Source organism: Sceloporus occidentalis, unplaced genomic scaffold (genome assembly GCF_023333645.1).
Source record: "Sceloporus occidentalis isolate IW3139 unplaced genomic scaffold, rSceOcc1.0.p SCAF_37, whole genome shotgun sequence".
Classification (NCBI taxonomy): Eukaryota; Metazoa; Chordata; class Lepidosauria; order Squamata; family Phrynosomatidae; genus Sceloporus; species Sceloporus occidentalis.
In genome coordinates this window covers 187,034-470,741 of record NW_028317017.1, presented here as the reverse complement: position 1 = coordinate 470,741, position 283,708 = coordinate 187,034, and the positions used below count along the sequence as shown (strand labels likewise).

The following is a 283,708-nucleotide window of genomic DNA, read 5'->3' as shown; positions in this document are numbered from 1 at the left end:
TTTTTTCAGGACAAGATGGGCTTTCTTCAGGTACCATTATTTTGATCGTATCATCTTATTTACTATAAAAAAAATTGAAAAAAAACATTATGACTTATTTGAAAAACTTTTACTCACCTAAAAAAGCAAGTAAAAAAAACTAGCTAAATAGATTCTACTACTTGTCCTGAGTTTAGAAATACCCTATGTTCTTGTTTTTTTGCTGTTTTTTGTAAGTTATAGGGCAATAAGTACAAGCAGCGTTTTATGATTTCCAAATCTTTAACAAATCTGGTCAGTCTGCTTCCATCTCCTCTTTGGAATATCTTTGAAGCCGGTTAACTCAATTTAACCCATTCAAACCATATATTTTTGAAAACTAGACACCCCAGGGTATTCCAAATGCTGTTATTTTAACCCTTTCCATGCACCAATTATAGAACTACACTTTGTCAAACTTTGTAATAGTAATTTTTTATTTTTTTTTCACACAAATTGTACTTTAGTTATAGATATACAGGTTCTGGTATATGTCACTGTCAAACACCCCAATGTGAGTTCAGGAACATCTCCTGAGTGCAGTGATGCCTGACATGCATGGGTTTGTCGGGTTGTTTGAGATTTAAAATGCCACATTTGGGAAGTGGCTTTTTTTCTCCATTTTGGTCAGTCTGTACCTATGCCCTATCTTTGAGCTCGGCCACTCCAATTTACCCCATCAGCCATTTTTTATATATATTAGACACCCCTTGGGTATTTGAAGTGCTTTTATTTTAACTCTGTTGTGATTTTTGAGAAATTTTAGCACTTGCTCAAAATAAACTAATACTTTTTTTATATTTTTTTTTTACACATTTTGCTGGTACTGGATGGTTCATCAAGTGACATCACTGCATAATTTTTAAATGTTAGCACTTTTTTTTATTTTTTTTCCCATTTTTATTTATTTTATTTTTTTTGAATATTTTACTAATCACATAGTGATTAGAAAGCTGGGTTCCATTGACTTGCTTGGTTGAATGCAGTACCTGTATTCAACCTGCAAGTGGAGCCAGAGTTCTCTAGAGGGTCTGGAGACCATCTAGCGAACCCTCTTCTTTGGTTTTTTTTTCCCGGGCCGCCGCCATCTTGCTGATGGCGAAGATCACCGGTAGCGGCGGCTGTGACCGCTCTCCGGAGCGGTCACAGCCCATCCAAAGGTAAATGTTTGGTGTCGCTGGATGCCTCCTGATCGAGGCATTCCAGCGACACCATTTAAGTTTAGGAGGCGATCATTTAAAACAATGTATGGCGGCTGTTGACGCCCCGGGGAGGGGCCAGACATGGCCCCCGATGCCGATCTCGGCGTTACTGAATGCCTCGACATCGAGGCATTACAGTAACGCCGTTTAAGCGAAGCTTATTTAATTTTTTGACGGTTCAGGACCGTCAAAGGTCATTTAGTGACCTTCTTGTTATGACGGTCCTGAACCGGCAAAGGTCGCGAAGGGGTTAAAGAAGCTTTTGCTATTTAATGGCATACAGTGCCCATTTCCCTTATGCAACAAGAACAGCAAATAAAACGTCAAAAAATGTATAATACTCTGCTTTGTCACATCAACAAAATGGAAGCATTTTAATTACCGTATTTGCTAGATTATAAAATGACCCCCCCCCAAAAAAAATGGATATTAAGAAAAGAGCCTGAATATAAGACTGCCCTATAGGAAAAATTTACTAGTAAATATTTCACATTCACCCATGCTCCAGGCTCCCTGGTGTCAAGTGGGGGGGGGGGGCAGCTGGTGGATGTCTGGGCAGGCTTCTATGACTGAGCGCAAGTATGACATGACATCCCGCTGAGGCTTTTATACGCGGATTGTGGAGACGTTCATTGGCTCTCAGAGAGGAGGATCCCCCGCAACACTGCAGGAGACCTGGATCCTCTCTAGCAAACGGTGAAAGTGCGCAATGCATGCAGACAACCTCCGCTGCTACCCGACACTCTCGCCGGGGCTTCTATGAGCACCGGCGTGGCATGACCTTCCGTTGCTCAGTCATAGAAGCCCAGCGAAGTCCTGGGTAGCAATAGAGGTTGTCTGCACGCATTGCACAGACATCGACCAGCTGCCCCCACTTGACACCAGGGTGTCTGGAGCACGGGGGACAAGTCTTGGGGATGCATCGGTAAGTCGGGGAGGGGCAAATAAGGTGTATCATAGTTTTTATTAAATGTAAACTTTTTTCATGTGACTTAATATTTACTAGTAACTATTTTCCTATAGGGTAGTTTTATATTCGGGCTTTTTTTCTAAATTAATATTCAAATTTGGGGGAGGTCATTTTATAATCTAGCAAATACGGTAATTTTACACAAAACTGTTATACTTTTTTTTTTATTTGCTGTTCTTGTTGCATAAGGAAAACAGGCATTACATGCCATTAAATATCAAATGCTTCTTTAACCCCTTCGAGACAAAGGCTGATTTTACTTTTTGTACCCTTTGTGACAATGGCCTTTTTAACATTTCTGCGCTGCTTGTGTTTAGCTGTAATTTTCTTCTTTCCCGTTTACTGAACCCACACACATTAGATATTGTTTTTTTCAGGACAAGAAGGGCTTTCTTTAGATGACATTGTTTTGATTGTATCATATTATTTACTATTAAAAAAATTATAAAATATGGTGAAAAATTTAGAAAAAAATGACTGTTTCTAACTTTTAGTTGAAAAATCTTTTACTCATCTATAAAAGGTAATGAAAAAACCTGCTAAATATATTCTACTATTTGTCCTGAGTTTAGAAATACCCAATGTTTTTATGTTTTTTTGCTTTTTTCTACCCATTATGGGGCAATAAGTACAGGTAGCGTTTTGCTATTTCAAAGCCATTTTTTCCAAATCTGGTAATTCTTCCCCCCATGTGCCATTTCGGGTATCTTTGAACCCGGCCAATGCAATTTACCCCATCAAGTCATATATTTTTGAAAACTAGACAGCCCAGGGTATTCCAAATGCTAGTATTTTAACTCTTTCCATGCACCATATCTACCACCAGTCTTTGTCAAACTTTATGGTAGTCATTTTTTTGCATTTGTTTTGTCATACACATTTTACTTCAGGTATGAATTAAAATGTTCTAGTTTATGTCACTATCACAAAACACCCCAATATGTGTTCAGCAACATCTCCTGAGTGCAGTGATACCCCACATGCATGGGTGTGTCATTTTTTGGGGGAACTAAAAGGCCACATTTGGTACGTGTGCATTTTTCTAATTGGAAATTAGATGTGTGGCCATCCTTCCCCCCGTGTTAATTGGGACGTTGTTGAACCTGGCCCATTCAATTTACCCCATCAAATCATACATTTTTTAAAAGTAGACACCCCACGGGCATTTAATATGCCAGTATTTTAACTCTTTCCATGCGAGAATTGTTTTAAGCTAATATGCTAATTTTAGGACTTGCTCACAAAAATATATTTTTTATATATATATATATTTTTTTTTTATTTTTTTTTAAAAAAAATTTAACTTTTTTTCAACTTGGAGGTTCCCCTGATAGTGACATCAGTGGGAAATGATTTTTACATTTTACTGTTTTTTTACTATTTTTTTCTAATTATTATTAATTTTATTTTATTTTTTAATTTATTTTTACTAATCACACTGTGATTAGAAAGCTGGGCTCCATTGACTTGCATGGTGAATGCAGTACCTGTATTCAACCTGCAAGTGGAGCCAAAGTTCTCTAGATGGTCTGGACTATCTAGCGAACTTTTAAAATTTGTGGTTCCTGTTACAGGACGGCGGCCATCTTCCTTGATGGCGAAGATTGCCGGCAGCTGCGGCTGTGACCGCTCTCCGGAGCGGTCACAGCCCATCAAAAGGTTAGTGTTTGGTGTCGCTGGATGCCTCCTGATCGAGGCATTCCAGCGACACCATTTAAGTTTAGGAGGCGATCGTCGATCGCCTCCTAAACGCTTTTAAAACGGGCGTCCGCCGCCATACAAAGTATGGCGGATGTTGACGCCCCGTGGAGGGGCCAGAGATGGCCCCTTCGTGCCGATCGCGGCGTTGCTGAATGCCTCGAGGTCGAGGCATTCAGCAACGCTTTTTGGGTGCAGAAAGCGATAGTAGATCGCTTTCTGCACCCGTTTAAAGACGTGCCGGTCCTGGCACGTCATTTGTCGTAAAGCACATGCTTTTCCGTGCCGTGCCAGGACCGGCAATTGTCATTAAGGGGTTAATACAGCTTGCTAACTTCTGCATTTTTGTGTTTCCAAATTGAAACCTTGTATTTAAGGTTGTCAAACAACTAAACACTGGGGAATATGACGTTATCTCTAAATACGTATAATAGCAAGATAGAATAGGTCCTATTATCAAAATTACGAGTATTCTGATTCATTCTAAAACTTCTCTATACCATTATACCTACTTTGAATAGAGACTGGGGCCTGTCTCCTTTCACGCAGATATTCCATGTCTGGTATGTTGTTCTGACTTCAACTTGTCGTCGTGTGTTCAGTCTTGACTCCAGGCGCACTTCTGCAAAAGGGCGGTGCACCTGCTTCCCCATTGGAGGAACAGGGGAAGCTTTTCCTTGTGACTATTTTTTTGTGGAAGTACCCTCAGAAGCCACTTAGACAGACAGAATTCCAGAGAGACGTGTTTCTGCACCTTTCTCTGCAAATCTTGAAGTAGCTGAGTCACTGGGAGAGCCTAGCCCGTTTCTCCATTTGGGGTAACAAGTGTGACCAGAAGCCCTGACCCTCTGCAGAAGTGCACCGGGAGTCAAAACTGAACACACTGGGACAAGCAGAAGACGGTAGATAACGTAGGGAGATTTTAAGAATGGTCGACACCAAGCTTTAGGTGTCGACTATTGCGGTATCCTCAATATACCGTATTTGCTTGATTATAAGACTAGGTTTTTTTCAGAGCAAATGCTCTGAAAAATACCCCTCATCTTATAATCGAGGTAGTCTTCTAATCAGAACTCAAAATGTCCGCTGAGGCCAGGCGGCTTACCGGTGCTTTGGTCGCGAGCAGCGTCTCTTCTACCAGCAGCCTTCCTCTGGGGGCAGGGCCAGAGCAGTTGCTCGCACAGCCGGGCCCCTGCAGAAGTCTTCGAGTGAGAGATCTGCAGTTCAGGTAAGGGGGTGGGGGAGGGTTTATGAGCAAGTATGTGTGATTAATGGAATGAATGAGTATTTAAATGTTTGTGAATGAGTGTGTGTGTGATAGCATGGATGTGTAAGGGGGGTGGTGGTGGTAGCATGGCATAGGGAGGCTGTACTCACACTCCTATCACCCCCAGGTTCCAGCATGTACTGGCTGCCTTGGCTTGATAGGAGTGCGATTGCTGTTAGTTATATATATCTCTCCAGAAATGCCTTTTAACCCCCTATATGCCACTCTGCCCCACGATATGCCTTTAACCCCCTATATGCCACTCTGGCTTATAGGGGGTTAAAAGGCACATCATGGGGCAGAGTGGCAAATAGGGGGTATAAGGCATTTCTGGGGGCAGAGTGGCAACCCTGGGGGCACATGTGCATAACTGGGGGGGCAGGTTGGCAAATAAAAGGAAACAAAAAAATATATTTCTCATTCATAGCTTTTATCAAATATGAAAATTGTTTACATGAATTAATATTTACTAGTAAACTTTTCCCTATAGGGTAGTCTTATATTCAGGCTTTTTGGTTTTTTCCTAAGTTAATATTTAGATTTTGGGGGGTCGTCTTATAATCGAGCAAATACGGTATATCTTCCAAAGTTTTTCAATTTGTATAAATGGTAAGAGACATATCTTCCAAACTGTGTTTTTAGCCTTCGCAAAGTGAGGTGATGACTCATAGGCATTTGCAATGACTAATATAAATGATAAAATCTTTGTTGCATGTTTTATATACAGTATATATTACCCAGTAACATGTTTCCGTTATTGGGTTTGAATAAAACAGTTGATAACCAGCTCTTAAATCTTCATAGAGCAACTGTGGCTGTTTCATTCATGGGACCACTGGCAGTCTCTTGAGAATCTGGACATTAACCCTTTAAGGACAATGGGCGGTCCCTAAAACCATTGAAAACAATGCATTTTGAGCCCGTACATGTACAGGCTTTGTCATTAAGGGGTTAATAACAGTGTCTGCAGTGAGTGTCAGAAATTGTTGGCCTAGCTGGTGCCAATAGGACATTTGGCATGACCAAGACTGGAAAAACTGCTTAGACCACCATTTCTCCTTAACTGCGTGTTAGCTTAGCTCCAAAAATAGTAGTTTTACAGCTTCGACCTGTAATGCTCTTGGATCACATAGGAATTCTTAAGTTTGTATAAATGTCTACTTTTTCTGCTTTTAAAGCTAACCTAGTCCTGCTCTTATTTTAGGGCTGCTCATGTGTTGGTCTTTTTATGATCTCTCCTTACAGAGCTTGATGAACTTTGTCAGACCACTATCCATACCACCTGAAGAGCTGGAGCTGCTGAAGTTGAACTTCAGATTTCTTCAATATTCCTGTGTGTGTTTTTTTTTCTTTCAGGGGATTGAGGGTACAAAACTTTCTTAAAAGCATGCCTTATAGCCTCCAAGGCAACTGACCAGATGGGGTTTCAAAGAGCTTCAACAATAGAATGCATATGCAGCTTTGTGTGCGGTGGCTGTTTATAAAAAGTTCACTTAGACTATATACTTATTAAAGCCTTCCAAAGGTGATTGGGGATATGGACAGGTCATGCATGCGGTATAAAGTATTTCATTTTAAGTGTTTGATTATTTTTGTTAATGTTCTTGCTGCAGCTATAAAAGCTTTCCCAGACCATTTTCAAAGGCAGCCAAAATTCTTTGATAAATCACAGAAGTGGCTAAAGCATGCAGATATATGCATTCTAAATATTAAGTAATGAAAAGTACCTATACTGGCAGTTGTAGCTTGGGAGATTAATAACAGCTGGGAAGATAGCCCAGATCACAGCAACAGCAGTTTGGTGCAAGGGAAAACCGCCAGTGAGAGAAGAGGGTGGCAAACATGCCATCTGCAGTAATGAGTAGCATAACACTGAAATTCTTCAAATGCGCAAATTACGCGTGCTTTTTTATTGAAATATCACCTCGTGTTTTCTACACAAATAAGAAGTTTGCATGTAATGCCCATAACAAGGACCTTGGATGCTGCTATATGTCACTCCTATCCAAATTTTACATGTGAGATTTAATATTTAGAAGCCATGTAAAGGCTGCCTGACATTCCTGTTACTTCTGATCTCGTATAAGAGTAAGGCATGCTAACTTGATTTATTGGTGCAAATAATGGACTTTCCCAGCTAGGTCAGGTGCATCAGTCTAAATAAAAACATAATAGGTGGGATGCTTTATAACTTAACGTTAGTTCAATTGTGTATATTACTGAATCCTTTTTGCACTGTTATGTCAAAACTGTACATTCATGCAAGCAAAATTTTTATAAGTTATATTTTTGTTTTAAAGGGGGCTGTGTTTAATTTGAGTTTTAAAAGATCATGAATTGTTTTATAGCATGGTTCTATTCTATGCAACTAGATGTAAATGTGTCCATATATCACAACTGTAATATCTTATTGAGAGAAGGGATGGAAGAACCTTCTAGTTGCATGAACCTGTGGATTGTGTATTTGAAGTGTAACCATGTTGATAAATATAAAGTACCTAAAACAAAAAGCTGTGCACGTGTGCTATGCCTTCCTATGTTTCGTCTTTGGTTATTCACTCTCTGTAAGTTTATACAGTTCTTTCTCCACTGCTTCAACAAATGCTGGGAAGTGTTGATCCAGCAGACATGTCCTGAGGAAGACACCCAGTTCCTCTGGGCTTAAGGGAGGCTGTGGGTATGCGGGTCCTATGTTACTGCTGTGGGGCTTCTGCAGAGACTACAAATACAAAGACTTTTTTTTTCTTTTTCCAGAACATCAGTATGAGCTCTAGCCAAAATTCCCCCGCCCTGTCTTGTGTACTCAGCCCTGCCACCTACCCCATTCTGCTGAGACCCTTGATTAAAGAAAAATTGCAGAAACTGAATATTTTTTTCTCCTCCTGTAACTGCCTCCACTAAAATAAATAAGCCACGTAAACATCCTCCATTTAATCCCACTGAAGTCACAGAAACGGCATGTTGGCTGCTGCCCCATTTACTATGGGTTCCTCTGCATATGTAAAAAACGTGGCACTTTTCTGCTTCCAATAGAGACAGCTGAGGACAAGTTAGCCTCATAACTCCTACAAGAGCAACCAATCTGGCCCCTCATCTTACTAATGTAACTATGCAGCATGCAGAGCTAGCCTGGCTCTTGTTGCTGAAGAACCTTTGTAATGCATAGTGAAATGGTTGGGATGAAGGCTTCAATACTCAAGCCACCTCTAAGTAAGTAGACCTGCAGTATTTAAGAAATGTTGATCCTGTGCAGATACATACCTGAGCTAATGCCGTGACAGATATCTTTTGCTCAGCAGCACTACAACTTGTTTCCTCAAGAGGCCCAGTCTGAAACAGAGCATTATAGTCATGATTTGCATCACAGAAATTCACTATTTACATCATAACATGTGAAAGTTTGCAGGCCAGTTAAACATGCAATTCTCCACTTTAACTCTGCATCATTAAGAACCAAGCACCAGTCAGGTTCTCTTGTAAGAAAAGATTAAGTGTCCCAGCCCATCTACTACACATTACACAGGTAACATGAGTTAAAGTCAACACAGAGCTAACTACAAATAAATCTGCTAGAAGGGCTGGGACTGAACATGCTGCAGTCTCAGTGAGCAAACCTATGCACAGCTCACACAGGCATATGGTAATGCTCCAGGAACCAGTGCTGGCATCATACAGGTAGGTATAAATTGTATATACATCTGCTACTTTCCACTGCCGATAACTTATGCAGTAGAGCAACGATGGTTAAGTAAACACACACAGATGCATAACTGAAAAGGTAAGCAATTAACAGCTACTTTTCTTCTAGTGCTAGTTACAAACCTCCACAGGTAAATATGTTTTCAGCTTCTGAGAACATCTCTCACAGCTCTCCACTGCTTCCTGCTTGGACTCGCCACTAAACTGAACTCGGAACATGCGGGAATCTTCCTTTGGGTGGGGGGGGAGAGAGAAAACATTTGTAAAGGAAAAACTTCATGACAACGATATAACTGTTAGCTAGAGCTTTGCCCAAATATATTATGTATCTTGTTAAAGATGCTTGATAAAATGACAACTGAAAAGCCTGAGAGAAAAGCTACTCTTCTTCGCAAAAATGCGACGTTAAACATAGACGTTAAATATGGCTCCCGCCCCCCTCCCAAGATAGGCAATACCATGGCTATAAATTCATACCTGACATACAATTTGTGTCATAATAGTTACTACCACAAACTTTGGCAAAGGCCGGTGGTAGAATAAATGCATGGAAAGGGTTAAAATGCCAGTATTTGAAAAAACTTGGTGTCTAGTTTTCAAAAATATATGGTTTAATCGGGTAAGTTACAGTGGCCAGCTTCAAAGACACCCAAAATAGCACATGGGGGCAGAATGGTTTTGAAATAGCAAAACGCTAGTCGTACTTATTGCCCAATAACTTGCAGAAAAAGCAATTGGGTATGTAAACTCAGGACAAATAGTATATTCTATTTAGCAGGTTTTTTCATTAGCTTTTTTTTATATGAGTAAAAGATTTGAAATAAGCATTTTTTTTTTCTTCAATTTTTCTTTTTTTTGTTTGTTTATAGGAAACATGATCAACAAAATAGTATCTGAAGAAAGCCCTTCTTGTCCTGAAAACAAAAACGGAAATTTTTACTCACCGTAAATTCCTTTTTCCTTAATACAGTGGCAGTACGATGGGTAATGTTCTTTTCTTGGGACAAGCTGATCTAAAGATAAAAACAATTAAGTGCCCCGGAAGCCCCTCCTCCTTACCCATAAAAACCGGGGCCGAACCGGAGGTAGACAGTAAGTAACAAGACAGACACCAAATAGCTTGCAAACATAATTTATTAAACAAGGGAGGGAAACCGGTACTGCCACTGTATTAAGGAAAAAGGAATTTACGGTGAGTAAAAATTTCCGTTTTTCCCAACATACAGTGGCAGTACGATGGGATATAGCAAGATCCCAGAAATGGGGGGGCCATCTTAAGAGACCACTGCCTGGAGCACCTTACGCCCAAAATCCGCCGCAGAGGAGGAAAAGATGTCTAGCCGATAATGGTGCACGAAAGTGGAAAATGAGGACCAGGTAGCAGCCGTACAAATGTCCTCAGGAGAAGCTGCAGCTCTTTCAGCCCAGGAGGCCGCCATAGCCCGAGTAGAATGTGCCCTGATGGGCCATTGCAGAGTGAGACCACTAGAGTGGTAAGCCATGCAGATGTCGTCCACTAGCCAACGAGAAATAGAAGCCTTAGAAACTGCTGACCCGGCCGACCGTCCAAAAAATTTGATAAATAGCTGGTCCGAAGAACGGATGGAGGAGGTACGAGCAATATAAATCTCCAAAGCCCTCTTGACATCTAACGTGTGCCAAAACAATTCCTCAGGAGAAGAAGGACACGGAAAAAAGTAGGAAGAACCAAGGGCTGACTAATAGTGGAACGGGAAATGACCTTGGGGAGAAAAGAAGGTTTAACATGGAGAACCACTTTATCGTCATGAAAAATCGTGAACTCCGGAGAGGACGAAAGCGCCTGGATTTCTCCAACTCTCCTAGCCGATGTAATAGCCACTAAAAAAAACAGAAACTTCATGGATACCTCCTCCAGAGGTTCAAAGGGAGCTGAACATAAGGCTCGAAGTACAACGGCAAGATCCCATGATGGAAACAAGGACCTCCTAGGAGGACGGCGAATAGTAGCGGCCTTAAAAAAAGTCTAATAAGCACGTGAGAGGCCAGATCCGAAAGAAAAAAATGACTAAGGGCCGAGATCTGCCCTTTTAGGGTCGAGACACTCAGGCCCAAAGTCAGACCTTCCCGTAAGAAACAAATGACGGAATTGATGGCAGGAGGGAAAATGGGAAGGTGCCTAGCGGTGCACCATCGGAGGAACTTGGTCCATACCCGAAAATAAATTTTGGAAGTTGAACTCCTGACTGAAGTCAACAGAAAGTCTGCGACGTCCTTGTCCAAACCCTGGTCACTCAAGATCAGCCTTGCAACAGCCAGGCTGTCAAACGGAACATCTGAAGAAGTTCCAGGCGAAGGTCGATGTTCTCGAGAAGATGTGGAGAAATTGGAAGCTCCCAAAAGGTGATAGTCAACTGCCGGAGGAGGACAAACCAACCCCTGTTGGGCCAGTATGGAAGGATGGCCAAGACCCTGGCCTTGTCGTTTCGGATTTTCAGCAGAACTCGAGGAATCAATGCCACTGGCGGGAAGATGTAGGCCAACCGGAAATTCCACACCATGGAAAGACCGTCCAAAAATTGTGGACGATCCCATCGGTTGAGGGATGCGAACACCGGGACCTTGCGGTTCTTGCGAGTCGCCATCAAATCTATTTCCGGAAGACCGAAGAGTGACATCAGAGTGGAGAAGGTTTGAGGGGTCAAAGACCATTCTGTCTGCGACCATCTTGCTCTGCTTAAATCGTCCGCGATTACATTGTAGCGGCCTCTGATGTGTGTCGCCGAAATGTCCGTCAAATGAAGTTGGGCCCACTCCATAATAACTGAGCACAGGATCTGAAGACTCCGGATCCGCGTGCCGCCCTGCTTGTTGATATATGCGACGGCCGCTGCGTTGTCTGATTGGATCTTGACAGCTTGACCCTCTATAAACGATCTGAAGGCCAGGAGAGCCTGAAGAATTGCTTTTAGCTCTAGGAAATTTGAAGAGCGGACAGCATCTACTGGAGCCCAATCTCCTCTTCGAAAAAGGGAGCCCAAATGGGCTCCCCATCCTCGGCCGGAGGCATCCGTGGTAAGAATAATCCAACTTCGGGGACGGAAAGAGAGTCCTCTGGCGAGATGGGACGACTGCTTCCACCAATTCAACTGGGAGAGAACCTGGCCACTTATAGTGAAGGACGTTTCCAGATCTTCTTTTTGCCTGGACCAGTTCGAGAGGATCTGCCATTGCAAGGGACGAAGTTGACACCTTGCCCAAGGAACCGCTGGGATGGCAGCGGTGAGAAGACCCAGAACGCTCATAGCCTTCCTGACAGAGCAAATTGGATCTCTTTGCAGTGACGAGATCTCTTGTTTTATCTTGAGGCGCTTGGAACGCGGAAGATAAACGCAAAGGGACATTGAGTCCACCAAAAACCCCAGAAAAAGAGTCCTGGAAGCGGGAATGAGGCAAGATTTTTTCTTGTTGATTAACCATCCGTGGAGTTCCAGGAACCTCATAGTAGTGGAAAGGTCGGACAAAAGTTTCTCCCGGGAGGCCGCCATGATCAGCCAATCGTCCAGGTAAGGAATTATCGAGATACCCTGTTCTCTGAGATGAGCTGTCAAAGGACAAAGGATTTTCGTAAAAACTCTTGGGGCTGATGCCAGACCGAATGGAAGGGCTTTGAACTGGAAATGATGCACCCTGTGATTGACGCGCAAGGCAAACCTCAGAAACTTCCTGGATGCTTCGGCAATCGGTACATGAAGATAAGCGTCTTTCAGGTCTAAGGTGACCATAAAATCTCCCTCCTTTAGTACCTGAGTGACCGAGGTGATACTCTCCATCCGGAAATGCTGGTAGGGGATACAGCTGTTTACTGACTTCAGGTCCAGAACCGGACGCAAGGAGCCATCCGGCTTTGGTACCAGAAACAACCGGGAATAGACCCCTTGAAATCTTTGGTGAACAGGAACTTTCTCTATCACCGCTTTTCCCAGAAGTTTCATGCTTTCGGAAAAGAGAGTCCAATTTTTCCTTTCCAAAGGGTAGGACGAAATCAGTAACTGGCGGACCGGAGGCCGAAAGAACTCTATCCTGTAACCCTCCGAAATAATCTGACGAACCCACGGATTTTGTGTGGTCTGTTCCCAGGATAGGCCGAAGAGTCGTAGGCGTCCTCCCACTTTGCAGTCAGAATTTTCTTTTATCCTGCTTTTTCGGCCGCTCTTGGAATTTTTTATCTCCAAAAGGCCCACGAAAATTCTGAGATCTGGAGGATTGGAAGACGGGTCTCGGGTTCCTATAAGGATATATGCGGTTCCACCTTGGCCTTCGATCCTGAGGCAAAGCTCTTTTAGTATCCGAGATCTGCTTAATAAGATCCTCCAACGGAGCACCAAACAACTTCTTACTCTCTAAAGGTAATTCACAAAGCGCAGATTTAGAAGCTGAATCCGCCGTCCAGGACCGTAACCAAAGGGCTCTGCGTGACACGGATGACAAGGCCATGTTCTTGGCTGAGAGTTTAAGGGACTCCTGAGCTGCATCCACAAGAAAATCGTTGGAAAGTTTTAAATTTTTCAACAGTTGATTGATCTCAGAATCAGCATCATCCGCAAGACAATCTTGCAAAAGTTGAAGCCACATGTGCTGGGCCCTAGCCACTGCAGCACTCGACACTGCCACCTTACATTGAGCTCCTGCCGCCTGGAACACCCGCCTGCAAGAAGTCTCTGCTCTCCTGTCCATAGAGTCTTTGAGCCCGGACACTTCACCGATGGGGAGAGTAGTCTTTTTGGAGAGCTGGGCCACCTGTATGTCCACTTTGGGGGGATCTTCCCAAGAATATTCCCCCTGAAGCCTGAACAACTGCTTAAAGCGTTTAGAAATGAAGGCTCTTTTCAGGGTGCTTCCATTCCCTGGCGATAAGGTCATCCACTTTAGGGAGTACAGGAAAACCTTTAACCTTCCCCACGTCACCTACTAGGAGCATACGAGTCACCTCCTTGGTGAACCTACGGAGATCCTGGGAGGGGAAAATAATCTCTTCCTCCGAACTATCACTAGAAGAACTAGAGGACCGGGAGACCTCACCCGAGGAAAGGTCTGAATGAGAGGAAGACCTGGATCTCTTGCGCTTGTGCGTGGAAACCAACTTAACTCTCTCCTGAGATTGAGCTGCCGAAAATTGAAAAGCTTCAAAAGTTTGCGCCAAATTTTCCTGGAACCACCCGAGGAAGGATTGAAGGTCTTTGCGCTTCTCAGCAGCAAGCTGGTCAGCAGAGCAGGCGTTGCACACCTTTTTCCTGCAGCCATCCGGCAGTGGAGTAGCACATTCAGCACATGACAAATGCTTAGCTTTGGAAGTGGCCTTTTTGGGAGCGGAAGCAGGTCTTTTATCCTTATCCGGATTCTCAGATGGTAACGGACTAGACATCTGATGAAAAATAAAAAATGTATATTAAAAAGAAAAATATATTTTTTTTTATATTTTTAGGAGGGAAGAGGATAGGAAAGAGTCAAGATAAAGAAAATATCTTACCCTAACCTCCTCTGAACCGTGTGGGGGGGCTGGTGACACGGCTGCACTGTACTGACGAAAGCTCCAGCAGTCAGACAGGCAAAAGCGCTTAAATGCAATTTTAAAATTGCCGCCCTCCGGAAGATCCGATTCGCGCATGCTCAGTAGCGCGATCGGATCTTCAGTGGAACGCAACGCCACCCAGGCGTGCGTTCCACCTACACTGCGCATGCTCCCACTTCCTTGCTCAGAAAAGGAAGAACTCAGTACATCCTCCGTAACGCGGACCGCTACGGAGGGAAGCCTCTCTCTGCTCACCACCCGGGGAGCAATCGGAGGCAACGAAGACCCCCAGGCAGCAACCTGTGCGCCTCACCAGATGCCGAACTCCTGTCCGGCCGACGAAACACCTGTCCGTCCCTGTAAGGGACAAGAAAAGAACTGTCTACCTCCGGTTCGGCCCCGGTTTTTATGGGTGAGGAGGGCTTCCGGGGCACTTAATTGTTTTTATCTTTAGATCAGCTTGTCCCAAGAAAAGAACATTACCCATCGTACTGCCACTGTATGTTGGGAAAAAACTTGTGTGGGTAGACTAAATGGGAGAGTAGAAAATCATAGGTAAACATGAGCACCGCCAAAAAATAAACAGCCTGGTCCTTAAGGGGTTATATATTTTGGATGAGATGGCTTGTATGGAAACAAGTGACATGCTGTGATTACAGTATGCTGTTAACATAAAATGTAATGTATCCATAAATTATAACCATAGGAAGCTATTTTAGAGAATAGATTAGCCTTTTTGTTTGTATGTTTAACCCCTTGACTGCCAACGACAGCATGGTGCTGTCACTAGCAGTCCCAGTCAGGTGCTAACGACGGCACTACCCTACATTGGAGGTCTGTGGACCTCCATCACCATCTGCCCCTCACACTGAAGGGCATCACTGGGGCCACCTGATCCTCGCAATGACGCCACCACGCAACTTTATTAATAACTGACAATTGTCAGTTAAAGAGGTATGGGGCATGCTGCTTAGATGCCTGTATCAGGCATCTAAGCAGCTACAGATTTGATTTTAAGGCACCATTTAAAGCCTTTGTGATGGCTGTACGTGGAACTAAAAGCAAAAAATTGCCTCCGCTATTTCACAATTTCAGATATTTGTGGAATATATATATAGACTTTTTTTTCTCCATTGTGCACAGGCAGAGGGAGCTATTTCTCTACATAGCGCCTTTTATAAATCCAGGCTTGTGTATTTCCACAGGAATACCTAGTCATTTGTTGTAGCTTTTGGTAAAAGGCAATACAGCAATATTTAGATAGTTGGCACATACACTCAGAGACAAGCTAAAGGTAGGCAGCTTGATTGTTTTCTCATTTACTGGAAGCAGAGAGACTAAACAAGAGACCTTACTGTTGGAGCTGGAAGCCACAAGGTCTAGACAAGGAAGAACAAAAACGCAGAGTTTTTACAAGACCTCCAGATTCAAACTATTTGTCTGGAAGTCTTTTGTAACGAGAAAGTCTGCCTGGACGTTGGAAGAGCTTTAAATATATATGGTTCTAAAGGCGGGTAACGTTGGTCTCTACCCAACAGCATATTCTTGCGGTCAAACTATGCAAGTCTTGGCTTCAAGTACTCTCTTCTCTGTTGAGGTATGCCACTACCGATTATCCGAACATTCTTTTGAAAGACAAATTCTCTCCAATGTCAGACTTCCAGACTGCCAAAAGCTCTAGGTAGTTGATGTGTCTGCAGGCTTCTGACATGCTCTATATGCCATGGACTGAGCTACCTAGAAGTGTAGATCCCCAGCTGGTCAGACTTGCATCCATGGAGATGACTACCCAATTCTGCATGTGCCACTGGTGTCCTCTGGAGAGAGAAGATCACCCACGATATCAATGAGGCGCTTACACCAACGAATCCTCTTTTCCAAGGCCACCCCAAGAACTTAGAAGAAAAGCTTGAAGTGGCCTTATCTGGGCTAGAACCCAACTGTTAATTTGTAGTCTGACATAAGTTCTATGTGTAGACCCCAGATCAAATGCTTAATCCGAACTTTGTCTGATGCAAGGGCGGTAGAGCATAGTATAATCATGCTGAGAATAGACGGTCTCTGGCAACATATGACAAATCTTCAGGTTGACCACCCAGGCCAGCTCTCAACGTCTATACTTGCGTAATGTGATCTTATAAAACATGTTCTTTCAAGGCAGACTTTAAGGACTCTATCTGTAATCAGTCAAAAACCTCCTGAGACATTTGGAACCACTGTACTTCCTTTCCAGAAGAGCATTAGGACCCTTGCTAGGATAAAATCTTGAATCAGCCTCCTGTCTGGCGAAAACCACAGGAAGTAATGAAAGATGAAACCCCTGTGGGTGCACCATGTCATGAACTCAGATGCCACCTCCTCCTTGGTCCTGGACCAAGGTGAACAATCGAAACACAAAAAAATCAGGCATTTAGAAGGGTCACCCAGTGTCTTTTTCAGGCAAGCACAGGCAGCATGCTTCTATTTACAGGAGGCCTTTCTGTGTTTATCTTCCCCCAACTCAGGCTCAGATGGCTAATCAGCAGAAATGCTGAAATGGACAAGTAACAGTAAGACTAGGAAAGTCACTATGTTTAATTCCAAATACAAGAAAATCCTACCTAGACCAAGAGGCTGCAGCAGGAAGAAAACAGTGCTGACTGGTGTAGAGGACCACAAAAGGGACTAGCGTGCACAGCTGCAACTTAAAGGCTGTCCTCTACCAGACTGTCTGAGCATTCCAGCCTCCCCCAGTCACGAACGGGAAGGAGGACTGAAGACGTCTGGCATGCGGTCGCCCATGGAACAGAATCTCCCAGAGCCCGTCCTAAGACTCCTAAGGAAGGCTCCTCCAACACTTCCCACCCAACTGACCAAGAGCAGAACAGAGGGAATGGAGTTTGAGGACCCCCCTGGGGTTCAAAGAAATGAAGATTAGTTCCTCAGATAGGGCAAAAACAACATTGACAGGGAGGAGGATATCATCTTGCCTCTTTACAGGTCAACGGTAAGACCTCATGTCACACCAACTGGTGTAGTACGTACATGGACTTGCTAACCGGTAGAGATGGTATGGCCAATTTCAGTATGTGAGGGGTTAATTCGATTGTATAGACATGTGGTGCCAAAAGGTCTTTTAAGATAAATTGCTCTTTTGAAGCTGGTACTCCAAGCAAGGCCCTCTGCAAGGTGTGAAATGTCACAGGGAGGCGGTAAGTCTACTAGCCGAGTCATTCACCATATGCCTGTATCCCCTCAGATACTGGATTCTTTGATATGCCAAGTGACCACTAGCAGTCAGGAAAACCATTTCATATCCAGGTCATATCCTACACATATCAATAATAACTCATTCATTATCATACCTCCTTGCATGCATACCTAGAACGGGGAAAGCGCACCCTACAAAGAGTACAAACATGGCGGCACAATTTAAACGGTTTGGAAGGAATTGTGAAGTCTATGATGTTCAGTCATAAGTAGCAAGTGTGACATATCTATGGACTAAGGATTCTAAGGAATTAATAAATGCATGAATTATTTCTGTGGCGAGCACAGGAGGGACGATAAAATGAAAATTATTTGGACTGATATGTTTCCACCACACAAGGGGGAGGTCACTTATGGTAAACCTTCCCTCCGCTTATACCACCTCTGGGCCGGCTTGGAAACTCGAGATGAACTGGGAAAGAGCATAAAGTTAATGCCCTACAGACAGAAAAACTGTTACTTTACCCTTCAAGTGAATAGTTAGGTTTTCTGTAATTTTCTCCTTTTTATTTTATCTGTTGGTGTAAATAATCTGTTTATCACCTTTTTTGTATGCACTGTGATTTTTTGTTCATAATAAATATTCCTTTATTAAGTTCTCCCTTTGTCTGGTAAAGACTCGCGTTACCTAATGAGACCATTTTATCGGTAATTTGAAATCACAATTATTGTGTTAAAATATATTGTGTGGGTTTTTAATCTGATTCGCTTGGGGGACCAAGGCACCCCATTTATACATTTTCTTGGTGGTGGCAGCCTTATTTTCATATTAGTTATATCATTATAGTTAATTGCGGGTGGTATTAAGGGTGGATATTTGTATTTTGATCACTATTTCCGGTCTAGGGCAGATTTTAACCCTTTTACCACCAGAACCAAGTCACGCGCACGCTTGGAGTAGAGTGCGTTCGTGACACCTCACCTTGAACATGCGGTGCAATTCTGTGCACCGGTCCTTAAAAAGGACATTATGTAACTAGAAATAGTGCAAAGGAGGGCTACACAATTAATAAGGAAATTGGGAGATACTAGTTATAAAGAGAAACTAAAAAAGTGAAAATTATATACATTGGAAAACCGGCATCTTAGAGGGGATATAACATTATATAAATATATGCAGGGCCAATATAAAGAGCTCTTCAGTAACCCGTTCAGAAATGTACAAAGAACAGAAGGTCATCCTCTGAGACTGTAAGAGAATAGAAATCTCTGCTCTTCCAGTCTCAGAGGATGACCTTCTGTTCTTTGATTTCATAAAGTACAGTAAGGACAATAAATGTATGTAATTCACTGCCAAGGGAGGTGGTGTTATCAAATACAAGAGATACCTTCAAAAGGGGTCTGGATATTTTTATTTTTTTTAGAAAGGCTTGACATACAGGGCTATAAATAGAATTATTTTAGAGCTTCTCGATCCAAGGAGAAATCCGATTGACTTTTGGAGTCAAGAAGGAATTTTTTTCCCACCTGATGGCACAGAATTCAAAGTAGCTTAATTAGGGTTTTTTTCTTGCCTTCTTTTAGATCAAGAGTTGGAAGGTTAGGCAGAAGGGTCGAACTTGGACTTTTTTCAACCTTATGTACTATATAGCTACCAGGTATAGCAAGGGGAAGACTGTTACATGTCAACTGACAAAACATAAATAATGTTAGTTAGCATGCATTCACAGACGCATAAAAACGAAAAGCAGGTAAATGGAGATTTTACTCCTCTACAAAAAGCTAATGAGAAACTCTCCTAAATAGATTGTAATATTTGTCTTAAGTTTAGAAATACTAAATGTTTTATTGGGTTTTTTTTTGCAAGTTACAGGGCAATAAGTACAAGAAGCATTTTGGTATTTCAAAACCAAAATCATTCTGCTCCATTGTCCTATTTAGGACCTCTTTGAAGCCATTCAGTTCAAATTGGGTATACCGAACCGTACATTTTTGAAAACTAGACACCCCATGGGTATTTCAAATGCTAGTATTTGAACTGTTTCCATGCACCAATTCTACCACCAATTTTTACTAATCATATTGTAATTAGTGCGCTTGGCTCTATTAACTTGCATTATTGAATGCGGTACTTGTATTCAACCTGCAGGGGAAGGGCAGTTCTCAGGATAGTCAGGAGAGACCCTCTTGAAAACCTGTTTATATCTTGCGAGAGGCAAAACCTCTTGCTATGGCGCTTCCGACATCCTGGAGTGGATTTTCCATGTCGCTGAATGCCTCTATAATCGATCCATTTTAGTAACACTATTTGAGCATAAGAGGCGATCAACGATCACCTTACTAAAGGTCTTTTAAGCAGGTGGCTGGCGCCATATTTAATATGGCGCATGTTGCTATCAAATGGAGCATCCTGCTGCAGTTTTCTGTGTTGACATTGAGGCATTAAAGCTACACCATTTGGGATCTTTGATCGCTTTCTAAATCTATTTAACCTCATGATATGCACGTCAATTGTCGTCAACGAGATGCATTTTTGTGATGTGCCTGGCACATCAATTGTCACAAGTTTGTTTTAATCCCCTGACAAGGATCACGTTATACTGCAATTTTTTCTCCTGAAAGCAGACCAACCAACGTCCTGAGGCCTAGTTCTAGCAAAGCCCCTATACAATAAGTTTTAGAAAAAGATGCGATATTAAAAGGAGGTACATGGCTAATTTTTTCTAAAATTCCTATAGTTTACAATAATCAGGAAACCATCAGTAAACAAAAATGTTAGGGACAGATATATTTACCAAATAAAAATGTCCTCAAAAATTCATTGGGAATACTTTTAGCTGTAGGTAAAATGAAGATATTTCACTTGTTCTGGATATGTAGTAGATTAGAATATGTGTTAACTGCATTCTTAGTACTACGCAGTTGCTATATCAGGTTATTAAGTATTTTGCTTCTTCATAACCTGATATAGAAATAGCAACTACACTGCGTAGTATTTTGCTTCTGGCATTACCAAAAGATCTTGCCATAGTGGCCAAGATCTGGGTGCAAATTGATGTTCATATTATCAGTGGATGTCAGATTATGTACCTAACACATTATCAATCATTCTCACCTAAATCGTGTAATTTTGGAGTCACCACCAAATAAGGAATGGAGCATTTATCTTAACTGAACACATTTACTAGTGACTCCAACGGCTTGTCTAGACAATCACCCCTTCCCAAGCAAGCCAGATTCAGTAAAACCTGCCCCCTGTCAGCACCACTTGTTCCCTCTCCTGCTACAGTGTCACACAAAGGTGATAGAAGCTTTTAAGGCCTGTTAATGACTCTCATAATCTCTTCTGGAATATAAAGAAAGCTTTATAAATGTAGATAACCAGGAAATTATAAAGTATGGTTATCAAAAACAAACTCCACATTAAGCACATCCTGGTACAGTAGTGCTATTGATGGGCCAAACACTAATGTGTACTAGCAGTCTATGGAGAGTGATTCAAAAAGTAAAAGTATGGCTAATGGGTTAAGTTAAAAAACAAAAACAAAAAAAAAAAAAACACAACTTCACTCCATTTGATGATCTGTAATTCTCTGGGTCTGAACCAGAGATGCAGCCAGTGTAAATTGTTGTGTTAATGATTGATTTTCCAGTGATGATGCTACTATTTTATAATCTAATAAAATATGGAGGGGGAATTACGCTGATAACCAAGTAAAAGGTAATAAAGGTATAATTGAAACACAGCGTGTTGCAATTATTGGTCAAATATGAATGTGGTACAAATTAGAATATATGTTTCCCAAAGGATGCTACTAGGCATCATGGAGATATCACTGGTTCCAATGTGAACATTATTCTAACAGAATGCTTCAGGATTTAACCCTGCTGGGCCCTGCCAGTGGCATTCTAGTGTGGTGAGCAGGCCAATATGCCTACAAAAGAAAGAGGATCTGCAAGGTCATACTGTCTGTGAGAAAGGGGATCCCTGCAGTGACTTACAGATCTCAATTAAAATACCTTAGAATGACATTGGATAACCAAGTTACATAAGAGGGCCCGGTTTCTTAAAGGTCTTAGTCATTGTTTTATGCTATTGGGTTTGCATTAGTGCCAGTCTTTGCCTTTTTTAGTGATCAATGAAGCAAATAATATTTGATAAACACTCTAAGTTCTAAAGAATGATTTTGCGAGTCATTACGCTCTGGCAGTTACCTCCTGACATCAAAGACAGACAGACTGAACGAATGGGAACATCAATTAACACTTTAACCACGACCAATGACGTGCCAGGCATGTCACAGAAAAACACGAAGTTAACGACAATTTGATGTGCCTTGTATGTCATGGAGATAAAGGAGCTTAGAAAGTAATCAATGATCGCTTTCTTCGATCGGCCGGTGCAATATCGAGGCATACAGCAAAACCAAATTGAAAGGCAGTATGAGTTTACAGCAGAAGGGTGCCAACATTCTTAAAGAGCATAGGAAGAGAACGATTGTTCCCTTCGCTTAACCAGTGTTGCTGAAATGCCTCGAAATTTTGTCCCTAGCTGTCAAATGGGAGACCAGGCTGTCCTTTGCCAGTGCAAAAGGGTAAGCGTACTTGGTCACGAAGGGGTTAACCTCCACTCTACAAGAGAGAATGGCACTGATGAAATATATAATAGTGCTGTGTAGTGGCCAACCTGTTTCTAAGGATGTTAAAGGGACATGCTAACCATCATATGCACTTTAATGGGATAGATAAAGACCCAAATGCATATCAATGGATTCTGCATAATCCTTCCATGTATTTGCAGGGGAGAACCACATGGAAATTTTAAGTAACTCAGCTAGTGTTACTAGTATACATTCCGTCTAGGTATAATGGTAAACAAATGGCACACATTATCGAACACAGGGAACTGAGAACTTGGGATGTACTTCTCTTGACCCTTTGTGTATTTACTTATGACAAGCGATTTTGGGCATGCTTCCCGGCCTGTTATCAAGTAGTGGCCTGTTTTATATGAATTGCTGATACTGGTTAACAGTTTGCTTCTACCTGTATTATCAGTGCTTTATTAAAGTACATTGGAAAACGGGATACTAGGGTACACTCTTCTTAGAAAGCCAAAACTTTGTTTTGCAGAAAACACATTTCTCATTATCTAACAGACCTAGCAGATTTTAACAAGCTTGCATCCTACCAAAATGTATACCATAACCCAGCAAAGCAGAAACAGACGTGAATGGGGCTCTCCAACAAAATTTTGTGTCCTGAAAAATGCATAATGAAGGTGATTGCTCTGAAGATGCTTGCACAATTAACAAAAGTGGAACAGGTGTGTATGACACCCACTCATGAAATCAAGGAAGAGTAATCTCAATATAGCTGAAGCCATTTTTAGTGAACTTTCCCCAAATGAGTTAGAGCAAATGACCCAAAAAAATTGAAAAAAAGCCACAATATCAACTGCTATTTAGTCCCTGACACCTTCGATCACTGGCAGGTAAGAACTGTGATTTGTAATTATGGATTTACACAATCTGGTTCCAAAGCATTTCAATAACATCACATGGCATGTTTCACAAACCTACCCCAATTTTTGACCCAAACAGAAGGCAGTCAGCCTTTTTTCCAACTTTAAGCCATGTCTGTGCAGAGATGAGGGAGAATCCTTCCTGAAAAAAATAAAAAAAATAGTTAAATCAACCACCCTAAAATTACATTTGAATTAAAGATAATTTTGTCAGACTCTTTTCGCTCTACACACAGCATTTTAAAGTGTCAGTAGCTTAACCTTGTAATGTGTGGTCCTGGAAGCAGGCAACACACACAATGTGTTGTTGTAAACGCTGACTTCATCATACTTCTTTGCTGTTTCTGGGACCGGTGCATAATTTCATATATAGTCATAAAGACAGGGAGTGAGAATTAACAGCCACTGGGATAGTGTGTGTGTGGGGGGGTGTCGTCAAAAACAACATGGTAACGCGGAATAGTGCGCACTACATTGTACGGCATAGGATGTGATGCATCTCCTTCCACTCCATCTATTGGAACAGCTTCCAACTCTATTTGTGCTACACACATTCACCCAAACAACATGATTAACAAGGAGATCATTTTCAGCACACTTCTGTCTGGACTTGTCTGAATTCAGCAGTTGTGAATCTCACTTAATGTTTGAAAAGCAAAGTGAACTATGGTCATCCTAATACTAGGAACACTTATTAACACCCTAGTAGTAGACAAATCTTCCAGTTTTCACAGCTTACCTCAATCCAATCAAATTTCAGCCACAATGGCAATACTTTTTGGGTGCAATAAGGGTTTGCAATGTGAGTCTTAGTTTACAAATGATGTTAAGAAAATTGAGTGGACATATTTTCCATACATTTTGATGTTGCATTACCTAAAGGCAGATGTGAAAGCATGCTGTAATGTAAAGATGCTTTCCAAATATGACATTTTTATAGTTTATTTTTAGTATTTAAATAATGCAAAGAGAGTTAATAGAAGAAAAATCTCTTCTGAGCAAGTATACCTAGAAGAAGTGTGAGCGGTCACAAGCTTCATAGAGTTTGCCTCCCGCAAGATGGCATTGCCCATTCAAAAAAAAGAAATACTCCAGTACTGCATTCAACCATGTGAGTCAATGTCAAGCTTAACATAAAAAAAAAAAAAAGGTTAAACTAGGGTAAAAAAAAAATATGTAAAAACTTCCCCATTGATATTGCCATCAGGTGAACCATCTAGTACAAAATGTATGGTTTGATAGGGTAAATCAGATTGGCCAGGTTCAAAGCTTTCCCACATAGCACATGGGCACAGACTGACCAGAAGTCAAAATTCCTCCCTGAGCAGTGTAATTCTTTTGACCATCAACAGCATTTACATGCAACTCAAATATTATATCTCAAGAGAGAGAGATTAAAAGAAATGTATAAAAATGTTTAAAAAAGAAGAAATACAATATTTAAAAAAAAATTAATTCTGGCTTTTCATAGTTATATAGTGTTTTGGGGTTTTGTGAAGTTTTTGAAATGAGAATAGCACATTTGAAAGTATTACAATTTAGAAAAAAATAAAATTTGTACCTTTTCTTGTTTGTTCTATAAAAAGGCCTACAATGTTAACCCAAAACCCCACCACATAATTATTCCCCGAATGCTTCAATAAAACACGTAGCTCTTTCGGTAAATGGCTACAAGAAAACCTAAAATGTTTCTAGATCATTTTCGTAATTAAGCAGCCGTGTCAGCCTAAATGCTGCTGTAGACACCTAGGCATATTATTAGGGCTGAAACAACTAATTGATAAAATCGATAATTAAAATCGTTGACAACAATTTTCATTATCGATTAGTCGAATCGATTTTTAGCGATTATAAAAAGAGGTCTCCTTATATAATCCGGATTATAACACTAGAATCCAGATCCCCCGCAACGCTGCAGGGCACCTGGATTCCCCTCACTGTCGGCCGGTCTCTCACTTCCGTCTCTCTCCCCCCTCCCATACACCCCTCTGACTCCTCCCCCCTCCCATACACTGCTCTGCCTCTCCCCCGACTCCCTGGTATTTTGTGAACCTCCGTTGCTGACAGGCACTTTCACTGCAGCTTCATAGAAGCCTCAGCGTAAGTGAAGGTGAGTGACAGAGGCTGTCTGCGCGCATCGCGCAGACCCCCACCGGCTGACAGATAATCGAGGTCTCCTGCAGAGGATCATCCTCTCTGTCAACTGGTGGGGGTCTGCATCGCACAGACAGCCTCCGTTACTGCCCTTCACTTACGCTGAGGCTTCTATGAAGCTGCAGTGAAAGTGCCTGTCAGCAACGGAGGTTCACAAAATACCAGGGAATCGGGAGAGAGGCAGAGTGGTGTATGGGAGGGGGAGGAGTCAGGTGTATGGGAGCCACCCTCCCATACACCACTCTGGCTCCTCCCCCTCCCATACGCCACTCTGCCTCTCTACGCGGCTCTCTGGTGTCTTGTGAACCCCCGTTGCTGACAGGAGGCAGAGTGATGTATGGGAGGGGGGAGGCAAAGCGGTGTATGGGAGGGGAGGAGCCAGAGGCATATCTGGGGGAGGCAGAGTGGTGAATCAGGGAGTATAATGAATTTCAGGGTGGTGCAGGGCATTTATGGGGCGGAGTGGCATATCAGGATGCACAGTGGCGTATAGGGAGATATAAGGCATAAATGGGGGCAAGTGGCATATTGGAAGTTATAAGGCATATAGGGAGTATAAGGCAAATTGATATTAGGCATAAGACATATCTGGGGGTAAAAGGTATATCAGGGGGCTCAGTTGCATATCACTGGCATATAAGAAGTATAAGGCATATCGGGGGCACAGTGGAATCTCTGGCATATAGGAGGTATAAGGCATATATGGGGGCAGAGTGGCAAGCTGGGGGTCAGATGTGCATAACTGGGGGCAGTTTGGTAAATAAAAGAAAATATAAACAAGGCTTTTTTCTCATAGTTCTTATTAAATATGAAAAAGTTAACATATGAATTATTATTTACTAATAACTTTGTATTAAAACCTAGTTTGAGAAACACTCTGTTTGGGTTCTTGTAGCTTTTATTATGTCAGTAAAATAAGAAGGTGAATAGAGAGAAAGAGGCCATTACAATAAAGAGATGAAAGTGTAAATTGTACATTTTTTATTATTTTAAATTAAAAAAAATTGCATTTTTTTATCCGATTAATCGAAAAAATAAATCGGCCAACTAATCTATTATTAAAATAATCGTTAGTTGCAGCCCTACATATTATAAGTGAAAACACTTATCTTTGTTATAAAATAAGCAGAATATTGCTGCTTAGCAGTGAAATATGTTCTTTGCTAAGGATCACTTTTTTCAAAATTCTTGGTAAAGCAAAACAAAAAAACCCCCACCATATTCTCTCCATATAAATACTGCTCATATAAACCTGTTTTTTCTAACAAGGCAAAGATGTGACAATCTTTGATCTGTTACAACTAGGGGGAGACAAAGAAGCCAACTGTTGCCATTCTTCCCTTGTATGAACAAAAATCAGTATAATACCTCTTATCTGTAATACAGAAGAGCAATGGCAAAGAATGTGCGCAGCAGTGCAAATTGAAGAATGAAAAGGGATTCTGCCCGAGGAGCTAGTGTAGCAATTTATGTTGCTTGCAACCAATAGAGAAAATGCTAAGAGACAGATAAATGGAGCCCAAATTATACAACTGAACCTAGCAAATAAAAATAAAAAATAAAAAAAAATACAATCAAGCCAAAATAGCATGATCCCGTTCCCGATAAGGCAGGCTAGCATGGAATTCTCTGTGATAATATACATTACAGCTTTCCAACTGGCAGCCCACCCCAAGCTCAACTGCAGCCAGCAGAATAAGCAGTCTTTGTTCAAAGGTATGCCATCACACAGAGCAGTTAGCTTGCGGTGGCATGATGATTGAGGGCCCGATCAGTCTTCACCCTCAGTCTTTCTGTGATAGACACAGGGATGAAATTAAATTGCATGCCTTAAATGAGCGGTAAAGACTGAGGTGTGCAGAGTAGTGAATGAGGAGACAGACACAAGCAGGCTTTAACCATATTGCAGTTGGGGCAATTTACCAGGCAGCACCGGGTTTGTAGCAACTGTAAGTACATTTTAAGCCTTGTTTTGTTGTACAGCAAGAGACTCAGAAACACACAGCAAAACAATCATACACTAACCCCTTCATGTCCGGTGACGTACCAAGTACGTCAAGCCCAAGTGGGCTCATTGGTTCTGTGACGTACCCAATATGCTATGCAGTAAAAATTCTCCTATGTCACCACAATCGTAATTGCGGGCGCACTGCTGCTCCGGTCCGCCCAGGTCTCAGGGCAGACCAGCACATCCACCCCGAGCCCTCCCCATGCCTTTGATCTCTCCTGCAGGAGTGATTCTACAGGCTCAACCACGCAATGGCAGATAAAACGGTGATTGCTTTCCCAGCTGTCACAGGCAGCTTCAGGGAAGGGGGCTATGTTTTGCTTGGATCCCCGCACACTCCATAATACCTAAATACCGGCTATTGTGTTCCAGCTGCCAGAGGCAGCTTCAGGGACAGGGAGTAAGGTTTCTTTGGTCTCCACATGAGTGTGGAGACCAGCCCCAATCCTCCTCTGCTGCCCAATCGCTCCATAAAGAGAGATGGTGCAGCGTTAACCCCTTCAATACTTGTCCACACAAACTTGTGGGGTCTAAATATCAGTCACTGTGCTTCTATGCAGCATAAGCATTAAAAATAAACAAACAGCACTGACATGTAAGTCAAGGTCAGTTCCTGTGAGTTAAGGATCTGCAGCAGTTCAAACTCGTGCGGAACCAATCAAAAGTGGAATGATGTGATCTGATCTTTATGCCAACCCCCTGGATGACCCTGCCCTAGAAAGAGAGAGGGGTCATCTAAGGTATTAATAAAAAGTTGGGGTTTTTTTGTTTTGTTTTTTTAAATACATAATTACCCGACACTTGTCCGTGACATTTTTGGTCACTGATTATTGATCGGCCTCCCTGATGAATATCAGTGGCCTAAACTTGTCACTTACAAGTGATCCGATAGCTATACATAAAAAATAGAATATATATTTAACCTAATAAAATGCTATGTGACCATTGAATCTTTCTGGTCCCTAATCATTGATCCTTCTCACTTCAATAGCCAGGGACCTAATCTGTTCATCATCCCAAACACTATACAGTACTGTAACTTAACATCTAACCGTACCCATAACTATCCACCAACACAATCCTAGTGTTACCACCTAACCCCTATTTTCACAAAACTGAAAGGTAAGGGGGGAGGTCCTTGGCCTTTGTGCTTTCAGAGAATATATATTTTTATGGGGTTAAATCAATATTTGGGACCTATACTGTGTCTGAAATGAGACATAGGCTCAATAAGGTGATCTGTCAAAATTCTAAGTTTGAAAACTGAAATGCGCATGTTCCACTTTTTTAACCACAGTGCCTAAAAGACTTACCCTACCCATGCATATGGGATATTCCTGTACCCAGGGGTAATTTCTGAATACAAATCACAAGTTGTTTAGTACACTTTCAAAGAAATATATATTTTTGTTATTTTTTTATGCTGGCCGCTATTGGGGCACAACTTCCAGCATACATTTAACAAAAATCTTGTTTAGAAACAGTGATGCGCATCATTCATATTTAACCCTGTAAGTGTAAAAACAAATGAAAATACCAGGCATATGAGGTTTTTCCAAAAACAGGGCAAATGCCTAAATACATTTTTGGAGCGTTTTTGTTTGCAGGTGAAAGTGACATAATTAATGTCCAATTATAATAGTTAATTCCTTAACTCACAGGAATTGACCTGTAAGAAGCCCTGACTTACATGTCAGTGCTGTTTGTTTATTTATTGAACTGATTTTGTTCTTTACTTTGTTTAGACATTTTTAGATTTTATTTTTTTACTTTTTATTGATTTTGTGAACATATATTATTTATTATATCAATGTATTTTGTAATTTTGCTTGCACTACTTAGCCCTTTCCTTCATCCTCTTGCTTCAAACCTTGTCCTCTAGTTCAATGTTTTTTTTTATCATTAAAATTCTTTCCTCTTACCCAAATATGTATATTTGTGCTAGTATTTGTGGTTCCGCCCCCTGGCTGTTAGTGTTATTGGTAATTTTCACTCTGTCCTAACACTTACAATATAGAAAATAATATTAACATGTTAAGACATACTGATACAGAAGGAGAAATGGATAAAACAATCATTCTAGTGAGTTTTAATGATTATACTGGCTGCTCTACCCACATGATAGTAAGCACTGATTTCTGAAATGGTTTATGGAAGGTTGTATTCCCAAAATGACCTTGCCTCTAACAGAAAGACTGAAAGGGCAAACTACATCAATCAGGAAACAAGCTTTCAAAACTCTAACCTGCTGTGTTGAGGAATACTAAAGTACAAATAACTTGTACTCAAGCTTGTGTGTAATTACTTGATAGAAAGGAGTTAAAGGAACAGTAATGAGAAGCAAACTATGCTCTCTTCGCAATCCATTTCTGAATCTGAGCAGAGCTTCAGAGAGAAATGTCACTTGGTTACCCACTAGCTGGCTGCCTCCTGATTTCAAGATTGTGTTCTTGGCCAGATTGCTTCCCTTTTAGTTGAGCACCCTGCCCCTGTTATTGGCATGTAAACCCATAAAACAATTTGTAGAGTACCAGAAAGCTTTTGTTAAAGTAGCTTTTAAAATTTAAATCACAATGAAAAAATTAGCTTCAACCCAAACATATAAACTACTCCTATTAACCCCTTCAATCCCCTATAGACGTACCGGGACGTCCAAAAAACGCCTATTAAGAAACCCCTATGGACGTCCCGGTACGTCCAGCCCTTCGTGCAGCGTCAGGGACACATCCCTGCCGCTGCACGGGAGATCAGGCTGTCGTTTGACAGCCTGGACTCCCCACTGACAGCAGAAGCCGGCATTGCCGGCTTTCTGCCGTCCGATCTCCTGTAACAGCTTCCGGCATGAGAGCTGGTAAGCTGTTACATTGCAAACTGCGCGATCGCGCAGTTTCAAATGCGCAATCAGGCATTCCATTCCGGGTTGCGTCACTATAAAAAAATAAAAAAATTTAAAAAAACCTTACTTCCCATTGCCCTAGCATAACATCTAGCCAGTATAACCCTCCTGCCCCCGTTCACAACCCCCAAACCCATTAAGCCATAGGCATAAAAATTATACAAAATTGTACACCTTATAGTATGCTCCCTGGTGCTGGGAAAGTCTGGAAAATCTATATAAGTTAGGTATTTCTGAAATCAGGACACTTGGATTGATAAACTTGGAGGGGATTTTCCATCACTTTACCTAATTTTGTGAGGATTCAGAGGGAAAATGTAAAAAAAAAAATCTTCACTAGTTTTTACTAAATTTCTCATTCTAAATTTTCAGCTAATCATCCAACTATGGTATCAAAAGAAAGCTCTATCTCTCCTTGAAAAAACAATATATAGTTTACATGGGTACACTATTCACAAATTTATTTATTTATTCCGGGCTTTGAGGTACCAAAAACCCCTGGGACTGAAGGAGTTAAAAAAGGTTATGTTTACTAACAATTATATTTTTACCAAAATAATGCCTATAATTAGCTCTCTCACATCTATGCTGTATTGGTCAACTAACTTGGGTTCCCAGATAAAGGGCTTCCAAATCAACAAGTTACTGTAATAAGAAAAAAGGGAAAGCCTTTGTTTTCTATCCTTTACAATTTAAGCTAAGTTTTGTTCTTCCCATGAGGTGACCTGGCAAAAATATAGTACCACTCATGTTTCTTCAATTAACATATTTGCAGGCCAGGATGCTTAAGGGGACATACCAAGACATTTTGTACAATCCTATGCTTCCAACTCTGTGGGAACAGCTTGAGGAAGGCCCTTTTCTACTCCAGCATGACTGTGCCCCAGTGCACAAACCAGGGTCCATAAAGACATGGCTGGATGAGTTGTGTGTGGAAGAACTTGACTGGCCTGCAAAGAGCCCTGACCTCAACGCCACCCAACACCTTTGAGGATAAACTGGAAAGTAGATTGCGAGCCAGGCATTCTCTTCCAGCATCAGTGCCTGGCCTCACAAATGCTCTAACGGAAACAAATCCCACAAACACTCCAAAATCTTGTGAAAAGCCTTCCCAGAAGAGTGGAAGCTGTTATTGTTGCAATGGCAGGACCAACTAAACATTAAGGTCTATGTATTTAGAATACAATGTCATCAAAGTACCTGTTGGTGTAATGGTCAGGTGTCCCAATACTTTTGTCCAAATCGTGTATCTATTCACATATAGGCAAAATGTTTCCCTCACTTCAAAGTACTCTCTCATATTCAGTAAACCTGTATTATTCAAATAACCTTAACAGCAAGAGATGCTTACCCACGTTTCAACAAGTGTGCAGCTGGATCCACTTCTGTTTTGGGTGCCCTAGCTCATGAGCTTTCCAAATATTGTGAACCATCATACGGGGAACATTGGGACTAGGTTGGAGATTGTTTAACCCCAACACGTACCAGGCGGGTCATTGGTCCCTAACTATGTCTTTCCTTGATCTGCCTGGCACGTCACTGGTCATTAAGGAGTTAATTATTCACAATAAAGCTTATGTTTTAGCATATAATACTAAGATTGTCTGTTTTGTTGCAATTGCACTGGCATATTTGCGATGGATTATTAAAGTGTTATAATAATATTTGGAGAGCATCAGTGGAAGTCTATTTAGAATGTTCCTAGGTAAGATTGCTTATCATACAAACACATAATTTATTCCCAATACTTTTGCGGCAGTAATACAATGCAAACTGGGGCAATGCTACACGTTTCCACAATAATGTGTGCATTTACATGGGGATAATATGCACCTTATATTTAGGAACTATGTTTGCTCTAGTTTTATACACTTTGGAAAGATTTCATCTAAAGCTACAGTAGAATATTCTGTAGAAATACTTTCCTTTCCTACCATCGAGAGATGTTTAAATTCCTATGCTTTTATTTGACTCTAGCAGATGGCTAGATGTAAAACTAGACTCTAATGTGACTTTTTTTTTTTTATATATACTGTACCCATTTCAAAGTTCTTCTCCACACTGCAAATAACTAAGGATTAACTCTCCAAATGCACTACCACTAATTCAAAGGGAGGAATTAAATGGAGATAATGGGATACAAGTGTCCCAGAAAAAACTGGGCCACAATGTAGGCTACAACTAGGTATGTCTGATTGTTAAAACAGCAAAACAGATGAATAAAAATCTGACAAATTATAAAAACATCATAAAATCACGTTCTTAAGGCTCCTGCAGGTCTACAGATACCTTGCAATTTTATTATACCAAAATACACAAGTAAAACAGTTCCATGGCATATGGCCAAAAAAAAGATTTAAAATCATGTACTTGTGTTGTCTGTTACAGAAGCATAGAATTTGACAGTAGATAAAAGCCTTTTGGCCAATCTAGTCTGCAAGCTTTACCTAAATCTGTCTTTGGTAGAGGTTAACACAGTTAGGGAATTTAAGCATGGGATTTACCTGCCAAATAACCAGACAAAGCATGCATGGGTGGTATCACGGTACAAAGGGATGTTGAACAGATATTGGGCTGTTTGACAGTGACATGTTTCAGGTGCAGTAAATTCATGCCCGACGTACAATGTGTGTGTGGAAAAACAAACATAAAAAATACCACCACAAATTTTTACAAAGGCTGATGGTAAAATAAGTGCATGCAAAGGGTTAAAATACCAGCATTTGAAATACCCTGGGGTGTATTGTTTTCAAAAATATATACTATGATGGGGTAAAGTGAATTGGCCAGCTTCAAAGATCCCAAAGGTGGCCTTTTGGCACTTTGAGCAAACCAATGCATGGGGTATCTCTGCACTCAGGAGATGTTGCTGAACATATTTTGTGTTTGGCTGTGGCTTATACCAGGGGCTGTAAATGAATACCCAATATATATGCATGTAGAGGGACCCCCCACAAAGAACAATACTGCAAAATATGATGAAGGCTGGTAGTGCCTGGAAATGGTTAACATTCCAGTATTTTGAATACCTTTGGGTGTCTAGTTTTGAAACATATATGATTTGAATTGACTGGCTTCAAAAATGTCCCAAATAGAACTTGGGACAGAATTTTCAACATGTCAAAATTCCAAGTTGAAAAACTGAATTGTGCATGCCCCAAATGTGGGGATATTACCATAAACTTTGACAAATACTGGTGTTAGAATTAGTGCATGGTTAAAATACTAAAAATTTTTCTCAATTTTTCACCATGCTTTATAAATAGTGAACAAGATAAAAAAAAATAATGGTATCTAAAGAAAGCCTTTGTCCTGTAAAAAAAAATATATACATATATCTTGTGTGGCCTCAGTAAATGAGAAAGAAGAAAATTACAGCTAAACACAAGCACCGCAGAAATGTTACAGCCATTGTCACAAAGGGGTTAAATATGCAAAAATTGTGACACAAACTGTTAGATCTTTTTGGTTGGCTTGTGGATCTAAACCAACATTTGTCAACCCCTGCATAAAATGTAAAAAATATTTTTTTGTTGACTTTAATGAACCTGAGTAATGTAATTGCTAGATTTTCCCCCCAGAAGGCACATGACATCGGGGCCAGCCTTAGGGGTGTGTGACCTGTGCGGCCACACAGGGCGCCATGGCAACAGGGGCGCCTGCCCGGGACTTAAATTAAAAGTTGTTGGTTTTTTTTTTAACTTAATTTAACATCCTCCATGTTAAATAAAGTTAAAACAACAAAAAAAACCCCCAATGATTCAGTTTAAGTCCCGGGCAGAGGCGCCGATCGGTCGCTCGTGAAGTTTTCAGCAACCGCTCGGTGCCCCTCACTCTCCGTGACTCTGTCGCAGTGCTGGTGTTTCATGTCATCATATTCCGGCGCTCAGCTGTGAAGTGTGCACCGCGGGAAGACGGACGCCTCCCGCTCCCACCGCAGGACTCATCAAGGTAAGTAAGGATAATGAGAAGTAGGGAGAGGGGGGGGGGCAGTGAGATGGGGCAGAGGTGGTAGATAGTAAGAAGGGGCAGAGGGGGCAGATAGTGAGAAAGGGGAGTTTTGTGACAAGATTTTTTTTCCCTTTCTTTTTTTGGGATGGGGGGGCGCCAGAGAAGTAGTCCACACAGGGCGCCAGAACACCTAAGGGCAGCTCCGCATGACATCACATCACTGATACATTGCCTCAGGCCACACTATTCCAAGTTTTGGTATTATACACAGAGGCAACAGTTTTAAAAGTGTGTGGATATATTTTTTAATTCTTGGCATATTAGGCTTTCCGTGGCAGGGGCGATTACACATTTTATCTATGCTTTAACCAGTGAATGCAATTAAGAGTGTCTTGAGGTCAAACTCATGGCCCCTGGCCTTACCAGTTAAAAATAAAAACATGGAAATCGATTTGAGTGGCTAGTTTGTAATATTTAAAATACCATTTATACAGTATGTACAACCAAGCTAATGATGATGTCGGTATCAAGTGTACCCAATGTATAAACTAACTTCAAATTTAAGATGTGTAATTGTTGCAGTTATTTTTTTTAGCTGGCTATTTAATAGCAAAGTATAAAAAAAAAGGTTTGTATGTTACTGTGCTGTATAGTAACCATAGCCTCGTGTTTGTAAGTACTTTCATAGGCACTGCTACCACAGTTTAAGGGCCAGGGAGTTTTATACCCAAAGGTCTGGAGTGGGTTTTTTTTGTAAATTGTTTAAAATGTTTTATTTTATAACAAACATAAAACAAAGAGAATGCATAAATACATATATATGTTTCTTGTGATTTTTACAATGTTTGCTACACAATGATTCTTTTTTTTTTTAAATATTTAATGAACCCACAAAAATTATACATTGTTTTGTTCGGAAAGGCCTTTTAAAAATCACAGAAATACATAAAATATATTTATTAATGTTCTATAAACAACATACTAAAACAGGAAAATTTTTTTTGCAATTTTGCCTAGAATTTCTACACTGTTGAACGATCCAATTTATGTTCCCTAACATCCACTGATTACAGTAATACCCCATATCCATATTTTATATGTCCAAGAGGGTCACATCCATACTTTTCATATTTCACTAAAGCATTATTTATATTTTTATATATTACCATCATATTCCATAGCACTGTACAATAGGTAGACAGGGGAAGTAGTATATAACATCATAATTTGACTAACAGAAACAGGTGAGAAGGCCCCTGCTCAAAAAAGTCTATTTTTTTTTTATTTATTTTTTTTAAGTTTTCACTTGCAGTGACTGAGGCACTTTATTTTCCATGTTCTCCGTGCAATAAGGATCAAGAGTTTGAGAGGGGGTAGATAGGGCAGAAGAGAGGGAGAGGGGTTTAGACTGGGAGGGAGAAGAATTGATTTGTATGTCTTATTCAGTTGATCAATACCTGGAGTGCTGTTTCCATGTGGTGTTTATTTGATCTATACCTTCAGTGCCGAGTTTACATGTGATTTCCAGTTGATCTATACCTGCAATGCTATGTTTCCATATATTATTTATGTAAACCTGCAAATACAAGGGGTTTTTTTTGTCTTATTCAGTTGCATGTGCTGTTTCCATGTGTTTTTATTTGATCTATACCTGAACTACAGGGAGTAGGTAGAAGAGAGGTGTGGTTTAGTGAATGAGGGGACAAAGGTACTCTGGCGATGATTACAGTCAGAAGGACTGACTCTCACAGTCTTCCCCTGATCTGCAGTCAGTGTGGCAATTTTTTTTTTGGTGTGGTAGCGGAGGGAGTGATTGCATGCTAGTGAGCGTGGATCGGGGCCCAAAGAAATGATTGGGTAGGATCACATTCTTTCACAAAAAAAAAAATAAAAAATATTGGCAACAGGGGCTAATTATATATATATTGACTGCAGGGGCTAATATTTATATATAATTTGTCAGCAGGGACTAATAGTATATATATAGGAGAGAGAGCGGTCACAGCCCCCGCTGCAAGTGATCTTCGCCATCCGCAAGATGGCGGTCGCCCTGTAAAAAAAGTTGAAAAATGGTCTCTAGAGGACTCTGGCTCCACTTGCAGGTTGAATACAGGTACTGCATTCAACCATGCAAGTCAATGGAGCCCAGCTTTCTAATCACAGTGTGATTAGTAAAATAAAATTAGAAAAAATTAACAAAAAAAAAACAAAAAACAGTAAAATGTAAAAATATTTTCCCACTGATGTCACTATCAGGGGAACTTTCAAGTTGAAAAAAAAAATGTAAAAAAAAATATATATATATAAAAAATATATTTTTGTGAGCAAGTCCTAAAATTAGCACATTAGCTTAAAACAATTCTCGCATGGAAAGAGTTAAAATACTAGCATATTAAATGCCCATGGGGTGTCTACTTTTAAAAAAATGTATGATTTGATGGGGTAAATTGAATTGGCTGGGTTCAACAATGTCCCAATTAACACGGGGGGGGGGGGGGGAAGATGGCCACATCTAATTTCCACTGTACTCAGGAGATGTTGCTGAACACATACTGGGGTGTCGTGTGACAGCGGCATATACCAGGAGCTGTAAATTCATACATAAATTAGGTGTGTGGGGGGGAAAAATACACACAAAAAAAATACTACTGCAAACTTTGAAAAAAATGCTGGTGGTAAAATGTGTGCATGCAAAGAGTTAAAATACCAGCATTTAAAATACCCTGGGGTGTCTAGTTTTCAAACATATATGGTTTTATTGGGCACACTGAAATGGCCCGGCTCAAAGATGTACCAAATAGGGCATGGGCAGTGGATCCCCAAATGAGTTCCCCGGCTGTCAGAGATCAGAGTTCCCCATGATCTCTGACAGCCGGGGAAGGTCTGCGCGATGGATGCAGACGACCCCCGCTGCTAACCGCACCTCCTCCCGGCTGCAGCAGAAGTTGTCTACGCGAATCGCATAGAGCTCTACACGCTGCCCGGACTATGCACCTAGGACTCAGAAGCTCCGGTAAGTTTGGAGGAGGGAGGGAGTGTTAAATGGGGGGCATAAGGCATTTCTGGAGGCAGAGTGCTCTGTGAAATGCCTTTTAACCCTCTATATGCCACTCTGCCTCCTGAAACACCTTATACCTCCCTATATGCCACTCTGCCCCATAATATGCCTTTTAACCCCCTAAATGCCAGAGTGGCATATAGGGGTAAAAGGCAATTCTGGAGGCAGAGTGGCACATAGGGGGTCAAAAGGCATATCATGGGGCACAGCGGCATTTAGAGGGTTAAAAGGCATATCATGGGGCACAGTGGGATATAGGGGGTATAAGGCATTTCTGGGGCAGAGTGGAGAGAAAAAAAAAAAAGAAATAAAAACCAAAATTTCTCAATCATAGCTTTTATTTAAAAAAAAAAAAAAAATTGTTCACATCTTTACATGAATTAACATTTACTGGTAAAACTTTTTTCCTATAGGGTTGTCTTATATTCAGACTCTTTTTTTCATAAATATTCAGATTGGGGGGGGGGTCATCATATATATATATATATATATATATATATATATATATATATATATATATATAAATAACTTGTGTGGGTTCAGTAAACGGGAAAGAACAAAATTACAGCTAAACACGAGCAGCGCAGAAATGTTAAAACGGCCATTGTCACGAAGGGTACAAAAAGTAAAATCAGCCTGTCACGAAGGGGTTAAAGGGACCTTATTCTATTGTAAATATTTACAAATATTTTTGATGTCACTAGTAACTGCTGGCATACAGATACAAAATGATAAATATATATAAGCAAATTATGGACAGAACCACACTGATGTATCACAGAAACATCCTCATTTAAGGACAAAATACAAGGTCATATGAAAGTCATATGCTAAGGGATGCTAAAAATAAGGAAGAGAAGGAAATACTGTAATATCTTTGCTTATTTGTTACCAGAAGCGTATGTCGCTGAGAGATGAAAAAATGGCCTGTGCTCAAAATACTAAGGGTGAGGCTACCAGATCCTTCATTGGAGTCGAACACCTAGAAAAAAAACAACACACTTTAGACTAAAATGACTATTGTTACAGTTAAGACAACTTTGACTTCTACAGAAAAGCCAGAAAAGAAACGCAAGTGAAAAATTATTTATTAGCAATTTAACCACAGTAAAAAAAAAAAAATATAGCGAAACATTAAAAAGATACACGAATATCTTAACCCGTTCCGGATCCAGGATATTTGGTATCTTAAGTCCCGGAGCTATTTTGCCATACGTCAGTTCAACCATTATTCCCATGTAAGTTATATATTGTTTTTTCCAGGATCAACTAAATCACTAAATTAGTTAAGTTGACAAAAATATACACTCAAAATATATCAATTCAGGTGTCCAGCTTTAGGAACATACCCGAGTTTTATAGAATTGCCGTACTCTCAATTTATAGGCCACATATTATAAAGTGTACATCACAGTTTAAAACTGTTGCATTTTTACGTTTGGTACGCTGCGTATTGCAATTTGAACAAAGAAACCAAAAAATACCCACAGTATATATTTCTGTAAATCACAGTATTTCTTCAGGCGCATTCGGCCACCGATAACCGTGAAAGTCAGCCGTAGTGTTGCTTTTGATTTTCTTGCACACGTTATGCATTATGGCAGAGATATCCAGCCAGAATTGTTCATTGTTCCATCTCCACATTATGGTAATACCCAACACGCATAGGTATTTTTTTGGTTTTCTGGACATTACCGGACACAAGGTCGAATACGTGCGTTACAAAAAAAACTAATTTTCAGATATTGCTTTACTGACCCTATGTCTCATTTGGGCATCGGGGGAACCTTTCATGCACCCGTTTTGCCACTAATCACTGGTAAAGTCAGCTGTACCAATAATTTCTGATTTATTGGCTGAGAAATCTAGCCAAACTTGTTAAGCTGTGTCTCCTGATTTCGGAAATACCCCACATGCCAATCATATGTTTTTTTGAATTTGCAGGACAAGCTTTATGGATTTGTTTAAATTTAAAATAACCTCTCTTCCCTTGCGGCTCACCCTAATGGAACACACAGAAAATTCTATATATATTATATATATATATATATATATATATATATATATATCGCACCCTGGTATAGTAGACCATTGAAACAATAATCAGGGGAAGGTGTAGGTCTTTCTAAATGCGAATTTCATGTGCCAAGGACTTTTTTCCTCAAGAATATGACTACTTCAAACAAAAAAGGCATATATTTACAGAATCAGATTAATTAATAAACTAGGTCCCATAAGACCTATGAAACGGGAAAGGCGTTATACAGAAAAGGGATTGAAGAAAGTTTCGTAAAGCAGTTCTAACCCTACTGAGACCTACCCTTTAAATAACGGACAAATAAAATTACATTTTCATGGTTGCCTCTCAAACATTGTGTGTGTGTGTGTATTGATATACTGTATCTTTCATATGAAAACAATGTGTTATCTAAAATTTTATACTGTTTCAAAGGCTTCTACCGCCTAGATACATAAAGGTAATAGGAAAAATAATACCAGACGTAACAGCTTTTGCGTGGCAGCATGGGCATGAGTTTCCCGCTCACTCAGAGTGAACCCTGGAGCTGACATCAATTACAGCAGCAGCCAGCAGTGACAGCTTTTATATGCATTATATTGAGTTGGGTCAATTCTAGGCTGAGCCTGGACAAAGTTTTATTTCACTTTTCTTTTGTATACAGTAATGGAGACCATATCTTTAGAAGGATATAGATATGTTGGAGAAAGTTAAGAGAAGGGCTACTAAAATGGTTCAGAATGGCCAGACCTATTGTCCTTGTAACAAAGCCCACTTGACTAAGGGCTGTAACTAACGATTATTTTCATAATCGATTAGTTGGCCGATTATTTTTTAGATTAATTGGATAAAAATGTAAAAAAAAAATGTACATTTTGTTCATTTAAAATAATTGAAAGAACAAACTGGATGTTAAAAACAAACAGAATAAAAAAAAAAAAAAAAAAAAAAAAAAAAAAAAGGGGAAAAATGCATTTCTTGTTTTTATTTCCCAACCTGCCCCCCCAGTTACGCACATTTGAGCCCAGGCCTCCCATACCACCTCCCAGATATGCCTTATACCCCCACATATGCCACTCCACCCTCCCCAGATATGCCTTATACCACCTGATACGCATGTGAACATTCTTTTGAAATAAATTCTCGCCAGTGCCCAAGAGGACGTCCAGACCAGCAGTCTTTTTTGCATCTGTAGAGATGACTACTCAATTGTGCATGTGTCACCAGTGTCCTCTGGACCGAGAAGACAGTATCAGCCACCATCTCAAGGAGAGCCAAATCCTCTTGTCCAAGCCTATGCAAGAGTTGTCCCAAGATGTTAGGAAAAATTTGAAGTGGCCTTATGTGGGCTAGGGCCCAAGGAACTGCTAATTTAAGGAAGGTAGAACATAGAATATGTGAAACTTGTTGAGGTTGACAAGCCAGCTCAATGCTCAATATTTTCAGTACTTGGATATCATGGATCTTGAAAAGCATGTTCTGAACTTGTCCATAGGAGTCCAGGTAGGGGACCACATTGATGTTGAGCCTGAAAAGGAAAGGGGCCACTACTGCCATGATTTTCATGAAAATCAGCAGAGCAAAAGCAAGGCCAAAAGGAAAGTCCAGGGACTCCTAAGGAAGGCTCCCCTGAAGCTTCCCACCCATTCGACCAAGTATGGAACAGCAGGAATTTGAGGACCCCTCCTGGAAACCGATGTAACGAAGATAAGCTCCTGCCTAAAGAATGGCAGAAACACTGAGTAGGTTAGGAGAGGTCTGGTGTAGTTAAGTGTTATTTCTGACCTGCTTAGGAAGAGGAGGAGTGATTTCTCCTTATGTGTATCTGACACCAAGATGTTAGCAGTTGATCCTTTAAGTTGAAAGGAGAGGCCTACATGGAAGCATCCTTGTTCTGTGTGTTCTTCTGGTAAGAAGCACACATGCCCATCCACGTGAGATAAAAGAAAACATGATTTATTAGGACAGGCCACCTTCTTCCATTGCTCCGTGGTCCAATTCTTATGCTCATGTGCCCATTGTAGGCGCTTTGGGCAGCGGTCAGCATTTGCAGCAGCATACGCAGAAGCTATGCAGCTCCATACACAAACTGAGATGCACCGTGTGTTCTGACACCTATTAGAACCAGCACTAATGTTTTCAGCAAATTGGGCTAGAGTAGCTCATATGTTGGATTTTACTACATGGGCCAGCCTTAGCCCCCCCCCCCCGTGCATCAATGAGCATTAGACACCCATGACCCTGCTGGTTCACTGCTTTTCCTTCCTTGGACAACTTTTGGTACTTGCCATTGCAGACCGGGAACACCCCACACAAGCAGTTTTGGAGATGCTCTGACCAAGTTGTCTAGCCATCATAATTTGGACCTTGTCAAAGTCGCTCAGATCCTTACCCATTTTTCCTGCTTCTAACACTAACTTTGAGGACGAAATGTTCACTTGCTGCCTAAAATATCTCACTGAGACAGATTCTACGAAAAAATGATCAGTGTTATTAATTTCACCTATCAGTGGTCATGTTATGGCTGATCACTGTATACCTAGCCTTTGTAACAAAATAGGGTGTAAAAAAATATTAGCCGTGGGTGGGTAACAGATTTTACATGATATCTTCTTATTGCAAACATAAAAAATGCAATTTTACAAGACATACTGATAATGGTAATGTAGCTGTGTTGCATCTGCACACCAGGCAGTGTAACAGTAATATGGGGGGGGGGGGCTGCTTACTGAAATGGCAAACCAGCAGAATCCTGAATATAGCGCAAACTGGAAACATCAGCAAAGTTTAATATTACCTTCAGCAAACTGCTGACAAAATATGTTGGTAGGCAAAGTGACACTTAGACAATATTTCTTAATTATCCAAAAAAAGGTACTGGTCTCGTTTGTATTTCAATCTAACAGTTCCAAATGCAACACTCCCTTCCACACATCGAATCCCACAGAGGCTCTTAGACATGGAAGGGAGATAGCAGACAAGTAACGCTGTCAACTTAAAGTATGCAGGATTAGAGTGAAGCACAGGCCCTTGGTGGAGCAGGTCCGGCTTGCTCTTTAATTTCTTTGGGCACTCTACGGCCAGACTGATTAGCTCTGGGTACCAAATCCTTTCGGGCCAGTCAGAAGCTATCTGGATCACCGGTGATCTCTCTCTCTCGATCTTCCTTAGAACTCTGGTGATGAGAGGTAGAGGGGAAAAATGTAACTTAAGCCAAAGTCCCAAGTCTGAGAAAAGGCATCCAGAGCTAAGGGATGGCCCACTAATGTTGGGGAATAAAACAGAGGCAGCATCTTGTTCCCTGTTGCCATTAGGTAGATCTCTGGAATACCTCAGTCTCACTGGGTCTGCAGGAATGTAGAATTCTTCAGGCTCCATTCTCCTTGAAGAATCAACAACCTGCTGAACACAAATGAACACGGCTGAACAGCATGCAAATTGTTCTCAGCCCATCTCCCTATCTTCTTATCTTCCTATCGTCCTCAATTGGATGCTTCTTGTACCTGATTGTCTGATAAGATCCTCAATGCCTTCCCTCGCAAACTGTGTTGCCAAGAAAGAAGTGCTTTCCAAAACATTGGTATCTAGGAGTTGTTTCTGCGTTGACCAAAAGCCGTGTGTATTCTTTTTCCAGCATGGCCCCCCAGCTGGACAAACTGGTGTCTGTTGAAACACCTGTCCTGCAAGTGAGTCCAAACAAGTCCCGATCTTAATCTTTCTTCCCGAAGCCACTATCTGAGGGAATGGCAAACACTGGGATAGCATATTTTCTTGAGAGCGACAGAATGGATCGATCCCATGCCCCCAGAATGAAATTCTATAGCGGACACATTTGAACAAGAAACATAAAAGGTGTAAGCGCACATGCCCCAATACACAACCTTAGAGTAAATCTGTATATGTGTAAATATATATATATATATATATATATATATATATATATATATATATATATATATATATATATATATATATATATATATATATATATATATACATACATACACACACATACACATATATACATACTTGCATATAATGTGGTTTAGACCTCTCTTTTAGCCCAGTAAATTGAGACACAGAGAGATCATAGTGTAACCCATAAATGCAGTAATGATTTTAATGATCAGCACACACAATTAAAAAGTCCAGAAACAGTCATAAGAACTACTTATACAAGAAATGCTTCTTGCTGCTAGAAGACACTGACCTCAGGCATCCTGTGGCAGCATCGAACCAGAAATACATCACAGGAGGATCCTGCCACAACCGCCAGCAGAGAAAGAAGAGTCTTGGCGTCAGGAAACCGCCTAGCCCACCCAAGGGCTGCTGCAGTGAGTTGACCGCCCCCTCCCCTCCTGAAACTGCAATTCTCCCATGGATTGAACAGGAGCGGGATGACTACAACTCTCCTGCTATGCAAAATGGGACCCAGAACTGACCATACGCATTCTGCCTCAAGCTCAGGAAAGAATAATAAAATGAGGGATGACTGCATCTAACCAGAACCAGAAACCAGGGGTTTTATTCTTTCCTATGCTACTAGGAGTTTAAGGGAAAAAATAAGATACTTAATTATTGGGAAACCAATGTATGCCCAGACCTAGATATTGTTTCTAATATTTATTATGTTTTGTTATATTTTAATGTTCCACCATGCGTTAACACTGCAGTACCCTATATAGTAATTGACATAATATACCGTATATCCATATAGTCCACTTTTTACAGACAGACAATGGATATACCTTCCAATAATGAGTAGGAAAGTTATATCACACTTTAAAGTTTACCAACTGATACGCTCATTTTTTATCTACATTGTAGACTACTTTTTTTTCTCTCTAATGACAACAGAGCCGTGTACTTTAACAATCAGTATTGATTTTCAGTGGTTACCAAGCTGATTCCTAGATTATCAAATAGTTGTCCCATCTGGATGTTATTTGTACTTCACTGTTTCAGTGATTAGAGGCAGCAAGCTGGCAGCCATATAAGCAACACAAAGTGACATTTACTGACCTAGGCCAACAGAACTTCCGCAACTGTTTAAAGGTGCTGTTCCACCTAGGGTACATTATAAACTACCACCAGAGAAGTGCTACTTCATTTAAACAGAGGCAAATGTAACATATCTGCCATTTTTCTGTTTAATTCTCCATGTCACTTAAACACTTTATTACAAGGTTTATTGAGATACTAGAATGAGAGTTCCAAAGCCTTCTCTATGTCTTAAATCACTGCAGTCTGACCTCCTACAACCACTCCCAGTTCCCTTTAAACTAGTAGTGCTTACTGCACGTGTGCACTGGAACTAGGGCCTCAACTAACGATTATTTTCATAATCGATTAGTTGGCCGATTATTTTTTCGATTAATCGATTAAACGGATAAAAAAATGAATGTAAATATTTGATTTATTTAAAATAATTTAACAAACAGGATCTTAAAAACAAACAGCAGAATACATGTTAATAAAATGCATTTCTTGTTTTTATTTCCCAACCTGCCCCCCCAGTTATGCACATTTGAGCCGACATGCCACATACACTGCCTCCCAGATATGCCACGCCACCCTCCCACATATGCCTTATACCTCCTGATACACCACTCTGTCCTCCCCTGATATGCCACTGTGCCCCCTATCATACCACACTGCCCTCCCCACATATGCCTTACACTCCCAGATATGCCACACATATGTCTTATACCCCCTGATATGCCTTATACTCCAGTATGCATTATACCCCCAGATATGTCACTCCGTCCTCCCCAAATATTCCACTGTGCACCTTAACTTTATTAAATTAATTAAGTTAACCCTTAGCCCACAGCATTAAGTTAACCCTAAAGACCCCATTAACCACAACTGCCCCTAAATTAACCCTAAAGACTCCACCAACCACAACTGCCTCTAAATTAACCCTAAAGACTCCACCAACCACAACTGCCTCTAAATTAACCTTAAACACCCCATCAAGCACAACTGCCCCTAAATTAACCCTAAACACCCTATTAACACAACTGTCCCTAAATTAACCCTAAACATCCCATTAACCATAAATGCCCCTAAATTAACCCCCACCTCCCCTAACTTTCAGCAGCCCAAATATTCATTTTATACTTAGATGAGTGTCACAGCCATGTGGACGCTGTAAGAAAAGGGGCGGGCCAATCTGCCCCTGACAGCAGGGAGGGATTGGAACAAGGAAATGGGCGGGGCCAATAGTCAGTGAGTGACTGCAGGGAGGAACTGTAAGTAGGAGCTGCTGCTGTGAGTCACTGAATGAAACGGATTATAAAACGAGGGGTATTTTTCAGAGCATTTGCTCTGAAAAAAACCCTCATTTTATAATCGATAAAAATCGATTCAACTAATAGATAATTAAATTTGTTGGCAACGATTATCACAATTTGTGTGTTAAAAACAAAATTACTACCACAAAGTCTGACAGAGGGTGGTATAATTAGTGCATGGAATGAGTTAAAATACCAGCATGAGAAATACCTTGGGGTGTCTAACTTTAAAAAATATATGGTTTGATGGTAAATTGTATTGTCTGACTTCAAAGATGTCTAAAATAGCACATGGGAGCAAAATGACCAGATTTGGAAAAAATGGTTTTAAAATAGCAAAACGCAACCTGTACTTATTGCCCGATAACTTGCAGAAAGAAGCAACAACAAAAATAAATTGTGTATTTCTAAACTCAGGACAAATAGTAGAATCTATTTAGAAGGTTATTAGTTTTTTTAGATGAGTAATAAACAAGTAGCATGTTGCTATTTCAAGACCATTTTCCCCCCAAATCTGGTCATTCTGCCCCATGTGTAATTTCAGGTATCTTTAAAACCGGCCAATGCATATATTTTTGAAAACTACACACCTTAAGGTATTTCAGATGCTGGTATTTTAACCCTTTCCATGCATGAGATTCTACCACCAGTCTGCCAAAGTTTGTGGTAGTAATTTTTTTCACAAAAATTGTACTTCAGGTATAAGTTTATAGCTCCAGGTATACATCACTATCAAACACCCCAATATGTGTCCAGCAACATCTGCCGAGCAGTGATACCACCCAGTGTACTCCCAAACCCCCCCCCCCCCATTTTGGTCAGTCTGTGCCTATGCCCTATCTTTGAGCCCGGCCACTCCAATTTACCCCATCAAACCATTTTTATTTATTTTTTTTTAATTAGACACCCCTTGGGTGTTTGAAATGCTTTTTATCCTAACTCTTTTCACATCAAGATTTTTGGAAAGATACAGCACTTATTTTAGCACTTGCTCATAATAAACGTTCATTCTTTTTGGACTTTTTTTTTTTTTTTTTACATTTTGTTGGAACTGGATGGTTCCTCTAATGGTGGCTTCACTGCATAATTATTTTTAAATGTTAGCTAATTTTTTCCATTTTTTATTATTTGAAATATTTTACTAATCACATTATGATTAGAAAGCTGGGCTCCATTGATTTGCATGGTTGAATACAGTACCTGTATTCAACCTGGAAGTGGAGCCAGAGTTCCCAGAGGGTCTGGAGACCCTCTAGCGAACGTTCCCAACTTTTTTTTTTGCGTGGCAAAATCTCTTGCATTGGTGGTTGTGACCAGTCTCTGGATCGGTCACAGAACGTCCTGGGGTCAGTGTTCGGTGTCGCTGAATGCCTCGCTATCAAGGCATTTCAGCGACACCATTAAAATTCTTTTAAAACGGGCTTCCGCCGCCATACAGCGTATGGCGGACATTGACGCCCCGGGGAGGGGCCAGATGATGCCGATCTCAGTGTTGCTGAATGGCTTGACATCGCAGCTTTACAGCAACACCGTTTAAGCGAAGAAAGTGATCATTTCTAAGCTTGTTTAATCAAATGAAATGCCAGGCACGTCAGTGGTCGTTACCTGACCGTTTGTGTCTGACATGCCTGGGGCCTTATTGGGCATTAAGGGGTTAAAACCAGCCTTCGTCATGAAGGGTACAAAAACAGTATGGTCCTTAAGGGGTTAGCCTAGAAACGTTGCTTGAACAGTTCTCCAGCATTTACTGCTGCGGACAGATCTAGTACAAATACACTGCCAACACATTTCCCCTCAGTGGCAGGGTTCAGTTTTGAAATGGACAGGGTCCAGCCATCCTATAGAGTGTTTTATCTAGAAGCTCTCTTCAGTGAAGAGAGAGTACTGCACCTATAAAGAGTCTCCAGGATGATCCCTCCTGTGAACATTTCGAAGTGATTGGTCCCCGGGCCTCTTCTCATTCAAATACACATTAACTAGAATGCTCAATTAGATTTCATATTATATAACCGTCGGCAGTATGAGCAGTGTATACGGCTGGGTCATGGAAGGGAGAAGGGGCTTTAAAGCTCCGCCGAATACTTTGTACCCTTTGCACAACAGACATGGTGCAAGGACTACGTTTTCGTTTTTATTGACTAAAAGAACTTAAAAACTGCTGTCACTGGTACTTTAAGCAATTTGATATTTCAGTAAAATAAGGGCAGAAGAAAACGTTTTTACGTTATTACGGATACCTCACCCGAAACGTGACTGAAAAAGTTACCGCCATAAGTAGGCAAAACATGTAGTTTCCTCACCTTCCATTCCGACTGGGATTCACTTGACTCACCAGCTCTCACAAGCCTCCCGTACCTTTTGAGAGGCCACTCCCCTCCATCTTCAATAAACCTTCGCATTCCAGACCCAGAGGCCGCAGACTCCGCCATGACGCTCAGGCAAAGAGCCATCAGATTTGCGCGGGATTAGCGAACAGCCAATAGGAAATTAGAGCGAGTAAGGGCGGGAAATGTGCATGTGGGCGGGGTTTGTAGCCTTGCTCGGCTGAGTTAATGTGTTGCAGCTACTTAATGGTTTTCATGTGTGGGAGATACATACAACGTTTAGTGATTAACTGTAAGCAATATTATTTTTTATCCTTATTCCCGATTTATCTCATGTTAAAGCAGTATGTCATCCTTATGGTATGTTAGCTGGCATAAATGGATTAGGCTGCACTGTAAATTATACATTCTGAGTGAAAATTTGCCTAACACGAGGTCACAGCTTGCCATGTTAAGTCATCTAAAGAAGAGACTTCTGAGTTGCCAAAAGCTTATCTAACCTTACTTTTTTTTTTTCTATAAATGGTGTCAACTAACACTAATTGCTCCATGATGAGACACCAGATCATCTCCTTCTGTTTTGCTCTAAATACATAATATTTTTAATAAAACATTGTTAGTAACACATACTTGTATGTGTACAAGTACTTGTAGTATACAAGTGCTCGCCTGTACATGATAGTCTGGCACCCTTCTAGCTTGCCCTCGCAACCTTGAAGCGTCCAGAAGATTAGGACACAGCAATGCAAAATAATCGTATGTATGCGAATGCCGCAAATGGTGTCTGCTTCTCCCAACACAAACCTACTAAGCACACAATACTAGCTACCCTACTGACTAACCTACCAGCAGCGGGGTAAAAACACTAGGAGTTTACCCATATCGATATTTCAGATCTGGTGTGCAGGTTGAGGATCATGAATCAGCTAGGTTGTAAACGCTGCCTATAATTCTTTTCAGGCATTGGCAGAGTTGGTGAAGGGGCATAGCCCCATCCATTGATGGCACCACATTGTTCTCTTTTTTATTGCAATATCCCCAATGTATTAAGCTGTATAAATCCAATATATACTTTATTACCTGCTTATTAATTCTTTAGTAAAATAAGTCATTAAATATTACGGTTCTGTTATAAATGCTGGTTCAAAAAGGTAAAAGTGGTACAAACTTTGTAAAAGTAAATAGCCTTCTCTTTTTAAATGCCTTTAAATATGAAGTTATTTGACTTATTTAATATGTAAAAACAATTTTGGGGGACAGGCATGCCTTTAACCCCTTAAGGACAATGGGTGGTCCCTAAACCCATTGAAAACAATACATTTTGAGCCCGTACATGTACGGGCTTTGTCATTAAGGGGTTAATATGACTCACATTATGAATTTTAGGCATATTATTGGCATAAAACAGGTAATTATTGGTTTTTTTTTTATAGCGCCCATATTCCACAGCACTGTACAACGGGAGATATCACCATATGAGACAGAACCTTATGTTATGCCATTGTAATGTCCCTATTAAAGATAAATAGATGTGGATATGCATACTATTGAGTGTAATGGTTCATTGACAAAGATAGGACCCTAATGGATGAGAGATGACACCAGCTCTTCAACTGCAATAGCCCCTTTTCCCAGGGTTGAGCCTCTGGGTACAGTGTGGTTGCCAAGACTTGAAAACTAAACAAGGTATGAAAACTATAGGTATAAGTCGGGCAAGCCATTCGTAAGCCAAAGATAAAGCAAAATAAAGCAGAAATCACAAACAAGCATGCCCAAAGCTCAGAAAAATTACTTAATAGGACACATGGCAATATACATGTCAGCATGGAAACACAGCACAAGTGTATCCAAAAAATGTTAAATACATATGTGGCACAATTATTGACACTCTTTTAGTCAATACTTTGTGCTACTCCTTTTGCCAAGATAGCAGCTCTCAGTCTTCTGCTATAATGCCTGATGAGGTTGGAGTATACATGGTAAGGGACCTGAGATTCCTTCATACAGAATCTCTCCAGATCCTTCCAATTTCAAGGTCGATGCTGGTGGATGACGGACCTTGATTTTGTGGTCAGTGAACCATTTTTGTGTTAATTTTGGATGATTGTCTTGCTGGAAGATACAACCAAGGCCCAGTTTTTCTGACAGAGGCAGTCAGATGTTCATTTAATATCTGTTGATATTTGATACATGATGTCATGTACCCTAACAAAATGCCTCATAACTCTGTCATAAGAAAAGCCCCAAAACATTAAAGAGTCACCACCATACTTAAGCGTCAGCATGAAGTTCTTTTCTATATGGCTACCTGTCTGTGTGCCAAACCCACTTCTGGTATTTAATGCCAAAAGGCTATTTTGGTTTCTTCTGCTCAAATAGCCCAATCCCATTTGAAGTCCCAGAAGTGTCTGGCAACCCTCCCAAACAACTTGTGGGGATGTTGGTGATGTCAGATTGTAGTTTTGGAGACTTTCTGACCCCAAGATGCAACTAACTTCTGCAATTCTACAGCTGTGATCCTTAGAAATGCTTTGGCCACTCAAACCATTCTCTTCACCGTGCGTACACGTCCTCTTCCTGTCTGATATGTGACGTTTCCAGTTGTCTTGAATTTCTTAATGATTGTCCTCATGGCAGAAATAGATTATTTTTGTGTGGTTTCTGAGGAACAGATCAAATGATTAAACAATAATTTTATCACAGCCATCTTTGCTCATATTTACCAAGAGTGCCAAAATGTGTATGTAAAAGTGTGTATGAGCATGAATGTCTATATATAAGTGTATGTAAGCATGGATGTCTTATGCATAAGTGTGTGTAAGCATGGATGGGTGTTGGTTGCGTGTTTGTGTTGAGCATGGATATGTAAATGGAGTGTATTAGAATGAGTATGTATGCATGAGTAAGTGTGTGAGTTAGTATCTGTAAATGTGTGTAAAGTATATTTACAAATGTGTGCCAGATTGTTGGAGAAGGGCAAAGAAGGCACAGACAAGCTGTTTGGGGCAATAATAGTAAAGGCCAGTTGTTTTAGGGCACTGACAAGCTGGGGTCAAAGATGGCACAGGCAGGCTGTTTGGAAGCTAGATTTACACTAATGACCTGTTTGGGGGTAAAGGTGGCACTGGAGGACTTGTTGAAGTTGGGGGGCCCGGTTTCTAGTTACACTTTTGCATACATGAACCAATTAGAATAAAGGATTTGTTAAATCAGAAGATGTACTGCTTGCAATGCTTATTTGCAGAGTTTCTGGGACGTCTCAGACACGTTTCAAAAGTGTCACAGTTTTTTTTTTTCCTATCACTTCCTTTGATCCCTTTGGAATCATTTTAATTAGAGACAGCATGTAGAAACTTGACAAGGGAGAAGTGTAATTAGAAAGTTGGCTGGGAAATAGGAGCTGTTTGGGTGCGGGGGATGCAATGCTGATAAATATGCATGTTACTGTCATTCCCTACACACTCAATACACCCGCACAAAGCCTGCAAAGTGCACAGTTATCTTTGAAATGATAGTCTGGTTTCTTTTATTAGATGATGTCGGTTGGTATCAGATGTTTGATCTGTGGGGGACACTGATATTTTAATCAAGTAATTAGGACATTCCTGCATTGCAGTGTGTATTATCTATATATATCATTTTAACCTTTCCAGCTCTATTAAAGGGGCAATCGTTCTCATTTTGTCCAAAGATCACTGAGGTTAATTCCCTTCTTGGCAATTTTTGGGGTTTTTTTCATTGTGGAGCCACTGACCTCGGGCCTTTCTTCCAGTAAAACAGGGAACATTTCACCACTCATTTACTTTCCGGGTGTAATGGTTTGTTGTAATGCTAATGAGGCGTATACACGAATAAAACCAAGGTGCTAGTTGTGGGTAAAATGGTATAGGTTTATTACAGATTTAAAACAGCAGAGATGTGCAAACAACCATTGCTCACATAGAGACTACCAAATTCTAACTGCCTCAACTGAAACTAGATACGGTATATATATTGTCACTGCTATGTGATTGGTTGGAACATACATATGCAAATATTACACTGGGTAACTGCAGTTCTCTGCACAGTGTGCAGTAATATATATTTTAGGCTAGAAATTAAGATTTTCGTAATATTTAAGAACCATTTTGATTATTTGCAGGTGCAAGAAAGTGATCCTTTCTATTGAGAGCAATGCAAAAAAAAACAGGTTAGGCATGAACCATAAAAATTTGAGATACCGGAGTGAATAAGTTCCCAGGTGTGGTATTAAGTAGATGGGGATTTCTATACTGTTCAATGCCTGCTATTTGAATATACATTGTACAATATACAGTATATTCGGATGTATCCTTAATATCTTGTTTTCTATTTTTAGTTTTTTATATACTGGGTTTGATCACACCAATGTGGAGTTTCCATTCAGATGAAAGGTAAAAGTCACCAAGAAATTAGAGAAAGCTGTGTTTCTGAATAGGACACCTTTCATTAAGTATGTTTTGCTTTACTCGTCCATGAGAAAAAAAAATCTGCTGCCCCTTTAAATATCTCACTAAATACATTTATATATAATCCCATGTTCTTCCAGTTCCGTAGCCATTTTAAACATCCTGGTGTTATTAAACTTTTAATGTAGAAGGCCAAATTAATTCAACTGATTTGCCCACGTGGCATATATTTATTGAGTGTTGTAACAGAACATGTGGACTTGTCAGGCTGGTCGGGGGTCATATAAAAAATAACAAAGAAAAAAGTATAATATTACACGCCAATATCACCTTAATGTCAGGAAGCATTAATGAATGTGTTAGGATGCATTTACTAATTTGAATGATCTGTGAGGTGACTAGGACTTGAAAATGCAGGCGCCTGGTTTAACGGTCTGTTGAGGTTTTAGATTTAGATAATGAGATTAAGAGGTCACTGTTCTTCATGGTTATTATGTTTGCTGGCTTTTTCCTTAAAGGGACAGTCACACCTGTTGTGTTTTTTATTAATAGATCAGTGAAGCAGTCTCATTGTCCCTGTATTTCAGTAAGAAGGTAAGCTTTTCACTTAAGAAACAGTGCTGGTTTACACTGCTTTGAGTTGCTAGTCCAACACTATCCTCATCTGTGCTTGTGCAATTTCATGTTATAACACTCAAGATGGGTCATGGAGGGTCGGGGCACTAATAGTGGCGAAAAGTTGGGCATCTTTCTTGTAAGAGAACCTATGTAAATTTAAAAAATGCACAGTTCTTTCAAAAATGTATATTAAAAAGAATTATGTTCAAGCAGATGTACCAGTGTTAAAAAGTATTTTTTTAACTACCGTATTTTCCGGTGTAAAAGACGACTGGGCGTATAAGACGACCCCCAACTTTTCCAGTTAAAATATAGAGTTTAGGCTATACTCGACGTATAAGACTACCCCTCTACCCAGTATACAGCAACCAGCCAATCACGGCAAGCGATGTACCTTAACGCTGATTGGCTGGTTGTTGTATACAAAGTCTGCTTGGATTGGGTGGGTCAGCTCTTCCTAACATATGCCTGTCCACACACACATGTATAGACATACACTGCCTTCCTTTACACACATATACACGTACACACCAGCTTACAAACACACATATACACATACACTGCCCATACACAGACATATACATACATACACTGCCCTTACACACACACATATATATATATATCTACACATACTAACATACGCCTGTCCATACATACACATTTATACACTGCCCTCACCACACACCCTTGTCTTCACACACACATATATATATATATATATACACACACACACCAGCTTACAAACACACAAATACCTACACTGCTCTTATACACACCTGACCATACATATACACTGACCTTACACATATATATATACACATACACTGCACTTACACCCCTTTCTCCCCATCTCTTACCTTTCTCATCTTCTATCTTCGATCCAGTTGTGGGAGGGTGAGGTCTGTCATTTCAGACCTCTGCTTAACTGCTCCCTCATCACTACGCGCGGGCAATTGATGCCGAGCGCGGGGATATGACGTCATCCCCGGGCTCGTCATCAATAGCCGGCGCATAGTGATTAGGGAGCACGGAAACCTTGCAAGGTTTTAACTCTTGACCAAGAGGAAGGTTTTGGGCCAACTCGCCTAGCTATAATATATAAAAAGTAAAACTCTTGGGAAAATTATTTTAATTGGCTTATATGTATAAAGTGTTTTAAAGGACCTGTAATGAAAAAAAATTATAATTTGGTGGATCAGTTAATGAAAACAAAGTCATAGGCAAAATATGGACGGTTTTACATTCAAAGCTTCATGGATGTATATAAGTGACACCACTTAATCTGTTTAGGAGTGACATATCTGCCAGCAACACTATACATAGTTGAAGGTCAATAATTATTGAAGCAAAATTAACTGTACATTTAGCTTTGGTACACTTTATTTGTAATTAGAAGATACAAAATAACTTTTTATAACTGAATATTCTGTTTGTATATAAACCATTAAAAAGCAAAATGATACCATATAGGTATAGGTTAATATAACTGTTCTAATTACTTAGCATTTCTATTTCCAACAGCTGAGAAAAAACACTAACAAAGCCACTTTATCATAAAATGAAACTACACACAAGGAGGTAACCAGCAACTACTGTTTTGCTGTAAAATGTAGGATTTAGGAAAGTGACAGCCTCTGCAAAGTCCGGGGACATGGTTCTATTCTTTTTATTAAAATGTATATAAAAATGGCATCAAAAACTGCAACCGGAGATAGCTATTACTTTTGCAACAGTACGCAGCTATAAGCCTTCATTTCTTCCTTACATCCATTATCTGGACTTTTATATAATTTCTCTAGGGAACTGAAATGTTGGTTCAAGAAACCAAGAATACCATTTTACCTCATCGCATGTGCGCAAGAGTCTGTTTATGATCTTTGCTGATCTCATGAAACTCTGCTCCCAAACTTTTCACATATTAAAGTGAATCCAACTGTGCATCCAACTCATTGCTTATTTATTGGAGCTATATATATATATATATATATGTATATATATATATATATATATATTAATTACAGTATTTGTAGATGGAGAGACACAAGCAAGAATATAAAATTGAAAACCGGAGTCGTGTGATTTTTGTGTACAGTTTTCATCCACCTAATGTTTTCAGTTTTTCTTCATACAAATATATATGTTGTCACATATTCAGGAGGAAAATATGGCTTTAGATACCAACCTGTGGACCACAAGAATAATATTCCCACAGCACTCCAGTGAATTCTATTAAATATTGTATAATTCCTAGAGAGGTCAAAACCTTTTACTTTAAAAGGGTTAACGAGCTGGACACGGGGCTCAAGGAAGCGGAGCTTGTGTGCAGTCTATGCTCCTATGGCAACACAATAGATCAGATAGCTTCATGAATATTGCCAGTAGCAGGGGCTGCATGAGGAATAAGTGATCAGTCTGATGTCAGAAGCCTCTGATGCTGCAGCTTCTATCAGGCTGCTTAGTATGGGCTGCAGCCAGAGTCAAGGAGACAGGGAGGGAGAAAAAGAGGGAGGGAATTCTCTTTTTTTCTCTTTTTATTGTGATTTGTTCCTTTTGTTCTTCTGGGCAGCCCTAGTCCAGTCCCTCCCCTGGCCGGCTGATGACTGAACTGCCCGTCTGTTGCATTTCATTCTCTCCTGCAAAGTCCTTATCTCAGTGCCTGAGAGCTGAGAGGAGACAGACAACATGGACCACAGGCTCCTCCTGGCACCTTCACCGCTGTCAGGATGCTGCTGTGGTTGCTGATGCTTCACAGATCCAGACTTCCCAGTCAGCCTGGGCTTGAGGAAGCAGGAGCTGCTGTCATGCCACACACTGTGGTAAATAGGGGCTGATATCAGCCAAGAACAGAAAACCCCTCAGTGGAGGAGTATTCTGGCAGACAATGGACAGGCTGCACCCCTCTATGAGGAAGCGTTTGTATAGCCTTCCTCAGCACATTGGATCCAAAGCATCTATAATGGACGAAGAAGAAGGTGAAGAGAGGGACACCTGGAGGAAAAGCATTAAGCTCAAACCACTGCCTTCACCTTCTGCCCTCAGGTGCATTGACCCTCGACCTGGATCAAGGGATTCCCATCTAGTTATGGAAACTGACATGGGGAAAGCCCAAAGAACAAGTAGCAATGGAGATTGCAGGAGATTTACTGGCAGTTTGTCCTCCATTGCAAGCTGTGGTCGGCACCTGCATGATTCAGATCCCAGCGAGGGGAGAAGGCTTATATCTGAGGGGGACATCAGCCCTACTGAAGAAAAGTCCCCTACGCTGGATCCAGCTCCAGGGGAATCAGGTATAGGTTGCTCCCGAACCTCTCAGGCAGACTCCCAACCCTGGAGCTCTGACCTGAACAGCAGTTCTGTAAAGGTGGAAGCAAGAGAGCAGACTTTGTGTGGAGGGGATGAGGAGCAGCGCAGTTTCATGCACAGACAGTTTGGGGCACTTCTACAACCTGGGGTGAACAAGTTCTCCTTGCGGATGTTTGGCAGCCAGAAAGCAGTAGAAAAGGAACAAGATAGAGTAAAATCTGCAGGATTTTGGATTATTCATCCATACAGTGACTTCAGGTAATAAAAACAAGAAAATGTAGAGACCAGCTTCAAAAAGTTGCAACTTTTGGTCACGTCAGGGCATACTTATGTTTAGCCTTGGACGCCACCATATTGAGTACACTGGCATTGTGTGTGCTTAGCTTCAGGTAGGGTTGCATCCTTCTAGGGACAGTGTTATTGTATACAATCATCTTATAACCCATGCATTTGTTCTGTTTAACCTTGACAAATTCACTTTACTTAGGGCAAACAAGCATTCTTATACTGTAAGGCAGCCTGTTCAAATCTGTGAACCATTGCATACATTATTTCATTGTTGTTCATTGGCGGTACTTCAATACTCCAGGTGTTTGAAATATTTATTATCGATCAGTTATTGAGGTGAGGCCTTGCGTCTTTTTAATGAGGTGATTTTCTGCTGGGAAAAATGTTCACATGCACCTCTCTTTTGTAAGCCACTGTATGATCTTCATGCAGATAAGAGGTGTTTGTGTTCACCATACATTTTTTCCCAGCTTTCCACAAAAAGTCTTTAACTACATCCCAAACATGTCCAAAAACTGATTTTCTGTCATTTTCCAGGTAAAACTATAAAAGTTAGTTAAAGACAAAGCAGCCAAATGATGAAGAAGGCTTGTAAATGTGACAATCAGTTTAGTAATCAGCTTGGCGTGATTTCATACACAAAGATTTAAGGATATTGCTTTGATGAAATATCTGTGTGGCGATTTTAATCATGTGTACGGTAGAAAATCGAGAGCCTCTGTTCTGTAGTGTTGTTCCTGTCTTACCCTTGGTAGTACCACATCAGTGATCTTTGTAAAGCTGTTGAAATGACGGGCAGCACTGCAACAATTTAATTAATAGGGCCCGCATTGCCAAAATTACATTTCTGCTATCTATTCAATGGATATTTGTGTTTTGTTGAGGGCTTGATCACACAACATTCTCTTTGTATTCTTTGTATATGTGAAGAGTAACAGCCACATTACCATGTACTTCTGAAAGCTCTCTCTAGTCTTAAAGGATGTCTACAGACTGCTCTCCTGCTTGTGGTCACTAGGCCTGGAAGCCCTGATGTTCACTGCAGATTTATCCTGTTTGTACAGGTGTTTTTGCATAGCAGTTGTGAAATGTGACATTAATAATCTTCTCTGTAAGAAAAGCAGGAGATTCAGATCTGCAGTATCCTTAATAATCCAGAAAAGTCAATGCCATTGAATTGAAATCTGCCAAGTTATTCTGTTAATATAGTTTTGCCATAGAATAATACAGCAAAATCATTTCTTTGATCCGCTTACAGCCTTTTCTTTGCCACTCAGAGCGTTTTCAAATGTATTTGGTTTGGAAAGTGACGCTATTTTGTCAGCATTAATGTGGAACTGAAATCACTACAGAATAACAGTGCTTAGGACCAACAAACATTAGCAGTGTATGCAATTACATTAATTATTGTGCTTGCCTCTGTAGCATTGCCAATCTAAAATTACACACATTGTAACACTTGCCAATGTGATTGTAAAGCATATGATTGTTGTGAGGTCAAAAATTCTTTAGTTTGATAAAATAATCTGTTCAATGATTTATATATATATATATATATATATATATATATATCAACAGTTAAACTGTTCTTATTTATAGTGATATGTGCGAGACCAATGTGTGCTCTCCTCTCAAAATAGGAATGGTTTTCTCACTTTTCACAGTATTTTATTGCAGACCCCAATTACTTTACCTTATGCTTAACCATTAAATCCCTCTCTATAATCGGAGTGGGTTTTAGCCTAAGGGAACCTGAAGCAAGGATGTCTGACCAAGTGAGGGCCAGAGCAGAGCTATACAAAATAAAGTGTATTTTAAGTCCTAATTCATTGACATTGTGATGGCTTTAAACACTACTTTGAAGTGAATATTTTCTATGCTTTCCTTGCTACTTTATATCATCTCTAAAACTTGTTACTCTGAGGGTTTAAGGTGCATATGTGGGCCTACTAGTGATGCCTCCAGGATTTTTAGCAACTATGCACTGAAATAGGATTATTGAATTACACACCTGTGACGTTTTGTATGTCTTAAGCATTTTTCTGTGGTTTCAGAACCCATTGAATTCATCTTCAAGTGGACATTGATGTAGTTGCATACATCTATTGAGTTAGTATTTTACTTTATCTAAACAAAAGTAATTTTTTTGTTTGTACTAAAAACACTATAATAACATCATTCATTTTGGTTTGTATAACCAACAAGTGGTAGGTTTGTGGATTTTCTATATTTATCTTGAAACCTTAGAATGATAGTCGTCTCTCACTATATCACCTTCATTTTCTTGTTGCGAAAGAAATCTACTCTCTTGGTCAATAGTCTTTAATGCTATGAAATTAACAAAGTAACACTTTCTCAGTAGTACAGTTTTTAATGTTGTAATATTGACTGTTTATCATAACAAGGTGTTGGCCTGTATACACTTATAATAAAACAGACACCAAGTTGCATTGTTAGTATGAAATAAGCACTGTTACCGTATGCCGGTTGTTTGGCTGGGATCTTATAACAGACACCTAAACACTCAAAACATGTCATTTGGTTATCGCTGAGGAACGTCTACATATAGTAGCAGTGCTACAAGTTGCAAGTTTAACTGTGATACAGAATATTGGGCAAATAACATGTGCTGGGTGCCTAGACTACTGCCTCTTCTTGTTCCCTGTATTATCATTACAAGGGAAGAACCTGGGATGGGTAGACATGGTTTCATAGGAATGAACAAAGCTGCTCAGAAATTGACGAGAAGCAGACAGTATGTATGAACTTATTGTAGCCACCAAATGCGTATCTCTTCTTCTTTTGATTTATATTGTGTGTGTGTGTGTGTATATATATATATATATATATATATATATATATATATATATATATATATATATATATTATATATAGGTTCTGATGCAAAGTTTGGGAGGTGGCCTTAACCATCAAGAATGGTCTTGCTGATTGGACCATAACATGTTAAAACAAATAGGCTCCCTTGAGGTCTCATCAGCTGTCTGTTATGTCCCTGTCATATGATGGCATAGTGCTGCTGAGCTTTGTCACTCATTATAGGATTTGTGTCAGATGAATCTGAAAAAAGGTGTTACACCAGCAGTAATTTGGGAGAGAACTTTAACAGTTTATAATTCTGTTTGTTGAGAACTGTGCTCAAAGCATCTTAGCTTAGATGTGTCTTGCATTTTCTCACTTCTGACAGGCTGACTTGAGGCTACATAACTAGTGAACAAACAGCCAGTTCACTGTTCGCTCTCGTTTTAAGCATCTTGTTTTTACAAACTCAGTAGGTATACTTGGGAACACAGATTTTTCATAGACCCGGAGATGCAGGTGTAAAAACAGTATGGCCTACAGCAAGGGCTGATTTTCAATACTTCACACTGGGTGGGCAACCCTGGTCTGTTTTGGGACAACATGTCATGGAATTGTATAGAAAGACGTGTGAATTTCACTGTAATACAGCTAGAGACTAATGTGTGCCTTCAATATGGATCAGTCTGGGCCTCACTCAGGACCCCCGTAACTAAGGAATCTAAGGCGTATCCACATTTCAGTGACCAGCCTCAAATAATATTAAGTATAATTACCTTGAACAAATGTACAGCTCCCCCTGCATGTAACTGTAATATTAAGTACAGATGCGTTGAATATTTTTTCCTAAAATGTGAAACACTTCCTGCTAGAAGTTCCTTTGATGTGTGCAGCTGCTTCTAAAAGTTGATGCAAACAACAAAATAAGCTTGTCTAGCAGTCATCATTGCAAGTTATTGCAACTGTAGCTTGATGACTTATTGAAGTTGGTAAGAAAATATTTCTGTGTAGCATTTTGTAAACAATTTTAGGTGACATTTATTAAAAAATGTGCTACCCCAGAGGATGTCCTATATGAGTTCTGCTAGGCTTGACTTAGCAGTTAGCACGTTAGACTGATGACCACCTCACCTTTAAAAAATTAAAGGTACTAAGGTAATAAAAGTACACGTTTTTGACAAAAGCTGGCTGAACTTGAACATTAAAAACATTGGGTTATTTTGACAGGTTGGTACAGGACACCATTTTTTTTAACAGGATATTCCCACAAGTGAATCCCTCCTGCTTGAGCTGCTTGGAACATAGGGGGGACACAGATACATGTATGGTGTGAGTGCCAGGTTGTTCACCCTTTTTGGGAAGGCATTCATTGCATTGTCCAGACTCTTACAGACCGCTCTTTCCCCCCTTGCAGTTTACCTACTTCACCGTACTACATACTGCATCTACCTATAAATGATCCTTAGTGCTTCAAGCCAAATACTTGAATGCTCTGAACTGGTGAAAGCAAGCCGCCCACAATTGAAGAGATTATTCTCGTCTGACCAAATGGGGATGTAACAAGCAACATGTTCAACTGGTTAGATCCCTTGGAGTTGGGCGGTTTTGTCAGATTCATGGGTTAGGCTGTATGAGGAGACTTCCTGGGACATGGATAGTGGGTTGGTGTTGGCTACAGTATGGTCTGTGCTTTGAATAATATGTACTGCTTCACTGTGTATATTTATATATTTACTAATCCCCCGCCCTTTTTTCTGTTTCTTGTAACGGGTACTTTATGAAAGACCAAGATTATAGTTTATGCTGTAGGTTCTTTATTTCTTTTCTGTTTTGTTTAGTTTTAAAAAGTAAAATTCAATTATCCGTAACACAAGTTGTTGTTGTGACGCTCCTGTACCAGCTCTGGCAGGTGTAATGATAATTTTGGATTCAATCATGATCTTGTGCCTTACATATTGCTTCCTGTCAGCTTTTTGTATTAGCATTGGACTGTATTCTGTCCGATTGCTTTATTATAATATTCACCCCCTTGGCATTTTTCCTATTTTATTGCATTACAACCTTTGAAGATGCAAAATATTTTTTATTGTGAAACAAAACAAGAAATAAGACAAAAAAACACTTGAGCATGCATAACTAGTCACCCTCTCAAAGACAATACTTTGTAGAGCCAAGTTACTCACATTAAGTTGGAGTATAATGTCACCTACACGGCTGTATAAAGTGTGCAGTCTTCAAAAAATGTATGTTTATCTTATTCCTCCTTCAAGAGTTTTGACTTCATTGCTAAAGAGGGTGTTGCAGGGGAATCTCACTTCAGTTTGGCAGCAGCTTAGTTAATTGACTAATGATCTTCCAGCAAATACAGATTCTAGCTGACTGACCAGTGGCAAATCTCGTCAGGCTGAGCAGAAACGTGCAACATTTGGCATGCCCAGCTACAAAGATCATCGATACGGTCACACAAATAAACTGGACTTTATAAGGATTTATTTTGGAGCAGCTAAGCTTTGTTTCATTCCCTCACTACATAAATGACCGTTATAAATGTACTTCTAGTTGCCCCTTTCTACCCTCATATTTATTCTTAATTCTGCATCTATTGTGATCTGTCTCTCTAAACTCTCATCATCCGCTCTCCCACCATGTGAGACATTTAATGGCTGCTGCTAGCTGCTATACTACTTCACATGATGGGTCCCTGTATTGATAATTTGCTTGGGATACCGTTACACTTTACATTGTTGGACCGATATAAATAATAAATAAGAATGTATTGCTTAAGTGTCAGGGGATCAAGGAGGCATTAGGTTGAGTTGTGTTGGTGCGCCGTGTAATAAGAAGACAAATAAATCCACGCACACAGTGATGTAACATAAGATGAGGATTATAATGAAGCAATCATTTGCTATCGTTCAACCACAACGAGACATGTTAAACAATATAATATATTAGACATGTTAGACATGTTAAACAATATAATATATTTATATTTATATAATATATTTGTTTTTCATGCATAAGAAACCCAGCAGGAATCAGTTTAGGGAGGAGAGGATGGGAGAGAATTACTGCTCATGTGCAGGAGGAAAGCTATGGACAGCTACAAGCAGGCAGCTGTCACTGTTCTGGATATTCCTGCAGATTAAATATTATGTGATAGGAGAAAGACCAGAAGTCATGTCTTCTTATAGACGCTGTTACTGGACATATGTGTGTTACTGATCTGGACCATTATGTGCTGCAAGCAAAGCATTCAAAGGTCCTCTTTGGTTTACGTATTATAATTCCAGTCAATTATTATTATGACGCCAATATATAGTTGTAGTGAAATACATAATAAATGGGCCTTTACCAAATTAGCTTCCTATTATGGAAACAGTAATTTATCAGTAATTTGTAGTTTAAACTAGGGCTGAAACAACGAATCGATAAAATCGATAATAATCGATAATGGAAATCATTGTCGACGATATCCGTTATCGATTAATCGAGTGATCGATTCGTTGTTGGAGCACTCGGCTCCTTTTACTTACCTCCGCGAGCGTTCCCCGCTTCCGCTACACACTCTGCAGTCTCCGCCTTCTTTTAGTTACGTGACGCGTTCCGGAGGTAAGTATTCTTCATGTCTGTGCGAATCGCTCTGTGCGAGTGGCTCCATTCGCACAGAGCGGTTCGCGGGGGTGGGGGTGGGGTTTCAGGGGATGCAGGGCAGAGTGGGGGTGGGGGGGCAGGCCAGGGTAGGAGAATGAGTGCAGGGCAGAGTGGGGGTGGGAGTGCAGGGCAGAGTGGGGGTGGGGATGCAGGGCAGGGTGTGAGTGTGGGGGCAGAGTGGGAGACTGGGTGCAGGGCAGAGTGGGGGTGGGGATGCAGGGCAGGGTGTGAGTGTGGGTCCAGGGCAGAGTGGGTGCAGGGCAGAGTGGGGGCAGGGTGTGAGTGTGGGGGCAGGGCAGAATGTGGGTGCAGGGCAGAGTTGGAGACTGGGTGCAGGGGCACAGTGCAAAGTGCCAGGGCTGGGTGCAAAGTGCTGGATGCAAAGTGCCAGGGCTGGGGCAAAGTGCTGGGTGCAAAGTGCCTGGGCTGGGTACAAAGTGCTGGGTGCAAAGTGCCAGGGCTGGGTGCAAAGTGCCAGGGCTGGGTGCAAAGTGCTGGGTGCAAAGTGCCAGGGCTGGGGCAAAGTGCTGGGTGCAAAGTGCCAGGGCTGGGTGCAAAGTGCTGGGTGCAAAGTGCCAGGGCTGGGGCAAAGTTTCTTGAACAGTAATAGTCCACCTCTTTTCAGAATGTTTGGGGTTATTTTGTTTCATAAATATTGTGTTTGGGTTCTTGTACTTTGAAAATATTGTTTTTTTATTACATCATAACAAAATAAGAATGTTAATGTAAATTTTAAGTTGTTTTTTAACATCCAGTTCATTAAATTATGTTAAATAAAGGAAACATTTGCATATTGGGTTTTTTATCCGATTAATCGATTAATCGAAAAAATAATCGGCCAACTAATCGATTATTAAAATAATCGTTAGTTGCAGCCCTAGTTTAAACCATGAACTTCAATGAGATTTGGTAACCTTTTTTTGTAGTTTTTTTGTTTGTTAGACATTTGTTAGGAAATATTAGCAGGTCTGGTTTCCATTTCCTTTGGGAAAAGAAACAGGAAATGTATGGTCCTAAATTGTATAGCTTTTTGTATTTGTGCATTGTTTCGCTTACATATGCACTTAATTTAATTAAGTAATTAATTCAATATGTATTCTTCCTTAATGATCTCAGCAAAAGTTCATGGCATCGCTATATAATACAAATTATAAGCAAAGTCCTGGTTTGTAAAGCTTAATTTTTTACATTTATGGGAGGCAGTGTAATAACATTGTCCAATCTATAAAAGCCTTTTGGCCTCTGCTGGAGATTATGAGCCAGTGGTAGGGCCACATATACCTAATTTTGGCTATTTAAAAAAATCAATGACTCATTTCTCATATTGGTTGACCTTAGGTTTCCCTTAATTATAGGCTACATCCTCAAAGTAGCAATCATTCCGTTTGCTACAGTTCGCCTCACTGATTTTTTTTAAGCATGACTGCTCCTTTAAATTTTGATCCATTTGGAAATAATATTATTCATAGTAAATTCTTAAGGATTAATTTCATAGAGGATTATGTCTCAGCTATTGGCTGAGCTAAAAAGCTATGTTTATTCAGATTTGGATGTTGACTTGCATGTGATCAGTTAGTTAATCTTTCTAGATAAAGTTGTTAACTTTAAAACTTACCTCCCTTCTTTAAAGGGACAGTTTAATGTCCCCGACTGCCTCACTAAAGAAGAGTGCATGTTAAAGTATTCTGTGAGCACAGTAATATGTGGTTTTCAGAAACAAAATAAAGTTCTGCGGCTGGTCAACCAATTGTTGCCACTGAAAAAAGTCCCTGGGTGGCAGGAAAACGCACCCATTAAAATCACTTTGAGTGCTTTTCCCACAGCATTCGCTAAGCCAAAAGTTGGAGCTGACTGGCAGTAACAATATCATGTGCAAGCAGGTGTGTTTGGCTGAACACATCTCCTTCATGGAAAATACAAGGGCAGCCAAAGAGGCTAAAGCATACGGGGCCATTCTGTGTTAAAGTGCATATAATGGCTGGAGTCATGGCCGTCCGCAGGGACCACACAGCTATCATATTCTTTAGAGTTACATACCGACCCGAGGGTCATACAGTACCTTGTCTGTGTTCCTCTACCATGAGAAGGATAAAATAGAATCTTGTCTCAGGGGAAGAGGGAAGCAGGTGATGTCTCATCTATTTGCTAAGAAAAATAAATGTCTACTCAGACATATTGACTCCAATAAACATTATCCTGAGGCTGTAGGGGACATCCTTCACACAATTATTCTGTTCACCTCTTACTTCTGTATTCCAGTCTAGGGATGGAGAATTTCTGAAGCCAAGTCTTCTAAAATATTCTGATGTGCTACCAGATTCTGCATAGATTTTCCCATCCCTAGTCCATTGCAAGTGAAACTTTGAATCTCAGCCTTCTAGATTGTAAATGTACGAGCGGGGATCTCTTTATCTAATGTATTGGTTGGTCTTTTTCTGTCAACTCCACTTTTGTCATACTACCTTTGAATGTGTGTGTTGTACAGCGCCAAGAATTGTTGGCGCTGTAAAAATAATATTCATAATCTTAAAACAAAGTAATCTGGTTGAATATGCAAGAATGTTTTTGTTAAGTAATTGGACGCGTTCTATTGCTTCATGAAGAGACTGGTACCGTTAGTTTGTTGCAGGAACATGCAACAAGGGAGACAGATGTCTTTAAGCAGGGACTCACGTGCGGCATAGCAGGCGGTACGTGTATTTCCTGTGTGTCCCGGCTGCAGATCTCTGCCTCTGGCTGATAACATTATGCATTGTAAGGCTATTTTTGGTTGTGTTAGTGATTCTGTGCTGTGCTGCATCCTTGTCAGATCATTGCAGGGGATAAGAAACCATCCTCATCAGACGCTGTTAACCCCTTCAGTAAGAGGTGTGTTTGTCATCATTTTGTGAATAAAACATGTGGGTTGGTTATCTTTAAAAGCCTAACAGATGTATTTATCAGAATTTGGTTTTAAAATATACTTTGACAGTTTGTTAGTCCCATGACTAACCTATGTTCAAGTAGAGTTATTCTTAAAACCTATAGTGAATCATCAAGTTGAATTGGGTTATTTCTTGATACGTTTGCCTTTTTACTGAAAACAAAAAAAAAAAATTCTCCATAAGGTCATATTATTGGGCATTAACTAAGCTGTCTGTATGTAATTTTAGATTTTTGTTTCATATGGTCAGAAATAATACATGCTTGTCTCTTCCCAGTTATCAATTCAACAAATGTTTGTATATGATACAAAACATGAGGACATACCTGTTGTTCCTCATTATATTTGACATCTCTCTGGGTGACATCATGCTCATCATGTTTAGATATGGCTACCATAAATCACATTAACATAGACTTTGACAGCAGATAAGGACCATTCAGCCCATCTAGTCCCTGTTGTAAAATGGGGACAGTCATTCTCATTGTATTAACCTCTGTCCCTTCTGCTAGAAGGCTGTTCTTTTGATCTACCACCCACATCAGATAATGAAAACATACATTGCATCCATGTCTCTGACATTTTAGTTTGAGATTATGACCTCTTATCCTAATACTTCCCCTTCTTTTAAATATATTTTCCTCTTGAATTTCTTTATGTATTTTATGGTTTCATGGTAGGATCACTTCCACTCTTGACAATCCTTTAGTTAGGAAAGTATGCTTAGGAAATATTGGGCTTGATTCAGTGCTAGAGAACTGAATTAAATCACTTGAATGCCTATTGTTCCACAGTGTCATGCTCAGCGTACCAGAGGAGACGCTGTTGCTGGGTCTTCCCATACCAGAAAGCCCGATGGTCTCAGAAGAGTTCTTTGTTCTCCCTCGAGTTGCCTTTTGGGTTTGAGCAGTCTTGGGACTTTCTGATGACTCCCCAAGAAGCAGGATAGTCAAAACAAGCTGAAGTCAGAAAGCTGAGGTTCAGGATAATCGATATGTCAGAGCCGAGGTCAGAAAGCTGGCGTTCAGGGTAATTAAGATATCAGAGCCGTAGTCAGGACATGATACACCATGACTTGCATAGGTATGACCATGAAAAGTTAAAGTATACTGAGTTTCTGAGGCTTTTATAGGGCAGGGAAGGAGAAAATTCAAATGATGTCACTCCACCTAGGACTTTGCCATCTTGTGTGTGGTGTGGCCGCAGCAGGCCACTGTAGTATGTGGAAGCCAGACCAAGAGATGAGCAAGCCCGTCGGAGGATGCAGGTGCTAGAGGATGGGTGACACGGTGTGGGACACAGTACAGGGACACAGAAAAGAGCAGACCCTATAGTCCAGTGCTCTTAATCCAGCGTTGGGCCAGCGAGTAGGTAACAATTAGGTATTCATTTTTTTCCTTCTCATTTAGCATTGACTAAAATTTCTTATGGATGAACTCATGGTGTAAAATTTAGACAGTTTCTTTAGGGCTGAATCATATATTTGTCAATAGCAACTACAGTAGTTGTAACGTAAAATATGTGACCGGGAAATACTCAAAATAACTAATCAAAATAGAAGCATACCAACATGTGCCTCTACTGATCATATTACATATTGTCATGTTTCAGTCATTTTCATTAAGGGTTTGTATTGCTCTTACATCGTCAATCAACTCAGCGTGGGTGTGCACCCTTCTTATTAAGACACAGGTAATATACTGCCTAATTAGTTACCACAAATCACTTTAACTATTGTAATGTTGCTTTCTATTTTGGTGAACAGTTACATTTCAGTTCAATTGGACTGATTAACACAGTTTTAACTGGTTATTAGCTCATACAGTATGTTCCAATTCCCTGAGCACCCTTGGAAGTGAAGAAGTATCTAGTCCCTTTCCTGAAGGAAGGCTAAATTGTGGAATTTTAGTTCTTGTCATCAACTAGTTTTGTTCCAGTAAATCTATTATATAGAACATTCCTGCTTATAAATACAAATGAAGATATTTTTGTACACATGTAAAAACAGCTGCTGCTGCTGCCGCTTTCATTGCTCTGTATTCCCATTGTGTGGAGGAGGGAATAAACTAATAGTGAACAAGCTTTAGGACTTTTCCAATATTAATAATGCTCTAAATCCCACTGACAGAGTGAAATCCCCTTATTCTTTCTTTTGCTACAATCAATACTTTTGTAGTTACCAGTGTGTTATTAAGACCATATCTTTTGACTATGCAAAAATTATATGTTTAAATCTGCCAGTTCCTTTCTGCCTTTCATAATCCTTGTCATACAGAAATTGTATTTCATAGGTGAGCTGGCACGCACAAAAAACGTACAAAATTTGCATTCGTCATTACTCTATTTCTTGCTTCAATGCTCTTTTGTTGGCTAATTGCTTAGCTTTAATACAGACTCACAACCTGGTCTCGCTGCTAGCCAGTAGTAGAGTTCTGTTCTCCATTGAGGCTAACATTAAAAACTCAACACAAATATTGATCTTCCCAATAAGATTGGATTGGTTTAGCATAATTTAAACCCCCTTTTATCTCCTAGTCCATGATGTTATTTCTTTCAGATAGAATGAGCTTACATCTGCCAAATAAGACCACAATGAATAAATAAAACCAATGATGCTAAGTGGTTACTTGAGACAACAAAATCCAGCAGACACAATCTCACAAGAGAATTCTCTGCTTTTTCATTTCATTTGATTAAGCATATGCAGAAATCTGCTGATGTGAGGTGCTTAGGTGTTATTTTTACAACATAATCTGTGTGTAATGGAATGCCCTTCCAATCGGCAAGAATACTTGATGGCTACAATAAATGATGATCCCTCATCAATCCCTAGGTCTTATGTGGGCATCAAGTAATATATAACGGTTACTGCTGCAAAGTAGTTCTGTTTTGTGTTGGGAAATTGAAGCTTCTATAAAAGCTTGCATTTCTATAATATAGTTCTGGAGTTCGCTTTTTTTTTTTCTTAACGACCCTGCACTAATATAATGGCAGATACGGGTGTGGTTTGCCAATGATTGTCTGTTTCTCTTCATTCCGCTGGACACCTTATAAAAATAAATTACAAAATAAAGCATCAGTGATGCAACTTTGCATGAATTTAAATGTTATTTATTAAATAATTGTAGCCCATGCAATAGACCACAACCTTAGCAGATGCCTGCGCTATAACCCATTTGACACATGAATCATTATTTTTCCCTAATAATCTGAATGTTATCATTTTTAAGCATCAGTTTTTGTGTTCGTCATTGTGCTCATTGCCACATCATTAATGAAGGTTATTAAGTTTATAGCTTCCTCACTAACCTTTTTTGACTTCTTTAGGAGATACAGACTGACACAATGTTAAGCCATTTTGCATTACATTTAAATACAAAGATTTTTCCTGTTTTGTGCAACATCTATCTTTATTCAACACTGAGTCAAACATCAATGTGGATCATGGATTCTCATTTTACCGCATTTCACGTCAAGCAGTGTATACAATATTTGGTCATTGCTTAGTGCATTCCTTATATATGCAGTATACAATGGCAAGCGAATGTAAGTGAACCCTTTGGAATCACCTGGTTTTCTGCATTAATGATAATCTTTCTTTATTGAACATGAATTTTAGACCATTCATCTTACAGAACTGCTCAAGCTCAGCCATATTCCTAGGATGTCTGGTGTGACCGGCTCCCTTGAGGTCATTCCACAACATTTTTAATGGGTGAAGTCTGGGCTCTGACTGGGACACTCCAAAAGACACAATTCCTTTATTAAGCCATTCTTAGTAGATTTACTTTGATGTTTAGGGTAATTGACCTGCTGCATGACTCAACTTATACTGAGCTGTAGCTGGCAGACAGCCACCCTGACATTATCCTGTATGATACCTTGATAAACTTGGGAATTCATTGTCCCCTTGATGATGGCAAACTGTATAGGCCTTGAAGGAAACAGCCCCAAATCTCCATCGACATTTATAAAAAACTGATGAATATGTAAACTCTTTGAGATTACTTTGTAGCCCTTTCCAGCTTTATGAAAATCAACAATTCAAAGTTGTAGCCTTCTGAGATGTATTTTTTGGGGAAGCATGGTTCACATCAGCAGATGCTTCTTGAGAATAGCAAACCCCTGAATCAAATTAGCTTTTTTAAAGTGAATAGCCTAGAGCAGGGGTGGGCAATTAATTTTCCCATGGGGCCACATGAGAAATTGGAATGGTTTTAGAGGGCCAGACCTCTACAAACTACAAACTCCGAAGCCTTGTCCATTTTGTTAACTTATGTGCTGTTTAATAAAGTTATTCAAGCCTACGTCATTGGTAGAGGTGCTTGAATAAGTAAGGCCTGAATAACTATTAGCACAGCACAGAAGTGAACAAAATGAACAAGGCTTCGGAGTGCATACCGTATTTTTCGCTCTATAAGACGCACCTGCTGATAAGACGCACCTAGATTTTAGAGGAGAAAAAAAAGGAAAAAATATTTTGAGCTAAAAAATGGGCTAAAATATTTATTACAATAACTGAATAAGCTATGAACACAGTAAGACACACGCAGTAAGACACACACAGACACAGTAAGACACACACAGACACAGTGAGACACACACAGACACAGTAAGACACACACAGACACAGTAAGACACACACAGACACAGTAAGACACACACAGACACAGTAAGACACACACAGACACAGTGAGACACACACAGACACAGTAAGACACACACAGACACAGTAAGACACACACAGACACAGTGAGACACACACAGACACAGTAAGACACACACAGACACAGTAAGACACACACAGACACAGTGAGACACACACAGACACAGTAAGATACACACACACACAGTAAGACACACACACACAAACACAGTAAGACACACACACACAGTAAGACCTCCCTCCCTAACCCCCCTTCTCAGTATCTCCCCTCTAACTCCCTAACCCCCCCTTCTCAGTATCTCCCCTCTAACTCCCTAACCCCCCCTTCTCAGGATCTCCCCCCCCGCCCCGGTCACTTACCTTAAACTCCTGTGTTGGAAGCGTGAGGCGTTTGTCTCGGGTGCCGGCGCTTCACTGCTGATCGCCGGCGTCTGACGTCATATGCCGGCGCCCAGCGTAAAGCGCCGGCACCCGAGACAAACGCCTCGCGCTTCCAACACAGGAGTTTAAGGTAAGTGACCGGGGCGGGGGGGGACACCGGACTCATTGGTGAGTCACCAGGACACTCTTTGCGGGCCGGTCCGAGCTATTCAGCGGGCCGGATGTGGCCCGCGGGCCGTGCTTTGCCCAGGTCTGGCCTAGAGGCTACATAGTTTTTCCAACTATGTGAATGTTTGAATGATGTATTCAATATGAACAAGAACAATACAATAATGTGTGTGGTATTAGTTAAATGAAGATCATATGATATTTTAAGACAAATGTATAAATAAATGCTGGTAATTCCAAAGGGTTCACTTACTTTTTTGCCATTGGAAATGTAAATTAAAAGTATGCAGGTTTAGGTTGGTATGGTATATGCTGTTTTACTACATAGGTCTACACTACATGTATTTGATTTGTGAACAAGTTATTATTCAAGACTTTATTTTATTACAGTGTTCACTTGCAGAACATTTCTTCATGTTGGACTGTCTCTCTCTCGATCACAATTGTCAATGCACCACAGCCTTACTGAAAGAAGGTCACTGCATAGTAACTGCGGATGCATGTAACCTTTCATATGCTTTCTTTAGGAATCCTGCTGGTTGCGACACTGCCTTTGTGATGCGTCCCACAATATAGCATCATGTAAGCAGGTGTTGTCACTGTTTTCCTCCACATGTAACCGCTGGGCACAGTAGGGCATAGGTGGAAATCTCCTTACAACTGATACGATTTAAAGCGGTGGCCACACAATGTATCTTAGTAGTCATCAGGACTCTTACTGTGAAAAGATTCATCAGACAGTTTTATCAGTGTATATGTTTTTAAATAAAGATGACCATGCTTAATGTGCTTTAAACTTACGTTTCTATACATTATATTTAGGCCAAGTGGCCTTTCCCTTTATGCTTCAAGTGTTTAAACCAGATGCATATATTTCTTTCCATGCCACATACAATGTATATTGACCAACACTATGTTTCTGGTCTGTGTACAATAGTGCCTTGAGAGAATGTGTGTTTATTACCTCTTCCTGAACACAATAATAGGGTTAATAATAAAGTGATCGTGCACAGGAAATTTAAGCCAAAGACCTATGTGCAAATTGCCTTGTATATGAAAGAGAAGAAAGCGCTTCAGTGCTGTATAAATGTGATTATACAAACATTTGGTTTGTATAATAAACATTACATTGTACATTATGGTGGTACTTGGCAGAGGAATAAAATGGCTAGAGGATTGAAGGCTACCATTTTCTTTATGATATTTGTACATGTATTAAATGGGTTACCAATTCATTCTTAAATGGCCTGGGATGGCCTTCCAACTGCTTAAAGAAGCATTCCATCACTGGACATTACCATGATTACACATGCTTTGCTGAGGGTTTTTGCTCTTAGTGATCTCCTGAATGCACAAGCCATGTTGTTGATGCTCACTGCCAACTGAAGTGTTAGTGGGAGAGCAACAAGCCAGACATGCGAGCTCTGCTTTACTACCACACACAGCGGAGGATCAGCTCTCTGAGATATCAGAATCTGGCAGCAGTACAAAGAATGCAATCAGCACAACACCATTGTGTTATATCTATCGGACACCACAATCCTTATGTCTCTTAAGTGCTAGGGGCCAGACATCTCATCTCTAAACTAAGATGCTTCTTCCATCACAGCTCTCCCTTTTCAACAAAGGCAACAAGTCTTGTGCATTGGCAGTGCTTTTATCCTTCCGTTGCCGAACATAGATGGGCTGAATGAGCTGCTGCATGTTAATGTTTTGTGCAAGGGAGCTGTCCATAGTTCTAACCTGACTGTTCATACATTATTGTCCAGACGCCATGAGATGTACTGCAATGCCATTCACTCTAAACAATATCTAAAACTCCAGCATTTCCTCTTACAAATTACTCTAGTGATCATAATTGAATCAGTCACAGGGAAACATTAATTTATAACGACAATAACAATGAAATAAAGTGAATCCTTTCCTCTCCACTTGCATTTAGTTTTTTTTTTAATTTAACAAATTGTCCTTCCATGCATTGGCAAAAGCCAATCATTATCAGTAACATGCAACTGGGCATATGTACCTGCACATACTCTCCTGTGCAGTGTGAGGGAGCTAAAAATATCAGCCAGCTGTAACCTCCTGTTACACAACGCACCTTCAAAACCCCCTCTCAAAATACTCTGTACTGACAGCTTCAAGCCGGCTTCAGACCCCCCTCCCCCACTGCTCTGTCTTCCACCATTTCCCCTCCCCAGTGACTGGAGGTGCTTCAGAGACTGACTACATCCTAGTGCAGATCAGACTGGTTGTTAACCCATTGCCTCCTGTTAGTGATATGTATAGCATCAGTACATTGACAGTCACTTTACATTGTGCTAAGGCCAGCTGTCCTGCAAAGGTCACTTGATTTTATTCCTGACCCTTTGACCTTTCCTGTGTAAACCGTAACCTAATTACTGTAAAAATGTATAGCTTGAGCTGGCTTGTGAACACGACTATGATGGTTATTATGTTCATGCTGAGTATAAGCCTCAGACAAATGAGTAAACTGAATGAATCAGATGGTAATAATGTGAAGTTACTATACAGATGAATCATGTACCCCAAATGTTATTGCGATATTTTAACACCACCGAACCTACTCTAAGCTGCTGTAGTGTCTTGCGTAGGCACAAGCGATTCCTGAATAGAACAGGTTAAAGACTAAAGTGTGTGCATATGACATGTCTGCTTGGGTCTTAGCTACAATATAAAAAATTGTATGTCGTTTTAGACACAAGCAGACTGAATGCATTCAACCGAGCTGGACTGCCCATATTAGCAAGGGAAAGATGGACCCTGGAGTGCAGAGGTTTAACTTTTTAAGCTCGACAGATATGAGCCTTTTCTGGCTCTTACCAAACCTGTCTCCTGAATTCTACGTGTCTTGGGCTGCTCTAGCTTTGTTATCAAAAAGTGCCCCCCCCCAAAAAAAATATACATATATATATATAAGCATTTGGTAATACCTCTCTGCAGGTACACAAGTCTGTCGAGTTTTTATGTTGACATGGCATTCATTTAGTTAAACAAGCAGGAATATTTATATGAAAGCTGATTGCTGGGAAGGAAAGTCTAAAGCTGCCGGCTTTCATTCTAGGCTGCGATGCACGGTATCCTAGTAATTACAATAATGCCAGAAAACTCCAGTCCCTGCTATCAACAAGGAAAAGCCCTGCTGTTGACAGAAGAGCCTCGTCTAGCGGTTTTCCCTATCCATTCCCTTGTCTGAAGCTATACACTTATGGACCCCCCTGGCATTGTGAGAACCTTCTAGAATTATGGTGTAGCATTCAGTACGTTTACATTATGAATGGAGAATAATGTAAGCTGTTTCACTGTTAATGCTGTAGATTTAAACAGGGTGGTACTTTTTTCATGATTCTTTTAGCACTTTGATCTTCAAACCAGCACCCCCAAGATACAACCTGACTAAGTAGGACTTGATGGACAGAGCTTTATATAAATGAGTAGATGTGATTGCTACATAAAAATGTACTGATAGTGATGCAATTGCTTGTAAAAAAATGTCCTGTACAGCTTTTCATGTCAAAAAGGGAGTGCACTGACATGACTGGGTTACTTATAAAAAATACAAATAGTAATACAAACACTGTTTTTTTAACAGGGCATAGGACATACTGTAAGTGCTTGGGTCTTAATATCATATAGGGGACCTCATTGGAATTGTGTAAGTAATATTGGGTTATTTTCTCAAAGCAAAATAAGTATGAAAACATTAGAAGGTATGGTGGAGCACCTCCTCAATTCACAAAACAATCAATTAAAGTGGCAATTATCTTGTGCTGTAATATGTGTAGTATTGATACACAAATTGGCTTGTGGCTGTGTAAACCTCCAAAAGTAAACAAGGGCAAGAACCCCTTTGGAACTCTCAGCATTTCAGTCATAAACTGATTCTAATATCCTATAACAATATCGGGACCAGGAGCAAACAATTGCTCGATCATACAGTTAAAAGACAATTCAGTGATAGTGCCGTCAGTTTATTCAACACAAGAAATGTTCACCAGAACATCTCATCTTGGTAGAGTATTTATAAATATAATAATATAATTGCATGCATATTTTTTGAGTCACCAAAACTGTATCTAAATATTTGTTACGAGTAATGCAACTGAAATAGCAATTAGTAATATATATCTAAGATTATGCCAACAAAAATCATAGTTAGGCTAAGGAAATGTTACCTAATATGATGTTTTAAGCAAACAGAAAAAGAGTATGTGGGTTTTAAATTATAATGTTTCTTCAATAAGAGTAATATTTCAAGGGAAACTGTCTTTAAAAAGATAACCTCGCTCATTAAATAACATAATACATAGTTTATCTTTAAGTGTCAATACAGGATCAAAAGTATTCTCTTCTTGTATACATGATCTATAGGGAATTCCTCCCACAGTGCTAGATAACTTAAGCTTGCCTTAGAAACATTTCTTAATCTCTATAATTACTGTAAAATCTTACACATAATATAGGGGTTTTAGTCTGTAAGATTGTAGGTGTATATTATACACAAGTACAAAACAACAAAATCTTTATGAGAGTCTCCTTGCAAATGTATCTTTCTAATTGAAGCTTGAGAATAATATTTGACCACATACAGGTATTATATGCAGAATTTAATAAGAACATTTAGAGAGAGAGCTTGGAACATTGAAAGGCACCATTTGGAGATTTATGATGTATTGTGACTACAGGGTGAAAATTGTTTTGTACAATGTTATGATTAAACAGCTCTGAAACAGAAATAAATACAAAATGGTGGGTCTGGGCAGTGGTTCATAAAATATTACTGATGGTACCTAACAACTAACTACCTTTTTCTAACACCTTAGGTTCTACTGGGACCTCACCATGTTATTGCTGATGGTGGGAAACCTCATTATCATCCCAGTGGGCATCACATTCTTCAAGGAGGAGAATACACCTGCCTGGATTGTCTTTAATGTGGTGTCTGATACTTTCTTTCTTGTGGATCTGGTTCTGAACTTCCGCACAGGCATCGTTGTGGAGGATAACACAGAAATCATCCTAGAGCCGCAACGTATCAAAATTCGTTACCTAAAGAGTTGGTTCCTTGTGGACTTTGTGTCCTCCATTCCTGTGGATTATATCTTCTTGATTGTGGAGACACGCATTGACTCAGAAGTCTACAAGACAGCCAGGGCACTGCGAATTGTTCGTTTCACAAAAGTGCTCAGCTTGTTGCGACTTCTGAGGCTTTCCAGGCTCATTCGTTATATTCACCAGTGGGAGGAGGTAGGTGTGTTTGCACTTGTATACGCTATGCTGCAGCTTGTAAAATCAATATCAGACATTGCTTCCACCAAGGGAGGTAACTTATTTTCAGCCTGCTTCTGCACATAGTTGCCATACAAGTTATCCTATGGCTTCTGTTTTTTTTCTTATTTGCTTTTAATGTATACAACTGTGTATTTTGGTCAGCTTCATTTCTATAATGATCATTTGCAGATCTTTCACATGACATATGACCTAGCCAGTGCTGTGGTGCGTATTGTGAATCTGATTGGCATGATGCTACTGCTTTGCCACTGGGATGGTTGTTTGCAGTTCTTGGTACCGATGCTGCAAGATTTTCCTGATGACTGCTGGGTATCCTTAAACCGTATGCAGGTGAGTTACCTTTGTACTTCCCAAGCAAACAGGTTTGGCTTTTAAGCATTAGTATAAATTAATATGCAGTGTTTTTGTCAATACTTGATATTATACTTTCATTAATTCTGCTATATTGGTATACTGCAACTTAGTTTTGGAGGGTGAGGGAGTTGACAACTTGTCTTGTCACTTCTTATCAATTCTACCTGCTGGAGTACCATACATTTTGTATCGTAACATATCATTATGGTTTGCAGACTAAAAAATATCTGAAAAGACTAATGAATCTAAACATGTATAACTTGGGAAAGAGAAGATAGAGCAGGTATATGATTTAAACATTTCAATGGATGGCAAATGTTAGGACAAGAGGAGGCCAGAGGCTCAGACGTAATGTATAGATATGTTACTTAAATGATAGGGTAGTGAATAAGAGCAGCAGAACGTTTAGAGGTTAACACAGGGATGTATGGAATAGGCATCAGGCTATATAGGACATAAAACTACACAAAGCACCAAATATAGTTTGATGGGTTTTTTTTTTTCCAGAATCAAAGTTTATTGAATTTTGTAGAAATTTTATAAGGGAGGTAAGACGGGGAGTGGGATACTGAAGGAAAGAAGGGAAGGGGGAGGTAAGGGTAGGTAAGTCCATATATGTCGTGAACAGAGTAAGGCATAAAACATGCAAAAACCCGCGCAGGGGTTGCAGCAGAAACAGCACCGTCAGCAGCGTGAGAGGACAAAACATGCACCATGACGGGGAACATAAAGATAATCAAAAACACAGCATCAACGAAATCCCCAAAGCGTGAGAGATGCATGGGAGAGAAACACAATTCACAAGTCATGCTTATTTTTGGGCAGCCCTGTCCAATATAAATATATGGAAAAGAAAAAATGTCGGTGCGCTAAGCTAGTCTCAGGCTCAAATAATACAAATGTATAATATAAGGCCTACCAAACAGTGTGAGCATGCTGCAAATACAGTGTGCTGGCTGTACAATGTATACAAAAAACAAAATACTGTCTGCGCTTCTCACCCTAATAAAGTTGGCAACAAATATATAAACATAATATAAATGAGAGGTTTTGGTTATATGAATTGGCCAAAGCATAATTAAGGAATTTTTTCTTTTCCCTGTTTGCACATATTTGAGGTTGTTGGCTCCTCATCAGTCTGGTTGCAGCTTGCTGTCCAGGGGTTAAATGGGAGGAGGTTTAATTGCACCTCCCCCAACACATTAATCTGGTTTTGGTAGCAGTATAAACTGCTTTGTGTGCCCACTATGTAGGAGGTGAGAGTAGGATCTCACCCTATTGAGAGTGTGCCTTGACGTGGCGGGTGAGCTTAATTATGCTTTGGCCAATTCATATAACCAAAACCTCTCATTTATATTATGTTTATATATTTGTTGCCAACTTTATTAGGGTGAGAAGCGCAGACAGTATTTTGTTTTTTGTATACAATATAAATATATCCACCACTGGCAATTAGGCTTGTAGTTTTCAACGTACCAAAGCCACACTATGCCATATTGAAAAGACATTCCTGAACACCTGTGGAAAATAGTTGTTGATGCATATCAGTCTGGTAAGGACATGGAGCAAAATCACCCAAGAAGACACAAAGGACTCTAGAACAACATCCATTAATGCTGGTCAGCTAAGATTCGTATTTGTGAAGCTACCATCAGTAAGAGATTGATGGCAGATTGATGTCTTAGATGGAAACCAATGCTGTCTAAGAGGAACTTGAATGGTCATCTAGCACTAGCAAAAAAAGCAACTGGATGCTTCTCAAGAATTCTGGAAAAAAATAAAAGGGGAACTTTTGAGGAGACACAGGCTCTGTTTATAACAATATTACATCTGAGGTTGCACCTTTGGTCAGGGATGACTTGGGATATACTAAGAGAGGGGGTCTTTTAACTACAACATACACATTCTTCTTCGGGCGAGCATCCAGGCACTGTAACCACCAGGTCTCTCAAGCAAACAGAACATAGGTGCAAACCTAACTCATAGTCAAAGAAAAGGCCAAAGGGTTGGGATGTGGCAGCAAACCAGCAAAGTCAAAAGAAATAGCCAGAGAAGTCCACCCAAAGATCATCAACAAGGCTTACTACAGAAGTAAGGATATGTCGTCGGATCCTGGGCTTAAGAAGCACCCAGGCATAAAATGCCTTTTTCAACCATGGCATCACCATGCCTAACCAAGCCTTGAGCAACACATTGAGATGCCATTTGAGACATAGTTTGGAGATGTTTGCTCAGTCAGCTCCTGTGCAACTTGCTGTTATTGACAGAACCATTCCATTCTGGAGGAGACTATCAGGCTACCCCCCCCCCCCATCAGCTGAAGTGAAACTAAATCGTACATAGAGATAATGATCTGAAACACACAAGAAAGTCTACATCAGAGTGGTGGAAAAACAATAAATGTAAAGATCCCGAATGGTCAAAGACCAAGTATGAACCCAAATGAGTTGTTGGATAACCTGGAAAAACAATAATTAAATTTCAAAGATCCATAAATATCCCTAAGGTAAAGTAGTTGTGCATGGGGTAGTGGGCCAAAGTAAGAGCTGTGTGGGTTTAATCAAGTCCCCTGGCTCTGACGCTCTAGGCCTGGAACTTGTCGGACTAGGCCAGGATATATCACTGCTCTGATGGCAAGGAGAGGCCCTGAGGAAAAATCCCTGACCAAAGTGTGGGCTTACCTGCCTAGACCCATGTGTGGTGTCTAGGGGAAGTTTTCCAGAGCCTGGCTTGGCGGAGTCTGGCACGAGGCTGAAATTAGGCTGGTCAATCTGGGAGCTAGGCATTATTTTTGTGATTTTGTTTTGGAGTGTTTCATGCATAAATAAAAATCACGGTTTGCCAGAAATATAGTGTTACTGAGCCTTATTGCCCTAGAAAACTGTGCTTAAGATCCTGAAAAGTGACTTGCCGCTAACAGGTTTTTGTCACAATATATATATACTGGCTTTAAATTATATTACACTAAGATTAGCTGGATCTCCAGTTAAAGAATGCAAGAACCTTTTGGTTAAACTGTAGTCAGTCATTGGTTTAATCTTAGATTCATGATATCCATGTGGCTATGCAACATGCATGTATAAATTCCCATATCTCCTCTCTCACCTCTCCCCTTTCACTTCTCCTCTCTTCCAAGTTTTGTTCACACCAGGGTAAGTTTAAGCCCCCAAGTTAAATAGAACCTTGTATAGGTGTAATTCAAGAATCCAATAATAAGTTTATTTGGTGTTAAGGAAATGTGCTGGTTTCCAGCCCAGTCACTGGAACCTTGGTTTTATATTCCATTACACATCAATAGTTGCTGCTCCTTAGTAGTTGCAATTAAATATATAGCAAATAAGCATGTGTCTTTTTCTTTTTCTGTTACAGAATGCCTCATGGGGAAAGCAATACTCTTATGCCCTTTTCAAGGCCATGAGTCACATGCTATGCATAGGGTATGGGCAGCAGGCACCAGTGGGCATGTCAGATGTTTGGCTCACCATGCTCAGCATGATTGTTGGTGCCACCTGCTATGCCATGTTCATTGGCCATGCCACCGCTCTCATCCAGTCGCTGGATTCCTCACGACGCCAGTACCAAGAGAAGGTAAGAGAAGAAACGTCCGCATAATGGTCCTTCTTCATACCAACAAACAAAGTTTTGTACAGTAAAATGCTGTACTGGGAAAAAGTTAACTTTTATCATTCTTTATCAATGCAACATCCTTTTAGTTCTGAGGGTTACCCCCTCTGGCACAGTCTACATATATTTGGTAACTTTATGGTAATTAACATAATTTTGTTAGACATGAGTGAGTATATTCAGAAACAAAATAATCAAATGTATAGGATAGGTATTACCTGAATAATATACCTATATAGTCTGAATTTCTTCCAGTTGACCTATAAAAAAAGGTACCCATCATTCTCAGGGTTGGTACACTATATGACCAAAAGTATGTGGGCACCCCTCCCGATTATTGATTTTAGGTGTTTCAGCCACACCCATTGCTAGCAAGTGTATAAGATCAAGCAAATAGACAGCCATCTCCGTAGACAAATACTGACAGTAGAATGGGTTGTATTGAAGAACTCAGTGACTTTATATATGATACCACCTTTGCCACAAATAAGTTCGTGAAATTTCTACCCTTCTAGATTTGGCCGGGTCTATTGGAAGTGCTATTAGTCTGAAGTTGAAGGATTTATGAGTAACAACAGCTCCGCCACTAAGAGGTAGACCACACACATAGAGCAGGTGCAACTGTATGCTACCACCCTTGTGGCATCGATTTTGGAGAACGCTCTTTCCTGTTTCAGCATGGCTGTGCCCATGTGCACAAAGCAAGGTCCATTAGGACATGGTTGGACAAGCCTGGTGTGAAGGAACTTAGGTAGACTGCACACAAACCTGACCTTAATCCCCCATCTTTAGGATACTGTCAGGATTCCACCTTACTAGCCCGGACCATGCAATAATTATTTGTCATGTGTGTCTGCACACACTAGTGGCTGCTCTTCCTTCTCTGGAGCACCAGTTATTGATTGCTTGGGACAGCTGAGTCTGATTACCTGAGTCGACCCGGCCAATATAAACTTACCCTGCCCTTCAGTCAGGGCCTTTTCATTAATATGTTTGGCCCTGTACCTGACCCTGTGTTGATCCTACCGTCTGCCCTGCCAGTGGGCTTCCTGCCGTCCGCCCTGCCAAGAGACGTACCTCCTGTACTTATTGTTCCTGTCACCTTCTTTAATAGATTACAAAGTATTCTGCCTGTGCTGTGTTTCATTGCGCCTGTCTGTATCATCCCTCTAGCTGTCATGCATCGTGGGGTACAGACAGAACCCCTTGTATCCCCTGCGACTGGGCTCCTACCCGACCTGCTTACCAGGTTCATGACAGATAAATTGGAACACCGACTGAGTGCCAGACCTTCTCATCCAACAGCAGTGTCTGACCTCACAAATTCTCTTTTGGCTGAATGGTCACCAATTCCCAACGACACACTGCAGAATCTTGTGGAAATACTTCCCCGGAGATTGGAGGCTGTTATAGACGCAAAAGGGGGGTCAACTCCATATAAATGCCCATAGTTTTTGGAATGGCATGTCCGGCAAGCTCAAATAAATATGATATTCAGGTGTCCACATACTTTTGGTCATGTAGTATAATAAGGATTTCATTTTCCATCTTATATTATAAAAGTGTATGAGAATGGATTAAGTCTCATTCGCTTGCACTCTGTTAACATTAGATATGGATCTACAAGCCTGAGAGATATGAGTCTCTTATATTTACATTACCATTCCATGGAGAGATTAAACGGCATAGCAGGGATTAAACCACTCAAACCTTTTCCACATACCAAAGCTCACATTTAGCACTTTTCTAATTCTTGCTAACAACATCCTCTGTTGTTGCTTCCATCAGCAATTACCCAAAATAACTGCAACTAATTAATATCTAGGTTGCACGCAGCATATGTCCTTTCTCACACTTTGCAGACTCGTTGCTAAACGCAGAGCTCTGCTGCCAGAATATGAATTACTAGATACTTACCACCTTCTTTCCTTTGTCCGCAGTACAAGCAGGTGGAGCAGTACATGTCATTTCACAAACTCCCAGCTGACATGCGTCAGAGAATTCACGACTACTATGAACATCGCTACCAAGGGAAGATGTTTGATGAGGAGAGCATTCTGGGGGAGTTGAGCGAGCCTTTGAGAGAGGTAATATGAAGCCATTTTTTCTCTTATCAATTCTTCTCCTAGTTACATGAGGATATAAGCAATTGATTTATTTATGTTTTGCTCAGTTATTATTATGAAATACCTAACAATAGTCATCATAAGCATTTCATTAGCCTGCCTAATGGTGGCAACCAAATAATGACTACCCTTATGACAATTACTTGTCAACGAGTGAAGCCATATGAAGAAATATATTTCTGACTTGAAAAGAACCCACTGGGATGTGAGCGTAAGAATCAGCCCAGTCACCCTGAGTCCTTAAATCCTGAGACTCTGACCCTGTGGGTTCCCAGGTCTGGTCATGTCCATTTAACACCAGCTCTATATTGTAATAGAATAACTTGAGAGGTTAACACCCGCTATCAATTAAATCATGACTAAAATACAGAAGCTTCACAAAATCAACACACTGGTTGGTAAGAACAAGCAAGCTGATGGCAATGTCTGCCATTGTGCATTAAATTCCGTTCCCATACATTTTGTTATTAAAGTTGGTTGCAAAGGTATAGATGAAATTCAGGCTCTTCCAAAAGCTTTCTTCGTGTACAGTATCTCACAAAAGTGAGTACACCCCTGACATTTTTGTAAATATTTTATTATCTTTTCATGTCACAACACTGAAGAAATGACACTACAATGTAAAGTAGTGAGTGTACAGCCTGTATAACAGTGTAAATGTGCTGTCCCCTCAAAATAACTCAACACACAGCCATTAATGTCTAAACCTTGGCAACAAAAGTGAATACAACCCTAAGTGGAAATGTCCAAATTGGGGCGAAATAGCCACTTTTCCTCCCCGCTGTCATGTGACTCGTTAGTGTTATAAGGTCTCAGGTGTGAATGGGGAGCATGTGTGTTATTTTGGTGTTATTGCTCTCACACTATCTCATACTGGTCACTGGAAGTTCAACATGGCACCTCATGGCAAAGAACTCTCTGAGGGTCTGAAAGAAAGAATTGCTACTCTACATAAAAATGGCCTAGGCTATAAGATGATTGCCAAGACCCTGAAACTGAGCTGCAGCACGGTGGGTAAGACCATACAGCGGTTTCACAGGACAGGTTCCACTAAGAACAGGCCTCGCCATGGTCGACCAAAGAAGTTGAGTGCACATGCTCAGCGTCGTATCCGGAGGTTGTCTTCGGGAAATAGACGTATGAGTGCTGCCAGCATTGCTGCAGAGGTTGAAGGGCGCACACTGCATCAAATTGGTCTGCATGGCTGTTGATCCAGAAGGAATTACTGGAGCCATGTCCTGTGGTCCGATGAGACCAAGGTAAACTTATTTGGTTCAAATGGTGTCTAGTGTGCGTGGTGGCAACCAGGTGAGGAGTACAAAGACAAGCATGGTGGTGGGAGTGTCATGGTCTGGGCCTGCATGAGTGCTGCCGGGACTGGAGAGCTACAGTTCATTAAGGGAACCATGAATGCCAACATGTACAGTGACATACTGTAGCAGAGCATGATCTCCTCCCTTTGGAGACAGGGCAGAATTCCAACATGATAATGACCCCAAACAGACCTCCAAGACGACCACTGCCTTGCTAAAGAAGCTGAGGGTAAAGGTGATGGACTGGCCAAGCATGTCTCCAGACCTAAACCCTATTGAGCATTTGCGGGGCATCCTCAAACGGAAGGTGGGGGAGCGCAAGGTCTCTAACATCCACCAGCTCCGTGATGTGGTCATGGAGGAGTGGAGGAGGACTCCAGTGGTAACCTGTGAAGCTCTGGTGAACTCCATGCCCAAGAGGGTTAAGGCAGTGCTGGAAAATAATGGTGGCCACACAAAATATTGACACTTTGGGCCCAATTTGGACATTTCCACTTAGGGGTGTACTCACTTTTGTTGCCAAGGTGTAGACATTAATGGCTGTGTGTTGAGTTATTTTGAGAGGACAGCAAATTTACACTATATAGGCTGTGCACTCACTACTTTACATTGTAGCAGAGTGTCATTTCTGTAGTGTTGTGACATGAAAAGATATAATAAAATATTTACAACAATGTGAGGGGTAAACTCACTTTTGTGAGATACTGTATTTTGAGATGGCATTTGACTGCTCAATAGCGTGCAAGGTATTTCCCTCGTTCCAACTCCAGCACTGGCTTGGGTGAAATTTCCATAGGGTCTTTTGAGCCCCCTACTTCTCATGTACCTTTTGGGGCCCTGTTGATTTCAGTGAGAACACTTTCCTGCCAGTGATTGGCTACTTCATACAGCCAAAATTTACAGCATTTTTTTATATGTAAACCTGAAAAAATGCATATTAAACTACTTACTAGGTTAAACAAGGTGTTGAAATAACTGATATATGATTAATTTTCTGTGAAATCATTATTATAAGTTATAGTTTTGTGAGAATGAAGAAAGAAGGTCCCAAATCCACTTTAATATTAAATTAAAAAATTTGCACCTTTTCAAGAAATTACTTGTAAACAGCACATACTAGATAGGTGTTAATCTGGGGATTTCTCACGTCACCATATCATTTAAACAGCCAATACCAATGCAAGAATTGTTGAGTTGGCATAGTTTTGCGAGAATCTGCCACATTATCTATGCCTTATGCAGGAGTTTGTCATTTGTAATACTTAGTGTGCTAGTAAATATTCACTTGCCTGCAGGGTTTATTGAATACACTTCTTAAAGAATTTGCAACACACTACTACAGACTTAAACATCATGCGCATCTTACCCCCCTTTTTAAATTAACCAAAAATCTACATTGCCTTATAAAAAGAATTATTAACTGTAACCATTTTATTGAATTATCAAAAGATTTTGCTCTAGTGGTTTTCCTGCTGAGATTGAAAATGAACATGAAAAAAAAAATCACAAAATGCATGATGTTTCCATGTGGGCATGCGCTGCCCTTTTTAATGTCATTCATAGTGCTATGTGTTTTTTCCCCAAACAATTCAACCTTAATTTCATCAGTCCAAAAAACATTTTCCCAGTAGCGCTTTGGCAAACTTAAGGCGAACAGCGATGTTAAATAGGAGAGCCACAGCCAATATTTTGCGTATAGTAGGATCATGAAAAGAGATGTTTACAGGTTCCGATTATTCCTTCAAGCCTTTAGCTATTACTTTAGGATTCTTGTTTACCTCATTGAGCATTCTCCGTTGTGCCTTTGGAGTCATCTTGGCTTGGTGTGCACTCCTAGGGAGAGTAGCCACAGTACTAATTCATCTCCATTTATAAACAATTTGTCTAACTGTTAAAAGTAGCTCTAAAACATCCCGTTTCATTGATTGGACTCCAGGTTTGCCATCTCCTGACTCCAATTAGCTTTTGTTGAAGTGATTAGCCTAGAGGTTCACATAGTTTTTCCAACCAATAATGTGAATTTTTTAATGATGTATTCAATATGGACAAGAACAATACAATAAACAATTACAAATAAAACAGATTGTGTTTGTTCATTAGGGTGACTTAGATGAAGATCATATAATATTTTAAGACAAATGTTAAGCTTTTTCTTGCCACGTACTGTGAAGACAATGTAGCTGCCTAGATTTGCCTATGTCATAATTACATGTATATAAAAATTACTGTTTTGAATAGGACTTAATGTTATTTTCACTACTGAGCGAGTGTGGGCTAAACTATGTAAAGCATTCAAGACTATATTGTGAATATTTGAAAAGCAAGTGTTGAATACATGTGGTCATATACCTAATTACTGTTGAAATTACCATGTTTTGACCTTGTTTTCTTTTCTTGCAGGAGATTATTAACTTTAACTGTCGCAAGCTAGTGGCTTCAATGCCACTTTTTGCCAATGCTGACCCCAACTTTGTGACTTCAATGCTGACAAAGCTTCGCTTTGAGGTGTTCCAACCCGGGGACTATTTAATCCGAGAAGGGACTGTGGGCAAGAAAATGTTCTTCATACAACATGGCGTTGTCAGCATCTTGAGCAAGGGCAGCAAAGAGACGAAGCTTGCAGATGGATCTTACTTTGGAGGTATATAGCAATTACAGTTCCTAATAAGTTAATAGGATATAGGGCTTGAGCCAATAAGAAAATGGTTTGCATCGTAAACATCTTCCACCAGCCCAGAGTAAGACAATAAAAAAAAATCTAACTGAATTTGCATTAATGTATTGTGATTATCCTATGTTAAGAGCCAACATTTTGTGCATCAAAAACTCAAGTCACATATTGACTATGGAACATAATACATATATGAAAGGATAAGACATTTATGACTCACCTTACCAATACATAGTACAGATTGTCACCTGTCACCATCATCTGTTTAATTTAAAGGCACTTAGAAGGATCAGTAGATAAAATAAATCCTTATATCTGAGTACAAACACAACAAAGTAACCCTATGATAAACAGTTTTATGTAACATTTCTGTTTAAGCCATGCAATCACTTAATAAAAACACTTTGTTTGATAGCTATCATCCCACAACTGCCAGGAGTCTTGGAATTCCCTATATGCCATTTAGTAGTCTAAACATTCTGTTTTATCTTTTATTCTCCCCTTAGAGATCTGTCTTTTGACACGAGGCCGGCGTACCGCAAGTGTAAGAGCTGACACGTACTGCCGACTGTACTCTCTTAGTGTTGACCATTTCAATGAAGTTTTGGAGGAATACCCTATGATGAGGCGTGCCTTTGAAAGTGTTGCACTAGATAGGTTGGATAGGATTGGTGAGTATTATGTGCCATCTACCTCTCCCCATGCCTTTTTATCTTTGTCGTCGTAACACAAATTACCTTGACCCAAAATCTCTTTTGGGATGTGTCTCAGTATGTGAATGTATAACCTATTATATTACTATGTTTAGATCTCCATCGTACTCTGTTCTGATAACATTAACGTTCAGAACACCAGTAGACCTCTTGTTTTAATATATACATTCCAGGTCATCCGCCCTAGTATAAAGTCGATTCCAAGGTACTGTGGTCTAGATCTTGTTCAACAATTCTGTGAAATAGACACATGCTTTATAAACATACTTATACCAGTACCCAGGAGGACATTAATAAAGAAAAATAATACTTTAGTTTGATGGCTCAGTCTATTTTAGTTAAGCACTTTCAGGCATTTTAAGTGGAGTAACCTACATTTAGCTTTGTTTATGTTTACCACATGACAGGCTTTCAGCTAACTTTTTATCAATGATCAACAGGTACTCCATTGTCTATATAAGAGTACACATAGTCCGCTGCAACCTCAAGTTACTAGGCCTATAAACTTCTGTGACGGAGACCGGTACTCTGACTGAGTAGCTCCGCCGTACAAAAAGTGACGTGTTACGACGTCGGGACCCTGAGCGTCAGCGTCGGAAATTTCCCCGGGAACAGTCTGTGCAGTAGCAGAGCCAGAGTTCCATAGCCGCGGCTGGGTAAACCCCGGTCCTAAAGATTGATAATAAAACCAGGGTTCCCAAATGAGCTCCTTCTCTGTAAACGAGACAGGGTTTCCCGGTCACCCTGTGCCCTCCTGTAAGCACAGGGTTACTTAGACAAAAGAACATATCCGCTGCTGGAGAGCAGTGCCGACTGCCACTTCTTCCTGGAGTGCACTCAGCCACTGGGGAGTGATGCCGCCTGCATCCCCTCCCTGATCCTCCTGCTGCCGCTTATTTTTTCCTGTATCATCACCAGGAATCTTAATCTCTATAGGGGTACATTTTATTATTATGATCAAATTTATGTATTTTGCTGTAGCTGTAAGAATCTCCATATGCTGATTTTGTTTTTCTGTATGCAGGCAAAAAGAACTCTCTACTCTTGCATAAAGTACAGCATGACCTCCGATCAGGAGTGCTCAACTACCATGAAAATGAAATAATACAACAGATTGTACAACATGATCGTGAGATGGCTCAGGGACCCCGTTGCTCTCAAACAGAAGATGATACTTCAGCAACTCCTCCAACTCCAGTCATCTGGACTCCTCTTGTACAGGCACCTCTACAAGCTGCAGCTGCTACCACATCAGTGGCCATCCCTCTCACTCACCAGCGCCTGCCAGCTACCATTTTCAGACCTCCCACATCTGGCCTAGGAGCAACAGCTCGTGGATTCCGTCAGCTTCAACGAACCCCTTTCCCCTCTCACACACAAGGTGCTGAACTGCCAGTATCCCAGCCATCTTCGTTCCATGTGCACCAACTGGCGGGCTTTTCTGCAGTGGGCTGTGTGAGTCCTAGGCCCCCACATTCAATGTCTTTGGTGGAGAGGTGCACTTCTCAACAGCCTATGTCTCCACCAACTGCAATAGAGTCTATAAAGTGGGAGACTAGGGCAGACACCTCTCCCAGTTTCCTTAAACATGACCTACCACAGTCAGACCAGCAGCTCCCTCCTCCCTCTTCTGGACAGTGTCAGGTTCTGAATACCCATTCACAGAGTCCCCCTTTTCTGGGAGGAAAAGATCCTCCATGGGTGTTACCCCCTCCACTGCAAAAATCTGACTCCCCTGGGAGCTCTCCCTCAGCTCTCAGTCCTGGCCTTGCCCGGACCATTCAGGTGTGCGGTTCTTCGCGATCTCTTCTCCTTCCTCATACTGTTTCCATGTCCCCTCAAACAAGCAGCTGTGTCTCACTCCCCCTCAACAGGCTCAGGCAAGATGGTCGGCCAATCTCTGTGTCTCAACCTTCCTTGCCCCAACCAATTCCGAGCTCTCCGCACCTTCCGCAGCAATTCAACCCCGATTTCACCCTGCTACCCAGAATTGGTAGCCCAGAATTATCAGGCCATGTGACGTTGCCACGAAAAGGTCCTTCAGAAGTAGGATTTAGTGTAAGAGGTTCTGGTGTAGAGGACCTACCCGTGCCCTCCAAACTTCCTAGTAATCTATGACCACTTTTATTGTTAGAGGTCTGCAGAATGTTAACCATTTCCTAGGCAGAGATCTGCACATAATTTCTTTATTTATGTCCACCCTTCTGAATACCAGCAGAGGCCTGCTCCATTGTTCTAGTGCTGAAGGGTAGCAGACTCAGGGGAAATGTGAGCAAATAGTTTACAGTAATACTGTAAGATTTATGAATTATAAGAGTTATTTTGAATCAACACATCATAACTGCTTTAAAAGTCAGTAAGGGTGGTATATTTCAATGGTTCTCAAAGCCAGTCCAAATGCAGGTTTATAGAAGCTCCTAACGGGAGTACTAGTGTATATTGAATGTCTTAGGCACCCTGAAGGACCGGCAGTGGTATGCTTGTCCTTTTATGAGGTGCTTCTAGGACTGCCTTTGAAAAACATCGATTTTACGTTTAAAAGCTGTCTACCTTCAGCTTCAAGCTTTCCAAACGTGTGCATCTTATTCTCACTCTTTAAACTGAAAAGCAGAGGCATTGTCTCTTATTTCTGTTAAATCCCATATCAACTGTGGGCACAATTGAATAAAACCGAAGTGCTAGTTAGGTGGCCACCTTTAAAGAAGGTTGCAAGGTACACAATTCCAAGTGTCTGATGGTATGTAACAGCCAAAATTAAGGGAATGAGATTATTAATCATAATGTGGAGCTCCTGCAAGAATTGATACAATCAAAATGACAAAATCCTTCTACATCTGAATGACAATTCACGTGGTGTTCATGTCCTAAGATTAAACAAAATAGCCTAGGAGACAAATTAACTTGAAAGACAAATTATGGCTACAGAACATTATATATATATATATATATACATTCTAGAGAATTATTTAAATGTTGTGATATACCAGAGTTTCAAATAATTAGGTAAAATTTAAATTGACCCAGGCTTCCCATAGCCTAATCTCAACTCATCCTAAACTCCAGCTCTGTGCCAGAGTCAATTCAGTGAAACAAAGATTAGTACATTAATGGACACCATACCTACTTAAAAAAAGATTCCTACTGCTCCATTAAAAATACCCCTGCTAGTTAAGTGAACATGGTTTAATCTACTTATAATGGGTAGTAAGGTGAGTTGTGTCTTCTTGGGCAGAACACATATAACATCATCTGTGGGGGATGCATATAGCATTGCTCGTGTTGCCCTATTGACAACGTTCAGTTACAGTCTTGGGCACCCTTCGCTGCTCGAATAGATTGTATTCACAAGCTTGTAAGGTTGGTGAACTAGATGACACCAGAATCAACTCGGGTAGATCCTATGGATTGCTTGAGAGGTTGTTCCTGGATAATTATAGCAAAACAGAGCTTCCATATTAAATTAATGTGAGAATATGTCTATTCTGTAGACTTTGAAATCTATTACTTTTGAAATTCTCCCATTAACACTAGTGTGTGTGGGGAGTACTGAGAATGGGCTTGATCTGAGGAATGAATATGTTATTCGGTCCTTGGTCTTGTTTTATATTCAGGATAGCCATATGCACCTTGACATCCAATATATGATGTCTGACATTTAATAAGAAGTAGTGAACAGCAAGATAAACAGGTTAAAGGTGGCCTATCATTCATTACTGAGCATTAGAAGTAAACTTTAGTAGTCCTCAAGTGCCCCCTGGTGAGGTTTTATAAATATAAAGCCTAATTGCAAATATTATCTTGATGCTAGATTTATGTTTATACACACGCTATTTAGTTCAACTATCTTTTACATTATGAGTCTAAAAGTTTATACGGAGAGGAATATATACTTATATTCCACCTATATACTATATACCAGATATCCATCGTGTCTTCAAGTAACAAATATCTCCATGTTTTTTTTTCTTTCTTCATTTGCTGTGTAGGTGTCCACTGGTTTGGATAGTAAAAATGTTCACTTCAAAAAGCTTTAGCAAGAATGCATTCAGAACTCCTCTTTTTTCTGAATATTGGTTATACTTTATACTTTTAAATAATATTTGAGCTCATTTCTGGTGCCTAAGGATTGTACCCTGGGCTGTCAGACTTTTGCGGACTTGAATTGCTAGCCACAAGCTTAAACATATTAATTTACTACATAAGTTTATCATCTTTCTAATTCTGTATGAGACAGTCAGAAAAAAGCAACCCTAAAACATTGTTTAGACATTAACAGTTTGACAATCACCAGATGGACATTCAAATTGCCATTTAGCTAGAGGCTTCTAATCAATAACGAGAAATGACTTCTACCCTGCATATTTGCAGATCTTTTAGCAACAAGTGTGTATAATTTGGTGCAGAAGTTATGGTTTGGCTCACATTGGTAGACACTAAAACATAAGCCAAGTGTCCTCTCCCAACAAGACAGGAACCTCCTGAACTATTGCAATAAGGACTCCCTTGTTGGGCCAGTGTTCTACATCTCACGTATTAGCCATGGATTAGACAATCCATTAGGGTCTGGAAAGATGAATTCCTTTTATATTGCAGGAACTAGAATTAAGCAGCACAGACATCTGGGGTTTATATTTGCTTTCTTCTCATACCTGTCACTTCATTTTGAAAGCACATTATGAAACACCATCCATTAGAACCAAGTTTGTATGGTGAGTTAGAGGGACAACCACCATGTGGCTTGCCTACATAAGCAATATTACATAACACGTACACTGCTACAGCTGCAACCTTAGTCTCATGCTGATCCCAAATATACACTGTTTTCAAACATTGCAATAAGGCACTGCCTCGTAATGAGCTATGCAATGCAGACACTCAGTTTAGAGAGTGCCTTATTGCTGCTGAAATACCAACCAGAGGTGTAACACAAAGTTTTGCTGTATCACCACGTGCAATGGCATCCATATGTCACCATGAGCAATACTCCCTGTGCAGGGCTGTCTCCCAGGGGGGAAAAAAATCCCATGCTGCACTCTTTTTCTATCATAGAGATCAGAAATGCCATGTACTTCAGCCATTGTCTGGCAGGAATCCATGGGTAAAAAACATACAGGGTATATTATAAAGTTGTTGGCTGTAAGTAACCAACTACATGATGAACACATTTTGTTTTTTTTAAATATCACAGAAAGATGCCAGATGCGCAATAACTGAAGCAGTGTATTTCAGATAAATGTAAAGCTCTTCATGCAAACCTTGGAGATGTTTTCTAGCGAATCCATGCATTTGCAAAATTGTAAAGTGCCGCGAAAAAAACCAAGAACATTGAAAGCTGACTTAAGCAAAGGCCTATTAACCTTCTTAGTCTACTTGAGTCTCAAGGGAACAGAGGGTACGGTTCGAGTGAGAGGCAGCACTGCGAACCCTGAGCCCTGCAATAACAGAACACTGTAGATTAGAATATGTAATAAAGCGGAGACACGTGCAAATTATATTTATTCAGAAACTGGGTTCTTGTACTAACCGAAAGTGGCTGTTGTGTGTATAATGATACCTACTGAACGATAGCAGCAACTCAGTGCTATATGTAGTTGACCTCTTGAAGATCAATGAGTTGAAGAACCCCAGGGCAGTTCAGGGGTTCAGTTTGGATTTTGCATAAGACAACTATACCTGACAGCAGCTAGCGCTTTGCACAGAGGAAAAAAAAAAACACCTTCATGATCACAGCTCACCAATTTGCCAACAACCTCTTTGTTTTAAAGAGGTATCCTTTTTTGTTTTGTTATATTGATTTTTGTAATAAAATCTTAAAAATAAAAATTAATATATATCTATACTAAATTTCTGGGTTTCAATAAATTTTAAAATATTTAATGTGTCGATAATGTTTGACTCGAGAGACAAGAAGAGAGGCTTGATTATTGTCCAACCAGAAAAAGGTCTAACAACGTTCTGAAACAAAAGTGCTTGAGCAAATGCAAATGAAAAGAAAACAAGTTTGCACCAAAAAAAATCCCATTAAAGAAATAGTTTTGTAAAATGTCTTAATTTGTAATGGAAGCTAACCGATGCGTATCAATGATATCAAGTAACCATCGTGGTTAGTGGTAATATGCTATTACAATATAAGGAGGGCGACTGTGTTTTACAGGTGTGTTATGTCACTGGCGTTCCACCGTGAGCTTCTTAATACAGATATATTTCCATACTGGGATGGAGGAGATTGGGACAGCCATGATCCATGAAGACCATATGGAATCAGTGAACTGAGAACATCGGGAGCTGGCACAATTTTAACATTTCAAAGTTAAAAAAAAAAAAATTAATTCAAAATTTCTTATATTTCAACTGTAAAGCAAGATCTGATGCTACCCATGCATTTTTCAGGCAATGTATTCAATGTCAGATGTCACTATTTAACTTTTTGCTTACAAATACTACAGAGCCAGGAAAGGTGATAGCTGAAGGTTAACATTGGGCATGCACTTCAACACATAGCTGGGGTTGTGGAAATCGCAGGGCTTCCCTGCCAACATGTTTTTAATTTCTTCAACTCATTATGCATAGGTTTGGGAGAGCCCACACTTTATCTCCTTGAGCGCCAATGTGCCCAGGAGCATTTTGTTTGGACCTCCAAGGCATTAGCTAAAGCCCATCTAAGTAAAATGTGGTTACTAATACACAGCTTGCTTGGGTTCACGAATCGATGGATGAATTGATGGATCTATTGGTCATTCATGCAGAAGGCAATTCTGTGTAGCTCTTAACACCCATGACAATGGCTCTCATCATACCTTGGGAAGCCCTTGCACACCTTTGATTGAAGACATCTTAAAAAACCCAAAAAAACACAGGTAGGGTTCTTCCAACATCTATAGAAGACGGCATGCTGCATTGATATGTGCTTTAAGTAAAAGTATCAACTTCTGTAAAAGCTTTTACACAGACAATTTGCTTATCCCTGGTGATAGGTTATGTACAGTCACGTGATTTAAGTCACTCCAATTACCAAAAAGGTTGCATCTATTAACCAAGTGCCAAGGTATCAGGCAAACACAGAAAGGCAACATATTTATCTTTCTAACCAATGATCATATAATGTATTACTTAAGACATGTAGCATGGATAACAAAGGGAATATTATGAAATTAAATATGTGAACTGCAGGACAAAGGCTATCAGAGAGTAGGAATAAAAGAATGCAGCACTGTGCATAAAGATGCAATAAAAAAGTATGACCACATAGTTATGCAATACATTACTACTGAAGACCACATGATATGGTGCTTATTCCTGCATCTCAGAGAATTTGTGCCCCATCTCATTCATGGGAAAATGACAGTGGACACAACATACTGTCCTCTCCAGCTACCTCGATGGACCATATTTTCAGCAAGATGACTAACCAATTTTTGTCAAGAGGACAAGTTGTTGAATATGTGGTAAGCACGCTTAAGTGGTAATGCAAATTATAGTCTGAATATACCGATATTGAAGAAAACAAAGTGTACATTTTAAATCACTGAAGAATCGGGCCTGAGATAACTCTGGATCTCTGAGATAATAACTATGTACACCGAACATTAAAAGAAAAAAGTTGTTACTTTTTACCCTTTCTTAAATAGAGCCACTAACATTCTGCAATGTCCTCACTTATTAAAAGCGTATTTTAAAGCAGGTCAATTCACTGGGAGCCTGGAGACAATCACCCTACCCGCTCTCTTGATTTACCATCTGTTCTGATTGTATTACACAACGAGAGCGAAAACCCATCAGCTTATCTCTATTTCCTTTATCGACCGAGTGGTGGAAGCGCTAAACAGAGCTTCAGTGCATTGGGGGTCTGTTAAGAGATAGTTATTTGAACTGTGCCTGCCATGTTTGGGGAATATAACAACTGTACCTGAAGCTTTAGAAAGGTGGTGCATTTATTCTAATATTTTAAGTAAAATTCTCTTGCTTTTTTTTCCTTTTCAATTCAGTCACAAAAACACGTGTCTTTTTACAGATATAAACTTTAGACAGAAACAGGGAAAAAATTTCTATTTGTGGTATAATCACTATATACTGCTATAACAAGTTTCAGCGCACATACACCAGGGAGGAGTTATGAATGTAATCATAAGATTACAATTAGATTAAATAATTAGGGTGTCAATTCCTCTACAGTAATGTTTGCTTTTATTTACACCGATCAGCCATAACATTATGACCATCTGCCTAATATTGTGTAGGTCCCCCTTTTGCCACCCAAACAGCCCTGACTTGTCAAGGCATGGGCTCCACTAGACCTCTGAAGTTGTGCCGTGGTATCTGGCACCAAGACGTCAGCAGCAGATCCTTTAAGTTGCGAGGTGGGGCCTCCCTCCATGGATGCATTCTGGTGCCATATGTTCTCCAGGTAAGCGGCACACACGCACCTAGCCATCCTCGTGATGTAAAAGAAAACGTGATTCATCAGACCAGGCCACCTTCTTCCATTGCTCCATGGTCCAGTTCTTATGCTCATGTGCCCATAGAGGCACTTTGGCCACCGGACATGGGTCAGCATGGGCACCCTGACTGGTCTGTGGCTACTAAAGCCTCATACAAAACAAACTGACGCACTGTGTGCTCTGACACCTTTCTATCAGAACAGCTTTAACTTTTTCAACAATTTGAGCTACAGTATCTCATCTGTTGGATTTGACCAAATGGGCCAGCCTTTGCCCCCCCCCCCCTGTGCATTAATGAGCCTTTCTTCCTTGGACCACTTTTGATAGGTACCGACCACTGCAGACAGGGAACACCACACAAGAGCTGCAGTTTTGGAGATGCTAAAACCCAGTCATCTAGCCGTTACACTTTGTCTTCTCTCAGATCTTGCCCATTATTCCTAACATCTCAACTTTGAGGACGAAATGTTCACTTGCTGCCTAAAATATCCCACCCGCTGACAGGTGCCGTAATAACAGGATTATTAGTGTTATTCACTGCATCATCTATTTACCTGTCAGTGGTCGTAATGTTATTGCTGATATGTATATATATATAACTATTGCTACATTCTTTAAAGTAATACACTTTAAAAAAAAAAAGTAATAATCCCTGATATAATGAATATTAAAATTAAACAATTGCTGAACGAACAAGGAGATATTTTTCCCAAATCGAACTAAATAAATCCATGTGTATACTATGGGAGCGACCAATTTAACTTCCTGACCCTTAGGATCTGCACAATTATTGCTGCCCAATAAAGTAAAACTGGGTGAGGGTAGATAATTTGTTGAAATGTAACATGAGAAAAAAAAATGCAGGCTCAGTAGGGCAGGGATGAAAGTATAACAGTAACCAATTCAATATGATGTTCATTCTGCACCCACTTTGGATGGAAAGTGTCTAATTTCTACGAAATTATTAATAAACTGGTGCAGACTTGCAAAAATATGGTTTTGCTCGTTTTATTGAAAGAAAAGGCATTTATAGGATATACATCACTATATGCTGCTCCTAGCTCTTACGCACTGATGGGTTTAATGTATTTATATATACACAAAAAAAAAACGGGGAAAAAATCATTAATTTCTATGGAACAATCTTTATGCTCTCTGGTATAATGACTTGATGGAAATAGGACAGAGATTATATTTCTGTAATCCTTCTACTTAATTCAGCCATTGTCTGCTTACATTATAAAGGTGTCTTTGGCCCTGTAGATTTTACAGTGCCTGTGTCTCTATAGTCCCTTCTATATAGTCAATGTATTAACCTAAATGCACTTCTGTGCTGTAAGGTCACTTGTAAATATATATAGTTTCCGGTGTGAGTAAGGCAAATGCGCAACAAATTAGGTAAGCACACAAACATACACTTAGAGTACAATTTGATTGAATAAAAAAGTGTATTGAAATCCAATACCAAATAATAGTCATGATGTTATAAAATAACAAAATAAAAAACGGGCTCACAATAAAAGGATACATTCTAAACACTACAGAAAAGCATTAAAAAAAATAGAACACATTTTCTGTACAGAAAGGAGTGGAAGAGAAATGGAGGGATGAAAGGACAATGTACAGGAGGATGTGTAAGGGTAAGGTGATGGATTCCATTTATACATCTACAAGGAAGGTACACGAGATGGAGGATGCCTTAATTATATGAAAGTGCTGGAGACCAGCTTGCTTAAAGAGAGACCCATCCAGCTACTGCATGAAGCCACAGATTGCTTGCCCTTGGAAGGCTTCCCCAAATCAAATGAAATGTAGACTTGTATGTTTTCAGCACACACAGTGCTATCTCATGTAATGGGCAGGACTGCAAATGGAATTTACATCTGCCCCAGGAGTCAATTTTGTCATGCCTTGTATAAGTCCAGAGCACGGTTTGTGGACGGAAACGTGGAGAGAAGGTTTAGATCAAAGTTTGGTGTGGGAGTAACACTGTTTAAAGTCTCACAGAGGCTGGAGAAAGACTTGCTGCTGACGGATGCCGTGTCACAGCCTGAGAACACTGCACAAAAAGCAACAATGGCTGGAACAGGAAAGTTCTTGTCAGATGCCTTGAAGCCCATGTGATGGAGCGTACAAACTGAACCACAGCTGTAAGCTGAAAGCCCGATAGCGGAAGAAAAGTATATATATTATAATAAAAACAAAATAAAAAAAACGGTGATACACAATATTCCTCCACTGATTACACAAAAATCCTCTTCTGTTTGATATAAACCCCCAAAAACTCTTACAAATCAGAGGACATTATAGCAATATACAGAATACCAGGGCCAAGGCCTTGGCAGTTGCTTCAGTGAACAGTCTGGTCTCCCAACACCCTCATCGGTTACGGTGTTTGGGGCACAGAGACCTGTGTTGGGAGTGTTTGTGCTGCCTCTGTTCATACAGTGTCAAGTTCGCCTCTGGGGGTGGGGGCATGTTCTCTCATGCGGTGGTAATGGCATTCAGATCCTTCATTAGCCCTTCAAGGTGAGCCATTTCCTTGCTTAGTTCATCTGGCTCATAACTCTGTAAGAAAACAATAAAACAAGTGAGGGGAAAGGGTAGAGACTAAATGTATTTGAAAGCCAGTCATCTACAGATAAAAAGGGAAAAACGCATAACTCAGTGACATAATACAACATCAAGAATGTGTGCACACAAATATTGGTTTTAGTGCCCAGGAAAATCATGGAGTCTTTGGTTAAATTTTATATCTTTTAAAGGTCTGCATAGATTAAGATGTAAAGCTTTCGGCACTTTAGAGGTATCTCCTTTAAATGACAAAATCATTATCCATCTGAAGTGACTTCTTTGGAAAGGTTAAGTGACTTAAGACATCTTTCTCTATGTTCAGCCAATAAAAATCAGCTTTGACTAAAGACTTTTGTGCTAATAAAGCTATCCATTGTTCTAATTTCTAAAAAATCATGTGATCATTTGGCCACAATCCTGCAGTTCCGTGCTGTAAATAAGGTGGATGAGCTGGCGGGGGCTGGAGTTCAACATCTGCAGCAGGCATATTTTTAACTTTGAAAATCTGCAGTTCAGATATTTGTTAAAGATGCACGACAAACATTTCTAAACATAAATAGGGAAGCGGAACACTTACGCTCTCTGAGCCGTCCAGCATCCTGCTGGTCTCTAGTGGTTCAGGGGCATTGGGCACAGTGACTTGCAGAGGGGGACGTACTCGACCCAGAGTCCCCAGAGAAGCAGTCTTCACTGAGAGCGCTGTTGGGGCTGAAATAAACACAAGAGTTTTGACTTGTACACGAAAAAACATCACTCACATCTGCTGAGATGAAATCGGATAGCACTCACCTTGTTGTGCCAGGAGAGGGGAACTGGGTAGTACAGGCTCATAGCCCGTTGAAGGGGCTGGAGCTGGAACAGCTGGCACGGCAAAGCTTTTAAGGGGGTGAGAAGGACGAATGTGTGCAGTGGGGACACTGGCAACTGAATCTTCATCCATTGACCCAGGCAAAAAACTTCCTCCCGGGGGATCTGGTTCCTCAGGTCCAGTCTGAGATGACGACGATGCTGCCACTACAGTGTCGCAACTGGGGGCGTGACGGACTGATTCTGCCGAGAGGATAATAAGATTGACTTAAAAGGCATTCTGGGTTGTGGTATACCCATCCCAGTGATATCTACATACATTAACAAGCCTCGGAATCAATTTACTCTTAAAGGTTGTGCAATGCCTCAAAAATCTAAGGCAGTGTACACGGTAAGGAACCTACTGCCTTGAACAAGAGCACCCCTCTCACCTGCAGCCTGCGGGGGGCCACCCAGCACGTGCAGCATGAACCCAGGCACTGAGCGAAAATGATGAGAGTTATCGAGGGAATGGATGGGATGAGCACTGACAACCGCTGAAACACAGAGACAGCAGGATAAGAGGACACAATGGGGAATGTAGAAAAGATCAAAGGGAGAAATAGGAAGGCAGAAGAAAAAAGGAGGAGGAGAGAACAGTGACAGGTGTAGTGTAAGGTTGCGATGGTAAAGCTGCTGAAGTGCAGTGAGAAATCAGTAAGTAGAAGGGAAGTAACACTGAATAAAGAATGAGGGGTAAGATGGACAGTGAAGGATGAAAGGGAGCATGGGACATTCAAAATAAGACACAAAATTGATGAAAATGGCAACTAAGCATGTATACAGTTACTCAGTTATCCGCCTCGTGGCAGAGAGATTTCTACTGACAATAAACACAACCCCCCCAACTCCTTTTAGATTTCTCCTTAGAATCACTGCTCTACTGCCCTGATGTAGCATCACACAATCACACCACCGCCAAATTCTGCAACACAGTAAAAGTTTGACATAATCCACTGCGCATGCTTATTAAAACCCTTTATTCTCAGTGCTCACGTTGTGGGGGTTGAGAGTCAAAAGGCATCATTATTTTCGGCCTCATTGCACGGCGTCCAACAAGCGAGGAAACAGAGTCCTCAGATTCCAGACCTGGAAACAGGAGATTTTTTTTTTTTATATCAATACAGAGACTTGATTGACACTATCTTCAAACACTGTTTTGTTTAAAAGAGGCATCATACACACTACAGGTGGTTAACAAACAACCAGCACCCCTACTCACTTCACAATATGCTTTCTATCATGTACTCACCACGGTACGAGTTGCTGTGCTGGTGGATGCTTCCTTCTGTAGTACTATCACCAGGGGTTATATCCTGAGGAGAACGAGGAAGGGGTGTATCTGTTAAAATTGGGTTGGTTTCCGGGGATTTATCAACTGGCTTCAGCTTTAGCCGCTCATGATGAATCCAAAGGTCTGGTGGTTTCACATCTTTTGAATTGCCTTTGTATTTATGAGATCCGTTTGCCGACTTACAAGCTGCTCTCTTCCTATTGACACAAAAAAACAAAAACAAATTATAAATATTAAACTGAATGACCAATGAGTTTGACAGGATTTTTTTTCTCACTTGGCTGGTCAGATACAGACCTCACCCGGCTCATCCCTGGGTGCCCTAATAACCTATTGCCAAACTAGGCAACCAAACAACATCTCACCAACCGAACAGGACATTTCTTCTACCACGTCCTTTAGTGAAGGAAAACCAAGATAATTGGAGGCCACACACGTATCTGGCATTCTGCCTACTATTTAAGGAAACCAAAATGAAATGTTTTGTGTTTAGATTGCTGAGAACTTTGAAATATGATTGAATTATTCTATGAATAAACAAAGCCTGAAATTAAGTTGCTAGGGTTTAATTTAGTTTACCAGGAGGGTGGTAGATTAAGTGGAACAAGCTCCCAGCAGAAATGGTAGAGGCTAATACAGTTAGGGAATTTAAACATGTATGGGATAGGCATATGGGTATCCTGAATCTAAGACAAAACCAACGACTGATTAAGGTCGGAATCTTACATCAGGAAAATCAGGCAGACTAGATGGACTGAATGGGTTCTTACCTGCCATCAAGTTCTAAGTTTCTAAGAAGATGAATTGAAATGTTAAAATCATTTTTCAATGGTAAAGATTAACAATGATCACAAGGTCACTGTAAAGAAAAATACCCATTAAGAAATTCCATTATAAAACACCACACCTACTTTTTGTTATGGGAACTGGAGCGGCGAGAACAGATAGCGGCAATGACCACAGCAACCAGGACGGTGATGACTCCAAGTGACACAATGATAGTTAGCAGCATGTTCTGATCCAGTGAGGTGGGACTGCCGTGGTGGCTGTTATTGCCTGTTGGTTGAGAACAGGAAGGTAGTTGGTTAATATAACAACCCTGTATCTATTATTTTAATGCAAAAAAAAAAAAAATGTTCCCTAGCACCCAAACCATTCCAAGACTTGCATATCCCAAGTTTACTTTAAAAGCGACAACTTGTACGATTTTTTTTTTTTTACCTCCAAGAGATGAGCCAGTGTTGGATCCAGAGTCTGAAGTGCGGACGCCTTTACCAGATGCTGAAAGAGACGGTAAAGTTATAAAACGTTCACAGATAATGAATGTGTGACCATAGAACAGTACACAATAATTCTAGTACCAAGTATGGCGTATGTTCAAAGTAAATATAACGCCCCCACCCAAAAAAATATTTTCCCCGAGAAAGATGGTGTCATTACCTTGGTTATTAGGCATGTAAGGTGACGACTCTGCAGGCATAAAAGCATATGAAATATATGGAGGTGGTGGTGAAAGGAGCAAAGTGTGGGGGGTGTTAGAGGGGTGTGAGCCATAGAAATAAGAGGGAAATGGAGGGGAGATAAGTTGGAGTAATGAAACGTGTAGGGAAGGAGATGTCAACACAAGACAAATAAAAGGAGAAAGCAGAATGTTTGTTAGAGAACAAGTATCAACCCCTAGTGCAACAAGATACATGTAGCAGGTACTGTTAAGAGTCTAATTACAACACTTTTTTTAAATGTGGGTTTAATATTTGCAAATTCACATAGCAAAGGAGCATAATTTGCTACTACAAACTGAAATGTTATCCAGACAATTTCACACGCTTGCCCTTGAGACAAATACCGAGTTGTTATAATAACATGGAAAGCATCACAAGTAAATGCCTCTAAATTATTTGTACTTTTTTTTTTGCTCACCTTTTGGGGTACGAAAGAGTACAGCTTCTGACATGGGGCCCATCCCTTTGGAGTTCCGTGCCTGGATCTTGAAATAGTATGGAGTGTCCAAGGTCAACTCTTGAATCTGATGAGTCAGACGGTTTCCTACCACAGGCTCTATTACCCAGTCATGGAGCTCTGCCTGGACATCGGTACTGTAGTATATAATGTAACCTGGAGGGCACATAAAGTGAGATCACAAACAAATGTACCTTGGGGATGAAAATTGACAATTAAGGAATTAAACAGATTATGGAAGTTACCCAACAGGCTACCCAATAAAACAAACGCAAATAGCGAGGGAAGATCAGGTAAGGTCCTAGTTCCCATCTCACCAGTTATTTTGCCGTTGGCCTCAGACGGAGGCTGCCAGTTCACAATTATGGTTCTTGGTTTTCCTTCTTTACTTACAACTGTTACATCCTTGGGAGGAGAGGAGGGAACTAAGGTGGCAATGAAAACAATTAGAATTTGCAATATCCTGACAGAAGAATATACTGATGAAAATATAGACAAAGTACTATGGGATTTTGGTATACCTGACTCAAGGGTGGTTCCATGGGCAGTCATGCTCCATGTGCTTGATCTGCGACCCTTGGTGACCATGACTGAGAACTCATACAGCGTGTTTGGTTTGAGGCCAGTAACCAGGTAACTCAACGTGGTGCTGTTTGCAAACTAGAAGAAGAGAATAAAAACCTATGTAACGTGAAGATTGTACCCTCATCGATAATTTCTTCACTAACTGTGCCTACTAGAATTCTCCCAGGTCACTGGATAAGTTTAACCATATAGCAATCGCAAACAAAGCACACTTTTGGAAAGAAAAACAATATATACTTCTTGTACCCAAATCTCCTTTGTAATCCTCTTCCTACGTCCACTCTATAGCCATTACACACCTTATACTTGGTGTTTGCAGGAATGTTGGTCTTCCACCGTGCAGTGTAGTATCTGGCATCTGTGATCTTCTGATTCTTGGGAAGGGAGTTATCCGCCCAGGTAAGACGCACCGTGTCACTGCTCAGAATAGATGCTTGGACCCCCACAGGGGGCAACATAGGACTGGGTTCTGGAACTGGGGTGTACGGGGCATGAACAATAACAACATCAACCTCGGAAGGGTCTATGTCACAATGTATGAAGGGGCAGGGGGAGCAGGAGTTATAAATAACGGGGACGTAATAAAAAAAGAAAAACACAGATTTGTCCAAAAGAAAGATGGCATAGAAACAGAAAATATGGTGAAAACCAAAAATAATGGGATACAAACAAGGAATGTTTGTATGCAAAATGATAAAAAGAAATGTAGTAAACCATTATAAATAGGTGTAGAAACAAGTTGAAATTTAAACCATAACAATTTGAAATAAAAATTGTGAAGATGGTTAATAATACAAGAAAAAGAGAAAGAGAAAAATATATTGTTAGTATCCACACTGACATCAGCAAAGACAGCGAAAGAAATTCAGCGTTTATAATAAAACACACGTATATCTCCCTTCCTGACCGTTTAATGCTATAAATCGTTGCCCTTCCACTGTATGGGAAATATTCTGGTATCGATTTACCTGTGTGCTGGCGAGTCACTGCACTCTCATACAGGGGTATTCCTTCCCCCACATTATTGAATGCTTTTAGGGAGATGACATAGTGCGAGCTGGGATCTGCAAAGAAAACACATGCTAAAGTTCTACATAGGAAAGAGATACAAAGAGTAACATTTTCGTTGAGTAGTAACCAAGCTATTCTGTTCCCTAGGGATGCCGCAACACAGCACTACATTTTACGTTTCAACAGCAGTGCCACCCCGTGGACACCAAGGTAATCCATACAAGTTTATTTATTTATTTTAAAGTGATTCTTAAGCAAATTTCAGAAATGTTATATAAGCACAGCAACAAAACAGACCAACCAGCACAAGAAAAACATTACATTTTAAGTAGTATACAGTGGATATAAAAACTCTACACACCCCTGTTTAAAACCACAAGAACCTGGCATTTTAAGAATGATGGCAGGTGTGTAATGACTTCTATTTAACATGAGCTTGGATGCGATTGGTTAATTCTGAACACAGCCCCAGTTATAAGAGGGTGTGCACACCAGGTTATTGTGCCCCCCCCCCTCAAAGATTTCTTCCATTCTAAACTACACTACTGTATTTAGCATTGTAATGTTCAAGAAAACATTTTTGCATGGGATCACCCCATTAAGGGAAGAGTCCATCCAAAAATAGAGAATCCAAAGCCCAATTTGGATTTAGCTTTTCATGTAATAAATGTCTTCAGTTGGGCATTTGGGTGGCATTACCTCTGAAGTCAAGAGCTTACACTAAACTACTTTGTGTATAATTTTTTTGAAGTTATAGCCACACTCCTACCACTGATTGGCTTGCTTAAGAAATCAGTTACTAAATTCAGCTGCCTTCATCAGGAAGCAAATGATACTTAAACCCATATTATGTCCATTCATGTGTACATATTTCATTATCTTTATCCTATCATGAAGTTTATTTGAGATGATCACGATACATGGATTAACACACTGTTAGAATACAAATTGTTTACCGAGATTTTCAATTGTGTAATAACGCTGTTTGTGGTCTACTCGCACAGTCTGAGCGTGAGGGCTGCCCAAGCCATAGCCAATTGAATAGCCACGGACCACTACTTGATGCATATTTTCTGGTGGTGTCCAGCTCACCACAATGCTTGTTACAAGTGGACGCACATGAAGAGAGCTTGGAACATCTGGAACACGAGACTCTGCAAATATAGGAATCCAAAAAGAAGGTTAGAAATACCAATAAAATGCCTCGAGTTCTGCAGGAAAATAAAAAACTCCCAATGCAACTAGTCAAAAGCATTAAAGAAATTGAAAACATCAGTAGGAATATGTTAACCAAATGAGTTAGCAAGGGAAATAGGTAAATCGGAAAAAGAAAATGAATACACATAAATTGTTTTTCACATACACATACATTTTAGCCTGCCATAACCACAATACAATCATTCACCAAATCACTGACATTTTAAGCAAGACTTCATATAAGCCTTACCATCTAAGTCATTCTCAAAAGTCTCTGCAGACATCCATTCAGTGGCAGGTCCACTCCCATTAACAGTCATGGCCGCCACTCGAAAGCTATATTCTGTGTCACGTTCCAGACCTGCGGATAACAATGGCACGAGAAAAGAGTCAGATGCATCCCACAGAGAAAAGAAAAAACAAAGGCAACACCACTTACCTGCGACAAGCTGTGACAGTTGAGTTTCAACCAGAATCTCACTGGTTTCACTCTTCCTGGTGGTCTTCCGGTAACGCACCTTGTATCCCACGATCTGTCCATTCTGAGTGCCTGGTGGAGGAGGTTGCCACTGCACCAAGATGCTCTGTGAATCAGTATATACATTAGTGACTAATTTGATTATCTATTAAAATGGTCCAATGTTCATCTACTGAGAGACAGGTGCTAGTGTGTTTAAGTCTAACGTGCATGTGAAAGACTGATGCATTGTATAAAGTACCTAATTCTGTATCGTGTTAGCAGATCTTTTAAGAACATTTGCTTTGCAACTTTTAAGTGATAACTGTTCGTAAAAAAACATCTGTCCAATGTTTTAAAAGAAATCAGATACTGGCATCTTAATGTAAACTGAAAAGTGCTTCTGTTGACTAGTCAATTGTGAAGATAAGTGAAAAATATGACCCATAGAAAATTTCCGGTACGTGGCTATCGCAAGGTTAAAAGAAACGTTAGATTTGATAGTTTAAACCTTTCCGGCCAGATATCAGTTATCAGATATCAACACAGCTTCGACCACTATATACCGAGATCTTACCTGAGAACTGCGCACCTCAAGTGTTAGGTTTTGAGGAGGAGCACTAGGCGCTGCCAAACACAAAGGAAATCATGGTTAGCTAATGTGTCAAGCAGTCAGTTAGGAGTAGACAACAAAGAGTGAAACACACCATCTGACAGGGTCCTGACTAAGATGTCCTGTGTCGATACTCCAGGCCCGTGCTTGTTATATGCCACAATGCGAAATGTATACTCTGTGTACTTTTTAAGTCCGCTCACGGTATACGAGTGGCCCCCCACATCAATATCCTGTAGAAGAGAACAAAGTGTACACCTGTTTACCAATCCCATCTGGGATCACATAACTGATTAAGTGTATTTGTAAATGGAAATATGCTATATATACAAAAGTATGTGGACACCTGACCACACCTATTTCAGCTTGTTGGACAACCCATTCCAAAACAATGGGCATCAACATGGAGTGGGCCCCACTTTGCAGCTATGACAGCCTCCACTTTTCTGAAGGCTTTCCAAACAATTTAGGAGTGTGTCTGTGGGAATTTTTGCCCATTCAGCCAAATGAGCATTTGTGATGTCAGGCACTGATGTTGGATGAGAAGCCTGGCTTGCCATCGGCGTTCCAATCCATCCAATGGGGTGAAGGTCACGGCTCCACACCAAATTCATCCATGTCTTTATAGACAGTGTGTTGCGCACACGGGTACAGTCATGTTGTAACAGGAAAAGGACCCAAACTGGTGCCACAAAAGTTGGAAGCATAAAGTTGTGTAAAATCTTTGTATAATGTAGCAGATCCATTACCCTTGACTGGAAGTTAAGAAGCCTAGCTCAAACCCTGACCATTAATCCACCTAACTATATAGCAGGCACTATACATTCCCTTAGGCAGCATCATCTTGGCATCCTCCAACTCAGATTTGTCCATCACACATTTTGATCACATGTTGATTCCAGAGGCAGTTTTAAACTCTGCCGTGAATTATGCTCTAGAAGACACTTTTTTTTTTTTTTTGCTCTTCACGTTTCAGCACTGGGCAACCCTGCTCTGTGAGTGTGCGTGGTTTACCACTTTCTGACTGACCTGTTACTTCTAGATGCCTCCATGTCTCACAAATAGCACTCACAGTGGACTGGGGCAGATATAGAAGGATAATTTCAAGATTTTTGTCAAAATCAATGAGTTCTTCAGTACAATTCAATCCACTGCCAATGTTTGTTTATGGTGATTGCTGCCTATGTGCTCAATTTTATACACCTGTTAGCTATGGATGTGATTGAAACACTTAAACTCAATAATTAAGAGGGGTGTCCACATACCTTTGCTTATATAGTGTACAATTGCAAACAGTTGACATTTTAACTACAGATGCCCAATTCAATTCATAACCATTTTATGGGGGATTATTACTTACTTGCTCGTCCCCTGCGCCTCTCTCCATGTAATATAGCTTGTAGTTCTGAATTTCTCCATTGCCAGATAAAGGTGTTTCCCAACTGACATCAACAGATGTGGGGGAGACTGATGTGGCACGGAGATTAGGGGCTGGGCCAGGAACTTGAACTAAAAGAAAAGAATATTGAAGAACCCATTATTAAGATGAAGTAGTAACACTCAAAAATTGTCATGAGGTTTGTAGAAGTCTGAACCGAAATAGAATTGAATATAAGGCATGGGCGTGAGAGTGGGTGAGGTGAGAAAGGGCTTATATACAGCAAGAGTTCTGTTTAAACATGATGAAAGAAGGGTCAGTACCACTTTTGCATTGACAGATTTAGTGGATGTGTCATTTGCGGATTGCTAACATAACCACCAAGAAAACCTAACATTTTTACACATCCCACAACTGTGGTCAATATGTGAATTCAAATACATAATGGGATATGGCAACCACCACTATTTTACTGCTCACCTTCGGGCTGTGTCTCCACCTTCAGAGGAGAGGAGCTTTCTCCAGGACCGTACTGATTTTGTGCCACCACCCGGAAGTAATATACGGTTTCAGGCAGTAGATTTTGGATGGTAACTTGCATCTCACCTGGATGGCTGGCATTCTCCACTCGCTCCCTAGGGGTGTGGAGGTTAAAATAGTAACGTAAATAAAGGGAATACAATCAGGAATGAAAGTGAACATCTCTTGTTGCACTGTAGTAACCTAGCAGAGGAAATATACCATGGGCATGCTAAGGATCCCAGGCACCCAAGCAGTTTCACATAACATGCACTACATGACTCTGCGGTAGTAGGGAGGAAACAGCAGGGCAGCTAGCACGGTGAGTGCAAGCTGCAGTCAAAATATAGGTCTCTCAGGTAAGAGGGAGGAAGGGACAACAGTATGGGCTGCATCTGTGACGTGTGTGTGTGTGTGTGTGTTAGTGTTATATACACACACTACACATACACCCAAACTATTGTGTTAGCGTGTGTTGGCTGTGTGACTTTATGGGGTTGAGTGTGTTACTGAAAAGTGTTGGTGTCTGCTACTGTATAGCATTAGAGCATGTGCGTATGTGTGTGTGTGTGTGTCTGTCAGTGTGTGTGTCTGTCAGTGTGTGTGTCTGTCAGTGTGTGTGTGTCTGTCAGTGTGTGTGTGTGTGTCTGTCAGTGTGTGTGTGTGTGTCTGTCAGTGTGTGTGTGTGTGTCTGTCAGTGTGTGTGTGTGTGTGTCTGTCAGTGTGTGTGTGTGTGTCTGTCAGTGTGTGTGTGTGTGTGTCTGTCAGTGTGTGTGTGTATGTCAGTGTGTGTGTGTCAGCTTATGGTGTTGGACTGTCCAGTATCAGCCTAGGGTTAGTATGTATGCATGTTACTGCACCCAAGTGTATGTTCATAAATGGCGTTAACATGAGTGTGTGTGGGCTGGTGTCAGTGTCAGCATGAGTGTGTGTCATCTTATGGTGTTGGACTGTTTGGCAGGAGCCTAGGGTTAGGGTGCGCGTGTGTTACTGCACTCAGGTGTATGTTCGTATATGGTGTTAGCATGAGCGTGTGTGGGGGTTGGTGTAATTACATGGTGTTGGACTGTCAGGCATCAGCCTAGGGGTTAGTATGTAGGCTCACTTGTGTGTTGTCTTGAACGTGATGATATTGCCTTTGACTAAGTATATGAGAAGTGGAATTTGTCATCTTTGATGAAGGTCTTACAGTATCACAGCTTCTAAACCAATTGATTTGTTTTATTTTCTAGAACCAAGAAGGGCCTTATGCTCCAAGTCAAAATCTAAATATAAAATGCCATAGAAGACGCCAAATTGCATCAAGGCAAACCCCCATGGACAAGATGAATGGACATGTCAGACAAAATGTTGTTGGCTAAGTAAACTTGCATGACACTTGTGGTAGTGTTTATAAACATCTACACACAGTGAAGAAAATATGATTTGTCAGACTTTCTGCTACCTGCTTACTAAAAACCTACCGAGAAGCATGTAACCTACCCTCCTAAGTACCCTCAACCAAATCCTAAAGACACCATTTTGTCTCCCTACCTTCAAGATCTCCACACCATCCTTACTGCAATAAGTTAACTCACCTCGCCAACGTGTTGATCTTATTGTCAAATTGTATATTGTTGATGTAATTCTAATTGGTCATTTTCACTCTCTGTTGTAATAGGGCTATTTATTGAATCTGCTGCTGCTTTATAAATAAATGTAATGCATGTAGAGAAGCAGTAACAGGTGATGGTGTCCTACAACCAAACCCAGGGCATAACATTTGAGTAGATTCTCCCACATAGTACTTTACATTCTACAGATTTAACCATAGCAGTTATATTGGACCAAACTGACAAGTCTCACCTGTTCATACCCTCTCTGCTGTAGTAGACATGGTAGGTGAGGTTCTCTCCATAAGCATCAGCCGGTACACGCCAAGTCAGCTTGATGAAACGCGTCGACACCAGAGAGGCCACTACATCCCGTGGGGATGATGGCCGTGGGCCTCCCGGTGTGGCAGCTACATGGTGAGCAGTAGCATGGGTCAGTGAGGAGACAGGAGAGGATGGGGTGGTAATACCTTGTCGAAGGTAGGTGGAGGAAGGAGGAGGAAGAAAAGCACGAGCACGTACAAACACAGAGCGAAAAACAAGAACAGAAAATAAACAAAACAAGCTGGGCACAGATGCCATGCAGAGGCAGCCTGTCCCTGAGATGAACACTACATGAGATCCATACCCAGGATACCTAAATTTAAGGCTAGAGAGGTGTGAAAAGTAGTATTTCTCATCATATAGTCCCATCTCAGACAGGTCTGGTTTGCCCACAAACATGCAAACATTTTCCCCCGTTTACCGCCAGAGGATGTACAGTGCATGACAACCGCTGGTCAGGAAACAAGTGAACTCCTTTCGTAAAGGATATAGCTATAATGGCACAGTCCATCCCTATGGGCCTTTGGCCTGCTAATGCAAAGTAACTGGTTTCTGGTAATTTATTCTGGAGAAATGCTTTACTGTGTTAATGGGTAGAGGCAGTGGGTGAGCAAGGCCAGATTCACCCGCAATACAAACAATTACTAAATGACTGGAAGTGGCTTGTATGTCTCCACTGGTTCACTCAGATATTGCTGGATCTAGAAAATTTAATGAAATACTCAGTTACTGTCAACAAGTGCCATTATTTACACTTCTTCTTTGCTGTGGAAGTTTGCACATTCTCAGAAAAACGAAATATGCCAACGTCCTTTAAAACTGTGGAAGCCTGAGATGTGCTCAAGTAGTCTAGAAGTTTTATGTTTATGTTTTCACAGGTTTGTGGAAATGCCTTAACACTATTATCTATAATATCCATAAAAGGTAAATAACTATAAAAATAAAGAAAAAAGTGGGGTTTCCATATTATTATTTTGGAGGGGGTTGAAAGACGCCCATATGGTGAGGGAGAACTGTGCCATTGCATTGTGTGTGTAAATACATGCAAAACAATAAATCACGGACTTGCACAGTAAATTAACACATCACGATGTAGGTGAGGGTGAGAGCTGCAAGATATGCATAGTGATATTTGCAAATCAAACTATTCCCTTAAATTATGGTGTGAAAAAATATTAGCCATTATCACACCTAGAACACGTTAATTCAGGATACCAACAATGCAAGTTAATTGTCATTTTAACAAATTACATGCATCCTACAGATTACTTTTAATTGGTCTAGACTATGACAGTGCTACAGGGCAGTATGGTATCCATTAAGTTGGTTTTCTTCTTTATTAAATAGGCTGCATTTATCGCTGTTAGGAAGCAACCAAGCAGAGAGAACTATGGGGCTTTGTTGACGCACATAGAAGAAAAGAAGGAAAGGGCTGGGAAGGAAAACACTTGGAACAAGTAAAGATCAATACACCGATAGCTGGAGTGATACTGTGCACTTAAAATTGAAGGGCAACTTTATCTGTCTACACAGGTTGGTGTAGAAAGAGCTAAATCAGTTCTCTGAGAACTAGCAACTAGTTTTTTCTAGTTTTAAAACAGGTCAGAGTATTTACACTTTGTGAACCTACAGAAAATCTCTGCTGCTGTGCGTGTTTCCAGGTTTAATAGATTGGTGCATGGGTAAGGCATGGGGATAGGTCTTTGCAGCTCTCTAGCATGGAGTTGTTAATGAATGAATATTCTGCAAGTAACACTTACCATGCTCTAAAATAATCAGTTGTGCTGCTGCTTGTACATTCCCCACCTCATTCTCAGCAATACATTGGTAGAATCCCTCATCTGAGCGCACCAAACCTAGAACTTGCAGGTTATGATCTCCCTGAGAAGAGAAAAAAAAAAGTTGACAGAGGAAGGAGACAGGAACACGAGAAGCAGTAACGCTGGTGGCATAGACCAAGTCATGGAAATCATATTGATCACATCCCATTGCACATTCTATTCCTCCTACAGTCAGTATAAAAACATTTCGCTGGATATCACTGTACCCGTTCTTACGGTGACTCTTTCCTCCCTCACTTGAACATGTACTGCTTCTTATCTCAGTCCACCTACCACACTGACCTTCTACGCCTAATCTGCTATGCTCAATCATGGTGTATTTGATACACTACTTTGGCTAAAATATACTCACTGAACTTGAATAAGACACCTTCCAGTATTTACTACTCAGCTCTGCACAGCTCTTACCACAATCTTGAAGTAATCACTAGGGATCACCATGTCTCCATTCTTCACCCATTTGATGGTGGGAGTGGGCTTCCCGCTTACTTCACATGTAAACACAATGTCCATAGACTCATAAGCATGAGTGTTTGAAGGCTTAACAAGGAAAACTGGAGGCACTGTAGGTAAGAAAAAGCTAATATCAGAATTTGAGATTATGAGCATATAACATGTATTACTAAACAAAGCTTGTTGCTTAGACTACACACATTACACTACAGAACTGATTAATGCATAGTACCATCTCCCATCTTCTGTAGCTACATTTATCCTTCCAACCTAGCGGCTTTGCTTTTTTGTCAACTTGTTTTTCATGTAACAAGGCAAAGAAGCCATTTGACAACACCTTGGGGACTGGACCTCTGTGCAGATGTCCAGGACCTCCCTGCATGCACACAGATGGTTCCCCACCACAGGCTGATCTTTCCAAACAGCTGTGCTCATGTGAACACATCCAGAGCACTGTGCAGGTGGGAATCATTTCTGTAAACGGGAATCGTCCCATTGTTTCCTTAAAAAAAAAAGTTTAAGGCTCAAATAGCTAACAGTTGCTGTTTTCTCTCCGTTGCGAAAAGCCGTTTATACACATCAAATTAATATTTTAAACATATTTCAAGTAGCTTCTATAAAAGATATACAGAAAAACCGATTCATTTTTTTTTTCACCACAAACATTCCAAAGAGTTTCAGCACCTCTAAATATAGTGAATCATTATGCTTTCATTGCAACATGAGACCAGCACCTTAGTGACTTTAAGAAATGAGAAATAGGCAGGGTAAGGGTGATACTGAAGTAGTCTATGTATATAAAAAGTGTGTTAAAATGTACTAAACATGAATTAAAATAACCAGAGAAAAGCAATGGCAAATCCCAATTAGCCTTAGTTAATTCGGAATTTTTTTTTTGTTTAAATCTTTGATTGGCGACAAGCAAAACACAGTAGGGCAGCGTACACAACGCAACAACAGCGTAACAAGTTCGCAATGAAAGTAACATACAGTGTTATGACACGCAGTACAGAGCCCTTCAGAAGACACACAGAGGATAAGCAAAGGAAGTCGACCGAGAGCGAAGCACCCGGTAACATAAGGCGAATAACCTCTGTGAAATGCAACAGTGAAGACGCGGAACCTTTTTGATTTTCAATACATGCCACAAGGGAATAGGAAGAGGGGAGGGGAGGAAAGGGCGAAGAGAAGAAAAGGAAAAAGGGGGCAGGGAGGGACAAGAGAATAAAGGAATAAAGAAAAAGAAAAAAGAAAGAAAAAAGAAAGAAAAAAAAAAAAAAGGGAGACCGGGTTGCCGCAGCCTGTGAGCCAAAGGTAGCGATCATAAACGAAGTAAAGGGGCGGACGGCCTGGTATCCGAGAAGGCGGAGAGCCACGGGTCCCAGATGCTGTCGAACTTATGGAGTTCATCCCTGGGTTTGGCCGTCATGAGCTCCATGGTGACAAGGTGCCAGATGTATGCCGTGATCTCGCCCTGAACCGGTGGTGGGCCCTTCCATCGCCTCGCCAGAGCGCGCTTAACCGCTGCACAGATACGGTGAATAAGACGCTGGGCAGCGGGAGTAAGCTGCGGGACAGGGGCGTCCATGGCGAGCAGCGCGATCTCAGGCGAGGGGACAATCGTGGCGGCCAGAGCCGTGGACAGCATGGTAAAATAGGTCGACCAGAGTGGGCGCACCAGGTCGCACGACCACCAGGCGTGAATATAGGAGCCTCTCTCTCCGCAACCTCGGAAACAGCTGGCCTCGCGGCTCCGGAGCATCTGTGACAGCTTCACCAGTGACATGTACCAGTGTGCGAGTACTTTATATGCTCGTTCTTTGGTGTCTGAGTTGATCGTGAGCTTGTGGATATTAGCAATTGCCGCGTCCCAGGAATCTTCCGGGAGCTCCCTCTGAAGTTCAGCATGCCACAGCGCGCAGTACGAAGGAGGGTGAGGGAAGGTGATGTCAATGAAGTGTGCATAGTGCGTCGAAATAGAGCCCTTGATCCTCCTGCCAGTGAGAAAACGTCTCTCAAAGACAGTGAGCGCAGAGACAGGACGCCCCTCGAGTAGCGAGCAAACAAAGTGGCGGACTTGTAGATAGCGAAACAGTTCGGCAGGCGGGATGCGCTTGGAATCCCGAAGCTCCTGGAAAGTTAGCATCTTGGTAGTCCTCACCACCGAGCCCAGCCTGCTGAGGCCCGCGGACCGCCACCATTGAAATCGGGAAACGTCGTTACCATCTGGAAATAGGGGATGGAGAAGCAGTGGGGTGAGCTGCGAGACAGAGCCCCTAAGGCGGAGTTTAAAGCGCCAGGTGCGCCACGTAGCCAGAGCTGCAGTGATAGTGGGCAAAGCAGGTGAACGTAGAGGCATGGGGGGATCCAACCAGAGAAGGAGCGGCAACCGGTGGCGTAAGACATAGCTATGCTCGATATCGACCCAGGGCAGAGTGTGAGCAGGGAAGGACCAAGCCTCCAATTGAGAGATCCTCGCCGCCACATAGTACAGGTAGAGGCGAGGCACAGCAAGGCCCCCTGCCAATTTGGATTTGTACATCGTGGCCCTGTTGATCCTGGCTCTTTTGTTGCTCCAAATGAAACGAAAGATACAAGACTGGAAATTCACAATATCGCCCTTGGCGACCGGAGTAGGAAGCGCCCGGAAAAGGTATAAAATGCGAGGGAGAATGTTCATTTTAACTGCATATATACGACCCAGCAATGAGATGTGGTAGCGGGACCATTGCGTCAATTCTCCGCGCAGAGCAGAAAGAAGCGGAGGAAAGTTTGACTGGTACAACGAGGCAAAGTCTCTAGGGAGGCGGATGCCTAGATACTTCAAATGCTTGAGATGCCAGGTAAACTTGAAGTTAGATGACAACAAACTCTTTAAAGGGTCATCCAAGTTGAGGTCCAGAGCCTCGCATTTGGCGTCGTTAACTTTGTACCCTGAGAGACGAGAGAACGTGCGGAGGGTATCGTAGAGATTCGGGAGCGAAACGAGGGGGTTGGTGAGGATGAGGAGAATGTCGTCTGCAAAGAGGCTCAGTTTGTATTGGGTGTCGAGGACGGCGATGCCCGTGATGTCGGGATGTTGCCTGATAGATGCGGCTAGGGGCTCGATGCACAAGGCAAACAGGAGCGGCGAGAGAGGACACCCCTGCCTCGTTCCGTTGCGAATGGCGATGGTCGTCGACTCACAACCCATCAAGGCGACAGTAGCAGACGGGTGACAGTAGAGAGCTCGGGTCCCCTGGATGAACCCTTCCCCAAGGCCAAATCGCCTCAAGACTGCCCACATGTAGGTCCAGTCGACCCTATCGAAGGCCTTCTCCACATCCAACGCCAACAACATGGAATCCTGTCGAGAGAGCCCAGCTGTTTCAATGAGGTCAACTGTGCGTCGGATATTCTCCGGGGCCTCCCTGCCCGGGATGAAACCCACTTGATCTGGGTGAATCAGCATAGGAATGATCGACCCCAGTCTGGTCGCCAGCAGCTTGGCATAGAGCTTGATGTCGGCATTGATGAGGGAGATGGGGCGATAACTGCTACAATTGGCTGGGTCTTTACCCTCCTTATGGATGACGATGATCTTGGCCCGCAACATCTCACCAGACGGGGGGGCCCCCCGACAGAAAACCATTGAAGAGCGGGAGCAGACTAGGTACAAGAAGCTACTGGAACTTTTTATAGTAGGACCCCGGAAGGCCATCTGGGCCCGGCGCTTTAGAGGGCTTTATAGAAGACAGGGCGGCCCGGACCTCCTCTTCGGTGAAAGGGCTACACAGCGAGTTGACATGCTGCTGAGGTAGAGATGGCAAAGGAAGAGAGTCGAGAAAGTGGAGCAGGTGATCGGGAGAGCGAGCATTCTCTGGGGCTTTGGTGCCATCATACAGGTCTTGATAGAATGAAGCAAATTGGTTGGCTATGTCCGTCGGATGAACCCAGGAGTGCTGTTTGGAGTCAACGATCCTGGAAATGTTCTGCGCTTTCCTCTGCGCCCTGAGACGCCTGGCTAGCATCGCGTCTGGTTTATTGGCCTTCTCGAAAAATGTGTGCTTGGTGGCATTGAGAGAGTGCAGGACCTGTTTGCTGAGGAGCAGGTTAATCTCACCCTTCAGTTGTATCATATCGTGGAAGACCTTGGCATCCAGCGTGCTCTTGTGGAGGGTTTCCAACACGGAGAGACGAGAGGTGAGAGAGTCCAAGGCTTCCCGATAAGAGTTTCTTGCACCGGGCCGCGATGCGCAGAAAGGAGCCCCTAATGAACGCCTTATGAGTTTGCCATACGAGCAGCGGGTCAGCCTCAGGTGTCTCATTGAAATGAAAGAACTCCTCTAGGTCTCTATCAATCTCACCCACCACCTGGGGATCAGTAAGAAGGAACTCATCGAGGCGCCACTGCCCCCGACCAGCTGGAGTATCCGTGAGGCGAAGGGTGCATTCCACCGCTCCATGGTCGGACCAGGTAATGGGGTGCAATGTTGCAGACCCCGCCGAGTTGGCCAAGGATTGGCCCAGAAAAACGTAATCTATCCTGGAGTAGGACTGGTGGGGATGGGAGTAGAAGGTGTAGTCCAGGGTTTTCGGATGGAGGAGCCTCCAGATGTCCACTAGGGCAGCGGTCTTCGCGAAGTCTTTAAGGTGCTTAGAGTTAGGTGAAGGGTGCAGCAAAGGCGAGGGGCCTCTGATGTCCAAAAGTGAGTCCCATAAGGTGTTGAAGTCAGTTAATTCGGAATTTTAACAAAGCAGTGATGAGGAATGTTAGCCTTCCACTTCAAATGCTATAGGTGCACTTATATTTTACAAAGCTCATGAATCCTCTCTGTAGCCTCTAAGGGATGCACAACTCCAGTCCTTGAAGGCCAAAATTTTAGGATACCCCAGCTTGAGTGAGGACATCTCAATGAAAAATTAATGGAACTACTTATTTTCAACCAAGGACACATGGAATTCATGGACTCTCTGCAGCCCAAGATCTGGAGTGGTGCAGCCACTCTTTGACACAACAGTTTGCATACTGCTAAAAATCTCACTGAAGGATTTGATTTCATTAAAATTTGAACAAAGGGCATTCAAAGAATATTTGTAACTATGTAAATAAACAGAAGCCATAGACTGGGAGAACCGGATGGAAGTTCTACAGAACTAGACACACGTGTTTCACAACACTGTTTATGGAATTTCCACCAATATATCACATAATCTGCGACCCTTCTGTACTGATTAAACAAGCGTGCAATGGCATTATGGCTTATTAGCCACAGGAGTATTTTCCTCACATCATGGAAACTTGGGCAAAACAAAAAAAGTTATGATAAAAATAAGAGTTGACGTGTTTGCATTAAAAAGGGATGTGGAAAATATAGAGTAGTGTGATAAGCAATTCTTTGTAGTTGCATTATAGGAAAGGTTTGTCAGGAAGTGATTGTATTTATATCTGTGATGAGCCACACGGGAAGTAGCCCATGTAAGTGCTACCGGATGGTATATTAGGTCAGAACAGCTTCACACCCTCGTGGTTGATGAGATACCCATTTAATGATTTACAGGTGAATCTAACACACCACAGGACAACATCCGCACGGAAGAGCCAAACAAAGGGAGTGACCAGAACACTTTGAATTTCCTTTTATCACCTAAAAGGAAATAAGTATTTTATGTGCAGCTTTTACGTATTTAATGTACAGCTCATTAAAGATAAACGTCTCCTCAAAAACAATGACTGAAATATCTGAAAAAGGGAACTGTCTGTACATGGAATATAGAATGTGAAAATAATCTCTGTAGTTTACACAAAATATGCTATTGTGGCCTTATTAATGTTTCTAAACTCTTTGGTGGAAAAACACAAGCATCAAATGTGTGCCACACACTGAATTCCATACTACATTTCTTTGCTACTTGTCCCTTGCCTGTGAGGTTACAGTAGTTCCTATTGGCATGGGCAACACTAATTCTCTGCTAACATGGAGTCAGCATAATTTTCCATTACTGAGAGAGTAGTCATTGGGCCTTGCTCTGGTTATTTCTTCCGGGATCAGAATAAAGTGCTATTATTGATTTATATGTTTATGCCTTGTTTAGTTACACATTTCCCATTAACAATGCCCTTAGAATGGCTTTCCCAGTCTTCATTCAGATAAGATACCTTGTAAGCTAAGTTCAGTGTGAGTCTGGATGGTTTGGTTCCCATTGTCGGCTGTACACGTGTAAATCCCAGCATCCTCCTCTGTGACATTGCTGATCTGCAAACTTCCCCCAGCAAGCAAGGCAAACCTATCAGAGCTTTAAAGGAAAGGCAATGTTAGCGACAAACAAGGGAAAAAGATGCCATATAACCATTACATGTGAAGAAGCAGCAAAGAGTTGTGAATGTATGTGAATGTGAATATGTGGTCACACCAAAATACCTAGCAAAGCTTGGATAGCCCATCTACAGGGTCCTATCAAGCCTTTATAACTATGGAGAGTCTGCTGAAGGCACATTAATGTAAGAACTATGGCTGATAATGAATCACAGATGCAGTTACAGGCTGCACCGATCAGGACACGCCGTCTTAAGTGGCTCAAAGGTCCAGCATACATGATACTGAGGGAAATGACAATATTGGCAGATATAGCCTCAGAAAACAGATGTCGCATATCAATCGTTATACCAGGAAGATGTGTTATAGAGCACAGCAATAGGTCATATGTTCCTCCATGCACTGCTTTCCAAACAGCAATATAAGAACTCCCCCTACCTGTTGCATTAGATGACTTGAGATTGGTTTCGCTTTAATGGTAGCACATACTGAAAGTTGGATCCACCACATACTCATCAGATAAAACCTAAATGAAATGACTCACTTCTCCAGAATTAGCTCCTCTTGGTTGTGGCTCCAATAAACAACAGGAGTGGGATATCCGGATACCACACAAGTTAGAAGTGCTGTTTGCCCGACAACTCTAGTCAGAGGTGATGGCTGCCTGAGAAACACCAACGGTCTATCTTCACCAGGGTCTGGAAATAGGAGGCAGATTACAGTTAATGACAGTTCTAGAAAAGGGCAGGCACATATTACCGAGAACGAAACCATTTGGAGTCACTGGTCACTACAGCAGTGAAATGTCTACAAAGTTCCTTGGTTAATAATGTCTCTTTTGTGTCATTCTTGCTCTACATCACTGTGCCTTCATGTGATATTTGGATTCAAAATGCTCATCCATTACACTGTTTATGTCTTACTGCAATGTTGCCGATATCTTCACAGAAGGGTAAAAAGCCTTGGAGTAGCTAACAATCTAGATACAGAAGAACAAAGTTGCAGTGAAAATCATTGTTTCATGAAAACCATTACTGTCTGAACAAAAAACGGAACTCTATGCTGAAAAAAAAAGGAATGGTAAGATAAAAAAAAATCCAAACACGAGTCTCATTTAGAAGTAGTCCTGGCAACTTTACATACAGATCAATATGTGTGTATATGTAACAGTCCAAGACCCAAAATACAGAGGAGTAGAAGTGGGTGAGGATGATCTTGTGTGGGCAGCAGTATAATAGAAGCAGGGAGGGGTGTAACATGGATTATGCTGTGACCACAATGTCTGCAGGAAAGATTGCACTCCCTGTACAAGATATAGAAAGTGGAATGCAATATACTTTTAGAGATAAAAGCCAGGGGGAGCTACAGGATTAAACTACCTTCAATCCAAGTAAGTAGAACTGCAAGAAGTTAAAGCAAAATGTGTTTTAATTCTTGCTAGAGGCCAGATATGACCACATCACTGAATGCTGGGCAACCACCTCTATCTCAAGCTTGCCATTCTCCTGCAGCAGCCATCCTGACTCCAGTCCCTGCACTAGCTGCTCTCAATCTCTCCCTGATGTTTTTCTTTATTCTGCATCCACCAGCATCATTTCACAATTACATTTATTTGCACCAAAACCCTGTGAAATATCCCAGTCTTTTGCACCAGACATCTTGGTATGTCTTTGTTCGGTTTCAGTCTAGGCAAAATCGTCATTATTTCAGCAATGTATTGTTGAATTTAGATTATAGCAGACAACTGGAAAGAAGCATTTACCAGATCACATCAATAATTAAAAATAGTTTTTGGAGCGACAGAATATGTAGATTTAAATACACACTTGACGCACATTACCTGAAAGAACTTTGAGCTCTGCCTCATCACTGTACTTCAGGGGGGCTCCGCTCCCAACAGCACAACGATATAACCCGGCATCACTCTCACTGGCATTGCTGATGACCAAACTGCCATTGAATAGGATTGCCACCCTGTTGTCCAACTCTCGCACCAATCGGTTCTGTTCCCACTGTACAAATGGTACCAACTCCGCACTCACATCGCAGCTCAGAGCAAGGCTATCCCCAACATACATGGAAGAGGCTTCCGGCTGGCTAGCGAACCTGGGAAGGCCTAGAAACCAGGAATAATGAGTAAGAGAACTGGCAATTAGTAACAGTATACAGTAACAAAGGTACACTCCTGGAATACTGTTGATAGAACACACTTGCTTTACGCATGTTTGAAATTGTTGGATTGAAAATCCCTTCATGCACTTGCATTACTGTTTTACCATGTGAAAATTAGTAAATTAGTTTTCACAGCAGCTACTTTTTACTAGTTATATGGACTGCAAAACCTTGATGAGGTGTTATAAGAGGCGACAGGATGGGAGAGAGTGATGGGGGTGGGAAAGGAGACGTACTGAGCTAGGATAAAGGATAAGCATGAGATTGGAGTTCCAATTTCATTTCACTAGACACTAGGAAGCTCCAACCCAGAGAGTGTCTGCTTAAAGTCTCTGGCACTGTTGAAATGCTTAATTAAATAACCTAACCATTTGAGCTTTGCAATATGCAGAGGCCAGCTAAGCCCTTGCTGCAGAAATAAATAGTGGCCTTTAATAATGCATAAGGGAACTTGGTGAGTTAGAACCATAGCTTCAAAGCAGGAGTTGCCTGGGGAGCTTGTTGAGATGAATAAATCCCAATGAGACACTCAACACCACCATAATAAGCCAAGCTCACTCAACTACAAACAGAAGGAGAAAGGTCTGATGACAAGCTTATGAACCAGCAATCTGAAAGCTGTAGCTGGCAAGGACTGACTAACTGGCCCCTAAAAACAAAGTGAAACAGTATGGCTACAAAAGAAAAGTATAGTGGGATGGAGTAATAGCGGTCAATGAAAAAATGTGAGAAAAACAGTGAGAAAAGCTGAGAATCTGTGTCAGACCAAAAGTCTATACAGCGTGGCAACAATTAGTCCATAAAGTCACACATTGCTGTGACGCTTCATTCACAAGGTCCTTATAGAACAATTAGTGACAGCGTTTTGTTAGAGATCAATACTTTGCTCATTAGGAGTCTAGTCAGCAATGCCAACTACATCCCTTTTGCTTCAAAAGAATCAATGACAATGCCACACTCTCCTAAACAGCTCAATTTAACTTGCTCACCCAGCTCTTCTTGTCAGGGCTGGTGAAAGTCTGGCTTGCTCCGCTAATCTTTCCGTGCCTGAAAACCATTTTGCTGCTGCACACTGTCGACCATCACCATAGGACAACGTGTATATACCATCATTATTAATGCTGCATGATACAGTAGCCACCAAAGTACACAGAGCTTTGCACTTCTCGTGGAATGAACTGGAAGTAAAATCAGGCAGGACCCTAAACACCTTGTCCCTAAATATGTCAGAAACTCAAACTCCTTCCCCATGTACGTCTTATATAATTTCTGGATGTCTCACCTGCAACCGAGAGTCGGGCTGTGCGGCTGACTATGCTACCCAGGCTGTCCACAGTGGCCACACACTGGTAGATGCCTTCATCTGGCTTGTTGTGCTTAGAATGCACCACACTTGTGATGAACAGGGATCCATCTGGGAGCAGACGGCGTCTGTCATCGGACACAAGGTTGAGAAATGTACCGTCCTTCTTCCACTCAATCTTCGGTGTTGGCTCTGCATGAACAGAGCAGTTCAGTATGGCAGGAGCCCCACGCAACGTTACAACGTCTGCTGGCTCTGTTAGGAAGTAGAATGGGGTGAAGGTTCTGAACCCTGAACCTGGAAGAGATTAGGGAAAAATGCAGTTAGTGCCAAAATCCATTGTATACGCTGACAAGATTCTACCGTCCATTCCAACAGGGTAGGCAGGAACATCTGGCTTTCATATAAATAACTTGTTTCCCGTACTAAAGTGAAACATTTCTAGAATAAATATAATACAAATATTTACTTTGTAAAATAAAGAGAATCCGCCAAGTCATTTTTGTGAGCTTAAGTAAAGCATACACTTAACAAATGGAACGAAGAAAAAAAATGAACAGTTTCAAGGAATGAGCTTTTGACTTAATACCAGTTTATGAATACCATATATATTTTGTGATATATAGAGGGGATCACAGAACACATGGCACTTTGAGATTTCCTGCTTGATTACCTACCTTATTTAAAATGAAACATTGGTTTCATGTTCTACGTAATCAAACATGAAGTCTCCAGGTGTGAAAACGTTATTGCCCTGGTCTCCAGTAAACCCAAAGTAAAAGGTATGATTAGGGTCTTGTATTTGAAGACCTTGGTAAACAATCATGGCTGACTTAAGCCATCTGACAAGTGATACATTGAAGTTGTCAACACAAAGCGTTGCGAAAAACAGAATACATAAAACACCAACGTTCTATGGACAGAGAGTCAAAAGTGTAACTTCTTGGTCAAGACATTTATAACGTACCAAACATTGTCCAAAAACCTGCCAATAGATTCATAATCTAGTATAGTTTCAAAGTCACTGAATATGCAGTGTTCGAAAACAGGCTGATGTTGCTCATGGCACAATAAACATCTGTTCAACAAAGCAGGAACGGACAGATAACACTTAGCAGGCAGTGCAAACAACAGCACAGAGAAAGGATGGCAAGATGGCACAGCGCCAACGTATGCCTCACCATCACAAAGATCAGCTAATTCAGCAGTTCTCTTCTAACAAGTCTCCATAAGGGAAGACAGACTGTGTCCGTGTTCCCCGTTACACCCCAGCCCTACCTGCACCGCATTAAACATCGTGACAGCGGTTTGGGATGTCACACTGCCGTATGTCACATAAACAATTCTTATTAAATAGGACAAGCACAGGCAAAGTTTTCTTAAGCAACTAGCATTTGAGCAGGAAACAATCACCCAACAGGAAGAGCAGGGGATTAACCGATCTATCGCTAGAGAGATGCTCCCTTAAACCATACCAGTGACATACACAGATTGTAAAGAAGAGCAATCAATGAGCGCATCAAAACATTCATCTATATTCCTTTCCATGTGCGGAGTGGTAAGTTTCATAAACAGCACACAATGAGTTTATTATATTGTTTTTAAATATACAGTGGGGAAAGGGGGTTATTCATTGTGCCTACATGGTGTAACGCACCCCATGGGATTTTCTTTTATTACCCCGATGTTGTGCTGTTATTTGAATATCTTCTTTTGACACAGGAGTAGACTAAATATCTGCTCCGAACACAGACTGCACCAAGGCATTCACGCACACAATTATATCTACTATAGTGGTTTAGTGGGGCCATGCTGGCATTCTGTAAATCCACTGCGCACGTTAATACAAGAAAAGGTACTCGGAGATTCTGTGGTCACCAAGCTACTCATATTTATCCCATTGGCAAAAAATAATAATGAGTTTGCACTCAATAATCACAATAGACATCAGAGGCTGTTATATAGGGAATAATACATATCATCTGTAACGGTACGTGGGATTTGCACAGCAGAATTCATTCATGAGGTGACAAGAAGCAGCATCTTTCACGCTTCTGCGATGTTGCACAAAGCCACATGATAGACAGCCTGTAATTTAGTTGAGGAGCGCTTGGTTTCTACATTTGAAAAGATTCTTGTCCTGCAATGGCCGGTGAAAGTGTTGGCCTGCGCAGCGTATTTACTCAATTTAATAGTTTCTAAGACCAGTGGTGAAGATTTCCACTCCGTGGCCATGGCCGATGTCCACCATTTCTCTCACCACGATGAAAGCACATACTGCTTGATGCAGCTCAGTAAAGTTTAGTAACACTGGCTGGTTTGACTTTTCCATTAGCAGTATATAATTTGTATAAAGCGGGAAAGACAAAATGTTTGTATAACTATTAAGACAATCCTTTATGGTGTTCTAAAACGATACTGGTGCCTGATATTTTTCCAAAGTAAGATATTTTACTGTGGATCGTGGAATGAATAAAGATCCGCTGCATGTGGAAAGTATACAGGTTAAAATTGCCGAGAACAAATTCAAGGATTCCATTAGCACCTATATCCAAATCATCTTTGACCAAAGATTGCCCAAAGTCGCCGGAGATCCTAAGAGTTCCACCTGACATCTGGGAATTTTATACACAACGGTAGTTCGTCATCACCTTGTAGTTTTACACACGTGCAGATCACGTCTTAGCATCGTAGCAACTTGCCATAGTTTTTGACAGACATTCAGAGAACGGGATATTATCTATCAGAGGCTTCCTCAAGCAGCTACACACACCGTAGGTCTACATCTATTCTCACTATAGTGTCACACTCAAGGTTATTCTTACAGGGATCCCCAGACATGCAAGAATATGAACGTAGGTAGGCCAGTTAATGTATGGGCAGATCATTGGGAAAAGGAAACATCAGCATATTATATAAGGGTAAATGTATTAGTGGGGCCTGGCTGGACCGATTCCCTATGATAAACCATGCTGCCTCCCCATGTACAATGTGTCAGCACTGCCCACCATCCATCAGAGAGCTGTTGCATACCACCCCCCAGCACAACAACAGCACCCTTGCTACCAGCTACACACCACAAATCACACGCCCCCTGCTCAGACATGTGTCTAATAGAGGGGGGAGGGCAGTCAGGAGTCCCATGCCACATGTTTCCATGGATACCCAGAGCTCAGCAAGTTGCATTTCTAAGAAGCTGCAGGCAGAGTGTGGGTATGTGCTCTGGAGAAGAACGGGGGAGGGGATACAGCATCCAATGCAATAACTCTGTGCGAGGACGGGCACAGCTCTCGGCCATAGCGTCTGCATACAGAATAGCTCAGTGGATTAGAATTCACTACGCGCAGACCAGCAAAGCTTAACCTGATATAACCCAATGCGTATGCGATACATCACAAAACAATTGTACAGGGCTGCAGCCTATGTTGGTGCTTTATAAATGAAATAATAATGATGTATTCAACACTGGGACAAACCCCTATATAAATACCAAGTCCTGTGAAGACAGTGCCTGGTGGGATGACGTGACATTTGCATCTGTGGCTGGCAGGATCTATAATGGTGAGCTGGACAGAGGTCATCTCTTATACAACAGGTGTTATACCACGTCCACCAGGGCACTAGCAAACCTCAGTAAACGGTCACCAGGGCACCCAGGAAGCCTGTTCTGTAAGTGTACACGTAACACAGATACATGTGACATTCACGGCTGGGTATAAAACAGCACAACCTGCCAGGTCAAACATGGCGTGAACAAACCGGCATGGTATGCAAAATCACAGACACATTTGGAAAAGCGACACTTTGTTCTTGATTCCCAGTGGCAAACTATGAATCAATCGTGGCATCTGGGCACTTGTAGGGTTAAACCCCACTCTGCATGGAGTAGCGTAAGATACGAGCAACTGCTACGGCAGCAGCGAGTGTGATAAAAGAATCCTGCAGCATATGTGCAGCACCGGGGTGTTATATACTCGAGGGGCGAGTGCGTGTTTGGACATATGTAGATTCATATGCGCTAGAAAAAAAAAAAAAAAAAAAAAAAGACAGCAGCAAGAGTGCATTCTCTTATTCGTGTTCAAACTGTCATTCTGGTGAAAGAAAGCACCCTTCTAAAAATACAGGCTTCTTATTCTAAAGGTTCATTAGAAGCACAACCAGCAAGCCATCTAGTACTATACCCGGGTCTTCTCCTTCCGTACCATTATGGCTTATCATGTTAATCGTTTCGTCAAATTGTATACATGTTATTCTTTTTTACTGCCCCCGGTTTGTAATAGCGATACAGAACCTGCTTGTGTTCTAGAAATAAAGTGCGATGTAAAACTAGATTCACAGAACAGCACAGATGTGATTCTCCTGGCTGCTTAGCATTCGCTCGCACATCACACTCATCGCATGCAAGAAACGCATTCATCGGGTAAAGATGAGCATGTCGCCACTAGACAGCGGATACACACCAAACCGCACAATGACAAATATATATATATATATATATATATATATATATATATATATATATATATATAACCTATACACATACATACATACACACACATACATATACACACACACACGTTAGATCAAACCGTACATTGCGCTGCAGTAAGGTATTGGATAGCGTTAATTGTTCTTTCACAGATACATTGAGATGCCGATAATAGTTTGCAGACGTTTACGGCGCAGACTCATTTGGAAACTGAACAGCCCAGAGTATCTCTGACCTTTTACTGCAAAGTACGTAAGAAGGTCCACGGCTTCATGCTCCTGAGACAGGTCACTAATAGTGACGAGGTGAAAAATACTTGGTCAATCTGCCATATTGATTCCACCTAAGAGTCAAAGGATACAGGGGAAACGCAGACAAGATTGAATGGTTTTCTCAGCATCACATCGCAAACGGAAAATGAATGGTTTGTCGGCATTGCAGCGTGGGAGACTAAAGATCGCTGCAAAGAAAAAAGTGGCTAAAGCTGCTCCAGGCAAGCAAAAAAAAAACCAAAAAATTCAAGGGTAGCATCAGTCCGACATGCTCATTTTACTTGTGACAGTACAAGCGAGCTGAAACATATTTGACGTGCACCCTAGATGATGCCATAAGCAAACAATTACGATTTGTCTGTTCTCTACAGAGCTTGAAAAACACTTCAGAAAAGAATGTCAGTCGCATTTATAAGTAAACAGGATATATATAATTATATATATATATATATATATATATATATATCCTCCTTAACACTAACCAAAGTTTGCACCAGAGCTGGAGGAGCAAGTTTCATTTTTAATGAAGGTTCTTTTAAAGAAAATCTGAACTCAAATAACTGACATTCAGCATTATTTAGAGCTCTACAGTTTACGGTTACAACCAAAAGCAGAGACTCACTCAAGGCAGTGTTTGTGATTCACATATTGGGGGCGCTTTTTCATTCAGTTCTGATCTAATAGCGGAACAAAAACAAACCAATTGGCGCAAGAGATATTTCCATTTAATGATACCGTTTACTGCCATTCGGCTAACTAGACCTGAGCCGACGTTCAATAAATACATTATAGCCCAGCAAAGAAATTGCTTATAAAATGTAAATCTGGATTTCAGCCTTAAATTAACCTCTACTGTACCAGAAAGGGGAACATAAAATAAGCTTTGAAAAAGGGTAATTTTGGGCCTCTAGCTATTGGCATTGAAAGCGTTAACCGGCATGGCAGGAGGAAATCCATATGAAAACCTTCTGTACAAAACACAGAAAAGCCAGGGGGCTGGGCACATCGAAGAGGATACAAGATGATGAAGATGCTGTTTGTTTAAAGAACCGTTTTCCTTCTCTGCCTTTTCCATGGCAACCGTGCCATTAAAGAAATAGGACATTACTCAAACTGATGAACGAGATTCCACCCTGCCACAGAACAAACAGTATGGGCAGCGGAGGCTTTTAATTCACCAAGACTTCTATGTACATTGCCGGAGATATCGTGAAGTCCTTGGCTCCCCAAGAAACGCACGGTTGTTTGGCCAACAGCTATGGTGGGACACGGCCAGCCGGCAGGGAAGAACAGTCCAAACAAGTATTATTTTTAAGAAATATAACACTTTAAGTAAACTTATCTTAAAACTGATTTACTTAAAATAAGCAACTCACTTTTGAGTGCATTCTTCTATTGCTAAGAACAAAGTATAATAAAGCACAAGAGGAAAGTATACATCAAAAGAGAAAAAAATAAGACAAGATGCCATATTCCAAAACTAGAGGGTAAGGGGGTGGAAGATAAGTGGAACAGCCTTCCAGCAGAAGTGGTAGAGGTTAATAAAAGCCGTCACCAGCATCACACGTTTATTAAACGTCCGTGGACAACAAAATCAAGGAGGGCAACAGAACAAAAACACAAACTACAGAACATATAAAAACATGCATTTCACGTGAAATTCTACTTATCCCCAAGAATGTTGCCATCTCTTCGAGAAATGACCTTATTGTATTTCCTGGAATATCAGACTGACTTTTCAGAGGGGAAACACATATTTAATAGCATAAAAACCAGGATACAGAGGTTAGATCTCCCAAAGTCTCAAAGATATCAGTAAACAAAAATAAATTCTAACGCTCAATTTCACCCACAAAAGTTAAAGCTGAGTTTCCCTAGAGAAAATTACCCCTGGAACAATATGTGTATTAAGTATTAGGTAGTATTAGGTTTCAGTTTGCTTGATAGGATTCTTAGGCAAATGTATATCGATGTATAAATGTATATTGATGAGGCTTGTTAGAGATCCTGCTGCACTGCAGTACCAAATCGCCATTGTATTACGTAATTAAACAAAACAAAAAAAAACAGACTCATCAACACATTCCTCGGGGCTGCTAATTACACACATGAACTCTATGACTCTATGAAGTCATAAACGATTAATAAAACCAACAAACGACGGCTTGTTACGAGGCCCCCTTACAGTATCTTAGACAGTCGGCAATCAAGGAGTTAAGTGATTTTCCAATTCCTTTGCGACCTTTCCAGCCTACATTAAAAGGACGGAGGTCTCGTCTTTTTTTTTTTTTTTTAAAGCTGCTAACATTTGAAAAAGTAAAACATCCACATTGTTCCAGACGCTGGATTTACAGAGAGTACTTGTCTTGCACTTTAAAACATTAAATAAGCCTTAGCAACAGTGTACAGAATTTAAAAGCAATATGCACACCTCTGCAACACATGTGTTCAGGGGCTTCTGATTATTATTCATTCCCATTAAATATTTCTCTACGTTTGTTAATTTATTGTTTGGTGTTTTTTCTGGGTTGCTATAGTGAACTGAGTGGGAAAGAGGTAACAGAGAAAGGGATGCTCCCATTTCATAACTTTAAAAGGGATATTCTAGCCTTCACATGACAGTGAGTGGTCTAAGTTTAAATGTACACAGTGCCCCCTTTGCAAGTGCATGGGGGGGGGGGATTCTGCAGAGTCCACCCATATGCATTTACCATTTTCTGCCACTGATTGGCTGCTTCAAGCTTCCAATCAGTGTTGAGGATTGTCAAACAGAGAAGAAGGGATCTATCCTTCATTTTCCACCATTGCTTTTTTTAAAGAATACATATTGAAGTACTCCTAAAAGTACCTTAATATGGATTCTTCTTTGTGAGGCTCTTAGAGTCACTATATATTCCATTTAAACTGCATATCTCCAAACCGATTAAATTGATTTTAATTAAAAAAGCACAGGCTATACCTGGGTTCTGACAAACTAATTTATTTATGCCGTATATATGTTATGGTGACTGGTCTGCTTTAAATATATTGCTATATGCAGCACTACACTTGTTTATGCTCTGCTATGAAATCAGCACTTTATGGACAGCACAGACAAACAATAGACTATAATGGGTTAGCAATAAACAAACCCGGTGGGGATTTTACATGGTATTGTGCGTGGGCAACTGAAATACACAGCCTGTGAATGAGTATTGCCAGTCACGCAGACAGAACACATTATCAAGGTATGACCTGCTCTGACCCGGCGCAGTTCAAATAACACACAGCTCAGAAATAGGAATCCTATCCAAGCATCGTCACTCCACAGGGTCACAGGCATCCATCTGTCCCCCCTTCTACTTTTCAAAGGAACATCTCCAGAATGGGAAACAGATTGTATCGGATATATAAACCAGCTGACCCGGACAGAATACAAACATATAGGTTAAAAAAAAGTAATCCAAGTATTTAAATACTGCACATACAACTCAAGAGTTTCTAAAATATTTATCGTGAACATGCACCAAGGGTTAGAAGTGTAAGGAATACATCATGACACGCAAGCACCTTTATGTATATGGAAGTGTAATGTCATCAACTGTCACTGAAAACAAACCGGCCAACTTCAATACTTAAGTTACTCTGATCTAAATTCTGCATGTATATCGATCCCTTTTACACAAGGTTAATGATATGCTTTTGTTGCTTAAGCTTGTACCCCCCCAGATTTAAACTGCTGCTTTGGGAGAAGGAATTATTATTTGTTTTTCAATTGAGTTAGGCGCCAGTAGGCCAAGCAGCGTGTCAATGGAAGGACAACAGCCAGATCTGATTGGCTGATATCCCAGAGACTACTGTGTTAAAGCACAACATAAGATAATTGTAGGTTTTAGATTTTACTTACAACTGCAAAAGTTGATGTTACGCTCACAAATTTGTTGTGTGGGCAGCAGGGAGTTAGACTGGCTCCGTAAAACACAACTGGCGAGTATGGACTCTGAAGTTCTTTCACAGAGACGGAAAGGTCTATGTAGCACCAGCTTAAGGCACGACTTCATTCATTTATTAAAAACACCTATAGTCTGCGCTTTTGGTTTTGGAGACATTCCTAAATAACTAGCATTCATTGGAGAGCGCTACTAGATACCGTCTAGATACCGTCTAGAAAGCTGGGACGGTTCTTTAAAATATGGTTAACATTTAACAGATCCCAATTTTTCCAAGCATTCTATATGGGATATTTAATTTTAATTAAAAGGGGATTATATAATCCACAGATTTGGAGAAGACAAAATCAAGGTTGACTATACAAATTTGATCCATACAGTGTCACTGTGAAATCACCTGTGTGTATATTTTAAATATATATATATATACACATATATACATATACATATATATACCAGGGCTCGACAAATCCCAGGCGCCAGATCGCCATGGCGACTTAGAATTTTGTCCTGGCGCCTAGGAGTTTGTCAGCCTCTTACATCCACAGGAGTCTGGGCAGACAGCACAGCCACTCAGAGCCCGCCCCCGAGCCTGAGATCACTCCCACGGAGTGATCCCGTAGGCTGAAACTGCGATTGCAGGAAAACCTGCAATAGTGTTTTCAGCTGCCACAGGCAGCTTCAGGAAAGGGGGTTCAGTGTTGATTGACACAACATCCCCCTGCTGCCTGATCGCTCCATGAGAGCGATAGGGCAGCGTTAACCCCTTCAATTCCACGATTGTGTATAACACATTCGTGGCATTGCAGGGATTAACATTTAAACATTATTAAAAAATAATAAAACAAAAAAACAGCACTGACCTGAAAGTCCAGGGTGCTTCCAGGTCAAATGCTGTGAGTTTAGTAAGTGGGCTGATGATGATCAGATCACTCCTAACCAACTGTTAGTTTAAAAAAAAATCCTGGCTCCTAACTTTTTTAGCTGGCGCCTAGATTCACAACAAATTTGTCAAGCCCTGATATATACACACACATATACACACACACATACATATGTATATACCTTTACTCAATGCCAGCACATGGTCTAATATGAGCATTTTGTAACTTCTCACATATCCATTCAGCAATCACACCAGTGGGTTACATATGTATGCAAACACAAAACAGTCGTATTGGCTGTTTAAATCAACCAAAGCACTGCATCTATACATCTGCTACAAAATTGGCCATCAATAGGAGACAATTTAAAAGACAGATTTACTCATGGCACATTATTTCATATATTAGAAAACACAGATTACACACGCATCAATGTAAAGAAAACATGTGTTTTTTCTCTTCTATGTCTTCCCCATAAAGAGAGTGACAGAACTCTTATACATCTAAAAGGCTGCGCTGAAACGGTAAAAGCGGAAGCCCAGAATCCATCCTTGCTGTGGGCAATGATTTATATAAAAGGGCATGAAATCTCAACTGTTTGTCCTGTAATTAGACACTAAACATTGGGAGATTTCGGCAATCCTAAGAGGCCAGCATATATCCTGAAGGCTCACAAAACGTAAGGAAAGTTTCCTGAAGGCCTCTTAATGCTGCTCTTGATTGCTCTTAATTAACGGCACGGCGCTCCTCAGCCTCCCCAATCCCCAGGAGGAATCACAACGCACCGCAAAATCTAGCGGAAGATACAGCGTTAGGCTTATTCTTTTCTGCAATTATTTATGTTCCAACAGGCAACATTTATTTTATGTCTTCGTTATAAATTACAAAAAAATCTAACATACTCCCGTGTTCTTATCTTTTTAACGACCCATTCATCTGTACGCAAATTACTTTTCCTGTAGAAACACGGAAATTGAGAGCAGACAAGAACCATTGTCCATCTCATCTATTATTCCTCCTGTAAACAATCAACCCTTAATAATTTCTTCCTCTTATGCTCAGGATAGCAGTGTGCCTGTCTCATGAACCTTTAAAATCTTTTAATGTATTAATACCAGACAGGAGGCTGTTCCACTTGATCCTCTACTTTTATACTATGGCCTCTTGTCCTAACATTGGTCCTCTGAAATATACCCCCCCCCCCCCCCCCCGGGTCTCAAGTTTCCAAGACACTTCATGGTTCCTCAAGTGAGGTCAAGAAAAGAAATCAGCATTGTTCCTTACAATCTGTTACCCCCCCCCCACCCCCATAGAGTATTTATAGGATACTTTCCCAAGTCATAACCAAAACCTGAAACATGTCGCAGCCAAATACTACCCCCTCAGATTCCTACTTTTCATATAAACTGAGATTATTCTTCATTGCCATACGGGGTAGTCATGTAGGGGGCAAAACGGTTTTGTTTGTGCAATTAAATGCTGTACTGTTTGAGCACATTAACTCAGTGATGAAAAAAAGAATAGGACATATACTTAAGAATATAATCACACATGGTTCCCCTATTATAAAGACCACTACCTGGTCACAGTACAGTTTGGCCTCTGTGTGACAGCTCTGCTAAAGAAAAAAAACAAATAATAAAACTATAGACAAGAATACATTAGACAAGGGAACTTTTCAAGATTAGATCCTATTATCTCGGAAAAGATGTATGCAGGGAGGGGAAATATTGTTTATTTCTGGCACCAGAAAAAATAACCTTCTGCTACAGGAAGGGGCATAGACATTTATTCTGAGAGCAGAAGAGAGTGCCAACGAAAGAACAGGATGGAGAGTAGGAGGAGGAGGAGAGGAGCAGACGCAGAGGATTAATAATTCATGACAGCTATGTGCTCCATGTCCGAGGCCATGCTTGTGGAAGTGATATTTATGAAGTCCCTGTGGATGTTTCTCGAGAAGTTAAAGGATGGCAGAGTGCAGCAAGAGCAGGCGGTGAGAACACGCAGTCGAGGTACATGGCTCATGTGTGCCACAAAGCGAAGAGAAAAGCAAGTAGATCACGCATAATAAAAGCACCAATATGAAGACGACGGATTATCCCTACAAAACTCCCAGCAATCACCAGAGGAAATGTCTATACACACACAGATACAAATTATAGATTCAAACCTTTTGTGACCTTACTGAACCGTTTCTTCCTTGTGCAGAAGAAACGTAACAGAAGCACCGGCAGCAGATGCCAGCACTATTTAAAGTACCGCTACTAGTGCATGTGTCATAAAGACAGACAGCAGAATTGGCCTAATCCATGTAGTACGGCAACGCTTTCCATTCCCCGTCCTTAAGGGCTTCTAACAAGCCAGGTTTTCAGGCTATTTCTCTTTTAGAACAGATGGCTTCATCAGTATCTCTGTCATAATGACTAACTCATATGTTTCCAGAAGTGCGATTTTTAAAGAGCAAGTCCTACCATAAAAATATTCCATATATTGCTTTCCATACAGACAGGGATCTGTAAATCCCATTTTACTTTGGGTGCTTAAAGAATTGCATGACGCAGTCAAATAAACGGCTACCTTCTGGAATCCCTAAATAAAATGAGCCATCTAAATCAAACAAAGAGTCTGGTCAGTTTAGTGTTCTCACTCCATTGCCGACAGTGACCGGATTTCTGATGGCGATCGTTTCCAAAGATTGTGATTTCTGTTTTTCCTATCAGTGTAATTGTCGAGATCTGCGGCAAAAGGTGTCCGATCGTACATAACACTTTTACAGAAGTTAACTTTTTTTTCTCACCCCACCACTCCAAAGAACACCAGTGTCAAGGTGTTGCCAGCAGGAACGGACTGGGGATAAAACTGGCCCTAGTTCTTTCAAGTCAGTGGCCAAATAATACCATGCATGCAGCTGCCCACGGTATACACATCACCCAACTAGACTATTACGGCAACAGGTTGCATGTATCCATTGGGCACATTTGTTTTATAGACCCACCTTACCAATATTACTAATAAAGCTGGATTTCCTGGGCGATATTTACTTTTACAGGGTATTAATATATTTAAGCAGAGCTGAGCTTGGTGGGAAACGGATTAAAACTTGCATAAACTAACTGGCTGAGAAGTATTACCAGGGTGACTTCAAAACAGCAGAAAACATTTAAAGCACAACATGAGCTCTTATATTAGACATGGTTACAGAGAACATATGGAGCCTTTTAGGATGGTTTTGGCAGACAAGTAAGTTTGTTCTGTAGCAATCCTGTATCCAGCCGTGTAACGTCTACTTCTGGTATCTCAGGACCCGCTCTGACCTCCTGGACATCACTAACCACAGCACACTTCATTTCCCAGAGAACGACTGCTACGTTCCAGCAAGGATGGGATGTCGGCTGAACGGAGAGAGGTCAGTACCCTACTTAGGATTCATTAAATGCCATTTATAACGGTTTCATGAGAAGATAATTAAGAGAAAGGAAGTGACTTTTCCAAACATGACACAGCTGTAATAAAGAGTCATAATTTGTGTTACAGGAGGACAAATTAATTGATATTGCAGTGTCAGGGAAATGTTTGTATACACGACGCACAGCATGCTTTTCCCCTGCAAACTGTTTGTTTTTGTTTTTGATGAAAACACAATTAACAAAACATTACAATGCAGGAGAAAAGACTAACTGTGCTGATGTTGCTAGACTGACCTTCGTGCAGCCTACAAAATTAGAGAGCGTGCCATGGAAAGCCATTGCCCATACCTGATGTAATTCACAAATACATTACGTTTCACATATGTCCTGTGTGATCCAAAACATATGAAGACATCAAAGAATAAAGGTCTAAAGTACAGAACTTGTTAGACTGTAATAAAAAAGTTAGTGAGATGAACCCAGAAACTGAAAACTTAGTTACATATGATAGAAATAATAGCAAGGTTATTTAAAAAAGATTTTCGCAGCTTAATGCTATGCTTTCAGCACAATCAAATTAGTGACATCACAACCACCCACTGCTTGAAACACTTCACAATATGAAAAAAAATGATTCCAAGAAAAAAAAGCAGCTACAGACATAATTTTATGCAAATTGCTTCTTGTACGAAACAGAACACTAAATTACTCTAATTAAGGCTGCTTCTGAAGGTAAAAATTATTCTTACTCTTATGATGACATATTCCGTTTAAGTGGCAGGCTAAACGGGAGTATTGTTTCGCAGTCTTTTTTACTTCTATAAACTGCCCTTTACAGAAATCAAAGTTTGTTAATTGGCACAGATCTGCTTAATGCTTGCAATTTTCTATTATGAAATTCTGCTACTTGCCGCACCATGGTAAACAATCGATGGGTCAAAAGTTTTCTACAGCTGCATAGAATAAAATATCATCTAACTCTTCTTGGCAAGTGTGATTTTTGTTTGATTTAAAATAAGTCAGTCCATGTATGTGATGGAACGTAAAGCAATACATCACACAAAGGGGTAATGATATTGAAGTTACTCCATTTAATTTACCTGAAACACAACAAAAAAAATGAACTAAAAACTAATTCATAGAGACGTCACAAGTGCACGACAAGATTTGTCAGGAATTCGCTTTTGAGCTAAACTGAATACCTAAGATTTATGGACGTCTCTCTTGGATGCCAGTCACTTTTGTGTCGTGTTTAAAAAGCTGTCTGGGTTTCGTGCCAAATAAAGCGAGACAAAACTATATAAGAAGCGTGTCACTTTCCGTTCACAGATCTCCGTACGCATGACTGCGCGGTTAAGGAAAATTGTTGCAATACGAAATACATCAACATCATTTCTACTCTACATATATGATCCTTGATGGAAGAAGTGACCGGTAGCAAGAAGGAGATCCCTGCAAAGGATTTCAAAAACTTTCACTCAGATGTGTAGTAACACAAACGAGAACACTGGATTGTACACTATGTTATATACGTAAGTAGACGCTACCACCATATACCACTCCGTTCACATGGGTTTATGTGCCGCGCTTCCAGGAACAATAACAACATTTATACAAATGCTGGCCTGAAGCACTTAAGATCAATCACCTCTGCAATTTACTCATTAATGAATCAACAGTTTGTAATAAGTTCAACATCTGTCACAGTCGGGATATATTGACAAGAGCGGGTTTCTGTGAAAATAAAAAATCATCGTCCTTTAATCTTGCTTGGATGGGCATATGCAATTTAAAATAAAGCCCCACTCTTTGCGTTTGAAGGAGGAATGGTAATTTCAACCTTTACACCAAGTCAAGGAGATAATGATGATGAACAGCGCAAGCACAGGGAGTCTACCAGGAGCCTGCGCCTTTAAGCTATCACACTCATCCTGAACTTTGAAATACATGGAGCTTAACTGTGGCTAAAATGTCTTTTTTGAAACAAGACCTTCAACAATATAGGAAAGCGTTCTCTAAATATTCAGATGCTTTCCATTGATCAGATTGCCACGTGGAACCCTTGTAAACGAATAAAAACCGTAACCAAATAATATGTCACAACCACGGAGACAATATCGGCTGGCGAAACCTTAAGTGAATCTCACTAAGCCCTTTTCGATCATGGCCATGTACGAACAATTAACACTATGAATAACATTTAAATTATAATATCCTCTATACTGGAATAAATCTACCGTCCAAATTGAAATCACTGTGTTTGATGAGCACATCTTCAGTACATATTTTGATTACCACTATTATAATCCCATTCATTCAGTCTGCCCAGGCTTAGCTAGAATTATTGAAGGGTGATTTTAAAAACAAATTATTAATTAGGTCACAGATGACTCGTACATGACTTGGGAGGCTAATCATACGGAGCTGGAACACTGGTATAGAAAGCTAGTACTGGCCCCAGAGGACCAGCGTCCCAAAACTTTGGGGCTATGCTGATCAGAAAACGAGACCCCGTCTAATTGAGTGTGTCTATCTTTTAAGTAAAGAATTTATCTGTAACTGAATTTGGTTAGTGTCTTGTGGGAACAATAGTAGTAATAATAATAATTTATAATGTATTATTATACAATATGCCTGCAGAGATCACCCCAAAGTCTTATTAATCTGCACATTACTTACAATGAGCTAAAATCATACTGAAACAGCAGGTGTTTGACTATACCCTTGGCAAATGGTTACTAGGGGTTGGACCAGAAAGAGAACTTCTGGAGCCTGAATAATAATAATAAAAAGCCATGTGCAAAATTCTGGCCCAAGCTCCCCACAACCAGCATACTCAACCAGACGCTCGGCTCTGACTTTCACTGACCCTTAAATCTTCCTCGCTCTGCATGTGCAGCATAATTCATTTGATACAGATTGGAGAGACACAGGACACTACTTATATATTATATATTGTATTATATGCTTCACGTTGCTAAGCCGATTTAAATTCGGACCTGAAATGAGATAAATTAATCCCGTCTCCAACAATGAGGAATAAAAATGAGATTTATGTTCCACCGGGACATTGCCATATACCCGGACAAAATAAGTGCTGGTTTGTAATCACTGTAATGATTCCAGACTGAGTGTCTTATTAGACCTTGTTCTTACAGCCCTGGCAGAACATGAGGGGAAAAAAAAGATAATCTGGTTATTCTGCTGCGGTTTTACAAACCATGAAAAACTTAATGAACTAAAAAAGCTGATTTGGGTATCTAATTTGAATACCTTTCAATATAAGGAAAGAAATCCTCCGGTATACAAATAAATGTGATTTAGGTTACAATAATGTTAATTCAGGCCTTTAGGCAGAACGTATCTTTTCTAATAAGAGAGAGATGTGCCGCCGCAGTTATAAAACATTATTAGGATAAAACGCAACAATGTAGTGCAGATCATTTTGAATCAATGAAAACACAAGATTTATTGTGCCAGTTAAATCACAAGAGCATTGTGCCTAACACTTTAACGCAACCCTTAACATCTTCCGCAGACACACAATAGAAAAACACCACATTCCATGTTTTACGTTATAATCCCCATTGCCTGTAGAGTAAGACTGGCATTAGTTCAAAATGGCGCACACAACTTGTAAACACTTAAAAGGCAGAAAAACCGTCATACAGGAAATATTTGCAAATATGTTGGTATATATATTTGAGATATACAGAGTTGCAACTATTTAAGAAAATAAGCATAAGATTGCACATTAAGTAATGCGAGGAAGAGGTGATCAGACATTGACGTTGATCAGTAGTTCCGGCTTGGTAAGGTAAGGAAAGCCCGACTTGTAAGCTTACAATTGATGTAATAATCTTAAAGTAATAACGCGACACTTCCAACTTAGTATGTATATTCCTGTTTGCATTAGCACAGACAATTATCTCGTTTGTCATCAGCCGCAGTAAAGCAGTATTCCCTTGCGCACAACTTCAGAAAAGAAGGAAGAGGGTGTAGGTGCAAGTGAACGGGTGTCCCACCCCAGGTGGATCTTTGGATTTATGAGGGTGTAATTCCGCTCCAAAGCACTGCAGACCATATGATGACAGATTTATTAGCAGGCGATCACGCCCTTGGGTGGATGAGTTGCATACAGAATAATAATATCATTAAAAGAGCATGTTTACGGTTTGACAGCCCCACTAAATAAGGAAGCACATTTAAAGTACTCTGCATTCTACAAAAAGAAAAGAGTAAATGTCTACCTCACTTGAGGTAGACATTTCCCATTGAAATCACAGATAGACTGAGTAGATCACCGAGCTGGCACTGGAGCTTCCTAGCAATGAGTACATTACATGCAAGGAGATCTGTAAAGCCAAACATCACCTGCATGGCAAATAGCCGGGGTTTAAAGGGGCAAATTCATAAGGGGGGGGGGGATTCTTCACACACAATGGAAATTTAAATGGACCACTCGCCTATCAGATGCATTTAAGTGAACGGGGAAAGGGCTTTCCTGTATTCTGCTTTAGGATTGCACCATGCTACGTGCGCCATCATGAGAAGACCACATAGCCAAAGCTTGGTGCTACAACATTTACTGGACTTTTACAAAGATTCCATCGATCAGATAAGAGCCTTTTGCCGCTTTGGTATTTAGCCAGAACCATCTATGTTATCATGGCCAAGCTGCTAAGAACGCTCAGTCCTAAATTGCCATTTAAAGCCATTGTTTCTCCTCTGGTTTCTTGCATCCAAATAAAGACCCAGCACATTAAAGTCTTAATAATCTGAACTTCAAATAAACGATTTGCATAGTTTGTGGATAAGGAAAGCTGGGGATTTTATACAAAGAATATGTTTAATTACTTGCTGATTAAGTGAGTGCGTAAGTGAATGGGAAGCTTAGAAAACCCGCTATTAAATAAGCCCCCTTTGGCACAGCAACCAGTCCTTGTTTAATGAGATCTAATGAGATAGGTATAACTAATAAGACTCATTATCAGGTGCTCCCTCCTGATCAGAGCCTTGTTCACACTTCAACATGAATGGCAGAAGAAGAACAGAAGAAACACTCCTTGAAAGCATTAAGCTTAAATTCTAAATTGACTTTAATCAGGAGACTGAACTCTGGTACATGATACACGGTTTTATTATTGTTTAAGTAACTCCATGCCCCTGAAGGTCGATATATATCACAAAATTCAACAATACATTTTTTAACTGTTGGAAACTAGCTCAAGTGCGGCCACAAGGTACAGACAGAGACGGCCACTGCAAAAACAGTCTGTTAAGAACTCTCTGTACAGTGTATGGGTGTGAGAATGTGCGTGCGTGCGCGCGTATGACTGTTTAAGTATGTGTTCATTTAAATGTTATGAACAAGGCCAATATTTAAAAAAAAAACAAAACAAAAAAAAAAAAACTTAAGATGCATTGTTGAAGCACAAGACAGTGATTTTCAATCAAATAGATGACCGCTGCAAGAGCTTTATAACATACTGTACATCAAGCGGGCAATTTTTATCCAAGAAATGCATTTTTTCTGCCTGTGCTTTTCAAAAATATATTAAAAAACATACACAAATATCAATTTATCTGTCTAGCAAATCTAATAAATTGCCAGCGTGTTATAGGAAACCGTAGATATAAAATAAATTTTACTCAAACCTAAAATAGTGAAACTATTTGCTCTCTGCGCCGTTTCTCACAATTATCTTGAGATATGCTCAGTCAGTTTCAGGTTTAATTTCTCGCTTCGTCACATAATTTAAAACCTTATTAATAAGCATCCTCTCTGGAGGACACAAACACACATTTTAAGAACTGTAGGCTTGATGTGATGTCCATTCAGATTAAACACAGGCCTGCTAGGTAGACAGATGTATTAACCGAACCCCATAACACTGGGTGAATAACAAACTATTGGGAAAATAAGAATATTTTTTTTTTATAATTCTTTTTTAATTTTATTTTATCCCCTAGAGTTCCATATATTTGAGACACACAAATAATAATATATAATCTATATTTATTTATATATTTATTTCTGGCTCATTTGTGGGTAATCTTCACTAGCAGAACATTATTATTGCAAGTAAATGTAGAATAAAAAAAGGCACTTAAATAGATGCAGAAAAAAATGAGTGGCGCAAACAAAAGGTACGCAAACTAATGGAGGTTTAGAAGGTTTTCATCCAGTAACCACTTCATTCTTATCTTTTCTCACATATAAACCACTTCTCACACACGGTAACCAAATATTTTTCAATGATTTCCTGCTCATTTCACTATTGTTTCCGCACAGGAAAACCACTCAGCCTGTGAAGTGGGTGGAGGGTGCACAGAGCACAGTCTATCAGAACAAGCGTTGGATTCAGTGTAACACACACACGGTGTACACCACCAAGGATTGCAAAGTCTAACAGCCTATTGAACACAACTGCTCTCAGATGAATGGGTTTTGGAGGAACGCCTTACGGAGGGAGCAGATTATTAAAAGATATCGAAAACACTAAAAAGCTGGTGGGGATAATTCAGTCTAGAAGATTTGTGCAGTTGAACCAAATATTGGCACTAACCAAGGAAGCTAAAATCTGTGAAAGATGGAATAGAAAATGGACCGAAAACCATTTTGTGATGGAAAGTGAACAAAGCAAACAGTCAGTGTCCCAGTTAAGGTCTGTTTCATGGGCTTTCAAGCTATGACATGACAAGTTAACATGCAGCATAGTTCTCACACATACACAACATGAACATGTACAAATCTAGCTTATGCTGGAACATTGCTTGGTTTTCATCTTTGCAAGCTCGTTTCCAGCTTTGAGAAGATATGGTCGTAGCACATACTGTTGTCCTGTTATTTTACGAGTACTAACCACAACTGTGTGATATGCGTCCTGAACTCCACAACTCACAAAAGTCCTGTTCTATGAAGGATCTCCTAATGTAGGCACAGCTGGGTCACCAAAATGACTTGGCAATCCATTATCAGCTTCGTACTAATTCAGAAAACCCCTAGGAACTTGTCTTTTTGCACAGCTGGAAACAGAAAATTAAATGAGTTAGAGGATAAAAATCAAATTGCTGGATTGCAATCGCCAAAAACCTCAAGTTGCCCAAGTTTACTCCTGCTGTGTAGATTGTTGATTTTAAGGTTCAGCAACACAACACACAACAGGCGCATTAGAAATGGAATCTCATACATTCAGGCAGCAGAAAATACTTCCAAAAAGGATACCCTGTGCTCCAATGATAGCACAATTATATAAAATATTTGTGGAAGGAACGTGAGCAGGTAGGTTGATCCTACCCTTCACTAATCTTATTACACTTGTAGCACTGGAAAATTCTGGGCACTTCCCCTCTCAATTCCATCTACTGCTGGAGGTCATGGAGGTTGTATAAGCTACTCATACAGTAATTAAGGCAACGTATCCTCTTAAAACAGGTAAAAAGAGCTCTCCAGCAAGATTATTACGGTGTTTAAAGGATCAGGGTATGCGTGTACGGTCAGAGAGCGCATCCGCAGGATACCCTGCCAATGCAAAGAGTGACTTTACTATCATACAGGGGATTTCACATCAGAACCTCTTCATGGCACAATGACAACGGATCGACTGCATCATCTACATTAATCCACACAAGTATTCCTCGAAAAAAGAAAAGCAGAACCAGCAAAAGATGTATGAGAATATTTGTGGGAGTAGAGGAGTGGAAGACTGATTGTGTCCAATCCATGCAGCCCCATCATAATAGTTTATTACTTGGCCTCTAATCTTTCTGACTCATCCCAAATCAGTGGAATACCTAACTGTACATTTGCTGTTGGATAAAGGGTGCATTAAGGACCTTGGTGGCAAGTCTTAAAAAGAAAATGTGCTTATCAAATCTCTAGGAGACCAATCACTGCATGCGGATATGTACACTTCAATATCTAATAAACAAATCTAAATACAGACTGCAAGCTTCACAGATTACATCTCATTTGCAACTCGCACCCTTGCAATGACCTTCCATTGTGTGGCTCAATCAATGATTCTATAATTTCATACAGTGCTTCGCATATATGTTTACTAAAGCAGAAGGTATGGGTCAAAAAGAAAGGCTTCAATGTTAGGTAGTAAAAAGAAAACATTCTTTCTTAAAAAAAAATATGTTTCTACCACCAGGATTAAAATTTCCACACAGCAGTCCATAGGTTAATTCAATGCACCTATGTAAGAATAAAACTCATTACCTTGAGATGAGCTGCCGACAGGGAGGAAGAGCCTTAATTTACCAAAGGTTTATTTAAGGGCCCCGGGAACAACACACCATCCCTGTCATTTCATTCAGCCTTTGGAGAAATCCAATTTGGCCTCTTTTATTATGCATTCATAGTACCCATTGGTTTTTTTTATTGCATTTGCAGGAAGAAAAGACTATGCTGCTTTTGAGGTCTGCAAGCAAGCAAGCAAGCAAGCAGGACCAGCTGCCAGGAAGGCAATTTAGTCTTTAATGCAAGGTCCACAAGAAAATTGTTCACATACTATGTCCGGTTGGTAACAGATTTGATTTCTGAAGAATACCTTAATAAAGCAAAATATCTATAGATGTGATTGACACAAGCGACAGCATGCAATGCCTGACCTGACCCAGAACATACACATACACACATTCGAGAAAGATAACTTTCTTCTGACAGCTGGCTATTATGTAAGAGGAATTCACTCATTTGTAATTGGAACTGTCTTCTCCCCCCTTAAAATGGATGTGCAGTTCAGGGCCGACTTGATATCCCTTGTTTGATTAAGCCTCTAGACACAGAGGCTTACAGTGATGGTAGATATCGATATATATAAATGAAAAAACAAACTACCAAGTGTTTCTTAACATTATTGTTATTAGGGTTAAGCTACCCTAAAGAAAACATTAAATGTTAAAGTGGGTTCATTTCTGAACAGAACACTGGCTGTCTTTTGAAGGAGGTGCTGTGCCGTACAAGTCACAAAGCTCCATTTCTTCTAGGTTTCGGTAATTCCAGACCTCAGCCGATACGGCTGGAGAGACGTTGAAATATATGTCGGCACTATTCTGTTCCAAACTGAATACTTATTACCATGTTCAAATATGAAACGTGCCTTGAGAGTTTATAACCTCGCTTATAAATATGTAGAGGCATCTTGCGTCAGCAAAATGGTAACTAAATCATACATTGAAAACTCATATGACAATTTCATTTAGAGCAAATTCAATTGGGACATAATCATAAGTCCTTAACAAATAACGGCAAAGCTTGAGAAACGTTTGTCCAATTCATGGCTATATTCGCCTGATAAAGTATCATTAGCTGTGCGAGGATGACGTTGATGACGTCTGCCAGCAACTGATCATCGAAGGTATTCCAGTGAATGGAAATACATGCGTGAGTGATTACGTCGCCAGTCACCATATGCCCAGAGGCCATCCCGTTCACTCAGCAACAAAGTAGCAACAATCGAAAAATTGATTGATTGATTTTTAAGCAAAACTTATTAAGGCCACTTTTCCCCCAAATGTGGTTTACCTTCAAGTTCGGACAACTTCCATTTCAGGACCAAATTTAAAAACTGACCCTACAGCATACCAATGCAGCTGTAAGCATTGAAAAAGTTAAATCTGTAGCACCAAAGTCATAGCAACGTCTTTCCCTTCACACACCTTCAAGTCTATCCCTGTTGCACAATAGCCAGGCCCTCTGCTTTGTGTGGCCACCTAAATGATACCATATGGGGCCTCTGGTCTGTGGGAGTTTTCTTTGGAAACCTAAATGAAGATATTTGTGTTCCCGTCCCCTTCCCCCTCCCAGCGCTCTCAGCTAAAGTACACAAATCTCACACAAGCTTCCTTGTGCTCTCCCCCTTGTGTTTACGCCTTCCTCGGGCTTTGAAATGGTCCTTTATGTCCCTGCAGTGGAAAAACACTCTGGGCCGCAGCTTCTTTCACAATGTACGCAGCCAATTAAATAGGAAAGCAATACCTGGTTCAAAGTTTGGCTCCCAAAGTGGCACATTCCAGCAGACGGGACAGGGGCCAGAAAAAAGATCAGCTTACACTGGGGTTGCAAGAAGCTGAATTTTACTCTGACTCCTTCCTTTAGTTGCCTTCTTTTATTACAATAAAAGGGGGCTTCAGATGAACATATCTAAATGTTATATTGTACAGCATTACAAAAATATAGGTATGGATGCAAGATTACAATCACAATCAAGAAATAGTGAATAATGCTGGAATGTGGCAAGTGAGAGGCCAACAATGGGGTGGAAAAACAAGAAGGGTTCTCTGCCATTCTGGCAATGAGCAGGCTTAAGAAAACATGAGATAAAGTAAGGAATGGGCACAGATGAAGTGATTTATTTCACTTAGAAGGCAATTCCAGGAAGTGGAAAATTTGGGACTTATCCAGTACAAATTCTAAACGTATAAGAGAAGCCCAAAACTGTAATAGGGTCTGAGATATTCCATCTGGAAGCAGGGCAGACAGAACAGCCATTAATTAAGTGCATGCTTTTCTATGATAAAATCCCTTTTCATCATTTTGAGAAATGACGCAGCCAGTTCAGTCCTCTCTGGTTCATTGTGAAAAGGGCACAAAGCATTATTCTGACTGCTGACATTAGTCTTAAATGAACCCTTGGAGGGGAATCTTGCAGCATCAAACACTGCCACTATGGATAAGAGTTCTATGGCCCTGCTCCGTACTCCAGTACCAAGGAGGTAGAACAGGCTGCCATATTTAACCTTTGGTAGTGAATGTTGAGTTGTATATTAGAGACAGGTGACTAATGTAAAACATCTTTACACATGGAAGATACATTGGCGCGCAGGATTTCCTCCCCATTTAGTGAAATCTTGTGTGTGTTTATTCAGGCATCCATGTTTAGCATTTGAAAGGAGAAGAGCTACATGGTCAGACTGGGTATAATGCATGGATGGTAACAGTATCTAGAGTCAATGGCAGGAGACAATCATATTTTACGCACCTAGCACACAACGTGGATGTCCTCCCACTGGATGGACATTGTTTACAATCGTAAACTGTTGGCGCTATATAAATAAAGGATAATAATAATAATAATAATAATGTACAAAACCAAAACAAGCTATTAGAAGGATAATCACCCAAGAAAGGACACAGAAACATGAAATGAAAGCACAGCAGCCATTCATAAGAGCGACATCACAGTCTAATATTTAAAAGATATAACCAATACGAACAAAATATACATATATATTCAAACCATACACTTCTACTTTAATATCAAAAATATCCTTTATTGTTGTCTTAGTTCTGGAATATTTTGCAGTGTTTAGGGGTTCTGGTAACTCAGACAGTGCGTGGGAAATATATTAGAGTGACAGCACACAGAGAAGATTCCATGTGCCTTAACAAGATCCTTACATGATGCCTCCTTACTGCTTCAATACACAACACACTGGTTTGGATAGACAGGTCTATCAGCACCAAACCCAAGCAAGTCAAAGGCTCTAAAGAAAAGTGAAGGAACAACCCAATGGCTGCCACCAAGACAAAAACAGACACTTTTTGGACACCTCAAGGCAAACTTCTACAAAAATCTGCTGTCAAACTATATACATTGCACCTGGGCTTGTAGGAGTTACTTGGAGTGGCATCCCCAAACACTGCCTTACGCCCACCATGCAGAAGACTTGTTTTTCCCATAGATATCCAGTAGCCCATTCTGGGTATGTATATGCAAATCAGATTAACAACGATCAAGAAATACATTAAATGACATCTACAGGATGGTGACTAACTGCAGACGCAGGAAGATGCATATAGCTGTAAACTAAAAACTGCCCGGTAAACTGTCCCAAGCATGGCTGCGTTTGCTTAAGTTTGCTGTGACCTGCTCCTCTAGGTTGTAAGCAGGGCCTTCCTTTACCTAATGTATCAGTTTGTCTTTGTCAGTTCTAATTATGTCATACCCTTGGAGTGTATTTATTGTAGTAAGAGCTGTGTAAAAAATGTTGGCGCTGAATCAATAAATAATAATTGTGGGACACCAAGTGTTAAAGGTGCTGTAAATTCAAAAGCTTGTGTCATTGAAAGACCTTAAGGGTGCTAATCAAGACAAATTAAGATCTTAAGCAAGAGAAATAACTACATGCTGTTTCCCCCATTTGCATGAAAGGCAGCAGTCACAATTGAAATTTGTGCGAAAGTCACCTGCGGGCGACTACGAAGGGTCCCAGTAAGAGACGCAAGCTCTAGAAGCACTCGGTAAAAGGAGGGAGTTGGGGGACTAAGGCAAAAAAAAAAAACACCAGCTCAGCACAAAAAGGATGAGGAAAGCGCTGCGTGACAGAAGGCCTGAGGCATGCACGCTACTCCATGCACACATAAAACACAACCGACTACAAGTCTCATGTTAAGGAACGGTAGGAGAGGTGACCGCATGAAAACCAAAACACAAGTCCTCCTCAAGAGAGGAAGTGATCAAAGGGCTGGATATTACTTTCAAACAAACTCGTACAGCATGGGCCGTGTGTGTATAATAAAAGCTAAACCTATATGTATGACTTTGAAGTTTAACCTCCATTTGTTGTAACGGGGGTATTTTTACCCCTGAACTCTCCTTTCTGTCTTGCTTTTTTAAAGTAAACTGCAAAGCAGTCCCGGCAGGAAATCCGTGCTCCGATGTCCATACGTGTCTTTTTAATCCATACCATATTTATTTTCCCAAATACAAAAACAGTAATGTTGATAGACGACTTCAGTTTCCTTTCTAGAAGGAATAAACGAGCTTTAATAAAATGCAGAGAGCAGTGTTTACACAGGACGGTATCCTTTCTTTCCAATCAGTAGATTGGCATCCTGCTTCTGTACCAATATATCTTAACATGTGTTCATTTTATTCTCAAACTGTATACAGTCAGAACGTGCTGGTCCTCTATAAATTGATGTCGTCTAAAAAAAAAATAAAAAAAAACCCGCAAACATTACGTATACATTTCCAATATTTGCGTCCAATCTGTGTGGGAAAATATAGGATTTTTCACAAACCTAGAGAATATGTACCTTTATGGATTTTTTTATAACATGTAGCAGAACTTGTTTCAGCGGTGTCATTTCTGATGGACATATGTCCCAAAGTCTGGCTGTACAAACATGAATGATCTATACATGCTGCTTTATAATCAGATTATGCTGTCACAAGACTGACATTACTCGCACTAAAAGAGAAAGGTGTAAATTGCTTAACGTCTGGATGTGGTTCCCCTTAAAAGCAATGTCTGACACTGCTGGTGTGAATTAATTGTATAAACATATGCTTACTATTCCATCAGACAACACTGTGTGAAACTTATTTTTTCAAAAGAGAGACTGGTAGGGTTACCTCACTCAAACAACAAGAAAAAAAAGAATCGAATGTGAAGGGGTTAAAGTGACTTTCCTTCAACCAAGGACATGTACTTCCATATGTTTGTTTATTGCAGGGCTGTCTTGCATTTTAAGCTGTCTCCCTGTGTCCCCAGGTAAAGGAGTCAACTAGCCGCTTCAGGAAAAGGTGACCTATATAATACTGGAAAATGAATGCTCTTAATGCAGTTTACGTTACGTAGACATCTCAGCGGCTTCATAAAAATTATTAGAAACCTATATAAAAGAAGCACAGAAGCAGGGTGGAGGTGGCCAGATGGGTGGGTTGAGCTGCCGTTTCCTATGCTTTCTTAATGTAAACTCATACCTAATTCTGCTCCAAAGAGATTAAGAGAAAGACATCAAGTTTAAGAATCATCCAAACATGTAAGGTTCTATTCTGAACTACATAAAGAAACAGTACGATGAAAGCAGGCCGCGGCGTCACAGGAGGCCAATGATTGAGAGCTCTGTGTTGTTTGACCCGCGCATGGCGTGCATTGCTGGTTCCCTGCCTGTGCTGTCACCCCTGTGTTGTTGTGGCTTCATGCAATAAATAGTCATTCTCAGGAGCCTCGTTCTAGGTCTTTGTGATTTTCTGGACCCCTTTTGTTTGCTGCGACGCCGCTGCCTGCCTTCGTCTGACGGTTTCTTTATGAAGTTATATAGCCGAGACGCCAATTGCTGCCATCGCCAGGACAGCGGTAAGCACTCATTACCTATCAGTGTATTAAGTAGATACTAGCTGGCACGGAAGGGATTATATATGTTAATTTATTCTAAAAGTACCCTGGCAAACAATGTACAGCAACCTTTAAACCCTACTAAAAACACTCAAGGTTGCGAGTCTTATGGGAAAGGCAGAAGAAATCCCAGCAGTCCAGGGGTTGTTAAGCCGGTCTAAATTGTCAAGTTGTTTATACTAACAAGATACAAGAATGGTCTTAACATATGGACCTTTGTTTCTGAAAATGTTAAATTCCTTAAGATGCCAAACTCCTATGTCAGGGGTGTAAAAAAATGAAAGAATAAATAAAAAATAGTTGGATAGTCACTATAGTTTGGGATCGAGTGAAAGAAAGCATAGTCTGATTCTGATGTTAAGACTCAGGAAAATTTTACAGCAAACAGTAAATAACTCAGTGTTGTTATAAAATTATTCTCGGCACCAGAAAGTCTAACTAGTTGGACCTTCATGTTTCACAGACATTTCTGTAAAATAACAGGAGCAGACACACAAATACACATGCAATAGTACAACATAAAAACGCGATTAGAAGTAAACCCAAAAGAGCACTGTAGACATCATCAGAATGCCAATAATGCTGCCAAGGAGGTTAAGAAGTGTATGATAAAGATAAAAGTACAACTTTCAATACCAAAAAAGAAAATGGTAGAAAGTTCCCATACATCCGTTTGTGTTTGGAAATCGCAGGGAAGACAGCAAATAACTACACATTACATATAGAAACAGCAATTACAAACGTAAACTCAACATTAAAGCACATCTGTCACACAATGGCGATCTGTTGCATGGCGCCATCTTGTAGCTTGGTCTGCAGTTTCACTTGCCAATACTTGCACAAACCACAAGGATGAAAGGGATCCATAACAGTAACGCAAAACTTTCCTCAACGCATGCCAAGAACAGGGGAGGACTTCTGGAACGAAGCTACTTCAGGTAACTATGGTTTCACTACCAGGGACCTCCAAAAGGCAAAGTAGTCCTTTCTTATTTCAATTTTTTTAAGCCAACACACTACAGAATTAAATCAGTGGAGCACCAGCATCACCAAACATGTATTGGTGAATCAATGGTTTTAGGACACAATACCCCTTTTTCAATGTTGAGTCCTCGCGCTCCAAGCATTTGCGTGGATGCTAATTTTAGGGACAAGACAGGATAGATGTACAACGAGTGTGCCCTCTCCTCCTCTACGGCTAACAGACATATCTGTTATTATTCTTTTAAGGCAAACAAATACATTAGGTAAAGAGGGCCCTGCTCACAAGTCCAGTAAAGTGAATATTTTATTTAATGCTAAGACAATAGATATACAGCACTAAGATGCGGGATGCGTCTATCCCCATGCATCGGAATGTCAGTGTGACCCATACACAGCAGGACACCGGGAAGGAGGGAAATGTCTGGGTAATTAAAGTCCTTTGCAAGCCTCCAGTGTAGCTGATCTGCCTTTTTCTTCCCCTCACCGTTCCAGACCCCCAGCAGCATATCACATTCCTGTGTTCCTAGGGGAGGCAAGCAGAGAGGGGGAGGGTACTGGGAACGCCAATACTAAACCGATGTGACAAGCAGCTGAATGTGAAAGGTTGCACCTTCAAAAATGACACCACAGGACGGGGTCACCAGAAGCAGACAGGAATCCTGCAAAGACTCCCCTACCAAGGAGACCAGAGACACTCTGCACAGCAGGGCCCTTGGGCTGTGCTCATATTTTACAAACAAAATGTAAATATCTACGACATCCCCCACCTCCAAAAAAAAGGGGGGCAAGGATCAACTTTCCACCAAGCAATATTTTATTGGGGATTCTGAATTTGATTTATTTTAGAATCCAGAGAAACGAGAATTCAGAATTATCTGCAGAAATAGTTAAGGATATGCAATCACTAAGAAGATTACTGCCTACAGATCAAGAATATTGAAACTAGATTAAAAAGGCATGGAATAAAGATATGCAAAGACACATGTAGGTTGAAAGATATAAACATCTGATTGAGGAAGGCTCCGTGTGATATTTACAAAGCGTTGCGTGGAGCAAAAAAAAACAAACAAGACTAGCATTGTAAGATATAGTGTATTTACCCATCCCATAGAATTGTTACAGACCAAAAGTCAGAGTCCATGACACAGAGTGATGTCATGCCTGTATGGGTATTTCCTTTTGGTAATATTGTTATGAAGTGATGACAAGCAGAATCCACAGCAGTATTTCCTTCACGTTTAGATGAAACGGCACACAGGACAAAGACCATGCAAGCAGCCCAGAGCCGCGATTCAGAAAATCCAATGCAAGACACTGAACCAAATCAAACAGAGTGAAATTGTTCTGTAACTATATCTATTATAGATTTAACATTTCAAGCGCCTAATTAAAGACACAGATTGTAAAATATGGTCCACCGGAGGACATAGCAATTAAATCACTATTATCAAAACAAATCTAGCATTTTTCCTTTATATTATTATTATTATTATTATTATTATTATTATTATCTTTTATTTATATAGCGCCAACAGTTTACGCAGCGCTTAATACAATACATAAATTCAAGGGGTATGACAAGACAAGAATTGACAGACTAAGACAAACCGATACATTTGGTGGAGAGAGCCCTGCTCGCAAGCTTACAATCTAGAGGGAAAATGGGGTGATAAACATAAGGCATAGAGAAAGGGTGAGAGGTATTGTGGGGGTATCAATGACAAGGATGTTCTAGCAGCTAAGATGGTATGCTTCTCTGAAGAAGTGGGTTTTTAGATGTTTCTTGAATGTCGGGAGGGAGGGTGAATTCTGAAGGTTCCTTGGGAGCAGATTCCAGAGATATGGGGCAGCTCGAGTGAAATCTTGTAGACGGGAAAAGGAAGAGGTGATGAGTGAGGAGGAGAGCCTTAGCCCATGGGAGGAACGTAGGGATCGAGTAGGAGAGTATTTGCTAATGAGGTCAGAAATGTACGGAGGAGCGGTATTGTGGATGGCCTTATATGTCAGTACCAGGATCTTAAATTTAATTCTAAAGGTAATCGGAAGCCAGTGGAGGGTTTCACAGAGGGGGGAAGCAGAAGAGGAGCGACGTCCAAAGAAGATGAGCCTAGCAGCGGCATTAAGGATAGACTGTAGTGGAGAGAGTCGAGACAGTGGAATGCCAACCAGAAGAGTGTTGCAGTAGTCAAGACGGGAAATGATAAGTGAATGAACCAGAGTTTTTGTGGATTCTTGGGTGAGGAATGGGCGGATACGAGAGATGTTTTTTAGGTGCAGGCGGCAGGATCTGGCGAGGGACTGAATGTGAGGGATGAAGGAGAGGTTTGAGTCAAGGATGACCCCAAGGCATCGGGCCTGGTTAGTAGGAGAGATTGTTGTGTTGTTAATGGTGATAGAGAATTCAGGTAGTGGAGTGGAGATGGAGGGAGGGAAGATAATGAGTTCCGTTTTAGAAAGATTAAGTTTCAGGTAGTGTTGTGACATCCATGAAGAAATAGTAGACAAGCAGCTGGTGATCCGGGACATGAGAGATGGAGAGAGATCAGGAGAAGACAGGTAGATTTGGGTATCATCTGCATATAGATGATACTGGAGGCCAAATGAGTTGATTAGTTTGCCAAGAGAGGAAGTATAAAGAGAGAACAGCAGAGGGCCAAGGACTGAACCTTGGGGGACACCAACCGAAAGTGGAAGGGGCGAAGATGTGTTGCCTGAGAAGTTGACAGAGAAGGAACGGTTAGACAGATATGAGGAGATCCAGGAGAGAGCTGTATCTCGAATGCCCATAGAAGCAAGTGAGTCAAGAAGAAGGTGGTGATCAACAGTATCGAAAGCAGCAGAGAGATCCAGTAGAATTAGAATAGAGTAGTGACCTTTAGCTTTGGCAGAGAGCAAGTCATTGGAGACTTTTGTTAGAGCTGTTTCAGTAGAGTGAAGAGGTTTGAAACCAGACTGAAGAGGGTCAAGGAGGGAATTAGAGGAGAGGAAGTTAGTGAGGCGATTGTACACAATCCGTTCAAGCAGCTTAGAGGTAAAAGGAAGCAGAGAGATAGGGCGGTAGTTAGTCAAACAGACGGGGTCTGAGGAAGGATTCTTTAGAATTGGTGTGATTAGCGCATGCTTGAAGGCAGATGGTACAGATCCAGATGATAGAGAAAGATTGAATAGGTGGGTAAGTGATGGACCAAGGGATGGACATAGAGACTTTGTGAGGTGTGAAGGGATGGGGTCAAGGGGACAGGTTGTTGGGTGAGAGGAAGAAAGAAGAGTGGCTATCTCTTCTTTGGTTGTAGGGGAATATACCATGGACTGAGCGGATTTGGGATGGTAAACTAGGTGGCCCACTCCACAAATGAAGGCGCAGCCTGCTATAATAACTAGGTGGAGGATCAGATCTTTATACATACACAAGCCAGTCCAGACAGTATTTTTTTGGTTACGTCCTTGATACTGCGCCAGGTTTGGCATTTCTTCCCACACATTAATATCTCTTACACTGGGCAATTTGCCTAAAAGTAATTTAAAACCGAAAGTTTTTTTTTTTGTTTTTTTTTTTTTAAACGATAGAAGGTATAACGTGTTAAACCCCAGAGGATGTTTTCACAGAGCAAACCTAAAAACAGCTAGCTTCTCCATGAGGGCTTCTGTTTTTTTAGTCCAATAATAGCAATTAAAAATAAAAATGATTAATTTTGATCAGTAAATGACCGGACGTATCAATATTTCCAATAGCATCAGCGTCTAGCATGACGAGCACTTACTGAGGTTAATATTTGGAAGTTCATGTACAGAAGAGCCAAGAATCACGGAGGTTAATTATTTCAGTGTTTTATTTTTGGATTTAAGGTTGGGGGAGGGTAGTTTATTTTGGATGGATCCATCCACAGTGCAATTATCAGGTTCCAGACTGTTACTGGAACATATTCCGCTTGCGCAAGACATGGCAAAACTGCAACCAGATCTGCTCGTAATTAAAAAGGTGTAACGGCGTTTTTTTTATACATATATACAGAAGATAACGAACAGCTGTTATTCTCTCTTTTTTTATCATTCTTTATTAAATTTTTATAAAAAGATCAAAGAACAAATAGACTTACAACATACATACAATACCTCACATTCATAAATTACAGATATGCATTGAAAATGCACATACACATTTATACAAGTATTTTTAATGTATTCCGTTAATACTCATAACATAATATATTACAAAATAATAATTTTAAATATTCATACACCCAGTGGTTCCTTGGGGAGGGATCGTGAAATGACGGGGCCAAAATAGGTCTAGCACATAGGCCACCGGAGCAGTGCTGCGGGTAGGTCAATGCACAGGGAATTTTTAATCAGTTAAATACAGTCACTTCCTCTCTCTTTTTTTATCTTTACTTTAAAGGTAGATTTTTTTTTTTTGCCATAATCTATTGAGTCTATTTAGGAGTCTTCCTAGGTTTGGGTTAAATATATTTTCTCTGCAATTCAGAGGTGGCTGAAAGTGGCAAAAATATCAATGAGATGTTAGAGACAGAAAGGTTAACATTTCAGTATCAAAAATTGGTTTCCATAATAGAACCCTGTGGTTCAGTAAATCTAATGAGCTTGACTGTTGACCGTTTCAATGAATGGACTCATCTTACTCGAAACTAAAAAGGTTAGAACGGGATAACAGCATTTAAGTAAAGCCCAGTGGGTAGACATGGGAATAGGAGATTCTTATCAGGACCAGGAGCAACAGACAAATACAGCACATACATCACTAAATGTGAACATTCAAGTATAATAATAGTTTCAGGGGCACACTTCGCTATATGGGGGCTACACGAATCCAGGAGCCAGCAAGCCATGCTATTTAGGTCTGGCATCTATTGGTTAAACCCATGACTAAAGAAGACCATCTAACCTCGTAGATGTGGCTGATTATTTGTAGAAAATGACAGACACCCCCCTCCCCCCAAAAAAAAGACACTACTGGGTGTTTTTTTGTCTTAAATATTTAATAAACAAAGAACAGAAAAAGGTCCTCCTCTCCAACCACACCACAAGCCGAGAGACCGATTCCAGCTAACACTCACACAATCATCACTGTGAGAAAGCTGCCGGTTTGGTACGCCGTCCAACCGTTTGGTGCGCACAGCAGTGATCATCTTATATTAAGCATTTCTGAAAGACGCTTCCGGAGCTTCATGGCCGAGGAGCCAAAAGCTAGCGAAAGGCAATTTGAAATACTGCTTATTGCACGGCCACTTGAAACAAGTAGCAATCGGAGGGTGTGATCGCTCACTGGGGTCAGGCTGGTGCCCGTCTCTAACAATACAATTTCACGGGCTCTACACTCATTGTGTCACTCGCAAAAGAGCGCTAGCCACACTGGAGTCTGCCGTACTCCTTAAATCAAGGCGACATTTTTCTCCTATTCATTTGTAAAGCGCTATATAAAAATGGTGAAGCACGGAAATAAATAAGCGGGAAGAAAGCAGATTTAATTACCCACAATGGAATGCACCCAATCAGCAAACGCTTTAACAGAATTAAAATGTGCAGTACGTTTATCAGGAGGTTACTGCATATCTTAATTGTATTTGTTAAAGTGTATACAGATTGGAGATCTTTATCTTGCACACGGCAATGAGACAAATGCTTTAAGGACCACAAGTAAATACATGCGATCCTGGTCTTAGCCACTAAGGCATAACGCACACTATGGATTCCTATGCATATGTGAAAAATGCATACATTATTCATTCTACTGAAACACACCGACAATAAAAATATCTGCCTGGGTTGATTTATATAAAGTGTGTTTACTAATGGATACAAAAAGTAGTTTTTTGTGTGGCATTAAAGTAATGTTAAAGGGGAACTGTCACCATACTTTTATACTATTTTGATATTGTTCTATGGTCAGAAGGAATACGTAAAACTTATTGTTGCAAAAAAGCAAAATGCATCTTTATTCACGACAATACTCTAGATCAGTGGTTCTCAACCTTCCTGATGCCACGACCCTTTAATACAGTTCCTCATGTTGTGGTGACCCCCAACCATAAAATTATGTAATTATATATTGTGAAATATGTGTTTTCCAATGGTCTTAAGCGACCCCTGCGAAAGGGGTCGTGACCTACAGGTTGAGAACCGCTGCTCTAGATCCTTATACGGAGCTCCTAGCGTCACCTCAAGCTACTTCCGCCACTTACTATACCAAGTCCGGGTAAGAAAGGTGACACTCAACCATGGCAAACACTGGGTATATTGCCTGTAACTAACACAAAGAATAAAAAGCAACCACATTCTGCTAAGTATCCTAAGGATGACATAGATACACAGGGGGATATGGTGTGTGTTCCGCTTTAAACACTCATACATTAGTAGCTAATTCAAGTTAATACATATGGGTAGGCATGGTTTTATTTATCTACACAGATCAGCACCTTTAGGTGATGACGTAAGAGGAGGAGATGGCTTGTAGCTACTTATTAAAAATAAATAAAACACACACATAATGGCTTAGTCTTTAGATATGCCTGGCAGGCCACAGAGTATATAATCCCATACATAAGCAGAGCGAAATAAACATGAAGGCCCCAGACACCCACTCACATCCCGAGGGTTTCCTGAAAACCAGTTTGAAAAATAGAATTCTAAAGAGTCGCCGCACAGAGCTTTGATGGAAGGTTTGGCAGCACAATAATTAAGCTCATAACCAAACTGGAAATCTCATTCAGAGTTTCGCAGCCACCTCCCTTGCCTTTATATTTTATTTACAGACTAAAGAAAATGTTCCATTGCCTTTGCTTGAAAGGAATGCATTTTCCTTCAGCAGCCTTTACAGCAGACTATAAATCACCTTTACTGCACGGCTGCTTAGTGGCAGAAAGTTCCAAGGATCATTTAATGCTTTACGTATGTGACATGGAGATTTATTTTTAAACGTAGTTATCAGTTTCAAAGCTCTGCAATCACGAGCAAAGCAAAATACAGAAAACAAGCAAAAACCTCCCAAATACAACATTATCACAACTCCCTTGCATTACAAATCTCAGTCGGCGACTAAGGCGTTAAAACAACTACATGGGCACAATTTCGGCCCTTTTCACACCCATGCAATACACTACATTGGGGAAAACAGATAGAGCTCCCTTCCTTTGGAGGACAAAAAGATGGTAGGTTAATGAAAACAACGTTTAAAAGGGACATTATAGCCTCCAATGTCCCACCTTCTTTTAAAACATAACAAATGCTATTATACAGATCTTAGTTGGGACTAGGCATCGATATAGAGACCAAGAGAAGAAGGCAGTTTGAGATTCCGCTATGATACTAAATAATAGGGAATTACAGGAGCTCTCGATGGATAGTTACACATGTAACTATATTGTCACCTTTAGTTCCCTACTTTGTATAAGTTTGATGTGTCCACTGAGAGACATTTCAGAGAATAAACAATGCACAAATATATTCACAAATGTGTTACAGGGATGTCAAATGGGCTTATTCACTAAAGGGAGAGCTGGCAGCAGAAGCGTGGTTCCAACTCCCTCAATTCACTTCCAATAAAAAGAGCCAAGACTGGCAAATTACTCTCGTAGAGATTGAACTCACCATGAATAATGGCAATTTTTGAAGATACCTGAGAAACCTCACTCAATTCGCAGTATGTCCTACAATAGACAGACCCTCAATATTCCATCCATTTGCAATATTTCTTCTCATGCGCTCCAACTCCCCATAGGCCTCTCAAGAAGTGATTTTTGAAGCTCTTCATCTGGCAATATTATTCAAAAGAAAATATGCTCATTATAGTTGAAGACGCATTTATGTGACGGAAACACCTCCATGTTTAATGATTTTCTGTCACAACGCAGCATTCCGGAGATGTTTGTTAAAAATCACTTTACGCAAAAGTAGACAAAGAGGTATAAAATATATATTTAGGATTTCTTCACCCATTTCATTCACAAAAGTACTATTTTTGGTACTTAATTGTTTTCCTTGTGTTTTTTATTTATTTTTTTCCTGGAAAATTATTTTGTATACTCATTGACTGGTAAAGTAATAATTTTAAAAAATTCCAGGTTGCAGTGATGTAGGATACGTTGTCACACATGTTTCAGATAGCAAACAAGCAACAACTGTTTTACAATTAAATGCATGACTGACAAACCTGTGCATACAAAATCTTTAACTTCAGTAACATACCGTGTCCTACAAGCTTCTTTTAACAGAAGTCTTTATTAGTCTGTAGGCGCCGTGTCCGTGTTAGCGTGCGGTCACAAATCAGTGAACAGGTACACCATACAGTGGGAAATACTGGCAAACTGCCCCCAATAAAACAAAAACATAAAATATAATTAAACTTGTATGAACTTATTTACTAAACTGGTGCGAGCGTGTATGTATATATATACACATTAGCTACATACGCGAACATTATTTAATGCATACACTTTAGTCATTTATGCATTCAAATGACTGTTGTAAGAGATTACCTTTACAGAAGTTGGATCAAATGGCCATCTGGACATAGTTGTAGCAGATCATGGTGTCAAAGGTGACATAAACAACATTTTAAAAAGTTAACAAATAGAATTTCTTTGCTTAAAATTCATTCCCAGGCTTAGTTGTAAAATAAAGACCAGAGCAACAAGCAATCTAGACACCGAACTGACAAAATACTGAGCGAGATTCCTCAAATCCCTCAGCATAAAGCAATATACACACACATACACATACATATACATATACAGACACACACATGCTCGGAACACACTCTGACCAGTGATGACCAAACCAGTCCTAAAGGTTCTTACCAAGCCAAGTGACTCGGGTTTGCACAGTTAATAACCAATTCCATTTAGTACCAAAATGCCACAAATGGTCTAGATGCTCCCCAGCAGCACAAGGTAAGATTAAATGTATAGTAACACAAGGCGCAGAGACCCGTCATGATTTAAAAAGGTCATATGAAAAATCATTAGGCGTTTCATGTAGCCACAAGATAAACAGCCTTCCATGCGCATACAGAAAACAGTAATGGCAGGAAGCAAAAGCGTCCACCTCCCGAAGTCACATTAAGCACTGAGACTTAATGAGCCAGACACACAGCATTACTGCGACCGCTGAACACTCACTTACACAACGAGAGGGTAGGAGTGTTTACAGCCGTTTATGAACGCAATCATATGTCAACTAATTGCACATAAACTACTGCACAGGAGCAAACAGGCAGGCGCTCCTGCCTTCACGCACAACGCAGGATAATATCTCTACAGACAGCGTCCTGACCAACGCATCCAAACGGAAAAGCTTCTACCAAAGATACCTTTACAAAAAGGTGAACACTAACTAACCTGCCTTGATTCTCCTAAGACTAGAGACAGATAAAGTAAAGCGTATATTTTTTTTTTTCATGAATAAAACGTTACGCGGCCGACGGGCTTGTTTTAACTTGATCGGAAGCCCAAGAGCTGGTATGAACTTTTGTCTGCCGATTATTTCCATAATAGATTCATTTTAGACTATGTTACAGTACAGTTAAAAAGGTAGGAAAGGGTTAATAACACAGAACCAGTAAAGTGCATATAGAGCATTTCTTGGGGGGGCACAAAACAAAAACAGACCTTATGGGCAAACAGCTTATTCTAATGAAGCACACATGCAGAGAATGAAGGAATGAATGAGCTCTTCTTCATTTTACTTTAGAGTAAATCACACGAGAAGAGATTATCCGTGGCCAAAGTGCCAAACACACACATTACTCCTACATCCTTAAGAAACTCAAGAGAAAATGTTAAGCGCATGCATGGTCTCCATAGTAACACTTCATATCTCTAACACTGAAAACTGGACGAAGGTGGAGAGTGCCGAGATGCTAGAAGCAGTCCCTATAAGCCATACATACTGAGGTGAATTAGATCATCACTGATCCAGCTAAAGAAAGCAGGGCAGTACTAGTGTTATTTGTTCGCATGCGATCTATCCGCTTCTCTGCGTGAGAGCACCCAGGGAAGTACACCACATACCTACAGAGTGACGTCATGCCAAAACGCCACATACCTACAGAGTGACGTCATGCCAAAACGCCACATACCTACAGAGTGACGTCATGCCAAAACGCCACATACCTACAGAGTGACGTCATGCCATAATGCCCTACAAGAATACAAATGCAGACACTGGCTGCCACTACTTATACCTATGATGTAACCTGTCCTGATTTAACACTTATAAAAAACAAACACACACTTTATGGCACAGAAGCAAATACATCAATCCTAAATGCCTTGTGTGGGGAGTACAATACCAGCCCTAACACAAATAAGACAACAAGTGAGTCTCATGGATTAACATCAATTACACACTGAATAGGTCATCGGAATAAGAAATTAATGCCTACGGTAAACACTACAGTCCTCCATAGCGCGCTTTGACTGATATCCCCGTCGGATTACGGGCCATTCAGTCAGAACGACACACAACTATTTGGTTAATATGGGATTGCTTAGGAATATCCTTATAACACGCACAATTCTGGGACCCCTGTCCTTAAGCATACGGATCATGAAGGCTATTACGTCCTCTGAGTGAACAAAGGAGCTGTGGTTCATGAGGACTGCAGGACTTCTACCTCACACGTATGCCCATGGGGGCCTTTCAATATTCTACCAAAAAGGCACTAATAAGAAACTTGCCTCCTCTGTTTGAGGCATCTACAATGCCTTCTTCTCTGAACCCTGCTTACAACATTTCTTAAAGTACCAGGCAGCTAGGCATCTGCTGTCAAATTAAAAATATGTGTGTGTGTGTGTGTGTGTGTGTGTGTGTGTGTGTGTATAAGTGATTTGAGATAAGTGGAAGACTGTCTGCTTGCGCGGGTTCAGCCACACTCATCGGTATTTATGAACAGTTATGTAGCAAACAGGGAGACTGGCAGCATTAACATGTGCATTTTACATTAAATATTAAATATGTACTTTAGTAATTTTACACATCAGCACTTTATATAAAAAAAAAATCATTTCCAATCAGTACCAGACTAATATTTTAAAATTAATTTTATTCCTGTATTTAATATATGTATACAGAAGGATAGTCACTTAAAAAACATACATATAAAAATATTTTAAATCTGCAGTTACTACTCTCTTGCACATAACATTAAACTTTCTAACATACAGATTAGTGAGGTAAGGAATGAACTTGGATGGCGACAGTCCAATCCATCAGAGAGTGATATAGTATAACTATCATACACAGGGATGCGGGCAGGAGGCGTACATTAACTTATATGACATGCCATCCAGAAGCTGAAGCATGTCACGGGAGTCCTGGCCAGCGATTACCAGTTCTCTAAACGGATCTCTGAATTGCGAGTTATTTATTGACTAAAGGCAGTCTTTAAGTATGAACATACAATGATCTCAAACTGTATACATTGTACTGTGGAATTTGTATACAGTTTTGAGTAACAATACATGGGAATGGAGGAGAGGAGTTAAAGAAATCCAGACACTAAAACCCACACTGGGTATCTACATGGAATATGCCCACCCTGCGCCATGGACAAATACTAAGTAACCAGCGCCAGCTATCACAGAAAATCAACAACCACCCTAAGGACACAATTCTCAAGACATTGGTGCGGAAGGGCCATCAAAATGCCAAATGCAAAAGGCCCATCACCCCACCAGACAGTATCTGTCAAACAGCACAGTCCACTTGGCTAATCATGAGGAAATTAAGCAGGCACCGGTTGACCTGTGTGCCCATTTGTCATGGAGAACAAGGCCCAAGCCAGGCACAGGTGGGCAAACATATCACTGCCTATGCTAGAGCCCATAGATAAAGATCACCAAGCTTCCAAAATCTGATGTAATGTCCCAAAGCACAGAACCGCTAATGAGCACAGCACTGTACAGAAAATACTAGCACAGCACTGTACAGAAAATACTAGCACATCCCTTAATCTTTTTGCATTGGTTTCCCAACCCGGTGTCCGTGCCCAGATGCCCCCAACTCCATCTTATTGAATCACAGCAAGTCCTAGTCCCGGTCTGATAGCCCCTGCATCCCCGGCTACTTTACAACTCTCTGCCCAATCTTGTCTCCTCCATCCCAATCACTGCCTCCTACCCACCCCCACAATTCTAAATTCATTTAATAACCCGTCCCGCTTGTACCCCACGCCCGCCGCCTTCCTGCGTGACCGGTTCCTCACCTGCAGCTTTATTTGCGGCTCCAACTGGCTCCTTCCCGACAATTAAAAGGATGGCAACCGCAAGTAGCCCCCGGACAACCGACCCCGGGGGGCCCCGAGCCGACATCCCGTGCCTTCTCACCGACTCCCGCTTCTCACCATCCCGCAGCGGAGACCGACACACCCCGGGACTTCTCGCTTCTGGCACACCGACTGCGCTGAAAAACGAGCGCAATCAGCAGAGCACCAAAAACCAAGTGGACTGCGCGCTCCCCCGCTCAGCGCGCCGCCGCGGCTGCATCACGCTAGACGACCGCGCGCAGTAAGGACCGCCCACTCCCGCCTAACGTGCGCGCGCACCTGTGCGATTCCTTTTTTTTTTCCCTTCTTCTCCCTTCACATCGCGCGTACTACGGGCATGTACTGGAGAGTCACGTGCTGAGAAAGTACAAAGCGCCGGCTCCACCTCATCGGCAATGATCCTTTAACGCAGCACAACCACCCTGCCCCCATGTAGCGTGTCTTGGGGTTCTTTTAGGGTGAGCCTTGCCATACATTAAAGCGGTTTTTCTCTGTGTATAACTCTTTACCTACGTGAGTATACCCCCAGGTACAGCCGTCCTTCTGCTTAAAGGCCAGTATTTAAGCCACGCAGAGAAATGCCCGGAAATACCATTGTTTTTCGCGGAGATATTAATCACCCTGTATCCATGAGTTTGGCTGTTCGGTTGTTTCTCATGGTTGTATTCCCAAGAGTTGACAAATGTATGGATGCTTCGCCGCGGGGTGATTGTGTTCATCACACGGCGGGGCGTCTAAAACACAATGTACGTCCCCACAGCCACGATTCTGAGGTGGAAGGGGCGAAATAGCTGTTAGGAATGGCAAGGGGAACACGGAAAATCTGGGAACAAAGCCTTTTTAAAGTGAACGCACTGTGTGCGCCCTTTACACAATAATACCTACAAAGCCAATTCAGGCAAAGTCACAAAGAGGGGGGATTCTATATAAATCTTGAGGAGGCCACTAAAGAAAAAAACCCACCATCCTCCCGTCACTACCCGTGCAGATACTGCATGCACCGCTTGCCAAACACGTCTAATACGCGCCAAGGAAGGTATGAATGTGGCTGCCCGGTGTCAGTATGGCAGCACCTCCTCGGATCATGTCTTTGCCACCCGCCCCTGTCACATTTTTGTTAGGCTTCTTGGGCAACCAACACCTGTTGAGCATGATGGGAGTGGTAATTTTGCAGCGCTCGGAATGCCGGAGATCTACTGTCATGTCAGCTGTCGTGCAGTGCAATTCCCATCCACCCCAGGCAGACACTGGTTAATGGATGATTAGAGTTGCAATCGACAGCAGCTGGAGTGGCAGGGGTCGTATGGCCAGGGAAATGAGGGGCTTTATGATGTAATCAAGGGGCGCCCCTGTGCGACGCAGAAAGATACCGGCACTGGTTACAAAGAATACCCAGATGATAAGTAACCGGAGCACAAAGAAGTGATCGCGCCAATGCTGATCAGCAGTTTTTCAGTTAAAAAGACCCATCCTCCACAACAACCCAGACTCCCCAGCGCGATCAGTGGACACGCGTGCCAAGTCTGGGGCATTCGGCCAAGAGCATACATTGTACAGTCCGGGCACTGGAAGGGTAAAGAAGCACACAGACCGACAAGAGAAGCCGCTGTAACTTATCCCAGAGGCCTCCAGTGGCCGCATATGGAAGCGCAGGTTAGCAAACAAAAGGAACAAGTTTGTGCTTCTCCTAATTCCTCGAATCAGAACAGATCAGCAGCCCGTCTGTGTAATGCACACAAAAAATCTGGTGCCAAGGAGCAACCAACAGAATGTTTCCATTTGTACCCATGGTGATTAAACCACAATTTAAACTGTTGACACAGAACAGTTCTTTGGAATGGTCTTCAGAATCTTAAATAAAGAGTGTCCATTTGGTAGCTTGACCTAAAGAAGCACAAAGTGTGTGGTCTACAGGGTCACTTACACTTAAAATAATCGTCAGTGTACTTGGTGACATTGGACAGTAGGGTTCCCCAGTGGTCTGCCGTTTAGTGGGCCAATTGAGAAGACCTGATCTAGTCTGTAATGTCCACTTACACTGCAGAGGCACATATCAAGCAGTATCTCTTCTCCCACTCCACCAGACCTTCTCAGGAGCAGTGCTCTGCAGAGGACATGCAGAGCCAGGAAGTGCTTTAGCGCTTGGTGGTCCTGGGTAATATCTCCCAATCCCACACAAACACAGTATTGCAAAATAATATATATTTCACTGGTTGCATTATGCCCTTTATGAAAGCTAAAGGGACTCTTCAACCATCATATACACTTTAACGCACAGGGGTTGACTGGACTAGGGGCCAGTTTGAAACTCAATTCATACTGGCAAGGTTGCATGCATCCAGAGAAAAAGAGTGTCAGTTTGAGAGCTGGCCAGAACATAGGATCAGGCTCCATGCGAGGTAGCAGTCTGTGTGCTAGATGGAGTAAGGGAGTTAGTAAGTGTAATTGTGTGTTTATGTGTTAGTATGTGTGTCACTTATGGGGGAACAACAATGGGGCCACTTTTCCTTACATGCCCCTGGGCCAGAAGATGCCAGCCCTCCTCTGTCAATCGATAGCTGAGCGCCTCCTTTAAATTATTTTCTGCTCCTTGCAAGTGCGTTTAGGGATTAAGTACAACCCCCCCCCATGCATTTACCACTTTCCCAACCCCGCCGTTCCTAGGTTTACAAGATATGTGTTTCAGAGAGAGTGTTTCCCTGTTATTTTCACAAAAACTCCCAAACTTACATGCCTTTTTCTTTTCCTTAAACATGTTAAGATATGTGCAATAAAGAACTTACAAAGTATTTTAATATGTATTCTCTATTGGTGAGGCTGTATGGGAACTGCATTGTCCCCTTAGGTTCCAGCCTCTTGTTGAACCATTGTCTAAGTTTTCCATTCCCTTTTGAATCCAAGTCTTTCATGCTGCTCATGCCCAACTTCACACGAATAGGAACCAGGGAGGTGATAGAATCCAGATTAGTCAAGAGAAAGAACTCAAAAGCATCACTACTAGCATATTTTATCTGGATCAAAAACACTTTTTAGACTGTAGTTACCAGAGTGACCAATGATTTCATAAAAGAGAAAATTCTATATATATTTTTTCTAGACCTTTCCACAGATTTAGACTTTTAACACAAGGCTTTGTGGCACACGGTTTATATCAGAGATCCCTTAAAAAACATGCGCGTGATTCATTCTATCTTGTGTGTAACAGTGTCTGGCTCACACATTATGTGATGCTTAAATTGTTACTTCTTTCTGCTCTTTGCCATTGATAACTGCAAGGTTCTCTCTCTCTCTCTCTATATATATATATAAATTATTTGTATAATTGAATCTTTCTTGGCTCATCTAGCTATAGTTACCAAGTAGATTGATTATGGAGGGCCAATACAGGCAAGTTTCTATAGCACAAAGGTCTGCGAAGGTCTGAGATGGCTCTGTTTAATTCAATCGATGAGGAGATTTTGAAGAAATCTTTAGAGCCTATTAAGCTTTTGCAGGACAAAATGTAGTACTACTAGCATAAGAAATAAGGAAAGTATATCATGGGGTTGTGATACAGAGACAAATGCGTGTTTATTGTTTCTGTTTTAGAAAGGTGAATAAATCATAAAAATAAAGCCGTTGCTTACAGATGAGCAACAAATAATTAAAATGGTAGGCAATCATTACATTGTAATACAACTAGTTGTCTTGTAAAGACAGAAGAGACAATCACTATTCTGTGAACCTTCTAACATATTGAATTCTGTAACATAAAGGTAGGGTAGGTAATAGTTTTTATTGACTCAATAGCATGTTTCATTTGGTTCATGTGCTGCTATAAATTAAGAATAGGCAGCTGCCTAGGCTCTCTAGTGTTAGATGTTTTTTGTAGGGTAACATAAAATTTGACTGCACATAAGAGCCATTTGGCCCATCTTGTCTGCCCATTATTCTTGACGTAACTACTTGAACCTTATACAGTCCTTTATCTTCGAAGTTCACGATAGCCATATGCCTTTCCCATGAAATTTTAAATCCCCTCAATCTATTAACCTTTACCACCTTTGCCAGTAGTGTTCCACTTATCTACCCTCTGAGCAAAGTAAAACATCCTTACTTTACATCTAAGCCTCTGACCCTAGTTTAAAAAAAATCGATAACAGTAATTATTTTTTAAATGATTAAATCCTTTATTGTTTAGGGCTCTCATTATGTTGACAAACAGTACAGAAGTGCAAGCTTTATGTGTACTGTGTTGTGTTTAGAGAGTACATTTGGGTAGCTGTCTCCATTACTACACAAATCCTCTTATGCTTTGGAGAAACAATAGACCAGCAATATTGTTACTTGTACACCTAGTTATAAATCATTCTTTCAAGAAAAACGGTTAGTTATCTTTCTTGATTTTCCCAATTGAAAGCGAGCTGTGGCCAGTCGCAATTATCTCATTCCCCTGGGTAACACTGGGATAGGTTTGTCCCTCTCAGCTTTTCGTTTTAGGAATTGACTTGTTGTCATCGTGTTATTAATTACATTTCAATAACATGGGCTTCTCAATTCTGGAATTGTAGCTTCCTATAGCCCACAACGTCAATGCTTCCTGCCCTCGAGAAAGCTCTGTCAGAGTAGGCAATAGATCATGCTCAGAAAATAAAGTGGCGATCATTCCTATGGTTATCTTTTTATATTCATCCGTTTAAAAAATGGATCATCCTTAAAATGAATGACTATATACCCCATGCTTAACGTAGACTCTGGTGGTGTGCATGTGGTAAAATAAAGTCAAAGCATGTAGTATGTCCGTTTGAATTAGGCATGTCCACATTTTTTTATGTATAAATAAATAGATTTTTCAAGTGATGCTGGTCTCCAAGTGTTTTGGATTAGCTCCTGGGAGTGTTGATGGTGAGTATTGCCGGTATTCACCCTTATTATTTTTGCTATAGTTAGTGGGGTTCCCAGGACTCAAGTATAGGCACCAGAGTTAAGTGTACAGTGATCGTACCGAGCTTTGTGGTCTTCTGCTCATCTTGCTGTCGGATGTTCTTCACGAGACTACTTTCTCCCAGGGAGCGCAGCTTCTGCGCTTTCCGATGATTTAATATGTGAGCTTCCAATCACTAGAGGCCATGCTTAGATGGATGTGAAGAATTGTAAAAACCTCACAGATTGAGGTTGGAACAGGCAAAGTGGATTTGTGCTGGATAACATAGGCTGGCAGACCAACGTCATAAGAAAAACCTGACTAATCCATACACACTCATCAAATTACAAGATCAAGCATATCAAGGAGCCTTTTGGTATACTTGTCAGGCATTTGCATTGTACCGATGAATTTACTAGACTTGGGCGCTGGCGGAAAAGTCCTTTTCTTTTTTGGGGGGAAAAATATTTTTTCGGATTCAACGAAATTCGGCCAAAGTTTTCATTTTCGGAAATCCCATCCATCCACCCAGTTGCCATGGAAACAAGAACAACAACAAGTATTTATATAGCGCTTTTCTCCCGGTGGGACTCGAAGCACTTTACAGGTATATGCATACAAGAGAAAAAGAATGAATTATCTGAAGGATTGGGAGAAAAGATGGGACTTTTTTTAAAAGTCTCTAAAGATGGGGCCTCTCTGATTGACAGTGGTAGAGAGTTCCAGAATATGGGAGCAGCATGACAGAATGCGTTGGAGCCTGATTTTGTGCGCACTGAGAGAAGAGACATATGTGTGGATCGAAGGGGGCGAGCAGGGATGTAGGGTGTTAATAGCTCTTTCAGGTAACAGGGTCCCTGGTCCGTTAGGGCTTTAAATGACAACACGCCTATCTTAAAGTGAATTCTCCATTTGATAGTAAGCCAATGGAGATACTGTAAAATAGGTGTAATATGGCATGAGCGGGGTTGATTTGTTAATAGTCTGGCTGCTGCGTTCTGAGCCAACTGCAGTTTGTGAAGTTCTTTTTCTGGGAGGCCTACATACAGTGCACGGCAATAGTCCAGACGAGATGTCACAAATATAGAATTTGAATTAAAATACTCCTCTTAGTGTAGTTAAAATGGCAGCGACAAAGGAATGAAGGAAGATTTTCGTATTGCGCACATTTATTTTTTGTTTCTTTCGAAAACGAATGTGCAAGAATAGAATTTATGGAGAAAGTATTGGTGCTTTGCATGCAGCAGATGAGGGTAGATTGACCTTGTGGAATACCACCTGGTGGACTTGTTGCAGATGGCAACTTTTTTCCAAAGGTAAGAAATTAAAACATGATTACATAAAAATTAAGGGAAACCAGATGTAAACATGATCCAAATATGATCCTTGCTTGGTGGAATACCTTGATATTAAATTGATTAAACAATGAACAAATGGAACTGTATTACACATGTATTTACCGTCTATTTTACCGTATCTGGAAAAAAACCATAAAGCATCGGTAAACCTTCAGCATCGCAATTCGGAAACACACATTTTGAACCGGAAAATATGCATTTTTCTAGCATTTTCCTAGTAGCAGGCAGTGTTTTTTATTTGAAACTTTCTGTTCTACAGGGGTAGATGTCCTATACAATAGAACCTTTTCCGTTGGAAATATTATGTTCTATAGGCCACGTTCCCTGCAATTTTACTTATAGCGCACATTAGCCTGTTTAGTATGGCTATACTGCTTGAAAGGAAGGCATTGGGAGTTTGGGAATTTGTGCACCCACACCCAGGTGCCAGGCCCTAGGTGAGTAAACTGATTTCACTCTGACACACAGAGCTTTATTCACAAAGGGGAGAGTTAGCAAGTTGTGGTTTTTAACCGGCACTTTTCACCGTTTTGAGAAAATCTCCGATTAAACTATACATTCTACGGGGCCAATCAAGCTCCTCCTGCCGCAGCTCACTTGGGTTGGCTCTTCATAATGTATACGGTGAGGTAAAATATTTGAAGCCACAACTGTCCTAACGACCCTCATATCAGCTCTCCAGTTAGTAACCAGACCCCAGCCACTTATCACTTATCCATGAAGGGCGATCACTGTACAGGGCGGTATTAGTAAAAAAAATACGCAGATACACCGCCATGCTTTTCAGATTGCTCTACATTGGGAACGTTGTCCGTCGGCTGCTTTTCATACAAAGCATTCGTTACACATTTAACTGTAATGTTGTGAACTATGAGAGCGCTTTGTAGGAAAATATACATCTAAATATGATTGCACGGACTTCTGCTTCTCAACGGACAACAAACTGCCGCGTACACAACGGCGATTACTTTGCGTCTTTACGACAGTGCGTCTAACGCAAATGGTGACGTGGAGTTCGCTGCGTGTCACGCCTCGCTTTCCTTCTGTACCCTTAGCCAATTGTATGATGCGCCGGTTGGTGTCCGATTAGAGCTCCGCCTCTCATTTCCTCAGTACGTTTGTGCTTATTCACATAACTAAGTTACGCCAAAACGGTGGGCAGAATCTACGGGTCTACGCTGGTTGGGCTTGTCACCGGGGGAGCGGAATCGACTGATAAACGGATGTCCATTCATTCATTGAGGGGATGTCTGCGAAGTAAAATCGTGATTGGTGGACTGGTGCTTTAACGGTCGTTTTGTGTGATGAGGAGCTGAACAGATCAAGGACTTGGTTATTGAGCTACACAATGACTAATCACTAATTACACAGACAGGATTATCATTTGGGAAGCTGACCTGCCATTACATTTTTGTGTGTCTTTTAACTGGTTCTAAAGTTAACTATAGAATATTTATCTTGGTTATTGTTACACTTCTGTGATGTAAATACGTGGCTAGCTGTATGTGGGTAGATTGGCTATTTATTGTTTATTGTAACTAGTTAATTGATTAGGGCCATTGATCTAGCAGGGCAATGTACAGCTGACTGTCAAACCAAAGGCCGACTGACACCGACTGCAGCTTCAGGCTTTCTTTGGTTAGTCTGTTGACTTGGGACCATCTCATATCTCTCTCCTCATCATTAAGAATAATGTGGGTCAAGGCGCTCAGCGTATGCCTGTTGGCCTTTGCAGTGGGTCTTATCCATCACCTGAATCCCAACATCCCTGAAACAGCCTTGAGCTACCTCTCTTCTACCCTACAAAGCATTTCGCGCAGGGAGCTGTCTTCGCCATCCTTTGAAGAAGCCTTCTCTGCTTCATGGGACAATCTCATAGTGGCACCCAGCAAACACTGGGGAAGAGTGGCTGTGGGGTGAGTATGCCCTGTGTGAAATCACAAGTTTGTTTTTAAGTTGTCACTAGCGCATTGGCGTTCTACTTTACGCGTGTTAATTCTGTTTTCTACCTCTTTGTCACCTCTAATTAATTTACACGTAAGTCTCTTTTGTAAAGAAGCATGGTGGATGGCAGAGGGGTCATATGTTGCCTTAAATTTAAGGGCTTAGTATTGTGAAGTACAAGGCTCATGAAGTGGAAGGTGACCTACTCTGTCCGTGTGGCAGGGGTTTCAGGGAATAGACTTTCAGTGTTCTAAGAAGGTGATCTAGTACACCAAGTATTTATTTCATTCTAGGCAAATGGAGTCATACGACACAGCTGCTTTCAGTTTTTTTATAACACTTTGCTACCCAAATTGTTTTCTTGTGAGTTCTAGTTCTAGTGTATAGTTCCAGCATGAACAAGAGTGATGAATGGTGCCTACTGTTTTCAGTAATATGTTCTTCTCTGGTTCCTTGGCAGAGTAAATGCATGTGTGGATGTTGTGCTCTCCGGGGTGAGCTTGTTGCAGGCATTAGGCTTAAATCCACGGTCTGCAAGAGATCATGCCGTTCTAAACACGCAGGAAGAGCTGGCGGGTACCTTCCTGCACTACATGCAGCAAGGGGCAGCTGCTGAACGGTTCTACAGCGATGCAGTCAGCTTCCAGCGCATTTCCAGCGTTGCCTCAAAGGACCCTGGTGCCCAGGTAACACCATGTACTATGTGTATGGAAAGGAGATCACTACCTCTCCATTGTTCCTCTAACTGGAACTTAAGCCTGCTTACTGGAACGCTACCCTAGAGACCCTATGTATTTTTAGCAAGAAACCTCTGTAAAGGGTAGCTTAGATTTGAATATTTTTTGGGCCACTTTAAAGGTTCTATTTTCTTTCTTTTCACGTTAGTGTCCAGTTCCATATACACCAGAGTGTGTTGCACAAAGGACTTTTTGCACCATTTACAGCGTAACTAGGCCCTGTAATTATGTTTCCAAAGTAATCCCTTTTGTTAAATGTGTGTGTTAGATGGCACTTTGAGTGTCTACCAACTTTGCAAATACCAACAGCCTAGCAAAGCCTTATCGGTTTAATATTCTGAGTTGTGTCAGTAGAGCATTCCTGTAACGGTCGTGTGTCTCCTTAGCACTTTCTTGGTGGAAATGCTGCTCTCATCGCTCAGAGACTGGCGACCCATCCTGACTTGGAGGTAAAAGTGATGCCTCTTCTTTCTCCATTGGCACCTCATACTCTCTTCAGTCTGTTCAAAAGTTTTTAACTCTTAATAAAATTCTTTAGGTCCTTCTTTGTGGTCCCATTGGCCCCAAACTTCATGAGCTACTGGATGAGCGCATATTGGTGCCTCCCGCATCTCTACAAGAGCATGACGAGTATCACTTAATATTGGAGTACAAAGCTGGTAATTTCATTGTCTTTAACAATAATTGTAAACTAAAACTGCTACTACACAAGACTTACGCTTTCAGTCTTGCATATGAAATTGGAGCATGTCATACACTATGGGGGTAGTTTTCTACTAATATAACAATATAGTCATGATATTGTCTGCAATATAGCCATGGCTTTTTTTTATTTTATTTGTAGGAGAACGCTGGGGATCAGGTCGTGCACCTGCAGCCAGCAGGTTTATCTTCTCCCATGACCTATCCAATGGTGCTATGACAACACTGGAGGTCTTACTGTCTAGTCTGGAAGAGTTCCAGCCCAGATTGTTGGTGTTGTCTGGGCTCCACATGATGGAAGGCCTAAGCCAGGAGGCAAAGGAGGTCAGGCTGAGAGAAGTAAGTCTAGAGAGAGACTTAACACCCTTAAAGATATACTCACAGGAAGAAATTGTTGGCAATATTTTTAAATGTAGACAAATTTCATATTTGGGTTGCAAAAAAACCAGAACCAAGATCTTAATTTATGCTATTCTTATGGAATCCGATTTTAAAATGAAAAGGATGTACATTGTGAATGTAGAGCATAGAAAACAATACATACTATCCCCAGTTTATGAGATCATTGTAACACAGAATGCCAGTTAAATTTGTAGAATCTCATTTGCATGCAGTGCCAGGAGATGCATCACCAAATGCAAAACAGTTTGTTTCACAACTTGATCTATACACTTGCTTACACACAGACTAGTACAAAACAACATCTTTTGTTTTGCTCTGTAGACACAGTAAAACACTCTTTATATAACACGTGTGTGTGTGTGTGTGTGTGTGTGTGTATGTATGATATATATAGAAACAGGGATGCAAAATCACCAGAACTAAATAAAGGAAATGCAATGCAAGAGAAAACTCTTTGTTTACTAAACCCAGCCTTTTGATAATAATCCATTCTGTATTAACGGAATCCAACAGAACTCCACGAGCAGCAAATATGTATTAAACCAAAGGCAGCTTTTCTGAATTTTTTACAATAATCTGCTGATTTGCTGTACAGAACAACATTACACAATATCTCAACAGGTATACAAAATTCTAAACCCGCTGTCCTTGAATTCCTTCGTTATATTTTTCTGTGTACTTATGCTTGTGCGGAGAGCATATAATAATGTGCTAAGATGTAGCTATCCTGTGGCAAAATGCTTTAATGAAGCAGCAGCCTGTCTGTATTGTTGTCTTGTTTTGCAGGCCGCAGCTTCAATGTCTGAAGTCCCTTCTGATGTGCTCATTCACCTGGAATTGGCTAGTATGACAGATGGCGACCTGATGAGAGGAATCATCTACCAGGTAACAGAAAGAAGGAAGCACACAAGACAGAAACTGAGCAGTAAATACATGTACTTGTTTGTAGGCATGTTTAATAGTTGATTGGTTTCCTTTTTTTTTTTTGCTAATATTGTTTCAATACCTTATGTTGGGGGTATTTTTCTTTTCACTTTTGCTATTTTCTGGGCCTGGCTTGCATAATGATCAAGTCCAGTGATAATTACATAATTTAGTTTCTGTTGCCATAAACAACACAGGAGGAGAACCAGTAGAGAAGTGTAAGCCTACGGCTTGGCAAGGTTTGACTTTGTGATTTAACAGTGATAAAAGGAAAGCATCACGATGCTGTGTTATTATTAAACAATTAGTAAAAGCCAGCTGGAGAGTAGCATTTTGACAGGTTATATGGAATCAAATGCACTTTGGCAGTGATATCTTAGTTGTACATGGAGGCATCACATGGTTGAAACAAGCATGATCCTTAAGCTTTTTAAGTTGGTGCTGGGGCTGTCATAATCAAACAGAACACATCAGCATGTCTGTTCCTTTCCCAGTTGGCAGATCCCTGTACCATCTCTTGTTTTGTTTCTTGTTTTTTGTCTTGGTCAGCAGGTATTCCCTCTGATAAGTTCTTTGGGACTCAATGAGCAAGAGCTTCTGTTTCTCAGCCAGTCTGCCTCAGGCCCACACTCCAACCTTCAAGCTTGGTCAGGTATCCCAGATGTTGGAATGGTCAGTGACATAATATTCTGGATCCTTCAGGGTTCTCGCAATGGATCATCCGCTCTGACACGTGTTCACTTTCATACTCTGGCCTATCATATCCTGGCCACTATCGATGGGTTCTGGAACAATCAAGTATCAGCGGTTGCTGCAGGTGCTAGAATTGCTGGTGCCCAGGCTTGTGCCAGTAACAAAATAGATCCAGCCCGGGTCATGCTTAAGAGCCCTTTGGAGTTCTCTACATCTCATGCGGAGGTGGGCAGTACTATAAAGGTGAGCGTAGAGAAACCTGTGGCAGTTTGGAAAAAAGGAGACGTGACTTTTCACTTCACACCAGTTCTGATCTGCAAAGAGCCCAGTAGGACAGTGGGATTAGGGGACGCAATATCCGCAGAGGGACTTTTGTTTTCTGAAGCAATGTTTCAGTGATACACATTCCAAGTGCTTCTGCAGCACAGCTGCTATCACAAGCCTGTCCAATAGGTGTAAAAAGAAGGATTTTCAGGTAGTAGACTGCACACATGTGATATATTTGTAATCTGTATAAGATCATGTGTAGTTGGCATCTTTGGCAGCAGTGGTGTTAATGTGATTTTGCATCACTTGAGTTTGTACAAATATCTCTATTCAAACTCAAGCTTGGGGCTGAGGTAGATCCTTATCCTTAACAAAAACAGTACTGTTGTAGTCTGTCATGCGGTGAGGGGTGTTACCTGCCAGTGTCAGGCTTGTTAAAATAAACAATTAACCAACTAACTCTCTATATTGCTAAGCAATATATTATTAATCCAGAATCCAGGAAAGCCTGCTGACCTGTACAGCACACCATTCTTTTTTTAGAGGGAAAATGTCAAATGATCTATAGTACATTGTGTTTGGTTTATCATTTTATACGCTTTAATCCCAGATAGTAAGCTATATGTTACATTGCATTGCCAACACAAGAAAGAGGTAAATCAGTTTGTGTTCCACCAACCCTCTTTCCTGTTTTATACGTTGCCTCTGCTGGGTGCTGATTTCAACCCTAAGGGTGTTGCACTGAATCCACTCCTTAATTTTAATTTTTATTTTTTTAGCAGTTGGGTTTGTTTACTGGGGTTGCATAGGCAGTAATCAAAACTAGTGTTTTACGGTAAGAGCTGATTTAAGTCTTCTATGGGTGATGTTAAAAAAAAAAACAACCCAGCTTTCTTAACACAGTTTTCCCCGTTTCATATGCCCGTGCATTCCATTCTGCTTTGTATGCATTATAGATTCCCAATGTTTCCTCTCTCAAATTGTACATCACACACATCTTCAGTTTTGTTTCCAGGGCAATAGAGCGTGTATGAGCGTTCGTATGCAAGGACCAAAAAATATGTTTTTTGTTTAAAAAAACTTTCATTTTATGTTTTGTCCAGCTACCCTAATATGTTCCACTGGAAAAATAAAGCTTTTTTTATTCTTTGCACTTCTGTCTGAAAAAAGAGGTCATTCATCCACAGTGATTTTGGTGTTGATTGCAGTACTTTACCAAAAATGTTTTGTGGATTATTTGTATTTATTATTAGACAAGGTGTTAAGTAGTTGACCGCTTCCAAACTTTTCTGGTATAAACTGCCCAGCTTTTCTATATGTTAACTCCTTGTTACTCTCATGCCCTGTCAATTGTTCCAAATTTGATCACTGGAGAAAACTTTTTTTTGTAATGTATGTTTGTGAACAATGCTTTGTAACATTTTTTGTATTTTAAATACATTTTTCTTTGTTACCACATCTCCCGTTTTGTTTATTGTTTTTTTGACCTTCCACAGTTCAACTGGCATTTGCGATGTGCAAGGATATCAAAAGTATCAATTCCACTCCTGTGTAGATAACATATAAAATCTTGTATACAATTTTCATGACATCTTTCTGTACTGTGAAGTATCCCAAAAATGATGTCATAAGCAGTTAATGAAATTAAAGGGAAAAAATAGGGTTGTGTTACCATAGGTCACGTAGCTACTTCAGTTTAACCTAATTTTGTCAAAATCAGTTCCTACTTTCTACATTCACCAATGGCCTATTTCAAGATATCACTGCCAAATACTACTTAAGAAACAAAGCAGGAATAAATAAATTGACGCTCAAATTATATAGCAAAGCCGTTTGCGTTTACTAATCTAACAGTGGTAGAGGCCCTTAACCAATTAGAGGGACAGTTTAATGTTTCTGACAACCCCAGTAATGAAGAATATTATGTTAAAGTACTTTGAAATGAATGGGAGTGTTTCCATGCATGTGCACGGAGGTCTGACCCAATGCTGGAGCAGATTGACGGTATACCACGTGCATGAAGATGTCTTCAGTATGGCCACTAGCTGGGGCTGGGAAAGAGACAAATGCATGAAGCCGATTCTGCAGAATGGAGTAAACGTTGTCTAATGGACAAAAAAAGCTGCCTGTCTATTGTGTTCCCATACAGCATTTTAATTCATCCTACGACAGTTTTTTTTAATGTATTTTCAGTTACAGATTTTGGCCTACCTACTGTGAAATTAAATTTCGTATTGGTCACGGCTTGGGAGTTTTACATAATTCCCTATTTTCTGCACCAGTTCTAAAGCATGTTACCAGAGTGTTCAATGAGCTGCGTGCTGGGATACATCAGCTTTTGAGCTTAAAATTTAACTTCTATGTCTTTTGAAATATCTGAAAGTACCGCATGTTATTTATATTTGGTGATAGAGTGCTTTTAAGTCTGATTTCAATGACCTACAATGCACTGGCTCCAGCAATGGCAATTAATTATACATCTGATGAGCAGCTATAGGAAGTCTGTTCACATACATCCTGTATAAATACAAATGTAAATTGGTTGGACAAGGGTTAAAGAACACTGCTGGTAAGTAGAACTCAATTTCCTTATTTTTTTTTTGGCAAATCATTGTCATCGCTATTACTTTAAAAGAGAAAAAAATAGAGATGGATAATATATCACGAAAAAGCCAGCAAGTCTGGAGAAAAATGTTGAATTTTCAGATTTTGACACTGGGCTGCTAGATCATCTAATGCAAAATAAGCATCTGCAGAGCTCTGTAAACAGCTGACTGTCAGGACTTTTATGGCATCCTATGCCTAGTTAATGTTTCAAGTAGTTGGAGAATCAAGTGGCATGTCTGAGTACTGGGAACCAGGATATTTGCTTATTCACTGTAATACGAGCCTTGGGCGTTTCTCATCTGCTGTTTTCTTCTTAAATATGTACTTTAGATCCGGTAGCGATGTTTAGTATTCCGTTATTCTGATTTAGTTTACAATTTTACTTTAGGGACAACAGATACTGCCATATTTACTTTTTTTTTTTTCCTTTTACAAATGCTTATCTGTTTTTGCCTGTCATGTCTTTTTTTTTTTTTGCGTGTGTGTGTACATATATCTCCATCTGCAAAATTAAAAAAAAAAAAAAAAAAGGCGAAAGGTGTTCAGTGGCGTTGAGGTCAGGGCCCTGTGTGGGCCAGTCAAGTTCTTCCACACCATGCTCATCCAATCATGTCTTTATGGACCTTGCTTTGTGCACTGGGGCATAGTCATGCTGGAGTATAAAGGGGCCTTCTCCAAACTGTTCCCACAGTTGGAAGCATACAATTGTCTAAACTATCTATATGCTGCAGCATTACCATAACCCTTTACTGGAACTTAGGGGCCTAGCCCAACCCTGAAAAACAGCTCCATTATCCTTCATCCACCATAGTTCACAGTAGGCACTATGTATTCCAGTAGGTGACGTTCTCCTGGCATTCGCCAAACCCAGATTCATCCATTAGACTTCCAGATGGTGAAGCTAGAGTCTACAGAACACATTTCCACTGCTGCAGTAGATATGTGCTTTATACCACTCCAGATGACGGTTGGACTTGTACATTGTGATCTTCAACTTGTCTGCAGCTGGTCAGCCATGGAAACCCATTTCATGAAGCTCTTGCTTGTGCTGATGTTGCTTCCAGAGGCAGTTTGGAACTCTGTAGTGAGCGATGCTATAGAGGACAGATCATTTTACTCACTACGCTCTTCAGCACTGGGCAACCCTGCTTTGTGGCTGAGCTGTTGCTACTACTAGACACTTCTGCTTCACAATAACAGCCACTGTCAAGGCAGTTCCACCAGACATTTTATGAACTGACTTGGGTCAAAGGAGGCATTCTATGTCGCTATCATGTTAAAAGTCACTGAACTCTTCTTTTCTTCATCCCATTCTGCTACCAATGTTTGTCTATATGCTTGAGTTTATATACCTTTTAGCTATGGGTGTGGCCGAAACACCTTAATTCACTAATTAGAAAGGGTGTCCCAATACTTTTGTCCATATAGTGTGTGTGTGTGCGTGTATCTATATACATATACACACAGACACACACACACTATAACAAAATCGATTCACTAGATACTGCAACCTTGCTCACAATGATTTAAGAATCCCGATTTAAATAAAACCATTTGTGTATATTTCATATTCTTTGGTCAATTCAACAAATTGACATTTATAATGATGGGAATGAACATTTTGGTGTAAAAAAAAGGGAGAGAAATTCACTCTGTTTAACATTTGGCATCATAATGTAAGAGCCTTAAATAAACATGGAAACCCTCAGGCTGCCCAGAGTAAATTTACTGGAGAAATAAAATTAAATTCATGGTGAACAGATAATGTTATGCCACTTAGGTTGAGCAACCCATTTGGCAAACAACTTGTGTGTATATATATATGTATATACATATATATATATATATATATATATATATAAAAAGTCCAAAATTAACAATTGCACTCCAATCACTCCAATTGCCCGGTGCCAAGTAGCTGCAACAGCAAATCATATAACATCCCAAAATAGTTACCGGCACTCCAGGGACTTCTTTAAATAATCACTTGAGAAACTCCAGTTTTCCAATCAACGTTTCAGTCTGTTTATTAGACTTTCATCAGGACATGTCAGAAAAGCAGTGTGAGTCATATTTATAGCAAAAAAGATCATTAACAACACCTACCACACCTGTAGTGCTCGAGGTATTCAGACCCGGCGTGTACCATTCCCGAATACGCATGTGCATAATATCAGCAATGCTTCCGGGTCTCAGACGCACGGTCTGAGATCCCGATCGTCATGGCAACATTTACATTTAATCTGCATAATACGTGTCTCCTATGCCGGTCAGTAAACCTCTTATTTGTGCCTTTATGTTTGTGTATATAATGCTGTACTCCTGTATACAGGATAAGCAGTGATTAATTTGTACACAAATATAAATATCAAAGCAAAAAACTAAATATATATAATATTTTATTATATATATTTAGTTTTTTGCTTTGATATTCTTGATCCTCTAATATATACATTACAGGTGATTCTGTACACACACATGAAGCACTATATATATATATATATATATATATATATATATATATATGTGTAAAGGTATAAATAAGAGGTTCACAGATCAGCACAGGAGACACGTATCATGCAGATTCACTGCAGTTTAAATGTATGCGTTGCCATGATGACCCGCAGATCAGAGAGCGGGTCTAAAATGATATCTGTTTTTTCTTCTTGATATTCTTTATTCCTTAAGTTTATAGTAGATTTTGTACACACGAACGAAGCACTCTACATACACACACAAAGGTATAAATAAGGGATCCACAGATCGGCACAGGAGATACATAGTATGCAGATTATCTGCAGTTCAAATGCACGAGTTAGTAACATAGTTCATAAGGTTGAAAAAAGACCAAAGCCCATCAAGTTCAACCTATATACATATTGTGTCCCTACTGTGTTGATCCAGAGGAAGGCAAAAAACCCTTATGAAGCAGATGCCGATTGCCCCATACCAGGGGGAAAATTCCTTCCTGACTCCAAATATGGCAATCAGAATAAATCCCTGGATCAACGTTCTGTCCCTATTAATCTAATATCCATAACTTGTAATATTATTGCTTTCAAGAAACACGTCCAGGCTCCTTTTGAACTCTTTTATTGAGTTTACCATTACCACTTCCTCTGGCAGAGAGTTCCATAATCTCACCGCTCTTACTGTAAAGAACCCCCGTCTGTGCTGGTGTAGAAACCTTCTTTCCTCCAGCCGTAGAGGATGTCCCCTTGTTATAGATACAGTCCTGGGTATAAATAGATCCTGGGAGTGATCTCTGTACTGTCCCCTTATATATTTATACATAGTTATTAAGTCCCCCCTAAGCCGTCTTTTTTCCAAACTAAATAACCCTAATTCTGATAATCTTTCTGGGTACTGTAGTCCTCCCATTCCCCTTATTACTCTGGTTGCCCGTCTTTGAACCCTCTCCAGCTCCACTATATCTTTCTTGTACACTGGTGCCCAGTACTATACACAGTATTCCATGTGTGGTCTAACTAGTGACTTGTACAGTGGTAGAATTATTTCCTTGTCGTGGGCATCTATGCCCCTTTTGATGCACCCCATGATTTTATTTGCCTTAGCAGCAGCTGCCTGACACTGGTCGCTACAGGTAAATTTACTGTTAACTAAAACTCCTAAATCCTTTTCCATGTCAGTCGTCCCCAGTGTTTTCCCATTTAATACATATTCCCAGCCTGGATTTTTCTTCCCCATGTGCATAACCTTACATTTATCTGTGTTGAACCTCATCTGCCACATCCCAGCCCAAGCCTCCAACCTATGCAGATCCATTTGTAATTGTGCACTGTCCTCTATTGTGTTAACCACGTTACAGAGCTTAGTATCGTCTGCAAAGATTAATACTTTACTATACAATCCCTCTACAAGGTCATTAATAAATATATTAAAAAGAATAGGACCTAAAACTGACCCCTGTGGTACCCCACTAGCAACAGTCACCCACTCAGAGTATGTACCATTAATAAAAACCCTCTGTTTCCTATCACTGAGCCAGTTACTTAGTTATAAATAAATACGTTTTTATATCATATTTCATAGCGCTGTACAATGGGTGAACAGGACATAACAAGTAGCATTCAACATAACAATTTGACCTACCGGGGGCCATACTCAAACAAGCTTACAATCTAGAGGGAGTTAGGGTATATTACACAAGACCTACACGAGTATAAGTTTTGCAGGGGAGGGGCTAGGAAAGGTGAGCTAAAGAATATGGGAGTAAAGGGCGTCAATGCATACCTGGTATGTTAAAGGGTCCGGTCTTATTTATTGTTTAACCCCTTAAGGACCGGGCTCATTTTTCGTTTTGTACCCTGTGGGACCGAGGCTGTTTTAATACTTTTGTGGTGCTTGTGTTCAGCTGTAATTTTCTCCTCACCCATTTAGTGTACCCACATAAGTTATATATTGTTTTTTTCAGGACAAGATGATCGTATCATCTTATTTACTATAAAAAAAATAAAAAAAACATGGTGAAAAATTGAAAAAAAAACACATTTTATGACTTTTATTTGAAAAATCTTTTGCTCACCTAAAAAAGCAAGTAAAAAAACTAGCTAAATAGATTGTACTACTTGTCCTGAGTTTAGAAATACCCAATGTTTTTATGTTTTTTTGCTGTTTTTTGTAAGTTATAGGGCAATAAGTACAAGCAGCGTTTTATGATTTCCAAATCTTTTTTAACAAATCTGGTCAGTCTGCCTCCATCTCCTCTTTGGAACATCTTTGAAGCCGGTTAACTCAATTTAACCAATTCAAACCATATATTTTTGAAAACTAGACACCCCAGGGTATTCCAAATGCTGTTATTTTAACCCTTTCCATGCACCAATTATACAACTACACTTTGTCAAACTTTGTAATAGTAATTTTTTTTTATTTTTTTCCACACAAATTGTACTTTAGTTATAGATATACAGGTTCTGGTATATGTCACTGTTAAACAACACCCCAATGTGTGTTCAGGAACATCTCCTGAGTGCAGTGATACCCGACATGCATGGATTTGTCGTGTTGTTTGAGATTTAAAATGTCACATTTGGGAAGTGCGCTTTTTTTGTCCATTTTGGAAAGTCTGTACCTATGCCCTATCTTTGAGCTCAGCCACTCCAATTTACCCCATCAGCCATTTTTTTTTATATTAGACACCCCTTGGGTATTTGAAGTGCTTTTATTTTAACTCTTTGTTGAGATTTTTGAGAAATTTGAGCACTTTTTTTTTACACATTTTGCTGGTACTGGATGGTTCATCTAGTGACATCACTGCATAATTATTTTTAAATGTTATCACTTTTAATTTTTTCCATATTTTTTTTTTTTTTTAATATTTTACTAATCACATTGTGATTAGAAAGCTGGGCTCCATTGACTTGCATGGTTGAATGCAGTACCTGTATTCAACCTGCAAGTGGAGCCAGAGTTCTCTAGACCATCTAGCGAACTTTAAAAACTTGTTTGTTTCTTTTACAGGGCGGCCGCCATCTTGCTGATGGCGAAGAACACCGACAGCTCCGGCTGTGACCGCTCTCCGGAGCGGTCACAGCCCACCCAGAGGTAAGTGTTTGGTGTCGCTGGATGCCTCCTGATCGAGGCATTCCAGCGACACCATTTAAGTTTAGGAGGCGATCGTTGATCGCCTCCTAAACGCTTTTAAAACGGGCGTCCGCCGCCATACAATGTATGGCGGCTGTTGACGCCTCGGGGAGGGGCCAGACATGGCCCCTGATGCCGATCTCGGCCTTGCTGAATGCCTCGACATCGAGGCATTACAGTAACGCCGTCTAAGCTTATTTTACTTTTTGACGCCTCGGGGAGGGGCCAGACATGGCCCCTGATGCCGATCTCGGCCTTGCTGAATGCCTCGACATCGAGGCATTACAGTAACGCCGTCTAAGCTTATTTTACTTTTTGACGGTTCAGGACCGTCAAAGGTCATTTAGTGACCTTCATGTCATGACGGTCCTGAACCGGCAAAGGTCGCGAAGGGGTTAATAACCGAAAGCACATTAGTTTTTTTATTATTCCTACCTCTTTGATCATTATTGGGTAAAAAAAATACACATCCCCACTTGCCTTTTATAGTATAGTATAGATGAGGCATGGGTTTCCAGCAGCAGTAAAAGTAAGTGTCCATTTGTCTTCCATTTGTTTTCCAGGTGGCCAGTCCGGGCTCTTTACAAGGGCTGTTTGTAAGAAATGAAGGGTGCCTTTAAAATGTGATACTACATTTATTGCATAATGTTATGGGGACGATTTGGGTTTCTATAGGGTGAGATATCTGGTTTTACAATGTAAGGTAATTTGCATAGTAATGCATTACAAAGGGTTTGGAACAAAGGCTCCAATAGAGGTGGGATACCCCACAGGGGGTCAGACAACTGAAGCCGATGTGTATTAACATAACTGTGTGCATGTTTGCATAGACTACCTGTCTCCTCCATAATTGGGTCATACAGGAAATCTCTGGAAAGAGGGGTTGGGTGAACCACTTTCTGGGAGGTACAAGGAATTCTGGGATGACTAGTTAGGGGTTGCAATAGTCAGGAGAGTGAGAGAAAGAAAAGTCTGAGTAAGAGAGAAAGAAGAGTCTGAGCAAGAGAGAAAGGAGAGTCGGAGAAAGAAGATTCGGAGAAAGGAGAGCGCAGTGAACAGAAGTGTCCTGGGTCAGGAGACTCAGAACGAAGCTGCGCCTGTGAGCTGAGAGAGGTTTCCCAAGAATGTGCTTAAGTATCCCTTTTGTTTTGTATTATTATCAAATTTATTCTGTATGTTATATGTTTTATCACCTGTAACAGTGACCTAATTCAATATCAATATACATTTTTCTATACGCTTGTATTTGTGCTTTATTCGTCACACATTCCCTAAAAGAATAACCCTGTAAGAGGGTCATAATTTCTTACATGTTGTATAAACACCACAGACTCTTTTGGCCAACTATGTCAGAAATCTAATTTAACAACTTGTTATACAACTTATTTAGAAATAAGGATGTTGTCTTACGTATCCCTACATTACAATTATCCATTTAAATGACTTCAACTGTTTTCCAATACAGGTGATTAATCCTGCAGTGTAGGCAGCTACAGAAAATGTTCTCCCAAGACTGATCAATATCAGCACATTTCCTGCTGTAGCTGTATTATGACCCAAATGTTAACCAGAAAGGTCAGACACTCTCTGCTCAGACAAAACCTATAGCAATGTTATTGGAGCCAGGACAGCTTGGGGTAAGGGGATCAAACTCTGCAGTCCGTTTCTACGCTGCTTTTGCATTAACATAGCAGCGTCATATGTTAGTTATGTCACAGTCCCACTGGTACTTTAAGGTTTATATACCATGTGTGTCTGCAGTGGTATGTAGTGCTATAAGTGTTCATTGCCACAGAGGGACTATAAAAATGTAGGTGTGAGCTGGGATTGGAGCGCTTTTTTAACTGAAAAAGTGAACTACAGGAATTTGCTGGAGTGCTGTTTTTTGTTAAAAGTAAATAAATACAATTTCCATTCACATTATTGTAATTAGGTCATTATGTAGCTTTAAGTAACTCAAGTGAACATTTTAAACAGGCTGTATACTACATATCACTATAACACTTCTTAAAATGTCTCTTTAAATATTCAGATACAGACAATCTCAGCAGAGTTGACCACTTACCATGTCCCCAACATGTCACTTGACCAATAATTTAATGTACATCTAACTGACCCAAAGAAACAGGCCTGGTTCAGCAGTACCGATTATATTATATATATATAAGGGTAAGTGGCAGTACAACATTTATGAAGAGTTAATTTTTAACCCCTTCAGTACTGAGGGGTTTTAGTACAGCTACTGTATTTTTTGCCATTTTGTTTTTACTATATGTTGGTTTAATCAAGATTTCTCTTCTCCGTGTTTGATGTACCCACACAACTTGGACACCCTTGTATTCAGAACAAGTAAGGCTGTTTTAAAACTATTCAACACACACAAACACATAATTATGAGTACTAATATATAAGAAACCTGTACTAAAATAAAAATTTGGAATTTCACTCAGAATTTCTTCTACACAGTAGGTTTCACTGCTGATCAATAACCAAAAGTTATGTTCTGCACCATCCTCTGATTACAGCAATACCCCACATGCATTTAAGTTCTGGAGGGCCACATGCAACCCGTATGTATTACCCTATTAGCCTTGCATTTCAGATCACAATGTGTGCAATTAGCCAGCAGGGAATCCTAGCAGGCTCTAGACACTGCTGGGTCTCTCTCCTCCTCAAGTCACCTTTCAGCGGGTGTCAGCATTGTGATCGGGCATTCCTTATATAACAGTGTAACTGTGCTCACACCAAGCGCCATTATACTCGATCTGTCAGCAGGAAGCCAGTGATATTTACTTCTGGTGACAAGGGCACTACTAGCTGTGAATAGACAGCTTGATCCCCACGCAGTGTTACAGGGTCACCGTACCCAAGGCTGGGTCCCCTGTTTGAGGGCTGAGGAATCACCAGTCAGTCCCTCATACGGATCGCACTCAGCTATCCACGGATCATCCAGACCACCATTCGTAGTAAACCAAGAAGAACTCTCTTTATTACAAACACACAGAACTTTATACAATCTCAATGCAATGTGTACCGAACCCAACCCCCAATCCCATCAGCCACATCCCATCACAAATCCCATCAGTATACAGGGGATGTATCAGGTGAGGGGATTACGGAATACAATGGGTTCCCCCACCTGTGTTATCCCCCCTGTAGTGCGGGTGCCGTCTGGGCAGACAGGGCTGTGCTGGCTGATTAAGAGCCCCAGCCAGATTATAGGATCGTCTCTTTGAAGGCTGGGGCTGAATCCACATCAGTCTCTGGGCCGGTTACACAATAAACACAATATAATATATTACCGGGTCACGGTATACAGAACCGGACACAAAAGTGCTCCGTGACCCGGCTAAACTTCATATGACATATGAGCCAGCTAGCCTGGCCCTGTCACAGATCTCCCCCTTGACCAACGGTCCGGCAGACCAGGCAGATCCACACGGGTCTGCTGCAGGCTGTCCGAGTGGACAAAGTTCAAAGGTGCAGGCCTTAGTTCATGGCCCCCTTTGTCAGAATCATCCATTGAAGGTGGGCCAGGGCCCTGGTTGCCCAAAAGGATAGTCAGTAGTCCTCTTTGAATTGGAGGACGGTCCCAGCTCAGCCGGGGGCACATGGCTATCCCCCTCACCGGGGTAACAGGGGCACGTGGGGACTCTTGCTCCCTAGTCTTGGGAACTGAGTCTGGGGCAGCTGCCAGGCCAGGGCGGTTGCATGGAAGGAAAGCCCTGCTGATCGGGCCGGGGGCACTCGGGGAACCAGGGAAACACGTAGAGGTAGTAAGAGGGGCCTCTACCGGGACACTGGAGTGACCTAGGGGACACTCTGGGACAGGAACAGGTGCCCTTACAGGGTTATTGGGCGAGCTAAGCAGCTCTGCGGGGTACTCAGGGGACCCAGGGGAATACTCCGGGGCAGGGACAGGTGCCAATACTGGACCACCGGGAGGGTTAAGCAGACCCTCGATCTTCCTCTCTGGGACAGGTGCCTCTGCCTGGGCACGGGGAGAGTCAGAGGAACACTCTGGGACAGTGACCTGGACTTCTACCAGGACACTTGGGGAACCAGGGATCGGAACCAGGGCCTGCGCCAGGCTACTGAAAGGACCCAGGGAACTCGGCAGCCCCTCTGGTGCCCTCGCTAGGTCGGGGAACGGTGCCTCTACCGGGTCGCCGGGGACTTCATAGGGAACCTCTGGGGCAGTGACCCGGGCTTCTTCCCGGACACTCGGGAAATCAGGGGGACAGTCTGGGGCACTGGCTTCTACGGGCATAGCTAGGGGTTTGGTGAGGGGGATTGTGCCACTTACTCAGGCGGTGGGGACAGTCATCTCTTCTGCCGGGGTAGAGCAGCCAGGGTTGTTGGTGGGGACATGGGTCGGAGCTTTTGGCTTCCTCCTCCGCTTCTTTTTGCTGGCGAGGACCTCGGTTCTTCTCACCAGGGCAGGGGCCGAGGAGTAGATGAAGAGGACCTCGGTCCCACTCCCGCAAGTTGTAGTATCATGCTCCCAGTCTCCTTGTAACTCCTGGAGCTCCACTCTCCGCAGCAATTCTTTATAGTCCCTCTCGAGCTGCCATTCCTCTTGGACCAGGCAATCCATAACAGCCTCCAGCTCGGGGGGAATAGCATAAACCAGGACTTCTGCACGGTTGTCCCAGATTGTATCCCTGCGGTACTGGCAGGGGCTTCCGAAGGACGAGTCAAATTGGAAGGCATCATATATCAGTCCTGGGTCGACGGGGCTATACAGCATCAGAGGGTCGCTGTGGTCTTCACCTGCTAACTGCTGGGAGAATCCCTGGTAGCGGCTCTGGAGGTCGAGCTCTGCATATATGAGACCCCTCAATTCGTCTTCCCACTCCGGCAACGGGTTGTCCCCCAGGAGCGGAACTCGTATATCCCACATTGTCCAGTACTGTGCCCAGTACGTTTCAAAGTGGGGATGGGAGAAATCATCCCTCCAGTCTGCAGGCGCAGACTCTAACTGCCATTGCTGGTGTTCCAGCTCACGCACCTCGGCTGTAACCCGGTCTGTCTCATCCTCGGGTTCTCGGAAGGGTTGGATATCCTTGTATGATATTTTGGGGGTCTGTTCCCCTAGTCTGGGAGATACAGACCCACTCTGGCTCAGTTCCCGGTGACACATTTTAATCACCGCCGTCACTTGCTCCGATGTAGCCCCTCCTGGGTACAGGGATAAGTGCCATAGAATGTTCTTTTGTAGAGCACTCAGTCCGAGGCTCTCCTCTGGGGCATCCTGGTGCCGGTCCATCTCTGCAGTCTGCAATCAGAGTAGCCTTTCCTTTGCTACAAACCTCCAGGAGCTCTCTTGGTGTCTCTCGTCTGCAATCCCAGTTGGTGGTTTGGATTTCACCCAAGTCGTGGGATTCATCCCACCGCTGCCACCAATGTTACAGGGTCACCGTACCCAAGGCTGGGTCCCCTGTTTGAGGGCTGAGGAATCACCAGTCAGTCCCTCATACGGATCGCACTCAGCTATCCACGGATCATCCAGACCACCATTCGTAGTAAACCAAGAAGAACTCTCTTTATTACAAACACACAGAACTTTATACAATCTCAATGCAATGTGTACCGAACCCAACCCCCAATCCCATCAGCCACATCCCATCACAAATCCCATCAGTATACAGGGGATGTATCAGGTGAGGGGATTACGGAATACAATGGGTTCCCCCACCTGTGTTATCCCCCCTGTAGTGCGGGTGCGGTCTGGGCAGACAGGGCTTTGCTGGCTGATTAAGAGCCCCAGCCAGATTATAGGATCGTCTCTTTGAAGGCTGGGGCTGAATCCACATCAGTCTCTGGGCCGGTTACACAATAAACACAATATAATATATTACCGGGTCACGGTATACAGAACCGGACACAAAAGTGCTCCGTGACCCGGCTAAACTTCATATGACATATGAGCCAGCTAGCCTGGCCCTGTCACACGCAGCATCTGGGAGATGTCCCTGATGCCAGGAAAACATGACATAGAGGTACATGTTAAGAAGCATATTCCCTAACCTTTTATGGACATACCTGTACATCTACAGCGTAGCGAACAGGATAAAGGGGAACTACCATCAAAAAAATTGTGTGGTTTTCTTCTTAAAACAGTTCAAGTTTTTGCAAATATATAAGTCTACTTGTCAGCCAGCTGCATATTAGCCATTTGTATGTCCTACTTATTGTTATCTTAGCCCCATCTACTAGACATATATAGACTTATATTGCCTCGGCTGAACAATAGAATAGCTCACTCTTGATCTGAAGAACAGACTTCATTTGCAATGCCATAAAGAATCTGTTTATTTCAGTGTCTATGCAGGGTTTCCAAAATATCTATACAACAATGGCAGCCTTCAGATCTGCAGATAAAAGGAGGCTTAATGGATTGAATTTAGATAAAACCAGGTTTTTATCAAATCTAACCCACATTACTGTATACAGCAGTATATTTTATGCTCAAGGTAACATAATAATGTAATTTGTCATGGAATTTTTTTTAACACTTGTAATGCTCTTGACACGATATATACGATGCACGCTGAGTAGAAAGTTAACTTGGGATAAGACCCCAAATAAAGCATTACGGAGGGTCAACTCAGTGCTTCTTGTAGAGGAAATTACCCATTACTGGCCCTTCATATTACATATTGAGGGCATTAGTTTGTGCCACTGAAAACCACTACAGAAAAAGCACTTTTGGAAGATAAACTCATTAATTAAGATGTTGCAAAAAAAAAATGCCTTTATTGAATTGTAGCATGCAGACACTGTTGTAGGTAGGAGCCTGGTGCTGGAGCTATTCAAATCACATAATTTGCTAAATAAGGTACATGAATATCTAGATCACGTTATGAAAGGTAATTAGCAAGAATAAATATGGCCTAGTTACAATAATGCATTTAGGATGTTTTGTTGAGGCTCAGCAATTATACTACATAAGTGCTACATCGATAGTTTCCCTGTGGTGAGGACAGGCTGCCATGTTCTTTCAAGCTTCCTGTTTTAGTCATTCCAGGCACAGGAGATACAGGATCTTAACTGTTATAATTATTCATTTCTGCCTAGAATGTGCACCATGTTCTGGTGCCTTGCTAACCAGTCATTTAAACACATGTAAGCTGGAAGCATCAGTCTCCCATTCTTAGAAGGGGATAAGAAAACAGAACCAATGTTTATCAAATAGAAGAAAAAACTACCTTTGAAGGCAGATAACAGCATTAGAGAAGAGAATGACAATACGTATACTGTGTGAAATTAAAATATAAATAATGATATATTCAGTACTAGTATTCCTCACAGCACACTGCACTTGCTGTGATAGTTATACAAATATTTATGTAAATCGATATGTCTTTCAGACCCATCACAGTGAGGTATATGTCTAAAGATGGGTCTCCCTGAGGGTCTGCCTCTATACAAAGCTTAGATGTTCAGTGTTACAGTCTATTCCAGCTATGTAGTCTATTTGAATGATGTATACATCACCATGTTGGCTTATACATCATGCCGAGTATCACTTTCTGAACATTTCTCCTTCTAGATCTCTGGCGTTCTATCTATACATATTAATGTACGCCTTACTGGGTCTCTGTCTATAGGTCCTGCTGGTGTTCTTTTCAAGGTGAGGGTTTGGGAAATTTAGCTGGGCCCCCTCCTATAGTCTGCAGGAACAGAACCAGAATTTGTGGTATCTTCAGGTTCCAGTGGCAGAGAGGGAGGTTTGGAGACTGGAGGAGTAGGGTTTCCTAAAGAAAACAACCAAGAGTTATTTCCTTATCTGTGGTAAATAGATGGTGTTTGTGACAAAATTGCAGAGGATAACAAGAGAGCACTGTTGGGTAGATGGAAGGTCTCACTTCCTCTCACCTGTCGTTATGCCTGGGGCTTTACTATATCCTGCAGCTGATGACATTGCTCGTCCCAATGCCTGGTTAGACCCCAGTGGTGTCTGTTCTGTCCCAGGACCTCTTGTCCCTCGTTGCTTTCCTTTTTGGTCTTTTGTCTGCTTGGTCCAAACCAGACTCTCTCCCACCTGCAGAGCTGCCCCCAACTTCTGTGCCATATCTACCATCTATAAAGAGACAAATCCATGAAAAACACTGCTAAAATAATGATACTACCCACATAACAAAGACTGTAATTATAAACTGAAATACAGTTCAATAGCACAATCTTATTTTCTTTGACATATTTAGATGCACTTTTTCCTGACCTCAGGGTCAAACTCTGTAGAAGTCTCCCTGAGCGCACCGACTTTATGCTCTAGCTCTTGGTACTGGTTCATTGCTCCCTTCTTATCTCCTTGGTTGTAGAGCAGCACAGCAAAATTCAAATTCACCAAAGGGTCTGTCCTGAGAGATACAGATGTCAGCATACAACACAAAGTCTAGCACATAATACGAGTACATGGTTATATGGTTAAGAACAAAAATCAGGGGAGAAAAAAATAAAGGGACCCTAGGCATCAGAAGAAAAGTAGATAACACAAAGGGTACTGTACAATAAAGGCATTAAGCCAGTGTTGGTATTCTGATATAACTTACTGGTCTAAACTTGCTGCCTGCTGATAGGAGCTCTTGGCATTCTCTATATCATCCAAATATGTGAGAGCCACTTGGAAAGAAAGCAATGTTGAAAAAGTTAGGTGAGCCAAATCCATATATCCCAGATACCAAGAACCATATGGTCATATGCCTATATACACCCATAAAATACACAGGAGTTCCATTTAACCTCAGTTTGTGCACATGTACCATCTCTTGGCTGGGCTTGTATAAATGTATAGATAGATGTATGTAAGGCTTCTGTTTCTTTCAAATCCAGGAGCCAATTAACCATTATGTACAGCCTCTTCCCTTCAAGTCTTCGCCCCTCACTCCGATTAGCAGTACATTTCACAATAGGCAATTCCGAACCAACCAGAGAAAAGAACATGTGTCACCCTTGATGTGGAATCTACCATGACATAGGACCACTTCAGACATCTGCACAAAATGTTTTAGTGGACCCCAACATACAACAAAGAGACAACTCTGAATTTTGAAATGTGGTCTTCATACCTTTCTCTGTGGCGTGCAATGGAATTGTTTAACTCTTTGAGTGACGGGAATCTGGTATCTCTGTAGCTTTTTGCCAACCATATCTGGTTGCCACTCAAAGAGTTAAAGAAAAAGTTGATGTTACATATAGGGCTGAAACAACTAATCGATAAAATCGATAATAATCGATAATGAAAATCGTTGTCAACGATTTTCATTATCGATTAGTCGAATCGATTTTTATCGATTTTATCCTTATATAATCCGACTTCAAACAGAGATCGGATTATAACACTAGAATCCAGATCCCCCGCAACACTGCAGGGGACCTGGATTCCCCTCACTGTCGGCCGGTCTCTTACTTCCGTCTCTCTCCCCCCTCCCATACACCCCTCTGACTCCTCCCCCTCCCATACACTGCTCTGCCTCTCTCCCGACTCCCTGGTGTTTTGTGAACCTCCGTTGCTGACAGGCAGGCTGTCTGTGCGCATCGTGCAGACCCCCACCGGCTGACAGAGAATCGAGGTCATCTGCAGAGGATCATCCTCTCTGTCAGCTGGTGGGGGTCTGCATCGAACAGACAGCCTCCGTTACTGCCCTTCACTTACGCTGAGGCTTCTATGAAGCTGCAGTGTAAGTGCCTGTCAGCAACGGAGGTTCACAAAATACCAGGGAGTCGGGAGAGAGGCAGAGGGGTGTATGGGAGCCACCCTCCCATACACCACTCTGGCTCCTCCCCCTCCCATACACCACTCTGCCTCTCTACCCGGCTCCCTTGTGTCTTGTGAACCTCTGTTGCTGACAGGAGGCAGAGTGGAGTATGGGAGGGGGGAGGAGCCAGAGTGGTGTATGGGAGGGGGGAGGAGCCAGAGTGGTGTATGGGAGGAGCCAGAGTGGTGTATGGGAGGGGGGAGGAGGCAGAGTGGTGTATGGGAGGAGGGAGGAGACAGAGTGGTGTATGGGAGGGGGGAGGAGGCAGAGTGGTTTATGGGGGTATAATGAATTTCAGTGAGGCAGAATGGCATATCTGGGGGAGTTAGAGTGGTGTATAGGGGAGGTAGAGTGGTGTATGGGGGGTATAATGAATTTCAGAGTGGCATATCTGGGGGAGGTAGAGTGGTGAATCAGGGAGAATTTCAGGGTGGTGCAGGGCATGTATGGGGAGCGGAGTGGCATATCAGGGTGCACAGTGGCATATAGGGAGGTATAAGGCATAAATGGGGGCGAGTGGCATATTGGAAGTTATAAGGCATATCAGGGGGGCATAAGACATATCTGGGGGTAAAAAGTATATCAGGGGGCTCAGTTGGATATCACTGGCATATAAGGAGTATAAGGCATATCGGGGGCACAGTGGCATATCAGGGGCACAGTGGAATCTCTGGCATATAAGAGCATATATGGGGCAGAGTGGCAAGCTGGGGGTCAGATGTGCATAACTGGGGGCAGTTTGGTAAATAAAAGAAAATATAAACAAGGCTTTTTTCTCAGTTTTTATTAAATATGAAAAATAGTTAACATATGAATTAATATTTACTAATAACTTTGTACACTGTGTTTGGGTTCTTGTAGCTTTTATTATTATGTCAGTAAAATAAGAAGTTGAATAGCGAGAGGCCATTGCAATAAAGAGATGAAAGTGTAAATTGTACGTTTTTTATTAAATTATTTAAAATAAAAAAAATTGCATTTTTTATCCGATTAATCGATTAATCGAAAAAATAAATCGGCCAACTAATCGATTATTAAAATAATCGTTAGTTGCAGCTCTAGTTATATACAGTAACGGAGTTTAACGTTGAAGAAAAGTTGGTTTTATTTAATTTTGTTTTACTAAACGTCCCTTACCTGTAGGTCACGATTGCAGGTGCTTATGTGATATTTTAGGAGACTTTCCCATGTAAAATACCACGCTGAGCTGACTGATTATGGAAATGCTACAGAAGTCCTGTTTATCAAATAAAACCCATGGATGGTCTTGTACAAGCTGTTGTCACACATTACTCAAACCCACCGGTGCAGAGTTACTCTCCAAACCACTGTACTAAGGTCCACAACAGACTGACTTGTTGTACGATGTATTGTATTTCTGAATTTAAGGTAATTAATTTGAGAATTATGAGATTGATGCAGCCTCCTATATCTTGGCTCCTGGATTATGGAAGCATTACTTATTATTTCACTCATTTGTTTTATTCTTAATATAAAACAAACCCATTTTTTAGAAATAAAACTAGTTACACTTTGTTGCTCACCTGCCAGCAGCATATATAGAGTTGCGTTGCCATGATGAAGAGATATGGCTGCACTCAGGAAATGAAAAGCCGAGGCGTACTGTTGCATGCTAAGATGAACTAGACCCAGATTATAAAGCACACGCCAGTCAAATGGGGAAAGGTAGAGTGCACGCTTCAGACAGCTTATCGCCTGCAAATGAGTGGTCATCAGTTAAGGGAGGTTTGAGGACAGGGACTAGCAATCAATGCAATAATTGGCAGCTAGACCTACCTATGAACTCGGGTTACAAACAAGCCATAGATGTTTTGTCTCTTAGGCATACACCAGTACCCACATCTGTAATATGTAGGAAAAGTTCAACAATTCTGAACCTGTGGGATGTGTTCCCCTTGAACGAGTTCTGAAGAGGCACTTCAGAGCCTTTCTAACCTCAAATGTTAATGGCATTTGACAATAGTTTTTACTAGAGGCACTTAAGTAAAATGTTACCGGTACTGGCAGAATTTGATTGACAATCTGTAATTAGTTAAACACAGCTAAATATTGAGAAACGCTGATCTAGACCAGAAATGTGAAACATATGGGCACAGGGCGGTTTTGTGCACAGCACAAACGTTAAATGTATCTCAACAGGACAATATGACTAGATTTACAAAGTCAACTGCAACAATGTGCTAGTTTTAAAGTTGGCACTATGCAAATAAATTATTTTGTTTAGCAATCTCGTAACATTACAATGAAAATATTCCTTAATGGTTTTTATAAGTGTCTATTTAATCTTGAGCAGTCAAGCCAGCAAAGGGTAATCATATTTCCCTTATTCTGATGAGACGCACACACTCACACTCACCGCCACATATTTCTTCTTGCCAAAGAAACACATGCCAATATTATTCCACAGAGGAGAGCTTTCTGGGACAGTGGAGGCAGCAACTCTATACTTGCTGAGGGCCACGTCATAATCACCATGAGACTGCATCATACAGCCGGCTGCCAATATAGCCTAGGAAAGACACAAGAAAATAATAGTATCCTGTGACCCAAATTCCCAAACAAGTGGAAAAACTGTTTGATGCTTACAGTTTTACAGCTCAATTCTTTTTTTGAAGCAGAGATGTAAACCTGATTTCTTCAAGCTCTCTCTTACGTTCTGGTTTACATTTTTAACACAAGACTTTCATCTTAAGTGCAAGAAAATAATAGTACTGTGCATCTAGAAGCAATTTGTGTATTTACTTACCTTATAATTACCGGGATCATAAGTAAGAGCATTTCCTAGATATTCAAAAGCTTTTTGGTATAATCCATTCTGTGTTGAGGAGAAAAGAAATGGTAAGGGCGACCATATACAAAAAGGCCAAACAAACTGAACGGGAATACATGCCGTATTACTAGCTTACTGAAGCACACAACAACCAAGTGGTCTTGTTTTATATCTTATTTATGTTTGTCGTATGCGTGTTAGATTTCACCAGCTTTTTTTGGTGCAAATGATGAAGAAAAAAAACACAGGACAGACAAAAGCATAAGACTTAAGAGCATTAAGACTAATTAAGACTAATGTGCTTTTTTTTTCTAGACTCATTAGGCCCTATTATATTCTGGAGGGAAGCCACATCAGACGGCCATGCTTTGTCTTTTCTTTGGGATCAGATCCAATCCAGGTAGCATTTAACTAGAAATTTTCTCTAACTTTCCATTGACCTTTAATAAAAAAATATGCATGTACATTTTTCTCTGTAAATTAGCATTTAACCACATGGCCTTGTAACGGATGGTTGCTCAATCTAGTTTCTGTTCATGAAAACTTTGGAAATGGTAGGGAGGATGGTACTTGTCAATAGCACATAGATGTGGTGGATTTCTAGCGTGTACGCACAGATTAATTTGACCAGTAAACAATTTCATTTTTGAGTATAGGATCTGGGCATGTGGCATTTCCACGAGTACATTCACCATGGTCCCTGACCTGAAGATATAGAAGTCCTAATGTTGTTAACAGTTCCGTGCTTTCAGGCGATAATCTGTTTAAAAAAAAAAAAAGAGAGAGACACACTTACTAGGCAAGACAGCAACATGTTTTCTGTGCAATGAGCTGTAATCCCATTACACCTTTTGTACACAATATCTACTACACACTCCAATTTCACAATATCTCTGCACTTAATGTGATATATACGCTATAGTCGCACAACCTGAGACCCGCTGAGTATCTTTCTCATTAACGTGACAGAATGCCATCTAAAGTGAATCGAAAGGCACTTAATTTATGGGATTAAATTGTTTCAATTAATGTGGAACACGCATCATAGTTTTCTTCCTTTCTTTTAATACTAGCAACACTTACACAGTATTTTTAATGACAAGATATGTTTCTGTTTCAATAAAATGTTTTCACAAGATACAATGTTTGTAAAAGCTGTGTAATGTCTCCTTGTATGTGCTTAGGCCCTAACTTGGCGCAATATATCGGATGAACACACCGACCTCTTAGGAATAGAGCGTAACACGCGTAGGATTCTCTGATTAAGTAAGGCATTTGGTGAAATACATTCCAGTAGTATAAGCAAGACTTCATTATTGCCATAAATAATCAGTGGGATGACACAAAAATATTGCATTAAATGAGATAATGTGTATTGGACCAGTGTAATCAAAACTTAGTTTTCTTCAGTACTTTACTATATGACAGTATGCGACACTATTTAAAACGCAAAGAAAAATATTTTTTCCATAAGACTTCTCATTTAAAACACTAGCAGTTTTTACATATGTCATTGAAAGATTACATAGAACTGTACTTCTTTATCAAATCTGATGTTTCCGTACCTAGGCATGGATAATGGAAGGATATGGAATGTAATGTAATGGATGTCTCTATTTGTAATGTTGCAAAACATGCTCCAGTAACCCTAAATGCCTACTGCCACAATGATAATTAAAACTCGTAAACTTGTAATCTGCCTTTAGGACAGGGATAACGGAACACTCGTTCATTTAAAACCTATTTTATAGGGGTTTGAGCATATAACTAAAGGCTGTAGAAGAACGATATACCACGGTGATAGATCTCAGGGCATGCTGCTACAAGACATGTTGCTAATTGAACACCAGTGGTGAAAATATATCAGTATATGATTACACATTCTCTCCACTGGGAAATAGGAGTGACTGTTCATTCTGTTCTAGTGCTATGTGAACAACTACCATTTAAACTCTACCTCAATTTACTGCTATCAGTAAATCAGTAGCTTTAGTATTGTAATAACTTTGCTACACGGTAATATAAAAGAAATGGATCAAGGCAGACTTGTCCCCTACAGATAGCAGGTTTGCACTGAAAAAAAATAAGGCAGGTGATTTATAGCACAAATTGCAGAGGGGAGATGGAGCACTTCAAGTTATAATGCCAATTCTAGAGCAATTAGCAGAACCTTAAAAAAATCTACTGTGATTACTTCTATTTTCCCATCAATAATGAATCCAATAACCAAGAGGCCTGTCTTACATGTACACACACACACACACATTGCACACAGTCGTCATGGGCACTGTTATATTAAGCAGGTTACTGCCAATAGGGTGACAGAACTAAAATTCCCCCCAATGCCATAAGCTTAAATTAGGACCGGAGATGGTCAATAGACAAAATCCAGCATTTCGGCCACTAGCTGCTTTGATCAGGAAGGTTACAAAAACACAGCAGTAGCAACCACCAATAACTTCTGGTTTAAAATATAACTGCTGCATTGTCTTCTGCAAATTAATCTCAGGACTTAGAGAATAAATAAGCAACATGTTGATATAGTCCAACATTTGATCTACACCCAACCTTCCCTTCTGGTCACACACACTATACATGCTGTTGGGATCTCCACCCTCAGAACTTTTTTGACCCAGTATAGCCCTAGAATAATATAAAAATGTTACAACGTAGAAATGCACACTTACTGTAGAGCCTGTAGGTAGGTTTGGATAGCACCATCTGTATCTCCCTCCATGAGCTGAACCTTGCCCAGTACCATGGAGCTGAGATCTTGTCTGTGCAGCTGTAGAGCTAGAGACAACTGCTGCTTGCTCTGTAGAGGGAAGATGTAGATATAGCCCTGCTTAAGTTGCAAAAATAATGACAATATGTATTAACAAAAAAAGACAGGTGTATCTTAATTACGGTTAGCATGTAAAATGTCTGCAAAAAGAGTAATACAATCCTTTATGTTCCTCATAGACAAGACAAACTGTAGATCAGTCCTCAACCTCCATGCTCACCTTGGCAAGGTCTTTCAGATATAAGTAACACACTCCAAGATTATGACATATTTCCTACAGAATGAGAGAACTTAGTGAAGATGCAGAAATAGGAGTCACAGATAATGTGTGATAAATGATAGCAGTATCTATTGGATGAACAGAAAGCCTGAAAACATACGTGTGTGATATGCTGAGCATGGTCTTTCAATTAAGTTGATCAATGGTATATGACATTTATTGGCATATTATCAATTATTTTTCACATAAAAAATTAACTTTTGCTGTGCGCTAGCTTTAAAATATTGAAAAACACTTATGTTAACATGCTTATTATTTATAATCAATGTGCTTGTTATATTTGGTTCTACATAGAGGGGCAGGATTTTCAGAAAGAAACACTTTTATCATACCCAGTCCCTCTGGTTGAGTCTGGATGCCTCATTGTACACCTCAATGGCTGCTTTATGTTTTCCAAGTAAGAATCTATGATAGACACATTTAATGTATGTCACTAAAGAGAGAAGAATCATAAACATCAAATAACAGTAAGGGGCAGACTATATAAAATGAAGGCTATGACAGAAAGTAAAGAACTGAGTTGCAAAAGAAGATGAACGAGAAGGTGATTAAGGATAACTGATGGCATTGGTGCATTCTGGCTGAGTGCTGGCCTAGGCTGAGCCTCTTAAAAATGTGCAGTGGCAAGTAAGGTTCCTATGGAGCATAACTAGGGCAGTTACCTGCCAACATGGAGCAGCGGTGGACGGGGGAGCCTGATCTACACATGCTTAAGCAGCAGAGGGTCTGCTGCCCCTGGACCTGCCACCGAGAATATGCTACTGCAATAAATGGCTTGGTTGGACAATGTTACTCAATAAATTACCCTTACAATAACTTGTAAAGATAACTCAAATACACACAGGTGGATTTATCATTTTTATTGCGTTAGTTCAAATTAGGAGAGAGGAAGAATGACCAAATAACTCAGATGAAGAGATGCTGAAGAACATCTTAAAAGGGACAATAATAGGTAGAATAACTAATATGTACAAACAAAAGAGTGAATAGAAGGACCTAAAATCAATGTTACAGAGAAGATAAAATAGATAGATTCCATGGGAAACTCACAGAGAGCGTGCAACTTGTTTGAGGTTATCAGGGCTGGTGGGATTCAGGATTGCACAAGTCTGGAACAGCTCAAGAGACTCTTGGATTTTCCCTTCCAATCTCAGAATTAATGCTGAAAGAAAATGTATTTTAACATTTTAAATTATTGCTGCTTTTTGTTTTAGTCACCCAGTCAATGCACAATGCAGCTACACTGTCACAATCTGACAGCAGCTGTAAACATTTTTTTTTTTTGCATTAATCCTCCACCAAATATACTTTTATACTGCCTCTTTCAACTTCTAAATTGGTTTTATGTAAAAACAGAAACAGGTTGATGTTTCCACCATCATCTACTTAAACTTGTTTCTTTTTGCTGTGCTTAGAATGGTCCAGATCATATGTCTGCTATACCAAATCTGGCTCCAGCATTGGCTTGCAAGAGAGTCCCAGGAAGTGTAACAAGATCCCACCTATTTGCACAGAAATCCCCCCCTACTGATTTCCAGGTAAAAAGGGGCAATGATGCTGACAAACGTACAGTTGAGAGGACTGGTAAGATTAGGGTGACCACACCGGCCATGTTTTCCAGGATACATATAATCTTTACACATTGCTAACCAGCCCAGATAAAATGCTGCCCTGCAGTAAGGGGGACGTATGACTGACCAATTGGTTCCCTTCCAAAAGTCTATACATCCCACATACTGCATGGCAAAAACATGGCGAATTAACCTATAGCCTAAAGAACAAGTACTCCATAATGACTCTACAGAGCAACTGCCACCCAGAATGGGCTGGTTCAGTGTGAAATTTAATGCCTGAAGAATAATCCAGAAGAAGGGAGAGTATCAATGAATCTTAATGAGATATACTAGAGTCACTCACCTTGCACATATATAGCGTACTCACATACTCCTTCTGTTGCCTGTAGCTGCTCTTTAATCACAGCCTGGAAAGAGTGAGTGATTTTATATTCCACAAGCTCATACATTGTCACTTACAACAATGTGAGTTCAACAATGGAACACCTATGCACACTACTTTTAATGGGGAACACAGCACAATACTTAAGAAGACTTATTTTTATGAGGGATAAACAATTTGGTGGGAACCCCCCTTTAAGATGTTTTTCAAACAGCTATAAGTCATGTACAAGTATGATTTAAGGTGTGCTACTTCACCAGTGGAACATCCTTCCTGAAGTGGTGGCGGTTAATGCAGTGAGGACATTTAAACATGCATGGGATCATTAATAGGCAATCCTCAATATACAACAAGACCAATGATCAAATAAGGTTCAATGGTTTACAGTAGGAAAAAACTAGGCCAGATCAGCTAACCTGCTGTGAAGTTATATGTTGCTATGTTTTTTTACCTTGCAGGTCTCATAATCCTTCCTCATGTAGTGCAAATGAATAAGCCAATTGCGCCTCTCCAGGATAGGAAGCTCTGGAGCTGCCAGCAAGTAGATGATTAATGTTTCATACGCAACAAATCACTTGTGATTAATATTAAAAATGACCTAATTGACACTCATACATTAAAACTTCACAGCTCCACCATGACAAAAACACAAACAGTGGTTATTGATAAAAGTAACCAAAGCAACCAACTGAATGGCCCAATTAAGCAGGGGCATTAACTTGAACACTGTTTAGCACGAGAATCACTTTTTATAATCATAATCTCCAATAGTGCATTAATAAGAGTAGAAGTGTTACTTTATTGTGAGCACTTTATATAGAAGGTAATAATATTTCTACATGACTGCTACGTTTTAGTGTTTGCTTATTACTGGTTTGGTTTTGTTTCTTGTAATTTAGAACCTTCTAATCATACATGTCTTTTGGTATGTGTTTGACACATGAATCCCTTATATCTAGATGTCCTATGAGTAACTACTTTTAATGCATACTGATCACGCTATGTGACATATGGAGAATGGTAAACAGGCATCGTATAGATGGTGGAATGTCTCTGCCCACCTTTCTTTAAACGTGACTTTTTCAAGGCAGAAGATTCTGGAGGGACCTGTGAATAAGAAATTGTGACCTCAAAATGAAGACAATGAAATAAAGACAGTACTAAACAAAAAATAGATGGTTGATATTACGCAACAATTACAAGTCTTAGCAATTCATGTGAAAACAAACATTAAATTCCAAACTACTAGCATCCAAACGTGCTAATATTACAGCTATTATGAGCCATAATCACGTCTCTCGTGACCACTTGTCGATCTCTGTTGCCATAGTAACAAGAGAAGCTTGTCGACATTTAAGTCTGTACTTGGGACGACTAGCTCTGCTTTCAGCTTGCCGACCTCTATGACAACGAACGGAATAGCGTAGCTTTTCACTTCTTCATCTACCGTTTTGCGAGCAGCGAGCCATAAGAAGGTTGCACATTAATCCGTCGTTTAAAAGACGCAGCGGATTATAAAACAGACATCTGAGGTTACCAGATGCTTTCACCGCTACCGGTCGGCTACGTTTACCCTGACAGGCATTTACTTTTAAGAGCGCTGCCTTATAAAACCCATCCTGCCTTTTCTGCAACGGGTTACCGTTTTCTCTTGCTCCTCCGCCATCTCCTTGTTTATTTGATGGGCGGAAGTAGAGTCTTATTCACCAAGGCAACCATACTGATATCACTTCCTCTCCGTACATCAGAAAATTATGTTCTTCGGGACACGTTACGTTGTCATTAGTTCCTATTTCGAGCGCTTCTGGGTGACTCACTGTCAGATAAGTCTCGTGACCCTAAAAAGTAGCCCTGGTGACGCGTTGCCATTGCGTACCGTTGAGCTGTATGTTTTATGTTCAGTGAGGTCTCTAAAGGGAGACTTTGCAGGAGTTCTGTGGTTTAAGAGCCTTGACACCGTACATTATGAACTTCTGCTATAGGAAGAGCTTATGCCTGTATAATGTATGCTTAAATCGGTGAGATCTCTTCAGTTTCCACACAGTATTGACCATTTCTACTTGAGGGCAATTCTTCTGCCTGCTCTGTTTTTAGTGAATAAACCACTACATTATGTGGAAACCAGGTTGTCTGTTTCAAATTATATGTACTTGTTTAATGTGTGGGAGCATTATCTTCATTTATAAAATGGTGCCAGTCAGGATCGCAGAGAACACAAGACCCTTTCAGGATGTACTAGATATTTTGATGAAGGGCCAACTCACGCAGGTTTCTCCAGCCAGAAGGGTTTAGCTGGTCATAGTTTGCTCAAGTGAGGTGACTTTCATAAATATCACACATGCAGCTATATTCGGCCCACAAAGCTCTTCTTGTAGTAGAATGTTATTAGAGCTAGTCCTTCATAAAGATGTGAGGCTTGCAAAATTTCCCGCTTTTTTAGTGACCACGTTCGCTTTGGCCATGTAGCTAGAGTCATGGATGGGCTCTACCAAGACTCTTTGTAACTTCGTTAAACATTGACCGCTATTTATGTGCCTGAGAAAAATAACCATAAATGTGTTTTATGCACTTTAATTTCTGAACAAATTCTCTATTTGTTTATATGCACATTACTGTGACGTTTGTGTGTTACAGCCAGACCCAGCAAACATTGTGAGCTCCTACAAAAAGAGCAAATGGTGGGAGGAAGGATTTGGGTGCCAAAGACTCTGTCTCTGAAGGGGGAATTGGCAGGTATGGTCTGAAGTTGAAAATGTAACTTTTGGCTTTACAGAATAAACCCTTACCAACCCCTAAGCATAATTTAATATAATAAACACATATAATATAAATGTGTATATTGAATGCTCTAGAGAAATGCATTAAATAACTAACCATTTATATAGGATGCTGCCTTTTGCACATTTGACTATTGATTGTCGCAAACATAATAAAAGCACATCATCTTAATATCTGGAATTTAATTTTGATAGATCACACTTAGCCAACTCCCTCTCATCAAGGCCAAATAATATACCTTATTTCTAAGAATAACTCTCCTGGGAGTTGTAAACAAAATAATCACCAGTTACCTTTATGTACACCTTTCTAATTAATTTGTGAAAAAGCAAAAAACATAATATATTTTGTAGACAGACACATTGACTTGTGAAACAACATGTACACATCAATACTGTCCAATCCCCATCAGAGAAAATACACAGAACTGCGGTAAATTACTCTGCTGATACTCATCCCACACACATCATCAGGAACTCATTTATCATCTCTCTTCTTTCATCTACAGGTATTCAACTTTTTTGCCTTTACCCTGTTTGTAATCTGCATCATTGCTGGCAACCCTACTTAATTAATTGTCCAGCTATTCAATTTCTTTGCCTTTACCGCGTCTGTAATCTGCGTAATTGCGGCTGTCCTGCTTAATTAATTGTCTAGGTATTCCAGTTTTTGCATGTAGCTATCTGCCCCTCTCCCCCTTATGTCTGTGATTTTATTGCAGGTTAATTAATCAGTTAGTAGATACCTAACAAGCAGCCATCCCTAAATCAGAGCTGACATTCAAGGCACAGGACAATTTTCAAAGTGCCACTTTACAGGAGTTTACAACAAATTTAACAAGGAAGGACAAAAAGGAACTTGGAACTTCAAGAGCTGCCTACTGCTTATTGTGTGCGCCACCAACATTCTATTCCCATGTTCACAATCCCCTTGTTCCTCTTTTCACATTTCTGGCTGGGTTGAAAAAATCCTTAAACCCTTAGTAAAGGGATTGCCCAGTTACCTCCGAGACCCCACTGATCTCCTAAACAAACTTACCAACGTTGGCACAGTCCTGATGGCCCCATTCTTGCTACCATGGATGTAGAATCCCTCTACACCAACATTCCCCATTGTGATGGTATAGCAGCTTGCCTCAAATACCTAGAACACAAGAACCTAGGAATGGAACTCATAACACAACTAATACAGTTTATCCTCAACCACAACTACTTCAAATTTGGACAGGACTTTTATCTCCAGAAAATGAGGACCGTAATGGGCACATAAATGACTCCACAATATGCCAATCTGTTCATGGCCAAACTGGAGGAGAACTACATCTCCACCTGCCACACCAAACCACTGGTATATCTCCGCTACATAGATGATATACTAATCATCTGGACATCCAATTCCTAGACACTACCATCTACATTAAGAAGAAGTGCATTCAGACTTCACTCTACCGCAAACCAACAGATAGACCAACCTATCTGAAACACCGCTGACGTCCGTGGGCGTTCCCCTGTTAGCGGGAACTCCCCCATTTAAAGGGAAAATGGGTGGGGAGCGGGACGTGTCAAGACCCCGCGACCCGGGGATTCGGGTCTTGACCCGGAGAGTTCCCAGGTATGAATTCATCAACCATGGGTACAGCGTTAGAATCACAGACTCCCAAATACAGAAAGCTATCAATATCCCCAGAGAAAACCTCCTGAGATACCAGCAGCCACAAAAAGGAGATCGAGTACCATAAGTGGTAACCTACAATCCACAATGTAAGCCCTGCGCAAGATCTCAAAGGAATTACAAGAAATCTTGCACACTCATGAAAGACTTCGGACAATATTCCCACATCCCCCACTGCTTTCATTCAAACAGCCTCCCAATATCAAACAATGGATAGTGAAGAGCACCCTTCACAGGCGAACAGCAAATGGTACCTCCCTCTGCCAACAAAAGAGATGCGAGACCTGTGCACACATCCTTCTCACAGATGAAATACAGATATCAAGCTCACACTTACACCACAAAATCAATGGCTGCTTTACATGCAAAATCATCTAATGTGGTGTACCTCATCATGTGTGCTAAATGCCCAACAACGATGTATATGGGGGAAACAGGCCAAGCATTACACAAACGATTTAATTCCCACAGACATACCATCAACCAGAAAAAAATAGATACACCTGTTGGAGAGCATTTCTGTCAGCCTGGACACAACATTCGAGATTTGAAGCTGTTAGTACTGATGGGATGGTTCCGCACCCAGCGGGAGAGAGAAATATGGGAGGTCAAACTAATCTGCCGGTTTAATACCCTACTCACTGGCCTTAATAGAGACAGAGAATTCATCTCCCATTATAACATTACAAACCATTAACACCTTCAATCCCCTATGGACGTACCGGTACGTCCGAAAAACGCATTCCAAGAATCCCCTATGGACGTACCGGTACGTCCAGCCCTTGCAGCGTCAGGGACACATCCCTGCCGCTGCACTGGAGCTAAGTGATGTCATTGTGACATCACTGGCCTTAATAACATGTTCAGGAGGTCCCTATGAGGCCCTCTAACCATTTTTTTAAAAAACATAAAAAATTAAAAATAAAAAAATATATAAAAAAATTAAAAAACCTTACATCCCATTGACCTAGCATAATATCTACCCAGTATAACCCTCCTGTCCCCGTTCACAACCCCCAAACCCGTTAAGCCATAAGCATAAAAATTCTACAAAAAATTTACACCTTATAGTATGCTCCCTGGTGGTGGGAAAGTATGGAAAATCTATATAAATTAGGTATTTCTGAAATCAGGACACCTGAATTGATAAACTTGGAGAGGATTTTCTATCACTTTACCTAATTTTGTGAGGATTCAGAGGGAAAATGTTTAAAAAAAAATAGGTGTTTTTTTCAAATTTTCGTTAATTTTTACTAAATTTCTCATTCTAAATTTTCAGATAATCATCCAACTATGGTATCAAAAGAAAGCTCTATCTCTCCTTGAAAAAAACAATATATAGTTTACATGGGTACACTATTCACAGGAAAAGAGAATAATCGTTAAACTGACATAGCGCAAAAATAGCAAAATTGCTCTGGTACTTGAGGTACCAAAAACCCCTGGGATTGGAGGGGTTAATCCTCTCACCAACATCAAATTATTTACAAACAATTTGTTCCTGTAAACATTTGTATTTAGAAAATTCTGTTTTAGCTTCAATAACGTCTGAGTAAGGGACCTAACAAGTTGGTCTCGAAAGTTCGCAATTAATCTCGCAATTATTGTTAGCCAGTAAATCGTATAATTTTAACTATACTTGCCTCTATTATTGGTAGAACAGTTATTTCTCTTCAGCCACCAGCACCTCCACACTATGTCTATATTGCTCCTTTGTTACTTTATTCTCCCCTTCTCTCATCCCAAGCACTTTTCAACTTCACCTCCTTTCTTTCCCCCACGTCCCAGCAATCTCTCCCCTCACACAAGTCCTATTCCCACCTTCTCTCACTCTCTCTTCTTGTTTTTAGCAGCTGGGGATATTTCTCCAAATTCTGACCCTCTTTTGTTGCTCTCTTCCCTATCCTCTCCCAGTCAACATTCCAGAAATGTCAACAATCTTGTCCACATACCCTGCTACTCCTCCTACCCCCTATTACCTTTGCACCCTGGGACGCACATTATGTGTGTAACAAACAGCCTTACAAGACCACTTTGCCTTTAGTTCACTGCACCTTCTCTGAACTGAAACCTGTCTAACCTCTTGTAACACTGCTTCTCCCGCTCCACCTCACTCACACTCAGAGACCTGATGAAGGGAAGGGTGGTGGGGTAGGCTTCCTACTCTCCCCTATTTATACTTTACAACCTATTCCCTCTGCTCCATCACCCTCTTTCTCATTTGAAGTCCATGCTATCAGACTATTTAATCCCATCTCCTTAGGCATTGCTGTTATATACCTTCCCCCTGGCCCGGCTAACATCGTTCTTGACCACTTCTCATGGCTTCTTCTCCTGTGATGTTCCTTCTGTCATCATTGGGGACTTCAACATCCCAGTTGACATGCCTTTGAGTCCCATAGCTTGGAAATTTCTTTCCTCCTCTTTTGATCTCACACAACATATTAATTCCTCTACTCTAGATGATGGCCACACCCTGGACCTCATTTTTTTTTTGTGCTCTCTCACTAACTTCTCTAATTCCCCTTTGCCCCTCTCTGACCACAACTTCCTATTCTGTATCTCTAACCTTACCTCCTACTCGCTTCCTTGCACCCCATAGACCTTAGCTCTATGAATTTTGGGAAATTCTCAACCGATTTACTCCCTCTCTTATCTCTAACATGTTGTGCCCTAACACCGCTACCTTTCTCTATAACTCCACCCTCACATCTGCTCTTAAGGATGTAGACCCAGTTACTACTCGCTTTTCAGATATGAAATATGTGCACAGTCCCCCCCTGCCCTCACCCCCCCTTTGTCTATGCACCCTCCTACCCACTGACCTCTTCTTCCTTCACTACATTTAAGCAATTCTCTGCGCTCACTGAAAAGGAGGTACATGCTCTTCTTCTTTTCTCTTGTCCAACCACATGTCCCCTTGACCCAATCCCTTCTCATCTTACCCAGTCTTCTATATATTCTTGTCCCTACTTTAGCTCACATCTTCAATCTGCTCCATCTACTGCATCTCTACTGGATCTGTCCCATCCTCCTTCAAGCATGCTACCATTACTTCAATCTTGAAAAAGCCCTGCCTGGATCCGCCCAATCTTTCCAATTACCGTCCCATATCTCTGCTTCCTCCCGCCTCCTAGCTTCTTGAAAGAATTGTTTATATCCATTAACTAAGTTTATTCCAAAGTCCTTACTTGACCCTCTTCAATCTAGTTTTTGCCCTCGACACTCTACTGAGACCGCCCTTACTAAAGTTACTAATTACTTACTGACTGCTAAAGGGCCACTACTCCATGCTAATCCTACTAGACCTTTCTGCTACTTTCAACACTGTGGACCACCCTATTCTCCTTCAAATTCTTAACGCTGTTGGTCTCTGCGACACTGCTCTCTCTCCAGGTTTACTTCCTACCTCAGCGTCCCCTCCTCCTCTCAGTCGGGGTACCCCAAGGCTCAGTTCTAGGACCCCTTCTGTTCTCTCTTTACACTACCTCACTTGGTAAACTAATCTCATACTTTGGCTTTCAATACCACCTGTATGCTGATGACACCCAGAGCTATCCTCTCCCGCTCTCTTAGATCGTGTAACTGTCTCGCCTCTGTCTCTACCTGGATGTCTGCACTCTTCCTAAAACTCAATCTCTCCAAAACCGAACTTCTCATTTTCCCTCCCTCCATTGCTAAGATTCCCTCATCAGCTTCCCTTAATGTTAATGGTGCAATCATCTCCCCGTCTCCTCATGCTCGCTGTCTTGGTATCACTCTTGACACTGACTTCTCGTTCACCCCCCCACCACATTCAGTCTGTCTCTAAAAACTTCTGTCTCCTTCTTTAAAACATTGCCCACATCCGTCCTTTCCTAACATAGGATGCTACTAAGGCTTTTATCCATGCCTTCATTATCTCCCCCCTTGATTTTTGTAACTCTGTCTTAGCTGTTCTCCCTCTTATCTGTCTAACCCCTCTACAATCAACCATGAATGCTGCTGCCAGACTTATCTTCACCTCCCATTGCTTTACTAACAACTCTCTCCTCTGTCAGTCTCTTCACTGGCTGCCTGTGCGCTTCAGGAATTATTTCAAAACCCTCACTCTTACTTTCAAAGATCTTCACAGCAGTCCCCCTACCTACATTTCCTCACTCATCTCTAAATACACTCCTCACCGGTCCCTCCGCTCATCCAATGATCTCCTTCTATCCTCTCCTCTGATTTCTAGCTATCTTGTCCACTTACAAGGTTTTTCAAGGGCTGCCCCATGCCTCTGGAATGCCCTCCCCCTCCAAACCCACTTCTTTATAGATGCTTACAATATTGCAGATTAATGTCCATATTCCTTTAGCTCACATTTCCTAGTTCCTCCCCTGCAATACTTACACTAGTATGGCTGGTCCATCCCTAACAATGGTACTTTTACCTATTGTGTAATACACCCTAACTCCCTCTAGATTGTAAGCTTGTTTGAGCAGGGCCCTCTTACCTGTTGTTTCTATAAGTCAAATTATTATGTCATATACTACTTACGTCCTGTCTGCCCATTGTACAGCGCTACGGAATATGATGGCGCTATATAAAACAATAATAATCAAGGTGCTGCCCCACAAACTTGTAATTGTGCACTTCAGCATGTTAACTAAATAAAGTTAGTACCCTCTTATTTTTTGTATCACTAGCCCCAGTGTTTTGGTCTGTATGTGATTTTTTATCACACCAGCCTTAAGGGCTCAGGCTTCAAATGGATCAAAATGTTTTTTTTTTTTCACAATAGCAACGTTTTATGCACAGTGCACATTTGTTTTTTTTATGTATTTTTTTTAATTTGGAAAAACACCGCCATCATTACACAGCACAACGGATTTGAGATTTTGGATTTCTGACACTGGATATGTCATGGTTGGACCTGGTCCCCTAAAAGGTTTTATGGTGAGGGAGGAGCTGATAGCCCTTATGGATGTCCTCCTCCATCTATCGAAGATCTGGTCCTCCTGCAGGCCTTCTGGCCGGGGAGAGAAGTAAGGAGTCACATATTGCTTTGGGGAATGCATCCCATAAGAAAAGAAGGGGATCTGGTGTCCAGAGTGGCCCTCATACCCATTTTTTACTTTTGTTTCTTTGCAGCAGAGCACCTGACGCTTGAGGCTTTGATTTAAAAATTTTTTTTTAAAAAGGAACTTAAAGGATATTTAATTTTATGCTTCACCCTAAATGTTTTATCACATTAAAAACACACATTTAAGAAGTATTTCAGTTTCTATGGCAACAACCTATCAAAGTTTGCTCACAAAATCCCCTGCTAAATTCAGGATAAGACAAAATTGTATTAATTTAAAGGGGAAACCTCAACCTTTATTATCACTTATAAGATGAGTTTTGAAAAACTATTGGGTTGGTTTTAAAACTAACTTCTAACTAGCTAAATTCTAGCTTTTACATAATATTTCTTACAGCTGTATATTTTCTAAGGTATGTGTTCTAGCTCTGATATAATGACCAATCTGCTTTACAAACACACTGACAGGAGAAATAAATTCATAGGACAAGAAGGGCTTGTTTGGATCTGACATCACAAATAGAAAGTCACCCAAAATATGACTGTCTCCAATGGCAACATATAGATCTGACGATGAATCCGGTTTTCTTTGATGCACTTATGCAGTAAATGTATTTATTTTTTTATTTCTAGTATTAGATTAAAAAAAAGTTTTCTTAAAACCAAAAACCCCAAAACATAATTTTTGCATTGTTTTCAGACTGCTGCATTATGTGTTTTCAGACATAAGTTAGTTGTATGTATATATGTCCTCTTAGACTAACTGCTAGATTGGTAAACCATAGAATTTCATAATCACCAAGCCGCTCAAACTATCAGCCTACAATAGCAACCTCTTCACTACACTACACAACTGTTTATTTAATGCTCACAGTATTTAAATTAACATGGCCTCTACTATTATGTCCAGGAATGGAAATCATCAATGCTTGCTAAAGTATAAATGTGTATGTGTATACACAAACATAAAAATAATGGAAGGAGTTAAACCGACAGTCAAGAGGTCATGTTTTCTTCTGTTGTATCAAAGTTTAACGTGTAGTGTTGGAGTTCTCAATTTATGTGCTAACTGCTTAAAGGGACATTCTAGTGCCCCCCCCCCCAATATATATTTAATGCTGTTTTGATACCATTTTGTATGGATTTGTTGCCCATTTTCCACCTTGCCAGCTTATAATGAAGAAGCCAACATGGTTAAGTATGCTGCTTGCACATGTTTAACAAAGTACATATCTACAAGCAGTAGGCCTACTTCTTGTAGGGGATGCATGCATTCAAATGTAGTAAATGTAGTTGAATATAGTATACATGCATGCCAGTGTACATTTTACTGGAGTGATCCATAAATCACTGGAGTGATGAAGGCTGGAGTGTTTCATAAATATCCCTCATCCGTATCCAATGCAGTGTCTGCAAGAAAAGCACGCATTAAGCCAAACATTTAAGTAAACTGTTGAAGAAAGAAGGGAAGTACTACAGAAACAGTTAAAGGTGCCCTTTATGCACAATCTTAACACAATAAAAGTCACTAATCCAGTAACTTTGCTCATTTGGTCTATTAAATTTAACTGTCACATGGTCAAAACCCGCAAATCCATTCCAATCACCATATCCTGTTCAGAAGACTGATTAATTTGCATTCTAACCAAGGAGTCCCCCAAAAGTCAATCCTCTATGTCACAGTTCCTCTCAGCCCCCCCCAAACATCAACCAAATCAAATCAGGTTACTCTGCTCTTCGTTGGGACACAATGTTTAACCTTAAACCTTCCTGATGTAATTGTTTTACTCCCAAACAGGGAATGACCATCAGTGTATCTCACTGCATCAGCTTGATCTTCTTAATACAAGGCAGCTATCACCAAGTTGTTGCTGTGTATGGATCAGTGATTCAGAAGGGTGTTTGAACCACACTGGAGCAATAGCAAGATTCCAGGAATAAAACAGCACAGCCAAAACCAGCGATCTTCAAGAAAGAATAAATATTTTTTTTTCTGTTTTGTACTTAAACATGATGCAAACACCGTGCGTCCTGCCTCCTTCGCCCTGCTCATGCAGATGCACTATTTACAAGTTTGAAAAATACTGCTGTCTTCTGTTCGTTTTAATCTTTTGTTTTTAAAAGTCATGTACAAAGCTATGTTTATCGCCTTTTGTTTTTTTAACATTTGAAAGCAGTTCAGCTCCAACCCTCAGTTACAAAAGGTGCTGGGAGTCGTCGTAGAGAGGTGTGAATACGTGAGGAAGAGAACAGCAGGGAAATGACAAAGAAGGGAGGACAGGGAGGCCAAGAAAGGCACAAAGAAGAAGCAAGAGAGAACATGGAATTTAGGAGAAGGGTTACCTTCTGAACGGTGCTATATAAGGAAATTTCTATTAAGGGGAAAGCAAAAATAAGAGAAAGCTTAGGCAAGTAGCTGTGATTGCCACACGCGCGTTAACCCATCGACAGTCAAAAGGGGACATCAACAATTTGTATAGCAGTATAACAAGCACAACAATACTTTGTCACCCCCCCAAACTGGCGCGGGTTAAATATGGCTACAATACTGTCAAACCATATCCTCTTCTAGCTGCTTTCCTTTTATTATTACAATATAATTTACTTAAACTTTCCATTAACAAAAAATAAAAAATAAACCAAAGGCCAGGCAAGAGAGAAAGAGAGCAAGAGATGACAGCAAGAAAAGGAGTAGAGGCATCTGTGCGGGGGGCCAGCCTCGGAGCAGAGTTGCATTTAATGGGAAGTTTAGCTCTAGTGTCAGGTGGCAACAGAGGTTGGTCTCTAGGGACGGATCAGTCCTCGATATATTCCCACAAGTCCTTCTCATAGCCTTCATGCACGTGAAGTAGCAGAACTCGCCTCCTGCTCTCGCAATATCTGTTAAGAGAGATACAGGGCAGGATTATGCGACAGAACAAAGTTTGAAAACTGGACAGATCAAAAGCTCAGTGACAGGAGTGAACTTGGTGTGGTATTTATGATGTAGTACATACTTGAATCAGGTGAAAGAGGAGGAAATGTGTAATATTGTTTAAAAACAATAAAACAAAGTCAGATGGCAGGACTCTGCTGGTTTTCAGGATAGCCTCACATGAGCTATAACACATCAGTCGCCGACTAAGTAATACTGCCAGTACTCCCGATACCCATGCGAACAGACTTCTCACCTGTACTTGTCTTGTACTTTTTGCTTAATGTCTTGCAGTGAATCTTGGGAAATGTCCCTCTCCAGATATCCAGACAAAACCTCTGTCGCATTCTCTAAATCAGCCTGGTTATTCTAGAGGGAATAAATACCATATGAATAACACAGATTTCACACACAGGTTGAACGGAATGCGTACCCCTCTTATACAGATGTTGTATCCTACAGTCACTCTTTAACAAAAACAAATTAGCCCCCATGCTACATCGGAAGAGCAGAAGTGCTTTATGGCTCATTTTGTTCTTCAGAAAAATGTCAGTCAAAAGGCACTTCACGTTAAACAATATTCTAGCCCGCAGGGCAACACATTGGATTTTAACACAATCCCTTGTATTACTTACTCTCAACCATTTGACTACTGGAAGTCAGGAGAGATTTTCCCCAGGCCAATTTTCAAACCATAGCTACAGTTACATGTAAGTAATTAATAGGTTACATATTAGCTATGTAACTAATCCATATACCCCCCTTTCCTAACCACATAGTAAAAGTAATGATAAACTATATTTTTATTAATGAGCGTGTGAATAATTGCATTTACAATCACATATTTCCAAAACCCCAAGCATTAGTCAATTACAATGGAGCTCACCTCGAAGATAATAGACTGGTTGTTCTTCTTGAGGTAGAACGCGAAGACATAAGTGTACATGAGAGTTGACCGGCACTGGCACAACACATCCACTGCCTTCTTCAGAAACTGCACTTCGATCCATGACATGTTGTGCTGCTGCATCTCCTCCATCTTCTGCTTCACTTGGGCATAGAGCTTGTGCTCAAATCGCAAGCTCTGCATGTGGTTCATGTAGCGGTTGCAGTAGAATAAGTATCTCTGTAAGGCCGCTCGGGATCTCTGCATCAAAGCAGGAAATAAGAATAAGTTAGAACTAGCAAACAGCCAAGCTCAAAAGATAATGATTTTAAGAGGGAAAGGATATAATGAAGAACAATGCATGTAGTTTTGGATATATCCAAACTAAGTGCACAAAGAAAGTAGCAGTATGCACACCACTACCTGGTGGTTCTGGGTACAGGGGACTGCATCAGTAAAGTAAAAAAAAAAAAAAAATGTAATTCTTAACCCCTTCGAGACAATGGCTGATTTATATTTTTGTATCATTTGTGACAACGGATTTAACATTTCTGCGATGCTCGTGTATAGCTGTAATTTTCTTCTTTCCCTTATACTGAACCAACACAAGTTATATCTTCTTTTTTTTTTTCACGACAAGAAGGGCTTTCCTTAGTTGTCATTATTTTACTTGTAACATATAATTTACTATAAAAAAATATAAAAAATGGTGAAAAATTATTTTACTCATCTATAAAAAATATAAAAAAAACCTGCTAAATAGATTCTACTACCTGTCCTGGTTTTAGAAATATCTGTTGCTTTTTTCTGCACGTTATAGGGCAATAATTTCAAAACCATTTTTCCAAATCTCATAAATTCTGCCCCATGTGCTATTTGGGACATCTTTGAAGCTGGCCAGGGTATTTCAAATGCTAGTATTTTAACTCTTTCCATGCACTAATTCTACCACCAGTCTTTGTCAAACCTTGTGGTAGTACCGTATTTCCCCAAGTATAAGACGCTCCCTTGTATAAGACGCACCCCTATTTTTGGGGGCCGAAATGAAAAAGAAAATTACATAAAGTTATTGTACTGGCTGCCTGGACATGATATGAGTGTGATTGATGTTGGCTGCTAGCAACTGTCAGCAATCTCACTCCTATCATGCTCAGGCAGCCAGTACATGCACATCACTTTCAGCCTCCCAGTTCCCCCTCCCTGTGCCCCTACACACGGATCCATGCTAACACACACACATACATACATACATTAATTTACTCCCCCACCTTACCTGAACTGCAGATCTTCTTCTGCCGCTCGCCGACTTCCGTGGGGGCCGCTGTTTCCCCTCTGCCTTGCTCGACGCGGCTGCACAGGAACAGGAACTGAGCGGAGTCATGTGATGCGATGTGCATTCACGTGACTCCACTGGGTTCCTGTGCAGCCGTGGCAGATCAAGGTAAGCAGCAGGTCCGCTTTTTAGTTAAAAAAAAAAAATCCACCACCACTGTATAAGACGCACCCAATTTTTAGACCCCAAATTTTTCTAAAAATACATGGGGAAATACGGTAATTGTTTTGCGTTCAGGTATGACGTTACAGCTCCTGGTATATGTCACTGTCAAACCCCCCCCCCCAAATATGTGCTCAGCAACATCTACTGAGGAAAGTGATACCCCATTGGCATGGCATGGGTTTGTTGGGGGGCTAAAATGCCACATTTGGGACGTGTGCATTTTTCAAATTGGAATTTTACATGCGGTCATCCTACCCCCTTCCTGCATATCCTATTTGGGATATCTTTGAAGCCAGTCAGTTCAATTTTCCCCATCAAATCGTATTTTTGAAAACTAGACAGCCCAGGGTATTTCAAATCATGGTATTTTAACTCTTCCCATGCGCACATTTTACCACCAGCCTTCAAAGCTTGCAGTATTTTCAAATGTATCAAATCAGACATATTTTTTTTTTTTTTTTAAACGAGACACCCCATAGACATTTAACATGACAGAATTTTAACTCTTTCCATGCAAGATTTTTTTGTGAAGTTATAGCGGTAATTTAAGGACTTGCTCATAAAAAATAAAACGTTTATACTGTATTTGCTTGATTATAAGAAGACCCTGATTATAAAACGACCGCCAAAAATCTGATTAAATTAGGAAAAAAAGAAAAAGCCTGAATATAAGACTACCCTATAGTAAAAAAGTTTTACTAGTAAATATTAATTCATGTAAACTATTTTTTCATATTTAATAAAAGCTATGATTGAGAAAAATATTTTTTGTTTTTATTTCCTTTTATTTGCCAGCCTGCCCCCTATTTATGCACATCTGCCCCCGGGCTTGCCATTCTGCCCCCCGAAATGCCTTTTAACCCTCTACATGCCACTCTGCCTCCAGAAATGCCTTATACCCTCCTATACGCCACTGTGCTCCATGATATGCCTTTTAACCCCCTATATGCCACTCTGCCCCATGATATGCCTTATACCCCTATATGCCACTCTGGCATATAGGGGGTTAAAAGGCATATCATGGGGCAGAGGGGCATATAGGAGCTTAAAAGGCATTTCTGGAGGCATATATATATATATATATATATATATATATATATATATATATACACATACGATTGCTAACAGCAACATGCATGCTGGAACCTGGGCATGATAGGAGTGTGATTACAGCCTCCCTATGCCATGCTACCCCCCCTTTCACATCCATGCTATCACACACACTTATTCACAAACATTTAAATACTCATTCATTCCCCTAATCACGCATACTTGCTCATAAACCCTCCCCCACCCCTTACCTGAACTGCAGATCTCTCACTCGCAGACTTCTGCAGGGGCCCGGCTTCTTCCCTCTGCAACTTCTCTTGTCCCGCCCCCAGAGAAAGAAGGAGGGGAGCAGAGGCACGTGACGTGCATTCACGTGACTCTGCTGGGTTCCTGTTCTCCTGGCCGGTACAAGAGACGTGCTGCTTGCACAGTGCGCGACCAAAGCACCGGTAAGCAGCCTGGCCCAATTTGAGGTCTAATTAGAAGACAACCTCGATTATAAGACAAGGGGTATTTTTCAGAGAAAATAGGGTATATATTTGGGCTTTAAGAAAAAAAATTGTTGGAACTGGAAGGTTCCCCTGATGATGACATCAGTGGGGAATTACTTTACATGTTACCATTTTTAAACTTTTTTTTTTGCCCCCTAAGCTCTTTTAAACCAGGCATCTGCCACCATACAATATATGGCAGAGGTTGATGTCTGGGGGAGGGGCCACACCAGGCCCCTGCTGCCGATCTCAGTGTTGCTGAATGTCTTGTCATCGAGGCATTACAGCTACACCCATTTACAGTCATGACGTGCCAGGCACACCGATTGTCATTAAGGGGCTAAAAACAAAGTAAAAAAAGGAAAACAAAAAGTTAACCAGCGGCAGTTCTTGGGACCTGCCACTAACCCTCCCAAGCAAGACTTCCAATATGAAAGCAAGTATCCATTTATGCATATAGAAGGTTGCAAATCAGGATCATCGGTAAAATTTTTAAAAATAAGAAAAAGAAAAATTATCCATCGGCAGGCTGGATCATTGTGAACAATGGTTTTTCCGGAGCAGGGGACCTGGGAACCACCATTCATGCTCCCCCATGCTTTTTTTTATGCTGTTTCTGACTGACATCTCGTATCTCATAGTTTGAGAAACAAATTTGTATGCAGTCAGTACTGCTAAGCACCATTCCTGGCAACTTACTGACCTGGTAGAAATTTAAGAAAATATATAGTTCTGTGATGGCTTTCTGCCATAATCAGTTGTTGGCACTGAAGTACACAGGCCACAAGCACACAGACTCACACAATGAGTCCACTGAGACAACGTGCGTTAGGGGGGAAAATGTCACTAAACCAAAGTACAAATCGCATGGGTGGGGTTGACTTGACTGTCAAGCGCCTGAAACCATATTTGGTGAACCGTAAAGCCAAAATATTGTATAAGAAAGTTGCCATTTAAAAAAGGCAGACACCAGGAGGTCATCAAAGATCTTCTATTTGAACAGCCCCCTAAGCCCGCAGCCTGATGATATTGTCAGCCTCTGCGGCAAACATCTCAAGGAAAATTCAACCAGCTGCCCCCCAAAAAAGCCACAGAGATGTTGTAGGGTCAGCAGTAAAAAGGCATCAGGAAGGACAGTAGTTGTACTGCCCCTCTTGCCCATCTCTGCCAGGTCTTTGTATTAGCAGCTGCTTTCAAATCTATCACACATAAGTGGACTTGTTTAAAAAAATACGTTTAAAAATAGAACAAATAAAAAAACATGTTTTTAGAATTAATTTGCTCTTCAGTTTTTGTTGGCAGTTGTCCTTTCCTGCGGGCAGGTAGGAATAATGTTTTACATATCTATAAAATGTATTAAAAAAACTAGTCTACTTTTCAAAAATATATACTATCGCATTTCTAAAATGAAATGTGACTGCTGGGCGGGGTAGCCATGTTGCGCCCTCTAACTTCCAAAACCCATAAAAAGCCCTATGCACGTTGGGTATATCTGGAGATGCAGCTGAATACATTTTGGTGGGTTTTTCTGAAGTTGCATGTAATCTGTGTTTCCTAAGAAACAAGGAAAGGTTGGTGAAAAAACAAAAAATAATTTTACAGCAGCCTTTGTCAGAAATTGGTGACCAAATGGTCCCATGATGAGTGTCCAAATGCTCCTAGTGAAATATCTTGGGTTCTCTTATCTTGGGTATTTTGAGCTGGTGAGCTGGTAAACAGCCTCAAATCAGACATAAACCTCTCAAAATAAAATTGGAAAATTTCACGTTTGGAAAAGGGAAAGGCATGTTCCCATTTTGTGCCTCTTAACTTCCAAAAAAACAAAGTCTACACATGTTGGGTGTTTTCAAAATCAAGTCACTTACATGAGTATATTTTGGTCAACTAAATTGGTTTGTGAACCATTTTCATAGTAAAACATAATTCTCATTATTTTAATGTATTATTCTTACTAAATGTTGGACTATACATCTAAAAATGATATCAAATGAAAGCTCTATCTGTCCATGAAAAAAAAATATATAATTTGTTTGGTTGCATGAAAAATTAAGGAGAATCATGGTTAAGGAAAAAAATGCTGAAAAAGGTTTTGGGGCATAAAACACCCACTCAAGGGAAAAAAGGGGCTAAACACTGATTACTATTTTTAAATAACAGTGTGTTATTTGTCTGATTACACTTCCAAGATGCGAATGGCATAGCACTCTAGTCAATGAAAAAGTGCATGCATTCTGCCCTTGAGATTGTCAATTTATGATTCATATAATCCATCATATTCAACAGCGCTTTAGAAATGTTATGTTCCGATAGTGACCACTTACACTCACCTCCTGTGCATCTCGTGCAGCCTTTGCATCATCCTCATTGTAGCGATTACAGTTATACCTGTAAAAGAGATCAGTATTAGACACAATAGTCCCAACTCAGCTTCACGCACAACACAATGTATTGCCCAGTAAGTCATATACTAGCTGTTTATTCAGATGAACTATCAAAACTTTACATGTATTGGTGTTTCCCTTACACTTACCAAGCAGAGCCATGGGGCTCCCACGGACCCAGGCACACCCAACAAAACTCTGCCTTGCAGTTCTGATTCCGGCACACCATGTGGTTACAGCCACCATCTTTCTCTATAGTAACATGACATTTTGGGCACTCCTACAACAGATCGGAAAGAAGACATGATTTGACAAATGCTGAATATTTTCATTTTCTCTAAAGGGGGAGTCGAGTGTCCTATACTGCCACACCACGGTGGTAGGCATATTTTTGGCCACTTCAATATAGATGCTCTTCCTGCCCCCACCCCAAGCAGCAGTGAACACGTGTGTGAAGAGGGTGTTCTTGTTAGAGCCCCAGGAACTCTAACTTGAGCCAGTGCTGGAGCTGGCAGGTGGTTAGTATGTGCATTACTTTGCAAGAAATGCCATGGGCCAAGCACATCTCCTGCAATGTAAACAGCAATGGCACAGAAAGCCATAAATCCCCCATATGGATTTTAATAAATAATGTAAGAGAGAATATGATGGCCAGCTCTGGAAAACCTGCTAGTATTGGCCTCTTAATGAATAGTTAAGGGAGAGTCGAAACCACGCTACTACTGCAACTCACTCTTAGTAAATAAACATCCAAGTAAAAAAACACAGTAAATAGCCTACCTTAGTATTAGCTGCAATCCAGTTCGATGTCTCACTGTCATCATCACATTTCTTAATCCACTTCTTTAACCACTAGGACATGAGAGGGAAACTGACATTTAATAAGCATATATAAAAGTGCGCCTGTATAAAGACTGATGCCAATGGGCATATTTCATCTTTTTTTTGCACAAAGTCTCGTGTATATGAAATACAAGTTTCTGAAAGAACAATTAAGAATAGATCCATAAACTATTTTAATTGGTATAAGAAAGATTTTTTTTTTGACATCCCACCGAGTCATTAGAGAAGCTGGCACAGCACCTCACTTAACAGACAACCTTGCAAAAAGAAGATGTAACGTTTCAGCAGAAGATACCCAATACGTCTCAATGCCTTTTACCTTTATCTTTTATCCAGCCTCCCATCCCTGAGCATGTGTTTTCCCTCCTCACCTTACACTTGACTGGGTCATGCCAATTTTCTCCACAGTTGAAGCTTGTAATATAATAGAGAATAAGAAACAGAAGAAAACAGCATAAACAACATTCCAACAGGACATAAAACATAGTACATAAAAAAAACAAATCTAGCAGTAATGTAGAACAATGCTGGTGATAGAGGTGTAATTGCCACTACAAGGTCACTGACAGTTGCGATAATTAGAATTCATCTTAACCATCTACATTTTCTTTTACATGACACAAATAACCTACCCCCAACTTTGTTTATCTACCTATCTACGTGTAAGGCACAATATTATTTAGTATTACATAGTTACATAGTTATATAGGCTGAAAAAAGACATGCGTCCATCAAGTTCAGCCTTTCGTATATCTGTTAATTTGTTGCTGTTGATCCAAAAGAAGGCAAAAAAACCCAGTTTGGCTCTTTCCAATTTTGCACTAAAAAAGGCAGTCAGATTTCTCCTTGGATCACACTGTTTCCCCATAATTAAAGCTTATATACCCGAATATTATGTTTTCCAAGTATCCATCCTTTGTCTTTGTATTAAATACCTAACATATATTTCATTACTAGCTCATGCGTGTGAATACACAGATTGGCACAATAACATTACATTGTATAGGTAATATCCCTTCACATAGGTTGAACATATCCCTGTATGCGTGTAATATTGCCAGTGTTGTTCTCCCATCTGGCTTCCATCAACTGTTTCTTACCAGAACTGACGGCCACATTTGCAACGTACAGGTTTGGCATCAGGATACTGAACCTTCACCACATGATGACAGTCTGGAGCTGGACACCATTTTAGAAGTCTGTTACACTGTGGAAACATATATGGTAGAGTGGAGAAGATATATTGCAATTAAGGTTTGTGTCTTATTTTTTGTGTGCATACAGATAGAACTATTTAATTAACACTTACCTCTACAAAGCTATTTGTTATTAAATGCTGATACTTTAATTTCACCTTAGAATCTGTTATCAGGCGCCTGGCAAAGAAAAAAATTAAACGGCTCAAAAGGAGTAGAAATTCACAACATTTAGAAAAGAGAAACAAGTGGCACTTGAACACAATGGTTGTTAGCAAATTAGTCAAGATACCCAATATAAGATTTGGAAATCATATTACGAGCATAGCAGCAATACACATTTTAGGACAGTTCTATAAAAGTATAGCGGTTTAAAAAAATAAATAAAAATTTGCATTTCTAGGACAATTGGTCTGCACAAAAAAAAATACTTAAGTCCCTAGACTTCTCTTCTGTTATGGATACTGCACTGCACTTATATTAATAACAACCATATTTATACACATTATACAAATGCAGGCTAAAAAATAAGACTGGAGGGGGATTATGCACCTTCATTTATACATAGCCTGTCTTCTAATGTGGCCTGGGAAAAGTTGATATCTCTCCTCCTTCTGCGATATCTACTAATCTCCCTGGCTACTGTTTTGTGAAATGGTCCAAGTCTTATTGCATTTAATCATACTGTGCCCATGCAGACCCAAAAACCTTTCTACTTAAGCATAACACAGCACACGAGCTTGCTATACTTACATTACTGTATTGTCATCAACTAAGATATCACATCCATGAGCTGGACAGGAGATGGTCTGGAAAAGTTAACAAGTGTGTGAGAAAACAGAAAGAAGAAGAGAGGCACACACAAGCGCAAACACAGCAGGAGTCACGGATGGCGACCAAGGTAAACGGGAGGGGAAGTGCAAGTATGAGTGGCAGAGACAAAGCAAGGTAGGATTGAAAATGATGGAAAAAAAATAAGCCGTGTGAAACCCAAACAGAAACAATAATATGCTTATAAAAAGCAATAAGGCAGCTATAGCAATACATTAAATACAATAAGTAGTTATAGCAATACATTAAAAGGCAATTTCAACAGAGATAGCCTCCCATGGCCATACTTCTTACCTGTCCCATTCCTTCTTCTATGATTTTGGTGGTTAAATACTCGCCCCAGCACTGCATACAAAACTTGTGACCACACTCAAGGCCTGTGAAATACTAGAGAAAACAAACTATATGTAGAAGTTTTCACTTGTGAGTCAGTCAGGTTATTCCATGATGCTAGGTACATGAAGGAAGTTATTTAGAGAATAAGACATTTAATAGGAAGGGAACACACAGACAGATGGGAAAATAATATACAATAGGAGGGAGTAAGGAAACATATGAAGAGCAACCTAGAGATACTTTCACTAAAGGGTGTAAATGTGAACGGGCCTACACTGACAGAAGGGTAAAATGTTACAAAGCATCATCTCAAAACACTAGGTAAACTGAACATTAAATGGCCCAAAAATAGTAATAAAAAAAGAACTGTACCCTATTTCTATGGTGGCAAAGTCACAGAACAAAACAGCTTGCAGGTTTAAGACTGATGCCCCTACACAGTAACCAATGCTTTAGTATGTTGAATATTGAGCAGCTTTACTTTAAATCATTCTCAAATATGCTGAAATTATATATTTGTATAATATTTTTCATTGGTGGACTATTGTATAGGTGTAACAGTACATCCTATTCATATGCTGAATGTATCAATGAGATACACAGACATTGTCATGGCTGACTGTACAAGATATAAACGGATGGAAGTTATTCTCTATGCTTTTTTATTTATTCTCAGACTATGTCAGCATATTTGGAATTAAATTGGTTTTACTTAAGAAATAACACAACATATTCAGCCAATGAGATTATGAAAATTGCTGCCTTATTTAATTGTAATTTTTGTTTGGTAATACACTGGGCTAATATTTCTTTCTCCACCTACTGAAATAAAAACCAAAAATCACTTACTGAATTAGGGTAATTCAAGTAGCAGATCTGGCAGGGCATGTCTTGTGCAGAGGAGCGGGTGTTCATTTGGCGTGTCCGTGACTTCTTACTGGGGTTAATAACATGACATTCTGAAAAAAGCTTCTCCAAGTTTCCATCAAAATACCTGTGAGGGAAAAGCACACGGCCAAATTGTTAAAGATAAAAAGTAGGAGCAAAAAACGTGTGCTACTTTTATCTGGTCTCTAATGAAAACCATTGATAATTGTACAAAGAAGAGCAGTGGCAGTAATATGTATAATAAAACATACAAGGGGGCACTTGAATCATGGGTAAACCAAACAGTGGTGTATTCTGGTGATGGCAAGCTCTGAGCCCTATTGGGACCTATTGTTTCCCTCTATCTTTCCCTAATATTCCTACTAGTGAGCAACACCACTGGATGAAGTACATATAAGGAAAGTATTCATTCAACATGTGGTTCAATAAATACAAACATGTATCTCAGAGAGAGAAGTGCTCAAATATGAGACGTCTTATAAGTGATAACTGTGTTTGTATCAGTGTTTTTCTGCAAAATTGGTTGCAGGCCTGATAATGTTGCTGGATTTTTGCACATGCACTGTTGTGCACAAGCACAGGCATGGGAAACATTCATACACACGCTCCCAATGCATTCTCCCATTCCCGCGATTGAATCCAGCTGTCACCTGTCTTTACCATTGGCACGCCAGCCTGCTAGACGATCTAGAATGCGTAAAAATGAAGACTGGAGGGATTAGCAGCCTTGCAGAGTGTTTTCCATAGAAACACTGCAATGACTTCAATGTGTATTAAAGGAGAACAGTCAGTTTTTTAAAACAAGACTGCTCCTATAAATACTCCCCTAAGCTGCATTTGCTGTAAAAGAGGTTATATTTGAATTGTGTATAATAGACAATTGTAATGTAGATAGAAAATGATGAATACAAACTCACTCCTGAAAACACATGTAAATTAGAGATACCCTGACTCCTACATTCACCTTATTATCTAACAATCATCATTACAAGATTATTTAACTATTGTATTATCTACATAATATATAGCAGCGATCAAGTAACATACATAAATATCATATTAAATGTCACACTTCTACATAACAGTTATTTGTGTAAAGTCTATCATTACGTTACATTTTCGTTACATTAAGAGAGTAGTGTCCATGTCTTTACCTCTCCATAAGCTTCTCTTTGTCCCAGTTGAAATGACTCAGAAGTATTCTAGTAATAGTAGCTGGATTCTGCAGACATAGAAAAAAGAAGCTCAGTGAATTTTATTTTTTTAACTGACACTGGGTAAACAGGTTTTTCATGGTTCCAGGAACCATGAAAGAGATGATTTGCACATTCATACCCATTTTCCAGGGAAGGCTCCATAACCATGGAGAAATATTAGAAGTGTTACTGCAGTACTTGTTACTTTGTTTTATTTTTATTTATTTATTTTAGAAAGTTACTACTTCTGGCAGTATAGTATTTACTATTTTTTCTTAGATTTGTTCATACGGTACTACCAAGTAGATACTATAATGGGTCACAGAGGCCTCAGTCAACAGTTACATGCAGATACTATTTAAGGTCATAAAACAGTCATAACTTCAGTAAAGTGCCCCCGTGAAACTAACAACAATTGTGAAAAGGTAAGAAAGGGTTACTAGTGAGAGAAAATAAATATAGAATGTTATTCAAGGTGAAATATTTGGCAATTTGAAAAGTAACCTGTGTGAGTTTTTTTAAGAGACCATGCTCAGTACCCTCAAAGGTGCAGACACAAAGTACAAATTGTAGGAAACCCTACACACATTTAACTCATTTCTGCTGGTGAGCAGCCTCAACATTTGAGGGCTGGATTGTTAAACGTTCTGTGACACTAGGAGATCACTGCTTGCAACAGGCTCTCGGATTTCAAGGACACCATGTACAAAATGCAGACACCTGACACAGCCAGAGGCACAAAATCCAGCTCTCAAGACACTTCTCAGGTACAAGAAAAGAAATCAACCAATAAGACAAGACTTCTAGTTTATATCACTATTACCCAGCAGCGGGAGCAATAACACTATATTTAGCCTATATTTATCCAACCCAGAACTCGCACAACAACCTACACACAATAGTATTGTGTCAAGGAACTGCGTGTGCGAATATGTTCATAAAGGGGTAGTGCGTCAGTCTCGTCTATTGATTAACCTGCTTAACAATTTTATTGTATAGTGACTCAGGCATTTCTGCTTAACAAATGTGTGGGTGTGTTTTATTTTAACTGTATGACCTAAGGTGCATGGAGCCTTAACATCAAAAAGTTTCTAACTAGGTGTATACTTACGGCATACCGGTAGACAAGGTATAGGCGTCAATGACTCTTGTGTGCTTATTAATTATGACACTGTTGTGGTCAAACAGATCACTTTTTAACCAGCACGGGGATTTTACGTTATTCTGTGCCCGAAAGCTTTGGAAATGAATCATTTCTGGCTGCACCTGGGGACTGTAGATTTCCACGAGGTGCTATCATTCTTCTCTTCTCTACATCATCACGAAGTTGCACACAGATTTTGCAAGTCATTAATAGTTTCCACCCTACTCCATAGTGGCACGTGTGTGAAGACATTGAATTCATTGATTCAGAAAATTTTTTGCACATCTATGTTGTCCACACCATGATTCTATGACATGTCTAGAACATTAATATTGGAGAAGTGGGAAGGTGATGTACAAAAGAAAAGGCCTGTAAACTTCCTAGGATTCAAAGATATGGGGAGGGGAAATGTCCCTAAATGCTTTCTAAAATAAAGGAAATTAAATTTCAGGAAATAACGTGTTAAGATATTTGCACATATATTTATATATTATACTTAAAAGATACTATTCTATCAAGAAGAGCAGTCCAGGAAAACTATCCCTCTAAAACAAAGTATTGTAGAGGAACGAGCAGAACAATTCCCCTGACCTCAGCGGTAGACGGATACTGAAAGGGCTGGAATGGCTCTCAGTGTTCACAAACACTAGTTTAGAAATGTTGTCACTGTCCTGGTTGTATAGAAGCCCGCTGTGGAAAAAAGCTGATTAAGCCAGGATGAGCAAAAGTCCTAACATGGAGGTAGGGCACAGTGATTAGCCAATGCGTCACACATAAGGAGATTGTCCTGTGACTCAAGCATTAACATTGGACCTGAGTGGCTTTTGTAAATATTAGATCGATGTATTAGAGCAGCTCTAATGGTGGCTGCTTATTTTGAGTTAAATATCAGATTCTGTGGAGCTACAGATGTGTTCAAAACTCTTACAAGGTCTCTCAGATGCAATAGTTATAAACGGTATGCTCAATGTAAGGATCAATGGGACTGTGCACATGCACCGACATAACATCATATAACTACAGCATAAACACTGCCCACAGCAAGCCAAATAAACATTTCTTGAAGTCATACATTTTATGACATTGTTTTGTATGTATGCATGTATATATACACACACACACACACACAGAAATATCTCAAGTGTTCTTACTTATCTGGTGTTAATTGGGTTTTCACAGTGATCGTCCCTGACAGCTAAAGGCGTAACCAAATATATCAAAATATAACCAAATATATCAAAGTGTCTGATAGCAAGACACCACTTACAGTCAAGTCATGGGTACAAAGCTTCACAGGCTGACTAATTACACATGTATTTCACCCACTCTTTTGACCAGCTTGCGGATTTACATAATAGCTACAGGTTTTACAAAAACTAAGTGTGTGTGATAGACCCAACTTGACTTCAAGACCCTGCCAAAGTAGCTCGAGCAAACCAATGCTTTTATACAACTATTCGCTGACAAATTCTGAAACTTTAGCCAACATTCTTTACATCAAAAGTAAAGTTTGCACATTTTTAACCAGAGAAATTCAAAAAGAAAGATAAGTTACTTACCATAGAACAGTCACTTCCTGCGGCACGCCTCCTCTCTGTCCCTGTTGGCCACCACCAGCATCCATACAAACCATCGGCCAGATCCCCACCATGGGAAGTGAGGATCCCATGCCATGTTATGAACACTGCTTGCACTTCTACTGTGAAAGGCCAACTAGAACAGAGAGGAGGCATGCAGCAGAAAGATGACATTTCAAAGCAAGTAGCTTTCTTATTTTATCAAATGTCTTTAGATAACAGTAGAAACCTTACTTTTGCTTAAGGCTTGAAACCACGTTCTGAAGAGTAAAAATAAATGTTTAGAGTTTAATTCAGTTTATAATGGTAGACATGCTCATAACAGTTCACTGAACTGATTTTAGGAAAAACTGATAGGGTTTCCTATTCCCAGTCTTAACTATGCACCACAAAGTACTAGGCCCTACTCGCTGCCTTATGATGTATAGATAAGGCAGTGAATCTAGTTACAAAATAGTCACATTTTAGCTGTCCTTTTATATAAAGTCAACAGTCTCTGTACAATCATTTATAAAGACATATAAAGAAATGTAAGCAAAGGCAGATAGTTCTGCATTAGGTGCTGGACCCTAATATATAGTGATATTATTTGAATTGGCTACCCTAAACAAACTTAAGATTTGGCAAAACATTTCCATACCATTGACACAGTTTACCCCAAAACTTTGATCAAAACTATGACAGATACCTGGATGACCTCATTCACTTCACGAATGCATTCGACCATATGCTGGAGGATCTGTTCAGCAGTGAGAACCTCGTATCGGTAATCTTCATCTTCTTCTCCAGGTCCAGGACCAAGGGCACTTCCTCCTCCCTCTCCACATAGCCCAGCTCTCTCTGATCCACCAAGCCCAGCCTCCACAAGCTCTACTTCACCCAGTTCCAGCTCATCATCATGTTCATCAGCGGCACTGTCTTCACTGCACTCCTCATCCTCGTCAAACTCATAGTTGTACCCTTCGTCTGAGTCCATGATCCCAGCTGAGAGGCCAAGGAAACACCACCAACCAATCCTGGACACTAACTATAGTCTATAGTCACGTGAGATTTCAGATCCAAAACTGATAAGATGAAGCAAAACACCACAAGTGTGATCCAAGAATTTACAGATCGGACTTATAAAATGAATAACTTTTAATTCTGCTCACTGTCAGCTGTTCTAAGATGGAGGAACCTGTGCCTAAATAATAGCAAAGTCAACAATCCCCCTGTATATTCAAGGATTTTGCCGAGAATATTCAAAATGTCTATATTGAAAATCCGGGTGTAATCTGTATTATTCTAATTTTCAATGTGGATCTGACACTACAATTTAAGTATGAGACTAAAATGTATCTAGGGAAGGATATGTTCCTGTATCAATGGAACAGTGTGCCTTAACTTATTATATAAATGCCTTTGTCTAACGTTAATCAGATAAACTTAAATTTGTCAATTCAACTGAAATATACAAACTGGAAAGCATTAGTCAAATTACACAAATACAACTGTGTGGGCAACCACAGACACACAAGGTTTCCTCCCTGGTGTAAAATAATGATGTACGGCAGCCCCTCTCTATGTAATGTGTATCAGTTGATTAGAGTAAAAACTGTTACCCTATGGAGATGTGCTTAGTGAGCTCACCAGTACGGTGTTTAAATAGTTCCTTTTTATTCAGAGCAAATATTTACGCCCCTTAAGCTAGTCTTTAGATATACAGTGTGTATAAGGTGTCCTACTCACTAGAAATTCTGATATATGGTCACTATGACACTGCTGTATACGTTGCACACAACGATCTATATAATGAAGGCTTATGTAATGAAATATGTAAATGTGGCTCAGGCCCTACAAAACCTAAGCATGGACCCTACCTACCCTCCGGACGTTTACCTATATACAGGGCCTCCGGTGTAGCCGGGGCAAACAGGCCTCAGGCCCCTGGGTTACAGCCCCTCCCCTATGCGCGCTCCGGGTTGTGCGCGCTCCCGGGGGCGAAGTAACTGCTCCTCCTACTGGTACACAAAAAGCGCTTCTCCCGGCGGTGTCAGGGTCCAGCTCCTGGAGAGCCCCCCCACCCCCCGGTTCCGGTCTCGGAGAGACACCGTGCAGTGGCCGTCACTGAGCTAACAAAGGGGCGGCAGAGTCACGTACGGGTACGTTAGCGCATCACCAACTGAGCGACTACATGCGGCTTCCGGCGCAGCCGGTTCGCCATCTTGCATGTGGAGCAGCGGAATGTCGCCACTTTAGTTGTGGCGGAAGTGAGAAGAATCAGCGTCACCCGTTTTCATCAGGAAAGCAAATAGCTGGGACTTGGATCATTTGGGGGTTAAACGTTGGCAAAACGCTGTTCGACTGCACCTAAAAGAGGATGTTTTAGGGAGTTATACAGTCTAAGAGACCCCATAATGAAGGGAGCATAAGTGTTACACCGCCTCCTGATAATTTTAGGTTCAAAGTGTAATGCTGCAAACTTGTACGCATAGGAAGTGGTATTAAGAGCTTTTGAAATGCTAAGAAATCAGCTTATTTTCAGACTTTTTTAAAAAAACTTTCACATTCTTTAAGAAGTGTTTCCCACTTTAAACACAAAATAAAAGACTGCAGTGATGTCACTATGACATCAACTCCTTTATGACAGGACGTTTGCTTGTACACTGGCACTGTTTTAACTTTTTTGAGATGTTGCTTTTCAGCTGTAATTTTCTTTCACATTTAGTGAACCCACATTGTTTTTTTTCTAGTACAAGGGGTTTCTTTAGATACCCTCATTATGATCATATCATCAAAGTTACTATAAAAATATAAAAAATATGGTGAAAAATAGAAAAAAATACTTTTTCTTGATTTTTATTTTAAAAAGCTTTCACTTATCTGCAAAGGCTAATGAAAAAATCTGCTAGATAGAATCTAATATTTGTCCTGCGTTTTCTGCTTTTTTTCTTTTTCTACAATTTATAAGGTAAGACGTAGAAGTCGCATTTTGCTATTTCAAAAACTTTTTTTTTAATCTAATAAGCCTGTCCCCATGTCCGATTTAGGGTATCTTTGAAGCCAGTGAAATCAATTAACCCATTAAAGCCTATATTTTTAAAAAACAGACACCCCACAGTATTACATATGCTGGTATTTTACTCTTTCTATAAACTAATTCTACCACCAGCCTTTGTCAATGTTTGTGGTGGTATCTTTGTGTTTTTTCTTCACACACAGTGTACTTCAGGTATGAATTTACAGCCTCTGACATATGTCACTCGAAAACAACATCCAAATGTGTGTTTTGGGAACATACAGCGCCAACTTTAGAACTTTTTTTTACATTTTGTTGAAACAGGATGGTTTTTTTACTTGTTTTTTTCTATACTTTACTAATCACATAGTTTAGCTTTTCAATTTGTGCCGCCATCTTGTGAGTGGCAGCATGCCACAAATCGATGCTCGCACGTAAATACTTACACATCCATGGTTCACACACATACACATTCATGCTCTCCTGAACTTACGCACAAACATACACAGCCATGCTCTCACAAGAACTCACATCAATGCACCCACATACACTTATTTATACAGATCCATGCTCAAACACACTTACTTAGACACATCTATGCTCACACAGCCTTGCTCACACGCCAGAACTTACACGTACATACTGTGACACACTTACACATTCATGCTCACACATGCATTCATACATGTATATTCCCAGTCCCTCCTTTACCCTGTCCCTCCTTCCCTTACTCACCTTAGCTGCAACTCGATCCAGCCAAATTCCTACCTCCCCCTTTGCATTCCTGCTCAGCTTCCTGGCACACCCTCTCCCCCAATTGAAGGAACAGGGGAGCGACTGCCGCCCCCCCCCCCGTGGCCCCACCTTTTTGCGGAAGTGCACAAGAGGGTCAGATAGATTCCAGGAGAGATGCAGAAACGCTTCTCCACAAATCTATAGAGAAAAAAGCTCTTGGGGCAGCAATTTTCCACCCCCCTTTATGGTAGTGCCCGCCCTGGTCACAACCCAACAAAACACCTTGAGAACTACAGATGGTGTAACACTGGTGACCCCTGTCTCTTCGTACTGGATCAAAATAGTTTAGAAAGGGCCTTCCCGGTCTGAACTGAACGGGTACAGGGAGACAGGAGAGTATCAGGGTCACGTGACCCTGTGGCGAAACTGAGGCTGCTTGCGCAGTGTGCATAAGCAGCCAGAGAGAAAGCTGCAGGAGCGGAGAGATGTAAGCGGGAGGTGGGGTATATGTAGAATCCTGTGAAAGGGTGAAGCGCGTTGCGGAACTGCACTGATTCTCATGAGACTTTTTATATTTTTTGTTTTATACATTTTTTATATTTTCCATTTCCTGTTGAAAAATAAATGTTATTTATATTTTTTAAACTCTATTTGTGACATAGATGAATGATATAGCAATCCGATAAAGAAAAGTTTTTATCTTCATACCTATTCCTGGGGTGTATTGAAGGTTGCTCCCAGGGCCGGCCCAAGACATAGTGCCGCCTGGGGCAAAGTTTGAAATGCCGCCCCCCCCTGCCGAATTATCTACCCTTCCTCTCCATACCTTCTCATTATCTACCCTTCTTCTCCTCCCCCCCCCTCCCTATTATGTACCCTATCCCCCCCTTTGTACTTCACTTACCTTCCAGCAGTCCTGCGGCGAGAGTCTCCCTGCTCTGCCGCGGTGCACACTGCTTCACTGCTGAGTGCCGGAAATGACATCATATTCCAGTGCTCAGCATTACAAGCCAGCACCGAGACCGAGCTAGAGGGCTCGCATGAATCACTTTCTTTATATATGTACTATATATGTGTTTGTATATATGTATGCCTTTTAACCCCCTATATACCACTATGCCTCCAGACATGCCTTATACCCCTATATGCCACTCTGTGCCATGATATGCCTTTTAACCCCCTATATACCAGAGTGGCATATAGGGGTATAAGGCATTTCTGGAGGCAGAGTGGCATAAAGGGGGTATGAGGCCTTTCTGGAGGCAGAGTGGCATAAAGGGAGTATGAGGCATGTCTGGAGGCAGAGTGGCATATAGGGGATTAAAGGCATATCAGGGAGGCAGATAGGCATATAGGAGGGTATAAGGCATATCAGAGAGGCAGAGTGGCATACAGGGGGGTATAAGGCATATCAGGGAGGCAGAGAGGCAAGCCTGAGGGTAGATATGCATAACTGGGGGGGGGAGGTTGGCAAATAAAAGGAAATAAAAAATATATTTTTTTTTTCTCAATCATAGCTTTTATTAAATATGAAAAAAGTTTACATGAATTAATATTTACTAGTAAAACTTTTTTCCTGTAGGGTCGTATTATATTCAGGCTTTTTCTTTTTTTCTAAATATTCAGATTTTGGGTGGTCGTCTTATAATTGGGGTCATTTTATAATCGAGCAAATACGGTAATTATTTATTGAATATAAATGAGATTGGTGTTATACAATGCTAGAGTAAAATGACCAGATTTTTTAAATGAATTTTTTTTTTAATTGGCAAAGAGTAAAAACTACTTTATAGGCATATTTTCTTCAAACTATATATGCAGTGTATTTGGTATATGTTTATGAAGTGATTGTATGATATATACGTTATTTCTCACATTTTGTCCATGAGATTAAAAAATACTTCTTAGAATCTTTTGGGCAGATTGAGAGTGTCATGTTGCTGCCACACACCGGGACAGGCTCTGCCACACCGACATCCAAACACACACACCAGGACAGGCTCTGCCACACTGACACCTAAACACACACACCAGGACAAGCTCTGCCGACACCCAGACACACACCAGGACAGGCTCTGCCACACTGACACCCAAACACACACACCAGGATAAGCTCTGCCGACACCCAGACACACACCAGGACAGGCTCTGCCACACTGAAACCCGCATCTGTACGGGCTCCTGCTTCCCTCTGGATGGATTCAAGAGACGTTGCTCGCACGCACTGTGCAAGCGACGCACCGGTAAGCAGCAGGGCCCCTATGGAAGTTAATCTGGCCCTGCATCCGGGGACATAATTTGCCTGGGGACAGTGTCCTCAATCAGGAGACTGTCCCTGGAGACCGGGGGAACTTTGGTGCATGGCACAGGGAACAGACTGGTATCTTGTCTACAGCCCTGTGGAGTGACAATCTGGTTCTGAAAACAGAGTGATAATATGGCACAGGATATTATGGCCAACAGGTAGAGATTTGTTCACATTACATTGATGTGCTTTAACAATCTTCCTTGCCGGCACCACCTCCGTGGGAAGTCCCGGCAAGGGAGATTGTTAAAGCACATTGAGCAGACGTGCCGGCAGTGGAGGTTGTTTACGCTCGCAGCAGGAAGCAGGAGCCCGTACAGATGGGCAATGCACTTCCCAGTGGGAAGCGCTAGCAGGGGAGGCTGCCTCAGCGTATCGGAGAGTAGGATGCAGGGCCCCTGCAGTGCTGCGGGGGATCTTTATCCTAACCCTGCTGCCTGTCCGGCGCCCAGAAAAATGGAAGTCCCGGGCGTCAGATGTTTTGCTGTCATAGATGGCCAGGAAAATAAATCTATAAGAAAGTTAATAACAAATAAATTAAAAAAATAATGCCTGAAACCCTTACCCCACCTAGTAGAAATGTCAAATAAAAAAACAAAAAAAATAAACTAATTCCCAAGAGGGTCTCCCTAGATCCTCCTGAGAACCCAGGTACTGCATTCAACCATGCAAGTCAATGGAGCCCAGGTTAGTAATCACAATGTGATTAGTAAAATAAAATAAAAAAAGAAACGGATATAATATTTTAAAAATAAAAATGTGGTAATATGCAAAGATAATTCCACACTAATGTCACCACCATCCACTTCCAACAAAATGTAAATAAAAGTCCATATCTATATAAAAAGTCTTAAGTCTTCCTCACATTCCTCTCAAAATTCCTCACATGGAAATAGTTAAAATACTATCATTTGAAATATCCAGGGGGTGTCTAGTTTAAAAAAAAATATGATTTGATTGGGTAAATCAAAATGGCTGGGTTCAAAGATGTCCTAAGTAGGACAAGGGCACAAACTGACATGATGTCCAAATTTCCCAAAAATGCACACCTCCCAAATGTTCTCTTTTAGCCCCCAAACAACTCAACAAACCTATTCCTGGGTGGTACTGTATATCAATGTACTCAGGAGATGTTGCTGAACACATCTTGGGGCGTTGTCTCGCAGTGAGACATACCAGGAGCTGTAAATTCATACCTAAACTAGAATACTAAATACTACTGCAAAGTTTGACAAAGGCTGTGACACAGAACTAGGACTGTAGAAGACTGTTTACACTGTTTGGAGTTGATTTTCCTTGTTTCTTTGTTTTCTCTAGGAAGATAATCACACTCTGCTGTTATCAACCCATTGGATCACCGTTTCCCATGTCCTGTGTATTCCAGACACCCATAACCCCACCAGAGCGCTCTTTTGTGTGTTTATCAACAGTGTGGTGGGGTATAAATGAGGGGGGGAGGGAGGAGCTCCTTGGCGAACCACATGTTCTCTCGCCTCCTTTAGACAGGGTTTGGCAGCCACGGCTGTGGAGCCTCGGCCCGGGTGCATTGCGGACCGGCCCGGGGAACATTCAAACTGCTGTCACTCGGTTCTGACAGTGGATCATGTTGCTTTTTGAACTGGACAATCTAGGGACCCCGAGCTATCCAGGGTATTGTTTGGTTGATGTGATTATGCTCCTTTTGTGATAGAGATTTGTATATAAGGCTGTGTGTTTTCTCAATAAACTGTTCTTGTTGTCACCTCAACATTAGTTCTGTGTGATGCTTGGGGTGGACTCGTCCAGCGTTGAAGGGGTTAACCACAAAGTCTCGGATCGTAGGAAGCACGATTTGGCAAGTGTACCCAGTCAGGGTACAGGTCGTCCTGTTACAGGCTGGTGGTAAAATGTCTGCAAGAAAAGAGTTAAAATACCAGCATTTGAAATGCAGGGATGTCTAGTTTTAAAAAATATATGGTAAGTTGAATTGGCTGCATTCAAAGATGTCCCAAATAACACATGGGGCAGGATGACCACATGTCAAAATTAATTTGAAAAATGCAAAAATAAATGTGGCCTTTTAGCCCTCAAACAACCTAACAAACCTATGCATGGGGGTTATCACTGAAATAAGGAGATGTTGCTGAAGACATATCGGGGTGTTATTTGACAGTGACATATACCAGGTGCGGTAAATTCATACCTGACATACAATGTTTGTGAAAAAAGACCACTTTACCCTGGAGAGACCTTGTAGAAACCATCTTTTGCTGGGAAAACATTATCACAACAGAGCTCACTCCAGTCCAAGTTCTGTCATGTGAAGGCCACTAACCTCTGATGCAGTCAATATTTTCTCATTTTCATTACAGAATTAATATTCAGTACAGAAGATTACCACAGAAACGATTTATTCCATTGTTTTTATCATATTCTTGGATCCAAAGTACTAAAGACAAGACAGCATCTGCAATATTTTTCAATGTTTTAAAGCAGATGTATAAAATATATATATATAAAATAAGTTTCAATTATTTGTCCTCTTTTTGTCATAAATTATTTGTCCACTTTCATAGTGTAAAGACATAATGAATAAGAGAAATATTCACCCCTTCAAAATGTTCGCATTTTATTGGCACCTGAGAGAACTCAATTACACTTTCAAATTTTACATGTAGTCAAATTTACTCAGAATCGAAGTAAACAAAATTCATATAGGTATAAAGAAAAGAAAAGGAAATCAACCGCAGTTGCATAAGTATTCAGACTCTTTTCCATTGAAGCATCAGTTTCTATGCAACTTAATTACTTGAAGGTCACAGAATTGGTAAAACGGTTTCAGTGTCTAAGAATTCAAAGTATGTTAACTAAGAGCAAACCAACATCCTTGCCACAGATAAAGACTATCGTGCTTTTGTGCCCAAATGAAGCAAAAGTGAAATAATAAAGGCCAAGAAGCATTCTAGAGTGATAAAACTAGTCACAAAGTAGTAGCAAAGTAGGTGGAAGAGGAACCATGGTGCCAACTGAAAAAGGGTCACAGTGAGGTCTGATAAAGCCTTGGGAGTTGGTTTCCACAGGTAACCGTAGTGGCTTTTCATATAGAACTGAACTATTTTTGATAAGAAGGCATATTCCTGGGTATACATTTTAATTTAACTGGATAATGGTCCAGGGGGTATTCTCATGGCATTTGTAGTAAAAAATACTGTACTTTTCCTCCTGCAGCCAAAAGTACCATCGGTTTAGGAATAGCTTTTTGCCTTGTTCGGGATCAGTACAATTAGGAATACCTTGGAAATTATGCACTCAAACTAGAGGTAAGTATTTTATTTACTCACTAAAGTGATCTCCTTCATTACGAAGAAAGAAGTATGCATTATACTACCCAGTCACGTCCTACTTCCAAACTGATCAGCTGATTTTGACAGTGTGAAACTGTTTTGGTATGCCACAATGGAGCTAGTAACAATCATAAGATAATTGCATCGGTTTTGAGTCTGAGATGATAGTCAATGTCCACTCATGAACTCTGTAGCTTCAAAACCATGAACAAAATGGCACGCCTTAATTAATGGCACAGTTAGTGAAATACATAGTTATGTAGTTAAAACTGCAAATATAGAAGGTTTTTTGTTCATACAAGAAAAACATTTACTCCTGGTCAAAATTCCGTATTACGTTTCTCACTAGCCCAACGCTGTCTCCAGTGTCAGACAACAAGGTGACAATTTTCATGTTACCAGGAGAGTACCCTTCTGGGACTGTGAAGTTGTTCATGATACAGGAGCGGCATACACAACAATGATAGGCATGTAAAGACAGAGTAATAAAAATATTATTTTTTGCTATTTTTGAGTATTGCAGTATGACAATCCAAATGTTAAAAAAGATTTCTTCACAGAGACTTGCTTATTGGTCTGAAAGCACAGCTTGGAAATTTTCTTATATACTTATTATTTGCTGATACTTAACCTTATACTTTTATGAAAGTGTATACATTACAAATGAACAAATTGTAGGATTATTGTTAAACAGTAATATTATTGTCTTAACAGATATGTCCACTTGGTCTTCTGGAGATTTCCTGATGTTGCTTTTTAACATGTATTCCTTGTAGAAATTGAGTAATCAAAATAAATAAATCATATCGATTTCAAAGAAAGCTGTGAAATGTATTATATTTTTTTACTTAAACTAATGAGAAATGTTCATGAAATTGGAAAAGTGCTGGGGATTGCACAGGGCAAAGTCAACATACTTTATCTCAGGTAACTGGTCCATCATCTCCGCACAGAACAAAGTCTTACTGTCTCTTGGAGAGCTTCATCATTTTAAGACCCCTTCTATGTCAGAGGGGTCTCGCCTGTTACAAGGAGCACCCTCTCTCTTCAGCATGTGAAGGGGGTAAAGGTTCCCGAGTTACTTCATTCTCTTGGAATAGATATTTCCCTTTATATCTGAATAATATCCCAAGATTTTCTATCCTCAACCGCTGTATACCTGGGTTCCAATGACACGCATGATCTCCTTTTGTATTTTGGGATCCTGAGTGTTAATGTTGGCATCTCCCACCTGTCCATCTTCATACCTACGGAGTTAAGGTAATAAATATAGTGATATCATACTAGGTAAATAACATTCTGGATGACTAAGGGTATGGTTACCAAACACAAACTATTGGAAAGGCAGGTACAAGAAATGGTCTGGTAAGAGATTAGTACATAGAAGGACAAGATAGCTAATATACTGAGTATAATAATACTAATGCATGTTTGATTATACTGTATTAAACCTATTAAACTTGGTATGAACAAGGTTTAAGTAGTGGCAAAATATGTGGCATGGATTTATATAAATAGAACCACAGATGCTCTGGTCACAGATATCATCCACCTGTTGGCATTTCTTTACACTAATGCTGTTGTTTGGTATCTTTGCCTGTACTGAAGTTGTAAGTATTCATCCCCTCTCACTATGGCGAGTCTAAGATATGTATACAGAGGGTGGGAGTACGGTTTAATACCACAAATAACTCCGGTTAGAACTGATTATTAAGTAGGTAATACTCTATGATGGTATCATATTACAAAATATTTTTTCTCAAATAAGGATGTTATTGTATCTTTACCCACAGGCTAATATGTACTGGTAATTACTCACACAAAAAAGAAGCGGGTACAGACATGGTCAGATACTGGACAAACCCAAATGTTCCCATGTTTCTGAAGATCCTTTGATGTGATTACTGTGGAAAGACACATCCATTTTAAGGGTGAAGTAAAAAAGGCTACCACTTTGATAATTTGTGCTTTTCCAAATCAATAGAAATCAGTAAAATCACATTGGTTGCTAGGCAAATGCACCACTTTTATCACTCAGATTAGACAGATTTGAGGGTACACAACCCAAGTCCTCAAGAGCTGCAAATGATTTTGGGATATCCCAGCTTGAGTAGTAAAAAGTAATTGTTACACATTCAGGCAAGAAGACACAGAATTCCTGGTCTGTTTGTGACCTTGAGGACTGGAGATGTTCAGCTCCAATGTAATTGTTTCAGTGGAATTAAAGAAAGACATTCAGTAGACTTGCACATTCTGATTAGTGGGAATTGCAAATTTACCGGAATGAAAATAGTGCAAAAAATGAATGGGTGCACATTCTCATTCTAGTTCACTCTCTCTCATACAGTCTAAATGTGTTCCTACCTTCTCTGTAGATCTTCCATCTTCTATCTTCAATCTTCATCTCCACATACATTAGCCTGTGGGAACTTCCACCGAAATGGCGACGCATGAGGTGGCACCCTTTCCCCCAGCATTCATTTTCGGTAGAAGACGTCACCTAAATCATTTTGCTCTCATTTGAACTCAAGGCAATATGGCGCTTACTGTGACGTTATTTCCCGATCCTTCAATCGGGGAAGAGGACATCACCCCAAGCATCGTTATTTTGCTCTCACTTGAACTTGAGGAAATATGGCAGCATTTGTAGGGAAGTCCTCATCCCCGATTGGAGGATCGGGGAGATAAATTCACTGTAAGCACCACCACTTTGGCGATGGGTCCCGCAGGGTTATGACCGCTGAGATACAGATTGAAGATGAAGCTAAAGATAGTAGACAGAAGATGATAAAGAAGGAGAAGACGTGAAAGAAGAGAAGATGAAGAGAGAAGAGAAGGGAGAAGATAGAAGACGATGAAGAATAAGAGAAAAAGAAGATGCGGAAGTGGTTGGCAGAAGGTGAAGTGGTTGCAGAGAAGGTAGAGAAACATTTAGAGAGCTGGAGAGAGAGAGAGTGAATATTCGCACTGGGCAGCGAATTTAGTTCCCAAATTAAAAACGCCCCCAATTTTTTAGGCGGAACTGGATGGGCAGAGAACAAAATGTATTGCCCGAAAACAAATGGGTCAAAAACAAACCGAAAAATGTGTCTAAATCGTTCTTGGCTTATTGGCACATGTCTAACAGTCAGTTTTGAAAGCAATGAAAAATGCAAACAGGGTTCTGTGTTTTATGGCTAGATGCGTTAGTAGCATAACAAAGGAGGTGGTTATATCACGTTATATATACTACCTACAGTTTTTCAGAAGACTATAGATAATCTGGATGGTGTCCATGAAAGAGCTACTACAATTAATCGTTTGCAGGATACATATTACCAGAAAATTCTAAAGGATCTAAAATGTATAGACCGGAAGATAGAGTAATTTTAATCCAAAAAATTATTCAATAAAGTACCAGATGTAAGTATATATCAAAGAAGGTAAAACATTATGACAAGAGGTCCTAGTCTAAAACTACAGTCTCAATGGCTTAGATGTAATGCAAGGAAGTAGAGAGGGTGGTAGATAGGGAATAATAACGTTGAGGGTTTAAAGCATGGAAAATTGGGTTGTTTGCCCTTACCAGCTATAGGATACAGCCCAAATGATATGAAATCATAGGTTGCGCCTGTTCCAAATTCTGGGCTAATCTTGTGTGTTTACTGTAGAAATGGTGTATTATTGTAAACTGCATTGTAAATAAAGTCTTTGGCTACTAAGCCGACACGTTAGGGCATTTGTGCAGGACAAACAGTAATTAATACTAAGCATTGGGAATCCAATTTAAAAGCAGAGGCTTTACCTTCACATAGTGCAATGCAGTTCAGATTGCGACTCTGCAGGAAACGAGACTGGAGGCATCGAGTCTGAAAGCAGGGAGGACAACGGAATAAAGAGAAGGATTTAGTGTGGGGTAACCAAGGGACAGAGAGGGAAAGACACAAAGAGACTGAAATTATAAAATTGTGTACATTAAGCAAAACCAGGAAGAATATAAGGAAGGGGAAGATAGGTTAATAAAAAGAACTAGATTAGAGGCAATAAAGGAAATACATGTGGGAGTGTAATGTTGGGTAATAGAAGAAACAAATGCATCTTTTACAAAAAGAACCACTATGAATGAAGGACTTCTCCACTTTGTTGTTTCCGAAGTAGTCTATATTTTGTGTCCACAAAGTCTCATTATCATGTACCTTCAGAATTGGTCGCTTATAATGTAAATCACTCTCCAATCTGGCATTACCGCACACACTGATTGCAGCAATCTGGCCTTTGTTTGAAATACTTAGCTAGGACATGCTGACTCAATCCAAGTGCGGCATAATGGCCCAGGAAAATGATCACCCCACCACAGGCAAAGAACGCACAGGCAACCAGCACTGATTAAAGAGGCAACAAGAACTCAGTAACAATACAGCCATAAAAATCACTGGTTTGCATTTTTTGGGGCCAGGTTTATGAAAAACAGTAGTTTCTACTATTAATTACTGATTACAGCAGTCAACATGGTATTTGCCCCATGCCGCCTCTCAGAGGGCTACAGTAGTACCACCGTGGATGTGCCAAATACAACCGAATTAACAGGAAAGATAAACTTGTAAATTACCTAAAGTATTCAATTTTGGAGATCTCCCACTCAAAGGAGAAACTACTTCTGTTTTAGGTTTTATTTGTGCCAAAGTGTGGGTGTCACTTATAAAATATGCTAGCTGTTGTGCTCTTCATTAAGATGATAGACTATAACATAAATCATATAAAATGTGTGAATATAGTGAGTATAGATCAGGATCGGCAATCCATCACTGCACAGACTGCCACTATATGTCTGCAAAGCTGTGAGATCAGCATTACAGACACAGAGCTGTGACACAGCTGTTATATATGAATGGAAAACCTTCTCTTTCTGGGTTGAAAGCGCACACACATATCACATTGTAGTAGATTATCCCAGCTGACTTATTCAGTCACAGATCTCTCATAAGAATGTATCCAGAGACACCATTACCATTCTCGTATTGATGCATAATCAAATTTAAAGGGTGTGACATATTTTCACTTTCATCTTTCACGTAGTAGTATAGTGTCTCTTATTTGACTGAACATTCGCCCCTAGGTATAATCTACCTGCAACTATCTACCACTAATCTTACCTGAGGGATGGTGTTCATCCGATTATATCTTTGCACCAACTCATCCTTGGATGGCATCCGATGTTGCCCCTTCCCCATACCTAGTATAACAAAAAATATATAATATTATTTATTGATTTATACGGTGCCCTTATATTCTGCATCTCAATATACAATATACAATACAATATTTATTGCTTTGGCTGCTTAAATATATCATTCATTTGTACAGTAATAGTATGTTTTCCATCAATAACTATGAAAAAAACCAGAATGTTGCAGAATCTTGTAATACCTTTTTTATTGGACTAACAGTATTTAAAATAATAGACGAGCTTTCGGGAGTCCTCCCTTTATCAAGTCAAAAGCATTTCCCAAACTACAGTACCATCAATAACTGAAAGCGGTTTTTGATCTGTATTCATTGGCTGTGCTGTCAGATATTTTATGAGGGAAAACATGTATTCTATATATTCTGTATTTTACATGAGCACAAAATGGAGTCAGAGCCATTTTATTTTACTTAATCATATAATGATTAGTTCTTTCTGTCCTTGTTCCCTCTATAAATGAGAACAAATAAGTATTCATGTATATAGATGCTTCAGTATATATGATCCAATTAACATTATCTTCCATGAGAAAGTTAAGGAGCAGACACTACATATCCTTAGGAATGGAAATTGGTATGGGGGATACGTCGTAAGACCACCAAAGCCTAAATTTACTACCTAGGAGGCAACGTCTGGAGATATGGGTGACTACAAAGACCTGATTTACTATCTAGGAGGTAACATCTAAAGATAAGGGTGACCATGGATAAATTCCAAACGCATATGTAATGGTCTTAAGTTATTTCTTAGACCAGAGCGTCTCTCGCAGGTAAATTAAGAAATTACAACGGTGAGTAGAAGTTCTAATTATAATGGGTAAAACCCACCGTTATGATTGGAGAATTCCAATCAAGAGGTGGAGGCTATGATAATAAGCTCTGTCTTTAAAAGCATATGTCTTTAATAATTTGGGGACTCACCCTGAAACAAAGGCACCCTGAAACAAATTGGACCCTGACGGACTCATTCACCAAATTTACCCCAGAGAATTGGAATTGGACATCTTAAGATCCTGACACCATATTTCACTCTTAGAGTTACTTTGAGTTCTAACCTAAATAACTTTTAGAAAATTATATTCTTCCCACTTAATTTCTTGCCACTGAACCTGGATTAACTTCTACAAGGACCAGTTGGACCGCAGCAACAAGTGGTGGTAATTATAATTTTTATTATTCTGAATAGAGGTGAATTTTGTCTTCTTCATATAGAATTCCCTTTTCTGGGAAATAGCAAGTATTTGACATTATTGTATATGACGGCTTGTTAGACTGCAGCTTATAACCCGTGATAATGACAATGATGAAAAGGTATTTTTACCTGTAGATGAAGTTTGACATTATTTGCATCTATTAGGAACTTCACTAATACTCTTAGACATTATTAAATTACTTTTAAGCGTCATATTAGTTGAAATAATATATAAAGAGAGTTAGTGATTTTTTTTTTAATACTGCCCTGATTATTATCATTTTGGTTGCTGAGTGGACTGGAAATTAATTGTGTGTGTTAGACTCATAAAGTAGTAATTCATATTGATAACTATCGATTATATACTGTATTTGGAACTGATTCAATTTGACATGTTTTAAGAATTTTCTGTTTTATATTATGCACTGTGTGACTCATATAGATATTTTATAAATTGTGTTTACAATAAATAATATTTTTGATTGACTATCGTGGCGATATCTATCTAATTTGAATTATAATTTTCAGCGATCTGAAAGAATTTAGGATCGGAGATAAAATATAGGGTATCTCTTTAAATTAATATTGTGGATGTGGTACTACAATATTTGATAGCGTTGTTATTTTGCGTGTGTGATAAAATATTGGTTTTGCCTATTTTGTCTCATTAATATCCCTAACAGTGCACAGTATGGTAGTACATTAGCCTTTTCTTCAGGAAAATTGCTTAACCACTGGTAGGTTTATAGGGGTCACCAGCCAGCCAATTGGCACAGCGATAAAGTAGCTGACATAGGCAACATACCCAGACACACACACAAACATACCCAAACACAGACACCAACATACCCAGACATATACACATAAGCACACAGTAATATACCCAGACAAACACATACACACAGTAACATACCCAGTCACACAGGCATACTAAGATACCCAGACACACTAACTTACCCAGACACACACAGTCACACATCTCACTTGCCAAGGAGATGCCTCAGCATGTCCTTAATGACGTTACATGACTCCGCCAAACTTCCCAGAGGCCGTTTGCCACTCTGCCTCCATGTAACTGAATAAACTGTGACTTGCTTTTAAGGTTATACGGTCTTCATGCTTTTTGGATTGCATCATTGTGTGACTTGACTATTTCTAAATTTAAACAATCAACCTGAATATACTCTATGATCTTCCAGTTTAATTACACATCTCCTTTTTTTACTTGATATTTGGTGTTATTTAACATAGGATTTGATTCTAGAATTTGATGTCTTTATTTAATAGGGACAAGAATGACAAGTCACAGTGGGGTGGGTATATTTACACCCAGGAGGCAATTGACAATCAAATAAATAGAAGCATTACAGAAAAAATGAAGACAACTTTAACATGCAGCTTAATATAAAGAGGCACTGACAGCAGTGAACAAGAAAGAAAGCAAAACAATGGCATTCCAAAACAAATATTAATACATCCTCATTTTCTATAATTAATAGTTCATTCTCAACTGGGCAAATGGACAGTTTAAATCTACAGACAACTATCAGCTATCAGGGGCAGCACATTTGCAAGTGCATTTGGTACTCTTAAAACAATCCACTTTGTAGCTGTATTTGGTTATATGATGCATAAATAAACAAACTTTTCAGCCTGGCAGGCACTTAAAAATCTCACAGCATTCACAGTCAGGCACTAGAACACCTGACATTGTTCAGACATTGCCACAACACTCACAGCACACAAAATAACACAACTCACAGCACTCTCACAAATGCCACCACTGAAAGACACTTACACAAGAACTTCCATCACTCATATACATACTCCCACAAAACCCACACCTCACACACACAGTGGCACGCACACAATTCACAGACTCAGCTTTTAGGATTATTATACTGCAGTTAACATGCAAGGGTTCTATCTGCACAACAGTTATCTCTTCTGTCATTGTACTGAAACTCTTACCTGAGTATCCAAAGGAAATACTGGAGATGGGACTCAGGTAGATGCCCTTGCCATATGCTGCTCCATGTAACTGTAGAGAGAGGGACTTGTAAAGATCTTCACGGAGAGAGTGGTCAAGGCAGCACAAAATCATTATAGTTTTATAAAGTTATCTGCTTATAGGCGACAACAAAGGAGCGATATCTAGACATCATGGCACATGAATCGAATGGTTCTTACCTGCAGTTATATTATATGTTTCTAATAGATTGTCACAACAGATAAAGATCAACTGGCTCATCTGTTCTAAAAAAATGTGAAACCACATACTCATATGTATCCATGTGGGTGGATATGAATCCAGCTTCAGAATGGATTTGTGCACATGGCAAACATTCATTCAAACATTCATTCAAACATTACTTTACTATACTACCTCCACTGGAATTTTGTTATACTTACCATGAATGTCTCATATTACCATATGTGGCAATTTCCCAATGCTGGTCCACCTGGAGCTTTCCCACTCCTGTCTAGGGTGACCACATTTCCAAACTGTGATCCAGGTAGTGAGGTGTGGCTTTTACAGAGAAGTATCAGTCATGCCTGACACATACATACACTATATGGACAAAAGATGATCTCTTCATTATTAAATTGAGGCCTCACATCAACAAGTACCATGCCAAACTTCAGATCGAGAGGTGTAAAGAATGGTTTGATGAGTTTGGTGTGGAAGAACTTGACTTGCTCGCAGAGCCCTGACTTCAACCCATCCAACAGCTTTGGGACAAACTGGAATGGAGATTACAAGCCAGGCCTTCTCATCAAACATCAGTGACTGACCTCACAAATGGTCTACTCGATAAATGGGCAAACATTCACAGAAACACTCCAAAATCTTGTAGAAAGCCTTCACAGAAGTGTGGAAGCTGTTATAGCTGCTAAGGTGGTGGGGGGGGGTGGGGGGGGCTACATATTCATGTCTATGTACTTAGAATGCAATATCATCAAAGTCCCTGTTGGTGTAATGGTCAGATGTCCCAATACGTTTATCCACATAGTGTAAATAGTTTCTGTGCTACATGCATACATACACTCTCCCACACATAGTAGGACTGTTCAAGACACTAAAGCAAAAGAGACCTCTCTTTCTTTCGCTCTCTCAAACAGTGAGTAGAGTTGTCCAGCTTCCTCTCTTATGCCGTCAGACAGTTTGGCACAAACAACTGACCAATATCAAGCAAAAGTATCTTTGAGTAAGGTCTGCTGACAACCCTTAGTTTCAGATTTGATTTTCACCTTTACAGTGCATAGTACAAAGGGACATCCCATGCCGCAAGGAGTCAAGTTGATTTGGTGAAGCTGAAGCCTTTTTTCAACTCAACTCTGCAAGATGGCAGCCAAATGTCAACTTTCCACAACTTCAACCTTTGTGAACAGTTGGAAAGACACTCTCAATTATATTTGGGTTCAGATTTTTTCTTATGAACTAGTGTCCAAAGTTTAACTGAACATTCATAGTGAGATCCTACCAGGGTCACATTCCTATAGATGTACCAAAAAGGAAAATAGGGAGATTCTCCCATATTTAACTCACATTCAAATACAAGCCATCTCAAAGGACAATGTATTAGCATGGACGGAGCAACAAAATAATTTATAAAAAATATATAAGGGTGGATTTTTCCTTTATTTTCACTTTTCAAAAAACGTTGCTATTGGTAAGTAAACAACTTGATTAATTACTTTAGGTGACAGAGCTCTGCAGCGGATATTGCACAATGAAAGTAAGAAACCATACTCCTTTCAGAGAAACCTTGCATCCTATGGAGTTCCTGTAGGAAAAGCTTCCATACTATGGCATATACACTTCACAGAACTACATGAGCGAAAGCTCACCCATGCATCACATCATGGTAGATTCCCCTAGTCTGCTGCTTCACAATTTGCGGTTTTAATACAGCTATATTTTACGTTAACATATCCATGAAGTAGTTACGTATACTACATAGTTCACATATAATGATTCCTGTAATGGGGAAAGAATGCTACAGTTTTTGTGTCAGCTTTATAGCAATGCATTCTTCATTTATCATCTCCCTTGTATAATCAGCTGCACATTTACCTGAAGTTTAGTGTACGATGCATTCACCAGTCCGTTTCGTAGAATGGAGTGCCAGTTCTCAATATGAGAGCCGCTGGTAAGAGAAAGAGATTTGTACTCCATGGAGAAAAAATTACTCCCCACCTCCTTACATTATTTACCCTGCTTCTCACTTAACCTATTATCGTCTCTTCTTATGCTCTTTGTTCATCTACTCAAACCATCTGCTTGTTCTTTGTATACATTTAACATGCATTTTCTTTTACCTATGCTGTTCTCCTTTTTCCCTCCAAAACTTTTAATGCTTGCATTCAACCCCACTTTTGGACACCTGACACAAATTTCACCCCATCCCCGGTTTTTCTCCTATCCTCCTTCCTATATTACTTTCTTAATTAGATTTTGCTCTGCCTCTCTCCTCATGATACACTTCAGTTTCTTCATATCCTTTGTTGCGTGCAAATTTTCTGATATTTCAATTTCCTTTATTCCTTATTTTCTTCTTGTTTCATATACTCTTTTCACATCCTTCTGTGTTTTCTGCTCCCCACTTCCTCATCTCTTACCCCACTACCTTAGTACTTGAATAAAATCCCAGTCTTTTTGTTATACCAATCTTTCTTACACCCTAGTACCGTAATGTGTCCCATCTGACTGAACTCTTTTTTTTCTCCCCATATACCCCACCGCTCTCACTGAAAGGCGAATGTGCTTCCGTAGAGTTTCTTGGCTGTCCGGAATCGGGCCTCCTTGGCTGGGGGACTACTGAGCAGCAAAAATTGATGAGAGGTGTGCATGAACTTCAGCTGCTACCAGTGGAGTCAGGGGAGTGAGAGGAGATGTAGGATAAGACAGATCACGAGAGAAAAGACGTAAACATGGAATTGTGGGTGAAAGAAGGAAGGCAGAGGAGAGGTATAGAAAGTGTGGTGATGAGGCAAATCAAGATGAGGACGAAAAGAAAGATATGAGTTTGAAAGAAGGATGAAAAGACAGAATAAAGGACAGAACGGAAAAAAGGTGGAAAGAGGCCAACGAAAACATAGATATTAGAATGGAAAAAAGGTGGATGAAATTGGGTGGGGAAGAGAGAGGAAAAATCCATGCAGCAAATTAATCCTGTATTGAATACATTTCAGAAGGTTGTAAACATTTCATAATGGGCTTTCACTACCAGCACAGTGCTTATTTTATAAGAAGAATAAACATTCAAAATAAGCATCCTAATGGCTTTTACGAGATCTAACATTTGTGTCATTGCGTCCTTTTATCTTAAGACAGGCGGACCATAATGGGAGGTATAGTTTCACAACAGCTGGAGAGCTGATTGGCTACCCTCTTTATGTGTGTGGCACTATGCCACTTGAGTACCTAGGTGACCTAAAGAATGGAGGCTTAACACAGTGTTTGCTAACAAGTACACTCTAAACTTTTAATGCTCTCCAGGACATGTAGTAGGTAAAAACATGAGATATTTATGTATTCTTCTTGTATGTACAAATAAACAGTACAATAATTCTTACAATATTTTGACCAAAAGTACCCCAAGGGGTAAACATACTACTAGTATGGTTAAGCAGATCTCTGACTGTAACTAACTTACTAAATTTAGACTTCCCTGTGCATTATTAAGGCCCAGCCATTACAACCAAGCTTTACTTACCTGGTAGCTACTAGCCTATTCTCATAAAATGTTTTTCTTTAAAACAAAAAAGTTGTAATGAAAGTTTTGGGGATTTAGGTTGGGTCCCTCTTACTTTCTAATAAAGGTTAATAGGGATTTTTCCCTTTCTCTTCACAGATATTCACTTGGTCTGGAAGTCCTGCTGTTTTACTTTTGATAAAAAAAAAAACTTTTTGTATCACCTACGAAACATAATTTAGTGACTAAAACCCTATGTCATGTGTTTCCTAACAGAACTGAATGTTTGTGTTATTCTTCCTATGTGCTTGTACACTTCTAATAGCTCTCCTGTACAATATCTTAATGCAATACACAGCATTTCTGCTTACAGTGTGTGTATATTTGCAGCTCCTCTGGTTACTCTGCCTGACTATGACTTTTAAGGAAGTTCACACAATCCCATCACAATCCCATCAAATAAGTATTTGTACATAACCGTGTATTAACATTTTCATGGTCATTAGAACTGTTTTTCTAAGTAATACTTCCTATCTCTTTACAAACTACATTAAAGAAATAAATAATTACCCTGCTCAGGGGAAGTTTGACAATGTGAGATCTGTTACTGGAAATGATCCTATAAGGAGAAACAGAAAAAACCCACACATTAAAATAATACAATAGCTAAAAAGAAAGGTCCAGCTCATTATAAGGAGATATGATTAAAAACCCAAAAATCAATCTTAGAACCTTAATAAACAAATTAATTCTGAATATTAATAACAATAATAATGTGTTGCTTGTGAAAGTATTATATTGTATAAGGTATTAATCTGAATAGATACATAATACCTAAAGTCGTTCTGGCACAGAGTTTGAAAAGTAATGACACACAACACTGATGAAGGATTGTCAGATTGTATTAGAGTATGCTGTAAAATATTAATTGTAACTCTACTGTAAACTTTCTTAAGCAGGGACAGATTTGGCATTAGGAAAAATACACTATTATGGTGATCGTATTACCTTCTGGTTCCAGTAAACACACCTAAAACATTCATGTCATTTAATCTGATTTAGTTGAATGGAATTGGTCTGTGCATACTAATGTCACTCATTCCCTTGACCCTGGCTGTCCATCAAACCAGAGAATGAGAAATAACACTATACTTTCACGTTCTGGTTAATTTCTGATAAATAAAGCCTGTTAATCAGTAGGCATAAAAGCCATCTTTATTTTCCTCTTCCTCTTATTTTCCCCTTATTTTTCATAGTAACATACCATTGCAGCAAGGGGTGAGCCAAGGGGTCAAGTCTGTCCATCTGTTTCTTGATTTCCAGATAAGAGCCCTAAACAACAACAAAAAACAACAAAAAATATTCACAATCCCTGATTTGTTCCTCATACTAATACATTCTCCTAAGAAGTTACCTGGGTCATTTCTCGAATTGACATAACACTGTCTAAGGCTTTCTGGAGACGTTCATAGTTCTTTTTCTGCAATAAAAGAAACAAGTAAAATGCATCATCTAAAAAATACGATAAAATGAAATTATGGCTGTACCTGGGACATTTCTAAACATGTTGATTAATAGCCAATTTCTACGGTATTTTGTGGTGAGATTTATAAATTTTCCTAAAATGTGAATGGTTTTACATTGGAATATACATCTATCAGCCGTAACATGGAGACCACCTGCCTAATATTGTGTAGGTCCTTTTTTTGCCACTAAAACAGCCCTGACCCCTCGAGGCATGGACTCCACTAGACCTCTGAAGGTGTGCCGTGGAATCTGGCACCAAGCCGTTAGCAACAGGTCCTTTAGGTCCTGTAATTTGCGAGGTGGGGCCCCTATGGATGCATCCTTGTGCCATGCGTTCTCCAGGTAAGCGACTCACACGCACCTGGCCATCCACGTGATGTTAAAGAAAACATGATTCATCAGACCAGGCCACCTTCTTCCATTACTCCTTGGTCCAGCTCGTTTTAATCATGTTCCCATTGTAGGCTCTTTTGGCAGCGGACAGGTGTTAATATGGGCACCCTGACTAGTCTGCAGCTACACAGCCCCATATGCAACAAACTGTGCTGTGTGTTTCTGTCAGAACCAGCATTAACTTTTTCAGCAATTTGAGCTACAGTAGCTCGTTTGTAGGATTTGACCACATGGGCTAGGCTTCACCTCCCCCCAAATGCATCAATGAGCCTTGGCCATCCATGACCCTGTTGCCAGTTTACAGCTTTTCATTTCTAGGACCACTTTTGATAGCTACTGACCACTGCAGAGAACCTGTGGGGGAACACCCTACAAGAGCTGCAGTTCTGGAGATGCTCTGACCCAGTCGTCCAGCCATCACAATGTGGCCCTTGTCAAAGTGGCTAAAATCTTATGCTTGTCCATTTTTCCTGCTTCTAACACCTCAACTTTGAGCACGAAATGTTCACTTGCTGCCTAATATATCCCACCCACTGACAGGTGCCATAATAACAAGATTATCAGTGTTATTCACTTTACTTGTCCGTGGTCATAATGTTATGGCTGATCGGTGTACATTTGTTTTATCAGAACATGTGTAAGGTAAGTGTCATGCTTTTATGTTGTCCTTTCTCCAATATAAAATCTAGAATATAAAAAGAAACAAAGTGAAACAAGTCTTTTATCTCTGCCACAGCGGTTCATATATGACTATGTAGCCTGTAAAACTTTTTTTATTTACAAGTAAGGAAAACCAAGCAATAGAATCTTCTACAATTCAATGTCACAATAATTTTACCTTACCTTAGGGTTAAAGGCCAGTGTTTTGGGGTCATTAGGATCCACTACTGATGGATACGGCTCAAATATAATACTTTTCCTAGGTGATTCCAGAGCAGCCCGACACATGGCAACGAGCAAGCCTACTACCTGGAGATCACATGAGCAGACATGCCATTACATGAAAAGACTCTACCTTTCTGAGAAAGATATAAGAACACACCTGTAACTCATTTAGCTGTAGTTAAAGAGAGTTTTACTAAGAAATCACTTTACCTCAGCTCCAGTTGCAACTTCTTCAGCAGCCCCAGACATCACTCCCAAAGTGTAGAATGAGAAGACACAAAGTTCCCGTGTACACACTGCTGGCTGGGGCATCAAAGACAACAGAAAACCAAAATAATAGATATATGTGAGAGAAAAAAAGAGAAGATGACAACAAGTGAGAAAAGATAGATACAAATAGTATGAGAGAAAAGAGTAGATGAATAGTTTTAATAAAGGAGATATACAGTTAAGCACGTTTAAGTGCGAAACGCGCCAGGACTTTGTTTTGTTCTGCTGTGGTATGTTTTTCTCCATGTGAATACTATTGAAGGCTTACAAGCATTGGATTGACCTTCAGCACCCTGTAGTTATGTTTCCTTGTTGTTGTTGTTCTTGCAGAAAGTAAAACAGACCAGGTAAAGGGAGATGGCTGTACCTGTGTTCACACATGCATGTGTATTTTCTGAAACCATACGCTAACCTTGAGCATGGATGCATTCTGGAAGACATGCTGCTCATCGCACACAACACAGTATTCGTTTAGAGTGGGGAGACGCTGCTCTGCATACTTCATTATCTGTATAGGAATAGAACGTGTGAGGCAGGATGGTGAAGTGTCAACCTTGAGACTAGCATTCAAAGATAGACGATGAGCAGAGAATAGGTAGGAAAAAATATTCTAACCTGCACCAGAAATCCATACTCCAGAGTAGGTACTGTTTTACAGTGCCCGCTGACCTACACAGAGTAAAAACCTTTAGTATGTATGTACTTTTGGCTGCTAGCCTCTCTTAAATCACACATATATACAGTATATCACTGTATCTAAATGCCTTGTTTATCTGTGACTGTTATAGTTATGTCTTACCTGGGTTGTAGGGTTATGAGATCCATAAATCTCAGTTTTGGGGTTCCTTAGAGTGCAAGATACAGATCTGTTCATAAGACGAGGGGCACGGAGATCTGCCCCAGCAAGGCCACTTCGGAGATCAGGCCCAGTTAGGCTGCTCCGTACACCAGAGTCTTGAACTCCAGGGAAACTAGGAGATCTGGGATAAAGTCCAAATATGAAAAAGGCAAACCAGAAAAAAAAAAAAAAACACACTGAGGGGGAAACATAACATTATATAAGGGAAATAAAAAACCCCCAATAAGACTAAAGTTAGGAACAACTGAGATGCAACCAGGAATATGAGAATTAAGAGACAGTACTAATTAAGAGATATAGGGTAGACTCCTTACTTGGGTACAGGGGAGAAAATGCTAAGCCCAGCCCGGAATCTTTTGATGCTACCGCTAACTCTGAGCCATCGGAGCCTCCTCTCTTGCTGGGAACGCAAAACCTCATTGCTGAGATACCTCCACTGATGAGAGGAAAAGAGGGAAAGAATCCTGCAAGAAATAAAAATAATAGGCAGAAAGTAGGCAAAGAAACAAAAATTGGGAAGGAGAAGACAGGATGAAAGGTGGGAGAAGGGCCATAGAACAGTCACAAATTGGGCAGGACAGAGCTGGCATTGTGAAAACAGGGTGATAGAGAAACAGAGTTAAGGAGTGAGACAAAATATGATACAAAGGTATATGGTATGTTTGGAATATGTATTATTATTTATTGCTGTCTGCATGGCTATAACATTTGAGACTGCAATGAAAATAAAAGGTAGGGGTTGAGAAAAGAGCTTTTAATCTTTATAAAGGGATAGTTTACCTTTTCAACATTTTCTTCCCAAAAGCTTAACATGCATGCTTTCACAAATTTTTATTGTGCCTTTTTTGTCTTTACACTCTAATGTCGCATTCATAAATTTATTTTTCTCTTTACAGCTTTTCCTCCCTACAGCTTTTCATCCCTCAATTCCCAACACTCACTTCTTCAACTGAATTCCAAGACCAAAGTCATCTCTGTTTGACGGCTGAAAAACATCAATGGTGGGTTCTGCAGACAAAATAAAAGAAACAGTGTTCTTGACAAATGTTCATTTGTAACTAGCAGGCGAGTCTTCCTTTACAGCAAGTTAATATATTTGAGACATTCCACACGTGTAATATTTTGTACAGCTGTTTGTCAGATATTTACCAGAGGACTAAAAGGTCTCCAACTTCCCATTAAACTGAGGAACGGTGGATATATAATGTCCCTATCAGATAATCTGTATCTCCTCAGAAGATAAAATGTATAATCTCATGGAATCCTCCATACCCAAGAACAACAATTCAGAGCTTGGTAAATCCTTCTAAAGCATGTCTATGCATTATATCACAGGCTGCCATACATTGGGTTGCTGATGTTCCAGGTCAAAACGGAAATTTTAGCATCAGGATGAGTACTTGACTGCCAGGCCTATTTCCAGTATTCTTGGCACCATCCCTGAGCGTTTTCTGGCTACTTCACCTCTGCGTGTTTACTGGGCTAGGCTTGTGGATCTCTAGCTGTCCTTTGGCGCTCCACTCTAATGACTATAAGCCCAGTTTGTCAAACCTTTCCTCTGAACTGGGTCTTGACTCCTGCTTTTTTTTTTGGTAACCCAAACTTGGCTAGTGCTCAATAGGAAGGAGAGTGTTAGCGGAGGTGTTTAAGCATTACTTTACAATAGCGGGATTGCCTCGCAGCTAAGGCAGTCTGCAGGAATCTTAATTAAGCCCTTCACACCGGAAGTCTTAGGATGATTACACGCAAACTTGAGACTTCCTGTAAGTATGAAAAACTCATGTTTACGGTGTGGGCACAGTGATGCTGATCAACCAGTGACAGTTCACAAACTGCTTCACTCACCATCACTTTGGATGAATGTTACCCCCTGGTCTATACTTACATCAGTACATGATGACATGAAGGAAACATTGTCTGTCTACCACCATATCTAAGCAGCATGAACACTCCAGCCCTCCATATCTCCTGCAATCTCTGGTCATTTTGCAGCAACTTAATCATGGTTCCACACTGCACGAAATAAGTATATCGAGCTGCTTTCTCTTACAGAGATCCTCAAATGTTGAATAACCAGAAACCATCAAATCATTCTTTAGTTTAAGATTCCTTAAAATGTTTGCCTCATTGTATTTAGTTATCTTTATTTTATACCTTTTGTTTATAATTACTATTCTTATTATTATTATTAATATCTATTATTATTTTCTCATATGTTTTCTAACTCTCCAGGACATACTTGAAAAAGAGAGAAATCTCAATGTATTCTTCCTGGTTAAACATTTTCTAAATAAATAAACACGTGTTGTGAAAAAATCCTAAGCAACACAGTAGATGAGAGAGTGGGTGGTGTCTTTTGTGGAAGTGGGCAGGACTAGTGGTTAACTGTCCATCTTACCCAATGAGCCACCTTGTATCGCTCAGCTGCAGAGCGCTGCAAGGTTGCCATGCGACAGCTACAATGAAGTGCGTGCCGTAACGAGGGAGACCCTCTATCAGTTCAATGAGACCAGCCCCTCTGTTGACAGCAGGCCTTCAAGTAGCAATGTATACCTTGTAATATTCGCCCTAAGCTGGTATGAAATATATATATATATATATCGTATTTGCACGAATATAGGCCTCACTTTTTTCCCCACTTTAGGAAAAGTGCGGCCTATATTCTGGGTTTAGTGCAGGGATGCACAATTCGTATCGCCTGATGCCTGGGACATTTAGTTCCGGGCGCCGGGCAGGTGTTTTTTATTTTACTTTCATTTAGCCCTGCTGCAGGAAAGCAGCAGGGTTAGGATCCAGATCCCCCGCAGCGCTGCAGGCTACCTGGATCCTTCTCTCCGGCAGCCGGTGGACGTCTGCTCTATGCACCTAGACAACCTCCGCTGTCGGCTCTTCCGCTGGGGCTTCTATGGTGGAGCACCCTTGCGGTGTTCCACCATAGAAGCCCCGGTGGAAGTGCCTGCAGCGGAGGTTGTCTATGCGCATCGTGCAGACGTTCACCTGCGGCAGCGATGCGCATAGACAACCTCAGCTACCGGCACTTCCGCCGGTGCTTCTCCGTCTATGAAGCCCTGGCAGAAGTGCCAGCAGCGGAGGTTGTCTGCGCACATCCTTCCCCCTGTGTCTTTCCATGCACTAATTCTACCACCAGCCTTTGTCAAATTTGCATTATTATCTTTGTGTGTTTTTTTACCACACACGTTGTACTTTAGGTATGGATTTAAAGGTCATGGTATATGTCACTGTCACACAACACCCCAATATGTATTCAGCAACATCTCCTTAGTACAGTGATACCCCACATGCATGGGTTTGCTGGATTGTTTGGGGGCTAAAAGGCCACATTTGGAAAGTGTGCATTTTTCAAATTGGAAATTAGACATGTGGTCATCCTTCCCCCTGTGTTAATTGGGACATTGTTGAACCCGGCCAATTCCCGGAAATTATTTTTACATATTACAATTTATTTATTTTTTATATTTTTTTATTATAATTTTTTTTTTTTTTATTTTACTAATCACATTGTGATTAGAAAGCTGGGTTCCACTGACTTGCATGATTAAATGCAGTACCTGTATTCAACCTGCAAGGGGAGCCAGAGTTCTCAGGAGGGTTCATTTTGTTTACAGGATGTGCCGCCATCTTGCAAAATCACTCGCAGTGGCAGTTGTGACCGCTAACAGCGGTCACAGCGCATCCTGGGATGGGCATTCAGTGTCGAGGCATTTCAGCAACACCATTGAACTCTTTTAAAATGGTTGTCCTTCACCATACAGTGTATGGTGGATGTTGACCCCCCCGGGGAAGGGCCAGGCATGGCCCCTAATGCCGATCTCGATGTTGCTGAATGCCTCGACATCGAAGTATTACAGCAACACCGTTTGGGTGCAGAAAGCGAACGTAGATCGCTTTCTGCACCCATCCAAAGCCATGACAGTCCTTTTGTCGCTAACTGGATGTTAGTACGCGATGTGCCCGGACCATCAATTGTCATGGAGTTAAAGCCGGGTTTTTCAAAATAAAAAGCATAACCCAAAGCAAGATCCTAGATTTCATATACCACAAATCAAGCGGGTACATGTATTTTTATGTAATGCTCATACTTTGCAGATTTGCATTATAACTTTGTTCTTTAATAAAGATTTATAGTAAATTTAATGGTAGATAAGAACCATTCGGCCCATCTAGTCTACCCATCTTTCCCGATGTAAAGACTCAGACCTTAATCTACACATAGCCGGTAATACACTGTGACTGGACTGGATATAGCCAAATACCAACAATCCTCACAGTACTCTTACAGGTTATGAACATTTAGAATGCACTTTATACAAAAAAAGGACTGCCAACAAAAATGTAAAGGTGGGCTACATATAAAGGAATTACTTACCAGGACCATCCAGGTACTGTGAGAGGGAGAAGCGTAAGCGAAGGACTATGGGTTCTGTGCGGATAACCTTCCAGGCAGTGGCTACCTCTTCCTGCAGCAGGATCAGAGTAAAGAATTTGGAAAAGTTAAAAAAGACAACAGGCATGAAGAGAGACTGCATGACAGGGAACGGAAATGTGAGATGGTAGTGATTGTAGGCAAATGAGAGAATTAGGAACACAACTCACATCAATAACAATGGAAAGGAGCGGACAAACAAAGAAAAAAAACATAAAGAAACACCAAACAAGGGAACAATAGTAAAGGGGACCTACATCCAAAAATCCTATGTTTATATGCAGGTCGATATCAGCATCATCGATGGTCCCGTACTCTCTGAAGGAGATAAATGATAGTGTTGTGGGAGATCAACACAAAGTAATGTTATGCGATCAATGCTATATAGAAACCCCAGGTACGTTTCTCCTGCAAAAAGGGCTGTGCAGAAGGCAATCAGTAAAGAGACTTTAAAGAAACCGGATTTAACTATGTGTTACGCTGAGTCCGCAAAGTTCTCCCTTCAGTGGAAGCTCACTGGGGTTGGACTGTATAAAATGGAGTTAGTGAGATGTGTCACCTTTATCTTTAGTGAATAAACCCCATAGCATTAAAAGTATTTTTTTAGATAAGAATTGAACCTACTCATTATGGAAAGCGGAGCTTATCAATTTTCCCAAGCTTTAACAAAATCTCAAATAGACTATATGCACCTATATATGCTATACTTTATATTCATGCCTCTCACCTGACAGACACAGCACTCTCACTGTATATCTCCTTCACAGCTTCAATATCTGCATCTAACTGGGGATGTCTATACAGATCTGCACAGCACGTACCCTGAACAAGAAAAGAATTGGGTTAAAACAATGGATCCATAGTTCAATATCAAGATTTAAAAAGGAATGGATGAGATGGAAGACTGGAGTTAGATAACTGTGATGTATTTGTGTATGAGTGTATAAAATATTCTTGTTCCTGTTTGTTGGTGTATTCAAGTCAATATTTACAGGATTGCGAGAGAAAAGACCAAGCCTGCTTCCTCATGATTGAAAATAACTTTACAAAAATTAAAATATGCTGGTGGCAAGTGAACAGTCAGCATGTGGGAGTAGAACACACATGTACTGTTTATGGTTAAAATGAGAAATGTAGGGTTAAAAACTGATACCCTTAGACCACATCTTCCTGTTTTCCACGGCACCCCCAAAAAGTGGAGCTCCATAAAAAGTGCCTAGCCCACCTTATAAGGAATCTCATGTATGTGAAAGTCATGCGCACCAGAACCAGAACAACTTACTATGGCTTAAGTGAGGAGGAATAGATCTATAATTATATACCTGAACTCCATATAGGAACTCCCCACATTCGTTGTCCCCATCAGAGTCGTCCTCAGCCCAATTGTGACCTTTGATGTCCTAAAGATGACAAAAATCAGTGTATACGATCTCCTCAGTAATGTCTAGTTTCTTTTATTTCATAAAGATTCGCCAAAGTTTAAAAGATTCATCTTTTGACATGACAAATCTACTCTGAGCCTGTTGCTTCTGTAGAGACCAATGTAAAGCATTCATCATAACTACTTTTTTTAATTAATCAGTAGCAAATGTATTTTTGAAACATATAAAAAGAACATATGTACACTTACCCCCTCTCTCTTTCTTTCATTAATGCTCTAGGCAGAGGAATATCACAGCTCCAAGACTAATGTTCAGAAAACAGTTTATCTAAGGTGATCTATATATTAAGGTTCCTCTGCCCCACATAATGTGGTGCATCTTACCATTTGTGTAGAGGTGTTGGGCACCCTGGCTATTGTCTCATGGATGGGGATCCAATGGCCCTGTTAATAGCCGAGCTGTCATTGTCACATAAGCAGGCATGCCAGGACTGCTCAGAACGTGATGTATTGCCACCTGTATGGAGAGAGCACTGGAGGTATCAGACAAATGACCCAAATTGAAAGAGTCACAACAATGTCAGGGAAAAGACAAAAAGAAATAAGGACAATACCATGTGGAAGGTATCTGTTTATCTATCTTCAACTTTAATCTTCAATTTTTAACTTAATGGACGCATATATAGAATGCATTAGGAGTGTACTCAAAATGAAAATTCTGTAAATCATTGCTCTCAGTCTTCATACCTCAGACGAGCCTGTTGTGCTGGCACTGTTTGTGAGTGCATTTCACACCTTTTACATAGCTTCTTGTTCTTGACAATATTACACTATAAGATTATTTCTTTTTTCTATGTACACATGCGCCCCGAATTTTGCTGGTTACGTGTTTGAACGCCGAGAGGAGCGTTCTGGTTGGGCTGCGGCAGTGATACATTAGAGAAGTAATTTTTGGTTCCTATTCTTTTACCATCACCTTACACGTGTTTTTTGGGTGTTTTTAGTTTTTCGTTTTTCAGTTTATATTTCTCCTCTCAAACTTTTCCTGCTGAGTAACCATAATAACACATGTTAACTAGCACTCTGATAAGCTGTTGTGTCTTATCAGAATGCTGTTTAGAAATTTAGGCGTGTTAAGGGATAACGGGCATACAAGAAGAATAATATGTGTTCCCATGGCAAATGCTTGTAGCACTCATTACCCTGGATCAGGGCTACCAAGGGCTAGCTGTAGGGGAATAAATCTCATGATGCTCACCCATACACTCCTTTGCATTCAGAATGCTGGCTGAGCGTTGCTGCTTCAGAGCTACCTGTTGGGTACCCTAACATATATTTTTCTGTGCCCTCAGTATGTGTTAATGCTTTAAATGAATTCCATCTGCTAGTTGGGTGTATATGTACAGGTACGTATAAAAGGCATGTGCTTGTATAAGCTACTGGTGTGAAGTGCTTAATTGACAAATGATCTTCGCATACCATATTCAATTGTATTTCTCTACATGCACATTCATCCTTGCTAAATAACACAGCGCTCTAATAAATGATTTATATTAATGGCTGCTAATATAGAGTGCCATCTACACAGTTGTGGACCTTTACATGTCAATGAAGTGTATACATAGCAGTATGTATAGATACAATACAAAAACAATACAGAACAAAAGAAAAGAGGCGTTCTGCCATGTATAGCACACTGATCACAGTATCGCTGTGCTACAAATATAGATGATGTAATGGAGCTTTGTCAATAATTGGACACCATATGCCCCTACAGATACAGACTCTTTTAGAGGTGATTCATAGAATATACCACATGCTAGTAACACGTGACTATCTCTAAAACTGTCCATTTCATTTATATACAGTGTATATATATATATATATATATATATATATATATATATATATATTCATGAACATCTATTTTAATTTACAAAGGTCCATTCTATCCCTCTCCCCAAAATGTCTGTATTTATATGCTCACACATAATTATTTTTATACTCACATGTTAGGCTTTGTGCAATGCAGCTTGATAAAATGAGACAAGGCTGAAGGGTGTGTAAGTGTCAGTAATGTATGGTTCCTGTGTGCTCCTCTATGATAATAAATGCGAATGTCATATGTGCATACTTGTTTCTTTACATAGCAATATATGTGTTTTTATGGTATGTTCAGACTATATACATTACTATGTGTACTGATGATGGATTGTTAATCAAAACTATGCATTTATAAGCATTCTAGTGTGTGTAATGCCGAAGGCATACAGGCAATTTGGAAATGGATTGTCAGACAATGGGTGCAAATTGTATCAGACATACAAACGTGGATGGGTGATTTGGTGATGGCAGATTGTATGAGAAATGAAAATGTGAGGGTGGGGGGAATCACTAAGGGTCTCAAGATGCCGCTGTCACAGTGTGTGGGAGAGAGGGACAGATCCTGGGAAGGGCAGGCAGGAGCTGTAGAATGAAAATGGCTCTCTGTGTGCCAAAGGATGTCTAGATGTCTCTGCCGAAGAAAATCTCTGGTGGCTGAATTTGAGTGTCCCTCAATTTTGCTGTCATTTGCAGGTTTCTCTATATATCTGGCTCAAGTAGGAGCTGTCACAAAATGTCTTTAGCTGTCTCTTGTAGCTGATCAATCCCTTTAAAAAAAGCAGGAAATAAAAAATCAAGGTGTGTCTGGTTATCTTCCTTGGATGAAATCTGTCTCTCGAAAACACTGCTGTTTGCTGGTATCTCTCAGCTGAGGGATGTCTCTGGCTGTCAGGGGCACAGCTGCTCCTGCCTTTGTTATTCCTGTGCTGATGGCAGCTAAGAGCTGAGTGCGCTTGCTCAGAGTATCCTCTGCAAGTCACGTGACCTCCTCTGTAAAGCTGGGACTGGTACCCAACATTTACATGTGTACATCTAGCACTCCAAAATACTGAGCATCCTCTATATCACGATCAGTGAAAGCAGGTAAATATACTAATGGACACTGATGAGATACATACATAGTTCATATGGATAAATATTAAATATTTAATTGTTGCATTTCTTTTCTTTTTGTTTTTCTGTGCATGTGTTTTAAAATCACTTCATTAATTATAGAGATACCTTTATATTGTATATTCCATCTGAAGAAGAGACACCTGAGGTCCCATAAACCCAATTTATAGTGCACCCTTGAAGTAGCTAATAATTGGTTAACACAAGTTTTGATTGCAATTAAGGGGAAGACCTGAGACTTTTACCTGGGGGCTCTAGGTTCATTCAAGATCTGGTAGTAAATGCTATAGGAAGCATTGATAAAAAGAATCATTAAAATGTTGAATGGTTTGCAAGATAAAAATTATCAGGAAAGACTAAGAAATCCTAACATGTATAGCCTGGAGGAAATAATAGATGGAATACAGAGATTATAATCTAATGGTTTAGATGTAATGTAAGGAAGCTTTACTTTAGTGATGTCACTTACCGCTTGTCTGCTGGCGACGGAGGCCCCCACCCGCCCTGGAATAGATGGAATATAGAGATTATAATCTAATGGTTTAGATGTAATGTAAGGAAGCTTTACTTTAGTGATGTCACTTACCGCTTGTCTGCTGGTGATGGAGGCCCCCACCCGGCCCTACCATGGAGCAGAGTGGGGCAATTGCTCCAGGCAGCACTTTTGAACGGGCCCCAAGCACCTTTTTTTTTTTTTTTTTTAAGCGGAGGAGAGAGAGGGGCGCCGAGTGGTTTTCGCTTACCCGCTCGGCGCCCCTCTCTCTCCTCTGCGAGCCCTCGTTCTCGGTGCCGGCTTGTAATGCTGAGCGCCGAAAGATGACGTAATTTCCGGCGCTCAGCATTTCAAGCCGGCACTGAGACCGAGCAGGGACTGCTGAAAGGTAAGTACAAAGGGGGGGGGGGGGGTAGGGTAGATAAGAGGGAGGGAGGGAGGGAGAGTAAGGGTAGATATTAGGGAGGGAGAGGATAATGGGGGGGGCAGGAGAGGAAGGGTAGATAGTGTGCGGGGGCATCAGAGGAAGGGTAGATAATGGGGGGGCGGCATTTTAAACCTTGCCTCAGGCGGCATTATGTCTTGGGCCGGCCCTGCCAGCACCAGTGCCTTGAGTCCTATGTATTAACTCCCTCTCACCCTTCGGTCTGATCCGGTCCCCAGTCTCTCTCCCTCTTATCTCATCATTGACTCCCCCTTATCTCCCACCCTCCGCTTGCTTGATCCTGTCCCAAGTTCCCATCATAACCCCCGTTCCCCTCATTAACCCCCTCCCACCCTCTGCTCTGCAAATGAAATAAACTCCATCCCACCCTTCAGTCTGATCCAGTCCCCAATTTCCATTATTAAGTTCCCCGGTCTCCTCATAAAATTGTTTTAAATAAACAAAAAAATTGCATATTTTTTTATCCAATTAATTGAAAAAATAATCAGCCAACTAATTGATTATGAAAATAATGATGAGTTGCAGCCCTAGCCCCATTCCTTCAGTGCATGCATGGGGACATACACGCTCCATTGTCCCACTCCACATGGAGGGTCCTCCTGTGAAATTCGGCAACTGCGTCAGTCTCCCTCCACTCTCCTTGAAGTCCCAGCGGCCGGGAATCCACAGGAGGCTCCTTCTCCAAATCGTTCTTGGTTCATCTGTGGGTTAATAGCGGTAAAAGAGTGCGCTGGTGTTGTCAATGGCGTCCGGGATATGAAGGTTTAGGGCATGTGGGACATGGACAGGAGCGGCACGGGAGAGAGAACAAAGGCACAAAAAAAAAATCACAATATAGATAGAAATCACAGCACTTTTTAACCCAAGGTTGTGACACACCTAATTTACCAAAATTCGTACAAATACGAATTCACAAGTCTAGTGTATTTCTTTAGGCATCTTTGGAGGTCATACCTTGGGGTACTACACGATTCTTTCCTTTAAGTGCCCTTTCTGTATTGTTTTTTGTCAAAGACTATTTTACGTTTCAACTAACAGATTCCACTTTTTTTATAAACTATATGGAAAGCATGACCCAAACATAGGCTTGTGTAGTAAGACTTAGTTTTCTGGTTTAGGCCGGCAAATAGTTGATTAGCTCATAATTCTGATCTCCTGGTTTAGATTTGAAAATCTGCTTTCAAGGAGCTAATTTCCAGCTCATCAACCATTTAGGCAACTGTCCCCTCTCTGTTCAGAGAGCAGCAGTGATTTACACTGATTGCACATGATTAGATGCTGTGCTGTCAGCAACTTTTTTCTTTGACAATGGTCAACACGTCGCATTGAAAGAAATTACATGATTCCATCTTTCTTTATTTAAATGTGTTTCTATCATTTTGCAAAAAAGAAATAAATTTGATTATTCTTGACTAATACCATAACCATATTTTTTAAAATGATATGTTTCCCTAACTTTGTTCTGTCAGACTCAGTCCTACTTATTTTAACGTTAAACATTCTTAAAAAACCCACCTATTCAGAGAAGAATTCAATCTACCCTCCTAATACCTTTAACCTGTATCCTGAATAAAATAAGTTAATGCTCCCCATTTTTGAGATCTCCAGGGCACTGACTTCTCCACATCACCCTCGCTACTATCAAATCTTCCTCACCCAAGTAGGCACTCTCCTGCTTCATTTTCCCTCAACCCCCTAATAGACTGTAAGCTCAGAAGACCAGGGTCCTCTTCTCCTTCTGTACCAGTAGTTCTTTACATCTGTCAATGTTATTGTCAATTTTGTATATTAGCATTTTTAATAGTATTGGTAATTTTCTCCTATTATAATAGTGTTATAGAATCTGCTAGCAAACTATAAATTAATTAATGTAATGCAATATTATATAATATTGTACTGTATGTGAGGCAATAAGGGTAACATTGTATTTATAGTTTTCAAAAGTAGAAAAAAAATTATCTTAAATGTACATATGGTTTTGTATTTTGCAACAGCATATCACATTATTACTTACAATAGAACTGTTACAAAATTAAGAGATGGAAATATTTTGATTTACAATCCATTATTATGAACCTCTATAATATAATTCAATGAGAGGTACTGTTAAAATACCTTCCTTCTTGGTACTACAGTGAATGAACATGTTTTTGTAAATTGGACAAGTCCTGACAGTAGGTGGGAAACAGGCTTGCTCATGTACATTAATGGGTACTGTGTGGATGATTCATGATATGACATCATAGCACTGCCCACCACATGTAACACTGGCACATTATGTCAGCTGTGCAGGGCATATGCTTCTAATATTTTAAGCAAAGCAGCTGAAATCAGAATATGAACCAATATGTGGTAAATTCAATCCAGTGCATCACAGAATTGATACATAAGTTTGTAAATAGCCCATTAAAAAAAAAGGTAATTTTAAGACATGCAGCATTGTATTACTCGATTTCCCACACAACAGTGAGCTGGGCCCAGAGTAAAACAATAATGGTTTAAATTGCACTAGTGTCATTTTCCTGATTGAGGAACATTTATGCCTGCTGCTGGTTTTACAATAGCTTTATATCAGTATGGCCAGAGAAAAAAAATCCAACTCAAGGGAGTACTTATAATAAGAAGGGCAATAGACTTGGCTGCCCTTAATTAAAGGCTGTGGCCTACTAATTTCTGGGGACACTCTGCTCTCCTTCTTGTTACCAAACTTATCCCTAAAAAATTAAAGGTGATGTATATTTCAATTTTGTTTTAGTAATTTCTCACACCTACCTATTCTTGATTAGTATTATCCATAACCAATAAAATACAAAATTATACACATACAGCACTTTCCCAAAATGGCTTTTTATTTTGATTTCCAACTCCATCATGGTGGCCAGAGCAACAAGGTATTATGGCACCATTTCTTCCAAAGTAAAATCCCTACAAATTATGGGACTGCGGGCCCTTAAATTTTCCTCTCGATTGTAAGCTTGCAAGCAGGGCCCTCTTTACCCAATGTAAGGGTTGGTCTTAATCCGTTTTAGTTTTGTCATACCCTTTGAACGTATGTATTGTAAAAAGTACTGCGTTAATTGTCAGCACTATTTAAATAAAAAACAATACTGCGTCACTTGACTGGGTTTAGACATCAGCCTCCCCTGTTCCCACTAGCTCCTGACTGAGTAGAAACAAGTGGACTCGTTAAGTCCTGCTGCTCCTGTAATTGAGCGGACTAGTAACATTTCTTATTCTGAGAATTATCTTTTCCTTGTTGCAAATTTTTTCAAGGCCTGACTATCGTCCACCCAGCCGCGCAGTACCAAATTTCCACAGTGGGCGGCATTAAACAACTCGGTTCCCCGATGGCACTCTGTCAGAAATAGCACGCGCGCTCTTGCGGCTCTGCACGCAACCAGCAGATGCTTCCAATGCATCTTATGATTGGCCAGTAAAGAAAATGCGTCACTGCGTGATAATAGAATTAAAGTAATCTTCCGCCGAAAAAAATGTAGTTCCACTTCATAATTCTCAGTAATATTTTCGTGATCACGAACCAGTGAAACTTTTGAACATGTCATATGCTGCAAGGACATGGAACGGTTGGGAAATCGCAATTTTAAGGGAAGGTTTTTGCTTAAATAGGGGCGGCGCAAGGATCAGTGCGGCAGGTGAGGGCAGTGATGTGGCGCTGCAGAGATCACCTTGTTTCAGTGTAGCCGGCAACTGTCAGACGGGCGAGGAGAAAGAGGGAGTGTTGCTTGTTGTGTAATTGCTCTACACACCCATAACTGAAGGTAACGAGCCATTTACCGCTATGTATGCTCATGAGGGCTTCCCGCTTTAGTAGGGCAGTATAATCTTATACGGGAGCGGTTTTAGGCTGACATTTTCCTGCATTTAATACGTAACGTACTATGTGCATCCCATCTTGTATTATCGACGTCTCCACGATGCAACAGATGCGTAATTATGAGGGGATTTTTATGTACTATGTTCTTTTGTTTGAAGATAATGGGAAAGCAATTCATTATGCATGTAACTAATACGCTCATACGTCTATCCCTATATTTCTGTGTTCTAAATGCGTCATTATATTTGTAATTTTATAAGTACGTGTGTGTAAAATATATATATATATATATATATATATATATATAACCCAGTGTAAATAGTGATGCAGTTTTTAAAGATGGTTACTCCCTTCTAAGAGATGTGGTAACACTAGTTGCCATGGTGATGTGGCTGCTGTATGTAGGCGTGCTGCAATCGCGGAAGTATTGGGGTACCCGTGATAACACAAGTCCCATCTGACCTTGATTATGGTGGGTCTACTTCCAGAAAGCTCCACGTAAATGTGCTCTATAACGTAGTGTATGCTTTGGGGGCCTGTGTCTACGGGTCCATCATTGCACCAATACTTGGAGCGGTCGTAAGTCTAGTGTTTCTTTGAAAGCGGTTTTATTTGAGTAAGCCATCGTATGTTCTCTACCTACATATGTTTAATGTGAGCGGTAAGTATTGAATAGTCGTTCCTATAGATGACTGTGCAATTTCACATCCAGTACACAGGAAATATATCTGGTAAGTGGTAACACACTAATAATAATTTTTGACAGAGCAATTATGTTGGAGTGTTTTATAAATCACCTGCTAGTCTGTTTAATACCAACAATTTACACCGTGCTTCTTATAGTACATACATTCAAAGGATCTGACAAAGCTAGAATTGACAGCCTAAGACAAACCAATATATATATCACATCACAAACTCTTGTAGCATGTTGATTGCGCATGCTGAGTTGACACACCCCTTTTAATCCTTTTATGTTCTAATGAATGCTTTTGAGGCATGTTCTTAATTGTAGGTATCCACTGTTACACGCACAGAGTATGAACACGCCTAAATAAAACATTTAGATAAGAACTTGGGTTGTATCAATGCTTTGAAGCATATAGCTTTCAGTGTAAATGCTAAACGTCTCGTTTAGGTCTACCTTCCATGTTTTATTGGTATCTATTAAAATCCATATTGTCAGTTATTGCACAATAAAACACAGCAAACTCTGCCAAGACAAACCGAAGCATTTATAAAGCATGTTGCAGCCTAATATTCACGTGTATTTAGTAGGGAAATGTCTCCAAAAATGTGTTCATTTCCCTCTTCCCTTCTGGTATGTAGGTAAATCCTTCTCTCCATACCCCCCCCCCTCTTTTGCCAGTTACATGTGGCCAGTAGGAAGCAACATATCCACCTTATGCGGTCTGAATAACCATATGTAATATCCATAATATAATATACTTTGTTGATGGCTGCAGTAACAATGCTCCAAAATTCACTTTACTCAGGACCTCAATTTGTTTTTTCCCTTTCTATTTGCTCGGGTAATGTTTGAACTTATTTACGGTACGGCTGCAGAACCTGCTTTCTGGCAAAGGATGATGTGGGTGTAATGGCATATATTCTGCCCCTCCTCCCCTCACTTAGGCCATGTTATTTGGAGTTACAGATATCTATAGAGCAGCTATATTAAGCACTCTGCTTGAAGACGCCCTGTGTCCTTTTCAAGGGTCATGTTAGAGTCCGTTGCAATGCGGCATCGCTCTTGCTAAGGAATGCCTCGTTGACCTGATGACAGGTGGCACCCATGATTTAACGAGCTAAATTATGGGAAACGGTGGCTGCATTATCAATGCAATAGGAGGGCCACAAGAGTCCCTCGCATGTTTGCTAAAGATGACACAGCACTGAAATCTTTACTATGGCAGTCCGGCTCAGTTGATGTTTCTCTCACGTCAGTGTAGATATGCTCTGCGCTAACATAAGGGAGCTACAGAGTCCACATACTGCATATAGAAGTGTAGCCTTTTGGGGCAATGCCATAGGTTATTGGCAAGCTATTTCAAGCTATCCTAGTGTTTTGTTTTTTTTCTACTTACTGATCGATGAATGTTTAAAATAACAGGCGCATACTTGCCTCGAGGGATGATGCATTTGTCCTTAAGATTGTAGAGGTCAAGTTGTTATCAGTGTAAGTTGTATCTCTAGAAAAGGAGGGTTATCTGAAAAATACCTTCTACAAATAATTTAAAGGTATACATTGTATATTTCCCCTTTAAAGGCTTCATGTCAGTGTTGTGTAAAATCATCTAAGCGACTAACCCTTTATTGGATAACAAACATTTTTATCATGCACTTTATTCTAGAATGATGGCACTTAAAATTCTGTTTGAATTGGCTTTGTACAACCAGGCAAAAAATACATTCACACTGATTTTTTTTTTCTTTCTTTAATTCATCTATCATTTAGTTTTCTTAGAAACGTATCATCTCAAAAGTATAGATCCTATAAATATTTTCTTCTTATCCACCCGTATGAGTTAATACCCTGCTTGTATTTCCCTGAAAATATAGCCTTGTACAAGATTTTCATTATTTTCACCATACTCTTGCCACATTCACTTAATAAAAAGAAAATGAATACCAAAAGGTTCCTTGCTTAGTCAGGTACTTCCTGTCTGAAATCCAACGGAAAAGCTGAGTAATATCCTCTGGTGGAGTAGGAGGTTTTTTATGTAGTCATAAATGATATGTATGAAGCGTGGGGAAGCTGGTCATGTACGTGCAATACATGGTAATGTGCAGGTTTCCAGCATTGCTGTCTATTTGAAGCAAATCCAGGAAAAAGACATTTACATGGAAGCTCTGCTATGACAACAGTTATTTTAGTGCAAATGTCATGAATATTGAGTATAGAAGGATTCCACCTCTCTGTATCATTAAAGGTTAATGGTAAGATGATTTACTTTAAATCTAGAACGTGTGGCGTGCTCTGGTTGCACCTGGCTGCATTCAGCATTTGTGTGTTTCCAGTTAGGTGGAGAAGTTTAAAGCCATCACATGCATTGTGTGGGCACAGGGGGCAGCTGAAATGCTCTGTCTCCTTGTGTGTGAGATGAATGGGTCTGTACATCTAGAACTGTGTGACTGTCGCTCTCTCTCCATCTGACGTGCTCGTGTTCAGCTGCACGTACAGTCTGGGGCTTACATGCAGTGGGCGGAGCCTCGGGTGGCATGTTATTGCAGGGAGGAGGCAGCAGCACAGAGATGCTAGTGGGGTGAGTGGTCCAGGCCAGTTAGCAGTCTCACCCGGAGGTAGGAGCAGCAAGCACGGAATCTGGTACGTACTGTGCAGTTTTATAGCCTTCTACGTCGTGAATTCTTTGTATTAATGGCTACGCTTGTATGATATGAGATCAAAGAAAACTCCAGGGGGGAAAACCTTATGATTTCACGTAGATTTCAACATCCAGTTAGCCAGCATCCTTGTTTCCTTTTCAAGGTTAGCGTGTTTCTTATCCTGTGTGCTTATGTACAGCATCAGAAGTGTGAAGTCTAACTTCCTACTAACTGTGCATCAGAGAACGGGGAAACAAGCTTTAGTAGTATGTATTAAAATTGACAGTAGGTGAGTAGGAAGCTATTCTGAGATGTATTGATTTTTAGAATTTCCTATGAGAGGGAGGAAATGAGTAATCTTGTTTTTTTTCCTTAAGCAAGGCTAGTCTTTATCGTAACTATACAAAGGTCGGAATATGCTTGCTTTCGAATCACGTCAATCAATGATGCATTTCATGTTTTTTGTTTTTAATCATTCTCCCAGCAACAGGTAAGTGTATAAAGCGTTGAAGTTGTGAGGGTTACATCTAGGATGATTAAAAAGTAGGCAATAAATGGCTAGGAATTTTTTTTTTTTGTTTCTTGGAAGTCTGCAGTTTTAACTAGTGAATATAGATGCTTTCTTATCCCATAATTATAGAACACTTATGCTCTTGGTGCATGCTGAGTCTTGCATTGAACCAGGAGGAAGCGTTATACATTGAATCACTTTGGATTTGAGCCAGTGCTGAATGCTGGTTCTGCTGCATTAATTTGACCTTCTCTGTCTTTGAAATAAAACTATAAACATGGGACACTATATGATTTTGATGTTTTATATGTACCTAGTATGCATTTATCTGTTGTCTCCTTTTTGCATTTTTACCTAAATCCAGTCTCATCTGGTGTGCAGTTTTGTCATTCTAGTGCTTTCAGGTTTAAAACTGCAATGTGTAAGCAAGTTCATCCAGTTTACTCGGGCACTTGCATGAGATCGCTCACAAATAGATTATTTCAAGTTTATTAAAGAGTTTGCTTTGCCTTCGGTGCATGACTTAACAATCTTTTGTTCACTCTGGAGTGTTACAGAGCTAATGCTATTATAAAACATGTGCATCTGTTGATGTGGTGTTTCTCTTCTATTTTGTGTAGGTCGCAATGTCTAAGTCTCAAGCATCCGAGGCGGGGAGCGCCTTTATCCAGACTCAGCAGCTGCATGCAGCCATGGCAGACACCTTCCTGGAGCACATGTGTCGTCTCGATATTGACTCCGAGCCTATTGTGGCACGGAACACTGGAATTATCTGCACTATAGGTAAACATAATGGTGAAAGCTAATATTTAAATTCTGTAATTCTTCTTGGGTATGTCATGTCCATCTGATACCTTTAGAAACAATAAACTATATAATGTCGTTGCGTGAGGGTGTAAAAATATTTACATGTTAACGTTGTGCTTTGGGATCTCCTCATCTGTTTTAGTATGCTTATGCAAGTTCTTTTTCACATCAGGCCCAGCATCTCGTTCTGTTGAAACTCTAAAGGAGATGATTAAATCTGGGATGAATGTCGCTCGTATGAACTTTTCACATGGGACACATGAGGTAAGAAATGAACAGCACTGGATGGCCCAGCTGCTTGCCCTCAACGGCCACTAAGAAAGGTCAATGAGGAAACCTAATCGGGTCTCTGCAGCTGTTTGTTATAAAAATAGGTTTCTATGGCCATGTTGAACTCTCACATTCACCCTTTTTTATTTAGGAATCCAATAGTTATGTGTATATTTAAGTATTGGCATAACATTCAGCCAGACTGATCTCTAAATTCTAGGACAAGCCTCGTGCAGTGGTTTGAGGCACGTGGCCCAATGGTTACACTACCGTGCTCAGAAAGACCCAGGGAATGTATTGCCATGATGTGTTGGAGACACACTAGTGTCCCAGCATTATTAAGATTGAAGCCACAACACTCCTGCTTTAGCGAATAGACTCCTTTGCGTTTCCAAATAGGCTTCTTCACTGTCCCTGTTTCCCTGCTGGCGACGTAGTTTTATAGTGAGACGCTCTGCTTGAACAATTACCCACCTGATGCCTGTTTCTTTAAGATCATTTCAGTTCCTGTAGACTGTACTTAATAATTAGTAAAATCTTCAACTTGAAATTACTTCCAAATTATTATTTTTACCTTTTACATTGCATTGATGAAAACAGGTGACAGGCATGCCAGCTGCTTTTGTTTAATACCAGTTTTTGGTCAATGACTGGTTCAGTGTCCTGGACCCAATAATTATAGCTGCAATAAGATCATTGACTGTACGTGTATCAGCAGTACGATATGACTGCTGAAACGAAACATCTAGTTTATAAAAAAAAAAGCAGAAGCTCTGCATTATCCAACAGGAAATGTTGAAAGACTTGTATAAATTGCAAATGAGTTTCATGAAACTTTATAAAATACGTCAGTTTGACATGTTTCTGCAAAATGAAGCTTTTGGTTAGTCATGAAAACCGTGTATTATGATTAAATATGTGCACTATATGCCATAGAAGATAACTGTACGAAATTAACATTTTGTGTGTGTAGTACAGAACACTGTTGTAATTTCAATATCTTGCAGAAATATATAGGGGGCCCCACCACTATCCACACAATAACAAATGTAACTGTGAAGAACTTGCCTTAGTAAAAATTGAACTGGATTTTCAGATTGATATACTATATGTAACAATGTAAATTCCCTATTCAGCTTGACTCTTATTGTTATCTCTCGGAGGAGGTCTACTAAAATGGTGAATGCTTTGCAGTAGAGGACTGCCTCGGGAAAAAACTTGCGGGTGTTGCGGGCGGTTTTTCGGGTGTTGCGGGCAGTCAGACAATGTACCTGCGGGTCCCACTAATCCCACACACTCCCACAAGCCTGCCTTCGGGAACCCAGTGTAATCACGTGAATTTACGTCGCGTCATATGACTGACAAGAGAAGACGCTTTGCGAGCAACCCGAAGGCAGCCTTGTGGGAGTGCACGGGAAATCTGCAGTTCAGGTAAGTGGGTGGGGGAGTTTGTATGAACGAATATGCGTGATTAAGGGAATGAATGAGTCAATAAATGTTTGTGGAATTGGACACGTGTTGCGCGAGCGGGTGGTAACGGTCCCCCCGCAGGGCTCTACTTTGCAGGATAAAAATTGTAAGGAAAGACTAAAGGATCTCAATATGTAGAACTTGCGTATGTGTATACCTGCAGGAGGATAAAATGTTAGTGCCAGAGGCTTAGATGTAATGTAAGGGAGTTTTACTTTAATGAAAGTGTGGCTGGTTGAACAGCCTCAGCAGAAGTTAATACAGTGCATGGGACAAGCACAAAGCTGTTCTGAATTTAGGACACAACCAGGACCAAATAAGGTTTGATGTCTTTGGAGCAGAAAGAATCTGGCAAACTACAAGGGCTGAAACATATTCGTTCTGTGAATACTTTGTATCAAGTCTTAGTGGTAACAATAATCTAACATTTTCAATTTGTTCAAGTAAAAAGGGTTTTCTTTTTTTTTTTTTTCCTTTACAGTACCATGCTAGCACCATCAAAAATGTTCGTGAAGCCACAGAGAGCTTTGCTTCCAACCCCATTACCTACAGGCCTGTAGCTATTGCCCTAGACACAAAGGGACCAGAAATCCGAACAGGTCTTATCAAAGGAGTGAGTACTTAATAACCTAGTCCATGGTTGTTTCTCAATTGCCCTTGTGTTTATCCTCCCTGACATTTCCTCTGTCTCTTGCAGAGTGGCACAGCAGAAGTAGAGCTGAAGAAGGGTGCTCCTCTTAAGATTACATTGGATGATGCCTTCCAGGAAAAATGTGATGACACTATCCTGTGGATGGATTACAAGAATTTGACCAAGGTGGTAAAACCTGGCAGCAAAATCTATGTGGATGATGGACTTATTTCTCTGCTGGTCAAGGAAGTGGGTAAGAGGATAATTATCAAGTTTCTCCTTAAATAAGTTACATGCGCTTCCTAGTTAGAAATCTGGTTTGGTGCGAAGCAGTTCACGCTCACAGGGCTATATCCGACGTATGTGTTCATTACACAAAATACATTGTTTTTTGAGCTCTTCAAAACGTCTCGTTAATTTTGAGAGGAAATCATTGACCTTTATTTTATTTACTTTCACGTGCATATCACACACACATTTTGTAAGCTATTGGAGTCCAAAGTAGCTATATCTGCATAGGTATAATAAAGTAGTATGGGAAGCCAAAGGTTGCATTTCTTCCCTTGCTTATCGTGGGATAGGATAAAAGGGACATTTAATGTAATCTTAATACCCATAACAGTAAGTGTTTGCTACTATAATATATATATCAATGAATACACACAGCACAGTTCAGAAACATACCACTGTGGATCATTTCTGTTTTGTACTCATTCATTTTGTTGTGAAATGTTTCAGGCAAAGATTACTGTCTGACAGAAGTGGAGAATGGAGGTTCCTTGGGTAGCAAGAAAGGTATGAACCTTCCTGGGGCCGCTGTAGATCTGCCGGCAGTTTCTGCCAAAGACATCCAGGATCTGCAGTTTGGAGTGGAGCAGGGAGTGGACATGGTGTTTGCCTCCTTCATCCGTAAAGCATCTGATGTGCATGCTGTAAGAGAGGTTCTTGGAGAGAGAGGCAAAAACATCAAGATTATTAGCAAGATTGAAAACCATGAAGGAGTTCGTAGGCAAGTAAAGGTTAAATATCCTAGTAAGGGGTTCTGATTGTTCATTGTTTGTGCTGTCTAGAACAAATACCAACAGTAAGCGGCAGGTGTTTAAGTTGTGTTAGGTTAAACATGAACAAGCTCTGTCTTTTCTGTATTGTATGATATTTTCTAATACAAAATATAAAAATATTGGTTTAGGAAGCTCCTGGTTACTTCATCTCTAGGCAATAAGTATGAGATGGAGGAAAGCTGCACCTTTTTCCAGTACAACCTTTTTAAAGCTGCAATTAGATGGCAGATATGCACCCACAACTCATATTTTGAAGTATCCCCAAGAGGGGAGTGATAATGGGCAGTATTAGAACTGCAAAGGAGAGAGTGGGAACACAAATGTACATGCGAAGGGTTTTAATCTAAGAAACATGGGGAAACATAATATGGTCCGCAGTTAGGCTGAATAATGGCTATTTATACACCTTTGAAGAACTGTATTTACTTATGTTATGCTATACTAAATAAGGTTTGATGAGATCCTTGAAGCCAGTGACGGCATAATGGTGGCACGTGGTGACCTTGGTATTGAGATCCCAGCTGAGAAAGTCTTCCTGGCCCAGAAGATGATGATTGGCCGCTGCAATCGTGCTGGCAAACCTGTGATCTGTGCCACTCAGGTACTGCCGGTCATTTCTTTAATGTTGGTGTCTGGAAAGTGTAAAGGCCAATGCTGCCTTACATGTAACAGATTGTGTGACTTGTGTATGGTAGTTTAACTGTGCGCTCGTGGGATAGACCAATCTAGGAACAAAATGAGTATATGGTTTTTATTGCAGGCAGACAATTGAGCCAACTAGGTTGGGCCTTATGACCGTTTTCTGCTGTTTGTGTCCAAAATACAATATATTTATCTTGATTGATGTTTGCTAGCCAGCCCATGTGCTACACCACACCAATTATGTAGCACTACATAACTCTGGTGGGCTTCTATATAGATGTAATTGGGAGTGTTATGAATTAAGCCAGACTCCCTAACTGTAAGCAGTTTTGTCAAATGGGATGCATAGGAAATGTCAGAACATCAAGATTCTAGTTGCATTTCCCCACAGATGCTGGAAAGTATGATCAAGAAGCCTCGTCCTACCCGTGCTGAGGGTAGTGATGTAGCCAATGCTGTGCTGGATGGTGCGGACTGTATCATGCTGTCAGGAGAAACTGCTAAAGGAGACTATCCACTGGAGGCCGTACGCATGCAACATGCGGTGAGTTGGCTTTAAAACCTAGACATCTTTTTTTTTTTTTTTTTTTTTGTACTACTATTTATAAAGGCCAGGTTCATATATTCCTTGTATAGTAGGTCCAATGTGCCCATAAAAATAAACTGCTATTAAAGCTTCCAGTGACATTTTATTCTTTTCATAACAAACATGTCTCTGAATACTTGTACACAAATATACAATGTTTATAAACTGTTTTCAGTATGTGTTTGAAAGTACAGTGTGTATGGTTGGCAATGGTGAATTTTGATACAGCTGAGTTGCTGTGGGCTTCTTTGCTTGTCTGCCACTTGCTCTGCGCGCTTGACTCCTGCATAAAGCTTGCTGTAGTCAGAAAGCAACATAGGCATTCAAATTGCCACACATAGGGCGCGCTGGCTAATGCTTCTCTGCTCCTTTGCTACCATCCTCCTCTTCCCCTTTCCTTCTATGGAATGAGAGGCTTTTGCTCCAGTACTGATCCACTGCAGTCCCTTGTGATGGGGGAGGGGACGCTGTGAGGCCAGGCTTTAAATTCACGATGCTGGGTTGGTGTCCAGGCTGTGCCATGTACTTGGTAACATATTATGACAACTAATGTGGGAAAGTGCTGACACGGACAGATACAGAGCCAGTGGCATTACTTTTGCAACACTGCTTGCACAAAGGTCTACTGTCCACCTGTCATGCATGAATACACACTGCACTGGACGTTGCTTTGCTACAAATATAGAAATGTATATATTCAAATGTAACGTTTAGGCGCATACTAGTTGTGCATCTTGTGGGGGGGGGGATATCTAACTATGTATACAAAATAAGCTATCCCTCAAAGTGGATAATATATACTTAAGATTTTCAAGATAAATTTACACTGTAAATGGAAAATCCTAATATGTATAAATTTTGGGTTATGGAATGAAAAAAATAGAACATTTTCCATTGGCCTAATTATATCTATTAAAACCCCCTCCAATTACTATCAGTAGACCAACCTAAGTTAAGTAACCACTTTATAGCTACTTGTATACCTAAGTGTGTAGCTTGGGGGCGTTGTCGGCTATCATGGAATTTGCTCTATCCTTCCCCTTCGTTGTACATGTTACCGAAAACTCAAAATGTCTTCTGAAAGTCTAAAGACAAGCAGTTATGGCATCAGTTTTGGTCTATGAATAAATGGTGGTAAACCACTTAAACCATTCCAGGCATGAAAATAAAACAAACCCAGGTATGAAAGAAACATTAAAAGTTCCCCAGTTCTAACAGAGAATGATGGGTTTCCTTCCAAAATCTCTTTGAGAAATTTGTGCCCCGATTCCTTGACTAAAGTTCCCATTTATTTATTGGCTGCTACATTTGCTTTGGCATGGTAGGGCTGAGTGGCACAGTTTTCGAGCTCGGGGGCAGTGTGCTGAGATCTTTGGTAGTTTGATTTAACTTTGTAATTTTGTTATATTTCAAACATTCGGACTTGGAATTCTGGTCACCCTTTTGTGACATATCCCATCCTAATTTTCTGAGGAGGGAGGGTCTTGTAAAGATGAGAACTCTCCACTTAAATACAAAAATACCGTATTTGCATGATTTATAAGACGATTCCCCCCCCCCCAAAAAAAAAATCAGAATATTTAGGAAAAAGAGAGCCTGAATATAAGACTACTCTATAGGAAAAATGTTTTACTAGTAAATATTCTTGTAAACTATTTTTTCATATTTAATAAAAGCTATGATTGAGAACTTTTTGTTTTTATTTGCCAATCTGCCCCCAGGCTTCCCAATCTGCCTCCAGAAATGCCTTATACCCCCTATACACCATTGTGCCCCATGATACGCCTTTTAACCTCCTCTGGCATATAGGGGGTTAAAAGGCATATTATAGGGCACTCTGCCTCCAGAAAAGCCTTATGCCCCCCACCCCCGACTTACCTGTGCTTCTGACTCCCTGGTGTCTAATGGGGTAGCGGGTGGAGGCACCGGAAGGTCATGTGACACTGGTGCGCCATCATAGAAGCTACGACAGAAGTGCCAGCTGCAGTGGGGGTTGTCGGCGTCCATCGAGCGGATGTTCGCCGGCTGCCAAAGAGAATTCCCCGCAGCACTGCAGGGAATTCTCCTCTCTGGCAGCCGGGGAAGGTATGCGCTTAGACAACCTCCGCTGCTGCCCATGCTTTCACCGGCACTCGGTGATGGACGTCCGGTGGAAGTGCCGGCAGCAGCGGAGGTTACCAGACAGGAGGATACGGTCCTCTGCAGGGATCTGGATCTTAGACTCGTAGTCAGACCTCTATTTGAGGTCCAATTTTATAAGACGAGGGGTATTTTTCAGAGCACTTATCTTATAATCGAGCAAATACGGCATATGTAAGATGCAACCTCTTATGTTATTATCTGGGTTTCTTCAGTTGTGATCTGAGCTTTCAAGCTATTTAGCACATTGCTTTTTTGCTGATCCTGCAGTAAGCATTAATTGCTCTAGCTGGATAAAAGATGTTGAGTGACAAATTTTAGGTTTTTTTTTTGTTTGTTTGTTTTTTTTTTTGTTTAATTTCCATCCCCTTACTTACATGCATGTAAAAAAAAATATCCACACTGTAGATTGCTATACATAAGCTAAAATAAAAGCACATGAAACATTCTACAACAATTTAAGAATAAATAAAAGTAGCGATCTGGAGGTGTAGTGCCATTTAGGCTTTAAATATAGGCACAAATATGTAATCGCAAAGTGTCTCAACCACCATCAAAAACTAAAACGTTAGGAGAATTTAAACCTTTTCCTATTATTTCTTTCTTAAAACAAAAAAAAAGTGGCATATGTATTTATTTTTTGTTTTTAATTTAAAAAAAAAAAAAAAAAAAAAAAAGGCACACCAGTCATTTCCTTGCCTGACTACTCTAGGGAAAATCTGTTGGATAAAGTGCTACTTTGTGTGTTTGCTGTCATAGATGCCTATTGTTTCATGAGGGGTTCCCTAGTCACCAGGCTGAAGCATTAAGCTTCTGGTAATAGAGCAAACTCCCCATGCAGACTTCTATTTGCAAAAACAGTAAGAGCTTGAATTTTACATTCTGTTCATTGGAGGATCTACTTTGTTTCTACTAAACATGCAGAAATGTCTGTTGGATTTCACAAATTATATTGTGGATCTTAGTACCCATAACCAGTGAGACATGTATATTGAATGATTAAATCAATTTGGATTCAATCCACTGCAAGACCACTAGAGCTGTTGTAGTTGACATCCTGTTTTTGTTTTTTGCTCCAATGGACCTGAATTGCTGAAAAAATGCAGCCTGGTGATTACATTTTATCTGCTTTTTATGGTATCAAGTTGGCTTCTTATCTCTTTTAACCCGCGAGCTTCCCACCTTTTCTCACTAACCAGTGACTCCTGACTATAGGTGCAGAGAATCACTCTGCTTTATTTTCTTTCTTGGTCTGTGTCCTTTCTTTCTCCTGTTCCTTCTCTCCTCCCCTCCGGCTCACAGATTGCTCTGGAAGCCGAGGCTGCCATTTTCCACCGTCGGCTCTTCGAGGAACTTTTTCGCCTTACCACTAGTTCCACGCACCCTGCAGAAGCGATGGCTGTAGGCGCAGTGGAGGCATCTTTTAAATGCTTAGCAAGTGCGCTCATAGTGCTGACAGAGTCCGGCAGGTAGGGCTAAGTCTGCAACCCTGCCCCTCTTGCTTCTAACATGCTGCGGAACCATTCCCTCCCCACCATGCCCCTAGCTGAGGGTCCACAGTATGAGTTTCGTATGAATGGTTTTATGTGATGTAGGGCCTGTAAAGAGAATCTCGGGGGCCTGACTGATGAGTGTCTCCCATCCCCTTCCTTATCCACTCATCCCCATTCCCTGCATTGGGCACTTGCTGCACCCCCATCCCACCACCTATAGATTGCTCGTGAGGCGGAGGCAGCCATTTTCCACCGGCAGCTGTTTGAGGAGCTGAGGCGTGTATCTCCTCTGACCCGTGATCCAACAGAAGCGACTGCTGTTGGAGCAGTGGAGGCATCATTCAAATGCTCCAGTGGAGCCATCATCGTTCTTACAAAATCTGGCAGGTAGGAGAGGATGGGGAAAAGGGCCACATGTATATCCAGTGACTTATGGAACACTGTGTGGCAGGTAAACTGGTTAATGTATAACACGTGTTAATTTGAGGTATCATTGCAGGGGTGGGGATTATGGGGCATTTTCTGGTAGGGGGTTAAGGGTGGGTTCTTATTTGGTTCTGCAAGGCTCAGGCAGGTTGAAGCTTCTGCTCTAATTACAGATGACCTTTCTCTTGTTGCTCAGTTGCTCTGTGACCTTTTCTTTTCTGCTATTTATAGTTGAGCTTTAGAGCTTTCTGTTACAGTGAGTGAAGAACCCCCCCCCCCCCATCCTAGCATCCCATACGAATGTATTCAGTGATGTTCTTAGCCATAGAAAACAAGTAGATTGGTAAAACTAACTTATTTGCTTGGTCTTCTACATCTGAGCTCCTTTTCTTCCCAGATCTGCTCACCTGGTATCCCGTTATCGCCCGCGTGCGCCTATTATTGCCGTTACCCGCAATGAACAAACAGCTCGTCAGGCTCATCTCTACCGTGGTATATTCCCTGTCTTGTACAGGGAGCCAGTGAATGAAGCTTGGGCTGAGGATGTGGACCAACGTGTTAACTTTGCCATGGAGATTGGTAAATATGATCATTTGTCAATGCTTTCAATATGGAGTATAAACCATTCAGTAACATTCTGTTTGGAGCATCTTGCTACTATTGTGCCAATTAAGTAAATATTATAATTTTTTATAATGTTTGTGTGTCGCAGACATGCTTGGCTAGGGCTGTGGCACAATCCCAGACACTAAGTCTCTAAAAACGAAAAGAAAATTTAAATCAGTAGGAAATCTGTTTCCAGTGTATAGAGTAAAGATAGTTGATTGCTTTTCTCTTATCTGTTTCCACTGTTCTAGGTAAAGCACGTGGCTTCTTCAAGAGCCAGGATATTGTGATTGTGTTAACTGGCTGGCGGCCTGGCTCCGGTTTCACCAACACCATGCGAGTGGTCCCGGTTCCTTAATCTGGTTGCTTTCCATCTACTCATGTTCTCCCACCCCTTTCTTGGCACGTAGAACTGATTTTGCCCATTTCTAAAACACTCGCTATTCTGGTTGTGTGTACAACAGGGAGGGCATTACTGTGTGTACACAGCACTGCAAGTCTATTTCCTGCTGCTACTCGCACTCCCCATAGTAGCCAACAATCTTTACGTGCTGCTCACTCCTTATGGAAAATTATGTAGTGCTGTTAGTGTTCACAGTTCCCCTCTCTCCCTTAGTACAAGAGTACCCGGGTGTGCAGTAAGAATGTCCTGTATATACTCTGGGCAGCTGTGTAGCTTGTGATGTGTGAGGATAGGGGAAAAGCTCATACCCTTTCGTCATTGGTCCTTGTCAACCTTTCACTTGCATTGAGTTTAGTGTTTAATAAAACTTTACAAACGCAGTGTCTGTTTTTCTGGTTTTTGTTGTTATTTTTAAACCCCCCCCCCCAGTTACTTTGATCCAAAGTAATTTTGTAGCCTAAATGACATGTGCAAGTATTGAATCATTAACTGTGTTGGCACTTTAAAACCAACAGTTTAAATCCCAATGTTGGATTCTTATATGTAGTCTGTCATTGTGTGCTGAATTTTCTCCCAAGTTTTGTGTATTACACTGATCAATACAGAAATATATTACTCGCTTTGTGGATCAACATATGTGTCTCACCTGGGAAAGTTACAAAACATTTAAAGCAGGAAGTGGCAGTCTTGGGTAATCTACAGCTATTTCAGTCTTGTCCTGCCTTTGGTAATCTGTCTACTGATCGCAGATATAAAATGAAATTGTTTCATGCATTAAGATTTAAGGACAGAATTAGGTAGGACTTTGTGTGCATTTCAGGGCCACTGATGGCTTTCTCCCGGTTACGAAATAGCTTTATTCTTGACATAAACCATCTCCAAAACTGCAGCTCTTGTCGGGTGTTTCTGGTCTGCAGTGGTCGATACCTATCAAAAGTGGTCCAAGGAAGGAAAAACGGTGAACTGGTGACGGGGTCATGTGCAGCCAAGGCTCATTGATCCACGTAGGGGGAGAAGCCTTGCCGTTGTAGTCAAATCCAACAAATGAGCTACTGTGGCTCAAATTGCTGGAAAAGCTAATGTTGGTTCTGAACATTGCAGTTTGTTGCTTAGGGGGCTGTGTAGCTGCAGACGAGTCAGGATGCCCATGCTGGCGCCTGTCTGCTGCCGAAAGTGCCTACAAAGAGCATGTAAGCGTAAGAACTGGCCCATGGAGCAATGGAAGAAGGTGGCCTGATGAATCACGTTTTCTTTTACATTATGTGGATGGCTGTGTGCGTCGCTTACCTGGAGAACAAATGGCGCTAGAATGCATCCATGAAGGACCCACCTTGCAACTTACAGAACTTAAGGGATCTGCTGCTAACCTCTTGGTGCCAGATACCACAGCACACCTTCAGAGGTCTAGTGGAGTTCATGCTTCGTCAGGGCTATTTTGGCAGCAAAAGGGGACCTACACAAAATTAGGCAGGTGGTCATAATGTTATGACTGATGGGTGTGTATATACACACTTTCTCTTCACTACTGCAGGACAAATTTCCTATCATGATCCATGTTCAGAACTTGTAAAACATGGTTACTACCTTTTTATTATGCAAGGGTGCACGGTGGTAGGAATACATTCTTATCTTTACAGCCAGGCATGTATAGATTTGGTAAGCTGGAATGCACTACTTGTAATCATAAACGTGTCTGTTACAACAAAATCCATATTTTACAACTACCTGTATAAACTGCAGGTATGGGTAGTCTGCTAACCTCTTCACATGTTGCCAACCACAATATGTTGTCACACTGTAATTAATTGTAAAACAAAATAGCATTATATACAATTTAGTTTGTGAACAGTGAACAAGGACCCAGTATTGCTCTTAAATATAGTTTTAGAGATGGGAAGGCAACTCCAGAAAGAAAGAGCTATGATAAACTACTTGATTGACTACTAGGTTGATAATTAGTATATTGAGAAGGGGGGGTAATCCTTGAATTAATATTTAACACCATTGTTCTGAAACATTATACCTGAATTTAGTGTGCACATGCAGACTGTGAGGTCATCTGAACATTGAATGAAGGGTTACATAGTAACTGGGTTCAATGACAAAAATAAAATATTTGTCAGGCTAATTTGGAACCTGGGCTTTTGCAAAATTATTCTATACCACATCTTTAATAAAAACCAACATAATAGTGTATTGTGCAATGAAATATATGGTGATGCTGTTTAACCAATTATTACACTATTAGCATCAAGTGTAAAACATATCATTTTCTTTGTTTGAAGTCAGAGATGTGCTTCCTGTGTGATAAAAGGGCTTCTTTCCAGTGATATTTAAGATCACAGCGGACCTGGGTATTCTGGGACTACACTCCCCTCATGTGGTTCATTCACTCCCTCCATATCAAAAGGTAGAAAGATGTGTGGATTTTATTGGTTCCCTCAAATAGGTAAACTTCTGAACTTTTCAAGGGGAGGCGGCAACTGGAAACTGGCTCACCTAACAACCAAAAACCAAGCCATCAGTTACCAGGCAATGAAAATATACATTTTCATGAAATCTGTATCAAAAGAACAAATGCACAAAAGAAAGTCATCAAACCTGTGAACGCACAGAAAGCTTTTCAGGTTCCAGGCCAGGTGCAGGAGAGCTGTGGTTGTAACTCATTTATCTCATTTAGCTATATTTTATGAAGGGTCAACGGTGACAAGTATCTCCGAAAGGAAGAGCTGAGTATGCCCTGCACAATACATAATTGATGAGACTGAATGAATCTCACTGATTTCACTATGCATTAGACTGGCTAACCAAGCTCTTGCATTAAAAGTTCATTGAAGTTTGCTATTCACAGTGTACAGTGAAGTCCACAAGCTGAAGCCACCATTCTCTCACAAACTCTACCTTTAGTAAAAGACCCCTCTTTCAGTTCTGCTCACTCCATCCTTGGAAGCATGAGCAGCAAACAGGTGAGTGAGGGAAACACTAGTACTCTACCAGCCAAACTAGACTGGACAAAGAACACGATGGGGATGATGGGGCTGGTACATGCTGGGAGCATTTACCTTTTAAAAATGTTCTTGTATAAATTGTGGGAAAAAATGGATAACATTTATGAACTCCCTTACATTTAAGACCATCAATTTATCAGAAAGGTGGAGTGCTTCCTTTTTTTTTTTTTTTTTTTTTTTTTTTTTGTGTGTGTGTATGATAGCGCCACCAAGTGGATGCTGAAACTAAATCCCCTGAAGGATCAATCATAGTTATTTTCTAGACCTATGCAATGCATAGTTAATTATAAAACAAAAATACTACAGCATAAACAACAGATTAAGCAGAGCCATTCGAGCCCTTGTAGGAATAACCCCTTTGTGGCAATGGCTTATTTTTTTTTTTGTACCTTTCGTGACAAAGGCTGTTTTAAAATTTCTGCGCTGCTCATGTTTAGCTGTAATTTTCTTCTTCCTCGTTTAC

At 40.5% G+C, this 283,708-nt stretch overlaps 7 protein-coding genes across 9 annotated transcripts; 3 read left to right on the top strand and 4 right to left on the bottom strand.

The window, feature by feature from the left end:
- Positions 1 to 55,748: 55,748 nt before the first annotated feature.
- LOC149297664 (potassium/sodium hyperpolarization-activated cyclic nucleotide-gated channel 3-like) lies at positions 55,749 to 89,299 on the top strand. Its single transcript, XM_089488153.1, has 8 exons — positions 55,749 to 56,428; positions 75,912 to 76,335; positions 76,549 to 76,710; positions 80,104 to 80,322; positions 82,299 to 82,445; positions 86,198 to 86,438; positions 86,975 to 87,139; positions 88,206 to 89,299. The coding sequence occupies exons 1-8, from the start codon at positions 55,749 to 55,751 to the stop codon at positions 89,297 to 89,299; spliced, it is 3,132 nt and encodes a 1,043-aa protein (XP_089344279.1).
- Positions 89,300 to 98,103: 8,804 nt separating this feature from the next.
- LOC149297663 (neogenin-like) lies at positions 98,104 to 163,617 on the bottom strand. The gene is made up of 29 exons (XM_089488152.1): positions 163,439 to 163,617; positions 162,355 to 162,551; positions 122,013 to 122,330; positions 120,399 to 120,674; positions 119,103 to 119,256; positions 118,402 to 118,538; positions 112,218 to 112,372; positions 111,729 to 111,849; positions 109,898 to 110,114; positions 108,014 to 108,168; positions 107,516 to 107,664; positions 106,250 to 106,388; positions 106,120 to 106,169; positions 105,525 to 105,669; positions 105,336 to 105,446; positions 104,845 to 105,042; positions 103,846 to 103,941; positions 103,177 to 103,400; positions 102,814 to 102,952; positions 102,610 to 102,717; positions 102,254 to 102,448; positions 101,555 to 101,614; positions 101,245 to 101,389; positions 100,292 to 100,530; positions 100,036 to 100,128; positions 99,432 to 99,536; positions 98,983 to 99,243; positions 98,771 to 98,901; positions 98,104 to 98,187 (listed from the first exon to the last, which is right to left on the bottom strand). Exons 1-29 carry the CDS (start codon positions 163,615 to 163,617, stop codon positions 98,104 to 98,106), a joined length of 4,581 nt encoding a protein of 1,526 aa, XP_089344278.1.
- A 6,750-nt stretch (positions 163,618 to 170,367) lies between these two features.
- Positions 170,368 to 174,476, top strand: LOC149297662 (ADP-dependent glucokinase-like). The gene is made up of 7 exons (XM_089488151.1): positions 170,368 to 170,591; positions 171,080 to 171,305; positions 171,743 to 171,805; positions 171,895 to 172,015; positions 172,201 to 172,397; positions 173,247 to 173,345; positions 173,934 to 174,476. The coding sequence occupies exons 1-7, from the start codon at positions 170,368 to 170,370 to the stop codon at positions 174,474 to 174,476; spliced, it is 1,473 nt and encodes a 490-aa protein (XP_089344277.1).
- A 15,735-nt stretch (positions 174,477 to 190,211) lies between these two features.
- Positions 190,212 to 201,800, bottom strand: LOC149297661 (BBSome complex member BBS4). Its single transcript, XM_089488324.1, has 16 exons — positions 201,770 to 201,800; positions 201,196 to 201,231; positions 200,586 to 200,665; positions 200,096 to 200,159; positions 199,229 to 199,340; positions 198,511 to 198,583; positions 198,119 to 198,172; positions 197,801 to 197,928; positions 195,819 to 195,873; positions 195,090 to 195,158; positions 194,700 to 194,852; positions 193,867 to 194,038; positions 191,117 to 191,186; positions 190,786 to 190,924; positions 190,440 to 190,644; positions 190,212 to 190,318 (listed from the first exon to the last, which is right to left on the bottom strand). Exons 1-16 carry the CDS (start codon positions 201,798 to 201,800, stop codon positions 190,212 to 190,214), a joined length of 1,548 nt encoding a protein of 515 aa, XP_089344450.1.
- Positions 201,801 to 212,425: 10,625 nt separating this feature from the next.
- LOC149297660 (E3 ubiquitin-protein ligase arih1) lies at positions 212,426 to 227,837 on the bottom strand. Its single transcript, XM_089488276.1, has 14 exons — positions 227,550 to 227,837; positions 224,099 to 224,166; positions 222,906 to 223,050; positions 222,015 to 222,107; positions 221,643 to 221,698; positions 221,003 to 221,069; positions 220,794 to 220,900; positions 220,065 to 220,107; positions 219,631 to 219,702; positions 219,000 to 219,130; positions 218,797 to 218,854; positions 213,431 to 213,691; positions 212,801 to 212,913; positions 212,426 to 212,510 (listed from the first exon to the last, which is right to left on the bottom strand). Exons 1-14 carry the CDS (start codon positions 227,835 to 227,837, stop codon positions 212,426 to 212,428), a joined length of 1,587 nt encoding a protein of 528 aa, XP_089344402.1.
- A 9,529-nt stretch (positions 227,838 to 237,366) lies between these two features.
- On the bottom strand, positions 237,367 to 261,721 carry LOC149297659 (protein mono-ADP-ribosyltransferase PARP6-like). The gene is made up of 23 exons (XM_089488149.1): positions 261,679 to 261,721; positions 261,562 to 261,596; positions 258,037 to 258,114; positions 257,442 to 257,536; positions 256,972 to 257,032; positions 256,658 to 256,748; positions 253,212 to 253,278; positions 252,585 to 252,734; positions 252,211 to 252,391; positions 252,027 to 252,080; positions 251,824 to 251,919; positions 251,352 to 251,444; positions 251,100 to 251,225; positions 249,751 to 249,816; positions 249,601 to 249,668; positions 248,907 to 248,955; positions 247,391 to 247,503; positions 246,716 to 246,788; positions 244,609 to 244,678; positions 241,355 to 241,434; positions 240,007 to 240,070; positions 238,042 to 238,126; positions 237,367 to 237,469 (listed from the first exon to the last, which is right to left on the bottom strand). The coding sequence occupies exons 1-23, from the start codon at positions 261,719 to 261,721 to the stop codon at positions 237,367 to 237,369; spliced, it is 1,941 nt and encodes a 646-aa protein (XP_089344275.1).
- An 8,608-nt stretch (positions 261,722 to 270,329) lies between these two features.
- On the top strand, positions 270,330 to 280,192 carry LOC149297658 (pyruvate kinase PKM). 3 transcript variants are annotated; one of them, XM_089488257.1, is made up of 10 exons: positions 270,330 to 270,486; positions 270,683 to 270,774; positions 272,732 to 272,863; positions 272,948 to 273,134; positions 273,620 to 273,890; positions 274,393 to 274,543; positions 274,976 to 275,128; positions 279,023 to 279,189; positions 279,626 to 279,807; positions 280,086 to 280,192. In XM_089488257.1, the coding sequence occupies exons 1-10, from the start codon at positions 270,330 to 270,332 to the stop codon at positions 280,190 to 280,192; spliced, it is 1,599 nt and encodes a 532-aa protein (XP_089344383.1). The 3 variants fall into 3 exon arrangements, with proteins under 3 accessions (XP_089344383.1, XP_089344384.1, XP_089344385.1); XM_089488258.1 differs by lacking the exon at positions 279,023 to 279,189 and adding an exon at positions 278,612 to 278,778; XM_089488259.1 differs by lacking the exon at positions 272,732 to 272,863 and having other exon boundaries at positions 270,683 to 270,694; positions 272,958 to 273,134.
- The last annotated feature ends 3,516 nt before the right edge of the window (positions 280,193 to 283,708 follow it).

Coding starts and splice junctions, on each gene's coding strand:
- LOC149297658 (XM_089488257.1), top strand. CDS start 270,330: ATGTCTAAGTCTCAAGCATCCGAGGCGGGGAGCGCCTTTATCCAGACT. Junction 270,775..272,731: donor TTTCACATGGGACACATGAG/GTAAGAAATGAA, acceptor TTTCCTTTACAG/TACCATGCTAGCACCATCAA. Junction 279,190..279,625: donor GTTCTTACAAAATCTGGCAG/GTAGGAGAGGAT, acceptor TTTTCTTCCCAG/ATCTGCTCACCTGGTATCCC.
- LOC149297664 (XM_089488153.1), top strand. CDS start 55,749: ATGGACAGGCTGCACCCCTCTATGAGGAAGCGTTTGTATAGCCTTCCT. Junction 76,336..76,548: donor ATATTCACCAGTGGGAGGAG/GTAGGTGTGTTT, acceptor GATCATTTGCAG/ATCTTTCACATGACATATGA. Junction 87,140..88,205: donor AGATAGGTTGGATAGGATTG/GTGAGTATTATG, acceptor TTCTGTATGCAG/GCAAAAAGAACTCTCTACTC.
- LOC149297662 (XM_089488151.1), top strand. CDS start 170,368: ATGTGGGTCAAGGCGCTCAGCGTATGCCTGTTGGCCTTTGCAGTGGGT. Junction 170,592..171,079: donor TGGGGAAGAGTGGCTGTGGG/GTGAGTATGCCC, acceptor GTTCCTTGGCAG/AGTAAATGCATGTGTGGATG. Junction 171,806..171,894: donor CGACCCATCCTGACTTGGAG/GTAAAAGTGATG, acceptor AAAATTCTTTAG/GTCCTTCTTTGTGGTCCCAT.
- LOC149297663 (XM_089488152.1), bottom strand. CDS start 163,617: ATGACAGTAGATCTCCGGCATTCCGAGCGCTGCAAAATTACCACTCCC. Junction 118,539..119,102: donor GAGGAGCTAATTCTGGAGAA/GTGAGTCATTTC, acceptor TTTCCTTTAAAG/CTCTGATAGGTTTGCCTTGC. Junction 100,129..100,291: donor GCACAGCAACTCGTACCGTG/GTGAGTACATGA, acceptor TCCTGTTTCCAG/GTCTGGAATCTGAGGACTCT.
- LOC149297661 (XM_089488324.1), bottom strand. CDS start 201,800: ATGGCGGAGGAGCAAGAGAAAACGGTAACCC. Junction 200,666..201,195: donor AAAGTCACGTTTAAAGAAAG/GTGGGCAGAGAC, acceptor ACTTGCTGGCAG/CTCCAGAGCTTCCTATCCTG. Junction 194,039..194,699: donor GCAAGAAGAAATATGTGGCG/GTGAGTGTGAGT, acceptor ACTCATTTGCAG/GCGATAAGCTGTCTGAAGCG.
- LOC149297660 (XM_089488276.1), bottom strand. CDS start 227,837: ATGGACTCAGACGAAGGGTACAACTATGAGTTTGACGAGGATGAGGAG. Junction 219,703..220,064: donor ATGACCCAGTCAAGTGTAAG/GTGAGGAGGGAA, acceptor CTCATGTCCTAG/TGGTTAAAGAAGTGGATTAA. Junction 213,692..218,796: donor CTGCACGAGATGCACAGGAG/GTGAGTGTAAGT, acceptor GCTTTGATGCAG/AGATCCCGAGCGGCCTTACA.
- LOC149297659 (XM_089488149.1), bottom strand. CDS start 261,721: ATGGTAGGGCCGGGTGGGGGCCTCCATCACCAGCAGACAAGCG. Junction 253,279..256,657: donor ACAGTACCTGGATGGTCCTG/GTAAGTAATTCC, acceptor TTTTGTCTGCAG/AACCCACCATTGATGTTTTT. Junction 246,789..247,390: donor GGAAGCACATTCGCCTTTCA/GTGAGAGCGGTG, acceptor TTCTCTTACCAG/CGGCTCTCATATTGAGAACT.